The sequence below is a fragment of the Thamnophis sirtalis genome, unplaced genomic scaffold (genome assembly GCF_051295495.1).
Source record: "Thamnophis sirtalis isolate CommonGarterSnake01/CBP01778 unplaced genomic scaffold, rThaSir2_p1.2 scaffold_6, whole genome shotgun sequence".
NCBI lineage: Eukaryota > Metazoa > Chordata > Lepidosauria > Squamata > Natricidae > Thamnophis > Thamnophis sirtalis.
Genome location: NW_028261386.1, coordinates 8,433,465 through 8,716,008, shown reverse-complemented (window position 1 = coordinate 8,716,008; position 282,544 = coordinate 8,433,465). Strand labels below are relative to the sequence as shown.

At 44.3% G+C, this 282,544-nt stretch overlaps 2 protein-coding genes across 3 annotated transcripts; one reads left to right on the top strand and one right to left on the bottom strand.

Annotated features, from left to right (window-relative positions):
• Positions 1-13,532: 13,532 nt before the first annotated feature.
• EXO5 (exonuclease 5) lies at positions 13,533-28,387 on the top strand. The gene is made up of 5 exons (XM_087717189.1): positions 13,533-13,657; positions 17,168-17,436; positions 21,283-21,387; positions 22,005-22,177; positions 25,871-28,387. Exons 1-5 carry the CDS (start codon positions 13,557-13,559, stop codon positions 26,333-26,335), a joined length of 1,113 nt encoding a protein of 370 aa, XP_087573315.1. The 5' UTR covers positions 13,533-13,556; the 3' UTR covers positions 26,336-28,387.
• A 20,981-nt stretch (positions 28,388-49,368) lies between these two features.
• On the bottom strand, positions 49,369-159,545 carry RAP1GAP2 (RAP1 GTPase activating protein 2). Of its 2 annotated transcripts, none has more exons than XM_087717187.1 (23): positions 159,338-159,545; positions 139,268-139,303; positions 135,282-135,320; positions 133,614-133,646; positions 126,004-126,213; positions 121,309-121,412; positions 118,615-118,693; positions 115,832-115,885; positions 113,173-113,256; positions 112,368-112,468; positions 111,022-111,151; positions 100,906-101,061; positions 94,771-94,842; positions 91,995-92,081; positions 87,483-87,617; positions 71,546-71,683; positions 69,303-69,421; positions 62,244-62,357; positions 59,516-59,633; positions 57,785-57,911; positions 54,595-54,674; positions 52,649-52,690; positions 49,369-50,543 (listed from the first exon to the last, which is right to left on the bottom strand). In XM_087717187.1, exons 1-22 carry the CDS (start codon positions 159,476-159,478, stop codon positions 52,682-52,684), a joined length of 2,166 nt encoding a protein of 721 aa, XP_087573313.1. In that variant the 5' UTR covers positions 159,479-159,545; the 3' UTR covers positions 49,369-50,543; positions 52,649-52,681. The 2 variants fall into 2 exon arrangements, with proteins under 2 accessions (XP_087573313.1, XP_087573314.1); XM_087717188.1 differs by having other exon boundaries at positions 54,595-54,671; positions 159,338-159,544.
• Between the last annotated feature and the right edge of the window lie 122,999 nt (positions 159,546-282,544).

The window sequence follows — 282,544 nt, the reverse complement described above, 5'->3', positions numbered from 1 at the left end:
ATTGGTTCCACCACAAATCCGCGAAGCCCTGATCCGCGAAGACATAAGCGCGAAGACTAATTCACGCCGTTCTAAGCGCTAGGGAAAAACACGACCCTACCGCGATGACATAATCGCGGAGGGCAAAATCGCGCATTCCCAAGCACTCAGTACCCTAAACCTAACCCTAAACCTAACCCTAACGCTAACCCTAACCCTAAACCTAAACCTAACCCTAAACCTAACCCTAAACCTAAACCTAAACCTAACCCTAAAACAAACCCCTAAACCTAATCCTAACACTTACCTTAATTGAAGTCGGCTTTCTGCCGCGGCGCCGTTTTAAAGCGCCCTTCTGTTGCCGCGCTGTTGTCGTGGCGGTGATGACGCGCAGTGATGACGTTGCGGCTTTAGCGCCACAATTTTATCGCCATGATTTGGACCAGCACGGTATTGTCGTGCCACGCCACTGATTAATTGTTCTAACCGACAAGAAATTTAGTTCTAGATTGGTTCTCTCCTTGATTAATTTCCATCCGATCTAGGTGAAGGGATAGAACGGGAACTCATCAAGTTTTGCAGATAATACTAAGCTGGTGGGAATAGCCAATAGCCCAGACATTGGGTTCAAGATCCAGATGGATCTCAACAGACTGCTCCCTACCTAGCAAAATGTAATTCAATGGTGAGGAAAAAAGAAGTTATACGCCTAGGAATGAAAACCCAATACACAGGTATAGAATAGGTGGTGCCTGGTTCTATAGCAGTACTTAAGTATGAGCCAGCCGTGTGCAGCAGCTGCCAAAAAAGCCAACACAGTTCTAGGCTGCATAAATAGAGGGATAGAATCAAGATCATATGAAGTGTTAATACCACTTTATAATGCCTTGGTAAGGCCACACTTGGAATACTGCATTCGGTTTTGGTTGCCACGATGTAGAAAAGATGTGGAGACTCTAGAAAGGGGGCAGAGAAGAGCAACAAAGATGATTAGGGGACTGGAGACTAAAACATATGAAGAACAGCTGCAGGAACTGGGTATGTTGAGTTTAATGAAAAGAAGGACTAGGGGAGACATGATAGCAGTGTTCCAATATCTCATTGGAAGATATTCTTCTCTTCAAGCTCTTCTCTTCATCCATTACTTTTTGTCCTGCCCTCAGGTGCTATGGAGAATAGGCTGGGTGCTGGGGAATTCTGGGAGTTGAAGTCCACAAGTCTTGAAGTGGTCAAGGTTGGACACCCTGATCTAGACAGTGGCCCAAACCTATTGACCTTTCAAAAGGTCTTGAAGATATGGCTATCCCTAGGCATGGGGGGGGGGTGTCAGAGGGTCAATTGGAGCCTGTGAAATGTTTGCATTCAAATGGCTGCATTAACCTTTCTTTCTATTTTTGGTTTTTAATCTCAACTTCTGCTTGTCTGTGTCTCTTGTACTTTTGGGTCTTTTTGCTGGTCTTTTGCTAGTCTTTTTTTTGTTTTTTGTTTTGCTGTCAGCTACTCAAGGTCACTCTTGAAGAAAGGCAGCTATATCAATTGAATTAACTAAATAACAGCTAACAACTAACAGCCTAGCATGCCTTTATTGGCAAATGCAAACTGATGCTATATGCTATATTTTTTTTTAAAAAAGACATAGGAAGAATTGCATCCTCAGCCATCCCAAGTTACTTTTTATATCTCATTTCTAGTATTTCAGTGCCATCTGGTGTTCAGTTCATCAAACTCCTGAAAGCTTTGAACAAAGGACAGAACATATTTCAAGTTTAAAGGTCCAAAGCTTTGCAATGCCCTTCAATCTTTGGCAAGGAAATGAGATGTATTTCTAAATCCTACTTGGTTTAGCGCCCACGCAGCTACACCCAGAATCTTATTTTTACACATGATTGCTGCCCAACAAATGCCTACAACTCCTGGCATCTCTATTTGATGTATTTATCAAATATCTATTGGATATATTATATTGGATTGGGAGCGCTTTATCAAACCCGGCATCAGTTAATGGGTGTCCCCCAAGGCAGCGTTTTAGGACCCACACTTTCTGCTTTACATAAATGACCTTTGCGATCGTATTATAAGCAGCTGCGTCCTCTTCGCTGGTGACGTAAAACTATTTAACACCACCGACAATGCTGCTGCCCTGCAAAGCAACCTTGATTGTATGTCAGAATGGCCGCGCAATTGGCAACTCTAAATCTCAACTAACAAATTCTCTGTCTTACACATTGGCAACAAAAAAGCAGAACACCAAATTCAAGCTAGGCGGATATGACCTCGTAGATGACCCTCACTCTGTCAAGGACCTTGGAGTATGCCTCTCAAACGATCTAAGCCACAGAGCTCACTGTAACTGAGCCAAGGTGGCGCAGTGGTTAGAGTGCAGGCCACTTCAGCTGACTGCAGTTCTGCAGTTCGGCTGTTCAAATCTCACCAGCTCAAGGTTGACTCAGCCTTCCATCCTTCCGAGGTAGGTGAAATGAGGACCCAGACTGTGGGGGCGATATGCTGACTCTGTAAACCGCTTAGAGAGGGCTGAAGCGGTATATAAGTCTAACTGCTATTGCTATTGCCCCAAAGGCATTAATTGTTAACCTAATTTTGTGAAGCTTCTTCTCTGGTAACATTGTACTGCAAACTTGGGCATACAAAACCTTTGCCAGACCAATTCTTGAATACAGCTCGTCTGTTTGGAATCCACGCTGTATATTGGACAGTAACACAATTGAGCAGGTCCAGAGGTATTTCACGGGAAGAGTCCTCCACTCCTGTGCTCACAGTAGAATCCCTTACGCAACCAGGCTTGAAATTTTGGGCTTGGACAACCTGGAACTACGCCGCCTACAGTCTGACCTAAACATAGTATATAAAATTGTCTGCTACAATGTCCTACCTGTCAATGACTACTTCAGCATCAACCTCAATAATACACAGGAAAATAATCGATGCAAACTCAAAACTAAATAGCGCCAAACTCAGAAATTGCAGAAAATACGACCTTAGCAACAGAGTGGTCAATGCCTGGAATGCTCTACCTGACTCTGTTGTTGCATCCTCAAACCCCCACAGCTTCAACTTTAAACTGTCTACCATGGACTCCACCCCATTACTAAGAGCTCCGTAAAGGGTGCATGCATAAGCGCACCAGCATGCCTTCCGTCCCTGTCAGTGGTAGGTTTCTAAAATTGTTCGAACTTACTCTGTGGGTGTGGCCTCCTTTGTGGGAGTGGCTTGCCACCCATTTGACCAGATGGGAGTGGCTTGCCGCCCATGTGACCGGTTATGAAGATGCCAACGACACTTGTCAGAACCACCTTAAATTACCTCACACACAGCACTGGCATGCATAAGAATATGATGTAAACTTCTTTTTTAAAAGACATCTTTGGTTTGCGTTAAAACAACTTTTAACACACACAATGTTCTGATTGCACCACAAACGCAGTAGTCATCCTTACCTTTCACAGAGGCACTGAGTTTTATAAATATGAGCATGATAGTGTAGAATAATCATATCCAAGGACCAGTGATGGGTTTCAAAAAATTTTGGAACCTCTTCTGTAGGTGTGGCCTGCTTTCCGGGTCCACTGGTGGAACCTCTTCTAACCGGTTCGGTAGATTTGACGAACCGGTTCTACCAAATAGGTGCGAACTGGTAGGAACTCACCTCTGGTCCCTGTCCTACTGTCCCCATTTATTCGTACTCATTTCCTTTGTTCTTGTCCATGTTTATACTCATACCTGTTATCTTGTACGTTTGACAAACTAAATAATAAAATAAAATAAAATAAAAATATCATGTAATGAAGGGAGAGAGTAAACATGAAAAAAAATGAAAAAAGGGTACAGAAGCATTTTAATAAACTTGCCAGTTGTCTCTTCGGTAAAATCATAGAGCCATAATTAAACAGGGAAATGTGTATGTTTTACAGGGCATATCTGAATAGAATAGAATAGAATAGAATAGAATAGAATAGAATAGAATAGAATAGAATAGAATAGAATAGAATAGAATAGAATAGAATAGAATAGAATAGAATGGGACGGGACGGGAATGGGAATGGGAATGGGAATGGGAATGGAATTTTGAATTTGAAGTAACTCAGTCGGCATTCACAACCTGCAAAGGAAAAGGTGGAACTGCAGGATGGAAAGAGGTGTTGAAAAGAAGTCAAGATGGCGGTTGTTATTGCAGAAGTGAAGTCCCATCCCTTTCCTACATGCATTGCACCGGCAAGAAGAGGCAGGGGGTTCATCACATGATTGCAATGTGCAACTTGGCTTTCTTGGCTCCCATCTGCAGAACATACACACACACACACACACACACACACACACACACACACAGACACACACACAAAACCATGACAAAAAATGTTTTTAGGCTGCAAAATCCAACTTGAGAGAATGGAGAAACTGATTAAAAACGGGAAGTAAAGTACTTTTATTAAGCAGATTTAATTTCAATGAAATGAATATGGGACTTCATTTAAATTTTTCATCTAGCCCTGCTTATTGCTTTTGGCAGCGCAGCCCTTCTCAACTGTAAGCGCAATTTCTTCTCTTCAGAAAAAGTCAGAAATTTACCAGTAGAGAAAGTAATTGGCCCACTGGTAACCCATTTGCTTCATGAGCAAGGAGCAATAGATATTTGAATACGGCGTTATTAGAAAAATCAAGGGAAATTAATATACTTTGAGGTGAGAACATCCAACTATGGAATCGTTTTCTGTTTGTTTTTACACTTTGCTTAGTTTATTGTTACAATCAACATACTAGCCAAGATCGCTCTGGGAGGTGGCAGAGCAGAGCTACCTTGGCTGATCTTGAAAGAAGCTAAAGAAAAAATTCTCACAGAATATAAGGAGCAAAAGCAGAGGTGGCATTCAGCCAGTTCTGACTGGTTCTGGCAAACCGGTAGTGGAAATTTTGAGTAGTTCAGAGAACCAGCAAACAGACTGGCTCTGCCCCCATCTATTTGCTGCCTCCCAAGTCCCTGCTGATCAGCTGGGTCTTCTTCTGTTGCCCTGCACAGGAGAACACAGCTGGAAAGCAGGTTAGTGGGATGGGGGAGGAATAGGGATTTTACAGTATCCTTGCCCTGGAGTGGGGTGGAAATGGGGATTTTATAGTATTCTTGCCCTGGAGTGGGGAAGGAATGGAGATTTTACAGTATCCTCGCCCTGGAGTAGGTTGGAAATGAGATTTTACAGTATCCTTCCCCTGGGGTGGGGAAGGAATGGAGATTTTACAGTATCCTTGCCCTGGAGTGGGGTGGAAATGGAGATTTTATAGTATCCTTCCCCTGAAGTGGGGAAGGAATGGGGATTTTACAGTATCCTTCCCCTGCCACGCCCACCAAGCCACGCCCACAGAACCGATAGTAAAAAATGTTGAATCCCACCATTGATTCAAGGAGCCTTTGAAGTCATCTAGGCCAGGGGTCCCCAACCTCCGGGTCACTACGGGGCTGGGGCCTATTTAGAACCAGGTCACACGAAAGGCAAACCAGTGCGCACATGCGCGTGCTTGCACACGCAGGTCCACTTTTGCAAGCAGTGCTTCTCTTCTCTGTGCACTGGCCCCACACACACCCCTCCCCCTTCGCAGATGCCTAGGGTGACCAGATGTCCCGCATTTGGCGGGGCAGGCACGCCTTTTCATAAATTTTCCCGCGTCCCGCACGGTTCTTAAAAAAACACGCTTTTTTTGGCGCTCGCAGCTCCCTCGCTCCCCCGCCCATCAGCTGCTAGCTCGCTGGGCTGGCTCATCATTCCGGTCTATCCTACAAATTTAAGCCAGCCCAGCCTGCCGCTCACTGATTGGATTGGCCTGGACTCCAGCCAATCAGTGAGCTGGCTGGGATGGAAAATTTTCAGCTCACTGGACCAGCTCACTGATTGGCTGGACTCCGCTTAGCTTAGCACGCCTGCGCGAGTCTCCATTTCATTTCGTCTTTTGTTTTGGTTGCAGCTGCGCTTACTCACTGGTGAGTAATCATGGAATGGATTGGTACCGGGAGGCACTGGGGGGAGGAGACAGCCCTCCTCTCCTCTTTCTCCCTCTTTGCGGAGTTCATTTCACCTCCTCGCGTCACAGCCAGCCCCTGTGCTGCGCCGCCACGGGCGGCAGAAGCTCCAGAACCGAGTGGAAGTTCTCTGCACGAGTGAAACAGCCCCCGCCGCTCGCGCAGAGAACTTCCACTCGGTCACGGACTCATGGAGCTTCTGCCGGTGTGGCGGCGCCTGTGCTGCGCGGTTCCCAGTGACCACGTCGCGAGTCCGCGAGGCGTGGTCGCGTCCCGCTGCCCTCCCCTGCGGCTCTCCTGCGGTGGTGTCCGTTTCAGTCGCTCAGAGAACTTCCACTCGGTTCCGGGGCTTGTGCCGCCTGGCAGAAGCCCCGGGACCGAGTGGAAGTTCTCTGCACAAGGTGAAACGGCCGGCAGCCGCCTCGCTCTCCTACCGCCAGCGTCCGTTTCAGTCGCTTCCCTCGTCCGTCTCGATTGCTGGAAGCAGTAACAAACGGCGCGTCCGCTCCGCCATCAGCGCTCTGACAGCCACCCCAGCCAGTGGTTACCGGGCCTCGCTGGAGTCAATTGCAAAACCGCGTTCAGCGCTTTGAGGACCTGAGGCATCTTGGGAAATGCAGTTCCCTATCGGAAAGAATGGAGTAGCTGCGAATTTGTAACAACAACAGAAGATAATAACTTGGTGCTTCGCAGGTTACGAAAATCTCGTTTGATTTGCACACTGTTTTTTAAAAGTTAGATAAAGAAATTATGCTGTGAAAGCGACTAAAAAGCCCCCCCTCCCCTTCCTGTGTGCGAGAAAGGGAAGGAGAGGAAGGAAGGAGGGACGGGGGGAGGAAAAGAAGAAGGGAGGGGGGGAGAAGATGGAATGCGAAAAGATGGATGGAAGGAGAAAGAATGGAAGGAGAAGGAGGAAGATGGAAGAAGAAAGGAAGAAAAAGAAGAAGGGAGGGAGAAAAGAGGGAAGGAGGTAGGAAGAAAAGGGGAAGAGAGGGAAAGAGCAGAAAGACAACGAGGATGAAGTTGATAGGCAAGAGGAAGGAGGAAGGAAGGAAAAAAGAAAAAGGGAGGGAGAGAGGAAAGAAGAAAAGATGGAACTAGAAAGGAAAGAAGGGAGGAAGGGAGGAAAGGGGAAGACAGGGAAAGAGCAGAAAGACAGAGAAGGTGAAGGTAGATAGGCAGAAAGAAGGAAGAAGGAAGAAATAGAAAAGGAGGGAAGGAGGAAGGAACAGAAGTGAAATGGAAAGAGCAGAAAGACAGAGAAGGTAGTTAGGCAAAAGAAATGAAGCTGAAAGAATGGAAGGAGGAAGGAAGAGAAAAAAGGAGGAAGGGAGTGAGTGAGTGAGGAAAGAAGAGAGGATGGAAGGAGAAAGGAAGGAAGAGAGGGAAAGAGCAGAAGACGGATAAGGTGAAGGTAGATAAGCAAGAGGAATGAAGGAAGAAGTGAAGTGTCTCGAGGAGGGGGAAAACATTTAGTGACCAAAGTTACAATGGCATTGAAAAAAGCGACTGATGACCATTTTTCACACTTAGCGATCGTTGCAACCATTTTTCACACTTAGTGACCGTTGCAGCATCCTCATGGTCACGTGATCAAAATTTTGTTTGGCAACAGATTCGTATTTATGCTGGTTTCAGTGTCCTGGGGTGACCTTTTGACAAAAAATAAAATTTTTAATCAACACCCCCCCACCCCCCCGGGTCAATGGTGTCCCTCTTTACCAATCTGAAAATCTGGTCACCTTACAGATGCCTGCTCGCAATGCTACAAAAGTGAAACATTCTAGTTCAGGCATTTGAAGCCTGAGAATCCACTGAACATTTAACAAATGAAGCGCCAACACGTTGGAGTTCAACCAACTCCAAACCGAACTTGCAAATTCCATGGGAATTCGCTTCCTCAGAATTGAATCCATTCCCTTTAGGCCCTTGTTCAGCCTAAAGACCTGTTGCCATCTGTTTCTTTGACAGTCCCTGTCCTTCTGAAGTTCTTTTAACAGATTAACAGAATTGGAAGAGACCTTGTAGGTCATCTAGTCCAAACCACACTCAGGCAGGGGACCCTACACCATTTCTGACAAATGGCTGTCCAATCTCTTCTTGAAAGTCTCAAGTGATGAAGCCCCCACAACTTCTGAAGGCAAGTTGTCCCATTGGTTGATTGTTCTATCAGAAAATGTCTCCTTATTTCTAGGTTGAATCTCTCCTTGATCAGTTTCCACCCATTGTTCTTTGTCTAGCCTTCAGGTGCTTTGGAAAATAGCTTGACCCCCCTCCTCTCTGGGGCAGCCCTTCAAATATTGGAACACTGCTACCATGTCTCTCTTAGTCCTTCTCTTCACTAGACTAGCCATGCCCAGTTCCTGTAACCATTTATCATATGTTTTAGCTTCTAGTCCCCTAATCATCCTGGTTGCTCTTCTCTGCACTCTTTCTAGAGTCTCAACATCTTTTTTATAGCGGTGACCAGAACTGGATGCATTATTCTAGGTTTGGTCTTACTAAGGTTTATAGAGTGGTATTAGTATCTCCCATAAGAAAGGCTCAGCACCAAAGAATGGAGGCCTTTGAACTCTGGTGCTGGAGAAGACTCTTGCGAATCCCTTGGACTGCAAGGCAATCAAACCGGTCAGTCCTTACAGGAGATCAACCCTGTCTACTCTTTAGAAGGCCAGATCCTGAAGATGAAACTCAAATACTTTGGCCACCTAATGAGAAGAAAGGACTCCCTGGAGAAGAGCTGAATGCTGGAAATGATGGAGGGCAAAAGAAGAAGGGGACGACAGAGAATGAGATGGCTGGATGGAGTCACTGAAGCAGTAGGAGTCAGCACTCCTCCACTGAATAATTAGGAAAGAAAACCACGAGACTCCATTGATAGAAATCAAGTGTACTTTTACTAATTATAAATGATCAGAAGCATAGCAAAGTGAAGACTGATTATTTAGGCGCGAAAGCGAATGATATATAGAATATCCCATTCCCCACCCCTTGGCATCCCCGTTACAGTCCAATCATAATTCTCCTAAGTGTCAGGTGTGAGATAACTTTGAAAGGCATAACCAAGATGGAATGTCGGTGCCGTTAGCCTTGGCGGGAACCTCCTCCGCATGCGTAGTCCGACAGGCAGCAGAACTCCAGAATCTTCCTCCAGCACAATTAGTAACCCCTCCCAAATACCATGCCCCCTCCCTGTTTCAATGGCAGCCAAAGCAGCAGCAAAGCAGAGGCTGACAGTAGGTATGAGCTTAAATGGAATCCAGGGGATGGTAGAGGACAGGAAGGCTTGGAGGAACATTGTCCATAGCGTTGCGATGGGTCAGACACGACTTCCCAACTAACAAATTAGTATCTCCCTTGATCTTGACTATATCCCTCTGTTAATGCAACTTAGAATTGCATTGACTTTTTTAGCTGCCACCGCTCATTATTGGCTCATATTTAGCTGGTAGTCCACTAAGACTCCAAAATCCCTCTCATCAGTTTTCAGAGAAGCGGCTTGCAGGAGTGAAGTTGCCATAGATGACAACTCTTAAGCCTGCAGTTTCTCCCGTGAAGTAGTTTCATAAATAACTGCAGTGACAGGAAGGCCATTTATATTCCTGGGTGAGCTTTTAGAGAGATAAATTGCTAATATTTCTATTATGGGGACAATTACACCCCCTATCTTTGTTTCCCACTGGGAAGATTAATACTCATTCACCCTGGAGGAGGTGGGGGGGGGGGTTTTGACATCCCTGGAAAGATTTGTTTTCATTTAGAGTCTGTTGCTTCAAACATTCTGTGCAGCATTCCGGATAATTGGCTTTGTTCCTAGGCTTTCCCACACGTGCGCAGTCTGGAAAGCCACTCCCAAATAGCAATAGCAATAGCAGTTAGACTTATATACCGCTTCATAGGGCTTTCAGCCCTCTCTAAGCGGTTTACAGAGTCAGCATATTGCCCCCAACAACAATCCGGGTCCTCATTTTACCCACCTCGGAAGGATGGAAGGCTGAGTCAACCCTGAGCCGGTGAGATTTGAACAGTCGAACTGCAGAACTGCAGTCAGCTGAAGTAGCCTGCAGTGCTGCATTTAACCACTGCGCCACCTTGGAAATTAATTCTATCAGAAAACTTTAGATGGAAAGATCCATCATCAAGGTTGACAAAGGAAAGTGAATTCTGGATGCAGAGACAAAACATTGCACAATTCTTACTTTTTAAGCAGTACCGTTGCAGAATTAGATTTTTTTTCCCCATGCACCCTAAAAAAAAAAAAAAACAAATTAAGAGATTGGGGTCTTTTTCAATGATCAACACTGATTTCATGTGAAAACACAACAGTTCTTGCAAAGGCTGTCAGACTGCATCAGTCATTTGCTGGTGTTTTAAGTTTTCAAAGTATTTATTTCCTTAATATTAGAGATTAGATCACCCTCTAGTGCAGCGCTTCCCAAACTTGGCAACTTTAAGACTTGTGGACTTCAATTCCTAGAATTCGCCAGCCAGCTCTGGCCAAACAGGGTTATATACCTTTCTGGACAAGTATTGGAACATCCACAACTTCTGAAAGCAAGTCGGTTCATTGATTTAATTGTTCTCACTGTCAGGAAATTTCTCTTTCATTATAGGTTGCTTCTCTCCTTGGTTAGTTTCCACCCATAGCTTCTTGTTCTACCTTCAGGTGCCTTGGAGAATAGCTTCAGGTGCCGTGGCAGCCCCTGAGATATTGGAAGACTGCTATCATGTCACCCCTAGTCTTTCTTTTCATTAAATTGGACATACCCAATTCCTGCAACCTTTCTTCCTATGTTTTAGCCTCCAGTCCCCTAACTCCACTTACCTGGGAATTACTCAGGCTAAGAAATGCTGCCTTAGCCAATAAGGTTCTACCTAGAGATGTCCTATCTTGGTTAAAAATAAGAACAGCTTAGACCACAAAGAAAAGGCCTTCTTAATTCTGGTTGCTTCTCCCATTGATGAATATGAATGGGAGGAGGGAGGAGGAGGAGGAGGAGGAGGAGGAGGAGGAGGAGGAGGAGGAGGAGGAGGAGGAGGAGGAGGAGGAGGAGGAGGAGGAGGAGAAGTAAGAATAGAAGTGAGGTTCCCAAACTTTGCAACTGGATCCACAGCTGACTTTTGACCATCATTTGTCAGCTGTGACCAGGGGGGCATTTGCCCAGGTTCGCCTGGTACGCCAGTTGCGGCCCTACCTGAATCGGGAGGCCCTCACAACAGTCACTCGAGCCCTTGTGATCTCTAGGCTGGAATACTGCAATGTGCTCTACATGGGGCTGCCCTTGAAGAGCATCCGGCGACTTCAGCTAGTTCAGAATGCGGCCGCGCGAGTGATCGTGGGCGCACCACGGTTCGCCCACATAACACCGATCCTCCGTGAGCTGCACTGGCTACCTGTTGATCTCCGGGTGCGCTTCAAGGTCTTACTCACCATTCATAAAGCTCTCCATGGTAGTGGATCTGACTATTTGAGAGACAGCCTTCTGCCAATTACCTCCCTTCATCCCATCAGATCGCATAGAGTAGGCCTCCTCCGAATTCCATCCGCCAGTCAGTGCCGACTGGCAACTACGCGGAGGAGAGCCTTCTCGGTTGCAGCTCCGATGCTTTGGAATGATCTCCCCGTGGAGATTCGTACCCTCACCACCATCCAGGCCTTCCGCACAGCCCTCAAGATCTGGCTATCCCGTCAGGCCTGGGGATAAGACCTGTACTTTGCCCCACTCGAATGCTGAATGAATGTTGTGTTTTATCAGTTTATTTTTTTATTCACATTTTTTCTTCTTCTTGTGTTTTGTCCTACACTCCCTTCCCATTAATTGTAAGCTGCCCTGAGTCCCCTTAGGGAAAAGGGCGGCCTATAAATTTAAATAAAATGAAATGGAAAAAAAAATGAAAAACTTTAAGACTTGTGGACTTCAACTCCCAGAATTCTCCAGCCAGCAGAGCTTTAAGAGATCTTAAAGTTGCCAAGTTTGGGAACCTCTTAGTCTCTTCTTTAAAATCTCCAGTGATTGAGCGCCCACAATTTCTGGAGGCAGGCTGTTCCACTGGTAAATTGTCCTTAGTGTTAGGAAGTTTCTCCTTAATTCCAGGTTGCTTCTCTCCTTGATTAGTTTCCACCCATTGTTTCTTGTCCTTTCCTCTGGTGCTTTGTAGCATAGGTTGACTGACTGACTCACTTCTTTCTTTCTTTCTTTCTTTCTTTCTTTCTTTCTTTCTTTCTTTCTTTCTTTCTCTCTCTCTCTCTCTCTCTCTCTCTCTCTCTCTCTCTCTCTCTTTCTTTCTTTCTTTCTTTCTTTCTTTCTTTCTTATAACAGAGTTGGAAGGGACCTGGCTTGGAGGTTTTCTAGTCCAATCCCCTGCTGAAGCAGGAAACCCTGTACCATTTCACACAAATGGTAGTCCATCTTCTTAAAAACTTCCAGTGTTTGGGCATTCACAACTTCTGGAGGCAGGTTGTTCCACTGATCAATTGTTCTAAACTGTCAGGAACTTTCTCCTTAGTTCTAGGTTGGTTCTCTCCTTGATTAGTTTCCACCCATTGCTTCTTGTTCTACCCTCAGGTGCCTTGGAGAATAGTTTGACTCCCTCTTCTTTGTGGCAACCCCTGAGATATTGGAAGACTGCTATCATGTCTCCCCTGGTCCTTCTTTTCATTAAACTAGACATACTCCATTCCTGCAACTTTTCTTCCTATGTTTTAGCCTCCAGTCCCCTAACTCCACTTACCTGGGAATTACTCAGGCTAAGAAATGCTGCCTTAGCCAATAAGATTCTACCTAGAGATGTCCTATCTTGGTTAAAAATAAGAACAGTTTAGACCACAAGAAAAGGCCTTCTTAATTCTGGTTGCTTCTCTCATTGATGAATAGGTATTGGAGGAGGAGGAGGAAGAGGAAGAGGAAGAATAGAATAGAATAGAATAGAATAGAATAGAATAGAATAGAATAGAATAGAATAGAATAGAATAGAATAGAATAGAATCTCAGACAAGTGACTGTCTAGTCTCTTCTTAAAAATCTCCAGTGATTGAGCACCCACAACTTCTGGAGGCAAGCTGTTGGACTGGTTAATTGTCCTTAGTGTTAGGAAGTTTCTCCTTAATTCCAGGTTGCTTCACTCCTTGATTAGTTTCCACCCATTGCTTCTGGTTCTACCCTTAGGTGCCTTGCTTGGAGAATAGCTTTGCTCCCTCTTGTTTGTGGCAGCCCCTGAGATATTGGAAGACTGCTATTATGTATCCCCTGGTCCTTCTTGTCATTAAACTAGACATCCCCAGTTCCTGCAACCTTTCAGTCTTGTGCATTAGCCCCCAGACCCTATTCCTCTTGGTCGTCCTTCTCTGCGCTCTTTCTAAGGTCGCAACATCCCCAGTCCCTCGTAGGCGGGGAGGCTTCTCTTATCTTTGGGTGGGTGGGAACCGGAACGAGGACAAAAGGGAGGAGGAAACTCCATTTAAAAGAAATGTAGTTAAGGTACTTAGTTAAAGACTCCTCCTTCAGGCAGCTGACGACGATCCTGCACGAGAGAAGAAAACAAAACGCGGAACATGTCCGGGCGGGACTCTGGATTGCAAGACCCCGAGGCCGCCTCGGGTTTTTCCGACCTGAGCGACTCCGAGTTCTTGCAGATAGAAGAGCCGAAAACCGGGTGAGCGTGTGCGTGTGCGTGTGTGGTGTGTTTCTCTAGGGTTGTGTTCCCGTGACGGGCTGGCCCCGATTCACAAGACCTCGGTTTGAGTCCCTGGTGTGCACGGTTCCCAGAGCCACCCACGATCATAACGGGCTCGGTTGCGCCGGGTTTTTTATGGCTAAGCCGCGTTTGGGGTTCGAACTCGCGTTGCCGCGCAACTCCCCAAACAGCCTCGGATTTGCAACGGGACTAAAGCGAACCCGGGTTTGTGGCTTGCATGTTTTCCCCCTCTGCCTGCATTTGCGTTCCCGTGGGGATTTAACAAGAGTAGGAGGACTAGGGGAGAGATGGCAGTGTTCCAATATCTCAGGGGTTGCCACAAAGAAGAGGGAGTCAAACTATTCCCCAAGGCACCTGAGGGCAGAACAAGAAACAATGGATGGAAACTAATTAAGGAGGGAAGCAACCTAGAACTAAGGAGAAATTCCCGGACAGTTAGAACAATTGATCAGTGGAACAACTCGCCTCCAGAAGTTCTGAATGCTCCAACACTGGATGTGTTTAAGAAGATGTTGGATAATCATTTGTCTGAAGTGGTGTAGAGTTTCCTACCCGAGCAGGGGGTTCGACTAGAAGACCTCCAAGGTCCCTTCCATCTCTGTTATTCTATATTCTAGAGTGGAGGGGGGGAATCCTTGCAAGGCAGGCAGGCGGCATAAAAGTTTACTAAATAAAATAAATAAAAGGAAACAAACTGCTGCCCGGCCAGGATTAAAAGTAGAAAGACAGTTTTTGCAGCGTTACAACCCATTGAAAGTCAAAATAATGTGCTATCCTAAATGCAATCCTAAACAGGCCGGGAGTCAATCAATGACTTAACTGGTCTTTCCCATCTCTCTGATTCCTTGTTATTCTTTCCTGGGATGTGATGATCCCGCTGAGAACCTCTAAATCAGGGGCCTTCAACCTTGCCAACTTTTATGACTTGTGGACTTCAACTTCTAGAATTCCTCAGCCAGCACATGGAAGGGAACACATCTAGGATTAATTTACATTGGTTAAACAAGATTAAAAAATCCAACTCATTCTTCCAAGTGTTGGAAGAATTCACAGCCTGTGGATCTCCGTTATATCTGCTTAACTAACACGTTGCTTGTGTAGAAAGTTAGCAGCCGCCCCTCTTAGGAGAATGGAATGTTTTAGGAAATATTAAAAAGGCAGAATTTTATATTTTTCCCTAAAGGAGACACATGTTTCTAAAGACAGAAAGTTAGATCCTTTGCCCCAAGTAGAAACTTAAGGAGCCAACTTTTAGAAATGCAGATTTGGTAATCCATTCAAGACAGGATTAACACCCCCAGGAAGCCAGCATCTAGGATTAATTTACATTTGTTTAAACAAGATTAAAAAATCCAACTCATTCTTCCAAGTGTTGGAAGAAATGTCCTTCTGGGTTAAGTTCCAAGTGGGACACTGGAAAAATGGAGACTGCTTGGAAAGATGGTTTTAATGGTGGGCAGGACCACATGGCTTGAGCTTCTGAACAGAAAAGGGGGATCACATGCTTCCAGATGTTGGGTGAAGAAGAAAATGAGGCAGAGATGCTGAAAGTCCCTGGTTTTATGCCCTCTCTGGCCTTTGATCTTGATCTTGTATTCTGATTGGTTGTCAGACTCCCATGGGGCCATGCAGGGGCAACTCTCTAGGCTGTGTTTTGAGTCCATGTTTGGTTGAGCATTGCATCTTCCCAGGTGCCCTGTGATGAGATGGGTGAAGGGCTAATACTATCATGCCTTAATCCCATCACCCTGGAGCTGAAAGGGGATCTTTGTTATGTAGAATAGACTGGCTCCGGCCTTTTAATTGACAAAGGTGGGGGCTATTAAGAGTGAGTCTGTTTCCTGCCTAAAAACATTTTTCTCCATTTCTTATCCAGGGGAAAATAATATTCTGCCTTTTCAATATTTCCCAGGATATTTCATTCTTCTAGGATAGGGCTGGGTGCTAACTTCCTACAGGAACATGGAAAGAATGGTTTTCCTCAAGATTGCTGGAGATATAAGGAGCATCAGTCAAAAACTGCTCTTCCTGTCCACTATTCCTGATCAGGATAGCAAATAAAGGAGGACTTTCCTGCATCAGGATTCTCTCTCTCTCTCCCTCCCTCCCTCTCCCTCTCCTCTCTCTCTCTCCTTTCCCTCTCCTCTCTCCTCTCTCTCTCCTCTCTCTCTCTCCTCTCCTCTCCTCTCTCTCTCTTCTCTCTCTCTCTTCTCTCTCTCTCTCCCTTTCCCTCTCCTCTCTCCCTTTCCCTCTCCTCTCTCCTCTCTCCTCTCTCTCTCTCCTCTCTTCTCTCTCTCTCCCTTTCCCTCTCTCTTCTCTCTCTCTCCTCTCTCTCTCTCCCTTTCCCCTCCTCTCTCCTCTCTCTCTCTTCTCTCTCTCTCCTCTCTTCTCTCTTCTCTCTCTCCCTTTCCCTCTCTCCTCTCTCTCTCCCTTTCCCTCTCCTCTCTCTCTCCCTTTCCCTCTCCTCTCTCCTCTCTCTCTCTCCTCTCCTCTCTCCTCTCCCTCTCTTCTCTCTCTCTCCTCTCTTCTCTCTCTCTCCCTTTCCCTCTCTCTCTCCTCTCTCTCTCTTCTCTCTCTCCTCTCTTCTCTCCTCTCTCTCTCTCCCTTTCCCTCTCTCTCTCTCCTCTCTCTCTTCTCTCTCTCTCCTCTCTCTCTCCTCTCTCTCCTCTCCTCTCTCTCTTCTCTCTCTCTCCTCTCTCTCTTCTCTCTCTTTCCCTCTCCTCTCTCCTCTCTCTCCTCTCCTCTCTCTCTCTTCTCTCTCTCTCTCCCTTTCCCTCTCCTCTCTCCCTTTCCCTCTCCTCTCTCCTCTCTCCTCTCTCTCTCTCCTCTCTTCTCTCTCTCTCCCTTTCCCTCTCTCTTCTCTCTCTCTCCTCTCTTCTCTCTCCCTTTCCCTCTCCTCTCTCTCTCTCCTCTCCTCTCTCTCTCTTCTCTCTCTCTCTCCCTTTCCCTCTCCTCTCTCTCTCTCCTCTCCTCTCTCTCTCTTCTCTCTCTCTCTCCCTTTCCCTCTCCTCTCTCTCTCTCCCTCTCCTCTCTCTCTCTTCTCTCTCTCTCCTCTCTCCTCTCTGTGTGTTTGTGTGTTGTGTGTGTGTTTTTTGTAGAGATTCCTAGTCATCCAGGTCATGGTTGTCCCAAAGGAGCTTTTTCAGGAGGCAATTGGGTTTCCTTGTTTTTTCTTTGAAGACATTTCACTTCTCATCCAAGAAGCTTCTTCAGCTCTAACAGGATAGTGGGGAGTGGAAGGATTCATACTCCTTGCAGACAGCTGGTTATCTGCAGTCTTTTAGCCAGTTGTTGAGGCCATCTGGAGGTTTATCTGTGTCCTCAGGGTGCAAATGGGTGCGGAGCCTTCCTGGCACTGTTGAAAGGAAAGCGAAATGTCTTCCAAAGAAAAACCAGAAAGTCCAGTTGCCTCTTGAATAAAGCCCTTTTGGGACATGATAATCTGAACTTCTTGCATGCTCATCGCAGGGAACCCCAACTCCTAAGTGGTGCCAGACCTCAGGGTGTTGATTCTCGGACGGCTGATGTGGAAGGAAGGAAGAAGAGGACAGCAAAGAGAAAGAGACCGAGGACGCCTCTCGAAGCTTTCCACCTGAGCTATCTTTGCGTCACGGACCTCTCTGCTCAAGTCTGGTGTGAGCAGCAGGCAGTTTATCACAAAGAAAAGCCAGGTGTGCAATTGCCAGAGAAGACAACGGTTGTGTTAAATGCAGGGAAGTCCATCCATCTTGCCAGAGGTAACGTCAGTTGGATGTTTGGGTTAAAGTCTAGTCTTTTCTATACTTTCTATAATTGCAAAGGGTGGGAAATAGTATCCTTGAGCTCTTATGAACGTCCATATTTTCTATCTGTGAAACATTGGGTGTTTTCTGCATAATAAAGCTGCTAGTCCTTAAGGTGCCCCGGAGCTACCTTTTTTTTGTTCTGGTGGTAATGTGACTGCCTTTTAGAATGCAACAGAAACAGCATCTAGGCCCGTGATGGCGGAACCTAGGGCACGCATGCCACAGGTGGTACGCAGAGCACTCTCTGCGGGCACGCACGCCGTCGCCCCAGCTGAGCTCCACCACACATGCGCGCACCCCTCCCACTGCCCAGCTGACTTTCTGATCTCTGCCGCACATGCACGGGGGCAGAGCCCATGCGGGAGATTTGCATGCATGCACGGCCTAGACGCTGTTGCTTTCCATTGTTAGTCGCATTCTAAAAGACATTACCACCAGAACAAAACAAAAAAAAAGGTAGCTCCGGGGCACCTTAAGGACTAGCAGCTTTATTATGCAGAAAACATACATGCACAGAGGGGTGGGGGTCACACACGCATGCGCAGTGGCGGGGGGGAGCAATGGGGTGTGGTGCCCACCCCCACAGCCCGTAGTCCCAGGAAGCTGCAGGGAGGCCTACCAGGTATAAAATGGGGTGCGTGGATGTCCCATGCGCATGCGTGCAGGGCACAGAGGGTGGGGGTCGCACACACATTGCATTATGGGTGCAGGAGGGTATGCGTGCTGTCGCACACGTACTTCCATGCTTTCGGCATGCAACAACAAAAAGGTTGGCTATCACTGATCTACGCAGTTGTGGCTGATCTTTAAAAAGATGATCAGGGTCATCTTGGATGGGAGGCCACCCAGAGATGCCAGAGTTACAAATTAGATTTGTAAGCTCAACAAAGGACTGAGAAGTTGGCAGTACCAAACCACTGCAATATTGTTGCTGAAAAAGTTGCCAAAATAAGGATTAACTCAAGAGAAACTTCGATCTTTCAACAGTGGATCATCCTTTCGAATCCTGCCCTTGTCCCAACCTGGTGTGTGATTGCTTAAAATTAAGGCCATGTAGTTTCCTATTATTTTCAAGGGGGAAATGGCATAATCTTTTCAACGAGTGTGTCTCAACCTGGGCAACTTGAAGATGTGTGGACTTCATCTCCCAGAACTCTCTGTCCAGCCAGAATTCTGGAAGCTGAATTCCATCGATCTTCAAATGGGTAAATTATGCTAGATTTATACTTGCTCAATAATGCCGAAATTTTATTTAAAGAGGAAGATATCTTCTTATTTGGATGTCACTTCTGGAATTTGTGTTTGTGGAGAAGAAGAAATAAAACTTTGACCTTGGTGTTGTTGATTAGAAAGATTTGGTGTTATAGGAATGGCTAAGTTATACATTAATGTGTAAAAGTTGAGGTTGGAGTATGTTTATCTTGTCCTGGGCTAAAGAAGAGCAGGAAGTCAATGCCCCCTTTTCTTTCTTTTTCTCTTTCCCCTTGTATCTCATGCATCCTTTTCCCCGCTCCCTTTCCTTCCCTTAATTTTCTGTTTTTTCCTTCTTTGTAATTTATATAATAAAATAATGATAAATGGAAATAAATAATAATGCAGAAGAAAAGTAGAGCCACAGATCTTCCTAAAAACTCAAGAAAGAGACCGTAAAACTCACCCCTTTCAAAAAAAATTAAAGCATAGTGCAAGGGCCATCCCGATGCCTGGGAATTACTCCTCAAAATATACCAGAGTAGTAATGTACTGGCATGTCTGAAAAAGGGCACAGCCCACTTGGCTGGCTGTAATTCTAAACAGAAGCTACTGGTAGTCCTAGACCAGTGTTGGCTAACCTTTTTGCCAAAATGTGCCAAAATGGAAGTGCTCATGTCGGAAACCGGAAGAGTAGCCACCTGGCACATGTGTTCCGGGTTCCAGGCTGCTCTTCCAGGTTCCGGCACTCCCACATGAATGAAGAACAGCTGGCCGGCATGCCGGAACCTGGAAGAGCAACGGGTGACAGATCGCGTGCCCAGAGAAATGGCTCTGTGTGCCACTTCTGGCATGTGTGTCAAAGGTTCGCCATCATGGTCAGAGGTGAAATCCAGCAGGTTCTGACAGGTTCAGGAGAACTGGTAGCAGAAATTTTGAGTAGTTTGGAGAACCAGTAATGGAAATTTTGAGTAGTTTGGAGAACCAGTAATGGAAATTTTGAGTAGTTCGGAGAACCAGTAATGGAAATTTTGAGTAGTTTGGAGAACCAGTAATGGAAATTTTGGGTAGTTCGGAGAATTGGCAAATGCCACCTCTGTCTGGCCCCAGAGTGGGTAGGAATGGAGATTTTGCAGTATCCTTCCCCTGCCACGCCCACCAAGCCACGCCCACAGAACCGGTAGTAAAAAAAAATGAATTTACCACTGATCACGGGCCTAAACTTAACAATTGCAATTGGAACCAGCAAGGCAGTTATTAAGGGAGTCGTGCCCAGTGTTATAACTTTTTTGCCTCTGTTGTTAAGTGAATCACTACAGTTGTTAAGCGAATCGTGTGATTGTTAAAGGAAACTGGCTTTGTCAAACCCAGGAATGCTGCAGCTGTCTTAAACACATGCCAGTTGCTAAGTGCTCAAGTTTTGTTTTCTTAACTGTAAGGATGCCGCAACATTCGTAAGGGCGAGGGCTGGTTGCAATTCACTTTTTTCAGTGGCATTGTAACTTCCAACGGCCATTAAATGAATGGTTCTAAGTCGAGAACTTCCTGAACTGTTTGAGCTGTCATTTGCTCTGTCTTGGAAGCCAGTGAAGGGGAACAAGAAAAGCAATGGGGAGCGGGAGGGGGGCGGGGGAGAGAATTTGCTGTACAGTAAAAAGTAAAGGTTTCCTCTGGCCAGTCGTGTCCAACTCTAGTTGGACACAACTGGACAAGTAGACAGTGGGAAGGGGTTCACCTCCATTTCCTAGCCGAGGGGGCCAGTGTTGTCCAAAGATGCTTCTGTGGTCATGTGTGTCCAACAGGACTATACCCCGTGTCTCCTGGAACACGGTTACGTTCCAACCAAAGTGGTACCTTTTTATCTATTCGCATTTGCATGCTTTCGAACTGCTAGGTTGGCAGCAAGCTGCAGCAAGGAACGGGAGCTCACCCTGTCATGCGGTGCTTGGGTCTTGAACGGACAACTTTCCAGTCGAAAAGCCCAGCATTTTAATTGCAGTCAGGGTTCCAAATAGCATCCAAAAGTAAATCAGAGTCCAAGGCAAAGTATTGCTCAAAGTTCTAATTTATTAAGAGAGCCATGTTGGCACATCTGGGAAAACCCAAATCTGAAAGCTTCCCGAGTTTCCCCACCCAGTTGAAAGTTCAAGATCTTGCCCCCACACCCACAAGTCCATCACATGGTCCAATCTCCCACTGCCATGCTGGCAGTTCCACCCATCCAGTTCTGGTCAGGTGCAGAGGTGCAAAGACAAAGGATGACCTTGGCTTTCTAGAAAGAATGTTGTTATGGCTACATCGCATCTCACTCCATACAATCTCCCCTCCCATTTTCCATAATAGAAAATGCATAGTAGAATAATAGAAAGTGTGGCAGGCCAAAGATCCAAAAGAAAGATGGCTGCAGGCCTGACAGTCATCTTGCCATAGAACAGGGGTGTCAAACTGGCAGCCCATGGGCAGGATGTGTCATGAGCCGGCCATGCCCATCCCAGCTCCACGAAGGGGGGAAAACATACGTCACGTGGCGAGTTTGACACTCGTGCTATAGAGAGTATTTTAAGGGCAGGAAAGCAACGTTCTTTCTCTGTGGCTGCTTCTTTCCAGAACTGCAAGATCATAACCTGGTGCCTGTAAAGACTAACAGCCGAGAAGACAGATGGGCCATCAAGCTGCTTAACATCCTCCTGACCATAACTAATCTACGAAAAGGTGGGTATGCTGGTCGTGGAATGTGCCCTCAGGATGGCAAAGGTGCTTAACAGATTTAACAGATAGATTTAACAGATTAACAGAGTTGGAAGGGACCTGTAGGTCATCTAGTCCAACCCCCCCGCTCAAGCAGGAGACCCTACACCATTTCTGACAAATGACAGTCCAATCTCTTCTTGAAAGACTCAAGTGATGAATTCCCCCACAACGTCCAAAGGCAACTTCTGTTCCATTGATTGATTGTTCTCACTGTCAGAAGGTTCCTCCTTATTTCTAGGTTGAATCTCTCCTTGGTCAATTTCCGTCCATTATTCCTTGTCTGGCCTTCAGGTGCCTTGGAAAATAGGTTGACCCCCTCCTCCTCTCTGTGGCAGCCCCTTAAATACTGGAAGATGCTATCCTGTCACCCCTGGTCCTTCTCTTCACTAGACTAGCCATGCCCAGTTCCTGCAACTGTTCATCGTATGTTTTAGCCTCCAATCCCCTAATCATCCTAATTGCTCTTCTCTGCACTTTTTCCAGAGTCTCAACATCTTTTTTATAGTGTGGTGACCAAAACTGGATGCAGCACTCTAGGTGTGGCCTTACTTGCTTATATGTGGCTTTGTCCCTGGCAGGTCAGCGTGTGCGGGAATGTCCGGTCTTCGGCGTTTTAGAAGGCGTTTTCGTGTTTGGGATTATTGACCAGCTGAATTATACGGCTAAAGGGGAATTGCAACTGAACGAGTTGAAGACACGGGAAAGAGCCTACATGCCTGTACCTGCGCAGAAGAAGAGGGACCATTTCCAGGTGGGTCAGGGTGGAGATTGGAGGCCCTAGGCTGGCTGAAGGGGAGGCTTGCAACCCAGGTATAGGGAGGGCATTGGCTGCATTCACACCATGGATTCCGTTGGGTCAGAAAAAAACCTAAGACCTGCATTCACACTTAAGTTGGGAAAGAACTTGGAAGTCATCTAATCCAGGGGTCTCCAACCTCCAGACCACGGCCCCTTACCAATCCTTGCCTATTTACAACAGGGTCACACAAGTGGCAGGCTGGCATCAGTGGTGGGATTCAAAAAAAAATTACTACTGGTTCTGTGGGCGTGTTTTTGTGGGCATGGCAGGGGACGTGACCCGACAAATGCGCGAACGTCAAAAGTGTGGCGACAAAACCGCGGCGCTAAAACTGCGATGTCAAAAGCGCACCAACAGCGCGCCAACAAAACCGCGCCGACAGAAGCGCAATTTAAGTTAAGGTAAGGGTTAGGGTTAGGGTTACGTTTAGGGTTAGGGTTAAGGTTACATTTAGGGTTAAGTTTAGGGTTAGGTTTAGGGTTAGGGTTAGGGTTTGGTGTAGGGTTAGGGTTACAGCGCGCTTCTGTCGGCGCGCTGTTGTCAGCGCGCTTCAGCGCTCATTCATCGGCATGGTTTTGTCACCGCGGTTTTGTCACCGCGGTTTAGTCAGGCGCGCTTTTGTCGTTTGCGCATTTGTGGTGGAACCGGCAGGGGAAGGTGACTGCAACATCCCCATTCCCTCTCCACCCCACTAACCTGCTTTCCAGCTACGTTCTCCTGTTCAGGGCAACAAAAAAAGATCGGCTGGGAGGCAACACGGGCGGGGCCAGCCTATTTGCTGGTTCTCCAAACTACTCAAAATTCCCTCTACCATTTCTCCAGAACCTGTCAGAACTGCTGAATACCCCCTCTGGCCAGGATACATAACTGTACATACACACACACAGCTCGACTTGCTTGTTGGATCATCACACAAACGCAGCTGAACATGTGCAGGCCCGCCGCTCGCGTAGCTTGGTTCCCCTTCCCCCTCCCCCCACATCCGGGCCACTAAGCCACAAAGTTGGGGTCCGCTGATCTAATCCACCTACCATCTCAGTGCAGGATCCACTAGATCAGTGTTTTTCAAATTCTGGCCACTTTTAAGATAGGTGGACTTCAGCTCCCAGAATCCCCCAGCCAGCTGGCTGGGGGAATCTGGGTATTGAAGTCCACCCTTCTTAAAAATGGCTAAGGTTGAGAAATGCAGCATTAGGATCAAAAGGATCAAAAATTGGCTGGAGGCAATAACGGGTTAAAATAGAATGGAAACCTGATTTTTTTTTTATTAGGAATTATGTCGGTGAAATACAAAAAAGAAATCCAGTATTTAATACTATATATAATTACGGCGGCAAGGATTGCCTTTGCCCAGAAATGGAAAAACAAATTAATCCCAAATGAAGATGAAATAATAAGAAAGATTATGGACTGTGCTGAAATGGATAAACTAACGAAAGAAATACAGGGAAAGGAAGAATCAGAATTCTACCAGATATGGGATAAATGGTATACGTGGATGGAGGAAAGAAACAAAAATCAATGAAAGAATATAACAAAACTCAAAAATAATAGTTATGAGTAAAATAAGAGGGTTAAGAATGGTGAAATCCAAATGAAATACAATAGAAGGGGAAATAATATAAGGTGAGCGGTATCGATTGATAATTGCTATTAGAAAGAACAGGAAGCTCCTGTTCGTACTGTTTTGTATAAATGTGGTGTACGTCTAATTTTTGTGTGTGTGTATTTTACATGTTTGTTAATAGAAATCTTTTAAAAAGAGAGAGAGAGAGAAATGCTGCACTAGAACATACCTGTGAGATGTGGTGTAGCTGTTGCTGAATTTCAGTGAAGGGGAATTGAGCCCTTGACACGAGAGCCCTTTCCATAAGCTTGACAGTTCATACGGTCAGATAATTTCTCCTCCAGTCTGACTTGATCTTCCTTAACCCAATGAGTCCTGTCCTAGCCTCTGAAGCAAAAGAAAGTAAGCCTTTCTCCAAATGACAATCCATCTTGGATTTGAAGGCCACTATTATCTCCAGAACTGGATCCCATACTCCAAATGGAGTCTTCTTGACCAGGGAGAAAATAACATGGAGCCATTGCTTACCATGATCTGAATTCTCTGCTTGTGTCAATTGCCTTCCATCCCTGATAGCATTTGCTTATTTACCCGCTGCATCACATGCAGAGGTGAGATTCAGCAGGTTCTGACCAGTTCTGGAGAACCGGTAGCAGAAATTTTCAGTAGTTCAGAGAACCGGTAAATACCACCTCTGACTGGCCTCGCCCCTATCTATTCTCTGCCTTCTGAGTCCCAGCTGATCGGGAGGATTTTGCAGTATCCTTCCCCTGCCACGCCCACCAAGCCATGAAATGCCCACCAAGCCACACCCACAGAACCGATAGTTAAAAAAATTTGAATCCCACCACTGATCACATGGCTGGCTCAGATTAAACATGGGGTCCGCAGAAGATACCCCAATATTTTTCACAGCTGGTATATTTTAATCATGGTGGCTTAGAACAGAAAGGTACATTTCAGAAATATTACCAGATTTTATTTGAAGTCGACGATAGTGAATGTACCAAAGGATCCTGGGATTTAGACTTAGAGAAACCAATAAACAATCATTTTTGGAAGTCTGGAGGACAACATGAGACATTTCCATGCAGGAAACATGTATTAAACCTTTACAGTGGGCATATCAAACCCCAATAAGCCCTCCTATACATCTAAATACAGATAGTCCTCGACTTACAACCATTCATTTAGTTACCATTCAAAGTTACAATGGCACTGAAAAAAAGAGACTTGCAACCAGTCTTTACACTTACGTGTTAGAAATTCTGTCTATATATAAAACACTACAGAGAAAACACAGAGTACAGTCACCATGTGCTTTACTGCTTAACTAAACTGTCACAGGAAACTCTACTTAGAACAAAAGGGCATAGATTATATATCATAGAGCCAAACTTGTAAACACTGCCATCTAATGGGTGGGTGCTACTGTAGTTGTTGGATAAAAATAAATTGCAACAATGAATTTCAACATTAGACCATCTCAGCTTCCCTACAGTTGTGATAAAAATATGAGCACTTAGCTAAGAGCCAAGGTGGCGCAGTGGTTAAATGCAGCACTGCAGGCTACTGCTAGATCAGCAGGTCAGCGGTTCAAATCTCACCGGCTCAGGGTTGACTCAGCCTTCCATCCTTCCGAGGTGGGTAAAATGAGGACCCAGATTGTTGGGGGCAATATGCTGACTCTCTGTAAACCGCTTAGAGAGGCCTGAAAGGCCTATGAAGCGGTATATAAGTCTACTGCTATTACAGCCATGTATTTACAACAGTTGGAGTGCCTTGAGCTTATGTGATTACCATTTGCCACCTTCCCAGCCAGCTTCTGTTGAGCAAATGGGGAAGCTGGATTTGCTTAACGACTGGGTAATTCGCTTATCAACAGGAGTAATTTCCTTAACAATCAGGGGAGCAAAAAAGATAAAATCGAGGGTGACTGACTTAATACTCATCATGCTTAGTAGTGTAAATATTGATCCCAATTGTGATCGTAACTTGAGGTCTACTTGTACTCAATGAGACACAGGTGAGGCTGAAAATTGGATGCAACTCAAAAAGGTGTGCTTGATTCATTGCAGGTCTCTTTGTATAAACATCTCTTTGATGCCATGGTGCAAGGATGCTTAACCCAAGACATTTTCACACATCACCTTCGTCTGAAGCTCAAACAGTCACTTGGCCAGGAGATCCAAGAACACGCTCAAAAAGCTGGGTTCGTGGTGCAGTGCTTCGAAGACCTCCTGGAGCTGGTGCTCCTCAACTTGACCCACTCAGACATTCCGCCCATCGACCGTCTTCAAATTGAATACATTCATCAACAAACCAACACCTTGCTGGGCACTGAAGTCATCATCTATGACCAAGATGAATTGATGTCCATGTCCCATTATTTCTTAGACTATTGGAAAGGGCAAAGAGATCCCAAGGGAGTGGACATTGAAGACACTTGGAAATGCTCCTATTGCCCCTTTGTCGACATCTGTGATTGGCGCCGGCGGAAAGCGGACAGCCTGATCCAAAAGAGCAGCGAGAAGAAATCCTGAGCAAGAGCCAAGCCAACCCATGCCAACTCCCTGCTCTACCCTTCCGTCATTCTTCCAACAGTATCACCGGGCTTGCTAAAGATGATAGAAGCTGTAGCCCAGTGTTTTCAACAAGACTTCTTTACAGGGGTGAAATGCTACCGGTTCGGACTGGTTTGCCTGAACCAGTAGCAAAAAATGCTACCGGTTCGGGCAGACTGGTATTGCAATGATCCGCTGTGACGTGCCATTTATATTAGCTAGAATTGTCCTACTTCCTGCTTTCTAGATAATCTAAATTGTGTGTGGCAGAGAGGATTCCCACCCCCTCGCTGTTCTACTTACCTTTGCAGGCGCGCTTGGTAGCAGGCTCCGCCCACCCGCCCGGACGTCATCACATCATTTTTGACGCTCTGCGCATGCGCAGAAGATCCTGCGCGTGCGTGGAGGTGGCGCGTGTGAGCGAAGTGAGAGAGAGAGCGCGCGCGCTGACATTTGCAAACCGGTAGCGAAGGTAAGTTGACTTCATCCCTGCTTCCTTAGGTCCGTGGATTTATTGGACCGGCCTAACTCCTCTGGCCCAAGAGCCAAACAACTGTAGCTTCAGTGGTTTTCTCTGTCTTTCTGTCACAAAGCTCAACACTCGGAACGTGAACTGAATGTGAACTTGACACCAAGGTATGGGTGGTGGTGGGTGGGTGTGCATGCAAAGCACAAGTGTGTCCATATTTGAAAATATTCTCAGGTCAAAAATGCTTTATTGTGATAAATTTACATCATATTCTTCTCTTAACTCTGGACGGCCTTAAGCCAGACTATTATATTAATCCAATGCATCTGGACAGGTTCGGCATCCTCTGGTCCTTCTCCAAAGGCAGTTCTAGGGAAGAGTTCCCCAACCTTTCCAGGTGGGCGGCCTGGAGTGGAGAAAGGGAATGGTTTTGTTGGAGGCTGAGGTTGCTCGTGCGAGTGGGGCCACAAGTGGCTGTCACATTCACACGATTGGGGCCAAGAGTGCTCACTCGAGTAGGACTGCGAGCACTCATGCAAGTGGGGCCGTGAGTGCCCTCAATGCTCGCATGAGTGGGAACCTGAGCACCTGTGATGCTTGTGCGAGTGAAGCACTGAGCACCTGCGACATGTGTGAGTGCCCCTCCGACACACAGGCACCAGGCAGCCCCTCGTGGCCCAGTTGCAAGTAGGCTGCGGCCCTGTAGTGGGCTACGGCCCACAGGTTGAGGACCCCTGGTCTAGTGGATGCACTTTCTCCCTCAGACCTGCTATCAAGGTTCCTAAGGATGCTCTAATTAAGTCATGAGCCTCAAGCCAAACTTCAAAAGAAATCCAGTTATTTATTAGGAATAACATGTCGGCACATTCCCAAGTGAAGCCAGCTCTGACCCCACGTAATTTATGGCCCAATTATGACCCTGATTCCCCCCAGGGTGTGTCATAAATCATATTCTCCAATGGAGCAGTTTCGGGGGCTGTAGAAATCACTCCCCCTCTTCGGCTGCTGTGGGTAACCTGGGATACAGCCTTGAGAGAGATAAGTCTGGAATGTCCATCTGTCTTTTGCTGCCATGCTGTTTCATCAGCTTCCCATCCTCCCCTTTTCCTATGGCAACTCGAGAGCAGGCCAGGGATGCTTTGCGAGTTGACACCTGCCCTCTGGAACAGCATCTCCTACCTTCCCTCAAGACCTCAGTGAAATGGATATTTTATTATACTTTAAACTCTTCCTCCCACACAAATTTCCTCTACAGGTATCCCTCAACTTAGGAGCACAACTGAGCCCAAAATTTCTGTTTGTAAGTGAGTTTTATGATCTGTCTTGCCACCGTTACTTAAGTGAATCGTTGCAGTTGTTAAGTGAGCAACATGTTTGTTAAGTGAGTCATTGATTTTGGTTGTCAGAAGGTCGCAAAAGGGGATCGCGTCACCCCGGGACACTGCAACCTTCCTAAATATGAATCAATCGGCAAGCATCTGAATTTTGATCAGGTGACCATGGGGATGCTGCAACAATGGTAAATGTCAAAAATAGTCATAAGTTGCCTTTTTCTTTGCTGTTGTAACCACTGTTCCCTCTAAGGTGCGCGGCTGCGCGGCCGCGCACGTGGAAAGAAACTCCCGCGCAGCAGTTTCTAACTGCCACACAGAGATTTCTACCAAAGCAAACGTGGGGAAGTCCTTTGCAGGCGGCTAGAACTGGCCGCCCGCAAAGGACCTCCCCAGACTTGTTTTGATGAGCCGCCCGTGGCAGTGGTGCCTCTCCCTCCACGCGGAGCACCTGAGCTGACCCCCGCGTTATCCCTCCCCCTTCCTCCTCTGCCGTGCTTTTGAGGCCGCGGGAGCTAGTAGGAAAGCGGCGGAGGTGGAGGCGGTGGCAGGGGTAACCCAGAGCCCAGCTGAGGTGCTCCGAGTGGAGGGGGAGGCACCACCACCGCTGCCATGGGCGGGGGCGGCAGCGGGAGCTTTGCCGGCTTCACCGGCAAAGAAGGAGAAGAAGCAAGAGGACTGGCGGCTTTGCAATGCAACCCCCTGGTCCCGCCAGCCGCGTCTTTGTGTGTGTGTGTGTGTGTGTGTGTGTGTGTGTGTGTGTGTGTAAAAGTATACGAATTGCGAATTGGATCAAAATTGATGGCCAAAGGAGTGGAGGGAGGGAAGGAAGGAAGGAAGGAAGCCCTGCCCCCTGTGAAAAAAACTGAAGATGGACCAGTGAATGAATAAACCATAAAAGCAACAAACTGTTAATGCTTAAGTAAGCTGAGGAGCAAGTTCTCAACTAAGGAAGCAATATAAGAAAGAAATATAAAAAGCTCAATATGCCAAAACACTTATTTTAGTCTTCATTTAATTACTTGTATTGTAGTCTGATGTAACATCTTTTTAAAGTTAACGTTAGTTGGAAAAGATAGGGTACAAAACTTAAATAATACTCATGACTCAGTTGGAAATGATGTGGATGTTGTATCTGACTCTGAGGTATATATATTCTTAAGTAACATAACATATAGCATATTGTCCAAACTTGCTAGACTATTTAATTGATCTTACTATTTTAAAGGGGGAGAGTTTCATGATAAATTATTTTATTATATTTATGTTGCATTTATATATTATATTTATTACATTTATATTCCACATTATATATTTGTATTGTTATTTTAGTGTTTATTGTCAATTTTGATAGATATTTTGATATATCACTACTGATTTTAATCATACTAAATAACAATTACTGCTATTATTTATCAGCATTAAATATTTACAGTTTTTAATATTGAGTTAGTCATATTTTAGAATAATAGGATTATCTTTTAATAGGATAATTGGCAAAATCTAATTCACATGTGATGGGTTGCATTCCAAAGGAATGTGAGAGGACAGGTTGCCTGCAAAATGCCAGGACCCAGGACCCTGTTGGTGCCATGTCTCTCTCTAGCCAGTCTAACAATCTAAAAGCTGAGCAGAGAGCCTTTTTTTTTCAGGGTGAGCTGAAAAGTATAGTGTTTGAATGGCACATTTTCATGCCTGGCATTCATCAGGCTGAAACCTCGCTCGCAATCGGTGCTTGACGCTTGGAATGTTGCGCAAATGTCCAGCAGACGTGACAGCAGTTCAAACTGTTGCTCTCTTAGGTGCTCAGGCATGAAACTGTGCAGCTCAAACACTGTACTTTCCCGCTCACACTGAAAAAAAATTAGAGGGAACATTGATGCTGGGCTGATCTGGAAGTGCCGTGAGCTATTGTAAGTTTTGCAACTGTTAGCAAACTGAATGCCAGACTGATTATATGATACTAGGCTATGTTATTTGGATTATCCCTTAACTGAGAGACGTTGATAACTGACTGACTTATCCGTGTATGACTTGGACTGTTTGATGGACTCTGATACCTCTATTTCCACGAAAATAAAATCCTGTTTAAACTGCAGTGTCTCTGTATGCTGGTTTGTGTGTTCTCCAACACAACTCTCACAACACTTCTCCGAACGTACTCACTCTCCCAACGGGGAGCTTACATAACAGTATCCGAGATGTAGGGAAGGGCATTATTATTTTCACTATCTCACTAAGGATGGTGACCTGTTAAAACACTCAAAAACCTCAAAAAATAATGTCTGAATAAAATAGATAATCGGAGCTGTGGTGGTGCAGTTGTTAGAATAGCAGACTTATATACTGCTTCACAGTGCTTTACAGCCCTCTCTAAGTGGGTTACAGAGTCAGCATATTGCCCCCCCCCCAAAAAAAAAAATCTGGATCCTCATTTTACCCACTTCGGAAGAATGGGAGGCCGCGTCAAGGCTTGGGCCAATGAGAATCGAACTGCCAGCTGTTGGCAGTTGGCAGTCAGCAGAATTAGCCTGCAGTACTACACTCTAAAAAGAGCTCAGTGGCTAAGATACTGAGCTTGTCAATCAGAAAGGTCAGCCGTTCGGAGGTTCGAATCCCTAGCACCACATAATGCAGTGAGCTCTCGTTACTTAGTCCCAGCTTCTGCCAACCTAGCAGTTCGAAAGCAGGTAAAAATGCAAGTAGAAAAATAGCAACCCCCCTTGGTAGGAAGGTAACGCCATTCTGTGTGCCTTTGGCGTTTAGTCATGCCGGCCACATGACCACGGAGACGTCTTCGGACAGCTCTTCGGCTTTGAAACAGAGATGAGCACCGCCCCCTAGAGCTGGGAATGAGTGGAAATACGTGCGAGGGAAACCTTTACCTTTACTACATTCTAACCATTGTGCCACCACAGAATGCAGTACTGCAGGCTAACTCTGGGGATGGAGAAAGAGAGGAGAGGAGAGAGGCTTCCAACTGGGTATAGTCCATTGTGGCTCAGCAGTCTTGCTAGACACTCAAACTGCCAAAAATGGATGAACTTCTCCTACAAAAGGAGACACGAAGTAAACTAATCCTACTTTCCCGTCTCTAATCATTCTGAGTCTCTTGAAAGAGGCTTGCAAACAGAAATAGAAAAGCAGCAATTATCGGAGCGTTCTGTTTCTCTTGGAAAAGGTTGGAAAGGCTGTTCTGATTTTACGCCAGCCCTCCCTTTCCATTCTTCAGCCTGTTCTGCTAGCTCCAGATTCTTCTAAAGAAAATAGGAAGACAATCGTACAGAGTAAGGAGTGGGAGGAACTGTTTTCACGGGACAACTCAATTGAATTTACCGGAAAACAATGTTTGCTCTTAGCTAAACTATTAGTGTTCAGTGTTCATTGAATCAGCCTCCATTGAAATTAACTTGGAGAGGTTAGTGCCTTGAGTGTGTAGGAGTGAGACAGTTTTATCAAATATTACCTTCCACGTTACTTCCTGGGGAGTAACACAGCTGAGGTGCAGCAATCCTCTCTGCTGTGCTAATCAGGTGAGAAGAAATAGGTAAGTAAAGTGCAATGGCATGCGGGCAGGCCCAGCTGATCGTCGGAGCAAACCAGTTTGCTCTAAGCTGATCATCGGAGCAAACCGGTTCGCTCTAAGCTGATCATCGGAGCAAACTGGTTCGCTCTAAGCTGATCATCGGAGCAAACCGGTTCACTCTAAGCTGATCAGTTCACTCTAAGCTGATCATTGGAGCAAACCGGTTCGCTCTAAGCTGATCGTCGGAGCAAACCGGTTCGCTCTAAGCTGATCGTCGGAGCAAACCGGTTCGCTCTAAGCTGATCATCGGAGCTACCGGTTCACTCTAAGCTGATCGTCGGAGCAAACCGGTTCGCTCTAAGCTGATCATCGGAGCTACCGGTTCGCTCTAAGCTGATCGTCGGAGCAAACCGGTTCGCTCTAAGCTGATCGTCGGAGCAAACCGGTTCGCTCTAAGCTGATCATCGGAGCAAACCGGTTCGCTCTAAGCTGATCGTCGGAGCAAACCGGTTCACTCTAAGCTGATCATCAGAGCTACCGGTTCGCCTGAACTGTCCCAAACCAACTGAATCCCACCCTTGTCTTTCCCACAAAGAGGGATAAGGTAAAGGTATAATCCAGCTACCACACTGTTTAATCCGTACATCAATAATTCAGGCTCTCTCATCGTCTAGCCGTCGCTGCTCAATTTTAGGCAGCAATCCCAGCCTTGCTGTATATGCAGACAATGTGGTGATTTTGCTTATTTCTCCAGTGGGAATGAGAAGGACATTGCAAGCATTATCCTTGGTTCCCTTTTGCCTAAAAGAACAACTTGTAAATAAGCTATTGAAAAAACAAACGACCTAAAGGACTAGTGTTTGCAAAACAAGCCAGTAGGTTACATAAATTGCAGATTAAACAGACCCCAAAAGAGCAAGTAGCTACTTATAAATACCTTGAAGTGAGTTCCAGGTTTTCTTATCTTAAAAGTGCACATTTTTCTTATCGGGCAAGTTGGTCCCACAGCTGTCTTTAAGAATTTGTTCTAATCAAAGGAGGCCCATTTTCTTCCTGCAGCTTGCAAAGTTTTGCTCGCTAAACTTCATCTCTCACCTTCTTTATGATGTTCCAATTTGCATGTTTACAAAGTTTAATATCTCGGTGGCTTTCCAGTCCGGGTTTATAAGAGCAATACTCGCAGTTCCAAGATGTGTCAAGAATGCTGTTTTACATTGTTAGAAGAAATGACCATCTGGGTTCAGTTCCAATTGGGGAGAAAGACACTGGAAACAATGGTGGCTGTTTGGAGAGATGGTTTTAATGGTGGACAGGATTACATGGTTTGAAGTCCTGGGCAAAAATGGGAAGAGATGCTGAGAGTGCCTGGGTTTTGTGCCCTCTCTGGACTTTTGAATTTGAGCTTGTATTCTGATTGGTTGTTAGACTCCCATGGGGTTATGCAGGGGTAACTTTGTAAGTTGCCTGTGTCCCAGGCTTGGTTGAGCCTTGCTGGGTGATGATGTAATGAAGGGGCTTTGGGCAATTGCTCCTATGGCTCTACCTGAAGGAGGCAGATCTGTCAGCACCTCTTCATTGAGTAATTAGGAAAGAAGACCACGAGACTCCATAGGTAGAAATCAAGTGTACTTTTACTAATTATAAATGATTAGAAGTGTAGCAAAGCGAAGACTGATTATTTAGGCGCGAAAGTGATTGATATATAAAATAACCCATTCCCCACCCCTTGGCATCCCAGTTACAGTCCAATCATAATTTTCCTAAGTGTCAGGTGTGAGATAACTTCGAAAGGCATCACCAAGATGGAATGTCGGTGCTGTTAGCCTTGGCGGGAACCTCCTCCGCATGCATAGTCCGACAGGCAGCAGAACTCCAGAATCTTCCTCCAGCACAATTAGTAACCCCTCCCAAATACCATGCCCTCCCTCCCCGTTTCATGGCAGCCGAAGCAGCAGCAAAGCAGAGGCTGACAAGATCTTTGTTATGTAGAATAGACTGGCTCAGGCCTTAATGGCCCATTGACAAAGGTGGGGCCCTGAGTCTCTGCCTCCCTTTTAGGGGAAATATTCTGCTCTTTTAATATTTCCTAAAATATTCCATTTTTCTAGGAAAACGGTGGGTGCTAACTTCCTATACCATATGCCCCTTTGTTGCTGCCTCTATAAGAAATGAAGGAGGCTGTATATTTATCCCGTTTTTTAAAAAACACACAACTTTCCTAGTAGAGGGTGCAATATTGTGTCAGGCCTGTAGTTATGTTCCAGTTATGTTTAGTTGTCCAAAATGGTTCATCTGCTTGTCACTGTTTTTATCTGCCCAAGACCCCGAAATATCTTTTCACGTTGCCTGATTTTTTTTTAATGAGAATTTTGAAAAACAAACTTTACAAATATTTACTTCCCTACCCCCACCCTCCCCCCCCACCCTCCCACCTTCCCCCCCCCCCGGACTTCCCAGAACCAATACATAAATCTTTAACAAAAACAATCTAAAATACACTTAGGAAAAAAAAGATAGTTAAGAACATCTTTCAATTGAGCTTTAGCTCCTCCTTGCTAGACTAGCTCTAGACAATTTATATCATTCCTGGTCTCTAATCATAAGCTACCTGGAATTTCTTAGTCCCATATTTATTTTGAGTGTAGTCAATCCATCTTTTCCACTCCAGTTTATATCTCTCATTTGAATGGTCCTTAAGATATGCAGATATTTTGGGCATCTCGGCTAGGTTTGTTACTTTCAATGTCCATTCTTGAATAGTAGGCAAATCTTCCTTCTTCCAGTATTGCACCACCAACAATCTAGCTGCAGTTATTAAGTGCAAAATCAAGTTAGTCTCTATAACTGCACAATCAGTAATTATACCTAACAAAAATAACTGAGGGTAAACTTTATCCTTTTTTTAAGAACGTTTTGCATAATCCACCATATTTTTATCCAAAATGCTATAACTTTTTTGCAAGTCCACCATATGTGAAAAAAATGTAGCGTCCACACAATCACATCTCCAGCGTTGCCTGATTTTTATGGGGCCATTTGTTGTACCTCTCTTCCTTGTGACTTGAAGTTGCCACTGCTATTTGTGTTACAGTTACTCCAATAATGTATTTTACCTCCAGTATTTTAGATACAGATTAACAGAGTTGGAAGGAACCTTGTAGGTCATCTGATCCAACCCCCCCCCCCCACCCAAGCAGACCCTACACCATTTCTGACAGATGGTAGTCCAGTCTCTTCTTGAAAGCTTCCAGTGATGACGCTCCCCACAACTTCTGAAGGCAATTTCTGTCCCATTGGTTCAAGTCCCCTAATCATCCTGGTTGTTCTTCTCCGCACTTTTTCCAGAGCGTCAACATCTTTTTTATAGTGTGGTGACCAAAACTGGATGCAGTACTCTAGGTGTGCTCTTTCTAAGGCTTTATAGAGGGTTATTAGTCACTCACTTGATCTTGATTGAATCCCTCTGTTAATTTGAGAGGCTGCCACAAAGAAGAGGGGGTCAACTTATTTTTCCAAAGCACCAGGAGGCAGGACAAGAAACAGCAGATGGAAACTAATCAAGAGAGAAGCAATAGCAATAGCAATAGCAGTTAGACTTATATACCGCTTCATAGGGCTTTCAGCCCTCTCTAAGCGGTTTACAGAGTCAGCATATTGCCCCCAACAACAATCCAGGTCCTCATTTCACCCACCTCGGAAGGATGGAAGGCTGAGTCAACCCTGAGCCAGTGAGATTTGAACCGCCGAACTTCAGATAACAGTCAGCTGAAGTGGCCTGCAGTGCTGCATTTAACCACTGCGCCACCTCGGCTCTTGGAGCCGAGCAACCTGGAATTAAGGAAAAACTCTCTAACAGTGAGAACAATTAACCAGTGGGTGCTTCATCACTGGAAGTTTTTAAGAAGAGACTGGACAGCCACTTGTCTGAAATGGTATAGGGTCTCCTGCTTAAGCAGGGGGTTGAACTAGAAGACCTCCAAGGTGCCTTCCAACTGTGTTATTCTAATCTATTCTTCTTGGTCCTACTAGGCAAAACCTCCTTAAGAGAGAGGACCTAAAACAGGCCTTGCCTGCTTTGTCAGTCCCCTCCCCCCCCCTTGCCTATGGCAACTCAAGAGCAGGCCAGGGATGCTTTGCGAGTTGACACCAAGTCCACGAGGAAGCCAGATTCGCTTAACAACCTTGTGACTAACTTAACAACTGCAGAGATTCACTCTGGCAAGAAAGATCATAAAATGGGGCCAAACTCAGTTGATGCTGTCTTGCTTAGCAGCATGAATTTTGGGTTCAGTTGTGGTCATAAGTCAGGGACTACCGTATTTTTTTGGAGTATAAGACGCTTCGAAGTATAAGCCGCGCCTAGCTTTTGGGGAGGAAAACAAAGGAAAAATATCTGCCTCTCAGCCATTTGCCTCCTTGCAACAAACAGGACAGACAATATCGACAGTTTGTAGTGTTATATTTCAGACTATACCTGTACAGATGCTGTTAAAATTGATGTGCTTTCTGGAAGTATAGTTATTTTATGCTATTTAAAACAATAGCACTTTTTAAAAGAATAGCATGGGGCCTCTTCAGATCAAGCATTTATTTATTCCCACTCTGGTGGGTCAGGTAGATGTGACTGGGAAAAGATGGTCCTACAAATAAATAACCTGATCCCGAGCCATGTAGTGCTGTAAAGGTGACAACCAGCACCTTGAATTGGACCCATTGATTCGGAGATCAGATAGCGGAGGGAGGTTTAAAAAAAATGAAAGAAGGTGGTTTACCATAACAGATTAACAGCGTTAGAAGGGACCTTACAGGTCATCTAGTCCAACCCCCTGCTCAAGCAGGAGACCCTACACCATTTCTGACAGATGGCAGTCCAATCTCTTCTTGAAAGACTCAAGTGATGAAGCCCCCGCAACATCCAAAGCCAAAGGGGGGGTGGACTAGAAGACCTCCAAGATCCCTTCCAGCTCTATCATGATTGAAGGTTTTGCAATCTTATTGCAACTATCTTTTAGAGCCGAGGTGGCGCAGTGGTTAAATGCAGCACTGCAGGCTACTTCAGCTGACTGCAGTTCTGCAGTTCGGCGGTTCTAATCTCACTGGCTCAGGGTTGACTCAGCCTTCCATCCTTCCGAGGTGGGTAAAATGAGGACCTGGATTGTTGGGGGCAATATGCTGACTCTGTAAACCGCTTAGAGAGGGATGAAACCCCTATGAAGCGGTATATAAGTCTAACTGCTATTGCTATTGCTATTATGCATTTTATGTCATTTTTACCTGCAATTTTATTCCCGCCCAGAGTCACCTTGCATAGCAAGATGGGTGACATATAAATTTAATAAATAAGTAAATTTAAAAAAAAAACATTGCTAATTATTTTCTGCCCCATGGCCTATATTAATAAAGGATTTGATTTGGATCATAAAAGCTTTTGGCAATCATGTGAGCAACACCAGAGGGCAGTCTTACTATAACAATTGGCATTGTCGGCTGTTCTCTAAAGCTTGCATAAAGCTTAGCTGTGCAGATGGTACCAAATTGGCTGTCAAAAATGCATCATTTTGCAAAACCTCAGCTCTCTGGAGAAGACCCTGATTCTGAGAAAGGTGGAAAGTAAAAGAAGAAGAGGACCAGCAGCAAAATGGGTGGACTGAATTACAGGGAGCCGTTGACTTGCAATCAATAGCAATAGCAGTTAGACATATACCGCTTCATAGGGCTTTCAGCCCTCTCTAAGTGGTTTACAGAGTCAGTATATTGCCCCCACAGTCTGGGTCCTCATTTCACCCACCTCGGAAGGATGGAAGGCTGAGTCAACCTTGAGCCAGTGAGATTAGAACCGCTGAACTGCAGATAACAGTCAGCTGAAGTGGCCTGCAGTACTTGCACCCTAACCACTGCACCACCTCGGCTTATTTGTTTAATGGCATTTAAAGTTGCAATGCACTGAAAAAGTGAGTTACGATACGATCATTTTTCCCACACTTACGACCATTGCAGCATCCTCATGGTCACCAAAATCTGGCTGCTTAGCAACTGGGTCATATCTATGATGGCTGCAACATCCCTGAGTCACCTTTTGCAACCTGACAAACCCAGATGTCAGGGTTCCGACGAATGCCCTAATTAAATCATGAGCCTCAAGCTTAGTGAAGCCAGCTCTGACCCCATGTAATTTACAGCCCAATTATGACCCTGTTCCACCCACTCTCCTAGGGTGTGTCATAAATCACATTTTCCAACAGAGCACTTTTGTGGGCTGTACAGATCATGCCCCTCAGGCTGTTGCAGGTAACCCAGGATACAGCTTTGTGGAATGTGCTTTTGGTTGTGGCTGCCATGCTGCTCTGTCAGTTTTCCCCCCCTATGGCAACTCAAGAGCAGGCCAGGGATGCTTTGCGAGTTGACACCAAGTCCACGAGGAAGCCAGATTTGCTTAACAACCCTGTGACTAACTTAACAACTGCAGAGATTCACTCTGGCGAGAAAGATCATAAAATGGGGCCAAACTCAGTTGATACTGTCTTGCTTAAGCAGCATGAATTTTGGGTTCAGTTGTGGACATAAGTCAGGGACTACTGTATTTTTTGGAGTATAAGACGCTCCGAAGTATAAGCTGCACCTAGCTTTTGGGGAGGAAAACAAGGAAAAAATATCTGCCTCGCAGCAATTTGCCTCCTTGCAACAAACAGGACAGACAATATACACTGTTTGTAGTGTTATATTTCAGACTATACCTGTACAGATGCTGTTAAAATTGATGTGCTTCCTGGAAGTATAGTTATTCTCTGCTATTTAAAAGAATAGCACTTTTTAAAAGAATAGCATGGGGCCTCTTCAGATCAAGCATTTATTTTAAAGAGCTTCTTCCTTTTGTTAAGTTGTCTAGAATAATAATAAAGCAGCCTTTAAAAAATAAGTCTAATAATTTGAACATTCTATAGGCATTTATAGTTGTTGACTCCTTGCAGCAAACAGCCTGATTAGCACAAGAAAAAACATATCTGCCTCCCAGCAATTTGCCACCTGGAGCTAACAGCAACTTTCACTTTCAATTCCTCCCGATCATCAGCTGTTACAGGCTGCAGGGATTGCTATAGCTTATTGAAGCCTCCTTGCAAGCCCCATTTGCTGCAAAGAGGTAAATTGCTGGGAAGCAGAGGCCAAAGGGTTGGGGTAGGTGGGTGGGGCTACATTCAGTGTATAAGACGCACCCAAATTGTCACGCTCTTGGGGAGGGGTGCGTCTTATAGTCTGAAAAATATGGTACTTGTATTGTCCTGAGCTGTTTCTTTAGGATGTGGAATTGGATGCTGCTAGAAATCTTTTTGCTGCTGTTATCTTTTTGGGGAGTTCCAACCTGTAAAAAGATCGTGAATGAATTCTGCTGTGAGTTGTCCAAAGTACTTAGATGAGATGGACGTCTGATGCAGATGGAAAAATAAGGTGACCAACTAACTTCCAAGGTACAATAGTTTTTAGAGTATGTTCCTGTTGTGGCCCGCCAGCGGCTCTGACGGTAGACTCAGAGAGTGAGGAGGTTGGGGAGGAACATGGGCCAGTCCTGGAGACTGGGGAAAGTTCTGATGATTGCTCTGCGTCAGAGGCAGAGAGGGAGCCTAGGCCGTCCGACAGTTATCAGCTGCCTTCGGAGTCGATCATGTACATAAACTAATCTTTACACACCATTCAAATGAGAAGATAAAAAGGCTAAGAAGGAAACAAATAGGGTTTGTTTTAATAGACACATGTAAATAAACCACATTTACATACCATTCAGAAGAGACAATAAACAAAGCTAAGAAGGAAACAAAAAACACATCCTCTCTAGCTATGAACATCCAGATAAGCAGGGATTAACACCAGGCAAACAGTGAAGCAGAAAACAATACCCTAATCAAGGAACTACCAGGGGTGGGGAGAAACCCACCATCACCATCATTTGCAGAGTAAGCTACTGTGTGTAAATAGAGAGCAAACCCCATATTCATTTGCACTGATGATGTTACCTAATTGAGTAATCAAACATCTGCAAGCAAACATCCCAGCTCCGAGGACATCAAGGACTCTCTAGAGCAGTGGTCACCAACCAGTGGTCTGTGGACCACCGGTGGTCCACAAGAAAATGTTGGCAGTCCGCAGGAACTGGCTGACCATCTCAGCCCATTGAGCCTCCAGGCACCAGTACCTGGCCTTGCACTCCCGCGGGTCTTCCCTCTGCTTGGAAAGCCTATGCTCGTAGTCCTCAGTGGGGTGCTTCTGCTGAGCCTCCTTCTCAGTCAGATCCAATTTGAACTGAGCCAGATGTTTTGCCAACTCTTTCCAAACGAATGAATAGCAGGTCTAATCAGCCGTCAGTCCTGGCTGAGGTCGAATGGCTTCACTCTCACATAAGTAGATTTGATGTCTCAAGTACAGCTAGTCTTTGACTTATGACTGGTTACTTGGCGAACATTCAAAGTTATTACAGACCTTCCCCACCGGGGCTACTTATGACCCAGATTCAAAGTTCTGACCGCTGTCCCCTCCCCCCCGCCCCGGCTGAGGAATTCTGAGAGTTCAGTCTCCAAGTCTTAAATTTGCCAAGTCTTCCCTGTTCTAAGGGAAGACTAGTATTTCACCCTTCACATGTTTCCTGATCAATGCTTGCTTTAGCTTAACCTGCATAAACATAGGAAGGAAGGAAGGAAGGAAGGAAGGAAGGAAGGAAGGAAGGAAGGAAGGAAGGAAGGAAGGAAGGAAGGAAGGAAAGAAAGAAGAGAGAGAGAGAGAGAAAGGAAGGAAGGAGAGAGAAAGAGAAAGAAAGGAAGGAGAGAGAGAAAGAGAAAGGAAGGAAGGAAGGAGAGAGTGAAAGAAAGAAGAGAGAGAGAAAGAGAGGAAGAAAGCCAGCTCATAGTTAGAGCTTTGCCTGCCTGCAAGTGAAAAGGGGGCAGCCCAGGTAAAAATTTGAACACAACTTTGCAAGACATTTCGCAAATATGCTGACCACACGCTCTCAAAATAGCAAAGGAGCCATTAATTCGACGCACAATGTTTTGAAATGCCCTTTCCCAAGAACAGCTCTGCCAACTGTCGCCCCTACTTGGCGGTTTTTTAATACGCCGTCCTCCCTAATGCACACAGGTCGTAAAGAACATCCCACTGCGGAAAGAAAAAACTAGGAAGGCAAATTGAGTCCCACCTCGGTGTCAGCCACTCGCTGGTGAATTACTGATTGTCATTTCTCCCCTGCAGTGAAAAATGGCAAGAGCTGTGCAACACGTTTCCGATTTGAAATGTCCCAATTTGAGTGATGAGGAGCCCCTTGTGGTAGAGGAAAAGGCTACCGGAAGCAGTTGAGAAGGATTTCAGACTTCCAAAATAATCAAGACGCTCTGTTTTGGACTCAAATTGAGGCTGATTAGCTGCAAGGGTTTGTATTCAAAACACTCCTTAAATGTGGCATAGCATATTCTAGCGCAGGGGTCACCAGCCTTTCAAACCTCAGGGTCCACTAAAGGCATAATTTTAAATCGCATGGACCACTAATATGATCTGCTTAATGACACACTGGGTGGGCGTGGGCGGGTGGTCATGTGGCTGGGTGGGCATGGCCAACTTGATGTCACTCACAATGAGCGGTGCCTTGCCAACCTCTACTCGCCCCTCCCCTCCCAGCCCCTCCTCGCATGCCCGCCCGGGCTCCTTAGGGTCCCAACAGGAAGCAGTTGCTGGAGCTAAGCAGCCACCATTGTCTACAATGGGTGTGTGTAGGGGGTTGGGCTGGAAACTGTTAATAAATGACAGTTTCCACTTATTATTATTCCATTTATGTTGTAAATTGCAGTAGTATCACCACGGGACTTTACATTTATAGCCATTAGTGTCAGGAGCCGAGGTGGCGCAGTGGTTAAATGCAGCACTGCAGGCTACTTCAGCTGACTGCAGTTCTGCAGTTCGGCTGTTCAAATCTCAGCGGCTCAGGGTTGACTCAGCCTTCTATCCTTCCGAGGTGGGTAAAATGAGGACCCGGATTGTTGTTGGGGGCAATATGCTGACTGTAAACCGCTTAGAGAGGGCTGAAAGCCCTATGAAGCGGTATAAGTCTAACTGCTATTGCTATTGCTATTGCTAACTCTGTAGGCTGTCCTGAGTCCCAAGCTTGGTTGGCTCTTGCTGGGTGATGATGTAATGAAAGGGCTTTGAGCAATTCCTACTATGGCTCTGCCTAAAGGAGGTAGATCTTTGTTATGTAGAATAGACTGGCCCAGGCCTTAATGGCCCATTGAAAAAGTGTGTGTGTGTGTTTCTTCCTCCCTTTTAGGGGAAATATTCTGCTCTTTTAATATTTAATATATAAGTCTAACTGCTATTGCTATAGTTACCAAGCACCCAAAAATGGCTATTAAATTATATAGGCCAAATTGAGCAGGGGGTGGACTAGAAGATCTCCGAGAATCCCTTCCAGCCCTATGATTCTATGTCTTCTACCACCACCTTACAAAATGAAGGCAGAAGTGCTAAAGTTCGCATATAAAGGTCTTCCTTTTGTGTCTTCAAGATAAGACAGAGATATTATATTTTCGTTCAGTTCAGTGATGGTATTCTGTCAGTTGTTACCGGTTCAGGCGAACTGGTAGCGGTGGTGGCTGCTGGACGCTCCACCCACACGCCCTGGCGTAATGCATGGTTTTCTGTGTATGTGAGCGCACTCACATTTGCAAACCGGTAGCGAAAGTAAGTGAATCCCACCACTGGTTACGTTGGAACCCTGAAACTATTTTTTTTAAACTAATCCTGGCTCAGTGGCCTGCGGAACTTCATGCTACAGTAAAGAAAGGAATTGTCCATCAAACAAATCTCCGGGGGTGAGGGCAAAACAAGCCAAGAGACAGCTTTGACACAAAATATTTTTTTTTAATTATGAATTTTGCAAAGACACGTTTAAGCAACAAAATATACATTTTTACCCTTCTGTAGAATTTTTTTTTTATACAAGGACAAATACAAGAGGCTACCATAGCAATAAATTAAATATACATTATGTACAGCATACATCATCAGCAACCTGCTACGAAGCATTGCTTCTCGACACAAAGAAAAATACTTCATTTCATCGGAGTCCTAAGGTTGTTTTTTTACAAAATCCTAGCCTTGTCACATCTCATTGAACTTTAGCAACACAATAATGGGAATCTTTTCTCCCCCTGCTTTGTCAAAATGGAGGAGTAAGATATATTCTAGTACTCTCCCCCCCCAAATTAGTATTTTTCTTAATTTGTTGCAGTACCATGCTACCAAGCCAAAGAAAATTTTAATAAAAGGTATCGATGCATGCTTTATGTTTTTCTTTCGATTCAGCAAATATAACCCTCTGTGATGGTCTGAGAATTGTTAAGGAGCCTGTTATGAAGAGTGCAATGGCTGTGGTCCTTGCCTTTTTGTAAAACAGTTTGCCCTTTGGACGCTAAACAAGATCATCCCTTAAAACCAATCAATGCAAAATTCTCTATATGTCCCTAAAGTGGTGGACATTATATATAAATGTGTGTGTGTGTGTGTGTGTGTGTGTGTGTGTGGTATGTATGTATGGTATGTATGGTATGTATGTATGTATGTATGTATGTATGTATGTATGTATGTATGTATGTAATGTAATGCATCACATATCCCAGCGTTTCGGCCTTGGCAATTTAAAATGTATGGATTTCAATGTATGGAATTCTGGGAATTGACGTTCACCCTGTTTAAAGCTGCCAGTGTTAAAATACACTGTAGTAAAGCCTCCAGATTCAAAAATAGTGTTGTTGTTTTTTAAAGAACCAGTTGCTGGAGAGAATTAATTGTGTAAAGGTGTGGGTGGGTATATGTAATCTCCACCATCCCACCGCACTAAACATTTCTTTAGGAGATTCTGGTGCTTGATTAGGAGCGAAGCCATTTTCTGGGAAAACCCATCCCTTTAAAAATTAGGTTGGAGCGGATACCTCAAATGGCCGGAATCACTCCCTTGGGGGGAAAAGCTAGCGAAAGCTCAAATATGACCCTCTCAGAATTTTTATTTTATTTTAGTAATACAGAAGGCTGCACAACTCTACAACACTAAATGCAATATGTCATCATGTTCGTTCATTCAATCATTTATACCCTGTCGTCAACATCATCATCATCATTATTTCCTCCTCCTATTTTCTCCACAACCATCTTGTGTGGTGAGTCGGGCTGAGAGAGAGAATGAGGGGCTCAAGGCTTCCATGGCTAAAGCAGGACTTAAATTTGAAGTTTCTAGTCTAGTGCCCTCATTTTTGTTCATTTTTTCCCCTCTCCTCCCCTCCCCCCTTTGGGGGCTGTGGGTGCTCCAGCACTGGAGGTTTTTGAGGAAAGATTGGACAGCCCTTTGTCTGAAAGGGTGTGGGGTCTCCTGCTTGAACAGGGGGTTGGACTGGAGGACCTCCAAGGTCCCTTCCGGCTCTGTTGTTCTGTTATTCTCTTCCACGCCAAACTCAGGTAGGGGTAGGGAGAGACTGTGATATTTGTCAGCATCCTGAATCCTGTTTAATGTGGGCTTCAGAAGTCACACTGTCACACTGGCTAACTACCCTCATCTCGGTGAAACCCAGTTCATCCACAAGGGAGTGGGTGGGCCAGTGGTGGATTCCAGATCCTGTTGCAACAGGGCCCGGCGTCCACCACATGAACATGTGCAGCACATGCACAGCATGTGCATACATCCTTACCTCCTGCCACACTCAGCTGCTCAGTGAAGCATCGCGCAGGCGCCGTACACTCTATGAGCAGAAGCCCCAAAGAGCGCAAATACAGATAAGAAGGGCGGGCCCTTCGGAGAATCATACCGCAACAGTACCCAATGCTCCCGGCAGGCACCGGTATGCCCGTACTGGGGTGTACCTCCGGCAACCCACCACTGGGGTGGGCCTTGTAGCCAGCCGGTCATCGGACACAACCTCAGGAATTCTTTAAAAATTGTAGAAAATGTTAAGTTTTTTAAAATGTAAATCCATATAGGAAGTCCTCAACTTACAACCACAATTGAGTCCAACATTTCTGTTGCTAAGCAAGACAGTTGTTAAGTGAATTGTGCCCCATTTTACGCCCTTTCTTGTCACTGTTTATAAGTGAATCACTGCACTTAGCTACACGGTTGTTAAGTGAATCTGGCTTCCCCACTGACTTTACTTATCAGAAGGTTGCAAAGGGGGAAATCACATCATCCCCGGGACACTACAACTGTCATAAACATGAGTCAGTTGCCAAGCATCAGAATTTAGATCCCACGACCATGAGGATGCGGCAAGGGTCATTAAGTGTGACCCTTTTTTCAGTGCCGTCGTAACTTCGGTCACTAAATGAACTGTTGTTTGAGTACTATCTATACATATGGTGGCTGTCAAGTGCCTGAATTTCATCATGTGACAACAGGAAGGCTGTGACGGTCATAAATGTGAGACTTTTGTTTTTAATTTTGCGTTTTTTTAAAAAAAATTAACTAAGTAAAAATGGTTACTCTCAATTTCCCGGGGGGGTTAGAGCCCTTTTTATGTCAAGCCCCTCTTTTTAAAAAAACCCATCCCAAAATTTCACCAAAATGGAGATGAAAATTTCAGACCCGTTCCTAGGGCAGCCCAGAGGATTATTAAGTGCTGGAACAAGACTAATATGGGCCCCCTCAGCTACACATGGACGCATCAATCAATGATGTCACAATTGTCCAGCCGGGAGGCCTACTAGGAGCACGGGAAGGGGGAGTAGCCGCCCATAAAGGTTATGTCAAACAAGGCTGCAAGGCGGTTTTGCTATACGCATAAAATATAGAGTATGGACTATATATCCAGTATTGTTTCTCTCTCTAAAAATTTGGTTTTGCAGAAAAAAAAATTAAATTTTCCCCTTTATGGGTCCTCTTTGAGCTCCGTGGGCCCCGGAACAATGTACCGGCTGCATCCCTCTCTCCTCAGGCCTGTCCGTTCCCTTCTTTTTGGGTGGCAGCCGAAGAGACATTTTAAAAAAAGGATGTTTTCAAAGAAAAGGAAAGAAAATCCGCAGTTCTTGCCTGCAAAAAGTTTTACTTGACTCACTTTCACTGACAAATCTGAAGCTGAGCAGCATTGTCTATTGATTAATGATCTGGCTTTGTACTTTATAGTGGCCAGACTTTCAATAAATACAAATTATTTATTATGGCTGGTCACACAAGAGAGCCAGATGTTGAGACAGGATTTGGCATTTTTGTCCATCTCTCCAGGCTTTCCCAAGGATCTGGGATACGCAGATGTTGCTGTTGAATAATATGAAAGCTATTCCAGCAAGTGGCATCTCCCTCTTCTTGAATGAAAAACACGGCCATCTGTTTGAGAGATTGAAGGTCTGTTTGTCCTGATAGTTTTTATTAGCTGTGTTCTCTTGAAGAAGAGCAAGCACTTCAGTTTTTTCCCCTTTTTAAAAAAAATGTGATTCTGTTGATTAAATCCAACTAAGAAAGTGCCGTTTTGAAGTAAAGGATGAGAAAGGAATTAATGATAAATCAATAAAGGCATGGACCAGTGGTGGGATTTAAATATTTTTACTACTGGTTCTGTGGGCATGGCTTGATGGGCATGGCATGGCTTGGTGGGCGTGGCTTGGTGGGCATGGCAGGGGAAGGAGACTGTAAAATCCCCATTCCCTCCCGATCAGCTGGGACTCAGGAGGCAGAGAATAGATGAGGGTGCTGCCAGTCAGAGGTGGTATTTATCGGTTCTCCGAACTACTAAAAATGTCTGCTATCGGTTCCCCAGAACTGGTTAGAACCTGCTAAATACCACCTCTGGCATGGACTCAGAAGGTAACCTATAAAGCTGATTTTTGCAATTTGTTAATATGGTTGATGACACAATCAACTGGACTGGCGTTCTTGTCAAATTATCAAGCCCTTCCAAGGACCTGGGAAAGGCTGTCATTGTGGTTTTGATGATATTAAAGATATCCTTGCAAGGATGTAAGCTGTTCCAAGTAAAGCTGCCTTTTGCAATTGACTGATGGAGATGTGTGTCAATTATTATGATATACACAACAGTTCTTTACTTGATGTTGGTCTTTATACGCGTCAAGCTCTTCCCAAGAATCTAGGATGTCATCATATATTGGTGTAGGATATGCGTCCATCAAAACAGTGTGGCCTTTTGTAATTGACAGATGGAAATTTGGCAATACACAGATTTTCTAAGTGCTGTCCAAGATTTTTGGGGATGGCACCTGGTGTGCCAATAATTACTCAGACTACCACAACCGGTTTATGCCATAATCTTTCAACTTGGAATTTTTTAGATCATGCTATTTTGCTATCTTCTCCCATTGTTTTGTCTTCTACTATCCCATTAATTGCCACATCAATTAGCCACGCTTTCTTTTTTTTTTACCACAATTAAATCTGGTGTGTTGTGGGTCAAGAATGTCTATGGAGATCCAGGTCATGGTTGTCCCAAAGGTGCTTTTTCAAGAGGCAATTGGACTTTCTGGTTTTCTTTGAAGATATTTCACTTCTTATCCAAGAAGTTTAGCTTCTGGGTCAAGAGTTCATCAGAATAGATTCAGAAATCCCACAATGTGACTTATCACACTGTCAGCCGGATGTTTAGATTGGATTTGGCATTTTTATCCATCTATTGGGTCCTTCTCAAGGACAGAGGAGCAGATGTTGTTAAAGATATCACCACAGGAAGTAAGCTATGCCAAGTAAAGGTACCTCTTGCAATTGACCAATGGTGATTTTGTCAATGCCGATGATGTTCAAGTGGTCCTCCAGTTATTATTACTATGGTTTGCTGCACAGTCAGTCAGATGTTCAGACTGGAGTTGGGATTTTTAATCCACTTATCGAGTCCTTCCCAAAGAGCTGGGTTAGCTAGATATGGATGCTTGATTGTATTAAAGGAATTGTTGTAGGATGTAAGCCGTTTGAAATATGTTTGAATATTACTAGCTCGGGCTGGTAGTTAGGCTGTTGGTTTGCGCTCCAAGTTTGGCAATTTGGTTGGAAATGTTTCGTCACCATTCAAGAAGACATTGTCTATACGTTTTGAATTGTGCTCATCTGTCAGAACACAGGTCTTTTAAATACCTTTTTATGAGATGCAAATTAGCCTGAATGTTATTTCTGAGTCATGGTCTGATTTTGGACTGTTTGATTATCTGGCTGTTGTTACTGGGCTGTAGTTAAGTACCTTCCGTGTGATGCAGATTAGGATTAGATGTAAACTGTTACATTGGGATGCAAGCTGTTCCCAGGAAAGCTGCCCTTTGCAATTGACTAATGGTGATTTTGTCAGGGCTGAAGTTGTTCAAGTGGTGCTCCAATTGCTGTTATTATTGGTTTGGCCTTCAGATTTGGAGGCTGAAGTGCTGAGACACAAGACCTCTGAATGGATGCCAAGCCAAATCAAGCTGTTTTTTCCAAATTGTCCAAGCGGGGCCTGACCTGAATCTAATGGACAATGTGCAATATAAAATGACCAAAACAGAACAAAACAAAAACCCTCTTAAGAACAACTGCGCCAGCAAGCTTCCAGTGGTGAAGGCACATTTTGATTCACGACCGCAAGGAGGACAAATTTCTGCAGGTTCATCTTATAAAGCGGCACGGATGGTCTCCGAAGTAAGGAGCCAACAAGAAAAAATTTCTAGCAGTGGGACCATCAGGAAGGAGGAAGAAGCAAGCAGAGAATTGCTGGCAGCATGAAAGCCCTATTATAAGTGTGTCGTGACGTTGCACAGATGTGCCAGAGGGGCTCAGAGTATTTATCCATCTGTAAGGATAGCATCAGAAGTTTTTGCAGTCCAAATCACAGCAGCAGAGGCCCCGAATTCCTGTTCCTCCTCCGTATCCACAACTAATTGGCCATTGGGCAGAAGAAAGTATTAATCCCAGTGATGCTGACCTGCATTCTTTCTTTATGTCTAGATTTCCCCCCCCCCCCAACTTTCCTCTAACACAGTGTGTTTCCAAACTGTTTATTTCCTTGCCCCAAAATACCTAGCACAAACTAGGAGGGAGTAGGGTTTGCTATTACATTAATGTAGTAAAGGCTTGCCCTGATCCTACACTGACAGAGCAGGATGTAGCCAGGGGTGGGCTACTGGGGGTTCGAAGGGGTTCGGGAGAACCTCTAGCTAAGATTCTGTGCAGTTCTGAAAACCCCCAAATCAACTCCTGGCTGGTCCAGCCCATCCCGCCCCTTCGCTCCCAGGAATCCCCACACGGCCCATTTTGGATGCAGGTAAGTGCAGGGTGCGCACGGAAGCTCCGGGAGGGAAAGAAAACGGGCCTACTGGAAATTTGGGATGGCCGGAAACGAGCCTGTTTCCAGCCTCCAGAGTGTCTCTGGAGCCTGGGGGAGGCCATTTTCGCCCTCCCGGAGGCTTGAGGAAAGCCTCCAGAGTCTGGGGAGGGCAAAAATCTCTCCCGCCATGGTGCGGGAGGCCGACCAGGCCATGCCCACAATGGCCCACCCAGAAACCGGGCAGAGAACCTCTTGCTGAAAATTTTGAAGCCAACCCCTGGATGCAGCTATAGAAAAATAAGACCACTCTCTCCTAGCCTTGATGTTACCTAGCTGGGTAATGAAACATCTGCAAGAAAACCACCAAGCTCAGAAATCTCTTCCCTCCCTCCCTCCCTCCCTCCCTCCCTCTCTCTCTCCCTCCCCCCCCCCTCTCTCTGGATTTAACTAGCTTTCAGGGAGACTGAAAACCAGTGGAAACTATATAAACAAAGACCAAATGTTCACATGCACTGTTATGGCTATCTGTTAAGTAAGATATGGGCACGTCCCTTCCGCTCCACCCTTCTGATATCCATTGACACTTTCTTTAAAAGCAAAAAAACCCACCCCCAAATGTCATTTCTTTTCCATCACATGGAAGCAGAATGCTCAAAAGGCAGAAGAGCATTCTTGGCTCAGCACCAACTCCGTGTGGGAAATCTTACATCAATAACAGCATAAGAAAAAAAGAAAAGGCCACTTAAATCCAGGGGACGGGGGTCTTAATTAGGTAAGAAATTAGTTCACAAAACAGCAAAGTATTGTGATGATCAGAGGTGTCAAACTCAAGGGCCGTGATGTAGTCAGATCCGGCCCACGGAGCTGTCCTAGTCTACCCAATGCAAAGAGGAAAGATCAGGGCAGCCTGGCTTCGACCCGGATTACCCAATGCGAAAAGGAAACATGCCAGCAGTTTGGGGAGTGGTGTCAAACTAGCCACGCCCACCCAGTTGGCCACACCCACCCAGTCAGCCATGCTCCCCCCCCCTCCGAGGTCAACCACAGCCCTGATGCAGCCCTCAATGAAATTGAGTTTGACACCTCTGGTGGTGATGATTATTACGACAAGGGGGTATCCACGGTGGGGTTGTTATTATGGTATGTTGCACATCAGCCAGATGTTCAGACTGGATTTGGCATTTTCATCCCCCTATCGAGTCCTTCCCAGGGACCTGAGATGGGCCGTTGTTGATATTATTATTTCTGACATCTAAAGATTTACTCCAAAAGCAGCACTGAGGATCTCAAGCTCAACAGCTACGCACAACGTTACCAATCCGTGGATTCGACCGAGTGAAAACAGACAGAAGCCTATTCAGGTCTACAGTATGTGGTGCACAATTTGGGTCCTCCGTGGGAAATCCTTCCAGTCCAGAGGGAAAAAGCATGGATGATGGTCACGGAAGAGATCGCTTCTTTGCTGGTTTTTTGGAATGATCTGCTCGGATGAAGGGCAATCCATAGGTGGCTACGGAGCTTGGTGTGGTGGAGGGGTGGTCTCATTTGAAACAAACAGTCCTCCCTCCCACCCTGCTTAAAATGAGACAAACACAACAAAAAAAATGTCCTGCAAAAGATGGGAGAAGAAAAAAGGAAATTAGGCTTGAAGGTCATTCAAACTTACATCAAGAATAGCCTTCTTTAATTCTTTAAAAACACATTTAGAGATCCATTAGCTAATATGGCTTTTCAAATAGGCTCCATTAATGGAACTCACTGCTACAACATATTTGGAGGACTTTTATATTGGAGGGCTTTGAAACCCTGGTTAGTTAAAAACAGATTTTCAGGAGGCAACTGGACTTTCGTGTTTTTTCTTTGAGGATGCTTCTCTTCTCATCCAAGAAGCTGCTTCAGCTCTGACTGGATGGTGGGGGATGGAAGGATTTATATTCCTTGCAGACAGCTGGTCTTTTGCATCCTTTTAGAGGGTCATTGAAGCACTTGGAGGTTTATCTGTGTCCTCCTCAAAGAAAAAAAAAACAAGAAAGTCCAGTTGCCTCCTGCAAAAAAGCACTTTTGGGGCAACCATGATTATATGACTGAGAATCTTTGCAGACTTTAAATACAAATAGTCCTTAGTGATGATTTGAAGTTATGATGGACACTCTCCCAGTGGTAGGATTCAGCCAGTTCGAACCTATTCGGGAGAACAGATCGTTAACTTTCTAAAAAGTTCTGAGAACCGGTTGTTGGAATAAATCTTTTGGTTTTTTCCACTTTACAGGGCTAATCCTGTAAGGAAGGCAGGAAGGAAACATTCTAGTGTTGTTTCTAGCCTAATCTTGATTGCCCTGCTTATAGAATCTGCCTCTCCGGTTAACCCTTATTACATTGCAACAGCTAAGGCGAAACGCCCATCAACCTGAGTGATGTTGAGTTGGCCACGGCCACATGGTCACATGACCACCAAGCCCCACCTACCCAGCTGGTCATTAGGGCACAGAACCAGATGTTAAATTATTTGAATCCCACCATTTCCCCACCCCACCCCTTACGACATAGGTTTGAAGTTCCAATGACTGGGTGTGCACCCCCACCCCCGGTTGGACCTGTAGCCCCAATGACCACCACCTGCTGAAATTCTTGGCAGCAAAATAGCAACTTAGCAATAGCAATAGCAGTTAGACTTATATACCGTTTCATAGGGCTTTCAGCCCTCTCTAAGCGGTTTACAGAGTCAGCATATTGCCCCTAACAACAATCCGGGTCCTCATTTTACCCACCTCGGAAGGATGGAAGGCTGAGTCAACCCTGAGCCGGTGAGATTTGAACAGCCGAACTGCAGAACTGCAGTCAGCTGAAGTAGCCTGCAGTGCTGCATTTAACCACTGCGCCACCTCGGCTCTCTTAAAAAAAATGAAATTGTTACGACATTGACATTTGCCAGTTTGCTTCAAACTATGAAACAGCTGGGCAAGACCAGCATTTAATGTACTTGGTGTTGTTTGAAAAAAAGATAAATCAACTCAGTTGTTGCGGGGAAAAAATGAGTCAAGTATTCAAATCCTTCCGTGAGATCACCACAAAATTGGGCTCATAGAAAGGTGACCAAAAAAGGGCAGTCAATACTTCTTCTTTTTTTTTCATAGTAGACACTTGTGTTTTGTTTTGTTTTCCTGATTGTCGTTTTTGTCTTTTTTTGTATTATTTACTATCTTTTATTTTAATTTTAATTTTCTATTTGTCCTTTTTTCTTTTTTCTTTCTTTTTGATTTTTATTCAAGATTATTACTCCTACCAATATTTCTAAATAATAATCACAGTTAAATGAAAATGGATATATAATAATGCTTGAGTTAATATGAGTTATGTTGGTTGACTGTGGAGGAGATGTACCAAAACTTATCTGTATTTGATTGATATATTAAGAAAGATGCTGTACCAGTTTTAAACTAAAATTAAAAAACATTTAATTTTAAAAAAAAGGGCAGTCACAATTTTCTGATTAAAGCCCTTCTCTCCTTGTCTGGGTGAGCTTTCCTCGCAGTCAAAAAACACTGCCTTTTTTTTTATTGCAAGTGATCATTGTACCATTTTCAACTCTCAAAGGCCCATAATAATCATAATAGAAAAATTTGTACCCACTGAACAAAATATCCTGCCTATCGTTCTTGTCGTCAATACTTGACATTAAAAATTATTATAAACCCTGGGCTAAATATAAGTTACCTTTTACAGGTCCTTAGGGGGTTCATTCTTCAGCTAATGTGTCTGTGAACAAAGGAAACGTGTTCTGTCAAATATATAAGCATGTTTACAATCTCCTCTCTACATCAGCCAGACTCCAACTCCTCTAATCCCCTGCCTTTTCTGACATACATCCAGGCACAACAATAACTACGAATCCTTTATTTGCAGCCTCGTTTCTTTGTAAGTCCTTTTCTAAGGTTCCTTTCAATCAGTGGTAGAATAGAACAAATGGCTAATAGCTCTTGCATTATAAATACCGTATTTTTCGGAGTATAAGACGCACCTTTTTGCCTCAAAAAAAAAAAAGAGGCGGAAAATCTGGGTGCATCTTATACACTGAATACAGCATATTTGGCCTCCTGAACCATTGCCCCTTTGCAAAAATGGCCGTGCATAGCCTTTAGGAGGCTTCCAGAGTGCTCCTGGGGGCTCGGGAGGGCAACAATGAGCGAAAAACAGACCGTTTTTTGTTCTGTCCCCCCACAACTCCCAGGAGCACTCTATAAGCTTCCTAAAGGCTATGCATGCTCGTTTTTTGACAAAAACGGGCCCGGTTTTGAGAAAAACTGACCGTTTTAGGGAGGTCTGCAGAGTGCAAAAACATTTTTTTTAAAAATTTGCCTTTTCAAAATCTTGGTGCGTCTTATACTCCGAAAAATAAGGTACTTCAAAACCTGCCAGAATTTTTCCCCCCATTATTCTGCTTCTTTCCATGAATTTCTTATTTTTCCCTGGGCTTAAAAAAACAACAAACAAACAGGACTTCGGCGACAATCTATTTTACTATATCATTTGAGATCGTTCATAAGATGGTGTGGTGGCCCAAAGGTGGAGCTGTCACCTCACAATCAGGAGGCTATGAGTTTGATCCTAGGTAGAAGCAGATATTTCTCTCTCTGGGCACACTGAGAATATAGCTGCTGAACAAAACTTGGCACTGGCGACAGGAAGGGCATCTGTCCATTAAAACACTCTGCGTGCTCCATTCAGTTGCCCAGACTCCACCCTGCAAGGGATTATGCGGTCGTTAAATGAAGATGATGATTTGAGATAGTTGATGAGATCCAAAGTGGAAAAGATGCTTTGGAGGGGAACAGGTGAGTCCCTGACTCCATTTTTTTCAGGTCTCTTTAAAGAAGCAATGCCTTTTTCTGGGTTTGGATAGGAGCCACGTAGTCCCCAAAGAAACATCTCCGAGTTAAGGAAATATTCTATCAGCACCTCCTTAACTTACCATATTTTTCGGACTATAAGACACACCGGTGTATAAGAAGCACCAAGATTTCGAAGAGGTAAGTAAGAAAAAAAAAGCTTTTGTCCTCCTCGGTCCCCAAGGGCACTCTGCAGGTTTCAGCAGGGCTGAGGGAAGGCAGAGATGCCCCTATTTTTTGTCCAATTTCCACCAAAACGGGGCCATTTCCCCCTTCCCCTAGCCCTGCTGAAGCCTGCAGAGTGCTTCTGGGGAGTGGAGGAAGGCAAAAATGCCCCCGTTTTTGTGAAAAATGGCCCATTGTTTGCCCATTTTCACAAAAATGGGGTGCGGGGGCAGAGCTTTGGGAGGCCAAAAATGGCTGTATTCGGTGTATAAGATGCACCAACATTTCCATGCTCTTTTAGGGGGGGGGGGGAAGGTACATCTTATACTCCGAAAAATAAGGTAAGTGCATATTTTCCAGGCATTAGGCATCTACCATGTCAATCTTGGAAAATGTCCTTAACCAAAGAAGAATTGTATCTCACTAAATGCAACCATGAGTCACCAATACTCATTGGAGTCAGAAGTTAAGCATTCAAAAGTCAAGGTATCAGAAAGGTCAGAAAATAGGAAGCTTCTGCTAGTTGGGGGCCACCACTCCAAAGGCCGTGCTGATCTATCTCCTTCTTTGCTTGCAAATGTAAGAAAACAACTCCCTGTCCTTACTTACCGGTCCAGAGCTTGAATGGCTAAGTTTATCAAAGCGAAATTTTAGATTTGATCTGGGAGAATTTCTGCTTTTTATATCTGCTGGAACAAAACAAAAGAACTCAAAATCAGTTTCTTTCTAATTATCTTATTTGGAGGATTCAGAAATGCTATCAATTAAAATAAAACAATGAAAGTCCCAGCAAAGATTACGAATGTTCATGGCAATATCATTACATACACATAGGCAGGGATGGGATTCAAAATTTTTAGCAACCGGTTCTCTGCCTGGTTGCTGGGGAGCGTGGCCATGGTGGATGTGGCCTACTTGGCCTCCTGAACCATGATGGTGGTGGTGGTGGTGGTGGTGTTTCACTCTCCCCAGGCTCCAGAGGCTTTCCTTGAGTCTCTGGGCTCAGGTGGCCCTTCGGAGGCCAGAACCAGGCCTGTTTCCAAGAGTTCCAGAACTTCCAGGAAGCCTGTTTTTTGCCCTCCCCAGGCTCTGGTGCTTTTCTTTGAGCCTCCAGGAGGGTGAAAGCGGACTCCTCTGGACTTCAGGGAGGCCCATTTATCACTCTCCCAGAGCCTCCATGTGGGCCCTGCACTTACCTGGCATCCAAAACGAGCCACATAAAGACTCCTAGGAGGGGAGGAGTGGGCGAGGCCAGCCAGTTCTTGCAACTACTGGTTCAACGAACCAGATGTAAAATTAGCATCCGGTTTGCCCGAACCAGTCTGACCCAGCTGAATCCCATCCTTGCACATATGTAATGTCATGTATCCTCTTCAGATTTGCTCTCTGTCTGTCTGTCTGTCTGTCTCTCTCTGTGTGTCTCTCTCTGTCTCTTTCTCTCTCTCTCTCTGTCTCTCTGTCTCTCTGTGTGTCTCTGTCTCTCTCTCTTTCTCTGTCTGTCTGTCTGTGTGTGTGTGTGTGTCTGTCTCTCTCACTGTCTCTCTTTCTCTTTCTCTGTCTCTCTATCTCAGTTTCAGTTTTGGTTTATTTGTATGCCGCCCTTCTCCAGGAGGGACTCAGGGCGGCGAACAACTCAAAGGGGAAAGGGAACATAAACAACAGTACACATAATTAAAATACACGAAAATCACACAGCCATACCAGTCGAGAGGGGAGGGGAACTCATCAACCCCAGGCCTGCCGGCACAGCCAGGTTTGACGGCTTTCCGGAAGGCCTGGGGAGAGGTGAGGGTCCAGATCTCCACGGGGAGTTCATTCCAAAGGGCCGGAGCTGCTACAGAGAAGGCCCTCCCCTGAGTAGTAGCCAGATGGCATTGGCTGGCAGACAGAACCCGGAGGAGGCCGACCCTGTGAGATCTGATGGGTCTTTGGGAGGTCTGTCTCTCTGTCTCTCTCTTTCTCTGTCTCTCTCTGTGTCTGTCTCTGTCTCTGTCTCTCTCTCTCTCACACACACACACACATACACACACACCTCAGGTGTCACCAAAGAAAAGAGGTAAGTAGTGATGGCAAATTGGTTGGCTGCTTGCTTGATTAATATACTCAATATAACTCAGGAGACTACAATGGCAAGAAAGAAAATTTAAGGGAAAAGGTAAGAAAATTCTAGAAGTTTAGAGCAATTTCTGAGCTCCCCTGCTTTTTTTAAACTCTCGTTTACCGAATAAAGGGGAAGGGGGAGAAATCTTCAGGTACCTGCAAAGCTTTCCTTATTGTGAAAATCTCAAAAGTTTTGTGCCCAAGATCAAGTCTTGAAGAATCCTGACCCTAACAAGACGATGAGGTCATGGTGCCTGTTTTGATTTAAAAAACCTTGAGGTTGTTGTTTGTGTGAACCTAGTATTGGATATTGTGAGATTGGATGCTAATCGGTGTATCTGTGCTGTTGGTATTCAGATGCTCCTGACAGCTTGTAAGTAATTTGGACATGATCTTGCTTGATATGTATGCTTTTTTTATGTTATGTGTTTAAATCAGTGGTGGGTTGCCAATATTTTTACTACCAGTTCGGGCGCGCTTGCACATGCGCATGATGCTTCTGTGCATGTGCAGAAGCATCCGGGAGGGTGGGCGGAGCCTCTTGCTGCTGCTACTACCGGTTCACCCAATCCAGGCCAAAAGGGAGCAACCCACCTCTGGTTTAAATCTATTTGACTAATAATAACGCCTAAAATCCCTTTTATTTACTGGTGTGCCTGTCTGGGCTTCAAAAGAATACATTGGCTGGGCACTTGATCACCACTCTAGCACTTGGCAAAACAGAGACTGTACATAACCTGAGGAATATTAACAATGTTTGCTAGTCTGTCTATCTGTAATGTAGGGAGTCTGGTCTTTTGTTAATCTGTGAATAAGATGATGTATGGGTGGGGCAAGCACAAAGGCTGCAGAAGGCATTTGGATGGCCCTATTGTAGGAAGTTAGCACCCACCCCTCTCCTAGAAAAATGGAATATTCTAGGAAATATTAAAAAGGCAGAATATTATATTTCCCTGGGTGAGAAATGTTTTTTAGGCAGATTCACTCTTAATAGCCCCCACCCTCCTCAAAAGCCCACAGCAGATGTCCGCCTTTATGAGATAAAGAGATAGCTAGGTCCATTCATAAGCAAATGTCCTCAACCAAGATCCCACAAAGATGGGATTAGCACACAACCCATCGCACAACATGGCACCTGGGAAGATTACATCACCCAGCAAAGCTCAACCAAGCCTGGGACTCAGGACAGCCTACAGAATTGCCCCTGCATGGCCTCATGGGAGTCTGACAACCAATCAGAATAGAAGCTCAATTTCAAAAGCTCAGAGAGGGCATAAAACCAGGGCAATCTCAGCATCTCTTCCCTTTTTCTTCTTCTTCACCCAACATCTTCAAGGCATGTAATCCTGTCCACCATTAAAACCACCTTTCCAAACAGCCGCCATGTTTCCAGGGTCTTTCTCCTCACTTGGAACTGAATCCAGAAGGACATTTCTTCCGACACTATATTCTGATGTGAAGAGCAATACACACATCAGGCTCTGCTTGTATTTGAAGCATAACTATCTCCATTTTGAAAGCTAAGCAGGCATGGGCTCGGTTAAAATTTAGATGGGTGACCACCAGGGAAATCTCAGTGCAATTGGCTAGACTACAAAGTCCTTATTCCAAAAGACAAGGCTAAGTCACCCTACTTGAGAATCATCTTCACCAGCAACACCATACAATGCCCATCCAGACAGGGCTTAATCAAACTCACCAGTGGGGCTCCGGCTCATGATAACGGGGGTTGAGGCCGATGCTAAATTTGGATTCTCGATGCTTTGGGAAGGACTGTAAACAAATACGTCTTGCTTATAGGGTGATGCAGTTGAGGACTGGCTGCCCTGCGAATTAAAGAAAGTGTTGGTGTTATTTAGTTTTGTACACCACCCTTTCTCCCAAGGAACCCAGAATACGTTTTGTGCAGAATACATTTTTCAAAAAATAAAATAAAAATAAAACAAAACCAGTAAAAATAATATTTGTCTCTAAAGTGACCCTTGATGACAGTGGTGAAATTCAGAATTTTTTTAGCTACCTGTTCTTTGGGCGTGGCAGGGGAAAGATACTGCAAAATCCCCATTCCCTCCCCACTCCAGGGAAAGAATACTGCAAAATCTCCATTCCCTTCCCACTCCAGGGAAAGAATACTGCAAAATCTCCATTCCCTTCCCACTCCAGGGGAAGGATACTGCAAAATCTCCATTCCCTTCCCACTCCAGGGGAAGGATACTGCAAAATCTCCATTCCCTCCCCACTCCAGGGGAAGGATACTGCAAAATCTCCATTCCCTTCCCACTCCAGGGGAAGGATACTGCAAAATCTCCATTCCCTTCCCACTCCAGGGGAAGGATACTGCAAAATCTCCATTCCCTCCCCAGTCTTGGGCCAGCCAGAGGTGGTATTTGTCAGTTCTCCGAACTACTCAGAATTTCTGCTACCAGTTCTCCAGAACCTGCTGAATTTCACCTCTGTGTTAAAACCAATCTTGACATAACAGGGAGGGAGGGAGGAAGGAAGGAAATGTTAAAGTTGCCATTTCTTAGCTCACTGCATTGCAAATTGCTGTGACCTTTTAAGATTCAGGGGTAAGCATAGTAAAATGAAAGAATGGTCCTTTTAATAAAGTAAATATAATAGCGTCATTAAGGTGAGAACACTGTACTGTAATTTAAACCAAAGTAACATATTCTGGTACCTGTTTGAATAAAATTGCTATTGTTTAGAAAGACCTCTGAGTAAATAAATGGCCTTGGGGAAGACAGGCTAGATCCGTTATAAAAGCTATGAGAAGAAAAACATGACTTTAGTCTAAAACAATCAAGAAAGGATGTGTAAGCTATGGACTTCAACTTCCAGAATTTTGCTGAGGGATTCTAGGTGATGAAGTCCACAAGTCTTAAAGATGCCAAGTTTGGAGCCACCTGTCCTAATCAGTTCACCCTGGTGGGGTTGACAACAGTGGTGAGATTCTAAATCTTTTCCTACAGGTTCTATGATAGCGTCCTTTGCGCAGGCGCACAGCTAGCCCGCATTTCGCACGCATGTGCAGCCGTCAAAGACTGCCTTCGGTCAGCGCTGGTGAGTTGAGCTGTTTTTTAGCTCAGCTGTGGGGCGGCCATCCACTTTACCATGTGAATCAGCTGAGCTAAAAAACAAGGAAATATAGGACAGGGAATGACGGGGGCGGCGGGGCGGGGCCAACCACAGATGGTATTTGCCGGTTCTCTGAACAACTCAAAATTTCCGCTACGGGTTCGCCCAAACTGGTCCGAACCAGCTGAATACCACCTCTGGCTGAAAAATATAAACGGAAGCAGAAGGAGTTATTAAGCTGTGCTGAGGAGAAAGATGCTATGTTTTAAATACATAATATGCTAAAATATTTTTGTTTGCTTCAGGAGTCTCGCCGCCTCAGATTAATCGAGAGCAGAGAGCAGGCTCTTACCAGGCTTTCGTATTCTTCCATATTTTCACTCTCTCCTGCAGTGCTGCTGAAACTGCTGGTGCTTGAGGACGAACGGGAAATATTTGCCTTTCCATTCTCTTTGAGTTTAATGAAAGGCCTGGCAGAAAGTGAGAGAGAGAAAGGGAAATTTAACCATCAGGTGACATAGGGAGCGGTCCGTCACTGCCGTTCTCCAATTTTGCGATTCAAAACGCCTAGTCTTTAAAGCATATAATTAGTCCTCGCTTAGTGACCACAAACGAAACAGTCATTCGGTCGTTAAACAAAGAGGTTAGGAAGTGACCCCCCCCCCCCGTGCTTACAATCTGACTTCCATATTTCTGTGCTTTGTTTTGCAAAGATGGCCCATATGAGGATTAGTCATAGTTCCAATTATGGCTGTAATTGTGAGTGGTCACTAAGTAAGGCAGTCCCTAAATGAGGATTACCTGTATACCACTTCATCAGCAATATGCTATCCATCCATTGTATGTGTTTGTGCTGACAACATTTGTATATTTTTTGTTCTTAGCCGTGATCCCATATATAGTGCACATAAAATAGATGGCATAAACAGAGGGATAGAATCAAGATCACGTGAAGTGTTAATACCACTTTATAATGCCTTGGTAAGGCCACACTTGGAATACTGCATTCAGTTTTGGTCACCACAATATAAAAAGGATGCTGAGACTCTAGAAAGAGTGCAGAGAAGAGCAACAGGCGATTAGGGGACTGGAGGCTAAAACATATGAAGAATGCTTGCAGGAACTGGGTATGTCTAGTTTAATGAAAAGAAGGACTAGGGGAGTCTTCCAATATCTCAGGGGTTGCCACAAAGAAGAGGGAGTCAAACTATTTTCCAAAGCACCTGAGGGCAGAATAAGAAGCAATGGGTGGAAACTAATCAAGGAGAGAAGCAACCTAGAATCAAGGAGAAATTTCCTGACAGTTAGAACAATTAATCAGTGGAACAGCTTGCCTCCAGAAGTTGTGAATGCCTCAACACGGGGCATTTTAATGAAGATGTTGGATAGCCATTTGTCTGAATTGGTGTAGAGTTTCCTGCCTAGGCAGGGGGTTGGACTAGAAGACCTCCAAGGTCCCTTCCAACTCCGTTATTCTATTCTATTTTAAAATTGATCATGATGCATCTAAGGAGCCCTAATGGGAATGGGATTTTTTCTCCAGATTACTTTTTTTCTTTTCGATCTCGATATACATGAACTCCTGGGAAAGGGAATGCAGTGGTTCATCAGGTTAGAAAGCTGGACTGACAATCGACAGGCTCATGTTCGAGAGCTGGTTGCTGCCGCGTATGGAGTGGGCTCCCGTCAAATGCTCCAGCATCTCCTGACCCAACAATTTGAAAGCAGATGATCATAAGCAGATAAATGGGTACCACATTACTGGGCAATTTAAGAGGGACGTGAAAGAACCAGAGCATCAGTGATGTCACTATTCAATCCTTTCAACCTGGAAACACTTCAGTGCTTCCAACACAGCTGTAGTAATAGTAACTGCTGGGAAAACAATGGCCACCACTTAATTACATCTTTTCAAGCAGAGCCCAACAGTGCTGCTCTAATTTGAGTTCCTAAAAAGAAGGGTGGAGTTGTGCAGCCATTGCTTCAATCTTCAAATCTTGCAAAATTTATTAAATTTCTTCCATAATGTGGTTTGGAAGAGATGTCCTTCTGGGTTCAGTTCCAAGTGAGAAGAAAGACACTGGAAACATGGAGACTGCTTGGAAGGATGGTTTTAATGGTGGACAGGATCACATGGGGTTTTTTTTGGTCCTGGGCAAAGAAAAAGCACATAGGTGGGAGAGAGAGAGAGATTTAAACCCTCTCTTGTGACTATAAGAGACTCTGCGAAGTGTTGCCTTGCCCTGCATTTGGAAACTAGTTATCTGGCAGCTCTCCAAGCGAGATAAGGTTCGTGTTGATAAATATTCCTCTGAAAGACTGTTTGCCAAGCTTTGCTGACTGTGAATGAAAGGAATTCACACTTGTGTAAATAAAAGAGGTTTTGCTGGGACCAAGAGTCTGCTTCTTACTTTTTCAGGAAGCTTAGGTCAGTGGTGGGTTGCAGGCGGTACGCCCCGCTACAGGCATACCGGTGCCTGCCGGGAGCACCGGATACCGTTCCAGTATGGTGCTCTGGAGGGCCCGCCTGCCCTCCTTATCTGTATTTGAGCTCTTTGGAGCTTCCGCACACGGAGAGTACGGTGCCTGCGCGACACTCCGCCAAGCAGCTGGAGCGTCGTGGAAGCATCATGGAGGTAAGGATGCATGTGTGTGTGTATGCGTGCATGCATGTGGGGGACGCCGGGCCCCATTGCACCATACCAGTTGCACCGGGATGCGTAACCCACCACTGGTCAGAACACTGGCAAAGAAAGGAGAATTTGCAGAAAGGACATTGTTCATATAATTCGTCCCTTTGTTCCTCCAAACCTGAAGCCAATAGATGACTCCAAACAAGCCAATGATGAATCCTGAGAATCAGAAAAGTCTCTGCCGCTCTATCAAATGGCCTCTACCATTGGCTTGCATCCTTTTTGAGTTCCATTAATTCCAGAAAACTTTTAAGTGGTGGATCATCCTACATGTGAAATGCTGAGCCCGTAGCTTTTAGTGGAGGTCACTAACCTGAATCCCAGAAAACCGTGACTCCATTTGAATGCCATCAACCAACAAGTTTAAAATTGCACCTTGCTTTTTACCTCTCTTTGTTGGGGCAGATTTCTGGAGAGCTTGGGTTCGAGGAAGCTTCTGACTTCATATCAAGGGAGCTATGCCCTCCATCAGGGGTCTTGGGTGTTCCTGAGCCACTGTCGCTGTGGAGAAAGGGACCAACAGATGAGAATAAGAGCAGCTCCAGCATGAACTTACACATCATCCGAAAGAGACAATTAAAAAATCAAGAAGGAAACAAGACTACAGCACGCCCTCTCCAGCAAGCAACATCCAAATAAACAGGGATTAACACCAGACAAGCAATCAAGCAGAAAACTATAGCCTAATGAAGGAACTACCAAGGAGGAAACCACATCCCCACCAAAACTGGCAGGGCAAGCTAATAAACCCCCTACTCACTAGCACTGGTGATGTTACCTAGTTGGGTCATAAAACTTCTGCAAGCAAGCAGCTAAGCTCAGAGAGACTACAGAATAAAGGGAATTAGTGTAGCTACCATTATCACAATTATCAGGTTTCATATAAGACAACCCAGGGAAACAGATAAACTGTAAGAGTCACTAACTGCAGGCCACCTACTAAACTCAGGGGTGGGATTCAGCCGGATCAGACTGATTCGGGCAAACTGGATGCTAATTTTACATCTGGTTTGCTGAACCAGTAGTTGCAAGGACTGGCTGGCCACCCCCACCCTGCTCCGCCCCTCGCAGGAGTCTTCACACGGCCCGTTTTAGATGCCAGGTGAGTGCAGGGCCTGTGCAGAGGCTCTGGGAGGGAGAAAAACAGGCCTCCTGGAAGTTCCGGGAGTCCAGAAATGGGCCCGTTTCCAGCCTCCGGAGAGCCTCCGGAGCCTGGAGGAGGCCATTCTCATCCTCCCGGAGGCTCAAGGACAGCCGTGGTGCAGGAGGCTGAGTAGGCCACGCCACCATGGCCGCAGCCACCCTGCAACCGGGCAGAGAACCAGTTGCTAAAATTTTTCAATCCCACCCCTGACTAAACTCCTATGGATATTCTGGTGGGAGAGAAAGAGAAGTTCCCTGATGATGGGCTCCAGCGCCCGTTTGAAACGTGAAAGAATAAACCTTCTCCTGGGACACAAAGAGTTATCTTCATTCCTACGGATATGTTTAGACGTGAATCTCGGTCCCCTGGTTCCTGTCCATTGCCACAGCCGCGATTCTGCCTTGGTTATCTATTTCTAGCCTCAGATTCAAGACACTGATATCCTGTTGTCCCAGTTTTCAAACTGTGATATAGGAAGAGGGCAGTTTAGAAGCTCCTCAAAGGGAAACGTTATAGGAGCATCTTTCTTTTCCACATTGCAAATTGATACAACAAATCTAGGACAATCCAGAGGATGGGTCTCTGGGCGCCAGCCAAAGCTAGGGAACCAAAGAGACTACAAAATCCAGAGGCTGAATATATGAAAAGGAAGAGAGGCACACTTTTTCTTCTGTGTTTTTTCTTTGTCTTTCAGCTAGCAGAAGACAAAGAAATAGGATATTTCTGAAGGAGGTGAAGATTTTTTTTTCTTTTAAAAACCTTGGATTGGGGAGAAGAAATTTAAAGTAAAATACAGAGATATTCTGGGACCAAACGGCTGTTGGCCACAATTGAATTGCTCGAAGCAAAACCTTGGCTATGAACACATATAGTGGTTAGCTCAGGCTGCTATAGGTTCACCCAGGTTCGGGAGAATCAGTAGCTAACATTATGGCTGGTTCAGAGAACCTCCAAATCCCACCCCTGGCTGGCCCCTCCCACTCCTCCCCTCACCCCACCCCTCCCAGGAGTCTCCACGCAACCCGTTTTGGATGCCAGGTAAGTGCAGGGCCCACACGGCGGCTCGGGGAGGGGGAAAAACGGGCCTCCTGGAAGTTCCAGAAGGCCAGAAAGGGACCCATTTCCAGCCACCACAGGACCTCCGGTGCCTGGGGAGGCCATTTTCACCCTTCTGGAGCCTCGAGGAAAGCCTCCGGAGCCTAGGGAAGGCAAAAAACCGTCCCGGGTATGGTGCAGGAAGTTAACTAGGCCACACCCACCATGGCCACGCCCACTCAGCAACCAGGCAGAGAACCCATTGCTGAATTTTTCGAACCCAACCCCTGAGTTAGCTAACTAGTTGTGAATTATAAATAAAAGAAGAACTGAGCCAGGTTAGACTAAAACCTGTTTTATTAATTCACTAGATTTCTATTTTACTTTCTGTGGAGTCCTTGGTGTTTTTAGGACTTGGCTTCCTTCCTTTCCTTACCTGTCTAGGTAACACCATTTCTAGAAGAACTAGAGAAGCATTGCTTCACACAGGAGAAAATCGTATTAATTTTAAGATTTGACAAACAACCGAAAAACACATTTTTACAATTTTATACTGTTTTTATGGTGGGTGAGGCTGTCACATGTGATTGATCACTAAACACAATCTATGTGCAACTACAACTCTCATTTTTTTGTCTGAATATAATCTTTAACTCAGCAAAACGATGGATCATAGAGCAACAATTTTTGCACTATGCTGATTTATAGGATACATTCAAAATCTGGAACCCATCACTCTCATGGACTTGAAATTTTATAACTATAGATTTTATGACACAGAAGTATAAAAAGAAGTACTAGATTACTAAAACTATTAAGTGTGATATATACTGAAAACTAATTCAGAAATTACCCATAATGAATACACTGCATTTATTATCATAAATGCACTGTATTAATAAATGCACTGAATTAATAATTGCACCATATTAATAAATGCACAGTATTAATAATTGCACTGTATTAATAATTGCACGGTATTAATAAATGCACTGTATTAATAATGCATTAAATTAATAAAATATCAAAAAATTAAACTACTGAATTATTAAACAAAACAGTGAATATATATGTATGTATGTATGTATGTATGTATGTATGTATGTATGTATGTATGTATGTATGTATGTATGTATTGTGTCACAACCCCTGGTATGCCCAAATATAGGAGGGAGCATACTGCTTCCCTTTTCTGTCTATCGGCTCACTCTGGGAGCCATCCAGGCAGAAAGCCATTTTTTTTTATGTTGCCTTGTTACATTTGCATTGCAATTGCAATATATAAGGCAGGCATACAGGTGTAGAGCAGCAGGCAGGCAGCTGCTCTTCCAGTTTCTAGGGCTCCTGCCAGTAGTGGGTTATGACCAATACGCCCCGGTACGGGCATACCGGTGCATGCCAGGAGCACTGGGTACCGTTCCGGTACGGTGCTCCGGAGGGCCCATCCGCCCGCCTGAGCTCCTTACTGATATTTGAGCTCTTCAGCACTTCCTCACATGCGCATGGAGCGTACGGAGCCTGCGCGATGCTCCACCGAGCAGCTGGAGCGTCGCACAGGCATCACGGAGCATCACAGGAGGTAAGGATGCATGCACGGCTGCGTGCATGTGCACACGTCCTGCGCATGTTCATGTGATGGACGCTGGGCCCCGTTGCACCATACTGGTTGCACCGGTTTCGATTTGGATTTTAATAGATTTGTATGCCGCCCAATCCCGAAGGACTTCGGGCGGCTTACATAAAAACAGTTAAAAATATTTAAAAAGATTAAAATACAAGACAGAAACAAATTAAAAGCAAAACAAAACATGCACTTGGTTTTTAATGGGGCTGAAGCTCAGTCAAGATCAACAGCCCCAGGCCTGCCGGAACAGCCAGGTCTTAACAGACTTGCGGAAGGCCAAGAGAGTGGGGAGGGTCCGGATCTCAGGGGGTAGATTGTTCCATAGGGCCGGGGCAGCTACAGAGAAGGCCTTCCCCCGAGGAGCCGCCAGACGACACTGTGTAGTCGATGGTACTCGGAGAAGGCCCGCCCTGTGTGATCTTATTGGGCGCTGGGAGGTATGTTGCAGGAGGCGGTCACGGAGATATCCAGGTCCTAGGCCATGTAGGGCTTTAAAGGTAATAACCAGCACCTTGAAGCGTGTCCGGAGACCAATGGGAAGCCAGTGCAGCTCACGGAAGATAGGTGTAAAATGGGTGTACCTAGGTACACCCAGTATCACTCGCGCGGCTGCATTCTGGACCAATTGTAGTCTCCAAACACTCTTCAGGGGCAACCTCATGTTCCAGATTCCCGGGATCTGGAACCCACCACTGTCTCCCGTGCATGTGAAGACCATAGGTTCATGCCATAGGTTCACCATCATAGTGCTATACAATTCAGCACAGGCTCTTCTAAGACAGTTACAGCTCTAAATTTCTCTCTGTATTTTTAAGAACTTTTCCAGCGAAGGCAGCATGTTACAAACCGTTGTTGAAGGCATGGAGGAATCTGGTAAGGGAATATCACTGATACGAAGACCCAAGAGGTCACAGGTTATTATCTAGTGAAGTTATATAATAATGTGTCTGTGCACATGCCTACGAGACTACACCTGTATGTCTGTGTTAATATATATGATCACTGGGTTGTTTAATAACTCAGTAGCTTAATATTTTGACATTTTATTCACTAATAATAAGTTCAGTGTATCCATTATAGCAATTTTCTGAATTAGTTTTCAGTAGATAATACTTAATAATTTCAGTAATCAAGTACTTCTTTTTACAATGCATTGTAATTTGATCCATTTTATTTCCATCAATTATCTAGAAAACGTTAATGCATCTTAACCGGAGCTCTGTAACCCTTTTATAAAACTGCAAATGTGGGCAGTGAGTGTAGTCAAGGCAACGAATGCGTTATCTCTTAAGAGTTTTTGGAATATCAAACCACAGTTCTCTCCAGCAAAAGGTCGCACAGCCAAACAGAATCTGGCTTAGCAATACCTGCTGCCACGAAGAACCTAAGAAATATAGGTAGTCCTCGACTTACAACGATTCGTTTACTGCCATCTGACGTTACAGTAGCACTGAAAAAAATGCAACTCATAGCAATAGCAATAGCAATAGCAGTTAGACTTATATACCGCTTCATAGGGCTTTCAGCCCTCTCTAAGCGGTTTACAGAGTCAGCATATTGCCCCCAACAACAATCCGGGTCCTCATTTTACCCACCTCGGAAGGATGGAAGGCTGAGTCAACCCTGAGCCGGTGAGATTTGAACAGCCGAACTGCAGAACTGCAGTCAGGTGAAGTAGCCTGCAGTGCTGCATTTAACCACTGCGCCACCTTGGCTCATGATGACTATTTGTCACACTTACAACCAAAGAAGCAGACCAGTGGTGGGATTCAATTTTTTTTACTACCGGTTCCATGGGCGTGGCTTGGCGGGCATGGCATGACTTCGTGGGCGTGGCTTGGTGGGTGTGACAGGGAAAAATACTATAAAATCTCCGTTCCCTTCCCACTCCAGAGGAAGGATACTGCAAAATCCCCATTTCCTCCTGATCAGCTGGGATTTGGGAGCAGAGAATAGATGGGGGCGAGGCCAGCCAGAGGTGGTATTTACCGGTTCTCCAAGCTACTCAAAATTTCCACTAACGGTTCTCCAGAACTGGTCACAACCTGCTGAATACCACCTCTGTAGCATGCTCAGGTGATCAAATGCTTTGGAAAAAGTTCAGAGAAGAGCAACTAAGATGATCAGGGGCCTGGAGACTAAAACATATGAAGAACAGCTGCAGGATTTAGGTTTGGCTAGTCTAAAGAAAAGAAGGACTAGGGGTACATGATAGCAGTATTTCAGTATTTAAGGGGCTGCCACAAAGAAGAAGGGGACAAATTATGGGGTGGCTGAGGTGGCGCAGTGGTTAGGGTGCAGTACTGCAGGCCACTTCAGCTGACTGTTATCTGCAGTTCAGCAGTTCAAATCTCACCGGCTCAAGGTTGACTCAGCCTTCCATCCTTCCGAGGTGGGTGAAATAAGGACCCAGACTTTGGGGGCAATATGCTGACTCTGTAAACTGCTTAGAGAGGGCTGAAAGCCCTATGAAGCGGTATATAAGTCTAACTGCTATTGCTATTGCTATTATTCTCCAAAGTCCCAGAAGGCAAGATAAGAAAAAATGGATGGAAACTAACCAAAGAGAGAAGCAACCTGGAATTAAGGAGAAACTTCCTGACAGCGAGGACAATAAACCAATGGAGAAACTTGCCTTCAGAAAGCATGGGTGCTCCATCACTGGATGTTTTTAAGAAGAGACTGAACAGCCACTTGTCTGAAATGGTTCTCCTGCTTGAGCAGAGGGCTGGACTAGAAGACCTCCAAGGTTCCTTCCAGCTCTATTCTATTCTAATTCTAAATTTAGATGACTAGCAACAGATTCATATTTAAGAGAGTTGCAGTATCCCATGATTGGGTGGTTGCTTTTTGCGACCTTCTAACAAGCAAAGTCCATGGGGAAGCTAGATTCCCTGAACAACCACGTTTACTAATTTAACAACTGCTGTGATTCATTTAGCAATTATGGCAAGAAAGGTCGTAAAATGGGGCAAAGCCCACTTAACGACTATCTTCTTAACACCGGAAATTTGGGGCTAAATTGTGATCGTAAATTGTGATCATTGGTGACAGGAAGGGCATCCAACTCTGCTGTGCCAGACCCATTCAGTTGCCCAGACTCCGCCCCACAAGGGATTATGGCCGTGATGGCACATGGGCCAGAGGTGGCATGCAGAGCCCTCTCTGTGGGCACACACAGCTGCTCTTCTGGTTTCTGTTGCGGTCAGCTGGTCTTCGCGGGCACCAAAGCGCCAGAAAACAGCCTGAAAACAGCTAAAAACCAGGCTGTTTTCCAGGCCGTTTCCGGGACATTTTCCAGGGAGTTTTTTGGGGCGTTTTCAGGTCATTTTTGGCCTGAAAATGGTCCAAAGAATACCCCAAAAGCAGGCATGCACACGCTGGCCAGCTGGTCTTCGCGTTTCTAGTGCTCTGGCACGCGCATGTGCAAGCACTTGCACGTGCATTATGGTTTGGGCTCTCGGAGCTGAAAAGATTCGCCATCACTGGATTATGGGGTCGTTAAATGTTGTTGTTGATGATGCATGATTCTTTACAACACAATCATGTTTCTCCCCCGAAGCTGCGATTTCTCTAGCCAAAGACTTCCAAAAGTCCCAATACAAGGCACCACATGTAAAAAACACACATTTATGGAATTTACCATCGGCTCCGAGGTTCTGCTTGGCTTTCGGATCCGGTGTGCAGACGGGGGAATAAGCCCGATCGTCTCTTTATAGGACTCCTCGATTGATTCTTGGCTGTTGCTGCTGCTAACGGAGGCTGAAGAGAGAAACAGTGGATCCCAATGGATCTTTGCAAAACAGGCTTAGCAAATCATTTACGTACCACGTTTTCTTGCCTGGAAGAAATCTCGGTTCATTCTATTCTGCAGCACAAGATGCAGAATCCTTGTGAGGAAAACTGAGCTCTGAGAGAATCCAAAGCTGCCATAATTAAATGACAGCTTGAACCTAGATAACTCATCCACATTCAACACCTCAACTGCAACTCTACAAGTAGTCCTTGACTTTCAACCTTCCGTCTAGTGACTGTTCTAGGTTATGAAGGCACTGAAAAAAGTGGCATGGCTGTTTTTCACAGTTTTTCCAGCATCCCCATAGTCAAATGTTGAACACCAGGCAACTGGCTCATATTTATGACGGTTGCAGTGTCCCAGGGTCATGTGAATCCCCTTTTGCAACCTTCTGACAAGCAGTCAGTGGTGGGTTCCTACCAGTTTGGAACAGTTCGGCTGAACCGGTCGTGGTTTGGCAGTCTGGTTCGCCACAACCAGCAGGCCTGCCCCCCCCCCCCAAACTGGTTCTCCTGGTAGCGCTGTAGGCACCGCCATCTTGTTTTTTGCTTCTGCGCATGCACAGAGCAATTTTTATTGCAAAATTCACTTAACAGCCACTTAGCAACAGAAATGTTGGGCTTCACTGTGGTTGTAAGTCAAGGACTATCTTGTACACTGTATTTTCTTAAATTCTATTCGTATACATTCTTCCATTTAATTTGGTCTCTTTCTCCCTATAATTAAATGTCACCTTTCAGTCTGTAAGGACCTTGAGACAGAGATCATACTGTGTTTATCTGTACAGAAAGGGAAAGGCATGTGGAGAATTCATGGAGTTGAGCAATCAAGATATTTGCTTTTGAAAAGGAATCAAGATTTAAAACAAAGAAAGAAGTAGTGTTTGAAATGTCACAGGCCAAAGCCAATCAATGCTAAGCACAGCCTTTTTTTTTCTTTTTGGCCTAAATTCACAAAATTCACCTTCCCCCTTCTTCAATCTCCGGGAAGGCTAATGAAGATGGGATGCTTTTCAGGTAGAGGTTTCCTCTATCCAGTTGAGTCTGACTCAAGGGGGATGGTGCTCATCTCCGTTTCCTGCCCAAGGGAGCCAGCATTGTCCAAATGACACTTCTGTGGTCATATGGCGAGCATTACCAGGAGTGGGATTCAGCCGGTTCGGACCGGTTCAAGTGAAACAGATGCTAATTTCTGGTTCACTGAACCAGTAGTTGGTAGGCCTGGCTGGCCCTGATCACCCCACCCCTCCCAGGAGTATCCACGTGGCCCATTCATCATGCTAGGTAAATGCAGGTCCTGCACAGAGGCTCTGAGAGGGTACAAACGGGCCTCCCAGAAGTTCCAGCCTGTTTCCAGCCTTCAGAGGGGCTCCAGAGCCCGGGGAAGGCTGTTTTCACCCTCCCTGAGGCTTGAGGAAAGGCCTCCCGGAAGTTCCGGAAGTCCAGAAATGGGCCTGTTTCCAGCCTCCTGAGGGCCTCCGGAGCCTGGGGGAGGCCATTTTCATCATCCCAGAGGCTCAAGGAAAAGCTCTGGAGCCTGGGGAGGGCAAAAAGGCCCCCCCTCCCCGCCATGGTGCAGGAGACCAAATAGGCCACACACCCATGGCCACACCCACCCAAAAACTGGGTAGTGAACCGGTTGCTAAATTTTTTCATTCTCACCCCTGAGCATGACTATATCCCAAGGTGCATGAAATAGTATTAACCTTCCCACTGAAGTGGTACCTATTTATCTACTCGCATTTGGATGCTTTTAAGCAGGAGCAGGAGCAAGGACAGTAGCTCACCTCATCAAGCAGCGCTGGGATCTCAAACTGCCAACCTCCCGGTCAACAAGCCCAGCATCTTAACAGCTAAATTATGGAGAGAGGTACTAAAGTGGTACCTATTTATCTACTTGCGTTTGCATGTTTTCAAACTTCTAAGTTGGCAAGAGGTGAGACAAGTAACAAGAGCTCACCCCACCACGCAGCGCTCGGGTCAGGCTGTCAGCTTCAGCTGACAAGCTCAGCGACTTTAACCACTGAGCCATCAAGTCCCCTTCCCTTCTTTTGAACTGAGCTAAATTGTTCTAAATTGCATGGCACTTACAGAGAAGGTGGTCTTGGTTATTTCAACACTGTTGTGCACAATCCCGCCGCTCAAGCTCCCAGGGATTCCTCCAGGCTGGTGCTTCTTTTGGCTTCCAACCATGGTCTCCATGGAGTGGCTGCGGACACGGATTGCTCTCTATTGGATGAAATAAGAGGAAGGTCAAGATCAGGATTGGGAAAGTTTGGACATTATTGTGTTATTTATACCCAAGCACAGCTGGAGCAAAGCACAGTTGTCTCTGAATAAGATCCTAAATAAAAGGCACCATTCATATAGAAGAAGGCAGGATTAGGAAAACGTTTTTCGGTCTGAAGGAGGCTATGGTTGGATGTTTAGCGATAGCACTTACTTAAATACTGCTTTACAGTGCTTCACAGCCCTCTCTAAGCGGTTTACACAGTCAGCATCTTGCCCCCAACAATCTGGGTCCTCATTTTACCCACCACGGAAGGATGGAAGCCTGAGTCAACCTTGAGCCTGGTGGGATTCGATCTGCCAAACTTCTGGCAGCTGGTGATCAGCAGAAATGACCTGCAGTACTGGACTCTAACCACTGCGCCACTGCGGCTCTTGGTTTTGCATCCTAAAATAAGACCTCTCACACTGTGGGAAAGGAAGGTTTGATATTAGACCTTTCCTCCCTGAAACAGATTCTAAGCTGGAATGTTTCTTTACTCTCACTGGCAGGGGTCCCTCCCCTTCAGTCACCGGCTCCACAACAGTCACCAAAATACAGGCTGCATCTACACAATGGTCTTGACCTGGTTATTGAATTAATCCATTCTAGAGACCTGCATGATATCTTGCACTATAAAGTCCCATATACAGTACTAGCTGGATTCCCATGCTTCGCTACGAAACTGTAAGGAGCCCCAGGCCGCTCCTGAGTGAAGGTAATGGAATGTGAGGCAACTGGTAGTTGGAACAGGGTTCTTTTCAGGTGGGGAGGGGGAGTAGAATGTCTAAACTCCCAGCTTGCAGGCTGGATGAGTCACGTACTGGCCATGCCCACACCCAGTTTAGCGAAGGGGGTAGCATCAGAGCGTGTTACTATAAGGAAGCTGGCAGATAAGAAATACTGATGATGTGATGGTCATTTCAAAAAATCCTTTCTTAGTGAGCACCTAGAAGCCAAGAAGAACTTGAGAGACCGCCTCCTGCCGATTACCTCCCTCAGACCAATTAGATCGCACAGATTGGGCCTCCTCCGAATTCCATCCGCCAGTCAATGCCGACTGGCGACTACGCGGAGGAGAGCCTTTTCTGTAGCAGCTCCGACCCTGTGGAACGACCTCCCCGTCGAGATTCGCACCCTCACCACCGTACAGACCTTCCGCACAGCCCTCAAGATCTGGCTATCCCGTCAGGCCTGGGGATAAGTTCCTAATTCGCCCCACCCAAGTGTTGAATGTTGAATGCAAGTTGTGTTTTTATTGTCTTATTTTATTCACCTACTGTTTTTGTTTTTGTATTTGCACCCCCCCCCCTTTCTGATTGTTAGCCGCCCTGAGTCCCCTCAGGGAAAAGGGCGGCCTATAAATTCCAATAAAATACTAAAAAAAAAAATACTAAATACTAAGAACATACATGCCGAATTTCAGGTTTGCAGGCTTTGCAGGTCTGGAGATTTCATGATGAGTGAGTGATATTTGGATTTTTTATATCTAGATTAAGCAAGGTACATCTTTCATTCCTCTTGGACAGCAATGCCTTGAATGGAGCCAGGGGTACAATGCCAAAGTTTTCCAGTGATTTCCAACTTGCGGTGTTTTTAGTTAATGTCTCCCTCCTGTCAATCTCAGTCACTGGTTACAACAGCCATGTGGGATTATTTGGCACAATGCAGAAACTTTGCTATTGTTTTCTTTCCAGTTCAGCTACAACCTTCGTGGCCTCCCAGTGAAGGACTAACCAAATTCTGCTCAGTGCTGGAACCTGTTTGTAGACCAGTTAACTTGAAAGCCTCACGATGCACTTCTGTGATCGACTTCGATTGGCTGCAACGATGCCACATTAAACTGCTCACTGGACAGCATATGGAAAACTGTCCCTGTGCGTTTCAATGCAGTTAAGCCTAAAGCTGAAAGTGAGAGTGCTGCCAATTACCTCCACTAGACCAATTAGATCCCACAGACTAGGCCTCCTCCGAATTCCATCTGCCGGCCAGTGTTGACTGGCGACTACCCGGAGGAGAGCCTTCTCTGTGGCTGCTCCGACCCTCTGGAACGAACTCCCCGTGGAGATTCGAACCCTCACCACCCTCCAGGCCTTCCGCAAAGCCCTTAAAACCTGGCTGTTCCGACAGGCCTGGGGCTAAAGAGCGGTTGCCCCCGTCTCGAATTGGTATGACTGCTATGTGTTTTTAATTATGCATTGTTTTGTGTTGTTTTTAATTTTTTGTTTGTATCCCCCTTCCCTGGTTGAGTTGTGAGCCGCCCTGAGTCCCCTTCGGGGGAAAAGGGCGGCATATAAATAAAATCAACATTCAACATTCAAAGCTAAATGCAACAGGGAGAGCAAAGCAAAAAGTGTTTGACATAGATCTGTTGGAACAAAACTTTCTCAAGGTCCCGTTTAAAAAGAGAAAGCAGATCAAGTAGAAAAAAGAGTTCCATGAATAAAGACCTATTAGAGAAAAAGCATAAAGAAGGGCCTTCTTTTATTATTGTTTGTTTGTTGTTTGTTTATTGGATTTATATGCCGCCCTTCTCCCAAAGGACTCAGGGCGGCGTACAACGTTAAAAAAAACACATATTACAAAAGTTTTTAAAAAATAGATACAATATCCAAAAAAACAAACCCAATTAAGATTAACAATAACATTTTAAAAATTCGATTAAAATTAACGATGATCAATAATTTATTTTGTTTTGTTCAGGCCAGGCTGGCTTGCTGGAAAAGCCAACTTTTTAGGGCGCGTCGGAAGGACCGGAGGTCGGGGATTATGCGAAGCTCCGGGGGCAGCTCATTCCAGAGGGAAGGGGCTCCCACAGAGAAGGCTCTCCCCCTGGGGGTCGCTAGCCGACACTGTCTGGCCGACGGCACCCTGAGGAGGCCAACTCTGTGGGATCGCACTGGGCGATGAGAGGCTACCGGGGGCAGTAGGTGGTCTCGCAGGTATCCTGAGCCTAAGCCATGGAGCACTTTAAAGGTCATAATTAGTACCTTGAATCGCATCCGGAAGACAACCAGCAACCAGTGCAGGCCGCCTAAAAGGGGCGCAACATGGGAGCACCTAGGTACCCCCAGGATAACCCGCGCAGCCGCATTCTGGACCAGTTGAAGCCTCTTATGTAAGAATGCCTAAACAACCTTGACGGGTACAATGAACTAGAAGCAAGGGTCGAGTTCAAAAACATGGCAAATTTATTCCATGCAACCTATACAATACAAGAATCTGACCTACTAACAGTCAATGTGAATTGGTATCACATTATCTAAGAGTCAATAGACTTCAAGGGGGGGCTGGACTTAGATTTCTCTTGGAGGCCTAGGTGCTGATGATGCCTTTGGATTCAGCCTGGTCATTTCCTATAAATCTCTTAAGTTTCCAGATTTGCTCAGCGATTCATATTGCCTACTCTGACAATTTGTTGTATTTTTCCCAAACTTGCAGTTCCAAAGGTGCTCTTTCAAGAGGCAACTGGACTTTCTGGTTTTTCGCTTCTCACCAAAAGAAGCTTCTTCATCTCATTCCAGTTGCCTCTTGAAAAAGCACCTTTGGGACAACCATGACCTGGATGACGGAGAATCTCCATAGACACCAACCTTGCAGTCCTTTACATTTTTGTCAGGCCCAAACCCAAAGACGACCCAGCAAAATCCAATCAAGTCCAATCCTTTATTTTGCTTACAGCCAATGGACAGAATCTTGCCAGACTAAAGCTATAACCTTCTAACCTACTAGATACAGCATATCCTGAGCGATTCTAGGGTGTGGCTACCTTGAACGTCTTCCCTCCTCCTCCATTCAGCTTGGGGCAGCCCCAGTCTCTTAATCAGGGCCTCTCTCTGGGAAAAACCTGGTTGCCAAAACTCCCCCACTGCTCCCTCAGGAGCATATTCCATCAGTCTCTCTCACACTCTGCTTTTGCTAGCTTACGTGCTTCTTTGTCTCTTTGATCTATTATGTGGCTTTCTATATAGTAAGGAGGCTTGTATCTTAAGCCAAAAAAAAAAAACTTATTAAGTGAATCATGTGAATGGTTAAAAAGGTGCTTCAAAAGACAGTCCTTCCAAGCCCACCAGAGTGGGACTCAAATCCAGTTTCCAAGGACACCTATTTCATAGTTTGAACAAGACACGAATGAATGTGGTGCTGTCTGGTAATCTTCATACTATAAAAAGATTTTTGAGAAGGTAAGCACCTTCAGAAGAACTTCTCTGGCAGATCCAATGGTTCACAATGATAGATGTAGTCCTTCTCATTGATTTAGTTTTTTTTTCTTTTTTAATTTTATTATTATTATCTTCCTTCTACAACACCTTACAGTTTTTATATCAACATTATTATGTCATCATACCTGTACATGTAAATATTATTTCGCTTCTATGTTTATAAACCTTTATACACAGTTCTATCTATCTATCTATCTATCTATCTATCTATCTATCTATCTATCTATCATCTATCTATCAATCATCTATCTATCATATATATATAGTGATACAGTGATATAGTGTCACAACCCCTGGTATGCCCCAATTATGGGAGGAAGCTAACTGCTTCCATTATCTGTCTATCGGCTCGTCACAAGAGACAGAAACCCAATATTTTTACTGTTGCCTTTGTTACATTTGTGTTGTATTTGTGCTGATAAATAAATAAAGGGAGGCTAGTATAGATCTATTTCAAGCTATTTAGCTCTCATCGAATTCCAGTAAGGGTATGGCTAGCTGATGAGAGCTAAATAGCTTGAAATAGATCTATACTAGTCTCCCTTTATTTATTTATCAGCACAAATACAACATATATATATATATAATTTTATTCTTGTTTTGCAGCCATTTGTACCAATTGTTTCAAATTTCATAATATTCCGACTCTTCTTTGTCTTTTAATTTTAGTGTTAATTTGTTCATCTCTACAATCCAAAAAATTTTGTATCACTAATTCGTCCGAGGGAATATTATTTTGTTTCCAGCATTGGGCAAACGCTATTCTAGCTGTGGCCAGCAGATGTGTTAATATGTACTTAATTTTCTTTGTATATTTAGTTTTTTTTCAATTATGCATTGTCTGATACACTAGATGCTAAAGACATCCTGAGCCAGTCTTAACTCAACCTTAGCAACGTTGACATGTATAGATGTCATCTTCCAAAATTAATCAGCTAGCATGCTTTAAGATATGTGAACTTCAACTTCTACCTGGCTGGGAAATTCTGGGAGTTGACTTTTCCACTTCTTAAAGTTCCTGAGGTTGAAGAAGAAGAAAAAACGTCCCCATAGGTCCTGAGAACTTAGAACCGTGATGGCAAACCTATGGCACGCGTGCACAAAGTGGCACACGAAGCCATGTCGTCTGGCACATGCAGCCTTGCCTGTTTGTTTTCCGGGTTTCTCGCACGCATGCGCGTGTGACGATCAGCTGTTCTTCGCGTGCATAGCAGTGCCAAAAACCAGTGTGCACACGTGCGCCAGCTAACTGATTGTCAGGTGCGCATGAGCAACAGAACCCAGACGTTTGGCTTTTCTGGAGCATGATACCTTCGCGCGCATGGCAGTTTGCGCTGGCCTGCTGATTGTTGGGCACAGAAGCATGCTAGAACCCAGAAGTTCGGCTTTTACGGAGCATGGTGTCATTCTGCCCAACCTTTTCAGCACTGATCTAGAAGGTTAATATTCCAAGCTCCCACATTTTCACCAGACACCGACTCTGATAATTATTATAATAGAAGGGAATATTTATAGTTCTGGTTTGAATTGTGGAATTGATGCTGTGTGAGCATGGTTGTTTGCTTGCAGGCACTACATAGTCCAACTAGGTAACATATCAGTGTGTGGAGTGTGTTCCCTGTTTATACTGTGTTTTCCCAAAAATAAGACCAGGTCTTATATCAATGTTTGCCCCCAAAGATGCACTAGGGGCTTATTTTCAGGGAAATATGGCACTCAGTGCATCTGTCTAGCTAACAATCTCATCTGGGGCTTATTTTGGAGGTTAGGGCTTATATTAAGAACATCCTGAAAATCATGCTAGGGCTTATTTCCCAGTTGGGTCTTGTTTTGGGGGAAACACGGCATATAGCAGCTTGCCCTGCCAGTGTTGGTGGGAGTGTCATTTTCTCCTTGATAGTTCCTTGATTGTTTTCTGCTTGATTGTTTGTCTGGTTGCGTATCTGGATGTTATTGGAAATGAAGTATTGGTAGTCCTGGACTTACGACCAAAATACAGTCCAAAATTTCTATTGCTAACCAAGGCAGTTAAGTGAGTTTTGTCCCATTTTATCACCAGTTTTGCCACAGTTGTTAAGTCCCTCATGCAAATCTGGCTTCCCGCATTACTTTGCTTGTGGGAAGCTGGTTGGGATGGTTGCAGATGGTGATCACATGGCCCCAGGAGGGTGCAACTCTCATGAATACCTGCTGGTTGCCAAGTACCGAAACGAATGTGAATTCCTCTCATTCACATTCAGCAAAGGCCTGGCAGACAGTCTTTCAAAGGAATATTTATGACTACAGACCTTATCTATCTTGGAAAGCTGCCATGTAAATATTTTCCAAATGAGGTGCTGTGCAAGGAAAGACTGGGCACAGAGTCTCTGAGATTCACGGACAGATCTTTACACTCCTGAAATAAATCTAACGACCGAACCAACGAATTGTTTCCTGCAAAAGTCCCCTCCCCTTTCGCTCCTCTTTTATTTCCTATGGAAGGGGCCAATCACTTCCACTTGTGACTTTACTCCCAAGTCTACCCTGATATCTGAGTTCTTTTCTTCTGGCAGCTCTGCGCATGCGCACACTGGGAATCGGCTCCAACTGTTCCTCTGCCTTACTTCTGTCTAGCTCCAAAGGGACCTGATCACTGCCAGACAGCCTTGACCCCGTCTCTGCCTCTGATGAAGAGCCCTCGTCCGAGCCTTCCTCAGCCCTCAGGATTGGCCAATGCTCCCCCCCAACCTCCTCACTGTCTGACTCTGCTGCCAGCTCCACTGGCCACTGGTGGGCCACAACACTAGCAAACCTATGGCTATAAGTCAAGAACTACCATTTTCCGGTATTTCCATTTCCTTCTTAACTTTTTGTTTTGAATGGTTTATAAACATGGTTTACTGCCACATGTCTATTGATGTCTGATTTGTCTGAATGCCAAGCTTCCAGGAATTCCCTAGAACTTTGGATTTGGCTTCGACTAGAATGCTCAGAGTTTCCCAGTTGAATTTATAGTTGAATCAGTCCACGTGTTATGAGATGAAGACGTATTCATCGTGTGTTCTGATTGCAGAAGGGCAATCAGAGGGCATCCATGAACTGCAGAGCACATCCATGAACCCCAAATGGCGGCCAGAAGACATCATGAAAACTTCTTAAATACACAATACATGGACAGACTCCATTATGGCTGGTGAGATGGAATTGTTGAATGTATCTATCTAAGCATGTTACCAAACTTGGGCCAACAGGTTGCAAGTACAGAAGAGTTCCATACTTGTCCACTGGGTCTTTCTGAATGTGGGACTACTGTTCTTCTCAAATAGCACTTCATAAATCACCAGGGAAATAGGTGTGGGGGAGGTGTTGCAATAATTATGGAGCTACTATTTCCTGCTTCATCCATATGTCTTCTCTAGAGCCGAGGTGGCGCAGTGGTTAAATGTAGCACTGCAGGCTACTTCAGCTGACTGCAGTTCTGCAGTTCAGCTGTTCAAATCTTACCGGCTCAAGGTTGACTCAGCCTTCCATCCTTCCGAGGTGGCTAAAATGAGGACCCAGACTGTGGGGGCAATATGCTGACTCTGTAAACCGCTTAGAGAGGGCTGAAAGCCCTATGAAGTGGTATATAAGTCTAACTGCTATTGCTAACTGCTATTCTCTATGCTTATGACCTGTCATTGAGCTAAAGCATATGTAGAAAACGTAAGCGGAAGGCAGTGATTTATATGGAGTAAGCTCCATAGTCCACTGGAGCTTCATGAAACAACAATGCAGGCAAAGAGCAACTACACCTAGGTAGGTTGTAGTAGGTTCTGTATTAAGTAGGTTCTGTATTAAGCCCAATGACACCGTATCTCACCACAAATTTAAAAAAAAGTGATCTCATTAGCTCAACAAGACTCCTGAGTGTTCAATAGCCTCACCTTCCAAATTTGAGTCACTTCTTGTGCAGATCAAGGTTTGGGATTACATGACATCTAGGTTTTTTAAAATAATCTTTTTATTAAAAGTTTTAGTTACAACAGTAAAAGATAAGACAAGTTTAAGAAAAAAAGAGTGCAAAAAAGGGAGTCCCCCTCCCCCCAAAAAGCAACTTCCCACCCTCATTGCAACTAGAATAAACAATTCCATACTTTGTTCACTTCCTCTGAACCTAACAAATTTAAAACTCATCCCATGATAACTGATCTCTTTTAACTGTAGGCAAAAACGAACAGGTAACATCTTCTCCAATCCACTTGCTATCAAATCTAACATAATAAACATGATCATCATCATTTTAAAATCAATTCATCATCATCATTGCCTCCAGAAGTTGTGAATGTTCCAACACCGGAAATTTTGAGGAAGAGATTGGATAACCATTTGACTGACGTGGTGTAGGGTTTCCTGCCTAAGCAGGAGGTTGGACTAGAAGACTTCCAAGCTCTCTTCCAACTCCGTTATTCTATTCTAAAATTTAGCCATTGTCTATCCACTGCAGGATGAAGGCCTCTTCCATTTGTTTCCAACCAATACAGTCCTGAGCTTTCTTTTGCCAATTGGGCCCACAATACTTGCTGATGTAGTCTTCCCACCTTGTTTTAGGTCTCTTCCGTGGACACCTCTTATCAAGTGGGATACATTTTATGACTCCCTTGGTCCACTTGCCATTAGTTCTTCTTGCTATGTGAACAGCCCATTTCCATTTCAATTATTTTACTCTCTTCATATTACTCTTTTCTTTTCAATGATATCATTCATAATATCATTCATACTCTCATTTGTTCTCTAATGCATGTGCACATGCAATAGAAAATTAATTAATATACAGTATATATAAAGCAGATCTCAACTCATAGGTGTAAGCAAAACTCTATTTAACAGGCATAAAGTGGAGCCAGTATCCCAGTATAAACAAAAGATAAAATTTTATATCACAAAGAAGAACCAATTCTCCTTTTTAAAAAACCACACAGATATCCCTTACTTCTAGAGTAACTGTAGGGAAAGAGCTTATAGACCATGTTAATTATAAACAAATCCAGTTTTAGCAATTATAAAGCAATCCTAATATCCTAATATAATGCAAAAAATCTAAAATTTAAAATAACAAAGAGGGATAATTTTGCCTTTAAAAAGAACAAGTTTACAAAACTTCCTTATACAAAGCCAGTTTAAAAAGAGTGCAGAGAAGAGCAAGAAAGATGATTAGGGGACTGAAGGCTAAAACATATGAAGAACGGTTGCAGGAACCGAGTATGCCTACTTTAATGAAAAGAAAGACTAGGGGAGACATGATAGCAGTGTTCCAATATCTCAGGGGCTGCCACAAAGAGGAGGGAGTCAAACTATTCCCCAAAGCACCTGAGGGTAGAACAAGAAGCAATGGGTGAAAACTAATCAAGGAGAGAAGCAATTTAGAACTGAGGAGAAATTTCCTGACAGTTATATCAATCAGTGGAACAACTTGCCTCCAGAAGTTGTGAATGCTCCAACACTGGAAGTTTTAAGAAGATGTTGGCTAACCATTTGTCTGAAATGCTGAAATGGTGTAGGCTTTCCTGCCTAGGCAGAGGGTTGGACTAGAAGACCTTGAAGGTCCCTTCCAACTCTGTTATTCTCTTCTATTCTAAAGTTGTAGAGGAAAAAGCTAAAACACCATATTCAGTGAATCAATTTAACAACATTTTTCCACTCCAGGTACCAGCAAATCCAGAAAGAACCACTGCAAATTGGCAACATTTTAACCTCGATCAAATATACCAACTTTGTATTCTTTATTCAAGGTTAAAAAAATCTTTCTTTTTGGTCTATTCAGATGGTTGTTGATCCTTGACACATTTTTTCAATGCTTTAAACAGCCTCTTTTGTTCGTCCAGTAAAAAGAAACTGTTCCAGTTGCTCTCTGATCTTATTTTATGTCCTCCTTCATTTTTAAAGCCCGCATCCCATTTTTTATTTATATCGGATGACATATTCTCATTCAAATGTTCGTGTTTTCTCGGGTAGATTTTGTTGCATATCTTTTTCTGTACATCTTTTGGGAACAGACTGTTTCCAAGAAGATGCAACATGATTGATATAATTGGTTCAAAGCCCTGGCACAATTCCCAATGCAGTTCATCAAAGATATCTTTGATAGCCATAAGAAGTTACTTGTCTTGTTATGTCTCCAATATAAGACATGGTTTTTCTTCCACGGAAGCATGAATGTGTTCTTTTAAGAATTTCAATGTCTTAATATTCAAAATCCAAAATCTGACATTTTTTAAACCACTAATCCGTTTAAAACTTTGTGTAGCCAAAGCCTTTTGTTTTTTGCTGTAATTATTAAGAATGATAAAAGATACATCCTTTTCTTATATGAAGGATCAAAGGCACTCATCCAATGTTTGCAAACTTGTCACTTTGTAGGTGGTAACTTCTTTGTGTAGCCAAAGCCTTGCCTTGTTTTTTGTTATAATTATTAAAAATGATAAAAGATACATCCTTTTCTTATATTAAGGATCAAAGGCACCCATCCAAAGTTTGCAATCTTGCCACTTTGTAGGTGTTTTAACTTCTTTGAAACAGTTCATAGTCAATTTCCGAAAGAGAGGAACAAAATTAGTATCCTTTAAAAAGGCTCTGTTTGCGGTTGGAGCGATTGTGGTGAATTCCCTCATCTTCCAATTTTCCCTCCCTCTGGAGTCTTCTTACGAGAAGCTAACTGAAGATATCAGCTTGGTTGATCTCACATGCTCTCTTTGTCCACAGAGAGTTGAAGAAGCTGATCTGCTCATCAGCTCTCTGTTTGTGGCTGGAAATATCGTCTCCACTTTTCATGGAGCTGTCTTCCTTCTGCCATCTTCTCCAGAAATCTCCCTGGCATCGAGCTGTTAAGAGTGGTTATGCCCACTGTGTTCTGCTTGAAGACTGTGTGAGCATTGGGTATTCTTTGGCAGGAATTAGGGACAAGAAGATGGAACTGGGGGGGGTGAGAGATATCAAAGATCCCAACTGAACAGACTGAGCAGAGTGACCCATAAGTAGTCCATGAAATACAACAAGGTCAGTTAACATATTTTTAAGCCCACAAAGTAATGGCTTGCTACCCTTTCAGTGAATGGAATAAGCAGAGTGTTAGGCCTCCAGCGATATTTTCTTTTGGATCTTTGGCCTGTTACCTAGCTGAGGGATCCAGCATTCTCCAAAGATGCCTCTGTGGTCATGTGGCCAGCATGACTATATGCCAAGGAGCACAGAAACCTTCCCACCGAAGTGGTATTCAAGTGGCACCTATTTATCTACTCACATTTGCATGCTTTCGAACTGCTTCCAGTCAACAAGCTCAGCATCTTAACTGCTAAGATACCGCTTCCCTTCTGTTACCACCATACAAATTTCTTTCCATATTCTTTGGGCCAGCAGGCCCTTGACTGGATTCTTGTCTGCTGAGTCCACATTGGACCAATCCTAATAAATCCAAGATCGTGCTGTTTCCCACCATTCTGCTCCCACTAACAACGGCGGTGGGGAAAAGGGAGGAATGAAAATCCTAACTCAGTAAACACTAACAAATTATATGTTGCTTTTTCTCATATACCTGGGTAAAGTGCTGCAACGTTTTCTGCTTTTGTTGCTGTTGAGTTACTAAGTTGTGTCCCCATGGACCAAAGCAAGCCATGCTCCTCTGTCCCCCAATGCCCAAACTCATGTGGATTGCGTGACTATCTAACCATCCCGTCCTCTGCCATCCCCTTCTCCTTTTACCTTCCATCTTTCCCAACATCAGGGTCTTTTCCAATCAGTCGTCTCTTCTCATTAGGTGGCCAAAGTATTTGAGCTTCAGCTTCAGGATCTGGCCTTCCAAAGAACATCCAGGGTTGATTTCCTTTAGGATGGACTAGTGTGATCTCCTTGCAGTCCAAGAGTTTTCGACACCACCAGAATTCAAGGATGCACATTCCCTTTGCTTACTTCTCTTAATTAGCTAGTGGGCAACCCAGGGTTTCCAGGCCACAAGCACACTCATCTATCTCCATTTCTGTCACACTGGGAGTCCTTTCCCATCCCTTCCCCAGAATTTGGTAGCAGTATTAGCCAACCTGCAGCACTCTTGAGCCAAACTAAGAATAATAGAATAATAACGGAGTTGGAAGCAACCTTGGAGGTCTTCTAGTCCAACCCCCTGCTCAGGCAGGAAACCCTACACCACTACAGACAAATGGTTGTCCAACGTCTTCTTAAAAACTTCCAGAGTTGGAGCATTCACAACTTCTGGAGGCAAGTTGTTCCACTGATTAATTGTTCTAACTGTCAGGAAATTACTCCTGAGTTCTAAGTTGCTTCTCTCTTTGATTAGTTTCTACCCATTGCTTCTCGTCCTGCCCTCAGGTGCTTTGGAGAATAGCTTGATCCCAGGGATGAGATTCAAAAATGTTAGCAACCAGTTCTCTGCCCGATTTCTGGGTGGGCGTGGCCTACTCGGCTTCCTGCACCATGGGGGGGGGGGCGGGTGCATTTTGGCCCTCCCCAGGCTCTGGAGGTTTTCCTTGAGCCTCTCGGAGGGGAAAAACTGCCTCCCCCAGGTACCAGGGGTCCATTTCCAGACTTCCAGAACTTCCAGGAGCCTCATTTTTCATCCTACCAGAGCCTCCAACTGACCCTGCACTTACCTGGTATCCAAAACAGGACGCCTAGAGACTCCAGGGAGTGGAGGGGTGGGTGGGGCCAGCCAGTGCTTGCAACTACCGGTTCAGCAAGCCAGATGTAAAATTAGCATCCGGTTTCCCCGAACCAGCCCGAACTAGCTCAATCCCTTGGTTGACCCCCTCTTCTTTGTGGCAACCCCTGAGTTATTGGAACACTGCTATCATGTCTGCTATCATGTCAAGAGCCAAGGTGGCGCAGTGGTTAAATGCAGCACTGCAGGCTACTGCTAGATCAGCAGGTCAGCGGTTCAAATCTCACCGGCTCAGGGTTGACTCAGCCTTCCATCCTTCCGAGGTGGGTAAAATGAGGACCCAGATTGTTGGGGGCAATATGCTGACTCTTTGTAAACCGCTTAGAGAGGCCTGAAAGGCCTATGAAGCGGTATATAAGTCTACTGCTATTGCTATTGCTATGTCTCCCTAGTCCTTCTTTTCATTAAACTAGACATCCCCAGTTCCTGCAACCGTTCTTCATATGTTTTAGCCTCCAGTCCCTAATCATATTTGTTGCTCTTCTCTGCACTCTTTCCAGAGTCTCCACATCTTTTCCTCATTTTGGCGATGTAAGGATCAAAATAGTTCAAATGCTTCTAAGCAAAAGGCACCCCCGGCCATCTTCTTGGAAACCAAATCCATTTTAAAAAATGACAAACCAAACCCTCTGAAAAAAATCTAATGGGAAAAAAAAGGCTACCCTCCCGTTTGATCAAATGGAAAAGGATTTTGATCTTTTTTTTTAAATCCCCCCGACTGTGACAGTGTTAAGAAAGCAAAAAAGAACATCTGTGATTTCTTGTTGCATTTTGGAGGCAGCAACTCCAATCTCTTTTCCTTTTTTTCCTCCCCATTTCCTTTCTCCACTTACTCAGGCAACACACTGAGAAGTAAATAAGCTATTAAGCAGACCAACAAGGCTGTCCAAAGGTACAAGGGCAGCTGCACCATTTTTCTGGCTGTTGTTTTCCGCATCAGCCCTGGGATCTCCTGCAATGCCAGAAGAGTGAAAAAAGAAGAAGTCCAATTCCATTTAACATCAGAAGCAAGGCGGAAAAAAATACTAAGCCTTTGGACCTTAGCTTATGCTTCTGACAAGCAGCAGAGGTGGGCTACTGCCAGTACGGCCATACCGGTAGTGGCCAGGAGCAGCTGAGAGCATATCAGTACCAGAGGTGGGTTCCTACCAGTTCGCACCTATTCGGTAGAACCGGTTCATCAAATCTACCGAACCGGTTAGAAGAGGTTCCACCAGTGGACCCGGAAAGCAGGCCACACCTACAGAAGAGATTCCAAAATGTTTTGAAACCCACCACTGGTCCTTGGATATGATTATTCTACACTATCATGCTCATATTTATAAAACTCAGTGCCTCTGTGAAAGGTAAGGATGACGACTGTGTTTGTGGTGCAATCAGAACATTGCATGTGTTGAAGTTGTTTTAACGCAAACCAAAGATGCCTTTTAAAAAACAAGTTTGCATCATATTCTTATGCATGCCAGTGCTGTGTGTGAGGTAATTTAAGGTGGTTCTGACAAGTGTCGTCGGCAGCTTTATATCCGGTCACATGGGCAGCAAGCCACTCCCATCCGGTCACATGGGTGGCAAGCCACTCCCACAAAGGAGGCCACACCCACAGAGTAGGTTCGAACAATTTTTGAAACCCACCACTGATCAGTACGGTGGCTCATTTGGTCCACCCACCCGCCCGCGCTCTATAGCTGCCTTTACGGCAAATGGCAAAGTGCGCATGCGCGCACAAGCGTGCGGTGCCTGTGTGAGCCGCAATAAGCATCTGATTGTCGCAGGGGTGCTGGATTGCGCATGTGAGCACAGCGCACATCAGGTGCATGCTCAGCGCATGTCCGGCACGTGCACGAACAGACCGCGATCAGCATACCAGTAGCGACGGTAAGAGCAACCCACCACTGACAAGCAGCATTGGGTGATGGGCAATGACTGGTGGAAGGATGCAATGTATTGAAAGAGGCTATCCCAAAGGAGCCCTTTCAAGAGGCAACTGGGCTTTCTTTGTTCTTCCTTGAGCAGGTTTTGCTTCTCATCCAAGAAGCTTCTCCAGTTCTGATTAGGTGGGGGGAATGGAAGGATTTATACCCCTTGCAGACACCTGGTCATTTGCATTCTTTTAGGGAGTCACCAAGGCCACTTGTCAGTTTTTCTGTGTCACCTGAGCAGTGCAAATGGGTGCAGAGCCTTCTAGGAACTGCTGAAAGGGTGTTGTAGGTTGCTGATGTTGTATCTCTCCCCCTCTGTTGAGAGAGGGGAAGGGATATGATACTACCTATCTCCGGTTTGCAACACAGTCCTCTCAGCAATTCCAAGAAGGCTCCACACCCATTTGCACTAGTCAGCTGACCCTGAGGACAGAGATAAACCTCCAAGTGCTTCAGTGACCCTCTAAAACAGTGTTTCTCAACCTTGGCAACTTGAAGATGTCCAGACTTCAACTCCCAGAATTCCCCAGCCAGCGAATGCATTCGCTGGCTGGGGAATTCTGGGAGTTGAAGTCCGGACATCTTCAAGTTGCTAAGGTTGAGAAACACTGCTCTAAAAGGATGCAAATGATCAACTGTCTGCAAGGAATATAAATCCTTCCCTTCCCCACCATCCAGTCAGAGCTGAAGAAGCTTCTTGGATGAGAAGCGAGGCATCTTCAAAGAAAAGCCAGAAAGTCCAGTTGAGTCTTGAAAAAAGCACTTTCAGGACAACCATGACCTGGATGACTGAGACATTGAAAGAAGCTAGCAGTCAAAATGTCACTGGTAATTTAATTGGGGGCATTTTGCAGTCAAAACTATGCCTCCACTTCTCTACATTACAAAAAGTCAAGAGCTTTTCTTTTTCCTTTGTTTTTTCTATTACCTTAAACGATTCCAAGAATCCGCCATGCCCACCATTCTCCAGCTTGTCTTCCTCGGATCCTAGGCCCAGCATCAGCTGCGTGTGGATGTGGAGTTCATCGTGTAAGTTGTCCAACAAGGCAGCCCGTGTCCGGTCCTAGGAACAACATTTATGGGGTATGAAAATGGCCTTGCAGCTCTGATGTAGGCTAAAAAGGGGCTGGGTCACTTTTTTTCTCAGCCTTGGTAACTTGAAGGTGTGTGGACTTCAACTTCCAGAATTCCCGTGCTGGCTGGGGAATTCTGGGAGTTGAAGTCCACACACCTTCCAGTTAACGAGGTTGAGGAACACTAATCTGTGGAATCACTATTTATGGTGTTTTATGATGTTTTGCCCAAATCCAGCATTTACTTCCACTTTTCGGCACAAACTGCCCCAAAGCGAACAATTGGTTCACTTAACGACCACAGTGTTTCATTAATGATTTTTAAAATGTCATAAAATCGGGTCACTTATATAGGTGACCCATTTTTCAACCGTCATGACATACAACCATAATGGGCAGGGCTCCATTATGGTCATAAGTCGAGGACTAACCTGTAGTGATGGGTTGGGTGCCTGGCTTTCCTTATTTTTATTTCATTTTGTTCTTTTTCCCCTTATTGATTTTATTGTTTGCCTTTTTCACACCAACATCCCCCACCCAGAGTTGTGTGTGCTACTATGGGTGGCTTTATACATCTTTTAAATAAATAAAAATAGTATGTGTACGATGTTGCAACACATGTCCCAAAGGTGCAAAGGGAAGGGAGGGAGGGAGGGATGAGTTCAGGGAAGGAGGGGTGAAGGAAGGAAGGGAGAGAGGGAAGGAGGGAGGAGAGAGCAGAAGAAAGGGAAAAAGGGAGGAAGGAAGGAAGGAAGGAAGGAGGTGGAAGGAGAGAAGGAGGAGCAAGAGAGGAATCGTTTGACCCCTTCAAATTCTTAATAACTTCCTTCTCTCATCCAAACAAAACTTCAGGAGACCCTATACCCGTGATGGCGAACCTATGGCATGCGTGCCACAGGTGGCACGCGGAGGCATTTATTAGGGCATGCGAGGCGTTGCCCTGTCAGCCAGCTGATTTTGGCCTTCTTTTAAGGCTGTTTTTTGCCCTCCGGAGGCTTCCTTGAAAACCGGAAGTCACCGTTCCTGAACTTCCGGGTTGCCTGTAGGGCCATGTTTTGCCCTCCGGTGGATTCAGGGAAGCTCCTAAAGCCTCTGGAGAGCCTCGGGGGGGGGGGCGAGGGAGGGTGTTTTCGCCCTCCCCAGGCTCCTAGAAAGCCTCTGGAGCTTGGGGAGGGTGAAAGAAGTGAGCCAAAAGCAGGGGGAAGCGCTGGTCGCGCGCGCATGCACACTGGTGTCACACATATAGCATTTTGGGTGCGGGCATGCCCACCCACGACCCCACCTTGCGCTCCCCCCACTTTTGGCACGCAATCCAAAAAAAGGTAGCTATCCCTTCCCTATACCATTCCAGACAAATGATTGTCTCCTCTTGAAAACTTCCAATGATGGAACATCCACAACTTCCAGAGATAAGCCGTTCCACTGATTAATTGGATCATCATATGTCTGAAATGAAGTGCCTGAGCAGGGGGTTGGACTAGAAGACCTCCAAGGTCCCTTCCAACTCTGTTATTCTATTCTATTCCTGACCAGTTTCCTACATAGAACAAAGAATAATAGGGTGGGAAGGGACCTTGGAGGTCTTCTATTCCAACCCTTTGCTCAGGTGCGAAGCTTATACTATAAGGATGCAATATGCTTTTTGTCCTCTGCCTCCTTTTGACTCCCTTTGTAATGAAGCTGCTCTTTCTTTCCTTTTCTTTCAGTTTTTGACGTGGTCACAGCTTCTGTCGGATGTCTGGTTCACCTGGGAGATTTGAGCGGTAATAGAGATCAGCTCTCGCAAATTAAAAAAAATTTTTAAAAAAGGAAGCGCATGCATGCCCGAGGAAGCTGAATATTCGCAAATGCGGCTCCGCTTTAATTGGCTTTAAGATAAATTTCCCTTCAAGTTGAGCTCAACCCCAGATGACTTCATAGAGATGGCCATATTGTTTTCTCAGCAGGAAGCCTGTAATTAATAGAGCTGTGAGCTCTGATCTATTGATTAAACAAGATTTAATCCGCCCAAAGACTTCTGCGTGAGTCAGCAGGAGATGCTTTTGATCACAGAAAGCCATTTCAACGGGGGGGGAGCTGGGAAGGCAATCCCTCCTGTTGTGCTACAGCAGGGGAAGGGGCTACAGTTGCCCACCCTTGCGTTGTAGTGTTCGTTTCACAGCGGTGTGCCTCAGATTGCCAGAATTCCTGGATCAAACAATTCCAATGACATGCGGCAAACTTCGCACAAACAACTTTTCAGGGGTTGAAGGCGTTTCTTATTACAAACAATTGCATGGTATAACAGTACAGTCTAGGCCGGTGACGGCAAACCTGTTCGGCACTGAATGGTCACACGGAAACGTCACGCACGCATGCACGCACACGCTCATGGAGGGGGGGGCTGCACTCCGAAAAAGCCAAACCTCTGGGTTCGGGCGTGTATGCACCCTCCTGACAATCAACTGGCCGGTGTGCATGTGCACACCGGTTTTCGACACTGCTGCGCGCACAAAGAATAGCTGATTGTCGTCCACACATGCGGGCCAGAAACCTGGAAGACAAACTGGCAAGGTCACGCGTGCTGGGTGACATTGCTTCACATGACTCTTTGGGCAACTGTGCCATAAGTTCGCCATCACGGGTCTAGTTGTTGGGTAGCACTGTGGAGCCCCCAGGGTGGGTCCATGCTCAGCCATGGAAATTCTCTGATCTTGGGCTAGTCACGATCTCTTAGCCCAACATACATTAGGATGGGGGACAGGAGAAGGGACTAATAGATACACTGAAATGAGTTGCTGGAGGAAAAACAGATCTAAATCTAAGAAACAAATTGAAGTTTTGTTTGAGTGAGAGAGGGAAGTTATTGAGAATATGAAGTAGTCAAATGATTACTGGGACATAGCTTTAATGTAAAAAGTTTTAAAAGTCTGTTTGGAATCTCTACAAACATTTCATTCTAGAGATGCTCCAATGTCGTCAAACATAGACAATAAGATGACTGCCTCATACGCCTTGAGATAATTCTGAACTCTGAATTAAATCTTCTTACTACAATGAGAAACTCTTTTGTTGATAATAGATTGCTGTTCACTTCACTCTCCTTCCACCCTCATTCCTTTCTTTCCCCCTCTTTCCTTTTCTTCCTCCCTCTCTTCCCTTTCTTTCTTTCTTTCTTTCTTTCCTTCCTTCCTTCCTTCCTTCCTTCCTTCTTCCTTCCTTCCTTCCTTCCTTCCTTCCTTCCTTCCTTCCTTCCTTCCTTCCCTGCCTGCCTGCCTGCATTTTTTCTTTGCAGGAATGACTGCCCTCAGCAGCCCTTCCTGAAAGAACTTGAGACCACAAGAAGTTGCACAAATGCATGGGCATCCCACAAACTGACACTCTCTCGTGCCAAGGCTACACAACAGAGGCTTTTGGCTATTCTAAGCCAGGGGTCTCCTAAAATGCCTTTCCATAAAGATTAACGGAGCAATCTGTTTCTGGGTCATTCAGCGTTGTACGGTTCAGTCTAAGATTATTTCATCAGACATCTAATATATACATACGGTGTTTCCCCGAAAATAATAATAGTCTTATTTTAGCGCTTGGCCTTATTTCGGGGATCAAAAGATAATAAGACCAGAGAGGTCTTATTATTTTTGAGGTGCAAGAAGCGACGAGCGTGGTCATGGCTGCTGCTGTGTTGCACGTCGCTAGGCCTGCCTCTCTTCGTGTGGTGGCCATTAGCGTGACCGAAGGGGCGCGGTGGCTAGGGTTGTGGGAGCAGCCATTGGATAAGAGTGTGTGGGGTTCATGGGGCATGTTCCCCCTCCCTTTCTTCCCCTCCGGCCTGACCTCCTTACCTCGTTTTGTTTGTGTGGCAAGCAACCAAAGGAAATGGCAGGTATCGGCTGCGGCTGCGTTTAAATATTTTTGGGGAGGGCTTATTTAGTGCATGCGCTCAAAAGCCCAATTGGGCTTATTATCCGGGGAGGTCTTATTTTCAGGGGAACAGGGTACATATTCACAAACACCTTTTAATCTATTTTTCAATACATGTTTTAAAGGTATTGGAAATACATCTCTACACTTCTTTTGTCCAAATTCCATACGTATATACACTTGCATTTTTTTCCTAACCTGGAACTCTGTTGCAAAATACAGAGAGATGCAAAAATTGAAGCACAAGATTTTTCATCAATACCATGATGCAGGAATTGTGAAATTACTTCACGAAGCTGCAGAATTCATAATAAGGCAATGTTACAAGCCTCTCTTGTCCTGGTATTTGGCTTCAAAGGGTCCCTTTAAAACGTGACTGCTAGTCTCCGATATCCCAAAGCAAAATGGATTTGGGCTGAGCAGGTTGTCCTATTTACCTGCTCAGGGGAAACCTCATTTTTCCTTACCTCGAGCTTGGCAAACTTGTCTGATTTGCAGCAGGCATTTTCTGCGTTGATCAGCTTTGTGAGAAGAAACTCCCGGAATTCTGCATTCTAAAATATGAAAAAAGCAGGTTAGCTCTCTAATGACCCAGTTCATTGGTTGCGACGTCAGGGAATCATCAACACATCTTCCAAAACTCCAAGATGATTGTCCAATGAACTTGAGCCATAAATGTATTCCAAAGCATCTCCCCTACATCAAGTAGATGTAAAAAAAAAAAGATGTGGAGACTCTAGAAAGAGTGCAGAGAAGAGCAACCAGGATGATTTGGGGACTGGATGCTAAAACAGCTGCCAAAAAAGCCAACACAGTTCTAGGCTGCATAAACAGAGGGATAGAATCAAGATCACGTGAAGTGAACCACTTTATAAGGCCTTGGTAAGGCCACACTTGGAATACTGCATTCAGTTTTGGTCACCACGATGTAGAAAAGATGTGGAGACTCTAGAAAGAGTGCAGAGAAGAGCAACAAAGATGATGAGGGGACTGGAGGCTAAAACATATGAAGAACGGTTGCAGGAACTGGGGATGTCTAGTTTAATGAAAAGAAGGACCAGGGGAGACATGATAGCAGTCTTCTAAATGTCTCAGGGGCTGCCACCACAAAGAGGAGGGAGTCAAACTATTCTCCAAAGCACCTGAGGGTAGAACAAGAAGCAATGGGTGGAAACTAATCAAGGAGAGAAGCAACCTAGAACTAAGGAAGAATCCTGACAGTTAGAACAATTAATCAGTGGAAGAACTTGCTTCCAGAAGTTGTGAATGCTCCAACACTGGAAGTTTTTAAGAAGAGATTGGACAACCATTTGTCTAGAATGGTATGGGGTCTCCTGCCCAAGCAAGGGGGCTGGATTAGAAGACCTCCAAGGTCCCTTCTAACTGTTTTAATCTATTATATTCTATCACTGACCATTTCCTACATAGAACATAGAATAATACAGTTGGAAGGGACCCTGGAGGTCTTCTAATCCAGCTCCCTTGCTCAGGCAGGAGAACTCATACTATTCTAGACAAATGGATGTCCAATCTCCTCTTGAAAACTTCCAGTGTTGGAGCAGCCACAACTTCCAGTGGTAAGCTGTTCCACTGATTAATTTTTCTGACAGGAGATTTCTCCTTAGTTCTAGCTTAGATCTCTCTTTAATTATCTTTCCACTTGTGACTTCTTTTCATATCCTCAGGTACTTCGGAGAATAGGTTGGCCCCCTCTTCCCTGTGGCAGTCCTTCAAATACTGAAAGATTGCTTTCATGTTACCTGTGGTTCTTCTCTTCGTTAGATGTACTTTTGATGAGATATACCTAGTTCCCTCAGTCGTTCTTCGTATGGTTTAGCTTCCAAATCCCTTATCAACTTTGTTACTCTTCTCAGCACCCTTTCTATGTTCTTAATTATCTTTTTTGTGCTATGATGACCAGAATCAGATGCAGTAGGCCAAGTATTTCCTCACTCGTGCAGCATAGAGCAGAACTATCACCTCACGTGATCTTGAAACTATCCCTCTGTTGATGCAACAGGAATATTGAGTCTCTGGCTGACAGAGTATTTGGTTTTTGTTTTTTGTTTTTTATTTTTTAAACCAACAAAATTTTAAAATAAAAGGCACCAACACTTCAGACCTGCCTACTCTGGTGACATCATTGCCTAACCAGTCACATGTCATGCCTGCAAGCTATATTTTCTTTTGGACTTCAGGCCTGCCACACTTTCTACTGTCTATTTTCTATTGTGGGAAATTGGGAAGGGGGGAATTATACAGAGTTGGGTGAGATGTAGCCGTAATAATATTCTTCTTCGAAAGACAAGGTCATCTTTGTCTCTGCACCTGGCTGGGCTTAGATGTGTGGAAGCTGCCAGCATGGCTGTGGAAGATTGGATCATGTGGTGGACTTGTGGCTGTGGGGACAAGATCCTGAACTTTCAACTGGGTGGGGAAAACCTGGAAGCTTTCAGATTTGGGTTTGTCCAGATGTGCCAACATGGCTTTCTTAATAAATTGGAACTTTGAGGAATCATTTGCCTCGAACTCTGATTTAATTTTGGATGCTATATGGAACCCTGACATCACACTTCATGTAATCTTAGGAACTTAATAATAATGCAAAGTAATGGACAATGATGATGATGATATCCCCTGAAAATAAAAGACTAATAAAATAGTGGTTTGTAATCCACAACAATGGAGTCCTATGACAAGCTAAAACAAAAATCAATGCTCTCAGTTTGATTTAGTGCAATACAGAAATCCAGTCTACGTCATGAAATTGGTGTCATTTTAGGCCCCTTTTTTGGAGGTGTGGAGAGAGATGGTTCTCTACAGACTGATATGGTGGCAAAGCCTTAGTAATTAATTGAAAAGTAGAAATGCTGTTATATTGGCAAAACTTCCAAAAATAGCAATAGCAATGACACTTAGACTTAAATACCGCTTCACAGTGCTTTACAGCCCTCTCTAAGCAGTTTACAGAATCAGCACATTGCTCTCAACAATTTGGGTCTTCATTTTACCAACCTTGGAAGGATAGAAGGCTGAGTCAACCTTGATCCTGGTGAGACCTGAATTGCCAAATTGCCAGCAGCCAGTGATGAGCAGAAGTAGCCTCAGTACTGCATTCTAAACACCACTGTGGCTCTTAGATTTAAATCAATCTATTAAATTCAATCCCCTCCCCCAGATCTCCCAAATTATTTCCCCTAAGAACCAAACAAACCTTGTTTTAAGGTTAGGGTTGGGTCTTACTTTTTGAAATACAGGTGGGCTTGGCAGTGAAGGACCAAAAGACGGGACATCTTCTCGTGCTGTGACAGCTACCTATCCAAAACAAGGAAACAGAAAAAGCATTTGAGTGTATGAGATAGGCACAAAGGCTACTTGTAAAAGAACCCAATGTAAATAGAGTAATTGTACAAAGGTCTCTCTGATTAAATTTCTGTTTTTCTCACTCTTGGCCAGCCATATAATTCTTAGAAGTCCTGAGGGTCTTTTCTAGCTGCTTTGAAGAAGATAAGATTATCTATGAATATGGAGATCCTGCCCTAATGAGGACATCCAAGATCTAAGAAAACCTTTCTCAAGTCTTCAAACTACAAATGTGAAATAGAAATATAGCTATGAACCCTAGAATTTCTCAATGCTGATGTTCCTCCAGGCCGATAACTAATGAAAGTGTTACAGATTGTAGGTATCAGGTTGGAGAAAAACCATAAGAGTCTTCACCTTTTAAGGCTAACAAATGTTATTATGAGGCATAAGTTTTGTGAACTGTAGCTCACAGGGTGGGGTGGGGTGGGGGTTGTTATTTATTTTTAAAACTTACAAAGCTGTCTATCACACAAACTAATCAACTCTTGTTAAGGTTAAGCAGATAAAGGTTCAAGGTGGACAGATTGCAAGTCCTTCGTCCATTAACAACTGATATGTTTGTTCAGGCCTTCTGAAATAGCCTAGGACATATTGATGTATATTCAGCTGTCTCACGCTCAACTGTGCTGGCATACTCCTTTTGACACAGAATTATGACTTGTGATCTGTGAGTGTCCTGGGAGGTTAAATGCTCTCCAATTACTTTCTGATATCAAACCGGACCATTAATTATTTTGCACAAAGCCTGGCTTGTTTACAGAATCCAGAGAGCCATTGCTATCACATTAGAAGAAAGGTATGTGAAGGTGACTCTAAATTTGTGTGTGAAATTGTTGGGGCCTGTGATGGTGCTGTTGGTGTAAATGTGGCAGTAAAACAGAGATCTGGGGTCCTTACTATCAGTTTGTTGCAGAAAAATCAAATCCAGAAAGCACACACACCACAGGTGAGTTCCTACTGGTTTGGACTGGTTCGGCCAAATAGGTAGCAACTCGGCTGGCCACGCCCTCAAACCAGTTCTATCGGTGGCGCCATAGGCACCACCATCTTGTTTTTTTGCTTCTACGCATGCGCAGAAGCATTTTTTTACTACTGCACATGCGCGCTTAGCGCCCATCAAGCACGCACACATGTAGCACGTCCCTGAATGAACAGGCAGTTACAGAAGCCGGAACCCACCCCTGACACACACATAACTGATTCAGCTGGATTCATTAACTTCTTTACACACATAATAACAGATGAATAAATGTTACAATACCAATAGTAGATTATTTCAACGTGGTAGAAGTTACAAGCAGAACACAAGCAGAAAACAACAGTTTCATATCAGAGTTCAGAGCAGACAGAGAGCTTACGTTTCTGTTTCAATTCTCTGCACATACACAAAAGGTTGCAGGCTAAACCACGCCCTGGCCCCTAGTTGTTTCACCTCCCATTGGCTGACTTAGTTGCTATGCTATTCATTGGCTGACCTTGTTATCATGTCTCTCCCACTCATGAATATTCTAACACATTAAATGTCCTAGTCGCCATGTTAATATCATTGTTCTGTTGTTTCTTGGCTTGTGGGAATCTGTTTCCCTTGGGTGGTTGTCTGGTTGCAACTTTAGGTCTACTATCAAAGGCCTCCCTGAGTTGTGTGCTGATTGTGGAAATTTTAGCCTCTCAAACTCCAGTCTAGCCAAATGGATGTCATCCACTCAACACACTAAAACACACACACACACCATCAAGCTTAATATTAACCAAGCTGTTGTGTGAATGCTTCAGCCAGAGGTTTTCCTAACCCAGAGTTTCCTAATCTTGGCAAATTTAGGATAGGTGGACAGCAAGGCTGGCTGAAGAACTCTGGGAATTGAAATCCACCCATCTTAAATTTGCCAAAGCTGAGAAATAGCACCATAACCCATTGAGTTAACATAGTATTTTGTGTGAAAGGAAGCTATTGACTATAATATTGCAGCAAAGAAAATTTGGGACTACCCTGTCTTCCATTATAGTATCAAAGGCCAAAACAACCCCAGAACCAAGCAATCAAATCCGTCAAGGTAGTAAGGAAAAAATTGGAAGCAGGTGGATAGTAGAAAAGATGATTCTAAATGAAATGAAATTCAATTAACTGCATTTTGGAAAGGGCTGCCTTGGCAAGCAGCAGAATCTAGCCAGCCTTAACTGATTTAAACAAAATAGGCAGATCAAACCTGATTACCACTTGGATAGGAGACTACTACAAACTCTCCAGAAGTTATGGGTTAGACTGAGAAATTGGAAATTATTCCAGAATGGGGCAACAAGGGCTAATCACTGCCATAATCATTGCCAACAATGTAACCCAGATGTAAGTCACTAGGATTCTGGAGACACTGATCCAGCTTAACTGATGTTGAATTCCTTCCAAGGAGAACCTCTGGTTGGTGAAGTCATTGAACACCAGTGAGTTCTGCACTTCTGGGCAGATGGCAAGATTTCTGGCAAGATGTCTGGATCCATATGGCGGGCATTACCCTCAACATCCCCTCCCTGCCTCCCTCCCAAAGGCAAAGAACATATAATGGTTTGAGGAGTAATACAAAAAACTAATATGAATAATAACATAATAAAGGTAAAGGTTCCGCTCACACATATGTACTAGTCATTCCTGACTCTAGGGGGCAGTACTCATCTCTGTTTCAAAGCCGAAGAGCTAGCACTGCCCGAAAGACGTCTCCGTGGTCATGTGGCTAGCATGACTAAATGCCGAAGGTGCAGGGAACACTGTTACCTTCCCACCAAAGGGCATTCCTATTTTTCTACTTGCATTTTTAATGTGCTTTCAAACTGCTAGGTTGGCAGAAGCTGGGACAAGTAATGGGTGCTAGGGATTCGAATTGCTAACCTTTCTGATTGACAAGCTCAGCATCTTAGTCACTGAGTCACCGCGTTCCCACTAATAATATAATAGTAATGCTAAAAGAATAATAGGAAGGAAGGACTCACTGGAGAAGAGCCTAATGCTGGGAAAGATGGAGGGCAAAAGAAGAAGGGGACGACAGAGAATGAGGTGGCTGGATGGAGTCATCGAAGCAGAAGGCCTGAGCTTAAATGGATTCCAGAGGATGGTAGAGGACTGAAAGGCCTGGAGGAACGTTGTCCATGGGGTCGTGATGGGTCGGACATGACTTCACAACTAACAACAACAGTAATAGGCACCTTGGATGCCTACCACTGGATCAACACCATTGACACTGACAAAATCACCATCGGTCAATTGCAAAAGGCAGCTCTAATAGGAACAGTTTCCATCCTACAATGATACCTTTAACACATCCACATGGGCCTATCCGAGGTTCATGGGAAGTCCTCAAGAGGTAGACAAAAATGCCAAATCCAATCAGAACACCTGGCTGATTGAGCAACAAACCACAATACTCTATTTTAAATGAATTAAAATAAAAGGCACAGAAGTCCAAAACGGCTCACAATTTCCGTATTTCATAAGCCAACAAAACCGTTGCTATTAACATAATGATTATAATCTGTCCAAAATGGAGAAAATGTAATTCTTGCCTCTGAATATTCATTATTCTACTTTAACCATATTGTTTTCCAAACCGAGCAATTGAAACATGTCTTTCAATCCCCAAACTGATTGTTAATTTTACATCTTTTATTTATGAACTGAACTGTGCAAGCCACTTTACAATGCAGATACAAATGGATTTAACAAATTAACAGAGTTGGACAGGACCTTGGAGGTCATCTAGTCCAACACCCCACCCAAGCAGGAGACCCTGCACCATTTCTGACAGATGCCAATCCAGTCTCTTCTTGAAAGCTTCCAGTGATGAAGCTGTCATAACTTCTGAAGGCAAACTGTTTCATTGGTTGATTGCTCTCACTGTCAGAAAATTCCTCCTTGTTTCCAAGTTGAATCTCTCCTTGGTCAGTTTCCATCCATTGTTCCTAGTAATTCTTACTAGTGTAATATTCTAGATCATGAAGTATTGGTCCTTTTGACCAAGTTCCAGTCTTTCTGACTACCACTAGGACTAGGTCCATTGTGAGGGAGGGAGATCCAAGGACTGACATAGAAAGAATACCCTGTAGCATAATTTAGCTGCTTGCATAGATACATTTATTTCCTTTACCATGAAAAGCCAAATACGAATCTCAACCCATCTGCACACCAAGAATGGCCTGAAGATTCTAGCTCTGTAATATCTATAAAAGAGCAAGTTTGGTATAGTGATGAAGACAGAAAAATGCCCAAAGAGAGACAAGCTATTTTCCAAGGCTTCTGAAGGCCAGACAAGGAATAATGGATGGAAACTGAACAAGGAGAGATTCAATGTGGAAATAAGGAGGAATTTTCTTACAGTGAGAACAATCAACCCATGGAACAGAAGTTGCCTTCTGAAGTGGTGGGAGTTTCATTAAAAAGAGATCGGACTGCCATTTGTCAGAAATAGGTCTCCTGCTTGGGCGGGGGATTGGACTAGATGACCTATGAGGTCCCTCCCAACTCTGTTATTCAGTTTCTCAGTCAATTTCACAGGACTGTTGTGGGGAAAAATTGGAGAAGGGATTTCTACGCAAGCTGCCATGAAAACCTGCATCTTGCATGGTTTTCTGCAAGCTTAGATTCATGCATGTGACTCCAATGTCACCTGTCTTGTAAGAGCTGAATTGGTTGCCCGTTTGTTGGTGACTGGAAGATAAAACATATGATGAATGCTTGAATGAATTGGGCATGGCTAGTCCAGTGAAGAGAAGGACCAGGGGAGACATGATAGCAGTGTTCTAATATCTGAGGAGCTGCCACGGTGTGGAAGGGGTCAAGCTATTTTCCAAAGCACCCTAAGACCAGACAAGGAATAATGGTTGGAAACTGAACAAGGAGAGATTCAACCTGGAAATAAGGAGAATTTTTCTGACAGTGAGAGCAATCAACCCATGGAACAGAAGTTGCCTTCAGAGGTTGTGGGAGCTTCATCACTGGAGGCTTTCAAGAAGAGATTGAACTCCGGGTGCGCTTCAGGGTAGTGATGACCACCTTTAAAGCACTCCATGGTAGTGGATCTGGGTACTTGAGAGACCGCCTTCTGCCGATTACCTCCCTCCGACCGATTAGATCGCACAGACTGGGCCTCCTCCGAATCCCATCCGCCAGTCAATGTCGACTGGCGACTACACGGAGGAGAGCCTTTTCTGTTGCAGCTCCGACCCTGTGGAACGACCTCCCCGTCGAGATCCGTACCCTCACCACCATCCAGACCTTCCGCGCAGCCCTCAAGATCTGGCTCTCCCATCAGGCCTGGGGATAGGTTCCCAATTTACCCGCCCGAGTGTTGACTGTTGAATGAAAGTTGTGTTTTATTATTTTCTTCTGTTCGCACATTGTTTGTCTTTTGATATTGCACCCCCTTCCCTGTGATTGTAAGCCGCCCTGAGTCCCCTCAGGGAAAAGGGCGGCCTATAAATCTTAATAAAATGTCTAAATGTCTAAATGTCTAAGAGATTGGACTGCCATTTGTCAGAAATGGTGTAAGGCCTCTGCTTGGGCAGGGGGTTGGACTAGATGACCTCTGTTAAAATAACTCCGGTACACTTTCTTCCGATATGGGACAACAGGGTGGCAAAGCAACTGACTCACAATAATCTGCAAATTATCCCAGAATGGGCATAATGCCCATTAAAGCCTGCTGGCCACCTGCTCTGCAACCTTCAGTCAAGCTTGATTTTGCTAAGGCTTCAAGGACAGATGTATGCTACGCGCCTCTGGGCATTAAATGACATTTCCTGCCAATGTGCAGATAGGCTAGACAACAGTGCCGAGGGCACCAGCTGCTTCTCCCAGAATAAATAACGATTTTCACAAAAGCTTAGCAGGAACTCTTTATCTCTGGTCAAACAGGTACATTTCTCAAAGCCACCAAAGTGCTTATTTGTTAAGATGGAAAACAGATGTGGGCACACGCACACAGAAACCAGGGGACACACACACACATTTTACTTTTCTCACCCACTTACTTTATAGGACGTATTATCCGTTTCTGGATTGTCTGCCTGAACGACAATATAGGCGTGCAGAAAATTCGAAGCAATCATATCCGGAACAAAGGGAGTGTTTTCTTCTTGGAATATAATAGCCACGATGTCGTTGCCAATGTGTCTTTTCCGCTGAAGCTAGGAAGGTTAAAAGAAAAGAGACAAAAACATCTCCAGGTGATAGTTCTTAAGTGGAAACAACATCCCTATTTTTACTCATCACAGCAGACTTTTTCTAAGTCTAATAACAGGAAGGTGAAGCACGCCTGGCCTAAAAACAGCAATAGCACTTAGACTTACCATATTTTTCAGAGTATAAGATGCACCTTTTTCCCTCAGAAAAGAGGCTGAAAATCTGGGTGCGTCTTATACACTGAATACAGCATTTTTGGCCTCCCGAAACCCCACCCCGTTCACCAAAATGGCTGTGCAGGACCTGTAGGAGGCTTTCAGAGAGCTCCTGAGGGCTGGAGAGGGTAGAAATGAGCAAAAAGGGGCCGTTTTTTGCTCAATTTCCCCCCCCCAGCCCCCAGGAACACTCTATAAGCCTCCTAAAGGCTATCCATGCCTTTTTTTTTGCTCATTTTTGCCCTACCCCCATCCCCACCGGAGCACTATACAAGCCTCCTAAAGGCCATTCATGCCCTTTTTGGGGGGGAAAACGGGCCATTTTTGCAAAAAACCGGACCATTTTTGGAAGGTTTGCAGGCTGCAAAAACTTTTTTTTTAATTTGCCTCTTCAAAACCTTGGTGCATCTTATACTCCAGTGTGTCTTATACTCCAAAAAATACGATATATGCCGCTTCATAGTGCTTTACAGCCCGCTCTAAGCGGTTTACAGAACCAGCCTATTGCCCCCCAACAATCTGGGTCCTCTTTTTACCCACCTCGGATGGATGGAAGGCTGAGTCAACCTTGAGCCTGCTGGGATTCGAACTGCCAAATTGCAGGCAGCCGGCAGTCAGCAGAAGTAGCTTGCAGTACTGCACTCTAACCACTGCCCTGCCATGGCTAGCAGTTTGAAAGCATGCAAATGTGAGTAGATTAATAGGTAACATTTTGATGGAAGGTAACAGCATTCCCTGCACCTTTGGCATACAGTCATGCTGGCTATATGACCAGGGAAAATGGCTTTGGATAATGCTGGTCCCCTCGGTCAAGAAACGGAGATGAGCACCCTGCCCTATAGTCGGACATGATTGGACAGGAAAGCTCCATTAAATTCGGGCTCCTGGAGGAACTGTATGTTCACAAGAATAAACGTACCTACACACTCACACATACACACATACCTCAAGTATCACCCTAGAATCAACACCTAGACACTTCATCCTGCACCAGCTCCCCCTATAGAAATCTGCTGCTATACCCTATTTCTCTGCAGCTTGCCTCTAAAGGCAAACTCAGGGGTGAAATGCTTTGAGGTCTGCTGCTGGTACACTTCATGTGTACAAGTCTTTTCTGATACTGCAAAGGTAAGTAGAACAGTGAGGAGGGGGGAACAGCTGTGCCACATGATTTAGATTCACTAGAAAGCAGGATTTCCTGCTATATAATATAATATAAAGCGTGGCGCAGCTGATTGTCGCACAGCTGATCATCGGAACCTTTTTAAAACTTTTTTAAAGCAGTTTTTAATATCTATTTGCTCAAATCGGTAGTTTAAAAATGCTAACAAAAAATTGAAAAAAAGGTTCCGATGATCAGCGGTAAAAATCAGCTGTGTCACGCAATCATCGGAACTTTTTTTTTAAAAAAAAATAAAGCATTTTTTACTACCGGTTCGGGCAAACTGGCCCGAACCGGTAGCATTTCAACCCTGGGCAAACTGTTTTGCTTTTAGGAATAAATATTTCTTCTTTCCTCACTGATGTCATTTTTATTTATTTTTCTGTAGCCCAGATATCCTTATATATAGGTCTATGGTTATAAATATCTATCTAGATTAATTGCAGTAATTACACTAAGGATACAATAAAATAATTGCATTCTTAAGATATAGCACTGTTGGTATAAATGAGTACTGAATACTGAGGCTTCTCTCTCTCTGTTTGCTTTTTCCTTCCTATTATTACCGGTTGTTATTGAATAATGTATATATATACAGAGAGAGAGATTATTTAAGTTGCTTATACTGCTTTAGGACTACTTTTTCTGGATTATTATAGATAGAACAAGCTAAGTTAAGGAATTATTTTTAAAAAACTTAACAGCAAAGCATATATATTATATTATCAGTAATATCTAATGTAACAGTATATAGCCTATTAGTAGCAAATTTAGGATTGTGATTAAAAGAGGAGGGAAAGAATATTGATAGGAAATTTTTTTTAATTTTTTTTAAAAAGAGATGGCGAGTATCACAACATCACTGAAAGCCGGGAAAAAGACAACTGTTTTCCTCAATCGGCCATAAGAGGGAGCCAGAATGACTGTTAGCTCTCTGTTCATTAGATGCTGGGCTGATCTGATCTGAGTGTTTTGGAAGCTGGCTGTTAGAAAGTGCCTTGAGCTATTGTAAGTTTTGCAACTGTTAGCAAACTTTGTGTACCGAACTGATTATATGATACTGGACTATGTTATTTGGATTATCCCTTAACTGAAAGACATTGACGCCTGGCTGAATTATCCGTGTATGACTTGGACTGTTTGATGGACACTGATACCTCTATTTCCACGAAAGTAAAAGCCTATTCAAACTGCAGTGTCTCTGTATGCTGGTTTGTGTGTTCTCCAACACAACTCTCACAAGACTTCCCTGAACGTACTCACTCTCCCAACGGGGAGCTTACCTAACACTACATACAGAAATTAGATGATAAAATGGGAATAATACAACAAACACTGGAAAAAAATGAACAGTCAATAAAAGCGGTAGAAAAAAGAACAGAACAAACAGAGAAGAAACTAGACTTAGTTGAACAGCAGATGAAAACACCAAGCAAAAACTTAGAAGACTCCCTCATCCACCTGGAAATGGATCGTGCAGCATTTTATCTCCGATTCCAGAATGTAAAAGAGACAAAAGAGGAAGATTTACAAATGATAATGTCGGAATTAATAGCAGAGATGTTACAAAGAGACAGGCATGAGATCCTAAATGAATTGGACGATATATACAGGGTAAGCACTAATTATGCCAGAAGACACCGATTGCCTAGAGAAGTACACATTAGATTCGTGAGGAAAAAAGTGAGAGATATAATTTATAGATTAACAAGAGACGAGCCGATGGTGTACAAAGGGAAAGAGATATAAACCCTGAAACAAATCCCGCGAAGAGTGAGGGAGCAACAGAGAGACTATCGATTTCTGGTGACAAAACTGATTAAACAAGATATACTATTTAGGTGGTTGGTACCCGAAGGGATGCTGGTAACTTGGCAGGAGAAAAGGATTAAAGTTGACAATCTGGAGAAGGCACAAGATTGATATAAGCAACTAGTAGGCCCGGAAGAGGAGCAGAGCAGTAAGGAGGAGTTGGAATATAGAAGCCAGGAAGAACAACAACAGAGAACAACGGAAGGAGAACAAGGAGAAAGAACAACAGAGAGAGGAGGAAGTGAGACCAAAAACAAGGAGGCGAAAAAGAAACTAGAGTTAATAAAAAATAAAGACAGGCAGAGAATTAGGAGGATGGAAGAAGAAATTCAATTATCGTCAGTAAATATTAACGGTTTAAATTCTCCAACAAAAAGAAAGCGTATCTGGGCAAAATTAACAAAACAAAAGGCAGATATAATATGATTACAGGAAACACACATTAAAAACAAGATATAAAATACCTGGAATGTCCTAAATTAGGAAAATTATATGCAGCATCAGCAGAAGAAAAGAGAAAAGGGATAGCGATATATGTTAAAGATGGGATAAAGACAAATGTAATTTATGCAGACCCAAAGGGAAGAATATTAATGTTAGAGATAGGGATAAACCAAAAATCACTACTACAGGTAGCAATATATGCCCAAAATGAAAATCAGAAGGACTTTTATAAAAAACCATGTGAAAAAAATTAGAGAAATTGGATTGAGGAATATTTGTATAATAGGAGATTATAACGCCATAGTGGACAGTAAAGAAGATTACGTGACAAAAAAACTAAAAATAAAAAAAAGTATTACCAACAACTTGCTTTGAGATGATGGAGGAGCTAAATTTAATAGATATTTGGAGAAAAATGGAACCAGAAAAAAACAATTTACCTTTTACTCCAATCCACATCAATCTTAGTCACAGATTGATATGGCATGGATGAACGGGGAAATTGGGGCAGAAATACATACAATTGAAATATTACCAAATACGTGGGTGGATCACAACCCATTAAAATAATCTGGGAAGGAAAAAAACCTAGATGAAGATGGATGTTAAATTTGCAAATATTAAAAGAAAAAGAATTTATTCAAAAATGTAGAAACGAATTGGAGTTATTCCTTAAGGAAAACACAAAAGAACAAACATCTATACAAAATCTATGGGACTCCATGAAAGCTTATTCCCGCGGAATTATTATAGCGTATTCAGCAAAAAGAAACAAAGAGAAATGGGCACAACAGAAGATATTAGAGGAGGAAATTAAAAACTTAGAAATAGAATTACAAAATAAGCCACAGAATGACAGAATTAGAAAGGTTTGGGTGTTAGCAAAACATAAATTAAATATATCAGACCAGGAAGAAATGGTAAAGGGGCTAAAACTAACAAAACAAAACTTCTTTGAGCAAGCAAATAAACCAGGGAGGTGGTTGTCATACAGATTGAGAAAAGAGAGAGAAAAAAGATTAATGCATCAACTTCAAGAGGAAACTGGTGAATTACAACATACAATGGAAGGGAAGAAAAAGATTGCATGCAAGTACTTTGAGAATCTGTATAAAGGGGAACAAGCAGATGAAAAACAAATAAAAGAATATCTGAATGGAGAAGAAACACTGTCAATAACAGAAGACATGAAAGAAATGTTGTCAAAAAAAATAATGAAGCTAGAATTGGAACAGGCGATCCAAAAACAGAAAAATAATAAAACGCCAGGCCCAGATGGATTTCCAGCAGAATGGTATAAAATAATAGATGAATTGAACGAATTGATAGAACCCTTGATGTTGGAGATGTATAATGAGGCACTGATGGAAGCAAAAAAAACGGATTCATGGAGGGAAGCACATATTACATGAATATTTAAAGAAGGTGCAGATAAAAAACAGATTCAAAACTATAGGCCAATCTCATTGTTAAATGCCGACTATAAAATATTCACAATAATAATAGCGGAGAGAATGAAAAAACTATTAAATGACTATATACATCCAGACCAAAATGGATTTCTCTCAACAAGACAAATTAGGAATAATACCAGAATAGTAGCAAATATCTTAGAGTACTATGAGGCGCATCCAGAGAAACAAGTGGCACTTGTTTTTCTGGATGCACAGAAGGCATTTCACAATTTAAATTGGGAATTCATGATGCAACAAATTAAGAATATGAAATTAGGGGACCAATTTGAAAGTTTAATAGAAACGATATTCTCTACCCAAAGGGAAAATATATTATTAAATGGGGAAAGTACAGAGACCTTTAAAATAATGAAAGGAGTAAGGCAGGGTTGCCCACTATCACCTCTGCTATTTATCCTGACGCTTGAAAGTCTGCTAATAAGAATTAGACAAATTCGGAGATAAGAGGAACTAAAATTAAAAGAGAGGGGTATAAAATTCAGGGCTTTGTAGATGATTTGGTATAGAAGATCTGCTAGAAACAGGAAATAGTTTAATGTGAGAATTAGAAAAATATGGAGATGTAGCAGGGTTAAAGATTAACAGAGAAAAGACTAAAATGATAACTAAAAATTTGAGGGAAGAACAAAATAAAGAATTAGAAAGAATAATAGGACTGCAAGTGACAAAGAAAGTTAAATATCTTGGAATATGGCTAACTGCAAAGTGCTCAACTATAAAAGAAAATAATTATACAAAATTAGTGCAACAAGTAAAAAAAAGATCTAGAATTATGGGGGAAACTACAACTATCATTATTAGGGAAAATAGCAGCGATAAAAATGAATGTATTACCGAGACTATTATACTTATTTCAAACAATCCCATAAAATTTAAAAAAATTTTTTTGTTGAATTGAACAAGATTATATTAAAATTTATATGGCAAAGGAAGAAAGCCAAGATAAAGTTAAAAGCTCTACAGGATGACAGAAGCAGAGGTGGTATGGGACTCCCTGACTGGGAGCTTTATACAAAGCAGCAGCATTAACATGGATTAGGGATTGGATCAATTTAAAAAAATAAAAGAATACTAACATTAGAGGGCCATGATTTGCAAACGGGATGGCACTTTTTCCTATGGGAAGAGGGTAAAAAGAAACAAAAATACTTCCATAGAACTGTATTAGAGATGCGCTGATACAGGTCTGGAATAAAATTAGAGAAAAATACTACATGAAAATACCGACATGGCTTTCCACTATGGAAGCCATAACACATCCCAATACACTAGATCTATTGAAAATGATTAGATATAGTAAAATTTTAGACATCTAAGGAAATTTGAAAACAAATCAGGAGTTAAAGGTTGCATGCAGGGACCTGCAGTCAGGTGAGGCAGGGGAGGCAGAGCCTCACCACTGTCATCATGAAAAGAAAAAATATATAAAAGGAAAAAGGCAAGAGCTGAGGTCAGACTGAGCTAGTTGCTGCCTCACTGTGGATGATTCTGCTTAACTGTTTAAAAAAGCCTCTAAAAAAGCGCCCTCTACTATGAGGCAGAAAAACTGCATGGCTTATCTAGTCTGACCTTTTAGGCATTTTATGATCGCTGGAGCAGAGAGTCAAGCAAGGGTTAAAAGCCTTAAAAGTCCAGATGTAGGTGAGGCATGCAGTTCTCCTGCCTCATAATAGAGGGCGCTCTTTTGGGCGGGGCTTCTTCAGAGGACACGAGGCAAGAGCACAGTTGGAAGTCCTCTCTGAAGCAGCTGGAAAAGGTACGTGTGGGTCGGAGGAAGGGGGAGGAATTCAAACTTCATTCTCCTGATGCTGTGCGGAGCTTTGGGCAAAGGCTGAAGGGAAGGATCTTGGCTCGCTTGTGCTCTCCCTCCCCAAGTGTAGTTTGATTGCAGGCAGAGCCACGTTGCCTTTTCAAACCTGTAATCAGTGAAGCTGGGCTGGATCCTTCCGGGGCTGGGGGAAAGTGTGTGTGGTCCAGCATGGCTCTTTGCTTGGCTTCCTGCCTCCTCCTGTGGTCTCCTTGCTGGTGCTCTCCCTCTCCAAGTGTAGTGACTTCCTCCTCAGGCCCCATCCATTCCCCCCCCACACACACACAGACACACACAGCTGGATAAAACTATATAAGCCCAGCTTCACTGATTACAAGTTTGAAAATACACACACACAAACACACACACACACACACACACGCATATATATATATATATAAAGTCACAACCCCTGGTATGCCCAAATATGGGAGGAAGGTCACACTTCCATTCTCTATCCTTCGGCTCGTCACAAGAGACCATCCAGACAGAAACCCAATATTTTTTACTGTTGCCTTTTTTGTTACATTTGTTATATTTGTGCTGATAATTTTATTTATTTATTTATCAGCACAAATATAACAACATATATAGATTAGATGATATAGATATAGATATAGATATAGATATAGATATAGATATAGATATAGATAGAGATAGAGATAGAGATAGAGATAGAGAGAGAGAGAGAGAGAGATAGAGATAGAGATAGAGATAGATATAGATATAGATATAGATATAGATATAGATATAGATATAGATATAGATATAGATATAGATATAGATATAGATATAGATAGATATAGAGATAGATATAGATGATATAGATATAGATATAGATATATATAGATATAGATATAGATATAGATATAGATATAGATATAGATATAGATATAGATATAGATAGATAGAGATAGAGATAGAGATAGAGATAGAGATAGAGATAGAGATAGAGATAGAGATAGAGATAGAGATAGAGATAGAGATAGAGATAGATAGAGATAGAGATAGAGATAGAGATAGAGATAGAGATAGAGATAGAGATAGAGATAGAGATAGATAGATAGAGATAGAGATAGAGATAGAGATAGAGATAGAGATAGAGATAGAGATAGAGATAGAGATAGAGATAGAGATAGAGATAGAGATAGAGATAGAGATAGAGATAGATATAGATATAGATATAGATATAGATATAGATATAGATAGATAGAGATAGAGATAGAGATAGAGATAGAGATAGAGATAGAGATAGAGATAGAGATAGAGATAGATAGATAGATAGATAGATAGATAGATAGATAGATAGATAGAGATAGAGATAGAGATAGATATAGAGATAGATATAGATATAGATATAGATATAGATATAGATATAGATATAGATATAGATATAGATATAGATATAGATATAGATATAGATAGATATAGAGATAGATATAGATGATATAGATATAGATATAGATATATATAGATATAGATATAGATATAGATATAGATATAGATATAGATATAGATATAGATATAGATAGATAGAGATAGAGATAGAGATAGAGATAGAGATAGAGATAGAGATAGAGATAGAGATAGAGATAGAGATAGAGATAGAGATAGAGATAGATAGAGATAGAGATAGAGATAGAGATAGAGATAGAGATAGAGATAGAGATAGAGATAGAGATAGATAGATAGAGATAGAGATAGAGATAGAGATAGAGATAGAGATAGAGATAGAGATAGAGATAGAGATAGAGATAGAGATAGAGATAGAGATAGAGATAGAGATAGAGATAGATATAGATATAGATATAGATATAGATATAGATATAGATAGATAGAGATAGAGATAGAGATAGAGATAGAGATAGAGATAGAGATAGAGATAGAGATAGAGATAGATAGATAGATAGATAGATAGATAGATAGATAGATAGAGATAGAGATAGAGATAGAGATAGATATAGATATAGATATAGATATAGATATAGATATAGATATAGATATAGATATAGATATAGATATAGATATAGATATAGATATAGATATAGATATAGATATAGATATAGATATAGATATAGATATATATATATATATATATAGAGAGAGAGAGAGAGAACTGTGTATAAAGGTTTATAAACACAGAAGCAAAATAATATTTACATGTACAGGTATGATGACATAATAATGTTGATTTAATGACTGTAAGGTGTTATAGGAAAAAAATAATTAAAAAATTATATATATTTTTTTCCTAGAAAGCCTCTGGAGCCTGGGGAGGGCGAAAAATGGGTCCACTGTGCCATTGCGCGCCAAAAGCTGGGGTGGAGGGCAAGGATGTTGCCCGTGCATGCGTGGGGTGGTGGTGGTCATGTGCATGCACGACTTCCCTGCCCTCCCCCTGTGCTTCCCCCACTTTTGGCATGTGATGGCAAAAAGGTTAGCCATTACTGAGCTAGTTTGTTTTTAAAAAAAAGCCTTTATGCAAAATCATGGGAATTTCCATACACAATTCCTTTTGATAATGGCACTTTTTAAACAACACATTTCCAGACAGAATAGCAATAGCAATAGCAGTAGACTTATATACCGCTTCATAGGCCTTTCAGGCCTCTCTAAGCGGTTTACAGAGAGTCAGCATATTGCCCCCAACAATCTGGGTCCTCATTTTACCCACCTCGGAAGGATGGAAGGCTGAGTCAACCCTGAGCCGGTGAGATTTGAACCGCTGATTATAAACACAAATATTTATACGCACACATAGACATGGGCCTATTTTTCTGCAGTTAACGTGGGTTGCTGAGGGCTGTTGTTGCTTTTAAATTGCTGGCCAGATCTGCCCTCCCCAAAATTTGTCTTAAAAAAAAAGCAAAAACTAACATCCATCTGTCTGTGCAACTTCCCTGGGGAGGTTATTCAATCACAAGACATGGGCACTCCGGCCAAAAGCAATTCACACCTTTCCTTCCACGGCCAGTTACACAATGTTCACTTGACCGCTTCATCCCTTGTGCCGCCCTGATATCATATCTCGAAAGAGAAAGCTCGCTTACCTGCTGGGTGTCGCCCTCCGTGAAGGGAAGCTTGGTGGAAACGTGGAACATAATCTCTCTGTCCCTGAACACGGTGTATACAGATTCTGTGCCTGTCTGGGCATGAGTCACATCCAGGCCACCTCGAAAGCTGAAAAGAAACCAAAACCAGATAGGAGGTATACCTTTGGTATTAGGAAAGAGGAAAGGAGGGAGGGAGGGAGGAAGGAAGGAAGGAAGGAGGGAGGGAGAGATGGAGGGAGAAAGAGGGAGAGAGAAAGAGGGAGGTATGAAGGGAGAAAGCAAGAAAGGAAGGAGGGAGGGAGAGATGGAAAGAGAAAGAGGGAGAGAGAAAGAGGGAGGTATGAAGGGAGAAAGCAAGAAAGGAAGGAGAGAGGGAGAGATGGAGGGAGGGAGAGAGGGAGGGATGAAGGGAGAAAGCAAGAAAGGAAGGAAGGGGGGAGGGAGAGAGGGAGGGAGGAAGAAAAAGAGGGATGAAGGGAGAAAGCAAGAAAGGAAGGAGGGAGGGAGAAAGGGAGAGGGAAAGAAAGGGAGAGAGAAAGAGGGAGGTATGAAGGGAGAAAGCAAGAAAGGAAGGAGGGAGGGAGAGATGGAGGGAGGGAGAAAGAGGGAGAGAGAAAGAGGGAGGTATGAAGGGAGAAAGCAAGAAAGGAAGGAGAGAGGGAGAGATGGAGGGAGGGAGAGAGGGAGGGATGAAGGGAGAAAGCAAGAAAGGAAGGAAGGGGGAGGGAGAGAGGGAGGGAGGAAGAAAAAGAGGGATGAAGGGAGAAAGCAAGAAAGGAAGGAGGGAGGGAGAAAGGGAGGGAGAAAGAGAGGGAGAGAAAAAGAGGGAGGTATGAAGGGAGAAAGCAAGAAAGGAAGGAGGGAGGGAGAGATGTCGGAGGGAGAAAGAGAGGGAGGGATGAAGGGAGAAAGCAAGAAAGGAAGGAGGGAGGGAGAGAGGGAGGGAGGGAAGAAGAAAAAGAGGGATGAAGGGAGAAAGCAAGAAAGGAAGGAGGGAGGGAGAAAGGGAGAGGGAAAGAAAGGGAGAGAGAAAGAGGGAGGTATGAAGGGAGAAAGCAAGAAAGGAAGGAGGGAGGGAGAGAGGGAGGGAGAAAGAGAGGGAGGGATGAAGGGGGAAAGTAAGAAAGCAAGAAGGGAGGGGGAAACGAAGGAAGGAGGGGGAGGGAGAAAGAGAGAAGGAGGAAGAGAAAAAGCAAGGAGGGAGAGAGAAAGCAAGAAAGCAAGAAGGGAGGGAGGGGGAACGAAGGAAGGAGGGGGAGGGAGAAAGAGAGAGAGAGAGAAAGAGAGGGAGGGAAAAAGTGAGAAAGCAAGAAGGGAGGGAGGGAGGGAGGAGCTTAATTTACCCTTTGAAATCCTGTAGTGTAATGGTTTCTCCCAACAAGTTCAAGAAGTTTTTGAAGGCAGGGCTTTCTTCATTGTTCCCAAACAATTCTTCTTCCTGTGTCTGGAAAGATGAAGCAATTCCAAACAAAAATCATAGAATTTTTGAAACCACCAGTAGCAAAACTACATTTTGGAAAAGATTATTCCTATTATGGTGAGAGGTAATCAACTTGCTCTCTAAATAACTATTGTCACTAACTGTTTACAAGAGAGAGAGGGGGAGAGGAAAGGAGGGAGGGAGGGAGGGAGGGAGGGAGAGAGAGAGAGAGAGAGAGAGAGAGAGAGAGATGTTCAAAAGGGTGATTACATATTTTTTTTTCTTTTTTGCAACAGCATAGGTGGAGCTGGATCAATAAATTCTCCAAGCTCTTTTTTATTGGCTCGTTTGTTGTTTTATTGCTTTTTAAAATAATGACAAAAAACCCACAAAGTTAGAAGTGTACACATTGTCAAACAAATATAAGGCACATAAAAAGTCTTTTAAAAAGGTAAAAAAAAAAAAAGGGAAAAAAGTGTATCATTTTAGCAGTATAGTTACAATTCTATATAGTTATCTAATGCAATTATTCACACTCACACCCACACACATGTGCGCGTATGTGTGTGTGTGTGAACATTAATAGTATATAATAATCATTTTAACAAAAAAAATTGTTGAACTCCACACGTTTAAAAGTTGCTATGATTGAGAAAAACTTCTCTTAAACTGTCAAATCACCAACAGAACCCCGGAAATATTATTGTTCCAATAAAATAGTCACTCACTTGTTTAAACTTCTGGTAAATCACCCCAAACTTGAATGTGTTGTTAAGTTCATGTTCATCGTAGGATACAATCAGTTGTGATGCCTGAAATAGGAGTAAGTCAGTGGTGGGTTTCAAAACTTTTTAGAACTACTTCTGTACGTGTGGCCTGCTTTGTGGAAGCCCTTTGGAGGCAGGAAATAGGCCCATTTCCGGACTTCCGGAACTTCCAGGAGACCCATGTTTCGCTCTCCCAGAACCTGCACTTACCTGGCATCCAAAACGGGCTGCGTGGAGACTCCTGGGAGGGGCGGAGTGGGAGGGGCAGGGCCAGCCATGCCTTGGAACTACCGGTTTGGCAAACCAGATGTAAAATTAACATCCAGTTCGCCTAAACCGGTCCGAACTGGCTGAATCCCACTCTGGGATTCAAGCCAATATTCGAATGCCTTTCCCTGTATTCTGAAGCTTCTGCTTCATTTCTCACTTCCTTACCTAAAATGTTGAAGAATATTTTCAGAGCCCTATTTCTATAGTACAGCCTGAGGAATGTCAGTGAACTATATTTCCCAAAGCTCTTTGTGCCGGGTGTAGAAAAGAGACCCAACAAAGACAACAAAACCAGGAATACATTTTCTGGTTTTGACAAGACTCCCCTGTTTGGAATGAGGCTTTTCAGACATACTCAGGGGTGAGCTACTACGGGTTCGGATGGGTTGGGGAGAACCCGTAGCTAATGTTATGGCTGGTTCGGAGAACCTCCAAATCTCACCGTGGCTGGCCCCGCCCCACCCAACCTGCCCCTCCCAGGAGTCTCCACATGGCCAGTTTTGGATGTGAAGTAAGTGCAGGGCCCTCATAGAAAATTGAGCCTCTGGAACACAGGGAGGCAATTTTCACCCTCCCAGAGGCTCGAGGAAAGCCTCCGGAGCCTGGGGAAGGCGAAAATGTCCCCCTCCCCCTGCCATGGTGCAGGAGGCTGACTAGGCCACACCCACCATGGCCACGCCCACCCAGCAACTGGGCAGAGAACCCGTTGCTGAAATTTTTGAAGTCCACTGCTTTACACACTCCAAACCAAGTAAGGTTTTATTAGAAGAGAATACTTGTAGCTCAAAGTTGAACTCGGGCCCTTGGTGCTTTCTGAAGTCGGTGACTTTCTTGCAGACATTTCATTAGTGTACTGATGATGTTACCTAGTTTGGTAATGAAATGTCTGGAAGAAAACCACCGAGTTCAGAAAGCACCAAGGATCTCACAAAGAAAGTTTTTTTTTTTCCTCAAGCTGCTCCCTTCTCAACTCTGTCTTTCTATCCATCATCATACCATCCTTCTCTGTAGCTATTCAAACCTCCTCCTTTTGCAACATCTGGTGTGGAAACTTCTGATCAAATTCCATCAGCAGAACCGAGAAGTCAAAAATGACTTTGCTTGACATCTTTAGATGTCTGATCTCCCCAAAAGCTAGCATCAATTCAAATTTTTATGTCAATACCTAAGTTTCTGCCACATATCTTAAAAAGTAGAACAATGTTCTGACCTAGGCTTCCCAAGAGCATGAAGCAAACTCCTGGTTCCGACAAAAAAACCTTGTATTAATTTACTGTGAATTCTGCTCATTCATATCCAGTAAAGTCTTTCAAGGGAGGATTCCCAAGAGCATGAAGCAAACTCCTGGTTCTGACAAAAAACCCTTGTATTAATTTACTGTGAATTCTGCTCATTCATATCCAGTAAAGTCTTTCAAGGGAGGATTCACAGTCACAGACCTTATCTGGCTTGGAGAGCTGCCAGGCCAATATCTAAACTTGGCAAGGAGTCTCAAAGAGTCACAAGCCAATAAGTGAATTAATTTTCTCCTGCAAACTCCACTTTCCTTTGCTCCTCTTTTATTTCCTCTGGGAGGGGCCATTCACCGTCCACCTGTGGCCTTACTCCCAAGTCGACCCCTGTTCTTTAGCTGTTCCCTTCATCTGGCAACTCTGCACATGTGCACACTGGGAACAGGCTCCAGCTGTTCATCTGCCTCACTGATGTCTAACTCTGAAGGCAGCTGATAACTGGCATACAGTCCTGGTGCCCTCTCTGCGTCCAACACAGATCCCTCCCCAGACTCCAGGACTGGCCCATGTTCCTCCCTCCCAACCTTCTCACTGTCCGAGTATGCTGCCAGCTATGCTGGCCGCTGGAGGGCCACAACAAACAAGGCCATCCATATTTTCACTAACTCCCCTCATCATATTTTTTAGCCTGCTTTTATGATAACCATCCTCTTCCCATAGAGCTCTTTTAGGTTCCGATTCATATATTTTCTTTGTTGAGTTGGGCTCAAGAAGAAGTCTAACAAAGCAGGTAAACTAATCGAACCCTGATCTAATTGCATTCTCTTTTCACGTGCCCTGGGGAATGTATCATTAATCCCAGGTGACAATTCCGAGGCATATATGGTGCAAAATTGATGAAAATCTCTCTCCTGGCCATTCTCGTGCCTCGCCGCGATATTTAGAATTGGGGCAGCCTTCCCAGACTGGTGTATTTCAGTTCTGCAGAGATAAACCTGTGTGCGTGCAGCTCATAGAATCAGAGGGCTGGAAAGGGCCTTGGAGGTCTTCTAGCATAGTTTAATTCTGCACATCAATTTCCTTCCAGAATTAGGTTTTTGCATCACTGCTTAGCTCACCTTGGGATAGAGCACAGGTTGAAACTTTAATCCCGTGGCGTCATCGCAGAAGGCCTGTTTGGAAATGCAGCAAATGGTGAGTGAGAAACTAGGCGCTCAAAGACATTGCAGTTTACAAACAGGGGGGAAGTCAAAGATGATACAAAATGAGCAAAATCACTTTCTTTGTTGTACCACAAATGCGGAATACATCATGACATTGATTTAAGCCAATGAAGGAATAGGTGAGGCTCTGGGAGACAGCAAAACCCTTCTAAATTTTCCCCTACCTAAATATTTTTTGATGATAATAATTTGCCTTGTTGTTGTTGTTGTTGTTGTTGTTGTTATACAATTGTATCACAGCGGCCAGTTGTTTCGCCGGATTTGGCATTGGTTACTAGTCGGGCCCCACCCAGGGGCCTAGGACGTCGTAACGTATTTTCGTAATATGCGTGCAGATCCAAGCAGTGCAGCTTTTTTTGCATTTGACTGGTGGTGATTTTGTCAATTTTTAACTGTTTTAAATGTAATTCCAGTGCTTTTGGAATAGCACCCAGTGTGCCAATTACCACTGGAATTACCACTGCTGGTTTATTATTATTATTATTAGCGTAAGGCATTGCCACATTTGCCAGGAGGCCACAATGCAATTGCAAAACAGTAGTTTAGCTGCCAAGGTACCAACTTTGTTGTAGGAAACGCTCACGCACGTCCCATGATGCACCACAAGGGGGCGATCTGGCTTCGCACCACAAAGATGGACAAGCCGCTCTTCCTGCAGTGTCATCCAAGCTCCCTCCCTCCCCGGAGCCACCTCGCCAATGGGCATTGCAACCGGGAAGGTTCAGAGGGCAGGAATCTGACTGTCTGTACCAAGGACCAGCTCGTTTCCCCACTACTGAAGTGGAACCTGCTTTATCTACTCACATAGAACATGTTTTTGAACGGCTAGGTGGATAGAAGCTGAGGTAAGTGATAGGAGCTCAACCCCGACAGGCAATGCTAGGACTTGAACCACTGGAGCAGAAATCATCTCCAGTGCCATTAAGTCACTGAGCCACTTATAACTTGCCTCAATAAATATGAACAATAAATATGAAATATAATTATTCTTGATCTAATTTCTAGTTGCACATTTTTACCACACCACTATCCTCAATTCATCACCCTCTTTTAATGACCCCATAATCCCTTCCGGGGTAGAGTCTGAGCAACTGAACGGAGCTGAGTGCTTACTGGCCAGATGCCCTTCCTGTCACCAATGCAGAGAGTTTTTTTTAAACCAGAAGATATATTCTCAGTGTGCCCAAAGAGAGAAATATCTGCCTCTACCTAGGATCAAACTCACAGCCTCCTGATGGTGAGGCGAGAGCTCTACCTCTAGGCCATCGCACCACTCACTATCCTCTTCAACTGTCCGCCCCCAAAGACACCTTTGGAGTCAAAGCACTCCAGATTATATGTTTTTGTCTATGTTTAGTTCTTGCTTCCATCATGATCTTTTTTTTCCTTGCAATCATTGATGTTTTGGTGACGTACCTTCTGTAACAGTAAAGCCCACCCTCAAAAATCTCAATCTACTGTGTTTCCCTGAAATTAAGACAGGTCTTATTTTCGGGGAAAACATGGTAGACTGAGATTTTAGAGGCTGGGCTTTACCCAGCAATGGGATTCAGCCAGTTCGCACCTAGTCGGGAGAACCGGTTGGTAACTTTCTAAACATTTCGGAGAACTGATTGTTGGAAGAAATCTCCTTTTGTTTTTTCCCACTTTACAGGGCTAATCCTGTAAGGAAGGCCGGAAGGAAACATTCTGGTGTTGTTTCTAGCTTAATCTTTATTGCCCTGCTGACAGAAACTGCCTCTCCGGTTAACCCTTATGACATTGTAACAGCTAAGGCGAAGCGCCCATCAACGTGAATTATGTTGAGCTGGCCATGCCCACCCAGTCACATGACCACCGAGCCACGCCTACCCAGTTGGTCATTAGGGCAGAGAATCGGTTGTTAAATTATTTGAATCCCACCACTGGCTTTACCATTACGGAAGATACGCCACCAAAACTCAATGAGACAGGGTCTTATAAAGCCCTTCATGGTATTGGACCTGGGTACTTGAGAGTACCGCCTGCTGCCAATTACCTCCACTAGACCGATTAGATCCCACAGATTAGGCCTCCTCCGAATTCCATCCGCCAGCCAGTGTCGACTGGCAACTACCCGGAGGAGAGCCTTCTCGGTGGCTGCTCCGACCCTCTGGAACGAACTCCCCGTGGAGATTCGAACCCTCACCACCCTCCAGGCCTTCCGCAAAGCCCTCAAAACCTGGCTGTTCCGACAGGCCTGGGGCTAAAGAGCTGTTGCCCCCGTCTCGAATGGTATGACTGTTGTGAGTTTTAAATTATATATTGTTATGTTTGTTTTTTAAATTTTTTGTCTGTATTCCCCTTCCCCGGTTCGAGTTGTGAGCCGCCCTGAGTCCCCCTTCGGGGGAAAAGGATGGCATACAAATACAATAAACTGAAACTGAAACTGAACTGACTTATTTTCTTTTGACCCCTGAAATAAGTGTTTGGCCTTATTTTGGGGGAGGTCTTATTATTTTCGAGGTGCAGGAGGCAGCGAGTGTGGTCACCTCGTGGCTGTTGCTGTGCTGCAATATTTTGGAGGGAGGGCTTATTTTAGTGCATGAGCTCAAAAGCCTGATTGGGCTCATTATCCGGGGAGGTCTTATTTTCAGGGGAAATAGGGTACTAATGATCACTTCCATCATCTTTTATGGGTATCACTCCAAGCAACCTACCTTTGCAATCTGTGGGATGTTCGGCAGCTTGCTGAGCCCAGCCAAAGGGATTCTTTCATGTAACGTTTTTGCTTTGGACCTAAGGAAGACCAAAATAGAAACAGAGAGAATCAGGCATAAGCAGTGATAATGCAGCAATATCTTTAGGTTTCATTAAAAGGAAGGCTCCGTTGATTGTTTTTGAACCTTTCCGAGAGGGTTCGTTTGGACATGGTTGTTACGGTTACCATCTCCAGTTTCCCGTTTCCTTTGAAACATCAGTAATTTGTTGGGGGAATAAGAGGATAAGACATGACGGAGAGAAGAAACAGTGTTATATATAATTGATATTTTCCAATATCTTTTCAAGGGATTGTTTTCTTACTGGTTTCCTTGGGCTTTGCTGAAGGTCAAGCAAACAATGTTCATTGCCAAACTCATTACCGAAGAGCAGACTTAAAGCGCTGAAAAATAATTTTTCTTAAAACCCCAAGAAACTCAGATCCATCATTAAACGGCTACAGAACATCGTGCTACCATCACTTTGTCTCTCTCTTATGTAGCAAGACGTCTGGACTCCATAGAAACCTCAGCACACCAAAAGGGTCCATCAGGATGCCCTGTCGTCTTTGAATATGCCGTATTTCCACAATATCATCTCGTGGTCAATCCAAATCAACACAGTTGTTAAGCGAATCTTGGCTTCCCCATTGGTTTTGCTTCTAAGAAGATTGCAAAAGGTGATCACATGGCCCCAGGACACTGCAACCGTCATAAATATGAGCCAGTTGCTAAGCGTCTGAATTTTGATCAGGTGACCGGGGGGGGGGGATGCTACAACAGTTGTAAGTGTGAAAAATGGTCATAAGTCACTTTTTTTCAGTACTGTTGGAACTTCGAACAGTCACTAAATGAACTGTTGGACGTCAAGGATTACCTGTAAGTCAGGGGTGACCTCTTTTTGACCCAGTCAAAAAGAAATCATTCATATATACCCCTAACACAATTGCCTAATATGTAATACAGCATGGGTTCAAATCCCAGTAAGGGTATGGCTAGCTGATGAGAGCTAAATAGCTTGAAATAGATCTATACTAGTCTCCCTTTATTTATTTATCAGTACAAATGCAACACAAATGTAACAAAGGCAACAGTAAAAATAATGGCTTTCTGTCTGGATGGTCTCTTGTGATGAGCCGATAGACAGAGAAAGGAAGCAGTATGCTTCCTCCCATATTTTGGGCATACCAGGGGTTGTGACACAAAATACATACCTATTTCCCTGGCTCAGCTGATAAAGGAGGAGAACCTGTGGCTTAATGGCTAACACAACTGCCTAATATGTAATACAGCACAGGTTCAAATCCCAGTAAGGGTATGGCTAGCTGGTGAGAGCTAAATAGCTTGAAATAGATCTATACTAGTCTCCCTTTATTTATTTATCAGCACAATTGCAACACAAATGTAACAAAGGCAACAGTACAAATATATATATATATATATAATTTGTTTTCTGAGATTTTCGCGGGTGTTTGTATGTTAACCAAAGACATATATATATATATGTGTGTGTGTGTGTGTGTGTGTGTGTGTGTGTGTGTGTGTCTGTCTGTCAGCATAACTCTGGAACACCTTGAGCGTACTCTCTGGAAAAAACTACTGTGGGGGTAAGACACCCCTAATACCCCTCAGAGTGTGAGTTCTGTTAAGATACAGCCTGTTGTGCCATAAAATGGCTTCTAATGTACAGCACAGTGGAGTTGCCATGGTAACGGCTTCACAGAACTCCACAAGGAGGCTCCCTCTGGTAAAGGGGGAAACCCAACATTAGAAATTATGTTTGATCTGGACATTTCCTCCTATAAATAAATACCTGGGCAATGCCTTATTAGGTTATCAACTAGTAAGTAATATTATAGGTCAGTTCAGTGTAAGAATCTAATGCCAGTGAAAATATGTCCTCTAGATTGATAGGTCAAAATAGCTGATCTTGGCTGGGGATTATGTAGCTGTAGTACGCAAACCTTAAAAATTAAAGGTAAAGGTTTCCTGTCCAATCGTGTCCAACTGTAGGTGCTCATCTCCGTTTCTTGACCGAGGGGACCAGGATTATCCAAAGCCATTTTCCCTGGTCATGTAGCCAGCATGACTATATGCCAAAGGTGCAGGGAATGCTGTTACCTTCCATCAAAATGTTACCTATTAATCTACTCACATTTGCGTGCTTTCAAACTGCTAGCCATGGTGGCGCAGTGATTAGAGTGCAGTACTGCAGGCTACTTCTACAGACTGCTGGCTGCCTGCAATTTGGCAGTTCGAATCTTACCAGGCTCAAGGTTGACTCAGCCTTCCATCCTTCCAAGGTGGGTAAAATTGAGGACCCAGATTGTTGGGGGGCAATAGGCTGACTCTGTAAACCACTTAGGGAGGGCTCTAAAGTTATAAGTCTAAGTGCTGTTGCTATGGCTTGGTGGGCAGGAGTTGAGATAAGGAACGGGAGCTCATCCCATTGCACGGAGCTTGGGTTTCGAACCCAGGCTGCCAGCTATCCAGCTGACAAGCTCAGCGTCTTTAACCCCCCAAGCCATCATCCCCCTTCTTTAAAAGATACTGATGTAAAAATGCTGCCATAGAAATTAATGAACAGGATTTTCACAAAGATCAATGCATTTTTTGTTTTCTGTATATGCTGTTTCCTTTACCCCTTTTCTTTACCTGAGAATAATCCGTAGATATTCATTTCCATCTGCCTCTTCACATTTAATGGAAAGGATCAGATTTCCCAGGCTGCTGGCCGTGCAGTAAAAATTTAAATGATCCTAAAGATAGAAAGAATGTGTTAAGGGTAATCAGGGAGGGAAAAACCCACCAAAGGCTCTAAACTTAATTGATTTAACCCGCCCTTCACATCTTCCATGGTTTCATTGTTGATCTTCGGCTCATTTTTAACACCCAAAAGTAATCACAAGTGACTCATCCATAGTTTATGATCGCCTTGCAAATCCTTTGGGGATACAAGAAACATTTAGAAGATAGAATAACAGAGTTGGAAGGGACCTCGGAGCTCTTCCAGTCCAACCCCCTGCTTAGGCAGGAAACCCTGCACCACTTCAGACAAATGGTTATTCAACATCTTCTTAAAAACTTCCAGTGTTGGAGCATCCACAACTTCTGGAGCCAAGTTGCCTCACTGATCAGGCAGGAAAGCCTCTAATCTTCGCTCCTGGTTTGGAACTCCAAGATCCCTCTCAGAGTTACCTCCAGGCAGTTGCCTTGCACACCTCGACACCTGTCTTGGTGGCCCATTTCTTCTGCAGCTGGCAAGGCCAAGCCTTTCCTCCGGAGCTCTGTTATCGGCTACAGAGGCCTTCAGGAAATCTTTGCTGGCTTTACCAGCCACAGAAGAAGTTCCTGAATGCCTCTGACAGAGAAAAGGAGACTGGGGGTGATGCACACAAGTGAGGTGAGTCAGTGGACATCATCCCCCCTGAAAACACTGTATTTTTCAGAGTATAAGACGCACCTTTTTCCCTCAAAAAAGAGGCTGAAAATATGGGTGCATCTTATACATTGAATACAGCATCTTTTTGCCTCCTGAAACCCTGCCCCCTTCACCAAAATGGCCATGCATAGCCTTTAGGAGGCTTTCAGAGTACTAGGGAGCGCAGAAATGAGCAAAAAATGGGCCGTTTTTTTGCTCAATTTTGCCCCCACGAGCACTCTATAAGCTTCCTAATATCCTTTTTTGACAAAACCACGCCCATTTTTGCAAAAAATGTGCTGTTTTTTGCTTGTTTTTGCCCCACCCAACCCTTCAAGGAACCCTCCTAATAGGTATTCATGCTCTTTTTAGGGGGAAAATGGGCCCATTTTTGCAAAAAAAAATGTGCTGTTTTTGGAAGGTTTCCAGACTGCAAAAAAAAAAAATTCTTTTTAATTTGCCTCTTCACAACCTTGGTGCATCTTATACTCCAGTCCATCTTATAGTCTGAAATATACGGTAAGACCTGGTGCCTTTTTTGGTGGCAAATAAATAAATAAATAAATAAATAAGGCAAGGTCTTATTTTTGGGGAAACACGCATATAACAGACATGCTGCCTCTGAGACTGAAACCATCTTCTCTAAACTGGTAGCTCCTCGTGGACAGTTCTTTTTTAAAACCAGATAGATTGGTGGCCATCGCCACATTTGGTGGCCACGAATGCCATCGTTTAACAAAAGGGATGGGCAATTAATTTTTCCCAAGGGGTCAAATCGGAAACTGGGACTGTTGTGGAGGGCCCAACCATAGAGCTGTGAAGATGTAGAGGCATGCATGCCTGCACACATGTAAAATGGGGAAAAAATAGCAGCCTCCTTCAAAATAAAAGCAATTCATTTGGGCTGGAAAGTAACAGCATCAAAGGCCCAGCTCTGGTTTAAATTTTATTTACAGATTTAACAGAGTTGGAAGGGAGCTTGTAGGTCATCTAGTCCAACCCCTGCCCAAGCAGAAGATCCTACACCATTTCTGACAGATGGCAGTCCAGTCTCTTCTTGAAAGCTTCCAGTGATGAAGCTCCCACAACTTCTGAAGGCAACTTCTGTTCCATTGGTTGATTGTTCTCACTGTCAGAAAGTTCCTCCTTATTTCTAGGTTGAATCTCTCCTTGGTCAGTTTCCATCCATTATTCCTTCTCTGGCCTTCAGGTGCTTTGGAAAACAGCTTGACCCCCTCCTCTCTGTGGCAGCCCCTCAAATATTGGAAGACTGCTATCATGTCTTCCCTGGTCCTTCTCTTCACTAGACTAGCCATGCCCAGTTTCCTCCTCCCACAAGTTTCTCTCCTCCCAAATTTCCTTTTATTAATGCTCTTTCTATTTCTCCCCTCCTTCTAGTTATGCACTTTGAATAACAATGCATTGAATATGTTTCCTAGCTGGGAAACGAAATGTTTCCAAGAAAAGAACTCAACTCAGAGAGCATGGGGCTCCATGGTTCAACCCTGAACTATCTCTCTATTTTCTTCTCTAGGTGTGTAGTAAGGCAAATCTTCCCACACTGATGCTGAATGGGTGACCCTCAATCATTTTTAATGGATGGTCCTTAATTTTGATTCTATGAGAGTGAGTGGGTGGAAAACTCTCTATAGCAGCTACAGTTTCCAGACTGGGCAAAGTTTTACATAATTCTTTCAGATCTTGCCCTAAACTGAAAAATCCCAGATGCCACAAGTCTTTCCTTGTAGATAAGGAGTCCCTGCGGATTTTACTCCACCAACTCTTCTGAGCTAGGCTTCCCCCAAACCACGAAGCAGACTCCTTGTCCTGACAAATACCCCTTTTTATTAATTCCCTGTGACTTCTTCTCATTCACATCCAGCAAAGTCTTTCAAGGGAGGATTTACAGTCACAGACCTTATCTGGCTTGGAGAGCTGCCAGGCCGATATCTGCAGAACTTGGCAAGGAGTCTCGGAGGGTCACAGGCCAATTAAGTGAACTAATTGGCCCTTGAAAACTCCCCTCCCCTTTCGCTCCTCTTTTATTTCCTCTGGGAGGGACCATTCACCGTCCACCTGTGGCTTTACTCCTGGGGTGGGTTCCAGCCGCCATTACTACCAGTTTGGTGGAAAAACAATTTGCATGCATGTGCGCATTTTCATTTAAAATGATCTGCGCATGCGCGCACTTTAACAAACGAATAAAAATTACATTTTTTAAAATGATGATTGTTCTGCGCATGTGCAGAACAGAAAATCAAGATGGCGCCGCTGATCATAGAACCGGTACAGTCACGTGTCCACTGGAGAGACTACCTATTCGGCTTAACCGGACCGAATAGGTAGGAACCCACCTCTCCTTTACTCCCAAGTCAACCCTTGTTTCTTAGCTATTCTATCCGCGGGTCAGGCACTGGACCCTATGTTCCTCCTCTTCCTCATCAGCCAGCTCCACACTTGGGGGCTGTGAACTCTCCATTCCAGCCCACCCGCTCTCTCCCTCTCCCTCTCTCCCTCCCTCCCCCCTAACCCTCCCTCTCTCTCTCCCTTTCCCTCCCCTCCTTCTCCCTCTCCCTCCTTCCCTCTCTCTCCCTCTCTCCCTCCCTCCCCCTACCCTTTTCTCTCCCTCCCCCTCCTTCCCCTCCCTCTCTCCCTCGCTCTCCCTCTCCCCCTCCCTCCCCTCTCTCTTTCTCTCTCCTTCTCTCTCTCCCTCCCTCTCCCCCTCCTCTCTCCCCTCCCCTCCCCTTCCTTCTCCCCCTCCCTCTCTCTCCCTCTCTCCCTCTCTCCCCCCTACCCTTCTCTCTCCCTCCCTCTCCTTCCCCTCCCTCCCTCTCCCCCTCGCTCTCCCTCTCCCCTCCCTCCCCTCTCTTTCCCTCTCCCTCTCCTTTTCTCTCTCCCTCTCCCTCCCCCTCCCTCTCTCCCCCCTCCCCTCCCCTTCCTTCTCCCCCTCCCTCTCTCTCTCCCTCTCCCTCCTTGCCCCCCTCTCTCTCTGACAGCTCCATTCTCTCTTCCCTCTCGGAGCACTCAGGTTTCCTTGATGCTGGCCCTGACTCCCACGCTGCCTCCTCATCTGATTTGGCTGCTGGAGGAGCCGACAGCTCACAACACCCAACTGTGTGTTGTTTGGATGTGTGTGTGTGTGTGTAGTACTGTTTGCTGATTGGTTGATCCGACTTCCTGTTTTGTGCTTTGCTGTTTGAGTGCCCCCCCCCCCCAATCTAGAATGTTTCATTTGCAGAAATATAAATGCAACTCCTTTGCAACCATCCTATTGTGGCCTGCCAGCAGAACTGGCAGCAGATTCGGACAAAGAGGGGATTGGGGAAGGCTCTGATGAGGGCTCTGTGTCGGAGGCAGAGAGGAGGCCAGAGCCGTATGCCAGTTATCAGCTGCCTTCAGAGTCAGACATCAGTGAGGCAGACGAACGGCTGGAGCCTGTTCCCAGTGTGCGCATGCGCAGAGTTGCCAGACGAAGGGAACAGCTAAAGAACAGGGGTCGACTTGGGAGTAAGGCCAAAAGTGGATGGTGAATGGCCCCTCCCAGAGGAAATAAAAGAGGAGCGAAAGGGGAGGGGAGTTTGCAGGAGACAATTAGTTCGCTTAAATGGTTCCTGACTCTCTGAGACTCCTTGCCAAGCTTTGCAGATATCGGCCTGTCAGCTCTCCAAGCTAGAGAAGGTCTGTGACCGTAAATCCTCCCTTGAAAGACTTTGCTGGATGTGAATGAGCAGAATTCACAGTAAATCAATAAAAGGGTTGTTTTTTTTGTCGGGACAAGGAGTTTTGCTTCCTGCCCTCAGTCAGAACACATCCCCAAATGATAGATGCAAACATTCCCTCACATGCAAATGCCAGAGACTTTACTTCGACCCCTTTAAGTTCTGTGTAACCGTGTGTGTAATGGAGCACACGCCTCCTTTCCCACTAACCTTTCCTAAGAAATGTTTCCGATATGCCTTGGCTTCACCTTTGCACTCCAATTTGTAGCCATAAGTGCTGGGGCTAAGCGGTTCCTCCTCTTCGTCGCAGATGCTGCTTTCGGATGAAGTGGGGGTGCTGAGGTTCTCGGGGTCTTCGATCCAGTAGCCCCCAAACTGAGGCAAGATGATTAAAGGGTAGGGACTCTCTTTTTCTAAAATCTGTTTGGAGGTGGGGAAAGGAATGGTTATCAGGTGCCACTTTGGGAGAATGTCTTAGCTTCTTGTCATGGCTACCCTGGGCCTGAAGCATAAGGCCACCGAACGAGATGTAAATGTTGAGTCCGTAGATCAGTATTTCTCAACCTTGGCAACTTTCAGCTGTGTGGATCGCAACTCCCAGAGTTCTGGGAGTTGACGTCCACCTATCTGAAAACTGCCAAGGTTACATGTTTTGACAGCAGCAAGAATTGCCTTGGCGCAACACTGGAAAAACCCACTGAAGACTTACCGTATTTTTCAGAGTATAAGACGCACCCTTTTCCCTCAAAAAAGAGGGTGAAAATCTGGGTGCGTGTTATGCACTGAATTCAGCATTTTTGGCCTCCCGAAAGCCAGCCCCCTTCGCAAAAATGGACCCGCAGAGGGTTTGGGAGGCCTGCAAAGTGCTCCTGGGGGCTGGGGAGGGCAAAAACAAGCATGAAATGGCTTTTTTTGCTCATTTTTGCCCCCCCCCTCCAGCCCCCAGAAACACTCTACAAGCCTCCTAAAGGCTATGCATGCTCTTTTGGCGGGCAAAAAATGGGCCCGTTTTTGCGAAAAATGGGCCATTTTTGCTTCTTTTTGCCTCCCCTCTAAGCTCCCAGGAGCACTTTGCAGGCCTCTCAAACTCTCTGCATGCCCTGTTTTTCACCCAAAAAAAATGAAGCGTGGAAAGGGTTTGGGAGGTCTGCAGGCTGCAAAAACTTTTTTTTTTTAATTTACCTCTTCAAAATCTTGGTGCGTCTTATACTCTGAAAGATACGGTAATTTAAAAACATATTAGACTATGCAGAAATGGATAGACTAACACTGAAAAGAAAAAGAAGACTATTTTCGAACTTAGGACTTGTTTTATCAACGGTTGGCTAATAGAGGTGGAAACTAGGAGTTTAATATTGTTATATAGATGAATTGACTCTGACAGTATGCTATTCACTGAGCACTTATTGTATATCACAAGAAAATATATAAATGAAAATTGCCAAGGTTGAGAAACACTCCCATAAATATTTAAGGGCAGATTCAATTCTCAGGCCTGTGTGGAAATACGGACCCAGAAGAAAAGGTTCAACTCTATTTCCAGACCTTGTGGTGCAGATTGTTGTGGTCTGATGGCGGCCTGCGGAGCTGGCAGCAGAGTCGGACAGTGAGAAGGTTGGGGAGGAACATGGGTAAATCCTGGAGTCTGCGGAAGGCTCCAACGAGGACTCTGCGTCACAGGCAGAGAAAGGGCCAGGGCCATCTGGGAGTTATCTGCTGCCTCTGGAGCTTGCAGAGTCAGACATCGGCGAGGCAGAGGAACAAGGGGAGCCTGTTCCCAGTGCGCGCATGCACAGAGTTGCCAGAAGGCAAGAACAGTTAAGACAAAAGGGGCAACTCGGGAGTAAGGCTTGGAGGTGATTGGCCCCTCCCATAGGACATAAAGGAGGAGCAAAGGCATGTGAGCCTTTGCAGGAAGCAACTTTGTTCGTTCTGTTCTGTTTAAACTCTGAAGCTCCGTTTGGACTCTTTGCCCCATGTGGCCTTGCAAAGCTAATTGCCAATTAGGTCTGCGGCAGCATTTCAAGGGAGATAAAGGTGGGTGCTTATCAGCCTTATCCTGAAAGACTGTGGCAGACTTCTGCCGGACTATTTACAAACTCTTTGTGACTCATTAAGGGCGGTGAATGAACATAATTTACAGCAGTGGAAATAAAAAAGGGTTTTGGGGACTAAGCATGTGATTTTTACTGACTCAGGAAGCCTAAGTCAGAATACAGATGTTCAATTACAACCCACTCGAAAGGAAGTCACATTAAAATGCTACCTGACACTCCCAGCCCCACCTGGTAAAACAAAAAAAACGATCACTGAAATCATCACCCAACTCGATGTTGCAATCACATTCTCAAAATGTGAATCAAAGGATTCAAAGAATCAAAGGATTTCACAAAAGATTTCCGAGTATGAAGTTAAGCACGGAGAAAAGGTAGGGCTAGATATAAATCTCCAGCGTTCATCAGTTTCCAGTCTCTGAATCAATGAATTAAAACTGTTTATGTAGGTGCAGACTGCAAAGGCATTTATTCTGGATAGGCTCAATCTGGTGCCAACCACATATTTTTTGCTTGTACCTCTCCGATTATTGGAAGTCACAGTCAGAATACACTGAAACCAGGGGTGGGGTTCAACCGGTTCGCGGCGGTCCCTGCGAACCGGTTGGTCGGCGAACCTGGAAGTAAGTAATTTCCGGGAACGGCGAAGGGCGCACCCGCCCGCCTGCGCTCCTTACCCGGTTTTGACGAGTTCTGCGCTTCCACGCATGCGCAGGACACATACAGCACCTGTGCGATCCTCCAGGAGCAGCTGGAGCATCGCACAGACGCTAGTACGCATGCGTGCGCTGCACGCGTGCACGAGGACGCCGCTGGCCCCGTTCCAACCAAACCGGTTGGAACGGAGCGACAAACCCACCCCTGACTGAAACATATTTAAGGGAGTGTGGTGTTGAAGAATAGTTGTCTTAGAATCCAATCAGAGTCTTTCACTGGGAACAAAGGTTTATTCTTTCAATCTGTTGGACTTGTGCTGGAGCCCATCATCAGGGAACCTCTCTCTCTCCAGAATGTGTATACTGGGCTGTGGCTGTTCTACTGGTTGTATTTTAACAGATTAACAGAGTTGGAAGGGATCTGGTAGGTCATCTAGTCCAACCTCCACCCAACTTCCACCCGTCTGGTGCACCAATTGCGGCCCTATTTGGATCGGGAGGCACTTCAAACGGTCACTCACGCCCTTGTCACTCGAGACTGGATTATTGCAACACGCTCTACATGGGGCTACCCTTGAAAAGCGTTCGGAGACTGCAGTTAGTTCAGAATGCGGCCGCGCGAGCGATATTGGGTGTGCCGAGGTACACCCACGTTACACCTGTCCTCCGTGAGCTGCACTGGCTACCAATTGGTCTCCGGACTCAATTCAAGGTGTTGGTTATCACCTTTAAATCCCTACATGGCTTAGGGCCAGCGTACCTTCGAGACCACCTGCTGCCACATACCTCCCAGCAGCCAGTAAGATCCCACAGATTGGGCCTCCTTCAGACGCCATCAGCCAGACAGTGTCGGCTGGCGGGCCCTCGGAGGAGAGCCTTCTCTGTGGCTGCTCCGACTCTCTGGAACCAGCTACCCCCGGAGATCCGGACCATACCCACTCTCATGGCCTTCAGGAAAGCTGTAAAAACTTGGCTGTTCTGGCAGGCCTGGGGCTGTTGACCTCACTGTTGAGGTCCAGCCCCGATTAGAATGAATGTATGAGGTGTTGCTGTTTTTAAACTGTTTTTTTCATTATGTGTTTCATTATGTGTTTTTTCTCTTTATTTTTGTAAGCCGCCCGGAGTCCTTCGGGATTGGGCGGCATATAAATGTGTCTAATAAATAAATAAATAATAAATAAATAAAGCAGGAGACCCTACACCATTTCTGATAAATGGCAGTCCAGTCCAATCTCTTCTTGAAAGCCTCCAGTAATGAAGCTCCCACAACTTCAGAAGGCAACTTCTGTTCCACGGGTTGATTGTTGTCACTGTCAGAAAGTTCCTCCTTATTTCTAGGCTGAATCTCTCCTTGATCAGTTTTCATCCATTATTCCTCGTCTGGCCTTCAGGTGCTTTGGAAAATAGTTTGATCCCATCCTCTCTGTGGCAGCCCCTCAAATATTGGAAGACTGCTATCATGTCTCTCCTGGTCCAGTGGTGGGATTCAGCCAGTTCGCACCTATTCGGGAGAACCGGTTGGTAACATTCTAAGCAGTTCGGAGAACCGGTTGTTGGAAGAAATCTCCTTTTGCTTTTTTCCACTTTACAAGGCTAATCCTGTAAAGAAGGCCGGAAGGAAACATTCTAGTGTTGTTTCTAGCCTAATCCTATTGACCTGCTTACAGAAACTGCCTCTCCGGTTAACCCTTATTACATTGTAACAGCTAAGGCGAAGTGCCCATCGACCTGAGTGACGGTGAGTTGGCCAAGCCCACTCAGTCACATGACCACCAAGCCCCACCTACCCAGTCATTAGGGCAGAGAACCGGTCGTTAAATTATTTGCATCCCACTACTGTCCTGGTCCTTCTCTTCACTAGACTATCCATGCCTAGTTCCTGTAACCTTTCATCATATGTTTTATCCACATCCCCTAATCATCTTGGTTGCTCTTCTCTGCACTCTTTCTAGAGTCTCAACATCTTGCTTATAGTATGTGGTGACCAAAACTGAATGCAGGATTCTAGGTGTGGTCTTACTAGGGCTTTACAGAGTAGTATTAGTACCGCACTTGATCTTGATTGTATCCCTCTGTTAATGCAATTTAGGATTGCATTGGCTTTTTGGCAGCTGCTGCACACTCATATTTAACTGGTTATCCACCTCCAAGATCCCTTTCACGGTTGCTATTAAGCCTGGTTTCACCCAGTCTATATTTTCTTGCCTAATAATATTTATATGGTTCCTGTTGTATGTAGCTTTTAGTTGTTAATTAGGGTGTAGATGGATGGCTATTAAGTCATCAATTGTTGTTTCCTTAATTGTTGTTTCCTTATGCTGTCACATCCCTCAGTTCCTAAGTACCTGTTTACCTGGCTATCAGATACTTAGGAACTGCAGAGGTGGGTTGCTACCAGTTCGCACCTATTCGGTAGAACCGGTTCGTCAAATCTACCGAACCAGTTAGAAGAGGTTCCACCAGTGGACCTGGAAAGCAGGCCAAACCTACAGAAGAGGTTCTAAAAAAATTTGAAACCCACCACTGAACTGATGGTGCAGCAGCACAAGGAAACAATAATTAATGACTCAATAGCCAGCCAATAACTCCCTAATTAACAACTAAAAGCTACACACAACCAGGAACCATGTACCTACAATGCATATAACACATCCTGGAGAGAGAGAAATTCCTGATGATGGTCTTGTAGAAAGTTAGCATCCACCTCTCTTAGAAGAGTGAAATATTTTAGGAAATATTTTTTTAAAGGCAGAATATTATATTTCTTTGGATAATAAAAGGAGAAACATGTTTTAAAGACTCCCTGCTCCCAGCAGGTATTTTGTGCCCATTAAAAAAGAGCGGGCCAGCCTATCTGTAAAGCAGAAGACCTTCAGCTCCAGGACGATGGGATTATCCTTCAGGGCAAAGCCATTCAGCCACCATAGGAATTACCCAACGAGCCCCTTCATTGCATCAGCTCAAGCTTCAACCAAGCTTGACTCAGACAACCGACAAAATTATCAATATAATGCACAGGGATAGGAAGTTCAAGTGCAAAGCCCAAGGGATGGTATAAATGCCCCTCCCTCTCTCTCTCAAGCCATGTGGTCCTGTCCACCATTAAAACCATCTTTCCAATCAGCCTCCATGTTTCCAGTGTCTTTCTACCCGCTTGGAACTGAACCCAGATGGATATTTCTTCCAACACCCTCCAGCACAAGCCTGAAAGAATAAACCTTTGGTCCAAGGAACCCACACAGATTGGATTCTAAGGCAACTATTCTTCATCATTACAGCTTCTGAATATGTTTCAATGTGTTCTCATTGTGAGTCCCATTAATCAGAGAGGTGCAAGCAAAAAAAAAATGTGGTTGGCAACAGGTTGGCAAGATCCAGAATAAATGTCTTTGTAGTCTGCACCTTTGGTCCCAGATTGGCTCCTGCAACGTTATCCTGGGCCGCCTATATTTTACCTTTGTAGGAAGGTAGCCCCCACCCCTCTCCAATGAAATATTTTAGAAAATATTAAAAGAGCAGAATATTTCCCCTAAAAGGGAAGAAGAAAGACACACACACACTTTTTCAATGGGCCATTAAGGCCTGGGCCAGTCTATTCTACATAACAAAGATCTACCTCCTTTAGGCAGAGCCATAGTAGGAATTGCTCAAAGCCCTTTCATTACATCATCACCCAGCAAGAGTCAACCAAGCTTGGGACTCAGGACAGCCTACAGAGTTAGCAATAGCAATAGCAATAGCAGTTAGACTTATATACCGCTTCATGGGGCTTTTAGTCCTCTCTATGCGGTTTACAGAGTCAGCATATCACCCCCACAGTCTGGGTCCTCATTTTACCCACCTCGGAAGGATGGAAGGCTGAGTCAACCTTGAGCCGGTGAGATTTGAACAGCCGAACTGCAGATAACAGTCAGCTGAAGTGGCTGCAGTATAGCACTCTAACCACTGCATGGCCCCATGGGAGTCTGACAACCAATCAGAATACAAGCTCTAATTCAAATCCCAACAGAGGGTATAAATCTCTCTCTACTCCATGTGCTTTTTTTTGCCCAGGACCTCAAACCACCATTAAACCATCTTTCCAAGCAACCTCCATGAACCCAGTGTCTTTCTCCCCACTTGGAACTGAACCCAGAAAGATATTTTCTTCCAACACCTTCGTTTGCAATAGCTGCCTTGATTTATTAAAGCATTCTTAACATTCTTTTAACATTTATTCTTAGAATTATTTAATGCTGTAGCTTTTTCAGTTGAAGGTATTGTGGGAAGTCCCTTCCCCCCACCCTTCCTAGAAAAATGAAATATTCTGGGAAACATTAAAAAGGCAGAATATTATATTTCCCCTAAAGGAGAAATGGAGAAACATGCTCTTAAAGAAACAAAGCATCCCCAAAGTCTTTCTTAATTAGCCCACAGCAGTTGCCAGCACTTAGGAGATAAAGGAGATACTGAAAGAAGAGGAGTATCTAGATAGCTCTATTCATAGGTAAAGCAAATGCTGCAGGCACAAATCCATTCCAGACAGGATGTTTCAAAACTCCTTGGCAAGATGGTAGGATTAGAAAGAAGTCTCTCACCCAAGATCCAATGCAGGATGAAAGCCATTAGCCACAATAAGGTTAAAAACCCACCAACTCCCAACTCCGTTTTGTTCAGCTGACTTAGAACTGTCTTTATGGCTTTGTTGCATCTTTCCAATCAGCCTCCATGTTTCCAGAGTCTTTCTCCCAGCTTGGAACTGAACCAGATGGATTTTCCCTCCAACAGTGCCTTCCAATTGATTCAAAACCAAATGATACATATCCTGGCAGAGTATTAGAAGCATCATGAGCTTCTGGTCGGGTGGGATTCAAAAAAGGCAAGAGCCGCTCCAGATGTGTGGCTGGAGCCCCTCCTTTCTGTCGCATTAAAAAAAAAGCAGCACGCACAGAAAAGGCGCGGCATTTCAATGGCAAGGTTGTTATCTTGAGATTTTGGATCCCCATTTAAAGGTGACTTCAGCGTGAAAAATAGCTGGCCAGGTCAGACTTTTTAAACTTTTCAGTGACTTTCTTGTAGTAATCTTCCTAATGGCTTCTCCCCCCACTCCCCCCGCCCCTTGAGTACATACCTCATCAATGCTGGGATAGGGGATATAGTCCTCCTGGAAGGTAATGGGGAAAAACAGTCACACAAGAAAATGTCACCCTCGGTTGTATTTCAAACACATTTAAGGTAATGAAAGCAGTTTGTTTCTTTTGGAAATATAACTGATATTGTTTTTGAAAGATTCAATTTCTTTAAAAATGAAATTAGAATATGCTTGATTAGCTTCCTTCCTTCCTTCCACTTTGTCTTTTCGCTTGATCGTCTCTCTCTCTCTCTCTCTCTCTCTCCCTCCCTCCCTCCCTCCCTCCCTCCCTCCGTTTCTCCCACACATCCTCCCTCCCTTCTCTCTCTCTCCCTGTCCCTCTCTCTTTCTCTCATTCTCTCTCTCTCTCTCTTTCTCTCTCTCTCCGTTTCTCCCACACACCCTCCCTCCCTTCTCTCTCTCTCCTCCCTGTCCCTCTCTCTTTCTCTCTCTTTCTCTCTCTCTCCCTGTTTCTCCCACACACCCTCCCTCCCTTCTCTCTCTCTCTTCCTCTCTCTCCCTCCCTCCCTCCCCCTCCTCCTTCTCTCTCTCTCTCTCTCTCTCTCTCTCTCTCTCTCTCTATCCCTCTCTCTCTCTCTCTCTCCCTCTCTTCATTCTCTCTGGATTTTCCACATCCTATTCATTCTTTAATTTTCCTGTCTTCCCAAACTTCTTAGCAGTTTGAACTCAAGAAAAGAGTTATCCACCAGTGTTAGGTCTCCTACATGCATGACCGAGAGCCAACCCAATATATAAAGAAAATAAAGCATTAACAAAGGAGGGAAATATATAGGATCATGGCACAAAGTTGGATTAGAGGCATGGCTTAGTTCTTTAATTTATCACTGGTATTTCAGTCAATGCCCTAGTTTCAATATAAATAGTATAGAATAGAATAACAGAGTTGGAAGGGACCTTGAAGGTCTTCTGTCCAACTCCCAGCTTAGGCAGGAAACCCTACATCACTACAGACAAATGGTTATCCAACATCTCCTTAAAAACTTCCAGTGTTGGAGCATTCACAATTCTGGAGCATTCTGGAGGCAATCCACACATGTTGTTCTAACTGTCAGGAAATTTCTCCTTAGTTCTCAGTTGCTTCTCTCCTTGATTAGTTTCCACCCATTGCTTCTTGTCCTGCCTTCACGTGCTTTGGAGAATAGCTTCTCTCCTTCTTGTTTGTGGCAACACCTGAGCTATTGGAAGACTGCTATCATGTCTCCCCTGGTCCTTCTTTTCATCAAACTTGACATACCCAATTCCAGCAACTGCTCTTTATATATTTTAGCCTCTGGTCAAATCTTTGTGGTTTATATTTTGCTGTTATATTTATATCTAATACAATACAGCATCACAGGTGGTGATGGAATTGCTACATCTCCCAATGTAATCCAGGGAATGCCAACATTTGTTATACTGAAAGCTTATAAGATGATAAAAATGTCAAAAGAGCTTGGTGTTCTCACCTAAAATCCCCCAAGATATGACAATCTTCGGACAAGTTAGCAAAAAGAAAATTCCCTCTGACTAAAGAATGAATCATAAGGTCGGGAATAATACTGATTTACTCATAGAAAATAGGGGGGGGGGGGGGAAATTGGAATCCTAGGATCGGGACTGCCAGAAAGATTGTGAGTTAGTTTAAAAGATCCTTGAATTGACTCTGACCTTGTGGCCTCCACTCTTCTGTTCTTCTGATTTTGGACCCTGTTTGAATGAAGAAAAAGTAGTTAAAGACCTCAGTTAAAAGTCAAAAAAACTCAGAATACCTGCAAAGCATTTGTAGAATTTCTGTAGAATTTCTCACTGAATAGGTCTATTTCTCACTCTTTCTAGGGTATGCAAAGAGGAAGCTGCCGAAAAATTATTTTATTTACTTCTTTATGACGTTTTTATGCTAAAGTTCCATAAATGGTTATTCCTGTTGTTCGTCGGAAAGGATCTAATGCAGTGTTTTCACAACCTTTTCCATTGGAAGATGTGTGGACTTCAATTCCCAGAATTCCCCCAGCCAGCCATTTCCCCCCATGCTGGCGGAAGAATTCTGGGAGTTGAAGTCCACGCCTCTTCCAGTAGACAAGGATGAGGAAAACGCTGGTTTAATGCGAAAGGTTTATTTCCTTGTCTATTGAACAGCATTTCGACTTGTAAGTATTGAGTATGAGTATGGCATTACAATTGTCATTAATGTGTTCAGAAAATAATTCCAGAATCTTTTTAAATCCATTTAAAACCAGTCCTGTTGATACAAACCAAAGCGAATACTTAACAATATGGAGCAAAGTTGGGGGGGGGGGGGGGGGTTAAAAACCACTGGGTTTCAAATGTTTTGAAGCTTTAGTCAGTGACAGCAATCACCTTTCTTATTTTATTTACTGCCAAGAATATCCTTAAGGAATGGAAACAGCCATCTTTTCATTTTGTGTCACAAATGACACACAATAGAACATATCAGATTAACAGAGTTGGAAGGGACCTTGTAGGTCATCTAGTCCAACCCCCTGCCCAAGCAGAGACCCTACACCATTTCTGACAGAGGACAGTCCAGTCTCTTCTTGAAAGCTTCCAGTGATGAAGCTCCCACAACTTCTGAAGGCAACTTCTGTTCCATTGGGGTTGCTTCAGAAATTCCTTTGAAGAGGTGGCAGAGGGCAGTGGTGGGTTCAGGCCAGTACAGCATGGTACAGTCATACCATTAGTAGCCGAGAGCAGCTGACAGCATACTGGTACGGTGGCCAGTTTGGCCCACCTGCCCGTCTGCCTTCTATGCCTGTTTTTAAAGCAACCAGCCAATTGCGCATGTGCACACATCATGCGGCATCACCTCCGACCTCCGTGTTGGAGTGTGCATGCGTGCACGAACAGGACGCCCGGCCCCATAAGCAGCGTACCAGTAGCGACGGAGAGAGGAACCCATCACTGGAGGGAAAGGGCAGAAGGGGCTTAAGAAGCTGAAAAATTATCTCATTTATTTATTGAGAAAGTTTATATGGCTGCCCAAGTCACTCATGGGGATTACAGGCAATTTACAGAAATAAAACCAAATAAATCTGTCCCCTCATAGTGACAACAATCAAATCAACCACTTGATAGCCCCTGTATCCCTCCTGGGGTGCCCAAGCCCATTGGCAAAACCATATCTTCAGAACTTTTCCACAAGGTGTAAAGATAGGGGGCTAATCTTATTTCAGGAAGCATGATGTTTCGCAGAGTTGGAGCCACTACAGATTAGGCCCTTCTTCTTGGTCGCACTAGATGGAATTAAGAGCGGGGAACCCATAATGTACCTGTGGTGCAGTGGTGGGATTCAAATAATTTAACAACCGGATCTTTGTCCTAATGATCAGGTGGGTAGGCGGGGCTTAGTGGTCATGTGAGCACGTGGGCGTGGCCAACTCAACGTTACTCAGGTTGATGGGCACTTTGCCTTAGCTGTTACAATGTAATGAGGGTTAACCGGAGAGGCAGTTTCTGTAAGCAGGTCAATAAAGATCAGGCTAGAAACAACACCAGAATGTTTCCTTCCTGCCTTCCTTACAGGATTAGCCCTGTAAACTGGAAAAAAACCCAAAAAAGATTTCTTCCAACAACCGGTTCTCTGAACCTCTTAGAAAATTAAGAACCGGTTCTCCCGGATAGGTGCGAACTGGCTGAAACCCACCACTGCTGTGGTGGTATTCCGGCAGTTCTTACAGTTCGGGTGAACAGGTAGCTGCAGCTGTTGGAGGCTCTGCCCAGGGGTGGGTTCCGGCCAGCTTTACTGCCGGTTTACTTGTGCGAACCGGTAGGAACCCATCTCTGGCTCTGCCCACCCACCCCAGCATAATGCACGACGTTCTGCACATGTGTTGCACATGCGCAAAAGGTGGTGTGGGTGAGTGTAGCAAGCATGTGCGCAAGCATGCTCACATTTGTGAACTGATAGCGAAGGTAAATGAATCCCATCCCTAGGGGCACCCATTTGGGGGCATCTTTCATGCCCCCAGCAGGAGCCTAGAGCAAATGAAGGGAGCTCAACCCTGCCCCCACGCCAGCACACAGGTCTCGAATGTGGGCTTGCTAACCACCTACCCAGCGTTCCTAACCACGCGAGCCACCGTGCTCCTGGTCAGGTAAGTGAAACTGGGAAAAGGCTGTCCTTCAAGCAACCGGACCCCTTGCCATCTTAAATCTTGCAGAAGCACAAGAAATGATGAAAGCAAAACTCCAAACAACACTTATTTGCTATTTTCTTCAGGTGACAAAGCTTAACACATTTGACATGCCTGGAGGCGATCACGGCACGACCATGGCACGGTGTTGGAATGGGAGGGTGGAGGGAGAGAGAAATAGGACATACCCCTGAGACAGTGAAGACAGTGAATATTTAAGGCATGCTGTTTTTTAGGCTCTCAAGAACAGCATATGTTGATCGCCTCAATTCTCCAAAACATCTAATTCCCCTTCTCAGGGAAAGTGTAAGAATCTAGTTAGAACAGGGGTCCCCAACCCCCAGATCATGGCCCACTATTGGCCTGCCACCTGTTCGAAGCCAGGCTGTGGGCAGAGGTGGGATTCAGCCGGTTCGGACCGTTTCAGGCAAACCAGTAGCTCCGACAATCAGCTGGTTAGCGAACCGGTTCGTTCCGACAATCAGCTGGATAGCGAACCGGTTCGCTCCGACAATCAGTTGGGCCGGCCCATCCACCCTTGTGCTTTACTTATCTATATCCTCTCAGCTGATTTGTGCAGCAGAGCAAATTGCTATGCTTCAGCTGTGTTACTCCCCAGAAGTAACGTGGAAGGTAAGTTTTGTTAAAACCGCGGACACGCGCGGAGCATGCAATCACCGACCCAGTTGTTAAACCGACAGGATCCCATGGGAGAGATGGGCAAGCACACGTGCACGAAGCTCCACTTGCCCGAGTGGTGGGCAAACATGCACGCACGTATGCGAAGCTCCATTCATGCGAAGCGTGCTTGCACTGGCGTGCAAAGATCCATTCATGCAAAAGTGGAGTTTCACGCATGAGCATAAGCACCCTTTGCTCAAGTGCCCTCTTGCTTGCACATGTGCAGCTTCGCACACAAGCACGAGAACTCCCCGCTCGCGCACCAAGCTCCGTTCATGCGAGGGGAGGGCGTGCATGCCCTCTGCTCCCACAAATGCAGCTGTGCTCGCGTGGGTGTGTGCCTGCCACTCACACCCACGCACCCGCACCAAGCTAGAAAGATTGAAGACCACTTGAGAGACCGCCTGCTGCCAATTATCTCCCAAAGACCCGTTAGATCACACAGGGTCGGCCTCCTCCGGGTTCCGTCCACCAGCCAATGCCACCTGGCTACCACCCGGGGGAGGGCCTTCTCTGGGGCAGCTCCGGCCCTTTGGAACGAACTCCTCGTGGAGATTCGGACCCTCACCTCTCTCCAGGCCTTCTGGAAAGCCGTCAAAACCTGGCTGTGCCGGCAAGCCTGGGGTTGATGAGTTCCCCTCCCCTCTCGACTGGTATGGCTGTCTGATTCTTGTTTATTTTAATCATGTGTATTGTGTTCTATGTTCCCTCTCCCCTTGTGAGTTGTTCGCCGCCCTGAGTCCCTCCCGGAGAAGGGCGGCATACAAATAAACTAAATCTAATCTAATCACTGAGTTAGAAGACAAATGCTGTTTCACTTACCTGCATTTTTTCAAGCATTTCAAAGAATTCTGCAGACTGGGGAGTGGGGAAGAGAGAGAGAAAAGAGAGAGAAACGCAAGAAATGAATGTCCACTCCAAACTTATCTGATATAAAGTTTTACATTCCCCCCCCCCCTCAAAATTCTAATCAGTGGATGTGGAAATCATTGATATGAAGACCCTGGAACCTATTCACGATCTGGAAAATGTTGATAGCTCTCTGGACAGGCAAGTAGAGGTAGTCCTCAACTTACCACCATTCCCTTAGTGACCATTTGTAGACCATCACTGCAGTTAATAAGTCATTAGCCCAGCTGTTAAGTGAACCATCAAAGTCCTCATTGACTTTGCTTATCAAAAGATGACCACATGATCTTGGGACACAGCAGCGGTCGTAAGTATGAGACAGTTGCCAAGTGTCTGAATTTGGATCACATGATCATGGGGGAGGCTATAAAGGTTGTAACTCTGAAAAAATGGTCACAAGTCACTTTTTTCAGTGGCTTTGTGACCTTGGCCACTAAACAAACTCTTGTACTACCTGTCTAACCCTGGTATTTTCCAGGTAGTTTCCCATCTGAATTCTAGCCAGACCTGACCCGGCTGAGCTTCCAACCCCAGACAAGGTAAGCCAGCTTGTAAAAACAGTGCTGTGCATCCCTCCCAAGAAAAACACGGTTACATAAGGGAAATGGCAGCAAGAAAAGCCAGCCATAAATCAGTTCTAAAGCAATTACAACATAAACATTACAAAATGCAATAAAAGGGAACAGAAGACAATGTAACTAGAAGGATTATATGTAATTACAGAAGGCAGCAATTTTTTAAAGGAGGAATTTCAGCCTTGAGTGCCAAAGGCTTTTTCTAAACAGAAAGATTAAACTGAGAAGGGAAGGCCATTGGCTATTAATCTGTTATTATTATTATTATTTAAAGCGCTGGACAGGGGTGAAATCAAGCAGGTTCTGGCAGGTTCTGGAGAACCGGTGGTGGAAATTTTGAGTAGTTCGGAGAACCGGCAAATGCCACCTTTGGCTGGCTCCAGAGTAGGGTGGGAATGGAGATTTTGCAGTATCCTTCCCCTGCCACGCCCACCAAACCACACTCACCAAGCCACACCATGCCACACCCACAGAACCGGTAGTAAAAAAAAATTGAATTTCACCACTGGTGCTGGAGAAGATTCCTGCGAGTCCCTTGGACTGCAAGGCTATCCAACCAGCCAGTCCTAGAGGAGATCAACTCTGACTGCTCTTTGGAAGGCCAGATCCTGAAGGTGAAACTCAAATACTTTGGCCACCTAATGAGAAGGAAGGACTCCCTGGAGAAGAGCCTAATGCTGGGAAAGATTGAGGGCAAAAGAAGAAGGGGACGGCAGAGAAGGAGGTGGCTGGATGGAGTTACCGAAGCAGCTGGTGTGAGCTTAAATGGACTCCAGAGGATGGTAGCGGACAGGAAGGCCTGGAGGAACATTGTCCATGGGGTCGCGATGAGTCTGACACGACTTCGCAACTAACAACAACAACATTATTTAATGAATATCCCATGTTTCTACATATAAAGATAGTCCTCAACTTATAACTGCAATTGAGCCCAAAATTCTGTTGCTAAGTGAGAGTTCTTAAGTGAGTTTTGCCCCAATTTATGACCTTTCTTGCCACAGGTGAACCACTGCAGTTGTTAAGTTTGTAACATGGTTGTTAAGTGAATCTGACTTTCCCATTGACTTTATTTTGTTGGGAAGTCACAAAAGAGGATCAGATGATCCCAAGACTCTGCAGCCGTCATGAATATGAACCAGTTGCTAAGCGTCCAAATTTTGACCACGGGAATGCTTCAACAGTCGTAAGTGTGAAAAATGGTCGTAAGCCGTTTTTTTCAGTGCCATTGTAACTTTGAATGGTCACTAAACAAGTGGCTGTAAGTTGCGGATTACTGTACTATCCTTCAAGCAGTATTACAATGGTAGAATTAAATGCAAAATCTAAAATACAGCAACAAAATCAGGGTAATCAAAACCTGGTGGATTTTGCCCTGTTTCTTAAATATGAGTGTGAAGAAGACATGCAAAAAAAAACCCTGCCACAACAATGGCATGGCATTCATTGCATTACGTAAAATATATAAAAAAGTAATAAAGAAATAAAAGAAGACAAAACCCAAAGAAATCCAAAGGGCAGCACTGTGCCTTTTTCTGCTGTCGTGTTTTTTCTATGTGCCTTTTGATCCTTTGTGCTTTTTGATGAATAATAGTTCTGTGTGCATTTTGTGACCCTTTGCAAGCTGTATGTATGTAACAAAATTTCATTTTTAATGTATGCTGATTAGTGTACATTCAAAGTGACAGTAAAGTTATTCTGTTCTATTCTATTTTATATTCCATTCCATATATTCTATTCTATTCTATATTCCGTTCCATTCCATATTTTCTATTCTATTCTATTTGATTTGATTTGATTCTATATTCCATTCCATATTTTATATTCGATTCTATATTCCATTCCATATTTTCTATTCTACTCTATGTTCCATTCCATTCCATATTTTCTATTCTATATTCCATTCCATATTTTCTACTCTATTTTATATTCCATTCCATTCCATATTTTCTATTCTATTCTATTTGATTTGATTTGATTCTATATTCCATTCCATTCCATATTTTCTATTCGATTCTATATTCCATGCCATATTTTCTATTTGATTCTATATTCCATGCCATATTTTCTATTCTATTCTGATTTGATTCGATTCTATATTCCATTCCATATTTTCTATTCTGTTCTATATTCCATTCCATATTTTCTATTTTTTTCTATTTGATTTCATTCGATTCTATATTCCATTCCATTCCATTCCATATTTTCTATTCTATTCTATATTCCATAACATATTTTCTATTCTATTCTATATTCCATAACATATTTTCTATTCTATATTCCATTCCATTATATATTTTCTATTCTATTTGATTTGATTCGATTTTATATTCTATTCCATATTTTCTATTCTATTCTATATTCCATTCCATTCCATACTTTCTATTCTATATTCCATTCCATATTTTCTATTCTATTCTATATTCCATTCCATTCCATATTTTCTATCGTATTCTATTCTTGAAATAGCAACTTCATTATCCTTCAGAGTTGAAATCTATGATCAAAATAGAAAAAGCAGAGACAGTTTGTCTCATCAACTGGATTCTTACCAAAATCTTCCCCCCACGCCCCAGTCCAGTTATAATGCTCTCATATTTGCATTTTATTTATTTGTACCCTGCCTTTACTACAACTCAAGGCAGCACACATGTCCAACGCCTTCCTCCTTCTAATTTCCCTATAACAACAATCCTGTGTGGTGGGTTGGGCTGAATGTGGGCCAAAATCCCCCAATTGGCTTTCATATCTAAGGCAGGACTTGAACTCATGATCTCCCACTTTCTAGCCTGATGCTTTAACCACTAGGCCAAACTGGCTCTCACATCTTGCTTAAGGAAATAATTCTTTTGGCGTTCTGAAGCCAAATTGGAACTAGGTTTTTAAATGCATCATACAATGCAGAAGGCCAGATATATGCTACTGTGCTATTCATAGAAGAGCATTGGGGGCAAGTTGGAAATTTGCTAAGGTCTGTGGATTTCCAGACTTAATTCTGCCTTTTGACATATAAGACTCACTGGTCCATAAAAGCTCTTTTTACTGTTGTTAATATATCATTTGTTGCCATACTCCAAATTTCATTATACCACTCATTTCTTTCAATATCCCAATTTCATTCCCAATATTTAGCCATCACTAATCTAACTGCCATTATCAAATTTACAATCAATTCCTTTTTTGTTTCATTTATATCCCGTTTTTCCACCAGCAACAGTAATGCAATTCTCGGTGACATGTCTAAATTTACATTCAAAGGTGCTCTAATTTCTCTAAACACCATGTCCCACCTGTTTTTGTGCACTGTCACAAGCCCACCATACATGTTTATATGTTCCAACTTCTTTCTTACACCTCCAACAAATATTTGTATATTTACCATCTATTTGAATTTAATTTACATGGTATTAAGTACCACCTCCATATTACTTTATATCCATTTTCCTTAACTCTGACATATTCTTATACAGGGATGATCAAAGCAAATAATGTTAATGAAATATGGGGGGATTTTATAAAATCAGTGTTGGTGGAAGGCAAAGGGAATAAACCAGTGGTGGGTTCCGGATCCGGTACAGTTGCAACGGGGCCCGACATCCTCCACATGAACGCATGCACAGCACGCATGCATCTTACCGTCCAGTGACGCCTCTGTGAGCTTCTGCGACGCTCCAGCTGCTTGGCGGAGCGTTGCACAGGCGCTGTATGCGCCGTGGCCGGAAGCACCAAAGAGTTTAAAGACAGGTAAGAAGCGCAGGTGGGCGGGTAGGCCCCCTGGAGCACAGTACTAGAACGGTACCCGGTGCTCCGGGCAGGCTCTGGTACACCCATACCGGGGCGTACCGCAGCAACCCACCACTGGAATAAACCTGTTTTGGAGGGGATAAGGGCACAATTGGAATATATTGTATATATTTTAGTTGTTATAGAAGAAGAAATATAAAAGAGGGGGAAGTCTTTGGGGCGGTGGGGGTCTACTGTAATTTTTTTTTCCTTTTCCTTTTTTCTTTCTTTTTTTTGTATTTACTATGTTTGTATTATTAGTATTTTTAAAAAAATTTAAAAATGTAAAAAAAAAAAGAAGCTCTCATTACAGCTAGCATAATACTACCCAGAAAACACCGAATCCCTCCGTTTCACAATCTCCCCCATTTTTTTTTTAAACAAACAAAAGTTCAAACTCCTTCTGCCTCGTTTAAAATGGACTTTGTGCATTTTTTAAAAAGTTCAGAGAAGGGCAACTAAGATGATCAAAGGCCTGGAGACTAAAACCTATGAGGAACGGCTGCAGGATTTGGGTTTGGGAAGAGAAAAGAAGAATTAGGGGTGGCATGATAGCAGTATTCCAGTATATGAGGGGCTGCCAAAAAAAAAAAACAAGGGGGTCAAATTATTCTATAAAGCACCAGACGCAGTGGTGGGTTCCAGATCCCGTGGAAGCTGGTACCCTGCGACGGCGCCGGGCGTCCATTACCTGCACATGCATTGCACATGCTTGCACACCACCACCCTGCGACGCTCCAGCTGCTTGGTGGAGCATCACGGAGGCGCTGTATGCCGCGTGTGCATGCACAAATGGCCTGGTTGGGTCAAATACAGGCAAGGAATGCGGGTGGGAAGGTTGGCCCTCCGAAGCACCATACCAGCAGACACCCGTACATCCGTACCGAGGGCGTGCCGGCTGTAACCCACTACTGATCAGAAGGCAGGAGAAGAAACAATGGAAGGAAACTAATCAAGGGGAGAAGCAACCTGGAATTATGGAGAAACTTTCTAACAGTGAAAACAATTAACCAGTGGAACAGCTTGTCTCCAGAAGTGGTGGGTGCTTCATTGCTGGAGGTTTTTAAGAAGAGACTAGACAGTCGCTTATCTGAAATAGTATTAGGTTTTCCTGCTTGAGCAGGGGGCTGGACTAGAAGACCTCCAAGGTTCCTTCCAGTTCTATTCTATTCTATTCTATTCTATTCATTTAACCTCAAATAAATTGAGCAACTTCTTTTTCTTTCTTTAATAATATCTTCTCAAGAAGACCTAACGATGAGACTCATCTTCTCCCTCACCTACAAAAGAATGGTTTATCGAACCAAAAAGTCTAAGGATTTTCTCTGGCCTCATACTTTATTTTTAGGTCCGCAGCTCGTGTGCTTGAAATTCAGAGCAAAGTTGTGCACTCCTGGGATACACTAAAATTAGGAAAAGACACAAGGAGGTGAGATAAAGCAAAGTGTAAAGCAAGATGCGTTAATGGGTGAAGTAGTCTTGAAAACGGCTATGTGTGTAAGGTGAAAGTGTTGGATTAAGAACAAGAAGCCCATGATTCTGGTGTTATCCTCAGCCACAAGAATTCCCTGGAAGACTAAGGACTTAGTCCCTTAGACCAGTGTGATATGTAGGTCAGTGGTGGGATTCAATTTTTTTTTACTGTGGGCGTGGCATGGTGGGTATGGTGTGGCTTGGTGGGTGTGGCAAGGGAAGGATACTGCAAAATCCCCATTCCCTCCCCACTCCTGGGGGAAGGATAGTGCAAAATCTCCACTTCCATCCCACTTCTGGGAGAAGGATACTGCGAAATCCCCATTCCATCCTCACTCCTGGGGAAAGGATACTACAAAATCCCCATTCCCTCCTCACTTCTGGGCGAAGGATACTACAAATCCCCATTCCATCCTCACTCCTGGGGGAAGGATACTACAAAATCCCCATTCCCTCCTCACTTTTGGGGGAAAGATACTGCAAAATCTCCATTCCCTCCCTACTCCAGGGGAAGAATACTGCAAAATCTCCATTCCCATCCCAATCCTGGGGGGAGGATACTGCAAAATCTCCATTCCCACCTCACTCCCGTGGGAAAGATACTGCAAAATCCCCATTCCCTCCCCACCCCACTAACCTGCTTTCCAGATCCATTCTCCTGTGCAGGGCAACAAAAGAAGACCCAGACAATCAGCTTGGACTCGGAGGCATCAAATATATGGGGCGGGGCCAGCCAGAGGTGGTATTTTCCGGTTCTCTGAACTACTCAAAATTTCTGCTACCGGTTCACAAGAACCGGTCAGAACCAGCAGAATATCACCTTCATGGGCAGCCCCTGAAGAACATTCGGAGACTTCAGCTTGTCCAGAATGCAGCCGCGCGAGTGATTGTGGGTGCACCACGGTAAACCCACGTTACACCTATCCTCCGCGAGGTGCACTGGCTGCCCATTGGTCTCTGGATACGCTTCAAGGTGCTAGTCGTCACTTATAAAGCCCTTCATGGTATTGGACCTGGGTACTTGAGAGACCGCCTGCTGCCAATTACCTCCACCAGACCTATTAGATCCCACAGAGTAGGCCTCCTCGGAATTCCATCTACCGGCCAATGCCGATTGGCCACCACCCGGTGGAGGGCCTTCTCTGTGGCTGCTCCGGCCCTCTGGAACGAGCTCCCCGTGGAGATTCGGACCCTCACCACCCTTCAGGCCTTCCACAAAGCCCTTAAAACCTGGCTGTTCCGACAGGCCTGGGGTTGACGAGTTCCCGTCCCTGCTCGAACTGTGTGGTTGTTGATTGTTTTTAAATTCTTTTGTAGTTGCTTGTTTGTTGTTTCCCCTTGTCTGTATTCCCTCCCTTGATTTGTGAGCCGCCCTGAGTCCCTCCGGGAATAGGGCGGCATGTAAATGCAATAAATCCAATCCAATCCACCTGTGATGTATGTTTTCTTTGATTTATAACCACAATTGATACCAACAAAGGAGAATATTTGTAGCTCAAGATTGAAATGCGGGGTCCTTGATGCTCCCAGAGCTGGGTTACTTTGATTATTTGATAATTACCAAAATTATTTGGTAATCTTGGTTACTCTGGGATTAACATTAGATGAACAATCAAGAAGCAAACAGTACCTCCAATCAAGGAACTGCTATATTGGCTAAGAGTAACTAGCCCAACCAAAGAATTTCCAAGACCACCCCCACAAACACTGACAGTGCCCACCACTAGAATATAAACTGAGAGCAAACCCCACTTCATACTAGCACTGATGATATTACCTAGTTTTGATAATGAAACATCTGCAAGAAAACAACCCAAGTTCAGACAGCACCAAGGATCACAACTGAGCCCAATTTCCATTGTCAAGCAAGACAGTTGTTAAGTGAGTTTTGTCCCCATGTTACGACCTTTCTGGTTAAGCGAATCTGGCTTTCCCCATTGACTTTTCTTCTCACAGGGTTGCAAAAAGTGATCACATGATTCCCCCGCCCTCCAGGACACTGCAACTATCTTAAATATGAGCCAGTTGCCAAGCGTCCGAATTTGGATCGTGTGACCATGCAACTTTCCTAAGTGTGAAAACTGGAAAAAGACACTTTTTTCAATGCCGTTGTAACTTTGAATGATCAGTAAACAAATGGTTGTAAATCAAGGAGTACCCATTATAGAGAAGGAGCTGGAGCAGAGTTCAAGTCCCCCTCAACCAAACAAAGCTCATTAGGTGTCGGGTGCAAATTGCCAGGAGCATTCATTCGGTTCAAAGCACAGAAGAGTTTACTGTTGTACCCATTCACAAGAATCAAGTCAACTAATGGTCAAAGTTAAATTGGCACTACATAAGGATCAATGAAATTCACAGGTAGCTGGACTTGACTCTCTTGTGGCAACACAATGACTCCAAACTGATGACACATTTAACCCCGCCCTCTGGCTCTGCCTGCTCTTCTACTTTAGCAATAGCAATAGCAGTTAGGCTTATATACCGCTTCATAGGGCTTTCAGCCCTCTCTAAGCGGTTTACAGAGTCAGCATATCGCCCCCACAGTCTGGGTCCTCATTTCACCCACCTCGGAAGGATGGAAGGCTGAGTCAACCTTGAGCCGGTGAGATTTGAACCGCTAACTGCAGATAACAGTCAGCTGAAGTGGCCTGCAGTACTGCACCCTAACCACTGCGCCACCTCGGCTCTAGAGCAGAGTTCCCCCCCACCCCAAACTTTTCTGGGTTGGTGGAAGGGGAGGAAGGGCGGGCGCTTTTACTCGCACATGCACACACATGGGGTCGCAAGCACAGGCATGATGCAAATGGGGCCACACACAATGCTTGCAGTGAGGCTAGCATGAGTGGGAAGGGTGTGCGCACTCACACGCACTGGCCAGCCACTCACATGGCCCAGTGGCCAGCAGGCCACGGCACACAGGTTGGGGACCCCTGCTTTAGAGGACTTTGAGTCAGTCATTCTCCCTCACCTCCAAAACCACTGTGATGTAATGGTTACAATGCTGAACTCAGAAGTGGGGAAGATGGGGACACAGGTTGTAGTCCCCTCTTCAGCCACCGAAACTCGTGAACTCTGACTCTCTTAGCCAACCCACCAGTGGTGGGATTCAAAACTTTTTACTACCAGTTCTGTGGGCATGGCATGGCTTGGTGGGCGGGGCTTGGTGGGCGGGGCATGGCTTAGTGTGTGGGGTGTGGCTTAGTGGGCGGGGCAGTGGAAAGATACTGCAAAATCCCCATTCCCTTCCCACCCAACTAACCTGCTTTCCAGCTCCGTTCTCCTGTTCAGGGCAACAAAAGAAGTTCAGCTGGGAGGCAGGGAGGCAGCGGGGGCGTGGCCAGTCTATTTGCCAGTTCTCTGAACTATTCAAAATTTACACTATTGGTTCTCCAGAACCTGTCAGAACTGGCTGAATACCACCTCTGCAACCCCCCACACCCCAGGTTTGTTGTCATGGCCTGCTCATGAAACAAACAATACTTTCTTAATCTGCTCAGTAAAAATTCTAAGTCTGTGATTATGGAATCACATGGATGAGGGCTGCCTAGCTAATTGACCCCCTCTTCCTTTAAAAAAAAGGGCCCTAAAATGGGCAGGGTAGGCCTTTTAATCCAGTGAAAAGGTAGAGTTGGACTATTAGACTAATTTGTGGCCAGCTTCCAACAGCCAACCCAAGCAAATGAGATTTACTGAACCACATTTTGAATTTTCCAGTCATTTGCAAGGTCATCTCCTGCAGTCTTCTAACAGCAGGCTAATTGGATTGCAATTTTATTTTTTCTCAGGGAGCTGCCTTCCTTGGAAAGAGAGCGCGAGGCAGAGGAAGAGGAAGCTACAAATAAAACACACAAGCTATCTATTTGACGTTTGGGAGACATGTTCAAATACAGGAACGCTCCTAGTAATCAAACATGACTTTCTTTGCGAGAACAAAAATAGAAGCCAGGTAGGAAACACAGCCAACGGGGCCATCTTCTCCACCCACTCGGACATCTGAGGATCACAGCTTTGTGTCAGAGTTCCAAGTAACACCCTTGCCTTGTCAAGAAAACTGCAATTTGACATTTTGTTTGTTCATCAAGATCCCCTCCATCTTCAGTTCCTTTAGTTCCAGCCACAGTCACTACATATATACACACACGGATGCATATCTCTGATTCATTTAATCCAGGGGTGTCCAAACTTGGGAACTTTAAGACTTGTGGACTTCAACTCCCAGAATTCCCCAGCCATGTTGTTGTTTTGAGTAGTTCTTTCTGACTTGCTGACGACTGGGATGAAAAAAATGTGTATTGGATTTAGTTACAGTTAAGACTTGAGATATGGAATGATGAATTTTATACTTGTTACTAATGTTATAATTTTAGGGATCTTTGGAGTTTTGCTCACACCTAGATTGGAAAAGAAACATTGCTTATTGGACTTGCCAAGGTGGTGCAGTGGTTAGGGTGCAGTACTGCAGGCCACTTCAGCTGACTGTTATCTGCAGTTCAGCGGTTCAAATCTCACCGGCTCAAGGTTGACTCAGCCTTCCATCCTTCCGAGGTGGGTGAAATGAGGACCCAGATTGTGGAGGCGATATGCTGACTCTGTAAACCGCTTAGAGAGGGCTGAAAGCCCTATGAAGCGGTATATAAGTCTAACTGCTATTGCTATTGCTATTGCCTATAGATAACAGCTGCATTATGGGATGAAAGGGGGCACAGTGGCTCAGCGGTTAAAGATGCTGAGGTTGTCAGCTGGAAAGCTGATAGCCTGACTTCGAGACCCGAGCATCGCATGACAGAGTAAGCTCCTGTTCGTGCCCCAGCTCCTGTCCACCTAGCTGTTCAAAAGCATGCAAATGCAAGCAGATAAATAGGTACCACTTCAGTGGGAAGGTAACAGCGTTCCACATATTTCGGCATATAGTTATGCTGGCCACTGAAATGACAACGCTGGCTACTTCAGCTAAGAAACGGAGATGAGCACCACCCCTGGAGACTGACACAACTTTGCAGGAGAAACCTTTATCTTTATGTGATGAAGTATTTTATTTCTGTTAATCAAGAGGACCCAAAGAGATAGCGAAACTGTTTGTATTCGTAATGTGGGTGGGAAATTATTTCCCTAGGTTTCTTTTCTATTTATTTCTTTCTCCCTTTTCTTCCTTCTTTTTATTTTCTCTTCTTTCTCTTCTCTCTATTTTTCTATTTGGTTTGTACTGCATTTTTTTTATTGTAGTTAAAACTTTTAATAAAAACATTAATTTAACAAAAGACCATAAAGGAATTTTAGACAGCGGTGGTAGCTTGAGGTTCATCTAATCCAACTATAATTTCCTACGGATTAAGGAGACAATGGAGCTCTGTGTTGTTTTTTTCATTTCATTTTTTTCCAGCATGAGTGGAGACGCCAAACAAAAATGCAATTATAATACCATCATACATCTTAGTTTAAAAAGCTCCAGATTTACCACTACCTGTTTTAGATCTGAAAGAAGGTTTCAAGGACAGATTAACAAGGAACACAAGGGGCTGTTGTGAAAGTCGCTTGGAGAAGAAAGAGTGCAATTTACACTTGATCGTTTGTTCTCAATTTTGCATTTTTAAATGGAAACCTGTCAATCATTCCGAAGTGTCCATAGGATCACAGGATTTTGCCCAAATGAAAAATCAGCAGTTGGGTCATCGTGATGTAATCACTAGCCCTTTTCCTACAAGCGTGTGATCTCACAATGAACAGAGAAGGGAGTGGATAATGGTCATGATGATGCAATGTTGCTTTTTTGTCACATGTGAATATTTTATTTCTATATACCAGAGGTGGGTTTGTTTGTTTGTTTATTTATTTATTTATTTATTTATTTATTTATTTATTAGACTTATATACCACTTCATAGGGCTTTCAGCCCTCTCGAAGCGGTTTACAGAGTCAGCATATTGCCCCCAACAACAATCCGGGTCCTCATTTCACCCACCTCGGAAGGATGGAAGGCTGAGTCGACCTTGAGCCGGTGAGATTTGAACCGCTGAACTGCAGATCACAGTCAGCTAAAGTGGCCTGCAGTACTGCACCCTAACCACTGCACCACCTTGGCTGCACTACCCTAACCACTGCACCTCCTCGGGTTCCTACCGGTTTGGACCGGTTCAGCCAAATAGGTAGTAACCCAGCCTGCCACGCCCCCAAACCAGTTCTGTCGCTGGCGCTGCCATCTTGATTTTTGGTTCTGCGCACAAAAATGTTTGCACGCCAAACCATCACTAATGCCGGCAGCAACCCACCCCTGCTATGTACCCCACCTTTATTGGGTTTATAAACAATTCAAGGTGTTGAACATATTCAACTTCCTTCCTCCTCCTGTTTTCCTCACAACAAGCCTGTGAGGTAAATTGGGATGAGAGAAAGTGACTGGCCAAAGATCATCTAGATGGCATTAATGGGACTAGAACTCACAATCTCCAGCTTTCTAGACTGGTGCTTTAACCACTAGACCAAACCATCTCTTCAGCTAACATCAGAATTCAACTAGTCCTTAACTTACGACCACAACCGAGCCCCAAATTTTTGTTGCTAAGAGAGACATGGGTTAAGCGAGTTTTTGCCCCATTTTACGACCTTTCTTGCCACAGTTGTTAAGTGAATCACTGGATTTGTTAAGTGAGTAACATATATTTATTACGTGAATCTGGCTTCCCCATTGACTTTGCTTGTCAGAAGGTCGCACCAGATGATCACATGATTCCAGGACGCTGCAACCGTCATATATATGAGTCAGTTGCCAAGTGTCTGAATTTTGATCACGTGACCATGGAGTTGCTGTAATGGTCATAAATGCGAAAAACGGCCATAAGTCATTTTTTCCCACAGCCGTTGTAACTTTGAACAATCACTAAATGAATTGAGTTTGAGTTTGAGTTTGAGTTTTATTTCATTTATATGCCGCCCTTTTCCCTAAGGGGACTCAGGGCGGCTCACAACTCAAAAAGGGAAGGGGGGATATAAACAGTTTAACAAGAACACAAAACTATACATAGTTAAAAAGCACAACAATCATACCATTCGAGATAGGGGCAGCGGATCTTTAGCCCCAGGCCTGTCGGAACAGCCAGGTTTTAAGGGCTATGCGGAAGGCCTGGAGGGTGGTGAGGGTACGAATCTCCACGGGGAGTTCGTTCCAGAGGGTCGGAGCAGCCACAGAGAAGGCTCTCCTCCGGGTAGTCGCCAGTCGACACTGGCCGGCGGATGGAATTCGGAGGAGGCCTAGTCTGTGGGATCTAATTGGTCTAGTGGAGGTAATTGGCAGTACGTTGTACATTGAGGACTACCTGTATCTCTTGATGTCAACTGAAATTTGTACTTGTCTGGATCTGAACCTGGAACTTCCTGATCTCAGTCCAACACCTGGAATTCAGCACCGCCCCAAAGTCCATTTCCACAATCAAAAGACCAGCTGCAACAGACTTAAAGGTCAAGCTTGCCTGGAAATCTGCAGCCTGACCTTCTCACAGCGTTTAACTTCTTAAGTTTCAGTGGAAACAAAGGTACAACTATAACTCTTATCGATAGCAGCAGTAGGTGACATTTCCAGGTTTCTGCTGCGAAAGAGAGTTTGCAACTTGCCAAAAACATATGCTGAACCAAAGATGAGTTCTCAGAATCGCCCGACGTCCTTAGAGTCACCTGTAAGGTAAAAAGGGTTTCCTAAACCAGTTTATGTTCCAATAAGGGGGATATGGCCCCTCAGCAATTAAGACGTTGAGCTCGTCGTCTGGAAAGCTGGCCGCCCAGGTTTAAGACCCAACACCATGCAACGGGGTGAGTTCCCGTCCTCGCCTGAGCTCCTGTCAACCTAGCAGTTTGACAGCAGGCAAATGCAAGTAGATAAATAGGTATCGCTTCTGTGGGAAGGTAACGGTGCTCCGTGACATCATGCTGGCCACGTGACCATGGAAATGTCTTCCGTGCAGGCTCAATGGGCTTGAAACAGAGATGAGCACCGCCCCCTACAGTCAGCTAGGGAGTAAAATCCGTAGGAACTCCTTTACCGTTCCTTACGTTTCTCTTCCTTTATTCAACCAGCATTGACGTTAATGCTGACATTAACCAAAAAAAAAAGAGGCATGATTTATGAGATTAAAATGTTGGTTTCCCATACACACACACACACTTCCACACATTTATAACTTCCTGTGCTGTTTACACAGCAACAAAATATTTTCCCATATGTTCTTCAGAAACCATGAAACTATTTTTCACCCACTTGGAAAACAATCCCCACCCTGGTTGCATTTTCAAATTTGTATCAGTTTACAGCAGCCAACATTCATGTTAAGCAAGGGTTTCCTCCTTCATTTTTTTCCTTATCAACTGCTATCAAAAAGCAAAAACAAAACTCCTTCTTGGACTTTCTTTGAAAAAGAGGGTTTTTGGCACGAGTGTAGGAAGTTAGCACCCAGCCCTCTCCTAGAAAAATGAAATATCCTGGGAAATACTTAAAAAGGCAGAATATTATCGTAGGAAATTAAAACCCAGCCTTCTCCTAGGAAAATGAAATAGCAATAGCAATAGCAGTTAGACTTATATACCGCTTCATAGGGCTTTCAGCCCTCTCTAAGCGGTTTACAGAGTCAGCATATTGCCCCCAACAATAATCCGGGTCCTCATTTTACCCACCTCGGAAGGATGGAAGGCTGAGTCAACCTTGAGCCGGTGAGATTTGAACAGCCGAACTGCAGAACTGCAGTCAGCTGAAGTAGCCTGCAGTGCTGCATTTAACCACTGCGCCACCTCGGCTCTTACAATATCCTGAGAAATATTGAAAAGGCAGAATATTATATTTTCCTGGATAAGAAATGGAGAAACACGTTTTTGGGTAGGAAACAGACTCACTCTTAAGAGCCCCCACCTTTATCAATGTGCCATTAAAGGGCCTAAGTCAGTCTATTCTATTTAACAGACCCCCCCCCACCTTCAGCTCCAGGGGGATGGGATTAAGGCATGATAGTATTAGCCCTTCACCCATCTCATTACAGGGCACCTGGGAAGAAGCAATGCTCAACCAAACTTGGACTCAAAACACAGCCTAGAGAGTTGCCCCTGCATGGCTCCATGGGAGTCTGACAACCAATCAGAATGCAAGATCAAGATCAAAGGCCAGAGAGGGCATAAAACCAGGGACTTTTAGCATCTCGCCCCCTTTTTCTTCTTCACCCAACATCTGGAAACATGTGATTCATTTTTCTGTTCAGGAGCTCAAGCCATGGGATCCTGTCCATCTTTCCAAGCAGCCTCCATGTTCCCAGTGTCACTTGGAACTGAACCCAGAAGGACATTTCTTCCAACACAAGTCAATGAATACATTTCAACGACATTCTTGCAAGTGAAATATAGAATCTTTGCACTGATTGATTGATTGACTGATTAATTTTACAAGGTTTTTCCGATCACAACGAACACTGAATAGCCTACACTTCCTCCTCAGTATTTTAGATGGTAATAAAACCAAACCAAATGGCAATCAGCAAATCAAAATAATAACAACACAATAGAAAAACCTGGGGGGGGGGTTGTAGTCCATTCACCTGCCCAATTAAAACTATTAATTTAAGTCAATAAAATTTGAACATTTTCATCAGTAAAGGGAGAAACATCTTCCTCAACCTCACTGGATGTCATACCTTCAAGGTAGATAGGCCAGACTAAGAGTAAGACTAAGAAACCAAGACATGTAAACTAATAGTTCTTTTATTTATAAAGTTACTATAACAGGATTTTTGCAGGTCTAAAAACATCTCCCTTCTCCCTACTTTTATCTTTGTGGGGACTAGGGAAGGTGTTATCTGAAATGCTTACTCATATTACATATCTGCCCTGGACTCAGTTTCCTTTTATCTAGCTAGTGACTTGGTTGAGGCTCTTCCTCCTGTTCCTCAAGGTTACTTCTTTTGTCCATTACATTGCCAAGTTCTTTAATTGCTCTTTCTAGAATGGGTTCCCCAAGCTCCTCCCATCTTTGTCTCTCTTCTCTGCATTATTTATAGCTCCTGGGCATCCTTCTTGTATTGTGGTGACCAGAACTAGACACAGCTTTCCAAGTGCACGCTGGCTAGTGCAACATGCAACACAGCTACTAGTTCCTCTGACAGATCTTCAGAATGATATGTTTGAACTGCCATGATTGCTAGAGGTACTGCTATTGCTATTCTATCTTATGTGTCTCTTCCATTATGTCAGGGGTGTCAAACTCAAGGCCAGGGGCCAGATCTGGCCTGAGGGGTGCTTAGATCTCCACTCCTCTGCTCACAATAGAATTCCCTATGCCACCAGGCTTGAAATTTTGGGCTTGGACCAGAGGTGGGTTCCTACCAGTTCGCACCTATTCGGTAGAACCGGTTCGTCAAATCTACCGAACCGGTTAGAAGAGGTTCCACCAGTGGACCCGGAAAGCAGGCCACACCTACAGAAGAGGTTCCCAAAAATTTTGAAACCCACCACTGGTCCTTGGATATGATTATTCTACACTATCATGCTCATATTTATAAAACTCAGTGCCTCTGTGAAAGGTAAGGATGACTACTGCATTTGTGGTTCAATCAGAACATTGCGTGTGTTGAAGTTGTTTTAACGCAAACCAAAGATGCCTTTAAAAAAAACAAGTGTACATCATATTCTTATGCATACCAGTGCTGTGTGTGAGGTAATTTAAGGTGGTTCTGACAAGTGTCGTCAGCATCTTCATATCCGGTCACATGGGTGGCAAGCCACTCCCACAAAGGAGGCCACACCCACAGAGTAGGTTCGAACAATTTTTGAAACCCACCACGGGCTTGGACAATCTGGAACTGCGCCGCCTGGGGTCCGATCTAAGCATAGTACACAAAGTTCTCTGCTGCAACATATTGCCTGTCAATGACTTCTTCAACTTCAACCACAATAATACATGGGTAAAAAATAGATACAAACTCAAGGTAAACCACTTCAAACTCGATTGCAGAAAATACGACTTCAGCAACAGAGTGGTCAATGTCTGGAATGCTCTACCCGACTCAGTTGTTACATCCTCAAACCCTCACAGCTAAAATCTCAAACTGTCTACCATGGACCTCACCTTAATCTTAAGAGGTCCGTAAAGGGGGCATGCATAAGCGTACCAGCGTGCTTACTGTCCCTGTCTTACTGCCCCCATTTATCCATATTTACTTCCTTTGTTCATGTTTATGTTCATACCTATACTTGTTATCTTGTATACGTTTGGCCAACAAACGAACGAACAAACAAATTAATTAATTAATAGATCTGGCCCACAGGGCTGCCCTGGAAACAGTGAAGGATTGGCCCGCAGTGCCAAGAGCCAAGGTGGCGCAGTGGTTAAATGCAGCACTGCAGGCTACTTCAGCTGACTGCAGTTCAGCAGTTTGGCTGTTCAAATCCCACCAGGCTCAAGGTTGACTCAGCCTTCCATCCTTCCGAGGTGGGTAAAATGAGGACCCGGATTGTTGTTGGAGGCAATATGCTGACTCTGTAAACCGCTTAGAGAGGGCTGAAAGCCCTATGAAGCGGTATATAAGTCTAACTATTGCTATTGCTATTGCTCTGCCAGCCAAAATGGAGCATGGGAGGCCACGTGCAGCCCTCCGGAGCTCCATTTTCGGCTGTGATGGCCTCCTGCAACTCTTTGCCAGCGAAAACGGAGCTGGGGGGCTGCAAACGCTCAGGCTACCATAGGTGCCCCAACATGATGTCGAGCTGGCCATGCCCACCCTGGCCACGCCCACCCAGCCCCCTGAGGTCAAACACAACCCTGATGCGTGCCTCAGTGAAATCGAGTTTGACACCCCTGCATTATGTGAAGACTCACTGGCCAGCTGTCCACTCTCCCTCAACTGAACTTTTAAAAACAAAAGAAGTTTCCCCTTAGTATTTTGATTTGGGAAGTCTAAGAAAATAGGAACCACAAAAAATAGAGAACTGGGCAGTGAAAGGCAAGTTATTTACACACACATCCCTGCACATACACACCCCTTCTTGGCTGCTGCATAATTTCATATGAACAAGAACAATAGGCGTAAGCATTTCATCCAAATTCTCATCTTCTTTGACAGAATTTTCTAAAACCCATTTTCTTTCCTCAGGTTGAATGAGAACTGGATGAAAATGCAGATTTGCTGTAGACCAGGGGTCTCCAAAAATTTGGCAACTTTAAGACTTGTGGACTTCAACTCCCAGAATTCCCCCGCTGGGGGAAGTCCACAAGTCTTGGTTGGCAAGTTTGGAGTCCCCCTGATTTATAGCAAATGTGCTCTGCATTTTCATCCAGTTCTCATATACAGTTATGTACAGCAGAGGTCATACATCAGTTACGTCAGCTGGGGAATTCTAGGAATTGAAGTCCACAAGCCTTAAAGTTGCCACATTTAGAGACCTCTGCAGGGGTGGGCTGCTACAGGTTCGCCCAGGTTTGGGAGAACCCGTAACTAACCTTATGGCCAGTTTGGAGAACCTCCAAATCCCACCACTGGCTGGCCCCTCCCACCCTGCCCCTCCCCTCCCAGGAATCTTCATGTGGCTCAGGGAGGGGGAAAATGGGCCTCCCGGAAGTCCGGAAATGGTCCCATTTCTGGCCTCCAGAGGGCCTCCGGGGCCCGGGGGAGGACGTTTTCGCCCTCCCAGAGGTTTGAGGAAAGACTCCGGAGCCTGGGAGGGCAAAAACGCCCCTCCCTCTGCCGTGGTGCAGGAGACTGACTAGGCCACATCCACCATAGCCATGCCCACCCAGCAAGCGGGCAGAGAACCCGTTGCTGAAATTTTTGAAGCCCACCCCTGGACTTCTGCTGTACATAACTGATGTCACCAGCTCCAACTACAGCCTTTACTAGGCACTATATCTAAATGACAACAAAATATAAATTTGACACAAAGTTTACCAATGGGGGGAAAAATCTCTTTCAGGCATTCCCTAAAAAGGTGCAGGCAGAAGGAATGCCAGATCTTGAGTAAGGGGCATTGCCATGGAATGAAGATGCTACCAAATTGAGAGACAGGAAGAACAAGCTACAGCAGAAGGAGAAAGCATAGCTTGGAACAATGTCACACTGCTCTCCTGAATCACCATTTATTTTTCAAAACAGAATTGCATCAATATCTAAAGTGAAGCATGACTTAGTTATTTTTTTTAAAAAAAGATCCTGGTGGAAAGCAGTCTTCACCCACAACAAAACCTTTATATGATGCGGGTTGGTGGTGTGCTATTATTTTTATTCATGGGAAGATGCAATCTACAGGGGTTGAGGGAAGCTGTGGCCCTTCACATATTGACTCCACATAAATCCTCCAGATCCTGAAGATGAAACTCAAGTACTTTGGCCACCTAATGAGAAGGAAGGACTCACTGGAGAAGAGCCTAATGCTGGGAAAGATGGAGGGCAAAAGAAGAAGAAGGGGACGGCAGAGAAGGAGGTGGCTGGCTGGAGTCACCGAAGCAGTTGGCGTGAGCTTAAATGGACTCCAGAGGATGGTAGAGGACAGGAAGACCTGGAGGAACGTTGTCCATGGGATCATGATGGGTCAGACACGACTTCGCAACTAACAACAAAACAACAAAATCCTGTATTCCCTGATCACCAGCTAAGGCTGATGATAGTTGAAGTCTAGGCATAATTGAAGAGAGATAATGGAGAAGGAATGATCCCTGTCTCAGAAATGACCAGATAAGTAGATCCAATCGATGTGGAGAGACATGCTTAGAAGTTCTACAGAGTCATTCAACACTGGTCTAGTGGTTAAAGCACTAGACTACTGTAGAAACCAGGAGACTGTGAGTTCTAGTCCCCCTCCTCCCCTTATGCATGAAAGTGAGTGGGTGACCTTGGGCCAGTCACTTTCGCTCAGCCAATTCACCTCCCAGGGTTGTTATCGTGAAGGAGCATCAGGTATGTTTGCCACCTTGAGTTGTTTATAAAAATAATTAAAAGGCAGGATATAATTTTTTTAAAAAAAGAATTCATCGGTCATATATCTAGGACAACCTCCAGAATAACGCCTGGCTTAGAAGAGGGCAAATTTTTCATCTGCTTAACAGGGAAATCTTCACTACTTAGCAGAAAACCAACTGGTTTACAGTCGATCTTCAGGGCCAACGTACTGCCTCATATCTCCCTCCTCCCTTACTCACCAGAATGTTACTCAGGAGATCCATCATTCTCTGTATAAGTTGCTCCTTGCAGAAAGCTAAGAAAGAGCTACAGGCATTCAAAACCCCTTGTTGTCTTCTGGAGGGACTTCTCTGAATCCAGAGCTTGTTCTGGTCACCCATATAGTCAATGCTTTCGACTTGTCCTCCAACCAACTTTGGTTAATATTTTCCCTCAGGAACACATTGCAAGCTGACAGTTTTACAGGTGTAATGGGCGTGGCAAATCCAGCAGGGAGGGAACCCAGAACAGGTTGTGCAGGAAATATGGTTTTTAATATTTCAGGCAAAGAAGCAAAGAGTGGTGGTTCCTTTATTTATTTATTTATTTTGGCAGCCCTCCAGAGTTTGGGACGAGATCAAAGGCATCTCATTGTATAAGAGTCATGTTAATGCGGAAAGCAAACATTCTGGAGAAATGTGTGTGTACGTGTGTGTGTGTGTGTTTATGAGTGTGTGTGTCTGTGTCTGCAGGTTCGTGTTCAAGAAAGATGGAGGGAGGGAGCAAAAAGGGGGGAAAAAAGAAAAGAAAAAAAGAGCAATCATAATTTTAATGCAAGTGTCAGAAGCAAGAGGTTATTAATTAGCTGCCTTGTCACCTGTCTCCTATTTCAAGGAGCTGTTCCTGATTTAGAATTAAAATGAAGTGTTTCCCCCCACCCCCCCAAATGAATGAGGAATGCAATTTGTTCCTCTCCCTCACTCCACCCCCCCAACCCTTTTTTTGTAACAGGAAATATGAAGCATTAGTGGAGGGGGAAAGGCAGCTTGAATTTAACATGCCGTGAGTTTAAACGGTTTGAAATTTTATCTTGATTAGTCTCTGGTTTTTACTCTTAATGCCACATTTCAAGTGTGCCGATGTCGGCCCCCAAAATCAGAGGCACAATTAACCATCGTGACAATGGAAGTTGTCGAATTACTTGAGCTATGCCTTTTATCTGAATGCTGTTCTAGAGACAGAAAGGCGGGATATAAAACACGACAGTTAAATACATTTAATGAAGTGCAATATATTCTAATAAAGCACCGTTCCTTGTTCTGCTATTGGCAATGTGTCAGTTGGTTGAAAGCTTACAAGGTGTTCCTTTTACTGGAACAGGTGGTAAACCTATTAAATTAGAATGGGGGGGAACTGAAGGATGGTGTGCAATTTTATGCTTTGGGATGCTCAAGCAAGACTCTCAAAATAAATCTATTGATGAAAATGTGGAAGTAAGTAGGTTTTATTTTATTTATTTTCATTCCGTCGCATTTTCTTTAAGATTAGTTTGTTCATTTCTTTTCCCACTATAGGAGGAGACGGTAATGGGAGTTCCACCACAAAACCGCGGTCGACTAAAGCGCGCTCGACGAAACCGCGTACCTGACGTCATCACAGCGTGACAAAAAAAGCACGCTGTGAGCGGTAAAGCTAAAATTAACGCGTAAACCTAAACCTAACCCCCCCAAACCTAATCCTAAACCTAACCCTAAACTTAACCCTAAACCTAACCCTTAACCTAACCCTAAACCTAACCCTAAACCTAACCCTAAACCTAACCCTAAACCTAACCCTAAACCTAACCCTTAACCTAACGCTAAACCTAACGCTAACCCTTAACCTAACCCTAAACCTAACCCTGCTTAACATAACCCTAAACCTAACCCTAACCCTTAACCTAACCCTAACCCTAACCCTAAACCTAAACCTAACCCTTACCTTTACGTGAATCGGCTTGCTTTAAAAGCGCTTTTTAAAGCGCCCTTTTTTCTCCGCGGTCATTGTTGTCACGCTGCTGATGACGTCAGCGACGCACTTTAATCGGGCGCGCTTTAGTGGACCGCGGTTTTGTCGTGCCATGGGTAATGGGATGTCTGGCTCAGAAGGCCTGTAGACCTCACCTCATTTTAATAGCCAACTTGTGAAATCTTCCAAGGTATTATTATCATTATTGTTATTGTTGTTGTTGTTGACCCAGATGTTCAGGCTGAATTTGGCATTTTTGTCTACCTAACGAGTCCTTACTAAGACTCTGGAATAGGCAAATCTGGATGTTTGACCGTGTTACAGATATCGTCGCAGGATGGAAGCAGTTCCAAGTAAAGCCTCCTTCTGCAATTGACTAATGGCGAATTTGTCAATGCCCATGGTGTTCAAATGGTGCTCCAGTTGTTTTGGGATTGCACCCAAGGCACCTACTACTATTGGCACTACCCTTTGCCACAGTCGTTCTATTTCTATTTGTAGGTCTTTGATTATTGTTGTTGTTGTTATTATTATTATTAATTAAACAAATTTATATTGCTGCCCAGTTCATACGTAGGTGACCTTGGGAAGCTTACAACGTTTTTAATAATCACCCTATAATAGAAATCAAAAAATAAACCCCATGGCAAGCAACAAAACACTCAAATCGGTCACTTGATTGGCTCCCTCTCCAATTGTGGCCCCCAGACCCACTGACACAAAACCACATTTTAAGAACTTTCAGAAATACAACAGGGTGGGAGCCAACTATACCTCGGGGGGAATGAGGAGGAGCCACCACCGAGGAGACCCTTTTTTCATGGTCGCAACAGATGACAATTTCTAATTGATGGGACCTGTAACATGCCCTGCCTTCCAGTGGTGGGTTTCCATTTCTTTTTTTACTACCGTTTTGCTCGTGCATGCACCTGCACGCATGACGCTTCTACACATGCGCAGAAGTATCCAGGCGGGTCGGCAGAGCCTCCCACCGCCTCCACTACTGGTTCGTCCAATCTGGGCCGAGCCAGGAGCAATCCACCTCTGCTGCCTTCCCATTCTAGTGGGCTAGATAGATTTGAACGTCTTGCCTGCCTGCCTGCATGCCTGCCTGCCCGCCTCCCTCCCTTCCTCTCTCTCTCCCTCCTTTCTCTCTTTAATTTCAAAACCTCATGCCAAATCACATAAAGCATTTTATTTATTGAAACTAACTATACAACCGCCCATCTTATAACCAGTTCTGGACAGCTTCCAATCAGAAGTAAAAACAGCATAAAAACCACAATAAGGCTATAAAGCTAAGCCCATTGGAAAAAAAAAGGCACCAAGTCGTATAGTCTCCTATTTCATAGCTTGAGAGAAAGATTTGCAGACAAGACCAGCTGAACTTCAGAGAAGCAGAGTGTCTTGCAGAGCAGGACTCCCACAGAAAAGCCACACCTCCTGGCTCCCATCATATGGCAATATTTAGGGGAAGGGAGTAGCAATAGCAATAGCTTTTAGGCCTATATAACCACCCCGTAGCGCTCCAGTTGATAGCAGGGGTGTCAAACTCAAGGCCTGAGGGGTGGATGCAGCCCGCAAGGTGCTGTGATCTGGTCCACGGGGTTGGCCTGGATTGGCCCACGGTGCCTTTGCCAGTGAAAATGAAGTTCGGGGGGAGGGCATGAACGCCCTCCCCCAGCCTCCGTTTTCGCTGGCAGAGGGCTGTCAAAACAAACTAAAAACAAAAAGAGAAATGTTTCCCCTTTTGCATTTGAGCATGCAAGAAGGGACAGGGAAAGAGAAAGGGAAAGAGGGAAGACAAAGGAACTGAAGGAAAGATGAGAAGAGAGCAAGGAAGGAAAAATAAGGAAAAAGGAAAGAAAGAAGGAGAATGAAGAGGGAAGGGAAAAGATGACAAGGAAGGAGATTATAGTGAGAGCGAGGGAGGGTCTGAGGGAAGTCCTACCTTAGCACGTGGCCACCACAGGTGCCCCCGACACCAGTCTGGTGTCATGGCCTCCCGGCCACGCCCACCCGCCCCCAGCCCTCCAAAGTCAAACACATCCCTGATGCAGGCCCTCAATGCAATTGAGTTTGACAGCTCTGGTTTATAGCATTCTCTGAGCGGTTTACAGAGTCAGCATATTGCCCCCAACTATCTGGGTCCTCATTTTAGTGATCTTAAAAGGATGGGTGGGTTGGGTCAACCGTGGGCCTCATCAGGATTGAACTCCAGGCTGTGGGCAGTCTTTGCCTGCAATACTGCACTTTAACCACTGTGCCACTCAGTCTGACTTGGTAGGACGAGTGGGTGTCTGTAGGGAAAGGCAAACCCATAGATAACCTGGGCTTGTGCCATATACGGCTTTAAAGGTGATGACCAGCGCCTTGAATTGCACCTGGAAAGAAAATGGCAGCCAGTGCCGTTTACGCAACAAATGTGTTCTATGGGCAAACCTAGGTGTACCATTTAACATGGACCCAGCTGCAGTCTGGACCAGCAGAAGTTTCTAGGTGGACTTCAAGCACTCTGAACAGAAACCAATCACCTCTTTGGCTAAGACAAGATGTTTCAAAACCTCTTAAAGGTCAAAGCAATCTTTTCTTGCAACAGAAAACCAGAGCAAGTCCCAAGTTCCAAATTTTGTACATATTGCACATAAGGGACAATCAGAGGATAATGATTTCCAGATTTTGGTATCTTTGCCCAAAAAAATTCTACCCCGCTCCCTAAATGTTTACCTTACATAAATATAACATATTACTAATTGGTCCCATCAATTGAAAACTCACAATTTTTTAAAACCACGTGAGAGGTCTTGTTGATTTCATCTTTAATGTCCTTCTTGGGAAAAGAACACAATGGCTTTTTTTATGGTAAAGGTAAAGGTTCCCCTTGTACATATGTGCTAGTCGTTCCCGGCTCTAGGGGGTGGTGTTCATCCCCATTTCAAAACCGAAAAACCAGGGCTGTCCGAAGACGTCTCTGTGGTCATGTGGCCAGCATGACTACGGTAAATGCCGAAGGCACACAAAACGCTGTTACCTTCCCACCAAAGATCGTTCCTGTTTTTCTATTTGCATTTTTACATGCTTTCGAACTGCTAGGTTGACAGAAGCTGGGACAAGTAGCGGGAGCTCACTCCATTACGTGGCCCTAGGGATTCGAACCGCCGAACTGCCGACCTTTCTGATCGACGAGTCAGTGTCTCAGCCACTGAGCCACCGCGTTCCTTTGGCAGTAAAAAGTATACCTTCCACAACGAATCAAAACTCAATTCCCCATACTGAGATGCATTTAGCAGCCTATTCATCTATTTCCTCTAGAATTTATTTCAATTAGAAGGTTGAAAGCTAGGTGTAAATTGATGCTTTAATATCGATCATTTCTCTCAGTGGATTAAATTGCTTGATCCAAACCAACTGATCTTTTAATTGAAAAGTTCAACACTTGCCCACTAACTTGGGGTGAATAATTGATTATAGGAGGGTAAAAATCTAGGGAACAATGTGTAAATTATGAAAACAACATATGTTTCTCCACCAAAATACTTCATTACAAACAGTATTGTACCAATCAGAATCATTTCCGAGGGAGGGACAATATCGTATTCAGTATTTGTCAATTAAACACGCCTTATAAGTTTGCAGTGGCTCAGTGGCTAAGATCACATGACTGCAAATATCATAAATATGAACCAGTTGCCAAGCATCCAAATTTTGATCACATGTCTATGGGGGTACTGCGACAGTCATAAGTGTGAAAAATGGTCATGTAACTTTTTTCAGTGTCCTTGTAACGTTGAATGGTTACTAAATGAACTGCTGTAAGTCAAGGACTACCTGTAAAGTATAATTTTCTTTCCCAGTATGTTTAAAGCATCTTTTTACCATATTATATTTAAATTAATATAACTTTTCTATAGTCAAGTATTTATTTTATTATTATTTTACATCAGTGATTACATCAGTGATATGTCTACCCTGTTTCCCTGAAAATAAGACCGCTCCGGATAATAAGCCTGATTGGGCTTTTGAGTGCATGCGCTAAAATAAGCCCTCCCCGAAAATATTGCAACACAGCAGCAGCCATGAGTGACCATGCTCACCGTCTCCTGCACTTCAAAAATAATAAGGCCTCCCAAAAAATAAGGCCAAGTGCTTATTTCAGGGGTCAAAAGAAAATAAGACCCTGTATTTTCATACATATATAGTCTTCCTTTATTTATTTATCCACAAATGCAACATGTGTGTGTGTGTGTGTAGCAAGAAGGTTTGAATGGCTGTATTACTTGAGAATAAAAACTATTATTTCATTGAGTGAAATAAATATATATATGTACGTACGTATGTATGTATGTATATATACACACATATGTATGTGTGCGTGTTTTCGTAGATTTTCACGGGTGTAGGTATGTGGGTCTTGTTGTAATCTCAATCTTACACGGGAAATGTGTGTGTGTGTGTGTCTGTGTGTGTGTCTGTGCATATGCACACACATACATATATACTGTATACATACACACATATACATATATACATACATATGCATATACATATACATATATGTTGTGGCTCAGCAGGAGCCATTGGAACTGCAAACAGACTCCGACGGCGATGGGCCTTATGAGTCGGCTCTGGAAGAGGTAGAGGACCCAGGACAGGGTTCCGACTCCAAGCAGGGCGCAGAAAGGCTGGTTGGCCACCAGGAGGCGCCTGAGGCATGGAGCAGCGGTGAGAGCCGAAGGGAGTGTGCTCATGACGTCAGGCCTTGGAGTAGTGACGAGGAGACAAGGGAGATGGTCCTGGATGCCAGGCAACGCCAGGCAGATCGATGGAGAAAACAGCTACGCAGTAATTAGGCTCCTCTCAAGATTGTATTTAAGGAGGGACTTGGGGAGGAGTCTGATTTGCAGGATTCAACTTCATTCATACCGCTGGAGAAGCTGTTATCTGTCTATGTTGAAGTCTGAGTTGCTGCCAAGGCTCTTATCTGTTTGTTTATGCTTGGGCTTTCAGCCACCGAAGTTTATGTTTCCTGTTAAATAAAGTGCTATGAAATTCCAGTTAAGCTTGTCTCAGCATTTGTTACTGGACGGAGAAGGGGGTCAGAACACATATACATATACATATGCATATGCATATGCATATACATATACATATACATATACATATACATATACATATACATATACATATACATATACATATACATATACATATACATATACATATACATGTTGCATTTGTGGCAACATTAAAAATAATGGCTTCCTGTCTGGATGGTCTCTTGGGATGAGCCGATAGACAGAGAAAGGAAGCAGTATGCTTCCTCCCATATTTGGGCACACCAGGGGGTGATATATATAACAGTTCATATCACAGTGAAATTATATATCACTCAATGAAATAACAGTTTTTATTCTCAAGTAATACACCCATTCAAACCCTCTTGCTTGCTGAAGTCCATCAAGGCCACATTACAGAAGAATATGATTGCATCATTACTATAAACAGGAGTGAAGAGAGGGAGGGAGGGAGGGAGGGAGGGAGGGAGGGAGGAAGGAAGGAAGGAAGGAAGGAAGGAAGGAAGGAAGGAAGGAAGGAAGAAAGGAGATTATAATGAGAGTGAGGGAGGACCTGCCTTAGTATTTGGCCACCACAGACGCCTACGACATAAGTGATATCAAGCTGGCCATGCCTACCCTGGCCATGCACATAGCCCTCCCAAGCTCTGTTTTTGCTGACAGAGGAGGCAGTTGCAACCAAAAATGGAGCTCGGGAGCCCATTTTTGCTGGCAGAGCGCTCGGCCCACCCCAGGAGCCCCTGATACGAGTGACGTCGAGCTGGCCATATTCCCCCCCCCATTCACACCCACTTTTTCTAGGGGTAGGTTCCTGTATCGGTGGGTAGTGATTCGCAGTGTGCACGCGCCAGCTGCACGTTGCTCACGCATGCGCAATTGACTATAAATTGTTCTATGCATGTGCAGAAACATGCCTGTAATGGCAGAAGAGACCGGGAACTGGTTCAGGGGCCTGGCCAGCCTGTGTCACTGCCGGTTCTTAAACCCAGGCCAGATTACCAATACCAGTTTGCCCGAACTGGTGCGAACCACTAGAAACCCACCTCTGACCTTGTCCCCCACCCCAGGCTAAACACAACCTTGATGCGGCCCTCAATGAAATCGAGTTTGACACCCCTGATCTATGTGGTCGACATGATGGCACCTAATGAATGGATCCATCAATCAGCCTGCTCAAAACCATATTATTATTTGGGTTTGTCCATCATTGGAAGCCCCAAAGGACCAGGTTGGGGGTTCATCCTGGGGGTAATCTATCTACATAGTCTTGATAGCATATAATCAATAAAATCACTGAGCCATGCAGACAAACATTTGCCTTGATCTTTCAAAACACCACAGGGCGCACATTTAAATAAATATTAATGAAAACCACTTGAGTGGGTAATATTCCTCTGGTGGGCATGGACTGCTCTCAAAATTTATGAGGAGCAATAAAAAGCTAAAATGCAGTTCATTGAGGGGATTTGGCTCTGCCTTTGGAAGATCATTACAGTTTTGGTTTTCTGTCAGAAACCCAATTAAAAGAAAGTACATAAATTTCAGATAGCTGGGATTCTACCTTGGGATTAATTCAGGGAGCTGTTTGTGTTCTGTTTTCAAAGAGATCTCATAATAACATGCAGAGGCACTCATAACCCATTCAGCATCAACACATACAATTAAAATCTCATCAGGGTGTTTCTCAAAAAAAGGGGAGTGAAAAAAAGACTGCAATTAGATTGAAGGAAGAAAAAAAAACCTCTTAGGAACTAAAAAGGAGCATCGTACTTGTGGACAGATAAGCCGCTCTCTGAACCGGTTGTTAAACCGGTAGGATCCCACCCCTGCCTAAGGTGGGACTAGAACTCACAGCCTCCTGATGATTGACCCAAAGTCATCCAGGTGGTTTTCACGCCTGAAGCAGGACTAAAACTCATTTTCTCCTGGTAATTGGCTCAAAGTCACCCAGCTGGCTTTCATGTCTAAAGTGGGACTAGAATTCACAGTCTCCTGATGATTGATTCAAAGTCACCCGGCCAGTTTTCATGCCTGAGGCAGGACTAGAATTCACAGTCGCCTGGTAATTGGCTCAAAGTCACCCAGCCAACTTTCATGCCTAAGATGGGACTAGAATTCACAGTCTGCTGATAATTGATTCAAAGTCACGCGGCCAGTTTTCATGCCTGAGGCAGGACTAGAATTCACAGTCGCCTGGTAATTGGCTCAAAGTCGCCCAGCCAACTTTCATGCCTAAAATGGGACTAGAATTCACAGTCTCCTGATGATTGATTCAAAGTCACCCATCCAGTTTTGATGCCTGAGGCAGGACTAAAATTCACCCTCTCCCAGTTTCTACACTGGTGCCTTAACCACTGACTAGACCAAACTGGCCAAATAAGTATATTCAGGGTCTGTAATATGATAGTGAGAACAAACAACCAATAGAAACAGAAGTTGCCTTCAGCAGTTGTGGGAGCTTCAACACTGGAAGCTTTCAAGAAGAGAATGGACTGCCCTCTGTCAGAAATGGTGTAGGGTCTCCTCCTTGGGTGGAGGGTTGGACTAGATGACCTATAAGGTCCCTTCCAACTCTGTTAATCTATATCCCTGGGAAGACAAGAAAGGGCACCTTTCTTGTGCCTTAAAATGGCTTCCGCTGTACTGCCGTAAAATGGCTTCTACTGTATAGTGCAGTGGATGTTGCCATGGTAACAGCTTCATAGTACTCCACAAGGGGGCTCCCTCTGGTAAGGGGGAAAATCCAACATTAGAAATTACTTTGGTCTAGACATTTCCCACCTATAAATAAATACCCGGGCAACGCCGGGTTATCGGCTAGTATCTATTAAACAAATAATAATGCATTCACCTTTCTTGGTTTTTCCTCGAAGACGTTTCGCTTCTGATCCAAGAAGCTTCTTCACTTTTGCCCTGAAGAAGTTTCTGGGATGAGAAGCAAAACGTCTTCAAGGGGGGAAAAAACCCAAGAAAGTCTAGTTGCCTTTCGGAAAAATCACTTTTGGGGACAACCGGGATAACTGGATGATTGAGAATCTCCATAGACAGAATAAGGAAACTAAGCTAGAAGTTTGCGATGCTGGGAAAGGTGGGAGGAAAAAGAAGTGAACAACCAGCAGCAAGATGGATGAACTATTATAGTGGGTGAAGGATGCAGCCTCGGGAGACGTGAAGGACAGATTGTCATGCAGAAAAATCTATCTTCTCCTTAAGAGGCGACTGTGTCTTGATGGCAGGTAATCAAAAGGATAGAAACCAGGTCGCTGTGAGTGCTTTCTGCCTTAGGCACAAAACCAGAGCGGGGGTGTGTGTGTGTGACCTTGGGCTTGTCCGAGAAGACAAGGGCAAACCACTTCCATTAAAGTTGTCAGCAACTTTAGCAGGGACCACTCCCTGGCATTGTCAGAAGTCATAACTACCTTGAGGGTCAAATAGAAATAAAGGCTTAGCTGGTGCAGATATGACATTGGGAGAGGGGGGGGGTGTTGGGGTGTTGAGATGCTGCCATGACACATTTGGGCCACGGTTACATGTGAGTGCAGGACTCCTGTGCGAAAAGTGTTTTGTTTTTGTTTTTTGCTTGCACTCCTTGACCACAACTCACTGAAATGCACTACTTCCATGGAAGAGATTTGATCTCTGTCGTGACCGCCCTCTGTCAACAGGGCGACAACAGCCAGCGCGGAGAAAGAAGGGCGCTTTAAATAGCGCTTTGGAAGCAAGCCGATTCAAGTTAAGGTAAGGGTTAGGGTTAGGGTTAGGTTTAGGGTTAGGTTTAGGGTTAGGTTAAGGGTTAGGTTTACGGTTAGGTTAAGGGTTAGGTTTAGGGTTAGGTTTAGGGTTAGGTTTAGGATTAGGTATAGGGGGGTTAGGTTTAGGTTTAGGGGTTAATTTTAGGTTTAGGGTTTACAGCGTGCTTCTGTCTCCGCCCTGTTGTCACCCTGTTGATGACGTCAGCGACGCGGTTTAGTCGGGCGCGGTTTTGTCGGTGAACCGATCTCTGTGACAGACAAAGAAAAAGGCAGCAGGAAAACTTCTACCCTCTCTAGGTGGCACCTGGTTTTGTAACCCTCGATTATAATAAGACTTTTTTTGGTTTCTTCCATATGCCGAAAAGATCACAACGCTCCCCGCTTTTTTCCCCCCTGCAAGGCGTTGTTTCCAAACGCTGATCAATTCCCTGTTAAAAGAATTTAGCTTCGATTTTGTCATTGCTTCTAGGGCTGATTTTGAAAACCTGGGGAGGATTTGTAGGGTTTTTTTTATTATTATCTAAGCAAAAGCAGCATCCTCATATATGACCCTGTTCTGACCCCCCCTTTGTCGCTCGTTCACAGACGACAGTCAGACAGACTTAAAAGGAAATAACTTTATCAGTCCTGGCTCACACTGGCTGCGAGCCCAAAAAATAAACATAAATAAAGTCTCTGGCAACAAGGGTTACGCAGCAGAATGCAAAAACAAAGAGCTCTTGCAGCAACACCAGGTTTACAGAAAGAAAGCAAATCAATTCTCCAAGTGTCTCTTTGAATCAGGGTTACAGAAAGCAAATCACTTATCCAAGTGCCTCTCACAAACAAACCACGACCGATGAACGATGAACCACGAATGAACGAGTGAACGTTGACTTCTGCAACCAGGGCGTGGCACCATCAGTCCTTTTATCTTCAGAAGACAACACTAATGAGCCCCAGCTGCATTGTTATTCCTGCATCCCGACTCAACTCACAGCAAACTTCTGCTGAGTCACAACATGACTCTAATAAAGTTTTACGTGCAAAAAAGAAGAAAAAAATGTGAAGGGAGGGGAGGGAAGGAAAGGCACTAATCCTATTTATTTGTTTTCGTTTGTTTGTTTGTTTGTTTGTTTAATTTGTACCCATGTTTCCCCCAAAATAAGACTGGGTCTTATATTAATTTTTGCCCCCAAAGACACATTCGAGCTTATTTTCTGGTTAGATCTTATTTTCAGGAAAATACGGTACTTAAATGCACCCATCTGACTGATCTTAACTGCGGCTTATTTGTGGCATCCTGAAAAATCATGCTAGGGGCGTGTTGGCAAATCTATGGCAAGAGCCCTCTCTGCGGGCACGCGAGCTGTTGCTCCAGATCAGCTCCACCGCATATGTGTGCACACCTCCTGCCAGCCAGCTGATGTTTGGGTGTCTGCCGCACACACATGGGGGGGTGCGTGTGGGAGACATGTGCACATGCTCCTCCTGAGCTCTGTTCTCGCTGGCAGAAGCACCGCGGGGTGGTCCTTCACTGCTTCCAGGGTGGCTCCATGGGCCAGATCTAAGTACCACGCAGACCAGATCAGCCCCCCCCTCCCAGCCTTGAGTTTGACACCCCTGTGCTAAACCATTTCAATCCATAATGCCGTGTGATTGTGAATAAAACACATCCAGAAAAAGAAAAAAGTGTACTACGTGTAGATTAAAGGGAATATTACTATGATTGGTATTGTTGTGCAACTAATTAAGAAATAAAGAAAATATAGTCTATTGTTAATTGTAGAAAAAATTGAAAGAAATGCTCTCTATGTCAAAAGAAAACTAGGTACATATTGTCTACAGCAGTGTTTTTCAACCACTGTGCCGCGGCACACTAGTGTGCTGTGACATAGTGTAAGGTGTGCCGTGGGAAAAACACCCGCCGGGTGTTTTTGCCTCAGGACATCTCTGTGTCCCGAAAGTTGCTTTCGGGACACAGGGATGCCTCTATTAAGTCCCTGCGGCCCCGCATTTACTTTAAAAACACGGGGACCGCCGGGTGGTAGCGCACGCAGGGATGTCACTGACGTCCCATGCGTGCGCCCATAGCAACAATCGCGGAGGACCGGAGCAGTGAGGAGAACGCGCACTGTCAACTTGGTAAAGTGAATTACTTTATATATAGTCAATGTAGGCACAGAGTTAAATTTTTTTAACATTTTCTAATGGTGGTGTGCCTCGTGATTTTTTTCATGAAAAAAGTGTGCCTTTGCACAAAAAAGGTTGAAAAACACTGGTCTACAGTAAAACAGACCAATAGAGAAATATGAAATGACAATTTGGTGCAATTTTTGAAGGGGCAATGGAAGGTATTAAGAAAAAAATGAGTACTAAAAATGGAAAATAACGGAAGAAAGTAATTTGGTTGAAAGTGAAAACCAAGCTAGGAGGGATACAAGATTTAATACAATAGCAGAGTTGGAAGGGACCTTGGAGGTCTTCTAGTCCAACCCCCTGCCTAGGCAGGTAAAATAGATTATGTAAAGGAGAGGATGTAAAAGGGAAGATCCGGTCAACACTTTGTTTCTATAATATGTGTAAAGTTGTATTTTTTTAAAAAATAACCTTTGGCAAAAAAACACGAAAAAAGAAAGAAAAAGCATCAGCAAGAGAACAGAAGGCTGGGGAAAAGGCAGCTAAGAAGACAATGCCATTCTCGCACTACTCTGGCTGTTTATGTTTTAAACACCACTTGTACATTCAAGGTCATAATTTCCTATCCCCACCATCCCCAGAAGCAGCTTGTCTCCCTCTGCTGTGAAGATGGAGGCTTGGTTCCACTCCGCTCTCCAAACAGAGAACAACAGCCTGTCTGTCTGTCTCTCTGTCTGTCTGTCTGTCTGTGCCCCTGAGTGTTTTTGCAATCATCAAATCATTTTTTTTCTTTTTAATAAATAACTAACTAACTAAAAAATAAAAGGTTACGTCTTCCAGACTTTTCGTGACTTGCTGGTGCCCTTTGCTTCCCCCCACCCCCACCCCAGGATCATTTAAAGCTTTGATCCGCGAGAGCTATTTTGGTTAATGAAATGGCCAGGTCAGTGGAGCAGAAAAGTCCTATCAGGCATTAGATGAGCTCTAAGCAGTCTGGCAGCTCTGACACACACACACACACACACACACACACACGGTAAAGGAGTCCCTGCAGATTTTACCCCCGCTATTCGTTGCCAAAGGGGCATTGCTCATCTCCGTTTCTAGGTCACTGGGCCAAATGTCCGAAGACTTTTCCGTGGTCATGGGACCAGCATGACATTATGGAGTGTTGTTATCTTCCCAATGGAGTGGTACCTATTTATCTACTCGCTGTCAGCGTTCCAAGTAATGCACCCATAGAAAGCAGAACTCTGAGACAGGTCGATTCCTCAATGAACAATTTATTGGATACATCACGTTGGCACAACTGGTGAAAAGCCGACTCTGAAAGTTCCTGCGGTTTTCAGCCAGTTGAAAATGAAAGTTCCCCCTTTCGCCCCAGTCATCCGTCACATTGTCCAATAGAAGTGCTGGCTGGTTGTTTGGTTACAATACTCGTCCTCCTTCCAGCCACCTGTTGAAACGTCCTTGGTTCCCCACGGGAAAACTTTCTGTTTCGGCTACAAACTCACAGCTATCTATTTTCCTCCCCGCTCCCATCTAGTGGCAACCCTGAAGCTGTAAAGATGGCCTCAGCCAGGTTCGCTTTAGGGTTGACACTTGCATTTGCTTGCTTTCAAACTGCTAGGTTGGCAGGAGCTGAGGTGAGGACTGGAGCTCGCCCCGTCACGAAGCGCTCAGGTCTCGAACCTGGGCTGCACGTTCACCAGCCTGTAATATTGCAAAAAGAGAAATCTAGGGTCTTTAGAGTGGTAAGATAGGTTTATTGTGAAAATGAAACTCTACCTATCTATCTATCTATCTATCTATCTATCTATCTATCTATCTATCTATCTATCATCTATCTATCCATCTATTATCTATCTATCTATCTATCTATCTATCTATCTATTTTACCATTATTATGCAGCTTGCATGCTTACAAGGTAAAGGTAAAGGTTCCCCTCGCCTATAGGTGCTGGTTGTTCCCGACTCTAGGGGGCAGTGCTCATCTCCATTTCAAAGCAGAAGAGCCAACGCTGACTGAAGACGTCTCCGTGGCCATGGTGAGAGTGGCCTACTCGGCCTCCTACACCATGGCGGGGGGGGGGGGGCAGGGCATTTTTGGCCTCCCCAGGCTCCAAAGGCTTTTCTTGAGCCTCCAGGAGGACGGAAATGGCCTCCCCTGGGCTCCAAAGGCAGGAAACAGGCCCATTTCCAGACTTCCGGAACTTCCGTGCGGCCCCTGCACTTACCTGGCATACAAAATGGGCCATGTGGAGACTCCTGGGAGGGGCAGGGTGGGCGGGGCCAGCCAATCCTTGCAACTAGCGGTTCGGCGAACCAGATGTAAAATTAGCATCTGGTTCGCCCAAACCAGTCCGAACCGGCTGAATCCTACCCCTGTTTACAAGGCAGTGGGTTGCATCATGTCCCTTGATTTCAAAACATCCCCAGTATTCTCATTCTGAATTTCCAAGGTTGCATTCTTGGATAACTGTGGTTTCTCTCCAGAGGGACAGGATATAGAGATATCTGGAAAAAGCCATTATCATCTGGTTAATGTGATTAATTTTGCTATTAAGTTTTCCCACTTAATGACCCACAATCCTCATCTCTGGAGAAACGAAGATGACAGGATGTGATTCAAGCACTGCTGTTCGGCTTGCCAAAAGTCCTTGGCTGGGTTCACACAACAGACGTGTGAAAGATTGCAGAGAGCTTGAGAAAAGAAGGGAAGAGAGCACAAACAAGCGAAAGATGGACATAGGTAAAGGTAAAGGTTCCCCTCTCACATATGTGCTAGTCGTTCCTGACTCTAGGGGGCGGTGCTCATCTCCGTTTCCAAGCTGAAGAGCCAGTGCTGTCCGAAGACGTCTCCGTGGTCATGTGGCCGGCATGATTAAACACCAAAGACGCACAGAACGCTGTTACCTTCCCACCAAAGTGGTTCGTACTTTTCTACTTGCATTTTTCACATGCTCTCGAACTGCTAGGTTGGCAGAAGCTGGGACAAGTAATGGGAGCTCACTCCATTATGCGGTGCTAGGGATTCAAACCGCCAAACTACCGACCTTTCTGACCGATAAGCTCAGCGTCTTAGCCACTGAGCCACCGCCTCCCTTTCATGGACATAAGTGACACCTTAATCTGCTTTAACATAAATCTAGGAAGAAGCACTGCAAATACTGCAGAGACCCCTTCTGAATGAATTCACTGTAAATCAGTGTTTTCCAAAACTTGGCAACTTTAAGGAACTCTGGTGACGCAGTGGCTAGAATGCCGTATTGCAGGTTAACTCTGCCCACAGCCTGGAGTTCAATCCTGACAGGGCTCAAGATTGAATCAGCCTTTCATCCTTCCGAGGTTGGTAAAATGAGGACCCAAATTGTTGGGGACAATATGTTGACGTTGTACATCACTAGAGAGTTCTGTAAAGCATTAGGGGGTGGTATCTAAATTTATTTAAAATGTGTGGACTTTTTTTTGTCTTTTTACAATCCTGTAATCTCTTGCTTTGGGATGGAGCTGAGAATTTACTGGCAGGATGCCCTTCCTGACGATTACAGGGGGTTCGCAGCAGATATTTTCTCTTTGCACACTGATAGAGAAACACCTGTTGCTGCTTAGGAGAATGGTTGCAGGATTTGGGTATGGCTAGTCTAGAGAAAACAAGGAATAGCGTTGACATGATACCAATATTCCATTACTTGAGGGGAAAAGAGGAGGGGGGGGTCAACTTATTTTCCAAAGCACCAGAGGGCAAGGCAAGAAACAATGGATGGAAACTAATCAACCAAGGAAGCAACCTGGAATTAAGGATGAATTTCCTAACAGTGAGAACAATTGGAGCAGTTTGTCTCCAGAAGTTATGGGGGCTTCATCACTGGAGGTTTTAAAAAAGAGATTGGACAGTCACTTGTCTGAAATGGTATAGGGCCTTCTTCTTGAGCAAGGGGGCTGGACTAGAAGACCCCCAAGGTCCCTCCCAGCTCTATTCTATTCTGATTGGAATTGATTGAAATAGGATTGAACCAGAGGTGGGTTCCTACCACTTCGCACCTATTCGGTAGAACCGGTTCGTCAAATCTACCGAACCGGTTAGAAGAGGTTCCACCAGTGGACCCGGAAAGCAGGCCACACCTACAGAAGAGGTTGCAAAAAAAATTTGAAACCCACCACTGCCCCCCCACACACACACAGAGAGACTGAGAGAGAGAGAGAGAGAGAGAGAGAGAGAGAGAGAGAGGGAAGGAGGGAGAGGGAGAGAGGAAGGAAGGAAGGAAGGAAGGAAGGAAGGAAGGAAGGAAGGAAGGAAGGAAGGAAGGAAGAAAGAAAGAAAGAAAGAAAGAAAGAAAGAAAGAAAGAAAGAAAGAAGAAAAAGAGTGAGAGAGAGATAAAAGAAAAAAGAAAAAGGGACAGAGAGACAAAAGGAAGGAAAGAGAGAGAGAGAGAGAGAAAGGAAGGAAGGAAGGAAGGAAGGAAGAAAGAAAGAAAGAAAGAAAGAAAGAAAGAAAGAAAGAAAGAAAGAAAGAAAGAAAAAGAGTGAGAGAGAGATGAAAGAAAAAAAGAAAAAGGGACAGAGAGACAAAAGGAAGGAAAGAGAGAGAGAGAGAGAGAAAGGAAGAAAGAAAGAAAGAAAGAAAGAAAGAAAGAAAGAAAGAAAGAAAGAAAGAAAGAAAGAAAGAAAGAAAGAAAACACATGGCCGGCAAGCCACTCCCACAAAGGAGGCCACACCCACAGAGTAGGTTCCAAAAAAATTTGAAACTCACCACTGGATTGAACTTTCAACCTTCCGAGTGGGAGGCGAGAGTCTTCACCTCTAGGCCACCGTGCCGCTCAGGACTTGCAGAATTCCCCAGCCAGCTTTTCCAGTCCCAAAATGAGAAAAATAGTTTTTTCCCATCTCGTCTTAGTTTCTTCCACCCTTCCAATTTCCCACCCTGTGTTGGTTAGGCTAAGAAATAGCCAGGTAGCTAATCCTAATATTTAAACAGGGATTTGAACGGATATTCTTGGCATCTCACCCGTCCATGCCATCCAAGAGGTGTGACCAACCAATGGAGCCTCTGTAGATATAGATCAGTAACCTTATCTGTGAAATGAGAATATTAGCAAACCGTCCCATCCAATAAACACAGCAAGGTGATAAGCGGGGGGGGGGGGGGGAGGGAATGTTTGAGGATGTTGGCTCTGAGTCCAACTTCACAAGAAAAACAGCTTATTGTTGAAAATCCAGGGCAAAAAGTCACCGGCAGTTGCCCTTTGCGAACGGAAAAATGGGTCAGCCTTGGAGATCTTATAGAAATCCCTCCTGCAAGTAGGAAAAGAGGAGGCCAGATTTATAACCCCTGTTGACCTTGCTCAGAGGCCAGCAAAATCACATTTTCTTCCCTCTGCTGTGGTTCCCTGTCCCTCAAAATATGCGTCACAACCACCAATATGCGACACCTGCCAGCATGCAATTTATTGAGCTTTTCAAACACCCGGTAGATTTTATGGCTCCCGATGTTTTCTTTTCTGTGGGAAATGGATCTGAATGGTTCTTTGAGCGTTTAAGGTTGCTGACCCCTGACTTCGTTGAATGGGTTGGGTTCCCATCCTTGTTTTCTACTGCTGCTGAACGATACGGGTCATACTCGACCTACGACCCGTACAGTGGTAGGTTTCAAAAATTGTTCGAACCTACTCTGTGGGTGTGGCCTCCTTTGTGGGAGTGGCTTGCCACCCATGTGACCGGATGGGAGTGGCTTGCCACCCATGTGACTGGATATGAAATTATGAATTAGTACTTAGGTCAGTCCAAGTAGCTATTCAGAAACTCGGGCATTGAAGCATGCAAGTCTTAAAGCTGTCAAGTTACAAGACCCTTGCACTCCTAACCCTTTAGGGGAAAAAAACTAGGGGTCTTCAAACCTGACAGCTTTAAGACTTGTGGACTTCAACTCCCAGAATTCCTCCTCCAGTCACGTTGGCTCAGGAACTCTGGCATTGAAGTGTGCAAGTCTTAAAACTGCCAAGTTACAAGACCCTTGCACCCCTAACCCTTTAGAAAAAAAAAACCAGGGGTGTTCAAACATAACAGCTTTAAGACTTGTGGACTTCAACTCCCAGAATTCCTCCTCCAGTCACATTGGCTCAGGAACTCTGGCATTGAAGCATGCAAGTCTTAAAGCTGTCAAGTTACAAGACCCTTGCATCCCTAACCCTTTAGAGGAAAAAAACTAGGGGTCTTCAAACCTGACAGCTTTAAGACTTGTGGACTTCAACTCCCAGAATTCCTCCTCCAGTCACGTTGGCTCAGGAACTCTTGGCATTGAACTGTGCAAATCTTAAAACTGCCAAGTTACAAGACCCTTGCACCCCTAACCCTTTAGAAAAAAAAACCCAGGGGTGTTCAAACAATGCAGCTTTAAGACTTGTGGACTTCAACTCCCAGAATTCCTCCTCCAGTCACGTTGGCTCAGGAACTCTGGCATTGAAGCATGCAAGTCTTAAAGCTGTCAAATTACAAGATCCTTGCCCCCCTAACCCTTTAGCAGTGGTGGGTTTCAAAAAAATTTGGAACCTCTTCTGTAGGTGTGGCCTGCTTTCTGGGTCCACTGGTGGAACCTCTTCTAACCGGTTCGGTAGATTTGACGAACCGGTTCTACCGAATAGGTGCGAACTGGTAGGAACCCACCTCTGGACCCGTATCAGGTCCAAAATTTCCGTGGCTAAGCCAGCCAGTTGTTAAAGTGAGGTTTGCCCCATTTTGCAATCTTTCTTGTCACCATTGTCAAGTGAATCGCTGGTGTTGTTAAGTCAATAACGCAGTTGTTAAATGAATCTGGCTTCCCCATTGAGGTTGCTTGTCAGGTCCCAAAAGTTTATTTGCCATAAGTCCAGGGACAATGTAACCGTCATACATATGAGCCAGTTTTCAAGCATTGGGATTTTGGTGCTACCATGGTCATAGGTATGAGAAATGTTCATAAGTCACGTCTATGGAGATTCTCAGTCATGGTTGTCCCAAAGGTGATTTTTTTCCAAGAGGCAACTGGATTTTCTGGCTTTTTTCCTTGAAGACATTTCACTTCCCATCCAAGAAGCTTCCTCGGCTCTTCAGCTTCTTGGATGAGAAGCAGTGGTGGGTTTCAAAAATTGTTCGAATCTATTCTGTGGGTGTGGCCTCCTTTGTGGGAGTGGCTTGCCGCCCATGTGACCGGATGGGAGTGGCTTGCCGCCCATGTGAGCGGATATGAAGATGCCGACGACACTTGTCAGAACCACCTTAAATTACCTCACACACAGCACTGGCATGCATAAGAATATGATGTAAACTTGTTTTTTAAAAGGCATCTTTGGTTTGCGTTAAAACAACTTCAACACACACAATGTTCTGATTGCACCACAAACGCAGTCGTCATCCTTACCTTTCACAGAGGCACTTATGAGTTTTATAAATATGAGCATGATAGTGTAGAATAATCATATCCAAGGACCAGTGGTGGGTTTCAAAAATTTTGAAGCCTCTTCTGTCGGTGTGGCCCGCTTTCCGGGTCCACTGGTGGAACCTCTTCTAACTGGTTCGGTAGATTTGACGAACTGGTTCTACCGAATAGGTGCGAACTGGTAGGAACCCACCTCTGATGAGAAGCAAAACGCCTTCCAAGAAAAACCAGAAAGCCCAGTTGCTTCTCGGAACAGCACTTTTCGTTCATAAGTCACTTTTTTTCAGTGTTGTTGTCACTTTGAACGGTTGCTAAACGAATGGCTGTAAGTCAAGGACTACCTATCGATTGGATGCCTTGAAGCCGAACTTGGTCGTCTATGAACAACTTGCACTCTAGAGCAACGGTTCACCAACTGGTGGCCCGTGATAAAATTTTGGTGGTCTGCAGAAAAATTATTTGCATTTTTTATACTGCACTGGATCAGGGGTCCTCAAACTACGGCCACTGGGTTGGATACGTGCAATGAATGCTTGTGTTGCTGCAGGGAGTCTCCCCCTTCGGAGTCTTTTTGTGCGGGTCGGAGGGGGGAAGAAATTCTGACTTGGGGTCTGCTTCAGCCTCCTGCTGTGGGGGCTTTGGGTAAAGGCTGGAGGGAAGTGCCGCTTGTGGCGAAGAGCCGGAGGGCCTCGTTCCAGTGGGACTGCATCATGGCCTGGAACTGGCTGACCATCTCAGCCCACTGAGCCTCCAGGTGCCGGTACCTGGCCTTGAACTCCCGCAAGGTCTTCCCTCTGCTTGGAAAGCCTATGCTCGTAATCCTCAGTGAGGTGCTTCTGCCGAGCCTCAGGCAGATCCAATTTCAACTGAGCCAGCTGTTTTGCCAACTCTTTCTCCTGGTGGCTGCTTAGCTCCAACAACTGCTTCCTGTTGGGGCCCTAAGGAGCCCAGGCGGGCAGGCGAGGGGGGGGCTGGGAGGGGAAGGGCGAGTAAAGACCGACAAGGCGCCCCTCAACGTGAGTGACATCAAATTGGCCACAACCACCCAGTCACGTGACCACCAAGCCACGCACACCAAGCCAATCATTAGGCAGTTCGTATTAGTGGTCTGCAGGATTTGAAATTATGAATTTAGTGGTTCCCTGAGGTTGGTGACCCCTGCTTTGGAGAATCTACATGAACAGAGATGCCTCCTGGGACACCCGGTTTCCTCTCTGCCCCCTTTTACCCTCTGAGAGTTGGCAGACCTGTTTTCAAAGAAACCACCTCGCCAGGCACGGTGCCCAAAATCGGGATAAAGTGATTAAGGATCCCCAAGAAAACAAGAAATGGTTGACAAAAATGACAGGTTACATCTTGCCGGGATTAATTGATCCTTTTGCGGATTGACAATAGGAACCCAAATATTTATTTTGTGGCACAACAGGAAAAAAAGGCTGGAGGTATATAACCACTACCTGGATTGCAATATAAGCAGGCAAAATGTCACTTTGCAACTGGACTGAGCTTTGCTAACTGTGGCTGTGCTTTCTTTACTTTTCTTTCTTTCATTCTTTCTTTCTTTCTTTCTTTCTTTCTTCTGTCCCTTCCTTCCTTCCTTTCCCTGCTTTTCTCTCTCTCTTTCTCTACTTTTCCTTTGGGGGAAACACGCTTTCTCTAGAATCCCTTGGTCTTGTTAAAGCAGTGTTTCTCAAACTTGGCATGGCTTTAAGACATGTGGACTTCAACTCCCAGAATTCCCCAGTTTGCATGTCTTAAAGTTGCCAAAACTGAGAAATGCTGCGTTAAAGGTTTTTCTTTGCACAACTGCAGGAGGCAAGGCTCTTCCTAAATCAAGGCTCTGGCCTCATTCTACCATGGGCTTGTTATTCTATTCTATTACTTGCTGCTAATGGTTTGTGTTAAAAGAGAATCATTTGCTCTTGTGTACAACGTTTCCTGACACAACTACTGCAGATCTTTCATCTAGCAAACAATTATGGCAAAATTATACCTAAATCTATCCAAACGGTATGTGTAAATCACCAAGAAAGCTTTTTTTTACTTTGAGAAAAAGCACACACACAAACACAGAGAGACAGACAGACAGACAGACAGACAGACAGACAGACAGACAGACAGACAGACAGACAGACAGACAGACATAAACAGACACAGATATAAACTGGGTGAAACTAGTCTTAATAGCAGTGACTGTGAGAGGGATCCTGGAGTCTTAGACAACTAGCTAAATATGAGCCAGCAGTGTGGAGCGGCAGCCAAAAAAGCCAATGCAATCATAAATTGCATTAACAGAGGGATATAATCAAGATCAAGGGAGGTACTAATGCCACTCTATATAGCCCTAGTAAGACCACACCTAGAGTACTGCATCCACTTTTCGTCACCACACTATAAAAAAGATGTGGAGACTCTAGAAAAAGTGCAGAGAAGAGCAACCAGGATGATTAGGGGACTGGAGGCTAAAACATACGAAGAACGGTTACAGGAACTGGGCATGGCTAGTCTAGTGAAGAGAAGGACCATGATAGCAGTCTTCCAATATTTGAATGGAGGCCACATAGAGGAAGAGGTCAAACTATTTTCCAAGGCACCTGAAGGCCAGACAAGGAACAATGGATGGAAGCTGACCAAGGAGAGATTCAACCTAGAAACAAGAAGGAACTTTCTGACAACGAGAACAATCAACCCATGGAACAGAAGTTGCCTTCAGAAGTTATGGGAGCTTCACCACTTGAGACTTTCAAGAAGAGATTGGACTGCCATTTGTCAGAAAAGGTGTAGGGTCCCTTGCTTGAGCTAGTAGGACTAGATGACCTATAACTGTGATGGCAAACCTATGGCACGTGTTCCAGGGGTGGCACACAGAGGCCTCTCTGCTGGCGTGCGTGCCGTCGACCCAGGTCAGATCTCCGTGGCATTTCTTTCGTGAGCTTCTGTTTCCCTACAAATGATGAAACAGAAGCTCATGAAAGAAAGAAAAAATCACCTCTTGCAGCGTTGCCTGCCGGCTGTCCACACATGTTTATGCATGCACACATTTGCACATGCATGCACCTTTCAGTTTGGGCATGCATGTGTGCAGTTTGGGCACTCGGTGTCTAAAAGGTTTGCCATCACTGACCTATAAGGTCCCCTCCAACTCTATTAATTTGTTATCTGTTATCTATATAGACACACACATACACCCATTCTGACAGTTTCTATATGTCCCTTCCTGCAGCCCCATTGACAGACAGCAGCTGAATAGCTCCTCAAGCTAATTCACAGTACAGAGTCCATTAAAATGCAACAATCCATGAGTTCAGTTCCCAAGAGAGGATTTGAACCCTCCATCTCTGGCTAGGTATACAGGTAGTCCTCGAGTTACAACCACAATTCAGCCCAACATTTATGTGGCTAAGTGAAACACCTATTGTGAGTTTTGCCCCGCTTTACGACTTTTCTTGCCACAGTTGTTAAGTGAAAGATTCAGATTCAGATTCAGATTCAGATTTAGTTTATTTGTATGCCGCCCTTCTCCGGGAGGGACTCAGGGCGGCGAACAACTCCGAAGGGGAAAAGGGGACATAGAGACAATACACATAATTAAAATACACAAAAATCATACAGTCATACAAGTCGAGAGGGGAGGGGAACTCATCAACCCCAGGACTGCCGGCACAGCCAGGTTTTGACGGCTTTCCGGAAGGCCTGGAGAGAGGTGAGGGTCCGAATCTCCGCGGGGAGTTCATTCCAAAGGGCCGGAGCTGCTACAGAGAAGGCCCTCCCCCGGGTGGTAGCCAGATGGCATTGGCTGGTAGACGGAACCCGGAGGAGGCCGACCCTGTGCGATCTAACGGGTCTATGGGAGGTAATTGGCAGCAGGCGGTCTCTCAAGTACCCAGGTCCAATACCATGAAGGGCTTTATAAGTTACGACTAGCACTTTGAAGCGTATCCGGAGACCGATCTGTAGCCAGTGCATCTCGCGGAGGATAGGTGTAACATGGGTGTACCGAGGTACATCCACAATCGCTCGCGCGGCTGCATTCTGGACGAATTGAAGTCTCCGAATACTCTTCAAAGGCTGCCCCATGTAGAGCGCATTGCAGTAGAACGGCACTTGCCAAATTAGTAATATGTTTGTTAAGTGAATCTGGATTCCCCCCCACCCCAATTGACTTTGCTGGTCAGAAAGTCACAAAAGAGGATCAAATGACGCTGGACACGGCAACTGTCATAAATAGAAACCAGTTGCCCAGAGTCCCAATTTTGATCACGTGATCTTGGGGATGGCTGCAATGGTCGTAAGGGTGAAAAAATGCTCATAAGTCACTTTTTTTCAGTGCCATTGTAACTTTGAACTGTCACTAAATGAATTGTTGTAAATCAAGGACTACCTGGTATTTGAGGATTCCCAATAAGGATGCAACTGTTCGTGTGCTGCCTCCTGGTGGTCAGTTTAGCCGATTACACTCAAAGGTACAGAAGTATTATAACTAGCAAATTGGATTTTAAATATAGGTAGTCCTCAACTTACAACAGAGGTGGGTTCCTACCGGTTCGCACTGGTTCGATAGAACCGGTTCGTCAAATCTACCGAACCGGTTAGAAGAGGATCCACCAGTGGACCCGGAAAGCAGGCCACACCTACAGAAGAGGTTCCAAATTTTTTTGAAACCCACCACTGACTTACAATCATTAGTTTAGCCTCCATTCAAAGTTGCAATAGACTGGAGAAAGTAAGCTATGACTGATTCTCACACTTAGGACTTTTGCAGCATCTCTATAGTCATGTGATCAGAATTTAAGCATTTGGCAACCAGTTTCCGATTTTAAAAAAGGCCATTGAAATGAATGCATTTAACGGTCATCTTATTTGCTTAACAACCATGTGGTTTGCTTAACGACCACCCAAAAAAAAAGAAGGCTGGAAAATGACTTCTGGTCTCATGGATTCCTTGACTTGCAACCACAATGACTTACAATCATAATTCCGGGTTTAATTATGGTTGTAAGGAGGGTTATCTTAGGGAAATGTTCATAAAGTGATTTGGGGTGCTTTTTTCCCCAAAAAAGGCAACTGGACTTTTTGGTTTTTTTTATTTGAAATTATTTTACTTCTCAACCAAGAACCTCAGTTCTTTACTTCAGCTCCAGCTTCTTCTTGGATGAGAACTGAAATATTTTCATCATTGACTTGGATGAGGGGATAGATGGGGAACTCATCAAATTTGCAGATGACACCAAACTGGCAGAAATAGCCAATACTCCAGAAGATAGGCCAAAGATACAGAAGGATCTTGACAGACTTGAACATTGGGCACTATCTAACAACGTGAAATTCAATGGTGAAAAGAGTAAGGTTCTACATTTAGGCAAGAAAAAACGAAATGCACAGGTACAGTATAGATGGTACCTTCCTCAACAGTAGTAACTGTGAAAGGGATCTTGGAGTCTTAGTGGACAACCATTTAAATATGAGCCAGCTGTGTGCAGCAGCTGCCAAAAAGCCAACACAGTTCTAGGCTACATAAACAGAGGGATAGAATCAAGATCACGTGAAGTGTTAATACCACTTTATAAGGCCTCGGTAAGGCCACACTTGGAATAATGCATTCAGTTTTGGTCACCATGATGTAGAAAAGATGTTGAAACTCTAGAAAGGGTGCAGAGAAGAACAACAAAGATGATGAGGGGACTGGAGGCTAAAACATATGAAGAGCGGTTGCAGGAACTGGGTATGTCTAGTTAATGAAAAGCAGGACTAGAGTAGAGATGATAGCAGTCTTCCAATATCTCAGAGGTTGCCACAAAGAAGAGGGAGTCAAACTATTCTCCAAAGCACCTGAGGGCAGGACAAGAAGCAATGGGTGGAAACTAATCAAGGAAAGAAGCGACTTAGAACTAAGGAGAAATTTCCTGACAGAACAATTAATCAGTGGAACAACTTGCCTCCAGAAGTTGTGAATGTTCCAACAATGGACGTTTTTAAGAAGATGTTGGATAACCATTTGCCTGAAGTGGTGTAGGGTTTCCTGCCTAAGCAGTGGGTTGGACTAGAAGACCTCCAAAGTCCCTTCCAACTCTGTTATTCTATTCTATTCTATATTTTCAAAAAATAAAACCAACAACATCCAGTTGCCTTTTAGAGGGGAAAAAACCTCCTTTGGAACAACCGCAACCTGGATGATTGAGAATCTCCATAGATGTGATTTGGGGGAATCACAAACTCTTAAAATTATTGCTGTTGAGTTAACATTTTGAAAAAGCACGGAACAAAATATACTTCCGGAGGGGAAAAAAAAGAATTATTATTATTGTTGTTGTGACTGTTGTTGTTGTTTACATCTTTCCCATTTGGATGCTAGCACTAATTCCTTTGTACTACAACAGAAAGCATATTAGCAATTCTGCTATCATGTTCCAATATCATCTTCAAGCCCAGGGGATGAAGTCTAGATTGAAAAGAAACCATTAAGCGTAGAAAAAAAAGGGATAAAAGAAAAAAAAATTCTACAGCATCCAGGGTTTCCAGCTGTTACCCCCTTTTCCACCCCGCCCTCCACCCCCCATTACAACATACAAACACATTTCTGAAGGCAGCATACCAGCCTGCTTGGGAAAGTGAGATCACAGCAACAGAAGAAAATGTACCGCTGATCTCCCAATCTGGAGATTTCACTAAAACAAAATTGCATTAATCCATCTTTGTGGGTTTAAATTACCAAAGTTCGGTATGATTCTTAGGGGACAGATAGCGACGGATGCTTCGGTCTTTGCTGTGTTTGCATTTTGTTTTCTTGGCATAAAGGTGTTGGAACAGAGTGAAAAAAGGACTCTGAACAAGGAAGTCAGAGAATAAGGAGACCTTGATTGGTATCTGGTCCATGTCAATTTCTCAAATCATCTTTGATGGAGCTAACCTTAGCTTTCTGAAACCAGGGGGTGTGAGATACCTGCAGCCATGACCCCAGAGTTTCTCTTCCTCCTTGTATCATTAGATTAACATTTAGATAATTTCAATTAAAGAGAAGATTTGTAGCTCAGGATTGAACTCGTTGTAGCCCGCCAACAGCCAGCAGAGCTGGTGGAAGACTCGGACAGTTGGGGAGGAACATGGGGCCAGCCCTGGAGTCTGGGGAAGGCTCTGATGAGGGCTCTGCATTGGAGGCAGAGATGGGGCCAGGGCAGTGGTGGGTTCCGGACAACTGGCGTCGTCCACATGGACACGCGCAGCAAGCGTGCATGCATCTTGCCGTCCAGCGACACCTCCGTGAGCCTCCGTGACGCTCCAGCTACTCAGCGGAGCGTCACGCAGGCGCTGCATGTGCCATGCGCGTGCGCAGAAGCGCAGAAGACTTTAAACACAGGTAAGGAGCACAGGCAGGTGGGTGGGCCCTCCGGAGCACCATACTGGAGCAGTACCCGGTGCTCCGGGCAGGCTCCAGTACCGGGGCGTACTTCCTGCAACCCACCACTGGGGCCAGGGCCCTCCGACAGTTATCAGCAGCCTTCCAAGTCGGAGATCAGTGGAGCAGAAGAACAGGTGGAGCCTGTTCCCAATGTGCGCATGCACAGAGCACCCAGGAGAAGGGAACAGTTAAGGAACACTTGAAAGGAAAGGCACAGGTGGACGGTGAATGGGCCCTCCCATAGGGAATAAGGAGGCGCGAGAGGCAAGGGGAGTTTGCAGGAGACAATTTGTTCGTTTCATTAGCGTGAAGATTTGTTTGTGACTCTCAGAGACTCCTCGCCAAGTATTTTCTTCTACAGCACTGCGTTTGGAAGATATCGGACTGGCAGCTCTCCAAGCCTGATAAGGTCTGTGGTTGTAAATTCACCCTTGAAAAGACTGTTTGCCAGGACTTTGCTGGATGTGAATGAGAGGAATTCACATTAGCTTAATAAAAAGGGGGTTTGTCGGGACAAGGAGTCTGCTTCGGGATTGTGAGAAGCCTTGGTCAGAACAGAACTGTGGGGTCCTTGATGCTCTCTGAGCTTGGTTGTTTTCTTGCCGATGTTTCATGACCTAACTATCTCCAAACAGAAGACTAACAGAGCGCAACCACAAACACCAGCTAGCAGTCAGAAAACACAATGAAAACTCCATTATTTCACCCCCACATGGAGAGACTTAAACATGGTTTCAACTGGGGAACTGGGAGCATCCTAGACCAAGCCAAGTCCAAAAATGCCAGGGAATTCCTATAAGCCTGGCCACTTCAACAAAGCAGCCATCAACAGGTACACACTGACTGGAGAATTCTGGGAGTTGAAGTCCACATATCTCAAAGTTGCCTCGGTTAGGAAGTACTGATGCTGGTAAAGGTGGAAGGAAAAAGAAGAGACCATCCAGAAGGAACCTGATGTTACAGTGACAACGAGTACACGATTGAGAGTCTTGGATCAACAGATCAGCATAAATCTAGGCATTTTAGGGCCTCCGGGCCATATTTGGCCCTTTGGCTGTCCCTGTCCGACCATGTGCGGTTAGCTGAAAATTAGAAATCAATTATAAATAAGTGCACCACAGGAGGTGGGAGAAGAACCAAGTCAGGTCGAACTCTGCACAGTCCCTTTGCGCTCTTTCAGTCGGCTGGCGCCCTCATGTGGCCCCCTTGGGAAAATTAATTACCCACCCTTGGGTTTGGGACATTAATTTTCTTCATTTATCATATGGCACATTCACATCATATTTCAGTAAAAAGAAAGGCAGGGGCAAAATGCAAGACAGAAAGTAAAACACCTGAAATCTTTACAGGAAGGTTAGAAACGTACGTATATCTAAGTGGCCTATATATATGTGTGTGTGTGTGTGTGTGTGTGTGTGTGTGTGTGTGTGTGTGTGTGCGCGTGCGCGCGCATGTATATATATATATATATATATATATATATGTGTGTATGTGTGTGTGTGTGTATGTGTGTGTGTATATATGTATCTGTATGTATGTGTATATATATATATATATATATATATATATATATATATATATATATATATATATATATATATGATATGATGAGATAGAGATAGTGATAGAGATAGAGATAGAGATATTAATTTATCACAGCCAGGAAATCCACGAAATCTCCATTTTAGCCTCTATTTTGGCACTCTGACACCGTATGTTGGATAGTTTCTTTTTCAGCCCCACAGTCACAATTCGGTGATGGTGTTTTGCCCCGTTTATAGAGGTCATCTGTGCATTTACCGTGTTTCCCCGAAAATACAGCCTACTCCGAAAGTAAGTCCTAGCTTGATGTTTACATGTGTGCCTAACATAAGCCCTACTCCAAAAATAAACCCTAATTAAGACCCGGGCCCACTCCAGGGTGCACAGGTAAAAATTAAGCTGTGGAGCGGCCCTAGTACTTGCCTTCAAACAATTGCAGCCAGGCCTCACGCATCCCGACACCTGCCTTGCTGGCCCGTTTTTCTGCAGCCGGCAAGACTTTCCTGAAGGCCTCCGACAGTGAAAAAGAGGCCAGGAGCGACACGCAACTGAGGGGACATCCCCCCCCGCCACTTGAAAATAAAACCTGTGCCTTTTTTAGTGGCAGTGTTCGGTTCAATGTTATCCATATCATATAGTGTTGGCCAAATAGTATTAGAATAGAATAGAATAGAATAGAATAGAATAGAATAGAATAGAATAGAATAGAATAGAATAGAATAGAATAGAATAGAATAGAATAGAATAGAATAGAATAGAATAGAATAGAATAGAATAGAATAGAATAGAAGGGTTGGGACCCCCTGCCTAGGCAGGAAATTCTATACCGTTTCAGACAAAGGGCTATCCAACATCTTCTTAAAGACTTCCAGTGTTGGGGCATTCACAACTTCTGGAGGCAACGTCTGTTCCACTGATTAATTGTTCTCACTGTCAGGGAATTTCTCCTCAGTTCTTAAGTAGCTTCTCTCCTTGGATTAGTTTCCACCCATTGCTTCTTGTTCTTAGGTGCTTTGGAGAATAGCAATAGCACTTAGACTTATATACCGCATCATCGTTCTTTACAGCAGTTTCTAAGCGGTTTACGAAGTCGGCCGGTTGCCCCCCACAACCTGGATCCTCATTTTACCAACCTTGGAAGGAGGGAAGTTTGAGTTAACCTAGAATCAGTCAGGATCGAACTTCTGGCAGTGGGCAGAGTCAGCCTGCAATACTGTATTCAAACCACTGCGCCACCAGGGCTCCATATTCAGGTAGTTTTTCCAAGATGCGTCAGAGACAAGTAGACATGAAGAAAATCTATCTACGGCAGGGGTGGGGAATGATGGCTCTTTTATGACTTGTGGTCTTCAATTCCCAGAATTCCCGAGCCAGTCAATTCCTGGCTTAGGAATTCTGGGAGTTGAAGTCCACTTCATAAAAGAGCCATCCTTCCCCATCATCTACAGGGTCGCTAGGTGTCAATAATAAATTGATGGCACATAATCGGTGGAAGAGAACCGCCATCTAGTCTTCTCCTTCAGCTATCAAAATGTCTTGGTTAGGCCCGAATCTGGTTTTGCTACGTTCTGTTCTTTTGTATGCATTTGGAGGGCATTTTCTGAGCACTGCGAAATCTGCAGGATTGGGCAATTGAAAGGACAACGGTGTTTCACGTACCAAATTAGTTTGCCCATATTTGATTCACTACAGAACAATGAATCAAGGAAATCTTCAAGTACCCCTACCTGAAAGCCAGCCAAGCAGCATTGGGCAAATTAAATTTCCTCCCGCTTTTCATCTTCAGGTTATTGACCTGGAGGTTTTTTTTTCACTGAATATCCTCCAACTGTAAGAAGAACCCACTCAATCTCTATTGAAAACTGACACAACTACATTATTTTGTAAAGTGAAGAGCCAATGTGACCCTCCACCTCTGATTAAGCTACATTTTCCAACGTCTTTCATAATGGCCCATGTGATTTCTTTTTTTTTTCCCCAGTCAAGATCATCCCCCATCAATGTTTGCATATAAGAAAACAATACCCTTGACTCCAAAAATGGGGCAAGGTAGATAAAAAGAAATAATAAACAATATAGGGTTGTTGTTCTGACCCCCTCCTCCGTCCAGTAACGAATGCCGAGACAAGCTTAACTGGAATGTACTTTAATAGCAAGACACTATAACCTCAGTGGTTGAAAGCCAAGCAAAACAAACAGATAACGACCTTGGCAGCAACTCAGACAAACTCAGGCAGCAATAAACACAGATAAGGCTTGGCAGCAATCCAGCCTGCCAAGCTCACAGTACCGTTCTCTGACATTCAATCCTGCGTTGACTTCTGCAAAGAGGGCCATGTACACTAGCTTTTATAGTTTGGAGAGGAGCCTAATGACCATCAGCTGAGTACAATCACCTCTTGTGATTGCGTAATTGTTCCTGACGCCTAGTAGCTCTTCGATGGCGTGCATCCAGGAACAACTTACTACTGGTCTCCGGCTCACTCTCCCTTGTCTCCTCCCCACTGGTCCAAGACTCAAGTGCCTCCTGGTGGCCAACCAGCCTCTCTGCGCCCTGCTCGGAGTCGGAACCCTGTCCAGGGTCCTCCACATCCTCCAGAGCCGACTCAGAGGGCCCTTGCTGTCGGAGTCTGGTGGCAGCTCCAACGGCACCTGCTGGGCCACAACAGGTTGTCATGGCAAACCTATGGCATGGATGCCACAGGTGGCACGCGGGGCCCTCACCCACCTCAGCTGCACTGTGCATGCATGCACGCCTCCCGCCAGCCAGCTGATTTTGTGGGAGACATGTGCGCATGAACAGGAGGCTAGGGGGTTATGCATGCATGCAGGGTGGACAGACTCTCCCCGTGGCCCATTTCTGGTCCCAGGAGACATCAGGGAGACCTTCACAGGGGGGGGTGACGTGCATGTGCTGGGGAAGCATGGGGGTTGTGCGCATTCATGGGGAGGGCGGGGGAAGTCATGCACGCATCCGCTGGGGATGGGGTGCATTGTGTTATGAGTGTGGGTATGCGTGCATGCGCTGCCCCGCGCACATGCACAATTTTGGCATGCAAGGAGAAAAAGGGTATCCATCACCGATATAGGGTATAAATTTATCTAAAAAATAATAAATGGTATGGGATAAAACCAATAATAAATGTTATAGGGTATGCTGCTTGATCAGGGGGTTGGACTAGAAGATCTCCAAGATCTCTTCCATATGGATTCTGAATTAAATAGAACCAATGTATTTTCTATACATCCATTTTTAAAGTACATAAGTGAAAGTTTGCATCCCCCCCCCCCCCGTTTTTCCTTTGCTCCCCTAGCCAAAATTAGTTTCCAAATTTAGCAGCAAACAACCAAATTTAACAAATAATTTTAGTCGTGGTCTCCTTTCAAAAATGAAGGGGGTACAAATTCAGCAATTCCACTTTCTCTTCTAACAATACAGGTCGCCCTCATGGTTCAGCCCAAAATTTCAGTTGCTGAACAAGACGGTTGTTCAGTGAGTTTCTTATGAACTTTCTTGCCACAGTTGTTAAGTGAATCATTGCGGTTGTTAAATTGGCAACACGGTTCTTAATTGAATCCGGCTTCCCCATTGGCTTGGCTTGTCCGAGGGTTGGAGAAGGCTATCATAGTATGATCCTGGACCCTGCCACTGTCATAAATACAACCCAAAGTGGCCAAACCTCTGGATTTTAATCAAATGACCATGCGGGAAAAATGTGAAATTATGGTCGTGTCAATTTTTTCAGTGTTAGCAATAGCAGTAGCAATAGCAGTTAGACTTATATACAGCTTCATAGGGCTTTCAGCCCTCTCTAAGCAGTTTACAGAGTCAGCATATTGCCCCCAACAACAATCCGGGTTCTCATTTTATCCACCTCGGAAGGATGGAAGGCTGAGTCAACCCTGAGCCGGTGAGATTTGAACAGCCGAACTGCAGAACTGCAGTCAGCTGAAGTAGCCTGCAGTGCTGCATTTAACCACTGCGCCACCTCGACTCTTTTTGTTGTTGTAACTTTGAATGGTCACTAATTGAATGAACTGCCTGTACCTCACATTGCATTTTTATTTATTTATTCAATTTATATCACTGCCCATCTCACCTACGTGACTGTGGTGGGTGGCTTACAACAATTAAAAATACAACAAAGGAATCATGAAAATCAATTCAACATTAGTTAAAACAATTCATTTGTGGAAGCATACAATAAATCAATGCAGCCTTAAGGTGTGATCCTTAGTAAGACCACACCTGGAATGCTGCGTGCAGTTTTGGTCACCACATTACAAAAAAGACATTGAGACTTTGACGAAGATGTAAAGAACGGCAACTGAGATGATTAGGGGACTGGAGACAAAAACATATGAAGAATGGTTGCAGGAACTGGGTATGTCTAGTTTAATGAAAAGAAGGACCAGGGGTGACATGATAGCAGTCTTCCAATATCTCAGGGGCTCCCACAAAGAAGAGGGAGTCCAGCTACTCTCCAAAGAAGCAATGGGTGGAAACTAATCAAGGAGAGAAGCAACCTATAACTAAGGAGAAATTTCCTGACAGTCAGAACAATTAATCAGTGGAACAACTTGCCTCCAGAGATTGTGGATGCTCCAACACTGGAAGTTTTTAAGAAGATGTTGGATAACCGTTTGTCTGAAATGGTGTACAGTTTCCTGCCTAGGCAGGGAGTTGGACTAGAAGACCTCCAAGGTCCCTTCCAACTCTGTTATTCTGTTAAGGAGAAACTTCCTAACAGGGAGAACAATTGACCAATGGAACAGCTTGCCTTCAGAGGTTATGGGTGCTTTATCACTGGAGATTTTAAAGAAGAGACTGGACAGCCACTTGTCTGAAATGGTATTAAGACGCCCTGAGTAAGTAAGTAAGTAAGTAAGTAAGTAAGTAAGTAAGTAAGTAAGTAAGTAAATAAATAAACAAACAAACAAACAAACAAACAAACAAATAAATAAATAAATAAAGTAAGTCTCCTGCTTGAGTCGGGGGTTGGACTAGACGATCTCCCAAGATCCCTTCCGGTACTATTCTCAATCAAACTGGGGTAGAGGAAGACTGCAGATAACAGAGAAGGAATCTGACATCATCACCCTCCATTCACAAAAATGACTCTGCAATCCTATTGACCTTCCCCCCCCCCCAAAAAAAAGTCAAATAAAACTGATCTTTCTCTGCAGCAAAGGGAAATAGAAAAAGTTGGAGGAAAAAGAACAAGCAGTATAACAGATACCCAGTTGTCTTCCCAAAGAAGACTGATGATACTCGTGGTTAGTCTTCATTTTTTATTTTTCTTTCCTTGCATATTTGGCTTGGCTCAGAAAAACTCTTGAAATGAAATTTGAAACAAAATACATTTAAGGGACTACAATTTGATCGGCACTGGATATCATTAACCGACAGGGCTGGTTTCTTCTCTGCTTGTTCCGAACGTTGATACGGCCTTTCCGATGAGCTATAATTGAGTTAATGTCATTGCACTGTATTTATGGTTATTGTCTTTCAACTGTCTGGTTGTACAAGGGAGGCTGAGCAGAGTCTCTTCGCTGGAAATGTGTCAAGCCACGGGATTAAGGATTATCTATCTCCCTGGGATGGTTTTCCTTGGATCGGGATGGGAGGAGGGAGCAGAAAAACAGGCCAAGCAAATAAATGCATAAATAAATAAGTGGGAAGCTAGTCTAAACATCTGGGTGCAGACAGTGAGTGCATACATGCAGCTTCAGCTCCCATATGGAGCGGAGGGGGGAAAAAAACAGCCAGATGGTAACCCTATTTTCAATCGGGGCTGGGTGACAGTGTGGGGTATTTCCAGTTGCTAGGGAACAGCAGTCTCTCTTCTTCCCCAGAACCAACATGAAATGTTCTATGTAGTCTTGGGACAGACAAATATCATCTCGTGATTGTTTCTAATGTCTGGGTGGAAGTGGCGGGGGGGGGGGGGAGAGAGAAGCTGCAAATATTTCAGGCCTCATTTAGGTCTACAGTTACCCCCACCCCACCCCCAAATCAGCCTGTGAGTTCTAATGGAATGGAATGGAATGGAATAGAATAGAATAGAGATTGAATGGAATGAAATGGAATAGAATAGAATAGAATAGAATGGAATAGAACAGAAGAGAACAGAACAGAACAGAATAGAATAGAATAGAGATTGAATGGAATAGAATAGAGATTGAATGGAATGGAATGGAATGGAATGGAATGGAATAGAATAGAATAGAATAGAATAGAATAGAATAGAAATAGAAAATAAATGGAATGGAATGGAATAGAAATAGAAATAGAAATAGAAATAGAAATAGAAATAGAAATAGAAATAGAAATAGAAATAGAAATAATAGAAATAAAATATAAAATAAATGGAATGGAATAGAATGGAATAGAATAGAATAGAAATAGAAATAGAAATAGAAATAGAAATAGAAATAGAAATAGAAATAGAAATAGAAATAGAAATAGAAATAGAAATAGAAATAGAAATAGAAATAGAAATAGAAATAGAAATAGAAATAGAAATAGAAATAGAAATAGAAATAGAAGAAATAGAAATAATAGAAATAGAAATAGAAATAGAAATAGAAATAGAAATAATAGAAATAGAAATAGAAATAATAGAAATAATAGAAATAGAAATAGAAGTAGAAGTAGAAGTAGAAGTAGAAGTAGAAGTAGAAATAGAAATAGAAATAGAAATAGAAATAGAAATAATAGAAAATAAATGGAATGGAATGGAATGGAATAACAGATTTGGAAGGGACCTTGGAGGTCTTCTAGTCCAACCCCCTGCCTAGACAGAAAACCCTACACCACTTCAGACAAATGGTTATCCAACATCATCTTAAAAACTTCCAGTGTTGGAGCATTCACAATTTCTGGAGGCAAGTTGTTCCACTGATTAATTGTTCTAACTGTCAGGAAATTTTTCCCTAGCTCTAGGTTGCTTCTCTCCTTGATTAGTTTCCACCCGTTGCTTCCTGTCCTACCCTCAGGTGCTTTGGAGAATAGCTGGACTCCCTCTTCTTTGTGGGAGCCCCTGAGATATTGGAAGACTGCTATCATGTCTCCCCTAATCCTTCTTTCTCTTAAACTAGACATACCCAGTTCCTGCAACCGTTCTTCATATGTTTTTGTCCCCAGGCCTTTAATCATCTCAGTTGCCCTTCTTTACATCTTCTTCAAAGTCTCAAAGTCTTTTTTGTAATGTGGTGACCAAAACTGCATTCAGTATTCCAGGTGTGGTCTTACTAAGGATCACACCTTAAGGCTGCATTATGACTGATTTATTGTATGCTTCCACAAATAAAGCCACGTGGAGACTCCTGGGAGGGGAGGGGTGGGCGGAGCCTACCAGGGGTGGCATTTGGTACTTCACTGAACCAGGCAGAATCCTAGCTAGAGGATTGGCTGAAACTATGCGAACCCCCAGCAGCCCCCCCCCCCTCCCCGTCCTGAATACACTTAATTCAGAGGTGGAGCAGTTCGGCCAAGTAGGTAGTAAATTCAGCCTGCCACGCCCCCGAACAGGTTCTATCATTTCATTTCATTTCATTTGATTTTATTTGTAGGCCGCCCTTTTCCCTGAGGGGACTCAGGGCGGCTCACAGAAAACCAGGGAGGGGGGAATACAACACTAAGACGACAACACATAATAAAATAATAAGCAACATGCATACAACATTCGGGCGGGGTAATGGTCCTTATCCCCAGGCCTGACGGGCGAGCCAGTTCTTCAAGGCTGTGCGGAAGGCCTGGACGGTGGAGAGGGTGCGAATCTCTACGGGGAGCTCGTTCCAAAGGGTCGGGGCCGCTGCTGAGAAGGCCCTCCTCCTTGTGGTTGCCAGCCGACACTGGCTGGCCGATGGAATGCGGAGGAGGCCTAACCTATGGGATCTTATAGGTCGTAGGGAGGTAATTGGCAGAAGGCGGTCTCTCAAGTATCCAGATCCACTGCCATGTAGGGCTTTATGGGTGATCAGTAGCACCTTGAAGCGCATCCGGAGATCGACAGGTAGCCAGCGCAGCTCGCGGAGGATAGGTGTAATGCGGGTGAATCGGGGTGCACCCGCGATCACTCGCGCGGCTGCGTTCTGCACTAGCTGAAGTCGCCGGATGCTCCTCAAGGGCAGCCCCATGTAGAGCACGTTGCAGTATTCCAGCCTAGAAATCACGAGGGCCCGAGTGACTGTTGTGAGGGCCTCCCGGTTCAGGTAGGGTCGCAACTGGCGCACCAGGCGTACCTGGGCGAATGCCCCCCCTGGTCACAGCCGCTATATGATGGTCGAATGACAGCTGTGGATCCAGGAGGACTCCCAAGTTGCGGCGCCATCTTGATTTTCAATTCTGCGCATGCACAGAACAATCTTCATTGCAAAAATTTGATTTTTTTCCCTCTTCTAACGTTGTGCCCATGCACAGATCTTTTAGGTGCAAATGCGCATGTGCGCGGAGCATGCGTTTGGTGTATGCGCGCACACCCACGAACATTTTTTTACACACCAAACCAGCAGTAATGCTGGTAGCAACCCACCAGACTTAACTGTCTCACTTAGCAACAAAAATGTTGGGTTCACTTGTGGTCATAAATTGAGGACTACCTGGTCTACATACTTCTTTTTTTTTCAAAGCCGTCCCACATTAAACAATGTCATCAGCTGTCGTTCAAACAGAATAAAAAGGAAAGGGCTACATCAACATGAGCAGATGAGCCCAGTGGCTTTATGGTCCAATGCTCTCCAAAAGGCAGCCCTGTTGCAAAAGCAATTTTGGCTAAGTCCACTTCTTATTTGAATACGTCCACTCGCACCCAAGATACAAACAACTCAGCTCAAATGATCCTTCTCTGGACAAATGATGAGAAGGCCAAGCTCTCTTGAGAAGTCCACGACCAGGGAAGATGGTCAGCAGTAAAGTGGATGGATTTGATTTAGGGTGACGATGGGTTCACCATTAGAAAGTCTGAAGGACCAGGTTGGAGATGCCCCATTCCGCTGAAGGTCTCTCTATTTAGCTGCTAAGTGTCAACACCGACATGATGGAACATAATACATCATACAAAAGTAAGTTTTCTCTCTCTTTCTCTCTCTCTCTCCCTCCCTCCCCACCCCATCTCTTTGTGTGTTTATGTGTATAAGATCTGAAGGACCAAGTTGGGGACACACTATTCCATTGAAAGTCTGTTTATTTAGTTGCTAAGCGTTGACACCAATATGATGGAAAATAATACCTAATAAAAAAGTAGATTCTCTCTCTCTCTCTCTCTCTCTCTCTCTCTCTCTCTCTCTCTCTCTCTCTCTCTCTCTCTCCTTCCCTCCTTCCCTCCCTCCCTCCCCCCTCTCCCTTCCTCCCTATCTCTCTTACTCTCCCCACTCCCCAGTGTGTTTCTGTGTCTAGTTGCTACTCTAATTCCATACCTGCTGCTTAAAAGAATGGCCTCAACAGCCCAAACCAACTTTGGGATTCTATGATTACTAACATGGTATATGTTAACAGACTCTTTTTTTTTACATTTAATTCCCAATTGCTTTGAAACTCATCGAATTTGATACTCAACGCATTTTGTTGTGAAAAGTTTGTCCCGGTACTCGTCGCTTGTTTGCTACTCAACACACAAGTTAGAATTTGCCGGTGTTGGTTGCCTTGTGACTCACTTCATTATTCCTTAGGGGGGGGGATTGGTTGGTACTCATCATTTATGGCACTTATAGTACCTCCCAGAACCAATTAGTGATGAGAACCAAGATATCATTGTAAATAGCATTTCTTCTATCTAGCTATCTAGCTATCAATCATCTATTATCTATCTGTCTCTATTATTTATCATCTATCTATCTACTGTCTGTCTGTCTATTATCTATTATATCTATCATCTATCTACTATCTATCTATCTCTTATCTACCATCTATTATTTATCATCTTCTATCTATATTTATCAAATCTATGTCTATCTGCTATCTTCTACATCTATCTATGTACCATCTATCTATCTATCATCTATCTATCTATCTATCTATCTATTTTTCTATCTTTCTATCTATCATCTATCTAGATTTCTTATCCAGACCACATGTGTAAAGAATGAAAATTAATAATAACCAGAAGGCACATCAACACTCTTGAACTATATATTTATTCTAGGGCTCTCACTACCACCATTCTCCTTTGAGGTAGAGAAAGAGAAAAGTTTAACTTGAAATTCACTATATAATCTACTTTCCTCCTTTAAATTATTCAAATACCTTGATGATTCCTGGAAATTATCAGGAAGAAAACCAAATAGGAAAAAAAAATTGTTTTCTAAGGCCAGAACTCTATATTACAGACAATAGTAGCACATATTTATATGTTTATAACCAAGTTTATTTTTAAGGTTCAATTTTTAGAAGAGACTCAGTTATTCATTGCCGCAATACACTAGGTTTGCTAACACTGATGGTTTTAAAAAGAGATTAAGATTATTTTCTAGAAACAAGGATGTTTGCTATTATAAAGGGGATGTAGGGAACCTCCATATCTAGAGGGAGTAAATTCTGAACTCCAGATCAAGGAGAACAAAAAAGTAAGAAAGAAAGAAACTTGACTATTTTTACCTTGATTGAAGTAGCAACTTACTCTAAACACCACTGTTAAGAATGGGAAGTAATAGGTTGATTTGTTTATATGGTTAGGTAAAGGTTTCCCTGCACATGCATGCTAGTCGTTCCCAACTCTAGGGGGCGGTGCTCATCTCCATTCGTTCTGGAGCTCAACTCCATTCTCCGAAGAGCCAGCGCTGTCCAAAGATGTCTCCATGGTCATGTGGCATGACTCAACACCGAAGGTGCACTGAACGCTGTTACTTTCCCACCAAAGGTGGTTCCTATTTTTCTACTTGCATTTTTTATGCGCTTTTGAACTGCTAGGTTGGTAGAAGCTGGGACAAGTAACGGGAGCTCACTCCGTTAGGCGGCGCTGGGGATTCAATCCGCTCAATTGCCAACCTTCTGATCGACAAGCTCAGCCTCTTAGCCACTGAGCCACTGTGGTTCATATGGTAAACTTCTGTTAATTCCAAGATGCACAGCTTACAGTGCACCATCTGGGTGTTGTTGGTTTTTTGAGCAGGGTGATTAAACCATAAATTTGGGCTGTTCTGAAGAGATCTGCATGTACTTTCATCCCTGAACTGAGCAGGATGGCCAGTGTTATAGCAATAGCAATAGCAATAGCAATAGCAGTAGACTTATATACCGCTTCATAGGCCTTTCAGGCCTCTCTAAGCGGTTTACAGAGAGTCAGCATATTGCCCCCAACAATCTGGGTCCTCATTTTACCCACCTCGGAAGGATGGAAGGCTGAGTCAACCCTGAGCCGGTGAGATTTGAACCGCTGACCTGCTGATCTAGCAGTAGCCTGCAGTGCTGCATTTAACCACTGCGCCACCTTGGCTCTTATAGTGTTAATGGGAGTTGGAACCACGATGATGTTGGAGAGACATTTCCTGTCCCAGTTATTTTTCAATAATAATAATAATAATAACTATTAAAAAAAGGAGACGGATTATTGCAAAGTTCTTTGTATCAGCCAGTCTGGCCCTACCAGCAGACAGAGCAGGGCAGCTATCCCAGGACGCAAAAGCTAAATGCCGTCAACTCTTCCTCAGCTGCCCCTTATGTTAAAAGCCTAAGTTGGTCTAGATCCAAAGCAAAGCCATCTGCTCCCCTACCAGCGTCTCTGTTCGTTAAAACCCACTGAAAATTCTGCATCAAGGACTCTCTGCTTCCTCGGATGAGAAATAAGGCATGCTCGGCAGAGCATGCTGTTAGGAAACCTGGAATTTGGGTGGGCCCTCCTTTCTAACTTGTGAAGTCATTGAAGGAGGAGTCACGGTTGGCTTTGGTCTCACCAGGAGGCTCCCAAGGTTGCTGTCAGCCTCTGCTTTGCTGTTGCTTCGGCTGCCATGAAATGGGGAGGGAGGGCATGGTATTTGGGAGGGGTTACTAATTGTGCTGGAGGAAGGTTCTGGAGCTCAACTGCCTGTCGGACTACGCATGCGTAGGAGATTCCCGCCAGGACTAACGGCACCGACATATCCATCTTCGTGATGCCTTTTGAAGTTATCTCACACCTGACACTTGGGAGAATTATGATTGGACTGTAACTGTGATGCCAAGGGGAGGGGTATGGGTTATTCTATATATCAATCGCTTTCGCGCCTAAATAATCAGACTTCGCTTTGCTATGCCTTTAATCATTTATAATTAGTAAAAGTACACTTGATTTCTACTCATGGAGTCTCGTGGTCTTCTTTCCTAATTATCTAATGAAGAGGTTCTGACAGTTGCCAATTTTGGAGACCCCTGGGCTAGTGCCCCAGTTGCCCCCTTTTCTGGACCGGGAGGCATTTGCTGACAGTCACTCATGTCTTGCATTATGCAATGAAATCTACAAGGAGCTGTTGCGACCTAGGCTTCCCCAAAAAGCATGAAGCAGATTCTTGGTCCCGACAAAACCCTTTTATTCAAGAATGTGAATCCCTCTCATTCACATTCAGCAAAGGCCTGGCAAACAGTCTTTCAAAGGAGTAATTATGATTACAGACCTTATCTATCTTAGACAACTGCCACGTAAATATTTTCCAAATGAGATGCTGTGCAAGGAAAGACTGGGCACAGAGTCTCTGAGATTCACGGACAGATCTTCACACTCCTGAAACGAATCTAATGAACAAATTGTTTCCCCTTTCGCTCCACTTTTATTTCCTATGGAAGGGGTCATTCACCGTCCACCTGTGGCTTTACTCTCACGTTGACCCTGATTTCTGAGCTGTTCTTTTCCTCTGGCAGTTCTGCCCATGCACACAATGGGAACAGGCTCCAGCTGTTCCTCTGCCTCACTGCTGTCTAGCTTCAAAGGCAGCTGAGAACTGCCAGGGGGCCTTGGCCCCGTCTCTGCCTCTGACGCAGAGCCCTCATCAGAGCCTTCCCCAGATTCCAGGCCACAACAGGAGCTGCCCTTGAAGACTACCTGAAAACTTCAACAGATCCAGAATGCAGCAGCAAGCATTGTAACTGAGCCCGTAGGTTTGCCCCTGTAATATTTATTGAACAATTGGCTTTTCTTATACATCAGCTTTTTCTCGTATTCTCTGCCATCGTCTTCCATGTGAGGTTGGGACTTCTGAGCCATAGGAAGACGTGGCCACAAATAGAAGATGGAATCCTTTCTCCTTCTTTTGGAAATGGCTCCATCAGAAATGCAGCCCCCGCCCCACCTCCATAAGGTGGAAGAGGAAACAGCCAGAAGAAGACATGCCACCGCACCCCATAAGCACACCCCATTCTGTAGATCCTTACCTTCATGCTTGGTGGGGCTGTAAATGGTGGAGATGGAGGTCTCTCTGGAGTCGTCGCATCTGTGCTGTTCAGGGCCTCCTGTTTCCTGTAAAAAAAAAAAAGACATCGATCTTAGTTTAACTTAATTTAGCTTAGATATTTATATACCAGAAGGGAAGGGGAAGGGAAGAGAAGAGGAAGAGAAGAGGAAGAGAAGGGAAGAGGAAGGGAAGAGAAAGAGAAGAGGAAAGAAGAGGAAGAGAAGGAAAGGGAAGAGAAGGGAAGAGAATAGGAAGGAAGAAAAGGGAAGAGAAGAGGAAGAGAAGAGGAAGAGAAGGGAAGAGAATGAGAAGGGAAGAGGAAGAGAAGGAAAGAGAAGAGGAAGGGAAGAGAAAGAGAAGAGGAAAAAAGAGAAGAGGAAGAGAATAGGAAGGAAGAGAAGGGAAGAGAAGAGGAAGAGAAGCACAAACTTTGAAAATGTTACACCGATGAAACTTCTCTACTTTTGGGAAAAAAGCAGGAGTGGGTAGGGCTTTCTAGTTTTTGAGATTTCACAGGAATCGAGGCTCTGCCCCATTAGAAATTACCCATAATAGCAGAGGAGGCCTTTCACCAGAACTTCAATAGAGCCCATCATACCTACTCTGAAGGCTGCAGGTAAACTCCATTTGCAGGTAATTTCTAGACACCAGAGTAGCTGAGAGTGAGCTATATAGAGCTTGGTTTCTATGGTGACAGGATTGCAAAAGAGATCCTTCTCTCCCTCCTGTTCCTCCCCCCCCCCCCCAGCACACACACAGACACACACACAGAGTCATGCACACACACACACGTGTACGCCTTGTTCCCGGTTCCTCCATCTGCTCTTATCTATTGATTCGGCAGTGTTTGCTCATATCTTTCTCTCTCTCCACCTAAAGGACACCATGCATGCTTGAACAGATCTGGTGATGGCTATGCCAGGAATTGCCAAGGAGTTGCACCCAGGTTTCTCGTGGCCTGACAGGCTGAAATCACGAAGGAAAGATAAGAGAAGTTGCAAAACGGGTGTGATGGGGGGGGGGCTATTCTCTCCCATTCAGAGACAAGAACAGAAGGACAGAATAGGACAACAGAATTTATCCCTTCTTCCCGTCCATGTCTTACATGGATACTAACCTCACAATCGATACATAAGCTACGAGTGGCGCAAAGAGCTACAGAAAGATTCATGCTCGGCATCACAAGGCAAGATAGAAAGACCTGCAGGTGGATTAGAGAACAAACGAAAGCATACAATATCATCAAGAGATTGATCTGAAACCTGAAATATTTTTGCTGGGGATTTTACCAGAAACTTAGAGTAAAGAAAATGTGTATTTGATTATCCATGTAATAACAGCAGCCAGGATTGTATTTGCACAACACTGGAAAAGTGAAGAGATTCCTATGGGTGAGAATGTGATTAGGAAAATATTAGAATGTGCAGAAATGAATAGGTCAACACTTGGAATTAAAGAGAAGGAGCAAAACAAATATTATAGCATATAATGATGGTTAGAGAACAAATATGAAACTTAGAAATGAAAGTACACTACTGAAATATAGGAAATATCTTAGTGGATTATTTATGATTAATAGAAGTAATTTAAGAAGAGAATTGTCATAGTATCAGATGTATATCAGTATTAAGTCATGAGCAATAATGAGTATTCTGCATGAATTCCCTTTCAAAGCCAACTCAGTGGTTGAATGGGATTACAAAACACTCAAATGATAAGAATATGAGAAATTTAAGAGTCCTAGTGGAGCAAGCCAATAATCCATTAAGCCTAGCCTTTATTGGTTGCACAGTGGTCAACCATATGCATTCAAGGATCACCCAAAGATGACCAAAAAGATGAGAGCCCTTTTCCGTAATTGTCCACCTAACTATGATTCTACAGAAGGCCAACAGTCGTCAAGATTAGCCATCACTGAGATAGCCTCAGTCTTCTCCTGAGTTTCTCCCATTGTCAAGGTTCCAAATAGCATCCAAAATAAAATCAGAGTCCAAGGCAAAGGATTCCTCAAAGTTCCGATTTATTAAAAGAGCCATGTTGGCACATATGGGAAAACCCGAATCTGAAAGCTTCCAGGTTTTCCCACCCAGTTGAAAGTTTAAGATCCTGCCCCAACACCCACGTTCATCCCATGGTCCAATCTTTCACCTCCACAAAGACAGATTCCACCCAGCCAGTTCCAGCCAGGTGCAGAGACAAAGATGACCTTGACTTTCTAAGAAGAATGAAGAATTACACAAAGGGATAAAACAGTCCAACCTATCAAAAACAGCACCACGAAAATCAGATTAGGAACACAAGTTGAAATAGGGAAGAAAATGGTAAGTGAGCACCTGTCTACCCTAGATGAGTTCAAATCACCAGAACCGGACAGATTCTGAAGAAATTGGCAGACAAGATCTCAGAACCACTGAACTATATCTTTCAGAGATCCTGGAGCACCGTGGAACTGCCAGAGGACTGGAAAAGAGCTGATGTGGTTCCCATCTTCAAAAAAGGAAAACAAATAGATCCAGGAAACTACAGACCTATCAGCCTGACCTCAATACCAGGGAAGATTCTGGAAAAGATAATCAAGCAACGAACTAGTGAACACCTAGAAGTAAACAAAGTAATAGCCAAAAGCCAACATGGGTTTGTCAAAAACAGATCATGCCAGACTAATCTTATTGCATTCTTTAAGAAAGTGACAAAATTAGTGGACCAGAGGAATGTCGTCGATATAGTTCACTTGGACTTCAGTAAGGCATTTGATAAGGTAGACCATAACCTACTACTAGATAAAGGAGAAGAATGGGGGTTGGACAGCATCACCACCAGATGGATTCGTAACTGGCTGACCAACCGCACTCAACGTGTAGTCCTCAATGGAACTGCATCTTCATGGAAGAAAGTATGCAGTGGAGTACCCCAAGGTTCTGTTTTAGGCCCAGTACTCTTCAACATCTTCATCAATGATTTGGATGAGGGAATAAATGGACAACTCATCAAATTTGCAGATGACACCAAGCTGGAAGGAATAGCCAACACTCCACAAGACAGGCTTAAGATACAGAAGGATCTTGACAAACTTGAACATTGGGCACTATCTAATAAAATGAAATTCAGTGGTGAAAAGAGTAAGGTTCTACATTTAGGCAAGAAAAATGAAATGCACAGGTACAGCATAGGTGGTACCTTGCTCAATAGTAGTAATGTGAGAGGAATCTTGGAGTCCTAGTGGACAACCATTTAAATATGAGCCAGCAGTGTGCAGCAGCTGCCAAAAAAGCCAACAGAGTTCTAGGCTACATAAACAGAGGGATAGAATCAAGATCATGTGAAGTGTTAATACCACTTTATGATGCCTTGGTAAGGCCACACTTGGAGTACTGCATCCAGTTTTGGTCGCCACGATGTAGAAAAGATGTGGAGACTCTAGAAAGAGTGCAGCGAAGAGCAACAAAGATTATTAGGGGACTGGAGACTAAAACATATGAAGAACAGTTGCAGGAACTGGGCATGTCTAGTTTAATAGAAAGAAGGACTAGGGGAGACATGAGAGCAGTGTTCTAATATCTCAGGGGTTGCCACAAAGAAGAGGGAGTCAAACTATTCTCCAAGGCACCTGAGGGTAGAACAAAAAGGAATGGAATCAGTGGAAAAGCTTGCCTCCAGAAGTTGTGAATGCCCCAACATTGGAAGTCTTTAAGATGTTGGATAGCCATTTGTCTGGAACGGTATAGGATTTCCTGCCTAGGCAGGGGGTTGGACTAGAAGACCTCCAAGGTCCCTTCCAACTCTGCTATTGTATTGTATTGTATAATGTTATTATGGCTTCACATCACCCAACTCCGTATAATTCCCCCTCCCATTTTCCCACAACAGAAAATAGACAGTAGAAAGTGTGGCAGGCCTGAAATCCAAAAGACAAGATGGCTTGCAGGCATGACATCCATCCTCTTTAAAAAACCAACTCAGTAGATGGTCTTCATTATATTCAATGGCAGTAAATTCAACCGATTAATTCTCCCATTGTGTAAGGAACCATTCCAGTCGATCGGTGTCCCTCCTCTCCAGCATACAGTTTTTATAATGTATAATCACTTATACTTCATTTGCAGCAATGAGTGGTTGATTTGTCGGTATCTGAATGACTTGTTGCCGCTTTATTAAAAGGGCAAAGAAAGATGATTTTCGAGCACGATGGTTCACATGTTTGGACTTATTTGGTATAAAACAACTGCAATGCCCTGCCTCCCTTTTTCCATTTTTTTAATTGCCATGTTTATCTGTTTTCGAAATTGGGTTGATCCTTTTTAATGCTGTTGCCTGGCATCTGCATTTTCTCATATTCAGCATAATTTACCTGAGGATTTTTCTCGTGTTCGGCACAATTTATCTGAGCATTAAAAAAAAAAAACAGTCAAAGAGGGAGAAAGGTTTCATTCCTATTTCAGGTTTGCAAAAGTTTTTTTTTTTTTAAAAAGAGTAAACACTGAAGATGATTAAGATTAGATGAATAATCACCTTCATCATTACTTTTTCAATAAAGGACTATGAATGCTCAGTAGCTGTAGGACTCTGAAGATCAGTTGGGAAAAGAAGGAAATAAACAAAAATAAGCAGTAGGAAAGGATTAAAGTACATTAAAAACATCTGTTAGGTTTCGGTAATTTGGAGAAGGCAAGGAAGCCATGTGTCAAGGTTCCAAATAGCATCCAAAAGTAAACCAGAGTCCAAGGCAAAGTATTGCTCAAAGTTCCAATTTATTAAGAGAGCCATGTGGGCACATCTGGGAAAACCCGAATCTGAAAGCTTCCCGGTTTTCCCCACCCAGCTGAAAGTTCAAGATCTTGCCCCCACACCCACAAGTCCATCACATGGTCCAATCTTCCACTGCCATGCTGGCAGTTCCACCCATCCAGCTCCGGTCAGGTGCAGAGGTGCAGAGACAAAGGATGACCTTGGCTTTGTATAAAGAATTTTGTTATGGCTACATTGCATCTCACTCCATACAATCCCCCCTCCCATTTTCCCACAATAGAAAAAGGCATAGTAGAATAATAGAAAGTGTGGCAGGCCAAAGATCCAAGAGAAATATGACTGCAGGCCTGACACCATGATCAAAATTCAGACACTTGGCCACTGGCTCATATTTATGACGGTTGCAGTGTCCCGGGAACATGTGATCTCTTTTTGTGACCTTCAGACAACCAAAATCAATGGGGAAGACAGATTCACTTAACAATCAGTAACTTAACAACTGCAGTGATTCACTTAACAACTCTGGCAAGAAAGGTCATAAAATGAGGCAAAACTCACTTAATAAATGACTCACTTAGAAATAGAAATATTGGGCTCAATCGTGTTTATAAGTCGAGGATTATCTGTGGCATCTTTATCCTGGAGGACAATTCTTGAAATGCCTCTGCAAGCCTCAAAGACTTTGGCCTCCAAGAGCTGTGTATCCCTTATCTTTTAAAAAATGGTATTTAAAAAAAAAACAAGAGAGAAAGGAAAAAGTGGAGCTATTGAGTAAATATATACTTGTGTTTCCCTGAAAATAAGACCCAGTCTTATATTTTTTGCCACCACAAAAGGCACCAGGTCTTATTTGGGGGGGGATGTCTTCCACTGCGAGACCACCTACTGCCACCAGTAGCCTCCCACCGTCCAGTACGATCCCAAAGAGGTGGCCTCCTCAGGGTGCTGTCGGCCAGACAATGTCGGCTAGCGACCCCCAGGGGGAGAGCCTTCTCTGTGGGAGCGCCTTCCCTCTGGAATGAGCTGTCCCCGGAGCTTCGTATAATCCCCGACCTCCGGTCCTTCCGACGCACCCTAAAAAGCCAGCCTGGCCCGAACAAAACAAAATAAATTATTGATCATTGTTAATTTTAATTCAATTTTTTTTTAAAAAAATGTTATTAATGCTAATTGAGTTTGTTTGGGATATTCTATTTAATTTTTTTTTAACTTTTGTATTATGTGTTTCTTTTAATGTTGAACACCGCCCTGAGTCCTTGGGAGAAGGACGGCATATAAATCTAATAAACCTAAACCTAAACCTCGTGGAGGGGGCGCTGACAGCCCTGCCCAGCAAGAGCCCATGTGGCCACTGCCGGCCCACTTCTGCAGCTGCTTGTTGCCGCTTGCACACAGCATCCCCCACAGCCTACGTTTTGCCATCAAAGGCCCTTTAGGAAAGGCCTCTGCAGCTGATAACAGAGCTCCAGATCAATCTGGGGGTGATGCATGCATCAATCCAGACTTTGTTCTGTGCATGTGCTAAACAGAAAATAAAGATGGCAGCGCCCAGGTTAGAATCGTGTTGTGGCCCAGCAGGAGCCGCTGGAGCTGCCACCAGACTCCAACAGCGAGGGGCCCTATGAGTCGGCTCTGGAGGATGTGGAGGACCCTGGACAGGGTTATGACTCCAAGCAGGGCACAGAGAGGCTGGTTGGCCAGCAGGAGGCGCCTGAGCCTTGGACGAGTGGGGAGGAGACAAGGGAGTTGTTCCTGGATGCCCAGCAATGGAGAGCTAATAGGTGTAAGGAACAGTTATGCAGTTAGAGGAGATAATTGCACTCAGCTGGTGGTAATTAGGCTCCTCTCAAGACTATAAAAGGAATGATTGTGCACACGCCCTTTGCAGGAGAACTCTCGTGGCTAGCTTGGCAGGCTGGATTGCTGCCAAGGTTACTCTGTGCTGGATTGCTGCCAACGTCTAGTCTGTGCTGGATTGCTGCCAAGGCCTAGACTGTGCTGGATTGCTGCCAAGATCCTGTCTGTGTGTTAATAAATCCTTGAAGTATCTTTGTCTCAGTGTGCTTTGGTGTAGGACAAGGGGGGTCAGAACAGAATCGGTACGGTCATGTGTCCAGCCGAGTTACTACCTATTTGGCCAAACCAGTCCGAGCCAGTAAGAACCCACCTCTGCTCTTAACCAGGGCCTATTTTGGTGGGTAGGGCTTATATTTGGTGCCCATGTAAAAATCATGCTAGGCCTTATTTTCGGGATAGGTCTTATTTTCAAGAAAACACAGTAATTCCTAATAATTTAATGCAAATGTGGATGGGTATATCCTCTGCCTCTCTTTCTTTCCATAAATACAGTAACAGAGACACATGTAGCAAAAATGGAAGAACAGTTTACCATTGCTTGCAGGTAGTCCTCGAGTTATGACCATGATTGAGCCCAGAATTACAGGCATTAAGTCGTTAAGCAGGCCACTCGCTAAGCAGGTCTCACGTGATTGACCTGAGTTTATTACTTTTTTCTTTTGGCAGTGTTTGTTAAGTGAAGGACATGCTTGTAATGTGAATGCAGCATTCATTAACCAAACTCCACAGCCGTTAACTCAACCCACTGTTTGCAACTCTAGGAATTTCTGACCATCTCAAATTCAAATGTAATCATATCCTCCAGTATCTTTTCAAGATGAGGCAAGGTTGGTTAGGTTCTGCCTCAATGGGTCTCCAGAGTAGGACCTCCAGCTATACAGACTGGACAAGGGACAAATTTTAGGTTCCCTGCTCAACAAATTGCTTTCTGGCCTATCTTAAACATCTTCCATATTGTTCGCCCTGTTTATAAAAAAATTCACTGCCTTTCCCATGCTCCTCCAGGCTACCCAGACTCCATTAATTCATAGAACTGACTCCTTAACAAATGTACTGCTAATGAGAGGTTCCTGAGTAAAAATGCCAAATAAATTAACCCAGGGAGCTGCAAATAAGAATAATTGGTAGATGACATGAGCACCCACTACCTTGGAAGGCTCCGTTAATTGTGCCAGGAAATAACAACTGTGATGAGAATGCAGATGAGATGGTTTCATCAAAGAACAATTTTAAATCTTTAATAATTTATCTAACCAGTTCCAACTTGTGTTTTCTCATAGTCTTAATTTTTTTTTTTAAATCCGCCCCTCAAGAAGTCTCAAGAATAAATAACAAAATCTGTCAGGGAAGTGCCACCAACCAATTCACAGGTTTTGTTGTCTTAAAATTTGTGCCTGACTTCTTCCAAACAACAAGAACAGTACATTCAAAATATTAGAGAAACCAGACATGCTCAATCTGTAGATTCCCAAATGGGTAATCAGATTGGTTGGTGACCTTCATTGGGATCAACACTTTTATCAAATCCCATAATATAGAATAGAATAACAGAGTTGGAAGGGACCTTGGAGGTCTTCTAGTCCAACCTCCTGCTTAGACAGGAAACCCTACACCACTTCAGACAAACAGTTATCCAGCATCTTCTTAAAAACTTCCAGGGTTGGAACATTCACAATTTCTGGAGGCAAATTGTTCCACTGATTTAATTGTTCAGGAAATTTCTCCTGAAGTTGCTTCTCTCCTTGATTAGTTTCTACCCATTGTTTCTTGTTCTACCCTCAGATGCCTTGGAGAATAGTTTGACTCCCTCTTCTTTGTCGCAACCCCTGAGATATTGGAAGACTGCTATCATGTCTCCCCTAGCCCTTCTTTTCATTAAACTAGACATACCCAGTTCCTGCAACCGTTCTTTATATCTTTTAGCTCCAGTCCCCTCATCATCTTTGTTGCTCTTCTCGGCACTCTTTCTACAATCTCTACATCTTTTTTACACCGTGGCGACCGAAACTGGATGCAATATTCCAAGTGTGGCCTTACCAAGGCATTATAAAGTGGTATTAACACTTTGTGTGATCTTAATTCTATCCCTCTGTTTATGCAGCCTAGAACTGTGTTGGCTTTTTTGGCAGCTGCTGCAAACAGCTGGCTCATATTTAAATGGTTGTCCACTAGGACTCCAAGATTCCTCTCACAGTTACTACTATTGAGCAAGGTACCACATATACTATACCCGAACATCTTCTTTTCCTTTAGAACCTTACATATGTCTAATGTTAAACTGAATGCAGGTTCACCTTCACCCTCAGCCATTAAAAGCTCCATGAATATATTGTGATGCTGTGTTTCAATTTAGAAGCTGACACAAATTTAGGTGATGGTTTAGATCGGGGTGGGAAACAATGGCCCTTTTATGACTTGGATACTTCAAAGATGGCTAGGGCAGGATTAGAACTCACAGTTTCCTCATTTCTAGACCAAAACCTTAATCATGAAACCAAACATGCTTGCTTTTCTTCCTGGATGATCACAGAAAGAAAACTTACGGTAAATATGATCACATGTAGTTAACATTTGGGTAGGAAACTATGAGACATCCCAAGGCTTACCCTTAAATCAGAGAGAACTCGATGGGGTTATGTAAGAAGCTTAAAGGAAAAGGTTCCCCTCACACATATGTGCTAGTCGTTCCCGACTCTAGGGGGCAGTGCTCATCTCCATTTCAAAGCCGAAGAGCCAGTGCTGTCCAAAAACGTCTCTGTGGTCATGTGGCTGGCATGACTAAATATCGAAGGCGCACGGAACGCTGTTACCTTCCCACCAAAGATGGTTCCTATTTTTCTACTTGCATTTTTTACATGCTTTCGAACTGCTAGGTTGGCAGAAGCTGGGACAAGTAACGCGAGCTCACTACGTTACGCGTCACTAGGGATTCGAACCATCCAACTGCGGACCTTTCTGATTGACAAGCTCAGCATCTTAGCCACTGTGTCACTGCGTCCCGTTGTAAGAAGCTTAAAAATATACAAATATCATTAAGCAATAGCAATAGCATTTAGACTTATATACTGCTTCATGGTGCTTTACAGCCCTCTCTAAAGGGGTTTACAGAGTCAGCCTATTGCCCCCAACTATCTAGGTCCTCATTTTACTGACCTCAGTAGGATGGAAGGCTGAGTCAACCTTGAGCCTGGTGAGATTCGAACTGCCAAATTGCAGGCAGCCGGCAGTCAACAGAAGTAGCCTGCAGTACTGCACTCTCACCACTGCGCCACTGTGGCTCTTCTTTCAGACATCTATTTGCATAAATAAATTTCAGCAGACACAGGTTTTGCTTTATTGCTCATTTCCAGTCACAAGAATTATATCTCTTAATTGGGGCATAATTCTGAGGCTCTTTTTTAAAACTAGCAAAGACCATGCCTTGAAAAGATTTAAGAATCTCCTTTCTAAGCCAGGAAGTTCAAAAAATGTATCGCATGAGGTAATGAGGTAAAAAAAACCGCCCATATCATTTCCGATATATTATGTGGAGCAGGGGTGGGTTTCAACCAGTTCGCGGCGGTCCCCGCAAACCGGTTGGTCAGCGAACCCGGAAGTAAGTAACTTCCGGGAACGGCGAAGGGCCCACCCACCCGCCCGCGCTCCTTACCGGTCTTTGAAGGCTTCTGCGCTTCCACGCAGGCGCATGGCACATACAGCGCCTGCGCAATTCTCCGCGAGCAGCTGGATGGCACATACAGTGCCTGCACGAGTCTCCGCGAGCAGCTGGAGCATCACGCAGGCGCTAAGACGCATGCGTGAACTGCGCGCGTGCACGAGTACGCCGCCGGCCCCGTTCCAACCGAACCGGTTGGAACAGGATTAACAACCCACCCCTGATGTGGAGTCACCTATGGGTGTGCTGGGGGTGAGGCATATAAATTTAATAAATAAAGCAAAAATATATCCACCAAGTCAGCAGGAATCACACTCAGGTGTGAAGGAGATTTTCCCCCTCCCGACCTGAATTATTACATATGCCAGGTTTTTTACTTATATAACAAGAAGAAAAATTTGCTGATTTTCAACAACTGCCTTACGAAAACACAGTTCTTCGACCAGAGAGATTCTGAGGCTAAGGAAATTGATGCAGGAATTGCATGTACAGGTAGTCCTCGACTTACAACAGTTCATTTAATGACCGTTCAAAGATACATCATCGCTTTAAAAAGTGACTAATGACCGTTTTTCACACTTGTGACCGTTGCAGCATCCCCATGGTCATGTCGTCAAAATTCAGACACTTGGCAACTGACTCACATTTATGACCATTGCTCTGTCCCAAGGTCATGTGACCCCCTTTTGATACATTCTGATGGGGAAGCCGGATTCACTTAACAACTGTGACAAGAAGGGTCATAAAATGGGACCAAACTCACTTAACAAATGTCTCATTTAGTGACATACATTTTGGGCTCAATTGTGGTCATAAGTTGAGGACTACCTGTATTTAATGGGATGTCCACTTGCAATACTTGGTTAAGCCACCGGGCTATCTCTCCCAAGAAAAATTATATCACTTTTCATAATGATAAAAGAAGATGAAATTGATTTCCTTGGGGAATGGGTAGCAAGGAATCCCCAGGATGAAAAGGGATATTTTCATTTGGATTAAAAGCATCTGGAGAGGTCTTTCATGTCATCAGAAGCCAAGCTGACAGATGAACTGAATAATTGTTCCTCAACTTGCTAGGCTGCATAAACAGAGGGATAGAATCAAGATCACATGAAGTGTTAATACCACTTCATAAGGCCACACTTGGAATACTGCATTCCATTTTGGTCACCACGATGTAAATAAGATGTGGAGACTCTAGAAAGAGTGCAGAGAAGAGCAACAGAGATGATTAGGGGGCTGGAGGCTAAAACATATGAAGAATGGTTGCAGGAACTGGGTATGTCTAGCTTAATGAAAAGAAGGACTAGGGAAGACATGATCGCAGCCTTCCAATATCTCAGGGGTTGCCACAAAGAAGAGGAAGTCAAACTATTTTCCAAGGCACCTGAAGGTAGAACAAGAAGCAATGGGTGGAAACTAATCAAGGAGAGAAGCAACTTAGAACTGAGGAGAAATTTCCTGACAGCTAGAACAATTAATCAATAGAACAACTTGCCTCCAGAAGTTATGAATGCTCCAATACTGGAAGTTTTTAAGAAGTTATTGTCTCAAGTGGTGTAGGGTTTCCTGCTTAAGCAAGGGGTTGGACTAGAAGATCTCCAAGGTCCCTTCCAATTCTTTTATTCTACATTCTATATTCTAACTTTGAAAAATCCTACTAAAGGTGAGCAGGCCATTCCCCCCCCCTTTCACTTTTTATTGTTTTATTTTTATTATCCTTCTATCAGCTACCAAATATATTTTTCTTCCATCATACCAGTGGTACGTAAAATTAGCTTCCTGGCTGGATGCTGTTTCCTAGATTTGTTTTTAATTATGTTTTAATGAAGTTTTAATTGTTGCATGATTATTATTTTTTGCTAAATGAGCATCATTTACGGAAAGAAGAGTAATAAAGAAATAAACAAACCAACAATATTTGATGTCCTTCGTGTCTTTCTTCTTCTGGATCCAACCATTTTATTTTTTTTACAAGACACAAAGAGGTAAATCAGGAAAGGGAAAAAGTAGAGAAGACAGAACTTTTCCTGCTGAGAAAAGATACATGCGCAATACTGGAAGAAGGAAGATTTGCCTACTATTCAAGAATGGACATTAAAAGTAACAAACCTAGCAGAGATGGCTAAAATATCAGCATATCTCAAGGACCACTCAAATGAGAGATATAAGCTAGAGTGGAGAAGATAGATTGACTATACTCAAAATAAATATGGGACTAAGAAATTCCAGATAGTTTATGACTGAAGAAACAAGGAATGATATAATCTGTTTAGACTTAGCCTAGCAAAGAGGAGTTAAAGCTCAAATGAAAGATGAAACTAACCTTTTTTTAAAAAAGTTTATTTTAGAACATCTTTGTTAAAGATTTATACCCTGTATTTGTTCTGGAAAGTCGGGGGGGGGGGTTGAGTGGGGAGGGTAGGTGGGGAGTTAAACATTTGTAAAAGTTTTTTTCCTAAAATTTTCAATAAAAAAATAAGATACATGCAAAGCAGGAATTAAAAAGTTTTGCCTTCTCACCATCCCCCTCTCTGCATCTTACAAGAAAAAGGGGAAGTAGGCTAGAGGGGGATGATGGAGGGAAGATAGAAAGTTGGAGGGGGTGGAAGAAAGAGGTGTATGGAGAGTGGAAGAGGTATATTGGGTTTCTATTTTTTGGGGTATTGCTGACAAGAGGAATTGCTGCGATTATTGTTTAATGTTGTATGGCGTTGGCTATGCACAGTATATATGTGAGTGTATGAAAATGAAAAAATGGAAAATAAAAACATTATCCACAAAAAAAAAGAAAAAGCCAGGTTTTTTTTTTTACTGCTATAGCAGTATAATATAGCCAGGGGTGGATCTGAAAAATGTTAGCAGCCAGTTCTCTGCCGGGTTGCTGGGTGGGCATGGCCATGGTGGGTGTGGCTTACTCAGCCTCCTGCACCGCAGGGAGGGGTGTGTTTTCATCCTCCCCAGGCTCCGGAGACTTTTCTCGAGCCTCCAGGAGGGTGAAAATGGCCTCCCCAAGACTCCAGAGGCTCTATGGAGGCTGGAAATAGGCCCATTTTTCACCTTCTCAGAGCCTCTGCGTGGGCCCTGCACTTATCTGACATGATGTACGGGCTGCATGGAGACTCCTGGGAGGGGAGGGGTGGTGTGGGCGTGGCCAGCCAGTCCTTGCAACTACGGTTTGCCTGAACCAGATGTAAAATTAACAACCGGTTTGTCCGAATCGATCCGAACTGGCTGAATCCCATCCCTGAATATAGCTGCTAAAATGTCAAATGTTCTCTTGAAGCCCATTAACAAGAACAGAAGCACCAGATCACAAGCCCTCCACTAACAACATTCGTTTAATGGCCGTTAAAAGTAACAATGACACTGAAAAAAGTAGCTTCTGAGCGATTTTCCACACCACCATTGCAGCGTCCTCCCCATCGGTCATGTGATCAAAATTCGGGGGCTTGGCAACTGGAATGTATTTATGACCGTTGCACTGGGGTCACATGATCATCTTTTGTGACCTTCCTAGCCAGCTGTTGACAAGCAAAGTCGTTGGGGGAGACCAGATTCGCTCAATCACTGCCTGGTTTGCTTAACAACTGTAATGATTTGCTTAACCATTGAGGCACAAGAAAAAGGTCATAAAACAGGGCGAAACTCACTAAAACAATGGAATTTTGGAACTCAAATTGTGGTCATAAATCAAGGACCACCTTTTCACTGTCTTCTGCCCTGGTTATCTCTCACTTGGAATTCAGTCTCTAATCCTGGGCAATAATATTCCAAAAGAATATTAACCGATAAGCGTGAGATCAGAGGAGGGTTGCCAAGATACTAAATTGAATGTTCAATAGCCTTATTAATACAATTCCAAGATTTATCTTCCTATAACACTAACATGTTCCTTTCTTGCAAAAGAGGCTTCTGCTTTTGTACCTGTCAGCCTTGCCAGGGAGCTCAGACAGGAAACATGAACAGATGAGCTGGTTCTACTTTATTGTAAGGCTTTGTTAACCGAATCTTGCAGCGATGAGAGTACAATTCTCCCTGTCTACGGAGGATCTATTCAGTGGCGGGTTGCACATTTCATTACCATCAGTTCGCCGGGCGCATGCGCACCTTCCACGCATGTGCTTGGGCTTCTGTGCATGCGCTTTCCTCACACCTGCACCATCCGCACACGAGCCTGCCTCAAAAACTTGCCTATATGGGATGGCATGGAGCTGGAACAGGTGGGTTGGGTGTAGTGGTGGGTTGCAGGTGGTACGCCCTGGTACACGCATACCGGTGCCTGCCGGAAGCAGCAGCCACCGTACCAGAACGGCCTCCCTCCCTCATTCCTAACCTGTATTTGAAGGAAACGGGCCCATGTGCGCACACACATGTAGCGTACGGTGCCTGCGCGATGCTCCGCCAAACAACTGGAGCATCACAGGCAGTGGGTGCCCAGGCGTGCGCAGCACACGTGCCCATGGTGCATGCCCGGCTCCTGTTGTAGCGTACTGGTTGCAATGGGAGCCAAAACCCACTACTGGTTGGGTGGGGCTACTCTCAATTTCCAGTACTGGTTCGGGTGAACCGGTCCGAACCGGCTAAATACCACCTCTGGATCTATTCTCAGTCATCCAGGTTGTCCCAAACGTGTTTTTTTTAAAGAGGCAACTGGACTTTCTTTGGTTTTCCTTGGACACATTTCGCTTCTCATCCAAGAAGCTTCTTCAGTTCTGACTGAATCAGGGGTGGGTTCCAGCCAGTTCTCATCTCTTCTATAGAAGAGGTTCCACAAATCTACCATGCCGTTTAGAACCGGTTCCAGCTCCCACCCACCCACCCATCTGCACATCATCAAGATGAAGAGCGAGCGGAGGAATTCTGGGAGTTGAAGTCCACAAGTCTTAAAGCTGTCAAGTTTGAACACCCCTGGGGGTTTTTTCCTAAAGGGTTAGGGGTACAAGGGTCTTGTAACTTGACAGCTTTAAGACTTGTACTCTTCAATGCCAGAGTTCCTGAGCCAACATGACTGGAGAAGGAAATCTGGGAGTTGAAGTCCACAAATCTTAAAGCTGTCAAGTTTGAACACTCCTGGGTTTTTTTTTCCTAAAGGGTTAGGGGTGCAAGGGTCTTGTAACTTGACAACTTTAAGACTTGCGTGATTCAAATGCCAGAGTTTCTGAGTCAACAATTTGGTTGCTAAGCACCAAGCCACTCCCACCTGGTCACATGGCCGGCAAGCCACTCCCACAAAGCAGGCCACACCTACAGAAGAAGTTCTAAAAAAAATTGAAACCCACCACTGGACTGAATGATGGGGAATGGGGGGATTTATATTCCTTGCAGACTGCTGGTCATTCTCATTCTTTTTAGAGAGTCACTTGGAGGTTTGTCTGTGTCTTCAGGGTCACCTGAATAGTGCAAATGGGTGTGGAGCCTTCTTGGAACTGCTGTGTTGTAAACAAAATATAGGTAGTGATGTATCCCTTCCCTCTGTTGAGGGCTGTTATATTGGCTGCTTTGTTTACTATTAAATTGAATATTCGCAGCAGATGGGAACTACAGAAATATTTTTTGGTGTAGTTTTTCAGTTGCCACTTGCCCTGCCTGCCAAGCTATGTGCTGCTGGAAGGATACAGTTCTCCTTCCACATTTTTACAGACTGAGAAACTAGGGAGGGTCTCTTCCAAGCCTCTTGCGCCACCCACTATCCAACCATGTGATATGCTGTCTCTTATCTGACCATTCTCTAGGCAGCATCTCTTCGCTCCGTCTCTCAAGGTCTTTCCCACATGCCACTACATCCCCTCATTCTCAAAGTGTTATAAAAAAAGTAACGTTAATGATGTAGAATTCACTTCACAACTGCCAGAATTTTGCCTTGCATTCTGAAATCTCCTTGACCTTTTCTTCTTTGTCTGGGGGGGGATAACACAAAACGCTTCTTCATATTTAATGAAAATGTGGGGACGCAGGAATGCTACAGACCACTGGAGAAAGGACTAAAGAAAGAAAAGAGGACATCCTCCAAGAGAATTATTTCTCAATTAACTCCCAAAGACAAGGAGCCAATATTCAGATAATAAGAAATTCAGTGAAATGTTCTTCCTTGGAAAAGAAAAATCAAAAGCTATTATATTTGCTGTTAAAGTGGATATTCAGCACGGATGGGAAATACCAAAGTAATTTTTGATGTAGTCTTTCATGAGCCACTTGTCCTGCCAGCGTGCCTATTGGAAGTTGTATGCTGCTGCAAGGATATACAGGTACTCCTTGACCGACAACCACAACTGAGCCCAACAATTCTGTGACTAAGCGAGACGTTTGTTAAGTGAGTGTTGCCCCATTTATGACCTTTCAACTGAATGATTGTTAAGCGAATCACTGCAGTTGTTAAGTTAGTCCCAAGGTTGTTAAGTGAACCTTGCAATGGTTTTTTTTTTTTAAGGAGCCAAGGTGGCGCAGTGGTTAAATGCAGCACTGCAGGCTACTTCAGCTGACTGCAGTTCTGCAGTTCGGCTGTTCAAATCTCACCGGCTCTGGGTTGGCTCAGCCTTCCATCCTTCCGAGGTGGATAAAATGAGGACCCGGATTGTTGTTGGGGGCAATATGCTGACTCTGTAAAACCGCTTAGAGAGGGCTGAAAGCCCTATGAAGCGGTATATAAGTCTAACTGCTATTGCTATTGCTATTGCTATTATCCTCACTATCCATTCAAATCTGTAGCTGTCCTGTTGGATTGCTCTACCAAACCAGACAGTTATTGAAGTGCAAATGGCAGACTCAAAAATTCCTCTATAAAACTGTATCAGCAGCTCCCGGGACAGTCTGAACTTTTTTGTAGTGCCTTTTAAATGATGGTTCTAATGTTGTGTCCATTTCAAGTCCTAGGAGATTATAGAACCCCAAAACTGAAATGAAATGAAATGGGTGTTCTGACCGAGGCTTCCCAAGAGCATGAAGCAAACTCCTTGTCCAGACAAAAACCACTTTTATTAATTGACTGTGAATTCTGCTCATTCACATCCAGCAAAGTCTTTCGAGGGAGGATTTACAGTCACAGACCTTATCGGGCTTGGAATGCTGCCAGGTCGATATCTGCAAAACATGGCAAGGAGTCTCGGAGAGTCACAAACCAATTAAGCGAACTAATGGTCTCCTGCAAACTCCCCTCCTCTTTCGCTCCACTTTTATTTTCTCTGGGAGGGGCCATTCATCGTCCACTTCTGGCCTTACTCCCAAGTCAACTCTTGTTCTTTAGCTGTACCTTTCGTCTGGCAACTCTGCGCATGCGCACACTGGGAACAGGCTCCAGCTGTTTGTCTGCCTCACTGATATCTGGCTCTGAAGGCAGCTGATGACTGGCATACGGCTCTGGCCCCCTCTCTGCCTCCGACACAGAGCCCTCATCAGAGCCTTTCCCAGACTCCAGGACTGGCCCATCTTCCTCCCCAACCTCCTCACTGTCCGAATCTGCTGCCAGCTCCACAATGGGGCTAACCCTGAAGTCTGTCTAACAAATAATAGCTTTGTTCACCTATGATCTGCTCAGCGGGATATCTGAAAGCCCATTTCCTCCTTTCAAGGTTCTTCATTTCAACCACTACTATGGTGCAAATTTCATAGGTGACCTCATTTTGACAGACAGCATTGCCCTGGGAACACCCGGTAAAGATTTCTTTTGTAAGTCCCTGTTGGATTGCAATTCTTGGTTCTGCTCCGTGCTTGATCCTGTTTTATTCCATGTACTGCTTAAGTAATAAACAGCCTGGAAATCATTCAAAATAAAGTAAAAACACGTGCAGACACAAGCCAACGGCTGCCCATGTGGCAGCTCCTAGAATACAGCCAGCAAAAGAGGACTGACTCCATCCCTGCTCAGACTGTTCCATTATCGAGCAGCTTTTCCCATTAGAAGGATTTTGCTAATGTTCAGATGAAATCTGGGATTAAGAGGCAGCTCTCTCTCGTAATGGCTCAGAACTGCCTGGGATTGGACAAGCCCTTATGTAACCACAATCTGAAGCAGAAGTAGGCAGCCTGAGCTCCTCCACTTGTTTTGCACTCTCTCACACTCCAGCCAGCATAGCAAACCTCAAGCAGTTACGCCCATTGTAGTCAAGACCACCTGGAGGGCAGTGGTAAAATTCAATTTTTTTACTACCAGTTCTGTGGGCGTGGCTTGGTGGGCATGGCAGGAGAAGGACACTGCAAAATCTCCATTCCCACCCCACTCTGGGGCCAACCAGAGGTGGTATTTGCCGGTTCTTCGAACTACTCAAAATTTCCGCTACCGGTTCTCCAGAACCTGTCAGAAGCTGTTGAATTTCACCCCTGCTGGAGGGCATCTTGAGTGAGTCCAGTGGTGGCATTCAAATAATTTAACAACCTGGTTCACTCAGGGTCAGTTCGGCTGTCGTGGGAGGCGTGGCCCATCCCCGTCCTCCAGCTCCACCGCATATGCAGGACGAGCCTCCCGCGGTGGCCAACTTGACTCTCAGCAAACCGGTTGTTAAATTACATCCCCCTCCCCTGACCGCCCCACTATCAAAGTGGATCCTGGTTTCTGCACTGTGCTGCAATGGAGAAATGGGCAATGGAGCGGCCGGCGCAAGGGAAGGAGGAGCAGGGAGAAGAAAGAGGGAAAGTGGCCCTCTCCTTCCCTCACACCAGTGGTGGGTTTCAAATTTTTTTAGAACCTCTTCTGTAGATGTGGCCTGCTTTGTAGGAGTGGCTTGCCAGCCATGTGACTGAGTGGGAGTGGCTTGTCAGTCATGTGACTGGGTGGGCATGGCTAACTTGTAAAATGTGGTGAAACTCACTTAACAACGCTCTTGCTTAGCAATCAAAATGTTGGCTCAGAAACTCTGGCATTTGAAGCACGCAAGTCTTAAAGCTGTCAAGTTACAAGACCCTTGCACTCCTAACCCTTTAGGGAAAAAAACCCTAGGGGTGTTCAAACTTGACAGCTTTAAGACTTGTGGACTTCAACTCCCAGAATTCCTCCTCCAGTCATGTTGGCTCAGGAACTCTGGCATTGAAGTGTGCAAATCTTAAAGCTGTCAAGTTACAAGACCCTTGCACCCCTAACCATTTAGAAAAAAAACAGGGGTGTTCAAACTTGACAGCTTTAAGACTTGTGGACTTCAATTCCCAGAATTCCTCCTCTCGCTCTTCATCTTGATGATGTACGGGCGGGCAGGGGGAGGGAGCTGGAACTGGTTCTAAACGGCACTGTAGATTTGTGGAACCTCTTCTATAGAAAAGGTTAGAACTGGCAGGAACCCACCCCTGCCTCACACCAGCCGCTCTATTGCCCATTTCTCCATTGCAGCATAGCACTCAGGATCTACTTTGATAGAGGGGAAGGGATATTAAACAACCGGTTTGCCTGAACCAATATGAACTGGCTGAATCCCACCACTGAGGGAGGCTCAATGTTGCAATGATCCCACCGGTTCAGTCTAGCCTTTTATCCAAAATGCTACTTTGCTAACAGAGCACCCAATAAACACCACTTCCTTTATAAAAAAAAGAAGAGTGAATTTTGGATCCCTTGCCTTTTGTTTCATAATAGTGTATCTGTTCTCGTACTGTATTGTGTTTGGTGAATCTAAGAATAGTGCTACTGAACCAAACCAAGATCCATCTTACTCCAGTGTTAGGTTTCTTGCAGTGTCACCTCTGGGGAAATTTGCAAGCAAGAAAGAGAGATGTATCATTACAGGTAGTCCTCGGCTTATGACCACAACGGAGGTGAAAAAACCTGCTGCTAAGTGAGACTTTGGTTAGGTGAGTTTTGCCCCATTGTATGACCTTTCCTGACATGGTTGTTAAGTGAATCACTGCAATTGTTAAGTTAGTAATATGATTGTTAAATAAATTTAATTTTTCCACTGACTTTACTTGTCAGGTAGTCACAAAAGGGGATCACATGACCTGGGACACTGCAACCATAATAAATGTCAGTTGCTAAGTGTCTGAATTTTGATCATTTTGACTATAGAGATGCTGCAGCAGTTGTTAAGTATGAAAAAGAGTCATACACCACTTTTTGGGGGGACCATTGAAACTCTGAAGTCACTAACCATATTGTTAAATCAAGGACCTGTATTGGCAGGCATGCCACCCCCAATTCAGAAGTAACATTAAGTCTTTAAAGCAGTAGCACTTTACAGACTAAACTTCCATGAATTTATGGGTGTTTTAAAGCCATCTGAATTAGTGGCCAACCAACGCATTCTGGAATAATTCCACAGTTTAATTATTTAGACCCATCTGAATTAGTGGACATCACATTCTGAAGTAATGAATTCAGTTCATTACTCAGTTTCATAAGGCACCGTAAAAGCACTTCCTTCTCTCCATTCCAACCAGTTTCAGAGTCCAACATTAGCAGGTTTCCCAATTCTTCTTGTGAAACTGCTTTTTCTACTGATATCCCCCATTCCTCATCACCATATATGCTTATATAAGAACATTGCACACCAGAACAACTAGACACAAAAGCAGTTTTTCCCTGCGTGCCCTCACTGTGCTAAACAACTAATTACCAACAACACTGTCAAACTATTTACTGTATTACTATTATTCTTCTCATCCTTCCTATTACCTATCTCTTCCTACCTATGACTATAACCAGGGGTGAAATGCTACCTGTTTGGACTGGTTCGCCAGAACTGGCAGTAAAAATGCTTCCAGGAGAACTGATATTTCTGACTATCAGCCGTGAAGCGTGATTTATATTAGCTAATCGAAATCGTGTCGCATAGCGGATTTCCCCCCCACCCTTGCTGTTCTACTTACCTTTGCAGGTGTGCTTGGTAATAGGCTGGACCCGGATTGTTGGGGGCAATATGCTGACTCTCTGTAAACCGCTTAGAGAGGGCTGAAAGCCCTATGAAGCGGTATATAAGTCTACTGCTATTGCTATTGCTAGGCTCCGCCCACCCACCCAGACATCATCAATCCATTTTTGACTCTCTGTGCATGCACGGAAGGTCCTGCGCATGCGCGGAGGTGGGACGTGTGCTCACATTTACTAACCGGTAGCGAAGGTAAGTGTAGTCACCCCTGACTATAACCTTGTTTCTTGTATCTTTACAATTTATATTGTTTTTTGTTTCCTAGTGTGAGTTGATTGCTTATTAGTAACCTATTACTAAATGTTGTATCTTATGATTCTTGATGAATGTATTCTATGTTATTTTTGTTAATGTACACTGAGAGCATATGCACCAAAGAAAAATTCCTTGTGTGTCCAATGACACTTGGCCAATAAAGAGTTCTATTCTATTCTATTCTATTCTATGCTACGCTACGCTACGCTATGCTACTCTACTCTACTCTACTCTATTCTATTCTTAATAGAATAGGTTTGTCCACAACACCGTTTGGTCTTTGTAAGATTTTGATTGCTTATTTAGTATCCTATGACTATCACTAGGTGTTGTAATGATTCTTGATAAATGTATTCTATGTTATTTTTCTTTATGTACACTGAGAGCATATGCACCAAAGACAAATTCCTTGTGTGTCCAAATCACACTTGGCCAATAAAGAATTCTATTCTATTCTATTCTATTCTATTCTATTCTTAATAGAATAGGTTTGTCCACGAGACCGTTTTGTCTTTGTAAGATTTTGATTGCTTATTTAGTATCCTATGACTATCACTAGGTGTTGTAATGATTCTTGATGAATATATCTTTTATGTACACGGAGAGTTTATGCACCGAAGACAAATTCCTTGTGTGTCCAATCACACTTGGCCAATATTGTATTCTATTCCATTTTCTTTCACTGATGTTTTCATCTCTTCCCTTCTCTCCTTTCTCCATGCAACAAACTATTATGGAAGGGATGGTGCTTGCTGTCTGAACTGATCCCTTCTAGGGCCATAGGTTTTCCACCCTTTCTGCAGACATGGTATGACTTTATTTGCTATTTTCACTGCCTGGAAGCATTAGAGCAAAAGTTAATGTTTTGCCTGAGGTGCCTCTGAATGGAAAGCAATAGCCTGGCAGAAAGCTGGACAGTAAGGGAAATGTAAGCTTTGCTGCTTGTTACCAAAAAGCAGCCTTTGGGGAATGACATCGCTGTCACTTCTAGAAAGCTGAACATGACTGGCATTTGGTTGAAGAAAAGATGACAGGTTTTTTTTAAAAAATGAATTATGGAATTTGCATTAGCTGTAGGGGTGGCTACTGGATTGGCTTGGATTTTTAAAAACAACAACAATCCCTTAATTTGTCATTTAATGTCTGCAGAATATTTCTACTGGAGGGAACAGCAAGATAAAGGTTCCCATCACACATATGTGCTAGTTGTTTCTGACTCTAGGGGGCAGTGCTCATCTCCATTTCAAAGCCAAAGAGCCAGCGCTGTCCAAAAACGTCTCCGTGGTCATGTGGCCGGCATGACTAAATGCCGAAGGTGCACGGAACGCTGTTACCTTCCCACCAAAGGTGGTTCCTATTTTTCTCCTTGCATTTTTTTACAGGCTTTCGAACTGCTAGGTTGGCAGAAGCTGGGACAAGTAACAGGAGCTCACTCCATTACGTGGCTTTAGGGATTCAAACCGCCAAACTGCTGACCTTTCTGATCGACTAGCTCAGCATCTTAGTCACTGAGCCACCGCGTTCTATTGACAGCAAGATAGTAGTACAATATTCTCTGCTTTCCATAAGGATCTGGATAACTATCATATGAACCAGGATGTTGGACTCGATGGATTGTATTAAATAGCGAGGATGTAGAAGAGCAGGCAGAATCTGCAGGTGGAATCAAGTGAGTCATCAGCCTAGAGTCATTATGTTCCCACAAATGGTCTAAGCCAGCCCCTCTTGACTTCTGTTAACTCTTATCTAGTGCCAATTTAGTGCTGTTAGAAGACTGGGTACCTGTATACAGGCATGAGCAATAAATTGGCTTAAGTGCAACTTTGTGTGTAGTCCTGATTCTTTGTGAATCTTCTTAAATACTCCCTTGATGCTTTGGAAGTACAATGGCTCTGTTATTTGCAATTCCCTTTGTGGAAACAATGTGGATTATTACAGTCTTCCTGATGCTATTAAGGGCAGAAAGGGGTTTTGGTAGATGGCTGCTCCTTTGGGGAAAGACTGTACCCTTGTTGTTGTGCACAAGGATTGCATACAGAAGACCCCTGGATTTATTCTTGCTATAAGTAGGTATGACTTAATACTCCAATACCTCAAAGAACATACTTCAGAAATTGTCAGCAATATATTGCTTCTGTTAATGCCGGTACAAAGATGAAGACACATGCCATTTTTCCCTTTCAGGAGTAGACTTCAGCATCACCTTCTTTGGTCTGATGAGGTACCATATTGGGTCTATGAACCTTGAAGATGCTGCTTTCAGTCAGCACAAAGAACCAAGGCAACAAGGTATAGAATCTATAACCATCTCAAATGTTATCTAGCTTTTGTCTTGGATCTTCTTTGTTTTCAATTTCAAAGCCTTACAAAAACCAGTACTACAATTCCTGCCCCATTTGCAACATATTTCATTTTCATGTATGTAAAACACAACATTGGAAAAGGAGTCCCAAAGGTGCTTTTTCAAGAAGCAACTGGACTTTCTGGTATATTTCACAATTACCACATAATCCAGTTGCCTCTTTAAAAAGCACCTTCGGAACAACCATGACCGGGATGGCTGAGAATCTCCATAAACATTGGAAAAGGAGGTGGGGTATTTGCTGGAGGTGGGGTATTTGCTTTTCAGGACTGATGGGTCTGTCCTCCAATCCTAGAACAACCTGTTCTGACATGGCCATTTCTGAAACTTGGGTTCCTGAATTAAATCAACAGGTTTTTTTCAACACAGCTATTTGCTGAAGTCCTCATTTGATTCTCTGTTGAAGCAACATTTTTCGCCTTAGCTCAGTTAAGCAGCCAAGTGGTAGCTGTCCATGGTACTGATCACTCTCTCTTCAATCTGTCAAGACTAAGCATTAATTAATTGGACGGGTTTGACTTTTCTTGAGTTACACAGACAGACCTAACAGCCTCATTCATGTAAAGCTCACTTCCTACAGTATTAAAACAGAAACACAACATCTGTGTTAAGGACAGCAAGATTCTTGCAGCCATGCTCTTTTTTTAATGCAAATCATATTAGACAATGGTTTTGTTTTCATTTAGTAATGGTATCTGACACTGGAGATAAAAGAATATCACAGCTTTTGTTCTATTTCTTGTTCTTCACATTGTGTTACCGTGTTTCCCCAAAAATAAGACAGGGTCTTATTTTCTTTTGATTCCCAAAATAACTGCTTGGCCTTATTTTTAGGGAGGTCTTATTATTTTTGAGGTGCAGCAGGCGGCAAGCATGGTCACCTCATGGCTGCTGCTGTGTTGCAATATTTAGGGGGGGGGGTATTTGGGGGGAGGGCTTATTTTAGCAGATACCCTCAAAAGCCCGATTGGGATTATTATCCGGGGAGGTTTTATTTTCAGGGAAACAGGGTAGTCTCCGAGTTTAATAGCCCAAATGTGTTTCTCTTGTAAAAACATTTATTTTTTGTTTCTTGGGCATCCTCTAGAAAAATGGCAAGCTACAAGAATATGTCACTTGTCATAACATTTATGGAGATTCTCAATCATGCAGGTCACCGTTATCCCAAACTGCTTTTCCAAAAGGCAACTGGAATTTATTGGGTTTTTGTGAATTTTTTTTTTTTTTTTGTGGAGGGGAAGGAAACACTTCTCTTTTCATACAAGAAACTTCTTAAGAACTTCTTCACTTCTGAAGAAGCTTCTTAGATGACAAGCAAAATGTTTTCTAAAACGAAACGAAAAGAAAATCCAATTGCTTTTTGGAAAAGCAGTTTTGCGGTAACCATGAGCTGCATGATTGAGAATCTCCATAGACATGATGTCAAGGGACGTATTACTCTTGTCACCACTTTTGGGTCACTTGACATACATGTAACAGTTGACCAATGAGGGATTGAGTGAGAAATCAAGGATGTGATCATTGGAGAGACTCAGACAATTTGCTAACTTCCAGATCATTAATGGAATAGGATAAGGATGTTACTATGGAAAGGGGAGTCTCGGAAATTAAAGAAGTCTAATAAAAAATACAATACAGGTAGTCTTCAACTTTCAATGTGATTGAGCCACAATTTAGATTATAAGTCATGGCAGTCATTAAATGGGTCACTGTGTGACTACACCCATTTTACAATCTTTTTACAATGATTTTTAAGTGATCACCATGGTTATTAAGTGAACCCAATGCTATTAAGCTAACCCAATGCTTCTTATGGGACTTTTTTTTTTTTTGCCAGAAATTGAAAGTAAATGCTAGTTTCCAGCAAGAATAACAGAATGACAGAATAACACAGTTGGAAGGGACCTTGGAGGTCTTCTGGACCAACCCTCTGCTCAAGCAAGAAACCTTATATCATTACAGACAAATGGTTGTTCAATCTCTTCTTAAAATCTGCAATGTTAGAGCATCCACAATGTCTGGAAGCAAGTTGTCCCACTAATTAATTGTAATAAATCTCATTCATGTTGTCAGGGGTTCACGTAACACCCCTAAAGAAAGAAGACTCCAAGGCTTGAAGTTCCTCAAAGTTCCATTATATTAGAGATGTCATATTGGCACATCTGGGAAAACCCGAATCTGAAAGTTTCCAGGTTTTCCCCACCCAAATGAAAGTTCAAGTCCCTGCCCAACACCCACATATCTATCACATGGTCAAATCAGTCATCATCCCAACTGGAGATGCCTCCCAGTCATACCCCTCTAGGAGCAGGGCAAGACATCGTTGACTCCCTGAGAAAGGAATGTTATTTACCGTATTTTTGGAGTATAAGACGCACCAAGGTTTTGAAGAGACAAATTTTTAAAAAAGGTTTTGCATTCTGCAAACCTCCCAAAAATGGCCCCATTTTCATGAAAACGGACCCATTTTTTTAAAAAAAGGGCATAGATAGCCTTATGGAGGATTGTACAGTGCTCCTGGGGGAGGGTGGCCCCCCCAAAATCAAGCAAAAAATGGCCCATTTTTCATTTTAAAAAAGGGTATGGATAGCCCTATCGAAGCTTATAATTGAGCAAAAAACAGCCCATTTTTTGCTCATTTCTGACCCACCCCCAGCCCCCAGGAGCACTCTGAAAGCCTCCATAAGGCCATTGGTGAAGGGGGCAGGGTTTCAGGAGGCAAAAAATGCTGTATTCAGTGTATAAGACGTACCCAGGTTTTCAGCCTCTTTTTTGAGGGAGAAGGGTGCGTCTTATACTCCGAAAAATACAGTAGACCATATATCACCCATAATCCATATAATCCCCCCCTCTCATTTTCCCACAGCAGGAAATGTTGCAGCCCTGAAGGCCCAATGCAAAAGATGGCTTCTAAGTCTGACACATGTGACTGTGGGGTGCTGCAAATGGCTATAAAATGCAGCCAATTGTTGAGCACTCAAAATGCAGTTGCACAATTGGGAGAGGACAACTGATGGAGTTTCGAATCCAGGTGATAAGTCCCCTTTCCATGGTCACCTCAAATGGCCACTAGCAGCCATTCATTAGCTGAGGGCTACCTGAAGACCACCTAGAGGCAACCTTTGTCGCTCAAAATGCTACATGCAGGTACTCCTCGACTTACAACTATTCTTTCAAAGAATAGTTTGAGCATTCAAAGTTACAACATCAATGAAGACAGTGGCTTATAACCACTTCTTGCACTTATGACCATTGCAGCATCCCCCACAGTCACGTGATCAAATTTTGGGTGCTTGATAACCGACGTGTCTTTGCAATGGTTGCAGGGTTCTGGGATTGTCACTGGCAACGTTCCTAGAGAGCTTCTGACAAACAAAGTCAATGGGGCCGTGATGGTGAACCTATGGTCCGCGTGCCACAGGTGGCACACGGAGGCCTCTCTGCTGGCACGCGAGCCCCAGCTGAGCTCCACCAAGCATGCACAGCCGGTCAGCTGATTTTCGAGTCCCTGCAAAACGCTATACAAGCCATCCATATACATCCAACAGGAAGAGGAAGTGCCTCACAGGAGCAAATAGAGGTAAATCCTAGAGAGGCAGGAAATGCATCACTGAACAATAGAGATGAATGCTAGAGAGGAATAAAGCTGCATACAAGACCGATATAACTCCTGTAACAGATGGTTCCACCACAAAACTGTGCTCGACTAAACCACGTCCGACTAAACCGCGTAGCTGACGTCATCAACAGGGCGACAACAGCGCGGAGACAGAAGCACGCTGTAAACCCTAAACCTAAAATTAACCCCTAAACCTAAACCTAACCCCCCTAAACCTAATCCTAAACCTAACCCTTAACCAAACCCTTAACCTAACCCTAAACCTAACCCTTAACCTAACCCTAAACCTAATCCTAACCCTTAACCTAACCCTAACCCTAACCCTAACCCTTAACCTAACCCTAAAGCTAACCCTAAACCTAACCCTAAACCTAACCCTTACCTTAACTTGAATCGGCTTGCTTTCAAAGCGCTATTTAAAGCGCCCTTCTTTCTCCGTGCTGGCTGTTGTCGCCCTGTTGATGACGTCAGCGACGCGGTTTAATCGGGCGCGGCTTAGTCGAGCGCGGTTTTGACGGGTCACGGTAACAGATAGGCATGCATGGGGGGGCATGGGGGGAGGTATTCCCCCACGCCCCTTTTTTTTGGTCCCAGGAGGCTTCAGGTTAGGCTCAAAATGGGGGGCGGGGGGAGGGTCACACGCGCATGTGCAGGGGGTTGCAGGGGGGAGCACGCACATTGTATTATGGATGCGTGAGGACAAAAAGGTTAGCCATCACTGCAACAGGGGAAGCTAGACTTAATGACCAGATGATTCACTTAACAACTGCAGTGATTTGCTTAACAGCCCTGGCCAAAAAGGTGGTAAAAATCATCATGACTCATTCAACAAGTGCCTTGCTTACCAAAGGAAATTTTAGGCTCAATTGTGATCGTACGTCAAGGACTTAGTCTGGAAACTTGCCTATTGGATCACTTAGTGTGTTTATTTATCATTTTGATTTACAGTCCACCTTCCTGCCCATGCAGCCCTTCATTACTATTACTAAAAGAAACAACTCCAATCTTTTTCACTAGAAGTAAAAACGCTTTTCTCTCTGGTTTTAATCAGAGCTCTAACGTAAAAACATGCACGGGTCACCGAAAATGGGGGGTGGGGACACGTTTAAAGTCGGTTGGTGGAACCTGCGTCTCTTCCATCACTGACAAACTGCTATCTGATTTATGTCTGAGGAGCACTGTAACCTAATGGCATCTGAAGGTAGCTTGAATTTGATCGATTCCTGACTCAATGCTAGAATGAAAATCAACCTCGCGCTCTCTCAGGCCTCTGCTTCCCACGTAAAGAGGCTTCTACAGTTCTACCACAGGCTGAGGATGCTTGAGATATTATTCAGGGCTTTCTTAGTGGTGTTTTTTTGAACTTCCACCATTTTGGAAGCTATGAGGGGTGCTTTTTCGTTGTTGCTTTTTACACGCATGTCAGAAGCACCGAGGCGCTTCTGGGTTGAAAGGATATCATTGTTTGTTGTGGCCCGCCAGAGACCAGAGGAGCTGGCAGCAGAGTCGAACAGTGAGGAGGTTGGGGAGGAGCATGGGCCAGTCCTGGAGGCTGGGGAAGGCTTGGATGAGGGCTCTGCGTCGGAGGCAGAGGTGGGGCTGAGGCCTTCTGACAGTGATCAGCTGCCTGTGGAGCTAGACAGCAGTGAGGCAGAGGAACAGCTGGAGCCTGTTCCCAGTGTGCTCATGCGCAGAGCTGCCAGAAGAAAAGAACAGCTAAGAAATCAGGGTCAACTTGGAGTAAAGTCACAGGTGGAAGGAGATTGGCCCCTCCCATAGAAAATAAAAGAGGAGCAAAAGGGGAGTGGGCTTTTGCAGGAAACAATTCATTGGTTCATTCATTAGATTCGTTTCAGGAGTGTGAAGATCTGTCTGTGAATCTCCGAGACTCTGTGCACAGTCTTTCCTTGCACAGCACTGCGTTTGGAAAACATTGACATGGCAGCTTTCCAAGATAGATAAGGTCTGTGCTCATAAATATTCCTTTGAAAGACTGTTTACCAGGCCTTTGCTGAATGTGAATGAGAGGGATTCACATTCGTTGAATAAAAGGGATTTTGTCAGGACCAGGACTCTGCCTTGTGATTTTTGGAGAAACCTAGGTCAGACCACTGGTGCTCTGGGGAACCGAGTTGGAGGCACCTTTCATGTCCCTGGCAGAAGCTACAGCAAAAGACGAGCACTCAAACCTGCCCCCACAGTGGGTCTTGAACATGGGCTTGCTAACCTCCTGCCCAGCATTCCAACCATTTGAGCCCCCATGCTCCTAAAGAGGGGGTGGTGCTCAAATGTTTTTTGTCATGTTCCGTTGGGTATCTTGCTATCACTCTACAAATTTTCCAGGATGAAATGCCCCGCTCCCACCACCAAATGCCATCATGATAACTCTCCAGATTGATGAAGAAATGGTTTTACTCTTGAGAGACCGCCTGCTGCCAATTACCTCCAATAGACCGATCAGATCCCACAGATTAGGCCTCCTCCGAATTCCATCCGCCAGCCAATGCCAACTGGTGACTACCCGGAGGAGGGCCTTCTCTGTGGCTGCTCCGACCCTCTGGAACGAGCTCCCCGTGGAGATTCGTACCCTCACCACCCTCCAGGCCTTCCGCAAAGCCCTTAAAACCTGGCTGTTCCGACAGGCCTGGGGCTAAAGAGCTTTTGCCCCCCCCCCCCTCGAATGGTATGGTTGTTGTGTGCTTTTAAATTGTGTATTGTCCTGTTTGTCTTTTTTATCCCTTATCTGTACCCCCTTCCCTGACTTGGATTGTGAGCCGCCCTGAGTCCCCTTCGGGGAAAAGGGCGGCATATAAATGCAATAAATTCAATTCAATTCAATTCACACATGCTTGCCCACCCGGTAACTTAATAAATGAAGCCATGCTCTGCTCATAAGAAATGCACAATCGTCCTCCTCTTTCAAAAGCAAATCCTTTTTCACTGAATTAAAGAAGAACTGGTAAGAGCAGAATGTAGGAGAAAATTTTAGCAAAATGATTTCCAAGATCTCAAGAAAACAGATACCGTGTTTTCCCCAAAATAAGACAGGGTCTTGTTTTCTTTTGCCCCCCCCAAAAAAATAAGCACTTGGCCTTATTTTTGGGGAGGTCTTATTATTTTTGAGGTGCAGGATACCCCTTAACTTCAGCCTGCGGCCCGTGGATCAGCTGATCCAGAGAGGGCTGAAAGTTCTGTCACTGTTTCTGGCACACACTAGCCAGCCCTAGCATTCCTGGGTCTGTAGCGCTTTTTGAAGCCACCACTAAGAGAAGGGGCACGGTAGTTAGGGTTGGCGGGAACGGCCTCCGTGAGGCCATTCCACGTGGATGGCCGTGGCACGACAAAACTGCGCTCGACTAAACCGCGCGCCCGATTAAACCGCGTCGCTGACGTCATCAACAGGGCGACAACAGCGAGCGCGGAGAAAGAAGGGCGCTTTAAATAGCGCTTTGAAAGCAAGCCGATTCAAGTTAAGGTAAGGGTTAGGGTTAGGGTTAGCTTTAGGGTTAGGTTTAGAGCAGGGGTAGGTTTCTCGCCCCGTTCCAACCGGTTCGGTTGGAACGAGGCCGGCGGCGCGCGCGTGCACGCACGTGCCGTGCGCATGCGTACTAGTGTCTGTGCGATGCTCCAGCTGCTCCTGGAGGATCGTGCAGGCACTGTATGCGTCCTGCGCATGCGTGGAAGTGCAGAATTCGGCAAAACCGGGTAAGGAGCGGGCGCGGGCGCGTGGGCGTGGGGGGGGGCCTTCGCCGTTCCCGGAAGTTACTTACTTCCGGGTTCGGCGACCAACCGGATCGCGGGGACCGCCGCGAACCGGTTGAAACCCACCCCTGGTTTAGGGTTAGGTTAAGGGTTAGGGTTAGGGTTAGGGTTAGGGTTAGGGTTAGGTTAAGGGTTAGGGTTAGGGTTAGGGTTAGGGTTAGGGTTAGGGTTAGGGTTAGGGTTAGGTTAAGGGTTAGGTTTAGGGTTAGGTTTAGGATTAGGTGAAGGGTTAGGGTTAGGGTTAGGTTTAGGATTAGGTTTAGGGGGCTTAGGTTTAGGTTTAGGGGTTAATTTTAGGTTTAGCGTTTACAGCGTGCTTCTGTCTCCGTGCTGTTGTCGCCCTGTGATGACGTCAGCTACGCGGTTTCGTCGAGCGCGCTTTAGTCGAACGCAGTTTTGTGGTGGAACCGTGGATGGCAGGTGCATGCGGGGTGCATGGGACTTCAAGGTGCTAGTCGTCACTTATAAAGCCCTTCATGGTATTGGACCTGGGGGTTCCACCACAAAAGCGCGGTAGACAAAAGCGCGGTCGACGAAAGCGCGTATGTGACGTCATCACAGCACGACGAAAAAGATCGAAAAATGTAAAAATAAAGCGAAAACCTTACCCTAACCCCCCCAAACCTAACCCTAAACCTAACCCTAAACCTAACCCTTAACCTAACCCTAAACCTAACCCTAAACCTAACCCTTAATCTAACGAAAAACCTAATGCTAACCCTTAACCTAACGCTAAGTGTAACGCTAACGCTCTAAACCTAACCCTAACCCTTAACCTAACCCTAACCCTAACCCTAAACCTAACCCTTACCTTTATGTGAATCGGCTTGCTGTAATTTAATTTTTATTTCAATTTTTCGATCTTTTTCGTCGCGCTCTGATGACGTCACATATGCGCTTTCGTCGACCGCGCTTTTGTGGAACGCGGTTTTGACGGGTCACGGGACCTGGGTACTTGAGAGACTGCCTGCTGCCAATTACCTCCCAAAGACCCATTAGATCACACAGAGTAGGCCTCCTCCGGGTTCCGTCTATCAGCCAATGTCATCTGGCCACTACCCGGGGGAGGGCCTTCTCTGTGGCGGCTCCGGCCCTTTGGAATGAACTCCCCACAGAAATTCGAACCCTCTCCTCTCTCCAGGCCTTCCGAAAAGCCGTTAAAACCTGGCTGTGTCGGCAGGCCTGGGGTCGATGAGTTCCCTTCCCCTCTCAAATCGTGTGGCTGTTGGTTGTTTTTAAATGCCCTGTACTTTTGTAGTTTTTGTGTTTTTCCCTTCCCCTCCTTGGGTTTGTGCGCCGTCCTGAGTCTCGCCGGGAATAGGGCGGCATATAAATAAAATGAAACTCGAAACTCGAAACTTGTTCCCTCTCCCAGAAAATGGTGGGAACCAGCTGGAGAGCTTATTTTAGCGCATGCACTCAAAAGCCCAATTGGGCTTATTATCCGAAGAGGTCTTATTTTGGGGGAAACAGGGTAGGTCCCATCTTAACTCTATCTTTTCCAAGAACATAAAGCATTCCTGAACATTATTTTTTTTTTTTTTGCAAATAAGAAAACAACAAGAGTAATTCTAAGCAAAGGAAAAGCAATTATATTTTCCACTGAAAGTTATCACATTCTGATAAGAACATTGTCTCCTTTAATGGTATTATTAATCACTTTCAAAACAGGAATATTATCTACCAGTGTTTTGAAATGTGACAGACCTTATTCCTAATGGTAGTAGTAGGAAGCCTGAATATTTCACAGCATTTGAATAGTGGAGGCTGGAATTACAGGAAGGCAATGTCTGGAGGGGTCTTCCATTGAAACCCATAGTCAAATCAACAGCACAATTGGCTTTCCATAATGCTCTAAAAATCTAGAGTTTTGCCAAGCTTGAGGCCCGGGGTTTGATGTTCAATTAGCCCCTACTGAAGGAATTGGAATTGGAATTGGAATTGGAATGGAATGGAATGGAATGGAATGGAATGGAATGGAATGGAACGGAACGGAATTGGAATTGGAATAGAATAGAAAACGAATAGAAAACGAATAGACTAGACTAGACTGGAATGGAATGGAATAGAAAAGGAATAGACTAGACTAGACTAGACTAGACTAGACTAGACTAGACTAGACTAGACTGGACTGGACTGGACTGGACTGGACTGGACTGGACTGGACTGGAATGGAATGGAATGGAATGGACTAGAATGGAATGGAAAAGGAATAGACTAGACTGGACTGAAATGGACTGGAATGGAATGGAATAGAATAGAATCCGAATAGAATAGAATAAAATGGAATGGAATGGAATAGAAAAGGAATAGACTAGACTAGACTAGACTGGACTGGACTGGAATGGAATGGAATCTGAATAGAATAGAGTAGAATGGAATGGAATGGAATAGAAAAGGAACAGACTAGACTAGACTAGACTAGACTAGACTAGACTAGACTAGACTGGACTGGACTGGAATGGACTGGAATGGAATCCGAATAGAATAGAGTAGAATGGAATGGAATGGAATAGAAAAGGAATAGACTAGACTGGACTAGAATGGACTGGAATGGAATGGAATAGAATAGAATCCGAATAGAATAGAATAAAATGGAATGGAATGGAATAGAAAAGGAATAGACTAGACTAGACTGGAATGGAATGGAATCCGAATAGAATAGAGTAGAATGGAATGGAATAGAAAAGAAAAGGACTAGACTAGACTGGACTGGACTGGACTGGAATGGAATCTGAATAGAATAGAGTAGAATGGAATGGAATGGAATAGAAAAGGAATAGACTAGACTAGACTAGACTAGACTGGACTGGACTGGAATGGACTGGAATGGAATTCGAATAGAATAGAGTAGAATGGAATGGAATAGAAAAGGAATAGACTAGACTGGACTGGAATGGACTGGAATGGAATGGAATAGAATAGAATCCGAATAGAATAGAATAGAATAGAATAGAATAGAATGGAATGGAATAGAAAAGAAATAGACTAGACTAGACTGGAATGGAATGGAATCCGAATAGAATAGAGTAGAATGGAATGGAATAGAAAAGGAATAGACTAGACTAGACTGGACTGGGCTGGACTGGAATGGAATCCGAATAGAATAGAATAGAATGGAATGGGATGGAATAGAAAAGGAATAGACTAGACTAGACTGGAATGGAATGGAATCCGAATAGAATAGAGTAGAATGCAATGGAATGGAATAGAAAAGGAATAAACTAGATTCGACTAGATTCGACTAGATTGGACTGGAATGGAATAGAATCCGAATAGAATAGAATCCGAATAGAATAGAATCCGAATAGAATAGAATAGAATAGAATAGAATTCATTATTGGCCAAGTGTGATTGGACACACAAGAAATTTGTCTTCGATGTATAAACTAAAGATACTAAAATGTATCTTTATCTAAACTGTAATGTAGAGGAACAGCAAATAAAGGTAGTTCTTGAGCTGCAACAGTTTGTTTAGTGACCATTTCACTTAATTTCCCTCCTTTTCCTTAAACTCATCCCCCTTCTTCTAAAAATGTCACAAGGTTACAAACTTCTAGCCCAGAACTGGAGTCTTCCCAACTCTGCCCTCTTTTTGAAAAGATGGAGGAAACGGAGTGTTTTTCTAAACAGCTTCTCCATCATAAGATTCAAATCAAGCTTTTTTTACAGGCTGGCTCAAATTGGTAAAAAGAGAGGTTTTTCTAACTGTTCTGGAAGCTCTGTAGATAAGATGTAAATAAATCAGAAAAAGATTGAACGTTTATCAGACTGCAAAAGAGAAAATAATAAATGAGAGGGGAAGGGAGGCGGAGTCTTCAGGCAAAAGATCTCCTAGAATTTGCTGTAGGAGACAAAAGAAAGAGGAGGCAGACAGAATTGTAAAATGAATTTCCCATCCAGCCAGGCCTTAGTCATTCCTGCTTTTGGGAAACCAACCAACCAACCAACTTGTGAAAGGAGGAAGAGAGGCTCAATCTGTTGTGCTTCTTTGCTTATGGAACAAGATGAAAAAGAGACAAGTGAGACAAAAAATGGAAATAAATGTTTTATCGACTCCGGGGCAAAGTGGGGAGAGCATGTCTAAATGCAGATAATATTCCTCGACTTGCAACAGTTTGTTTAAAAACAATGACCAGCAGTGGGTTTCACATTTTGTTACCACAGGTTCGCCCTCTGCACATGCGCTCCCTTCCACATATGCGCCTGGCCTTCCAACATGCCCTTTGCTCACATATGCGCCTTCCGCGTATACGCCTGGTCTCGAAAAATAGGATAGCATAGAGCCAGGGCGGGTGAGCGATTTCACCCACGATTTCGGCTTACCGGTTCAAGCGAACCGGCCCGAACCGGCTGAATACCATTTCTGCTTATGATCATTTTTCACATGACTGTCGCGACATCTCCATGATCACATGATCAAAATTCGGCCGCTTGGCAACCGACTCATATTTATGACAGTTGGCAATGTACCGGGGTCATGTGATCACCTTTTATGACCTTCTGACAAAGTCCATGGGAAAGCCAGCCGTGGTCTCCGAACACGCTTCAAGGTACTGGTTATCACCTTTAAAGCCCTTAGGACCTGAATATCTCCGTGACCGCCTCCTGCAACATACCTCCCAACGCCCAATAAGATCGCACAGGGTGGGCCTTCTCCGGGTTCCGTCGACTACACAATGTCGTCTGGCGGCTCCTCGGGGGAGAGCCTTCTCTGTAGCTGCCCCGGCCCTATGGAACGATCTACCCCCTGAGATCTGGACCCTCCCCACTCTCTTGGCCTTCGGTAAGTCTGTTAAGACCTGGCTGTTCCGGCAGGCCTGGGGCTGTTGACCTTGATTGAGCTTCAGCCCCATTAAGATCGAGTGTATGTTGTGTCCTTTTTTAATTCGCTCTGTCTTGCATTTTAACTCTTTTAGTATTTGTTTTTTAACAAATGTAAGCCGCCTGGAGTCCTTCGGGATTGGGAGGCATACAAATCTATTAAAATTAAAATTGAAACTTAATGACTGTATTGTTAACGTAACATCTGCAGGGATTCACTTAACAGGTCTGGCAACAACAGCTCCAGAAAAAGGAGATCCACATCTTTATGAGATCAGAGAGCAGAGAAATAGGATAGCACATGACATCTGCAAAAACTGCCCACTTTTGTTCTTTGGAGGACCCCCAAAGCTTGAAATATCTACATGGGCAACCTTATTCCACTGCATAAAAATTCTTCAAATCTGCCTGTCCAGTCCCGTTTCCCACCTCTCTCAAAAAAAAAACCTCAAGGGTTTTACGGTGTGCAAATGTTGGCATATATTGGCCTATGGCGCGGCTCTCAGATGGATGCATCGATGAGAAGGTAATTATTCTCCACATTTCACAGGGCTATCACTGGGGAAGGAAAAGTAATTGGCACTTAAGTCTCGTCTGCCCCAGTTTATAATCATAAAGAACTCTGCTATGGAATGAAACAGGCCTTGATCCTTTTTCCCCATTTTATTGGATATTTAGATACAATTACAGATTAACAGAGTTGGAAGGGGCCTTGTGGGTCATCTAGTCCAACCCCCTGCCCAAGCAGGGGACCCTACACCATTTCTGACAAATAGCAGTCCAGTCTCTTCTTGAAAGCCTCCAGTGATGAAGCCCCCACAACTTATACAAAAATACAATAGCAGAGTTGGAAGGGACCTTGGAGGTCTTCTAGTCCAACCCCCTGCCTAGACAGGAAACCCTATACCATTCCAGACAAATGGCTATCCAACATCTTCTTAAAGACTTCCAATGTTGGGGCATTCACAACTTCTGAAGGCAACTTCTGTTCCATGTGTTGCTTGCTCTCACTGTCAGAAAATGTCTCTTTATTTCTAACATGAATCTCTCCTTGATCAGTTTCCATCCATTATTCCTTGTTTGGCCTTCAGGTGCTTTGGAAGATTTATGGAAAGAGTGCAGAGAAGAGCAACACAGATGATTAAAGGACTGGAGACTAAAACACAGGAAGAATGGTGGCAGAAAGTTATTTTGTCTAGTCTAGAGCAAAGAAGGACATGGAGTGGCATGAGAGCAGTGCTCCAATATCTCAGGGGCTTCCACAAATAAGAGGGGGGGGCTTTCAACCTATTCTCCAAAGCACCTAAAGGCAGGAGAAGAAGCAATGGGTGGAAACTAACTATCTGCAATGGTCAATTTCCTACCTGAGCAGGGGGTTGGACCAGACAGGGACGTGCAGTCAGGGGAGGCAGAGTCTCACCACTGTCATCATGAAAAGAAAAAAAAAATGTAAAAGGAAAAAGGCTGAATTAGTTGCTGCCAGAGTCACAGTGGATGACTCTGCTTAGTGCTTAACTGTTTAAAAAAGCCTCTAAAAAGTGCCCTCTACAGGAGGAGGCGAGAGAACCAGGTGCCTCATTTGGTCTGGTGTTTTATGATCACTGGAGCAGAGTTAAGCAAGGGTTAAAAGCCGAAAAATTCCTGATGTAGATGAGGCACGTCGTTCTCCCGCCTCCTCCTGTAGAGGGCACTTTTTTAGAGGCTTTTTTAAACAGTTAAGCACTAAGCAGAGTCATCTGGCAGCAACTAGCTCAGCCTGACCTCAGCTCTTGCCTTTTTCCTTTTACATTTTTTTTTCTTTTCATGATGGCAGGCAAGAGCAGAGTTGAAATCCTCTCTGAAACAGCTGGAAAAGGTACTTGTGTAGGTCGGAGGGAGGGGGAGGAATTCAAACTTCATTCTCAAGTGTAGATCCCTCCCCAAGTGTAGCTTGATTGCATGCAGAGCTACGTTGCTTTTTCACAAACACACACACACATAGACACACACACAGCTGGATAAAAGTATATAAGCCCAGCTTCACTGATTACAAGTTTGAAAAGGCAACGTGGCTCCACCTGCAATCAAAGGCTCGGATCGGAAGGTAGCAGGGGAATGGGGGGGGGGGTATGGCAGAGGAGCTGCTTTCAAGCCATTGGAAAATATATCCAATCCAACTTCCGTGTTTGTGTTTGTTTGAGAGTGAGTGAGTGAGTGAGAGAGGGATCCAACTTCTCTGTGTGCATGTGTCTGTTTGAGAGAGGGGGGAGGGAGAGAGGGTGGGAGGAAGGAGGGGGAGGGAGGGAGAAGAAAAAGAATGAAGGAAAACTTTTTCGCAAAGGAGAAAAACAAATGCTGTCGTTTTAAATCAGAACGGAGCATGCCTGGCTGTGGAATTCTGGGAGATGAAGTTCACAAGTCTAAAAAAAATTTAAACCCCTGTGTCAGTACCTCACCAGCCATAAACCTCACCGCGCGTCACTGGGACCAGAAGACCTCCACTTGTTTATTGTTCTGTCAGGAAATTTCTCCTTTATTCTAGGTTGCGTCTCTCCTTGATTAGTGTCCTTTCCTCTAGTTATCTTGTTTTGTATTCAGAACATTTCCTTAAAAGTGACCTTTTTTTTAGCAAGCCTTCAAAAAACAGAGGAATGACCCAAGGAGGATGCTGCTAGATATTCTTATTGTGTTGAGCTAATAGTCACTATAGTTCTGATATAATGATTTATCCGTCAATATTATCATGCTGAGGTTTCTCTGCTGCCTGAATTTTAAATTTTTACCACGGTTTTTATTCTATTTGAATTCTATTTGCCACCCGGAGTCGGTCATTGACATGGGCAGCACTGTAAATTGGATGGATGGATAGAGTAATTTTCTTGTTCATCAGCCACTTAGAGCTAAACTCTTGATGACTGAAGCGGCAGGGATGTATCTGTAATTACTACATCAATTCACAAGTAAATAAAGGGTTAGAAGAGACTTAAGAATGATGAGAATTCAGCTGGCAGGCTAGAAAGGGGCAGAGGTCTTCATCTCTAGCCTGTCAATCAAACTGCTGGGGGTTTGGGAACACAAAAGCAATTTAGCAGCACATTGGCCAACACAGAAGTCCTTCTCACTGTTCAACTACATATGCCTGTGCTTTGTCGTTAGAACAGTATAACAGAGTTCAAAGGGACCTTAGAGGTCTTCTAGTCCAACCCCCTGCTCAGGCTGGAAACCCTATACCATTTCAGGCAAATGGTTGTCCAATCTCTTCTTAAAAATCCCCAGTGGTGGAGCACCCACAACTTATGAAGGCAAGCTATTCCAGTGGTGAATTGTTCTGTTAGGAAATTTCTCCTTAGTTCTAGGTTTCTTCTCTCCTTGATCAGTTTCCATCCATTGCTTCTTGTCCTGACTTCTGGTGCTTCGGAGAATAGCTTGGCTCCCTCTTCTTTGTCGCAGCCCCTCAAATATTGTTAGTCCTTCTTTTCACTAGCAATAGAGATAGCACTTAGACTTATATACCACTTCACAGTGCTTTACAGCCCTCTCTGAGCAATTTACAGAGTCAACCTATGGCCCCAACAATTTGGGCCCTCATTTTACCCACCTCAGAAGGACGGAAGGCCTGGTGAGATTTGAACTGCCAAATTGCAGGCAGCCGGCAGGTAGCAGAAGTAACCTGCAGTACTGCACTCTAACCACTGCACCACCGTGGCTCTAGACTAGAGAAACTCAACTCCTGCAACCGTTCTTCATATGTTTTAGCCTCCAGGTCCCTAAATCATCTCTTCTCTGCACTCTTTCCAGAGTCTCTACAACTTTATATGATCTGGTGACCAAAACTGGATGCACCATTCCAGGTGTGGCCCTATTAAGGCTTTATAAAGTGGTACTAAAACTTCACCTGATCTTGATTCTCTTAATGCAACCGAGAATTACATTGGCTTCTTTTGGTTGCTGCTGCACACTCCTGGCTCATGTTTAAGAGATTGTCCCCTAGGACTCCAAGATCCCTCTCACAGTTACTCTGGTTGAGCGAGGTTTCACACAATCTCTACCTCTGCATTTGATTTTTCTTGCCAAAGTGTAAAACCTTACTTTGCTCCACACTGAATTTCATTTTCTTAAATAGCACCCAGTGTTCAAGGGTTCAATTCAGTGCAATTCAAGTGTTCAAGCGTCAAGTCCATGTAAAATGTGGGAAATAAGAACTACATAGATTGTAGCCCTCGAGTTACAAGCACCCGTTTAACACACTTTTGAAGTTATCATGGCTGCTGGAAAAAAGTGACTTATGACCAGTCCTCACACTTACGACCTCTGTAGTGCTCCTGCAGGCACATGGTCACAATTTGGGCCCTTGGAAACTAACCAATGAGAGAAAGAGATAGTTGCAGCCTTCCGGGTTCACATAATTGCCATTTGTAACCTTCCCAGGGGACTTCCAACAATTAAAGTCAATGGAGAAAGCCCAAATGTGCTTTGTGTGAGTTGCTTAATTATCATGGTGAATCGCTTAACGGCCATGGGAAAAAAAATAGGCATAAAATTGAGAGTGATTTACTCCTGGTTTTAACCCCCTGTGTTATTCTCATTACAGGACACGATCTTCTGATGAGGGGGAGCGGCCTGTCAGGCCCAGAAGCCATCTTTTGCATTGGACCTTCAGGCCTGCCACTTTTAATGCTGTGGGAAATTAGGAAGGAGGATTATATGGAGTGGGAGAGATATAGTCAAAATGACATTCCTTTCTCAGAGAGTCAAGGACATCTTGCCCTGCACCTGGAGTGGTGTGACTGGGAGGCATCTCCAGTTGGGGCGGTGCTTGATTGGGCCATGGGATGGACATGTGGGTGCTGGGCAGGGGTTTGGATTTTCATTTGGGTGGGAACACTGGAAACTTTCTACCAAACTGATAGTGAAGAAAATAGGATTATTGCTCTCTCTCTCTCTCTCGCTCGCTCTCTCTCTCTCTCTCTCTCTCTCTCTCTCTCTCTCTCTCGCTCTCTCTCCCTCCCTCCCTCCCTCCCTCTGTGTGTGTGTGTGAATGTGTGTGTGCTTTAATTTGAGAGAACAGTTGCAGGAATTGGGTGTGTCTAGTTTAATGAAAAGAAGAACTGGGGTGACATGATAGCAGTGTTCCAGTAGCTAAGGCAGGGATGTCAAACTCAAGGCATGGGGGCTGGATCCAGACCACAGGGTGCTTAGATCTGGGCCACAGGGCTGTCCTGGAAACAGCAAAGAACCGGTCCACAGTGCAAGTGAAAATGGAGCTCATCCCCCCACAGGCGCCCTTGGCACGAGTGATGTTGAGCTGGCCACACACACCCTGGCAATGCCCACTCCAGGCCCCTCCCTCCCACATCCGGAAGGTCAAACACAACCCTGATGTCACCATCAATGAAATTGAGTTTGACACCCCTGATCTCAGGGGCTGCGACAAAGAAGAGGGAATCGAGCTATTCTCCAAAGCACCTGAGGGCAGGACAAGAAGCAATGGGTGGAAACTAATCAAGGAGAGAAGCAACTTAGAACTAAGGAGAAATTTCCTGATAGTGAGAACAATTGATCAGTCGAACGGCTTGCCTCCAGAAGTTGTAAATGCTCCAAAACCTGAATTTTTTAAGAACGGTCGACTTCAAACGGTCACTAAGAGAACTGTTGTAAGTCAAGGACTACCTGTATTCAGATTGCCAGCTCTCGAAACAACTCTAGCTGAAGCCATATTTTTCTTGCTTCATTTCTCAGTTGCCATAAGGTGGAGGGGGACTTATGGAATGTAGGATGTTTTCCTCTAATGTGCCAGACATAACAACGATAAGACTCTTGAGAACCAAGGTCATCATACTTGTGTGGGAAGTTAGCACCCATCTGTCTCCTAGGAAAATAATATATTTTCGGAAATATTAAAATGGCACAATATTTCCCCTAAAAGGGAGGCAGAAACTCAGCCCCCAACCCCACCTTTGTCAATGGGCCATTAAGGCCTGGGCCAGTCTATTCTACATAACAAAGATCTACCTCCTTCAGGCAGAGCCATAATAGGAATTGCCCAAAGTTATTACATCATCACCCAGCAAGTGTCAACCAAGCCTGGGACTCAGGACAGCCTACAGAGTTGCCCCTGCATGGCCCCATGGTAGTCTGACAACCAATCAGAACACAAGCTCAAATTCAAAAGCCCAGAGAGGGCATAAAATCCAGGGCACTCTCAGCATCTCTTCCGGTTTTTTTGCCCAGGACCTCAATCCATGTGGTCCTATCCACTATTAAAAACCATCTTTCCAAGCAATCTCTGTTAGGGATGTAATCTTAATCTTGGGTTGGCAATATGATTGAAATAATGTATCTGTCACTTTAAACGCTCAAGTGAGATGTGATTGGATGCTGTTGCTTTAACCAGCCATAAGAGGGAGTAGGAACTACTACTGGTTTGTTCCTGGTTGTTCCTGTATGTTCTCCGTGCTTGTTATTGGAGTTGGTCCAGAACGCAGCCGCGTGAACGATACCGGGTGTACCTAGATACACCCATATTACACCTATCCTCCGCGAGCTGCACTGGCTTCCGATCGGTCTCCGCACACGCTTCAAGGTGCTGGTCATCACCTTTAAAGCCCTACATGGCCTAGGACCTGGATATCTGAGAGACCGCCTCCTGCCACATACCTCCCAACGGCCGATAAGAACTCACAGGCTGGGCCTTCTCCGGGTACCGTCGACCGGACAATGCCGGCTGGCAGCTCCTCGGAGGAGGGCCTTCTCTGTAGCTGCTCCGACCCTGTGGAACGACCTTCCCGTAGAGATCCGGACCCTTCCCACTCTCTTGGCCTTCCGAAAAGCCACTAAAATCTGGCTATTCCGCAGGCGGGGCTGTTGACTTCATGAATGAGGTCCGGCCCCACGCAGATTGAGTGTATGGTGTGTTGTTTTTAAACTGTTTCTTTTTAAATTGTTTCTTTATTTTTAATCTCCTTATTTTAACTTGTCTCTGTAAGCTGCCCGGAGTCCTACGGGATTGGGCGGCATATAAATTTATTAAAAGTTAAAGTTAAAGTTGAATGCTGTATATTGGATAGTGGCTCCTCTGTATGTTAGTTACCTGTCTACACGGTGAATCGTGAGTTGAGCATCTGTAAACCAACACGTTGTATCATAGACTGTGCATATAATTCAAGACTACTTATCGCTTGTTTTGGAGAATGTTTATCCTACTTTATTTTTGTTAAAGCAAGTAAATTTATCCTTCTTTTAACTTCAGCGGCTGTGATTGATAGTGTGACTATTCAGCGGCACATTCCTTGCTACCTTCTGCTACTCAACTCTAGTCTCCAAAAGGAGATATACTTAACCGTCTCCCTGTTTCCAGTGTCTTTTCCCCCACTTGGAACTGAACCCAGATGGACATTTCTTCCAACACTTGGTTGGTTAACGTGACCTGTGACAGAAAAGGGGGTGGACAGTATCTATTCTTCAGTTATACCAAAACCGCAGGATGTATTCAGTTTTGACCGTGCTGATATGATGTACCCTAAAAAAAAGTGTTCGGAGACTACAATTGGTCCAGAATGCAGCCGCGCGAGCGATACTGGGTGTGCCTAGATACACCCATGTTACACCTATCCTCCGTGAGCTGCACTGGCTCCCTATTGGTCTCCGAACGCGCTTCAAGGTGCTGGTTATCACCTTTAAAGCCCTACATGGCCTAGGATCTCCGTGACCGCCTCCTGCCACATACCTCCCGGCGCCCAATAAGATCTCACAGGATGGGCCTTCTCCGAGTGCCGTCGACTACACAAAGTCGTCTGGCGGCTCCTCGGGGGAGAGCCTTCTCTGTAGCTGCCCCGGCCCTATGGAACGATCTACCCTCTGAGATCCGGACCCCCCCCCCCCCACTCTCTCAGCCTTCCGTAAGTCTATTAAGACCTGGCTGTTCCGGCAGGCCTGGGGCTGCTGATCTTTGATTGAACTTCAGCCCCACTAAGATTGAGTGCATGTTGTGTTCTTTTAATTCGCTTTGTTTTGTATTTTCAATTCTTTTAATATTTTTAAATTGTTTTTATGTAAGCCGCCCGGAGTCCTTCGGGATTGGGCGGCATACAAATCCATTAAACCTTAACCTTAAACCTATAAACAGGATTTTTGAGGAAGCCAAGGCCTCAAGAGTCTTGAATTGGTTGGGAGCATTACTTGGAAGCATATGAAGGATTAATCTACGGGCTTCACTTTGACCCTCTGGTTTGCCCCCAAAGAAACTGAGTGGATTGGAAACTAATTGGACATAGCAGCCTGCTGATTTAACATAAAACCCCAGAGATTAAATTGGAAATGCATCCAGGCTGGCAGCTAACCTCAAGCCCCTTGGAAGGTCTACCAAGGAGAGTGCTATGAAGTTGATTAATGCAAATGGCAGATCTACCTTCAGCCAAGGATAATAATATTTTTTTTTAAAAAAATGCCCATCCCAGCTGCAAGGAAGGTGATTTCACTTCCCTCCTGACGTCAGCAGTTGCAGCCTAGGAACTGTCCAGTTGAAGAGTTTTTAGGCCATTAACAAAATGATTCATCATCCATTTCTCTGGCCGTTTATCAGCCGAAGGTGCCTACGTCGCACAAATGGATTAAACAATTCTTTCGGAGAAACCTTGCTGCGGCTCAGGCAGTTAAAAGAGGAGTTCTTACTCTATTTATATACAACAATGCATTCGTTTAAGGGCGTCCTTCGATAACATTCCTGAAGGTAGAGCCGAATTCATTGGATGCAGAGGTGGGGAATCATGGCTGCTTTATGACTTGTGGACTTCAACTCCCAGAATTCCTGAGCCAGCACGGCTGTGCTGGCTCAGGAATTCTGGGAGTTGAAGTCCACAAGTCATAAAAAGGTCCATCGTTCCCCATCCCTGATGTAATGGCCTTCATTTTCAACAGGCAGAGATTGGACTGCAATGCCCTACTAGGGGGCGGTCTTGGCTGAAATCAGGAGCAGATAAATAAGGTCAGACCTGATCAGCACTGGGATGGGAAACCACGAGGAAATTCTGTGGTGGTACACTAGACTTGGAAAGTGAAAACAAATATTCAAAAGTGTAGGAAGTTAGCACCCACCCCTCTCCTAGGAATATGAGATATTTCAGAAAATATTAAAAGGCCCCTCCCACCTTTGTCAATGAGCCGTTAAGGTCTGAGCCAGTCTATTCTACATAACAAAGATCTACCTCCATCAGGCAAAGCCATAGTACGAATTGCCCATCTCACCACATGGCACCTGGGAAGATTACATCATCCAGCAAGACTGAACCAAGCCAGGGGCTCAGGACAGCCTACAGCAGTGATGGCTAACCTTTTCTGGACTGAAGCATGCGCATGTGTGCGTGCCCCCAAATCCCCAAAATGCAATGCGTGTGTGGCCCCGTGCATGTGCCCCACCTCCCACGCATGTGTGCATGTCCTCCCCGCATGCACCCCACTTCCATGCATGTGCGACAGAGAGCTGAAAATCAGCTGGCCAGTGGGAGGTGCACGAACATATGCAGCAGAGCTGAATTGGGGCGAAGGCTCGTGTGCCCACAGGGAGGATGCTACATGCCATAGATTTGCCATCACAGGCCTAGAGAGTTGCCCCTGCATGTCCCCATGGGAGTCTGACAACCAATCAGAACACAAGCTCAAATTCAAAAGCCCAGAGAGGGCATAAAACCAGGGCACTCTTAGCATCTCTTCCCTTTTCCCCCCAGGATCTCAAACCACATGGTCCTCTCCATCATCAATAAACCTTCTTTCCAAGCAACTTCCATGAATCCAGTGTCTTTTCCCCCACTTGGAACTGAACCCAGAAGGACATTTCTTCCAACATGCAGAGCCCTCTCTGTGGGCACACGGGCTGTCGCCAGCTGCTCTTTTGGTTTCCAGCCCCCTGGAAAACGGCCTGAAAATGCGGTGTTACATCATTTCTGCATTACTGCATTTAGAGCTGAGGTGGCGCAGTGGTTAAATGCAGCACTGCAGGCTACTTCAGCTGACTGCAGTTCTGCAGTTTGGCTGTTCAAATCTCACCGGCTCAGGGTTGACTCAGCCTTCCATCCTTCCGAGGTGGGTAAAATGAGGACCCGGATTGTTGTTGGGGGCGATATGCTGACTCTGTAAACCGCTTAGAGAGGGCTGAAAGCCCTATGAAGCGGTATATAAGTCTAACTGCTAATTGCTACTGCTATTACAGACAAGTCTGTACAAGTAGCCTCGATCTGCAACCAGTGACCATTCGAAGTTACAGGTGACTGAAAAAAGTGACTTATGACCGTGAGTTTTCACACTTATGACCATTGCAGCATTCCCCCATAGTCACGTGGTAAAAATTCGGATGCTTGCCAACTATTGCACTGCGGCCCTGGGGTCATGTGATTACCATTTGCAATCTTCCCAGTCCGCTTCCAGAAAAACATTGTCAATGGAGGAAGCCAGATTCGCTTAATGACCACATGATTCACTTACCAACTGCATGTAAAGTTTCCCAACAATGCCGTAACGAACACATAATAAGAGCCAATGCCTCTTATGCAGAAACTAGTGATTTATTAACAGCTTCATTAGGCAATTCTTATTCGCAGAGGTTTCTTTTGCTTTGTCTATCCGCTTCTGAACTAACCCTCTTCCTTTCCTCCCCTCACTCTGTATCATAAATCACGTTTCCCAGTAAATGCACACATCTCAAACCAGCTACAGTAATCTGAGATCCAGCTCCGCCCGACAGTATGCGTGGAATGTCAACACGGAAGTTGACGCTGCAGTGATTCGCTTAACAACTATGGCAAAACAAGTTGGGGCACAACTTGCTTAACAATTGCCTTGATTAGCAGTGGAAATTTTGGATTCAATTGTGGTCATAAGCCGAGGACAGAAATATGGGACATGGTCGGTAATGGTTTTCTCCTATCTTGGCTATCGATTCAGAACAGGGAGCTTACATGGACTCACATGCGCTTCGCTCACGCATGGGGCTTCTGCGCATGCACAGAACCTTCTGTGCATGCATAGAACCTTCTGCACATGTGCAGATCATCCATGATGACGTCTAGGCGAGTGGGTGGGTGGGTGGAGCCTTCTGCCACTACTGGTTTGCCCAAACCGGGGCGAACCAGCATAACACCGCTTCTGGATATGGTGTTTAGAGAAATTAGAGCACTTTTGAACGTCAATTTAGATATGTCGCCGAGGATTGCATTATCGTTGTTGGTGGAAAAATTTAATTTAATTTAATTTATTAGATTTATAGGCCGTCCAATCCCGGAGGACTCTGGGCGGCTTACACAGAACAAGAAAAGAAAAACAAACAAAATAAATAAAAATAAAGATTAAAATTCTCCAACACGCATACATTCAAATTGGAGCTGGACCCTACATAATAAGGTCAACAGCCCCAGGCCTGCCGGAACAGCCAGGTTTTAACAGCTTTTCTGAAGGCCAGGAGGCTGGGGGAGGTCTGGACCTCTGGGGATAGCTGATTCCACAGGGTCGGAGCGGCCACAGAGAAGGCCCTCCTCCGAGGCTCCGCCAGATGACACTGTCCGGCTGACGGCGTCCTAAGGAGGCCCACCCTGTGGGATCTTATTGGCCGTTGGGAGGTATGCGGCAGTAGGCGGTCTTGCAAATACGCTGGTCCTGAGCCATGTAGGGTTTTAAAGGTAATGACCAACACCTTGAATTGCGTCTGGAGACCAATTGGCAGCCAGTGCAGCTCATGGAGGATAGGTGTAATATGGGTGTATCTCGGTACACCCAATATCGCTCGCGCGGCTGCATTCTGGACTAGCTGTAGTCTCCGAACGCTTTTCAGGGGTAGCCCCATGTAGAGCGCATTGCAATAATCCAGGATATAAGTGAAACAAAAAAGGAATTGTTTGTAAATTTGATAATGGCAGCTAGATTAGTGATGGCTAAATATTGGGGATGAAATTGGGACATTCAAAGAAATGAGTGGTATAATGAAATTTGGAGATTGGGCAACAAATGATAAATTAATACCAGAAATTAAATTTTAAAAAGGGTTAAAGCAAACAATTATAATGAAATATGGGAGGATTTTATAAAATCAGTGTTGGTGGAAGGCAAAAGGAATAAACCTACTCAAGAATATATATTGTTTTGGAGGGGATAAGGGCACAATTGGAATATATTGTATATCTTTTAGTTGTTGTAGAAGAAGAAATATGAGAAAAAAATGGTCTCGGACTATGTGTGCACTGTAATATTTGTATTTTTTCCCTTTTCTTTGTATTTAGATGTATATGTACTAAGTTAGTATTATTTGTCTTTAAAATTATATATATATAGCAGCATAAATATAACAAATAAATATATATGTGTGTGTGTGTGTGTGTGTGTGTGTGTGTGTTGTATTTGTGCTGATAAATAAATAAAGGGAGACTAGTATAGATCTATTTCAAGCTATTTAGCTCTCATCAGCTAGCCATACCCTTACTGGGATTCAAACCTGTGCTCTATTGCCTCTTAGGCAGATGTGTTAACCATTGAGCTACAGAGCTCGACTCCTTATATATATTGGGTTTCTGTCTGGATGGTCTCTTGTGACGAGCCGAAGGACAGAGAATGGAAGTGCGCTCTTCCTCCCATATTTGGGCGTACCAGGGGTTGTGACTTTAAATATATATATATATATATATATATATATATATATATATATATATATATATATATATATATATATATATATATATATATATATATATATATATATATATATATATATATATATATATATATATATATATATATATATATATATATATTTATATATATTTATATTTATATTTATATTTATATTTATATTTATATTTATATTTATATTTATATTATTTATTATTTATTTATCAGCACAAATTAAAAAACACAAATATAACAAAGGCAACAGTAAAAATATTGGGTTTCTGTCGTGATGGACTCTTGTGACGAGCCGATTGACAGATGATGGAAGCAGTTAGGTTCCTCCCATAATTGGGGCTTACCAGGGGTTGTAAAAAATCTAATATACATATATACATATATACATATATACATATATACATATATACATATATACATATATACATATATACATATATACATATATACATATATACATATATACATATATACATATATACATATATACATATATACATATATACATATATACATATATACATATATACATACATACATACATACATACATACATACATACATACATACATACATACATACATACATATATATATATATATATATATATATATATATATATATATATATATATATATAAGGACTACCTAAATAGGCTCCAGGAATCAAGCTTGACTCTACAAATACTTTCATCTTTTTAGCCAGTCTTCATGCTTCCATTTGAATTACACTGTAAACATGTAAGTGAGCAACACAATGGCATTTAAAACACACACAATCCACACAAGCACAGAAGAATCAGCATATTAAATCCATCCTTAAAAAAAACACACTTCAATAAAGCAGAAGATTACAGTCCTTGTTTTGGGACCACAATTGGGACCAACAACTTAGCCATTGCTAAGTGAAACCATGATTGCGTTTATGATCTTACATGAGCTTTCCTCCGCTTTACCAATCCACCAAGGTCACGAATGCGAGGACTGGTTGCAAAGTTACTTTTTCTTCCCTGTGAACACTTGCTAAATGAACAGACACTGAATGAGGAATACAAATGAGGAATACCTGTAGAATACAAACAATTGATTGTAAAGAAGCTGTTACATTGGATATCCTGCTTGCTGCTTTTGTTAATTCCAATCTAGGGAAATTTACTTGGCTCTGTTCTGTTCCCCATAATTACCTACGATTGTAAAAGGTGAACCTTAAAAAGGCAAGAGAGAGAAAAACCTTGACTCATTTGAGCTGTAGTGTCCTGCATATTCGTTGGACAGCAAAGGCGAACAGATCAGAATAACAGAGTTGGAAGGGACCTTGGAGGTCTTCTAGTCCAACCCCCTGCTCAGGCAGGAAACCTTACACCAGAGGTGTCAAACTCATTGAGGGCCACATCAGGGCTGTGGTTGACCTTTGGGGGGAAAGGGTGAATGATTGAGTGGGTGTGGCCAACTGGGTGGGTGTGGCCAGCTTGACGCCACTCACTGGATGTGGCTGACTGGGTGGGCATGACTAGCTTGATGCCACTCCCCAAACTGCTGGCATGTTTCCTCTTCACATGTTCTGACCTAGGCTTCCCCAAAAAGCACAAGGCAGAGTCCTGGTCCCGACAAAACCCATTTTATTAAACAAATGTGAATTCCTCTCATTCACATTCAGCAAAGGCCTAGCAAACAGTCTTTCAAAGGAATATTTATGACTACAGACCTTATCTATCTTGGGAAGCTGCCCTGTAAATATTTTCCAAATGAGGTGCTGTGCAAGGAAAACCTGGCCACAGAGTCTCTGAGATTCACGGACAGATCTTCACACTCCTGAAACGAATCTAAAGACCAAACGTACCAATTGTTTCCTGCAAAAGCCCCCTTCCCTTACACTCCTCTTTTATGTCCTATGGGAGGGGCCATTCACCATCCACCTGTGGCTTTACTCCCAAGTTGACCCTGATTTCTGACTTGTTCTTTTCTTCTGGCATGGTATGCGCACACAGGGAACAGGCTCCAGCTCCCGCATCTGATCACTGCCAGACGGCCTCAGCCCCACCTCTGCCTCTGACGCGGAGCCCTCATCCGAGCCTTCCCCAGCCTCCAGGACTGGCCCATGCTCCTCCCCAACCTCCTCACTGTCCGACTCTGCTGCCACCTCCGCTGGCGGGCCACAACATTGCACTGGGCAGTCCGAGCCAAAGCCACACTGCCCCAATGTTTCCTCTTTGCCCTGGGTAGAAGGGGCCGAAGCTACATTGGGTAGACCAGACTGAAGCAATGCAGGCTGGCCCCTAAACACTTTCTAGGATGGCCCCACGGGCCAGATCCAACCACATCGCGGGCCAGACGCATGTGACACCCCTGCTGTTGTAATATAGTTCCTTGTGTAGGTGTGTGTCCTCCATGGCCCAGTTCATACTAGGGCTTGCAGAGTCACGCTGAATCACACAGGGGAAAACAAACTCCTAGAACGCCATAACATCTTGATAGTGCATAACATAACATTCTGATATGTGCCCTACCATTGACGTCCAGGATTTAACCATATATAGACTGAGCAGTAGATTAGAAATTGTACTTTTACAGGCTGTTTTTACTCACATGCTATTGCTCCTCCTGTCTTTGTCCTATCTCAATAAAAGGGACTCTCAGACCCCCAATCTGGGTCGCTCCATCCCGAGAAAGGTTGTCTCCTGTCTTTTCTCACCATTGGCCTCATGGGCGAACCACGGGAACTTTACATTTGGTGACCCCGACGTGATGTGATTTCCTGTGTCGCCAGCCTTTCACTCACCCCCGACTGGGCAAAGTCTCGCAACCAGGGCTGGCCGTCAGCGAACGGAGAACCCTCCCTGCACCATTTCAGACAAATGGTTGTCCAATCCCTTCTTTAAAACTTCCAGTGATGGAGCAGTCACAGCTTCGAAGGCATGAAACCATTCCACTGACTAATTGTTCTCGCTGTCAGGAAATTACTCCTTAATTCTAGGTTTCATCTTTCTTTGATAAACGTCTGTTTGTTAGTTCTTCTTCTGCCTTCAAGGGCTTTGAAGAATAGGTTGATCCTCCTTCATCTCTGTGACAGCCTCTCAAATATTGGAAGACGGCTATCGTGTCACCCCCTCGTCCACTCAGCATTGATCCTTAGCTTGGTCCAGTCTTAACTTGGAGGCAAGTCATTCCACTGATTAATTGTTCTACCTGTCAGGAAATCTGAGTAACCAGCAAATACTCAGCGCCTAATACCAGACATGTCATCGGAAGGAAAAATCGCAAAACTGTGTCTCATTTATTTTGGCGATGTCGTGCAAGGGAATTCACTGGAGAAAGCTATTATGTTTGGAAGAGGTTGGGGACCGCTGCTTACACGCACCCACACACACACACAAACACAAAAATGCACACTTCCAGAATCATAAATCATGATTGCAATATGCCATATGTTCTTCTGTATCTATGGGTCCATATAAACCCATTCCATTTGTTTTTAAGCTAGTAAGAAAATAAGTTTAGTTGTTTGATCCATTTGACACTCGTAACTTTTTATACTGCAGAATTTTAATGGTATTGGTATTGGTATTTTATTATTTGTATGCCGCCCTTCTCTGGGAGGACTCAGGGCGGCGAACAATTCAAAGGGGAAAAAAGGGGGAACATAAAAGACAAAATACAAATAATAAAAGTAGGCAACAGTCGCACAACCATACATGTCGAGAGGGGAGGGAACTCATCACCCCCAGGCCTGCCGACAAAGCCAGGTTTTGACGGCTTTTCAGAAGGCCTGGAGAGAGGTGAGGGTCCGAATCCCTGTTCATTCCAGAGGGCCGGAGCTGCCACAAAGAAGGCCCTCCCCCGGGTAATAGCACCTGGAGTCACTACGTACATTATGTAAGGCAGCTATAAAAAAAGAGGTTTAATTGATAAATTAAAGAAACTTTCATCAACAGACAGAGCAGCTGACATGCAACTTCTCCAGGATATACATTTAAATGCACATCTGTTGTGGGGCGCCAGTGGCCAGTGGAGCTGGCAGCAGATTCGGACAGTGAGGAGTTGGGGGAGGAAGATGGGCCAGTCCTGGAGTCTGGGGAAGGCTCTGATGAGGGCTCTGTGTTGGAGGCAGAGAGGGGGCCAGGGGCATATGCCAGATATCAGCTGCCTTCAGAGCCAGACATCAGTGAGGCAGACGAACAGCTGGAGCCTGTTCCCAGTGTGCGCATGCACAGAGTTGCCAGACGAAGGGAACAGCTAAAGAACAGGGGTCGATTTGGGAGTAACGCCAAAGGTGAACGATGAATGGCCCCTCCCAGAGGAAATGGAAGAGGAGCAAAAGGGGAGTGGAGTTTGCAGGAAACAATTAGTTCACTTAATTGGCTCGTGACTCTCCATGGTTTGAATTTATCGTTAAAAATATCACCACCCATTTTGACATAAGTAAGTGCACCCGTTCCACAAAACCGGGATCCCATCCCCTCTAAGCTTTTGAAACCTATGGCTTAACTTCTACTTCAACAGGATGAAATCCTTTTCTCTCTTTTTTTTCCTACGAAGTATTTCTCTGCATGAAAAGAGCCATTGCTTGGCTGATCATTCAAATTAAGAAGCTGGCGTGTGATTGATTGTTCCAGGAAAGAGCTCTCTGCAGGGGGGAGCTTTGTCTTTTAACTTGGAGGAACAGGAAAAGTAACAGCAATCCATTTGCAACTTTAGATTTTGTTGGGTTGCTAGTAAGTACCATATTTTTCAGAGTATAAGACGCTCTGGAGTATAAGATGCACCTTAGTTTTTGGGGAGGAAATCCGCCTCTGCCTACCAGGCATTTATCTGGCTACAGTCTTTCTTTAGCCCAGTCAGCTTCAGCACATTAGTTCGCTGGTTGTGAGCATGGATGTTGGGGCTGATAAGCAGCTTCAGAAGCACAGCTGATCATTGCAGGAAGCTCCAGTGAGTAAAGCAGGCAAAGCGCAGAAGAGGTAAGACAAGGCAGCAGCTGTTCCAGGTTGCCATTTTGGGCAACAGCTCAGGTTTTCAGCTTCCAAACGCTCCGTTTAAGAGCCGTTCAAGGCTAAGGAGATCACCAAAGCACATTGCCACCGATCGCCACCCGAAAACGCAACATGCAGAGGCCAAAATTGGGGCATGCGGAGGGGTAAAAAGCAATGCACGGAGGTGCAAAGCCCAAAAACACAAGCCATTGTCTGTGGCAATCTCTGCAGCCAGGAAGAGGATGCGCAGAGGGCGAAGAATGGGGGGCGGCAGGTGGGCGGAGCTACATTCAGAGTATAAGACGCACCCAAATTTTCAGCCTCTTTTAGGAGGGGGAAGCGTGTCTTATACTCTGAAAAATACGGTAGTCCAGCTGACCTTCCTGTTTGCCCGGCTCCAGCTGCAGGCTTTTATTTTGCTCACTGTGGTGATAGGATGTTCAGATGGAGAAGAGAACCTCTTGAAAACAAAGAGGAAGAGACATCTTGATTAAACAACAAAGCACTACTCCTCGGCGTAGGGTGGGGGGGGAATTCAATGGATATTGATAGTTGGGGTGGAAGTAGTGCGAATGCCCTAAAAAGAAAATTGCATATTTCCTACCTGAATGTCAAAGTGCTTGCAAGAAAGAAGTGAGAAGAGAAGGTGCTGTTTCTACCAAGCCCATCAGGTGAAGAAAGGAACAGGGTTTAAAACGGCAAAATTTAACAGGCTATATTCTGCTCGACTATAGATGAATCTTCCCCTCTTGATGGGGGAGAGATTTTATAAGATGTGCAGGAGACATCTGAATATTCAAGACAACTAGTCCTTGAGTTACGACCACAATGGAGTCCAAACTTTCCATCGCATTGGTTTGTCCTCCCCTCCCCCTGAACTGTGAGCCGCCCTGAGTCCCCCCAGGGAAAAGGGTGGCATACAAATAAAGTATCTTATCTTATCTTATCGCTAAGCAAGACGGCTGATAAGTGATTTTTATCCCAGTTTATGACCTTGCTTGTCCCGGTTGTTAAGTGAGTCCCTGCAGTTTTAAAGTTAGTAACTGTGATGACCCAGGGCGTGGCATGAAAACAACACAATCAGAGAACAGGTCTAACTCCCCTTGATCGCTCCAACTGTGCCCCCAAACATTCCCACAACATTCACTACAAGTCAGGGGTGGGTTCCTGCCAGTTCTAACCTCTTCTATAGAAGAGGTTCCACAAATCTATAGTGCTGTTAGAACCAGTTCCAGCTTCCTCCCCCCCACCCGTCCGCACATCATCAAGATGAAGAGCGAGAGGAAGAATTCTGGGAGTTGAAGTCCACCAGTCTTAAAGCTGTCACATTTGAACACCCCTGGAGTTTTTTTTCCCTAAAGGGTCAGGGCTGCGAGGGTCTTGTAATTTGACAGCTTTAAGACTTGCCTGCTTCAAATGCCAGAGTTTTTGAGCCAACATTTTGGTTACTAAGCAAGAGCGTTGTTAAGTGAGTTTCACCACATTTAACAAGTTGGCCACGCCCACCCAGTCACATGGCCGGCAAGCCACTCCCATCCAGTCACATGGCCAGCAAGCCACTCCCACAAAGCAGGCCACACCTACAGAAGAGGTTCTAAAAAAATTTGATACCCACCACTGCTACAAGTCCTGGAGCAAAGCTCTCACACGTACCTGCAGAAGCCTCTGGCTGCAAGTAGTCCAGTAAGCCAGGTTAACCAAACAGCAACCAGGGCTAGCAGTCCAATAAGCCAGGTTAATCAAGCTGATGGCCAAATATAGCTTTTTCAGGTTTGTGCCTCGGGGTGCATATTTTCCAATGAGACAAACCGAGACAGGAAGATCATTTTATTGCAATTTATCAGAATATCCAGGCAAAAGGGATTCCTCATTCAAAGGGGCAACCCCGATCTTTAGCTTGCATCTCCTTTTATAGATAATAGATAATAGCATACATGTTTATTAAAATGATGTCTGAAGGGGAAAAATTGTAAGGAGAAAGATTGCTTAGGGTTCACAAGAGATCAGCCAGACCCCAATTCGTACTAACAAACTTTTCTTATCAGGAACTTAGTCTCCAGCTTGTTTATCAGTTTAGGAATGTTAAAAGCTAATAAATCTTGAACATCACTTTAAAAGGAAAAATATAAATACAAACTAACTATGTTAGTTAACAAATAACAAAACCCATGTTATTTGCCCCTCAAACAGCAACCAGCAGTCCAATAAGCCAGGTTAGCTAAATGTTCTGTCCCCTCTTCTCCGCTCGTTAAACAGACGACAGGCAAACAACTTGAAAGGAACTCTCTTTATCAGTTCTCGGCTCAGACTGGCTGTGAGCCCAAAAATAACATAATTACAGTCTTGGCCTGAAGATAACGGAATGAAAAACAAATCTTTCTTACGGCAACACAAGTTGAACAAAACGAAAGCAAAGCACTTCTTCCAAAGTCTCTACGAATCAGGGTTACAGAAAAACAAAGCACTTATCCAAGTGTATCTTACATAAACCACGACCGATGATCAAACCATGTTGAACGAACCAAGGAACGTTGACTCCTGCAACCAGGGCATGGCACCATCGTCCTTTTATCCCCAGAACACACCACTCACGAACCCCAGCTGCAGTGTTAATCTTGCGTCCTGAAAAGACTCACAGAAGACATCTGCTGAGTCACAACAGCTAAATAGTAACCAGAGCAAGAAGTTCAGTAAAGCAGCCAAACTGGCAAGGCCCCACAAGCACAAGCCTCCCCAGATTCAACGCTTGTTCCCAACAAAGGCACTTCCTTACAGTTACGCAGTTGTTAAGTGAATCTGGCTTCCCCATTGACACTGCTTGTCAGAAGGTCACCAAAGGCGGTGAAATGACCCGCGGAGACACTGCAACAGTCATTAACACATGCCAGTTGCCAAGTGTCCGAATTTTGATGGCATGACCATAGGGATGCTGCAACAGTCGTACGTCGCTGTAACTTTGAATAGTCGCCCCTTGAACAGTTGTAAGTCGAGAACTGTAAACTATAGACGTACTGTAGTTTGAAAGGCAAAAAAGTTGCCATCATGTAGGACATGTTTCTCAGGGACTGTGAGTCCAGAAAATCCCTCTGAGTTTTCCCGGATGCAGCGTGAAAAAGGAAGAGAGTCTGGATATAGAAAAAAAGAGTAGAAAACTCATCATCGCAGACACTCAGAAGTCCTAAGGCAGGGCTAGAACTCACAGTCTCCTGTGGATTGGCCCAAAGTGACCCAGTTGGCTTTCATGCCTAAGGCAGGACTAGAACTCACAGTCTCCTAGAGATTGGCCCAAAGTGACCCAGTTGGCTGTTGTGGCCCAGCAGGATCCGGTTGAGCTGCTGATGGACTCAGATAGCGAGGAACCATATGAGTCTGCCCTGGATGATGTGGAGGACCCTGGGCAGGGTTCAGATTCAGAGCAGGGACCAGAGAGGCTGGTTGGACACCAGGAGGCGCCTGAGGCATGGAACAATGGGGAGGATCAAAGGCAGTTTGTCCCTGATGCTAGATTGAGAAGGGCTGAGAAACGGAAGCAGCAACTCCGTAGGCAGACTCACAGAAGATGATTAAACACAGGTGGTTGTTGATTGGCCCCTCCCAAGAGAGATTATAGGTGAGTGTTGGGAGGGGACATTTGCAGGAAACAACCGTTCGAATTAGTAGTTAAGAAAATCTATCTGTGTATTCTAGCCGTGTCTGTTTGTTTGGACTATCTGTGTTGCTTCGTTTGAACTATCTGGGTTGCTGCAGAGCTACTCCTTTGAACGTGAGTTGCCTGGGCCCTCAGCCAAAGGATTCATTATCTCAGTAATTGAACAGTGGCAAACAGCCAAGCCTGTGTTCTGGTTTATTCACAGGCCAAGGGGTCAGAACAGTTGGCTATTATGCCTAAGGCAGAGCTAGAACTCACAGTCTCCTAGAGATTGGCCCAAAGTGACCCAGCTGGCTATCATGTCTAAGGCAAGACTAGAACTCACAGTCTCCTGTTACCCGGGCTGAGTAAGCCTAGTTACCCAGGCATTTTCATGCTTAAGGTGGAACTAGAACTCACCATCTCTTGGTTTCTAGCCTTGGCCAAATTTATTCTTATTTATTTACTTACTAGCTGATAACCCAGTGTTGCTTGGGTATTTATTTATAGGGGGGAAATGTCCAGACCAAACATAATTTCTCAATGTTGGATTTTCCTCCTTACCAAAGGGAGCCCCCTTGTGGAGTACTATGAAGTCGCTATCATGGCAACTCCACTGTGCTGTACAGTAGAGGCCATTTTAAGGCACAACAGGCTGTATCTTAACAGAACATACACCCCGAAGGGTGTTAAGGGTGTCTTACCACCACAGTGTTTTTTTCCAGAGAGTAAGTCATCTGTGTACCAAGTTTGTTTGAAATTGCTCGAAACGTTCCAGAGTTATGCTGTAACACACAGACACAAACACACACACACACACACACACACACACACACACACACACACACACAGAGCCATTTATATATACATACATACATACATACATACGTACGTATATATAAACTACATTTATGTTGTACATAATAATAATAAGATATATGAAATCCGATCCGGTCTAATTTTATGCCCTGATCCAGTGAGCCAAGTGTATGAAAGGTCCTGTCTCTTGTCTATACTAGCAACTCCATGGTGGCAACTTCCTCGGCTGGCATGCATTTTAATTTTTGCATTTATGGCTGAAATTGTTTTTATTTTGACCTAACTTTGTTTGTTGCCAGGAATCACTTGGAAAGATGGGCAATCGCACAAATTGATTAAATGAATAAATAATATGTGACTCATTAATACACTGTTAATGCAATTTCTATAGCTTACCTCGATTCACATTGCAATCTTCATGTACTAATGAGAAATTTCAAGTACAAAAACAGTGCAGAGCATCTGTTTTAAGGTAATTCACAACTGTTGTTGTAGTCCAGGTAACAACAGATAAAATATGTGATTTTTTTTTCTCCCTCAGAGGAGAATGAAGTGAAAGGGTTACTGGTGATTGAAAAACAACACTAATTTTCCTTTTTCTTTAGTTTTATCCTACCTCTATTATTCTTTAAATAACCCAAGGTTATTTATAAAAGGCAGAATAATATATAATACTCCTTCCTCTTCCTATTTTCCACACCACAAAAACCCCTGTGAGGTGGGTTGGGCTGAGACAAGAGTAAATGACTCAAGCATTTTTTAAATTTATTTTACTTACAGAGGTAGTCCTCGACTTACGACCACAATTGAGCTCAAAATTTCTATTGCTAAGTGAGACATTTATAGGGTTTCATTCAATTTTATGACTTTTCTGGCCACCCTTAAGTGAATCACCATCGTTATTAAGTTAATGACATGGTTGTTAAATGAATTTTGCTTCCCCATTGACTTTGCATGTCAGAAGGTCACAAAAGGGGATCCCATGAGCCCAGGACACTGCAACCGTCATAAATATGAGTCAGTTGCCAAGCATCTGAATTTGGATCACGGCACCACCGGGATGTTGAAATGGTTGTGTGAAAAATGGTCAGACGTCACTTATTTTCAGTGCTGTTGTAACTTGGAACGGTCACTAAATGAACTGTGGTAAGTCAAGGACTACCTGTACTTATTATTTTTATTAATTCTATTGCTTTTTTATTTAAAAAAATGAGCCGATAACCCGGCATTGTCCGAGTATTTATTTATAGGGGGAAAATGTCCAGACCAAACGTAATTTCTAATTTTGGATTTTCCCCCTTACCAGAGGGAGCCCCCTTGTGGAGTACTGTGAAGCCATTACCATGGCAACTCCACAGCCCTGTACAGTAGAAGCCATTTTAAGGCACAACATGCTGTATCTTAACAGAACACACACCCTGATGGGTGTTAGGGGTGTCTTACCCCCACAGTATTTTTCTCCAGAGAGTAAGTCATCTGTGTACCAAGTTTGGTTGAAATTGGTCAAGGCGTTCAAGAGTTATGCTGGAAGATACACACACACACACACACACACACACACACACACCCATTTATATATATATATAGATAACTAACATAGAGAATGATAGGAAGACAGTATATCCAGAGATATAAATGAATGAGGCCATGTGAAACTGGTACAGATGAGAATTCTACCCCTTGCAATATAGAGATTGCCGTGGCTCACAAAACGGTAGCAGATACTATGAATCACCCCGACGGGCACTAACACATCTAAACAAATGGAATTAAGAGGCGCTCAAGGAAATCAATCTTTCTTGCTCACCCTCACTCGCAGCTGCTGTTCTTTTTCTTCAAAATAAAGGAGAATGGAAGGGCCTTTTGCTCTATAAACCAACCAAGGCAATTCATTCCTTTAACTGAGGTGTTCCTGACCCATTTCTCAAAACAGCGGCTCTGCTAAAAAAAGGATTTTTCAGGAAATAGAAACAATGAGGTGTTTGGTGCCTTTCTCTGAACTTGGTGGTTTACTTGCAGACGTTTCATTACCCAACTAGGTAACATCATCAGTGCTAGGTAATGAAACGTCTGCAAGAAAACCACCAAGCTCAGAGGGCCATCAAGGACCAAAGTGTCTTTGGACTCCGACTGGGACAACTTGCCACAGCCAACTCACTGCGACCAACTCATTATGGTCAATTGCCACTGGACAACTCACCACAACCAATTCATGATGGCCAACTCACCACTGGACAATTCACCATGACCAACTCGCCGTAAGACAACTCCCTGTGGGACAAGAGCTACACCAGGGGCATCAAACTCATTGAGGGCTGCACCAGGGTTGTGTTTGATCTTGGGGAGTCGGGGGGCGTGGCCAGGGGGCATGGCCAGCTCAAAGTCACTCGTGTCAGGGGCGCCTGTGGTGTCCTGGGCGTTCTGTCAGCGAAAACGGGCTCCCGAGCTCCGTTTCAGTTATGACGTCCTCCTGCAATCCTGTGCCAGTGAAAACGGGCTCCCGAGCTCCGTTTCAGTTATGACGTCCTCCTGCAATCCTGTGCCAGTGAAAACGGGCTCCCGAGCTCCGTTTCAGTTATGATGTCCTCCTGCAATCCTGTGCCAGTGAAAACGGGCTCCCGAGCTCCGTTTCAGTTCTGACGTCCTCCTGCAATCCTGTGCCAGTGAAAACGGGCTCCTGAGCTCCGTTTTGGCTGCGACGGCCTCCTGCAACCCTCTGCCAGTGAAAATAGAGCTTGAGAGGGCCGTAGGCAGCACTAACAAGCTCCGTTTTTGCTGGCAGAGGTGCCGCAGGCCAGTCCTTCACTGTTTCCAGGGTGGCCCCACGGGCCAGATCTAAGTATCCCGCGAGCCATATCCAGCCCCCAGGCCTTGAGTTTGAGACCTCTGAGTTACACTAATATCAAAGAATTGGTGGAATCGAATCATTAAAGAAAGGGTGCAAAAGGAGGGACAGAATGTGAATGACAAAACCTCAAATATTTCCCCATGGTCATGCAAATACATGGGCAATGTATTGATGATCGTTGCACTCTCCCGGGGGTGGTTAAATGATCTCCATTTGTAATCCAACTTCTGACAGATTCACTTAGCAACCACAAGATTCACTTAACAATGGCAGTGATTTGCTTGTGACAAAAAAAATTGTAAAAAGGGGAGATGATTCACTTAACAACTGTCTTGCTTAGCAGCAAAGACTTGGACTTCCATTGGGTTCATAAATTGAGGACTATTTGTAATGGGTCTGTTCCTAAATTTAGGGCTCTTGTGATTATGATGATTTATATCAGTGGTGGGATTCAAATAATTTAACAACCGGTTCTCTGCCCTAATGACCAGCTGGGTAGGTGGGGCTCAGTGGTCATATGACCGGGTGGGCGTGGCCAACTCAAGGTCACTCAGGTCGATGGGCACTTCGCCTTAGCTGTTACAATGTAATAAGGGTTAACCGGAGAGGCAGTTTCTGTAAACAGGGCAATAAAGATTAGGCTAGAAACAACACCAGAGTGTTTCCTTCTGCATTCCTTACAGGATTAGCCCTGTAAAGTGGAAAAAAACAAAAGGAAATTTCTTCCAACAACCGGTTCTCTGAACTACTTAGAAAGTTACCAACCGGTTCTCCCGAATAAGTGCGAACTGGCTGAATCCCACCACTGATTTATATGCTTTTAATAACTATAGGGACATGGTGGCTCAGTGGCTAAGACACTGAGCTTTTCAATCAGAAAGTTCGGCCGTTCGAATCCCTAGTGCCGTGTAACGGAGTGAGCTCCTGTTACTTGTCCCAGCTTCTGCCAACCTAGCAGTTCGAAAGCATGTAAAAAATGCAAGTAGAAAAATAGGAACCACCTTTGGTGGGAAGGTAACAGTGTACCATGCGCCTTCGGTGTTTAGTCATGCCGGCCACATGACCACAGAGATGTCTTCAGACAGTGCTGGCTCTTCAGCTTTGAAATGGAGATGAGCACTGCCCCCTAGAGTCGGGAACGACTAGCACAATGTGCGAGGGGAACCTTTACCTTTACCTTAATATGCGGCCTAGGCTAACTTTGCCCACAGCCTGGAGTTTGATCCTGATGGGGCTCCAGTCCTCCATCCTTCCGAGGTAGGTAAAATGAGGACCCAGCTTGCTGTGGGCAATAGGCTGACTCTATAAAACACTTGGAGAGGGCTGTAAAGCACTGTGAAGCAGCATATAAATCTAAATGCCAAGTGCTATTATGTTTTTACTTATTATGATGCATTGGCCTGGATATTGTTGTAAACCAGTCAAGCTTTTTGAGTAGGGCAACGTATGCACATTTGTATATAAATGCATAGAATTTTTTTTTCTCTCCTGAGAAATCAAGATTGCAGAAATGATTCCCCCCTCCTGCCTCCCCCATTTCAATTCTTCCGGGAAAATGGGTTTACACTGCAGTGTAAAGTGACATTACATATTTAAACTCTGCAAATTGGCAATGCAATTTATCACTCAAAGAATGCATACAAAAAGGCATAATGGGAAAAATTGGGCACCAAAATAAAATCCACAGGGAAACAAGCGCACACTAAAATAGCCTTGAATTATGGAAAACGGATTCTCTACCTCCAGCCCCCCCCCCAAAAAAAAAACTCTCTACAAAATAACGGAATTAAAGAACATCTATACAAAAATGCACATATTAGGAGGAATGGCCTCAAAACGCCTCCTTCTTTACATACAGATAGTCCTTGATCTATGATCAATTGAATCCAAACCTTCCATTGCTAAGCAAGACAGTTAAGTGAGTCTCATCCCATTTTATCACTTTTCTTGTTATGTCCTCGGAGATACGACCGGCGGCTGCTGAAGGATCAGGAAGAAGCCGATTGGTTCTGGCGCGTCTGCCAGCCGGCGGGGAAATCACAACTTTCCCATTGGTTCCCCGCCTGACAACTACAAGCATAAATAGCTGTCAGGCAGTTACTGTTCTGTTCTGTTCTGTTCTGTTCTGTTCTGTTGAGCTACTACTGTTGTTCTGATTTAATAAAGTGTTAGTTGAATCAATGTCCCTCAGTCATTCGCTCGATACGAACTTAAAACGTCTTGTTGCCATACTAATAGCACTTAGACGTATATACCACTTCACAGTGCTTTTACAGCCCTCTCTAAGCGGTTTACAGAGTCAGCCTCTTGCCCCCCAACAATTTAGGTCCTCATTTTACCCACCTCGGAAGGATGGAAGGCTGAGTCCACCTTGAGCCCGGCGAGACTCGAACTGTTGACAGTTGGCAGTCAGCAGAATTAGCCTGCAATACTGCATTCTAACCACTGCGCCACTGTGGCTTATATGGCCTTAGTTGCCATACAGAATCCACTTGATAATAACCAAACCTTTCGCCCTGGTAAAAAGGAGCAAACACTTTCTTAGCAGCTCTTCTCCATGGGACCTCAAGTGAACTTCCATTGTCAGAAGCAGTCCCTCAGAAAATGCACGGAGGTGGAGGGAAACAATCAGACTGCCCTTCTACTTTGCATCTGAGCTTCCAGAAAGTACCAAGGCGGCCACTGAAGAAATCACCCAGGGGTCCCCCAACCACCCGGCTGTTTCAAACTGGACGGTGGGAGAAATGGGCAAGCACGTGCTCGCGTGAAGTTCACCTGAAGTGCTTGGCTCTTGAGCGGAGGGCGCTTGTGCTCAGAGGCAAAGCGCCATTTGTGCGAGGGGAGCTTTGCACACGAGCGGCTGTTTCAAACTGGACGGTGGGAGAAATGGGCAAGCACGTGCTCGCGTGAAGTTCACCTGAAGTGCTTGGCTCTTGAGCGGAGGGCGCTTGTGCTCAGAGGCAAAGCGCCATTTGTGCGAGGGGAGCTTTGCACACGAGCGCCAGCGCCTGCTGCTCGCGCGACTAGAACTTCACACGCGAGCACAAGAGCCCTCCGCTCGGGTGAGTGGAACTTCGTGTGAGTGCAATTGTCTGCCACTCACGCAAGTGGAGCTTTGCGCACAGGTGCAAGCACCCTCGGCTTGCACGCGGAACTCCATTGGTGTGAGTGGAGGGTGCACGCTTGCACAAATGGAGGTGTGTGTGCGCTTGTGCTCCTGTCACTCACGCACATTCTCACCCCGGGCTGGACCACCAAGCTGTAAAGGTTGGGGGACCGCTGGAATAAGGTACTAAACCAGAGGTGGTATGGTATTCAACCAGTTCTGACCAGTTCTGGAGAATCCCTAGCGGAAATTTTGAGTAGTTCAGAGAACTGGCAAATACCACCTCTGGCTGGCCACGCCCCCATCTATTCTGCCTCCTGAGTCCCAGCTGATTGTCTGGGTCTTCTTTTGTTGCCCTGCACAGGAGAACAGAACTGGAAAGCAGTTTTCAGTGGGATGGGATGGAAATTAAGATTTTACAGTATCCTTCCCCTGCCTCGCCCACCAAGCCACGCTCACAGACCCGTTAGTAAAAAATGTTGAATCCCACCACTGCACTAAACTCAGCTGAGAGAAATAATACCATGTTACTGCTAAATGTTAACATACAGGTAGTCCTCCACTTACGACCGCAATTGAGACCAGAATTTCCATTGCTGAACAAGCAAAAAAAAAGGCAAGCATTTGTTAAGTGAGTCTAGATTTTATGATGTTTATTACCATGGTTGTTCAGCAAAACAGGGCAGTTGTTAAATCATACTGTTGTTAAGCAAATCTGTCTTCCCCCACTGCTTGTTGGAAGCCACCTGGGAAGGTTGCAAGTGGCAATCATATCTGACCCTGGGACAGTGCAATCTTGGTAAATACACTTTATGCCGGTTGCCAAGCACCCAAATATTGATTATGTGACCATGGAAATGGTGCCACAGTCCTAAGTGCAATAACCAATTGTAAGTCACTTTATTCAGAGCCGTTGGAACTTCGAACAGTCACTAAACAAATGTTGAAGACTACTGTATTTTTCTGAGTATAAGATGCACCTTTTCCTCCTAAAAGAGCATGGAAATGTTGGTGAGTCTTATACACCAAATACAGCCATTTTTGGCCTCCCGAAGCCCCACCCCGAATCTCATTTTTGCAAAAATGGGCTGTTTTTCATAAAAACAGAGGCTATTTTTTAATTTCCCTCAGCTCCCAGCAGCCCTCTGCAGGCTTCAGCAGGACTGAGGCAAATCAAAAATGTCCCAATTTTTGCAAAAAATGGGTGAAAACAGGCCGTTTTTCACAAAAACGGGGGCTTTTTGCCTTCCCTCGGCCCCCAGCAGCATGCCCCAGCCCTGCTGAAGCCTGTAGAGGGCTGCTGGTGGCCGAGGGAAGGCAAAAACTTTTTTTTCTTATTTACCTCTTCAAAATCTTGGTGCGTCTTATACACTGGTGCATCTTATAGTCCGAAAAATACAGTACTTGTACGATTAATATTTTGCAACCAGAACAATTTCCAATGTGAATTTCAGTTTTTCAGAATTCTAAGCAAAGGCATATCGGCTAAGGCATTCTGGGAGTTGGAGTTCATATATCTGAAAAGTGCCAATGTTAAGAAACATTGTTCCAGGAATTACAGGTAGTCCTTGATGTGCGACAATCAAGCCCCAAATTGCTAAGCAAGTCACTAGTTAAGGGAATGTTGCCCCATTTCATGATCTTTCTTGCCACATTTGTTAAGTGAATCACTGCAGCTGTTATATTACTAGCCCAGTTGTTAAGTGAATCTGGCCTCCCCATTGACTTTGCTTGTCAGAAAGTTGCAAAGGTAAATCACATGACACACACACACCCGAGACACTGCAACTGTCATAAATAAGATTCAGTTCCCTTGATCATGTAACTACGGGGGTGCTTCAACAGTGCCGCTGCTATTTGGAACGGTCTCTAAGTGAACCATTGTGAGTGGTGCAGGGCCCTAGAGGTTGGGCTCTCACCTCACAAACAGGAGGCTGTAAGTTCGATCCTAAGTAGCGGCAGATATTTCTCTCTCTGGGCACAATCAGCAGCGAACTCTGCACGGGCAACAGGAAAGGCATCTGGCCAGTAAACACTCAGCTGCACTTAGTTGCCCTGACTCCACCCCGAAGCAAGGGATTATGGGGTCATTAAAAGACTAAGTGAACCCTTGTAAGTCGAGGACTACCTGTATATGCCTTACGCCTGGTAGCTGTTCAGATTGGGAATTGAATGTGGGTGAGAAAAAGAGGAAGCGTCTGTTGAGTCATTGTCATTCCTGTCTAAAGGAGGGGGGAAACACAATCACCTCTTTTGAGATTATTTACAATGAAGTCACCTGTAGTGAGTGATGACATCAATATTCTTGGAAATGATGTCATTCCAAAAATCACAGCTCTTTCTGAAGCCTTCAGGGAGAGTCCGAGTGGAAGGGAGTCTTGCCCATTGCAGTAGGCAATTCATTTTTCCTTTGCAACAATAAATACACTCAAAAGCAATTCTAAACCACTCCTGACAAATAGGAGCCTAACTTTTGTAGGAGGAAACAATTGCTTTTGCCAGTGAAAGATTTGGATTTGGCCAAAAATAGTTGGCCAGACGTTCCCAACCTATCTCAGTCTAGAGGGGGGGGAATCAGTCACCTTCCCCCCTCTGCATCTGAGGAGAGCAAAGCAGACCACCATCCAGCTTCAAAATATTATGTGAAGGTAAAGGTTCTCCTTGTACATATGTGCTAGTTGTTCCCGACTCTAGGGGGCGGTGCTCATCTCCGTTTCAAAGCCGAAGAGCCAGCGACATCTCCATGGTCATGTGGCCGGCATGACTCAACACCGAAGGCGCATGGAACGCCTTTGCACACCTTCCCACCAAAGATGGTTCCTATTTTTTCTACTTGCATTTTTACATGTTTTCGAACTGCTAGGCTGGCAGAAGCTGGGACAAGTAACGGGAGCTCACTCCGCTATGCGACCCTAGGGATTCGAACCACCAAACTGCTGACCTTTCTGATCGACAAGCTCAGCGTCTTAGCCACTGAGCCACCGTGTCCCTTTTCAAAATGTTATACTCATCCGGAAATAAACTGTTTTGTACAAGCTACTGCTTAGTGAACAGCTAGAAATGCTATATACTGTACTTGGAAAGACAAATAGCTGGAAGGGCTTAATGAAACATAGATGGCCGTGATTGCCGGTGGCTACCAGCTGTTTACACACATCTTTATTGGGGATGATTGTGTTATCTGACTTGGTATAGTGTGAGGTTTTTTTTCTACCACCCACCACCATCCCAGGATTTTTAAGAAGGATTTCCACCAAAGTCACTTATTTTACACTTCACGGATTCGACTTTTAAAACTCTCTGACCTAAGTAAAGCTGTTATTTTTAATCATGCTTATCATACACACAAATATAAAAGCACTTTTTAAAAACTTTGCGACAAGGCCATTGAGATACAACAAGGTTTCCTGAATTGGGAAAATACAGTATTTATTTACTGCCTTTTTATATCTCCAAAGCAAGCTGAGATAATCGCCATGATTCATCTTTTAACCCTTGCAATGCCGCCGAGAAACCTAGCCCCAAATCTATGAATATCCAGTGGCTTTCATGACTGGATGGAGATTTGAACCCAAGTCCTCCTCCTTCTCTTGATCCAAAACAGAAAACTTTAAGGCAGAGAGGAACACTACCATTCATAGAATATGCACACTAATTCATTTGAAGACCTCATACATTCTGCAACCACAGAACACACTAAGCTTTTAAAAATCTTATCTTATTCATATATCCACTTTTTTAAAAAATCATTTAAAAAGAGCCTAACCTGTTTGATTAGTTTATCGGTTCAACACACAGGGCAAACCCAATGAACAGGTTAATTCAGGACCCAGTGCAGTGTCCTTGTATGATGTGAGCAGAGCCAGTGACAAATATCAAGCGTTTTCTTACATTCGGAAAACAAACTACAATTGATTAACCAGTCTGTGATTAACCACTTGTGTATGTGTTACTATTCTCAGAACCTGAGGACAATTTACAAAGAGGAAAAAGGGTGAGGTGGGATACATTAATACAAGGAGGAAAATAAGAAAGATAATAAGCCACACAAATCAGCTGGAAAATCCTTAGGATTACAGCCACATTTTTTTTTAAAAAAGTTTCATTAACACTTCTTGTTACAAGTGTGCCTGATAACAAGCACAAAGAAGCTCAGTTTTGTAGCAGACCCTAAAGTTGCACTACTAGTTTACCTGAATTGTGTTACTTTCAAGAACTAGTCTTAGACCATAGTCCTTGTCCGTTTCTGTTGTCAAGCCAAAGTACATATTAGCTGAAATAATTTGTCTGACCCTCACCAGAATGTTTTGAGTGAATCTCCTTGAAGCAATCACCTATCCAGTTTCCCAAAGTAGCATGCACTAAATAAACAAAGCATGTGCACACTAGTGTGTCAAACACACCCCTTTCCTACTGAACAGTTCTTAGTTTGGCAAGGATTCGTTTCAGACAACTTCAAAATAACAAGAGTTCTGACGTTTCCCAAAACTTGGTGGCTACCAGAAACAACCGCCATCGTTATAATCGTAATGACAACAACAAAATAACTTTCTGAACATTATTATTTTCTCTCAGGGCCCCCACAATCATTTCAGAATTGTGCCTGGTGTTTTTACTTTGAATCGCTTGTGGTCTAGTTGGAAAGGGAAAAAAAAGAATTAGCCAGGAAAGAAAATCCAAAGGCCTCATATTGTATCTTTTAAGTCCTACAGAGAGGGGAGGAGGGTAAAATTCAAGTAAATTACACCTGCCATCGTATAGAAAAGCAAATAACTACGTTCTGAATTATTACCAGAGGCTCAAAAGGGAAAGCAGAGCGTTTTTTTCCGGTTTTGAAGAGAACACGCTGCCAATTGTTCACTGAATAAAACGTTCCAAATTAGGCTCTTGCCCTCCCACCTCAAACTTTTCTCGGTGTCCATCCGTCCGTCCCCCGCAGCAAAATGTTCTGAAACTTAAGTTTTGCCCGAGCAGCTTATCCAAACTGTGATTTATAAATGAGCAAAAGACCCCCCCAATAGTATGGCTCTTCTGCATTTCAATTTTGAATGCCGTCTAGCCGAGTGCCAGTGGAACTCGGTGCCACTTTGAGAAGCCAAGAGGGTGAAATCTGGCTTTGGATCCCTTTGCAAGATTGGGATTCTGCTTTTGGTCACTCCCACACCTCTGAGAATGATAAAGGGACATCGGAGGAACTCAAGACCACCACAGCAAAGGTGCCCAATGCTCTTTTAGCATCTCGACTCACCCACCCACCCCAATTCCCCCAAAAACGTTGTCAATCCCACCCTTCCTTCCACCCACCCCACCTCCCTGCCCCAAATTCCAGGGAGGGGGGGGAAGAAATGATCCACCAAAGAGTGCAGCCCAGAATACATCACTCCCCCCCCCCAAAAAAAGCAGGTGCATATTACCTTTTCTCTTTATTTTGCTTTCTGGACCTGTGCAACAACCCTATGAGCACCACAGCCGCTCGGATCCCCGCCCTGTTGGACCGCATCCTGTGGGAAGTTTGTGACATGGCCAAGGAAGAGGGGAGGGTTTCTTCCCAGCGCCCCCAAAAAGGCCGGCGGTGGGCAGGAGAGCTCTTAAGGCGGCAAGGCAAGGCAGCCCTGCCTCTCTCCGGCGCTTCTTCCCTTCCCCGCTCCTCTTCTTCTCCTGCTTCGCTAATCCGGGAGAAGAAGGTCGCTCAGTAGACAGGTGCGCCTTGGGGACTCCGGTGACCTTCGGGTCCCACCTGGCCAAGCCGTCCTTCGGCCGCGCCAGCTTTGGAGGCTGCCGGATGGATGGATAGCCAGCCCGGAGCGGGGGATCGGGGCGGGGGTTCCTTTCCGAGTCAAGGGAAGGGCTCTCCGCCCCGCCAACTGATCGCCCAGGTTGGGTGGCTTGCGCTGCCTTTGGCGCCCCGACGCGCCTGCCGGGCAGTTGTGGCGCTCGGCCGCGGCTGGACTTTTCCCTTCTTGCCTTCGCCTTCTTCCCCCCGGTGCAGATGGCGCTCCGCGGAGGCAGCGGCGCTCCTGGAAAGGCCGGCGAGAGATCCGGCAAGCTCCGAATGACGAGACCGTTTGGCACTGGAAGACCCAGAGCGGCTCCTGCCCGCCTTCCCTCCGCCTGCCCCCCCCCCCCAAACCACCACCCCAACCCGGAGGTGGCTTCTGTACCGATTGGGAGGAGGAGATCCCTAAATTCACCCGGGGTTCTTTTGGGGTTTTCCGTTTGCAAAAGAAGACGCTGGGGGAAGCCGCTGCAACTTGACAGGCTGGGAGAAACAAAGGTGGGTATAATTAAAGAGTTGGTCGTTTTCCTTCCTTCATTCATTCCTTCCTTCTTCCCTCCTCCTTTTCCAATCTTTCTCCTTCCTTCCTTCTCCTTCCGTCCTCCCTTTCCTCCCTTACTCCTTCCTTCTTTCCTTCCTTCTCCTTCCCTCCTCCCTTTCTCCTTCCTTCTCCTTCCGTCCTCCCTTTCCTCCCTTTCTTCTTCCTTCCTTCCCTCCTCCCTTTCCCACCTTTCTCCTTCCTTCCTTTTCTTGCTTTATTTCTCTTTCCTTCCTTTCCTCTCACTCACCTTCTAATCCTTCCCTGTCTTTTTCTTCTTTTTCTCCTTTCTTCCTCCCTATCTTTATTTCCATTGCTTTCCTTCTTTCTTTTCTCTCCTACACTCATTTCTTCCTTCCCTATCTTATTTTTTTCTTTCTTTCTTTGTTTCGCCTTCCTTCCCTTCACTCCTCCCTTTCTCACCTTTCTCCTTCCTTCCTTTTGCTTTCCTTCTCTTTCCTTCCTTTTCTCTCACCTTTTCTTCCTTCCCTATCTTCTTTCTTTCTTTTTCTTTCTTTCTTTATCTCCTTCCTTCTCCTTTTCTCCTCCCTTTCCCACCTTTCTCCTTCCTTCCTTCCTCTTGCTATCTTTCTTTCCTTCCTTTTCTCTCACTCGCTTTTTCTTCCTTCCCTGTCCTTTTTCTCTTTCTTTCATTTTTCTCTCTCTTCTTTCCTCCCTATCTTTATTTCAATTTCTTTCCTTCTTTCTCTTTTCCTTTTTTTCGCATTCACTTCTTTGTTCCTTCCCTAACTTACTTCTTTTTTCTTTATCTCTCCTTCCTTCCTTCCTTTTCTCTCATTTTTTTCATTCCCTGACTTTCTTTTTTTCTCTTTCTCCCTCCTTCTCCACCATCATCACTATTTTTACAAGATCTTCTCTTCATTGATTGCATGCAAAATGGGTAACGCATTATCATCAAGCTAACCACAGCAGCTGCAATTAATGTTTTGCATAAAATAAACATGTTCCCTGCTCTCCCCCCACCAAATATCTTAGCAAATGATATTTATTGATTGTCTTCAGAGATTAGAAGCATTTAAGAGTATCATACGGAAAGAAGGGCCTGGCAGTTGTATAGCACAAATTAATCTACTTGTGCATGGTGGAAAGTGGTAGCTGATTCTTACACCATCTGGAGGCTGAGTTGAAATGGGCAAAGCATTTTTCAAAAAACTTTTAAGCCACCGCTTACAGTACTCCAGAAAAGTTGTGCCAAACCAAGCAGAGATTTTAACCCATTAAATATACACCAATTACCTTATAATGAATCAGACAACAGCTCATTTTAAATTGGCTGCAAGTATCTATAAGGGGTTTCATTCATTGCCAGCTGCAAATGCCAGAATCCTGGATCTAAACTAGAGCCAATGCAACTCAAATCTAGGATGCATTGTCCCACCGTCCAATTAGGCTTTGTGACATCATAATACAAATAATCTGATTGGCCCCACATAGCCATATATCACCAGAGATGAACAATTTTCCGAAAGGGCATGAGTTTCATTTTATCATGGCTCCACAATCTAAACAGTATTTTTTTAACCTTAGCAACTTTAAGACATGTGGACTTCAACTCCCAGAATTCCCCATCTGGGCATTTTTGCTGATATGTATGAATTTAGTTTTAAATAACATTTTAGAAGCAAACTGGGGGTAAAAGGCTACAACTCTCATATTATTTGAAGCTACTCTTAAAGTCACCCAAGTTATTCAGTTAAATGTTTTAGGTCAGCTTTTTTTAAAACTATAGGGGGAGGATGGAAAGTTTTACATACATACATACATACATACATACATACATACATACATACATACATACCAGTGGTGGGTTTCAAAAATTGTTCGAACCTACTCTGTGGGTGTGGCCTCCTTTGTGGGAGTGGCTTGCCGCCCGTGTGACCGGGTGGGAGTGGCTTGCCGCCCATGTGACCGGATATGAAGATGCCGACGACACTTGTCAGAACCACCTTAAATTACCTCACACACAGCACTGGCCTGCATAAGAATATGATGTAAACTTGTTTTTTAAAAGGCATCTTTGGTTTGCGTTAAAACAACTTCAACACACGCAATGTTCTGATTGCACCACAAATGCAGTAGTCATCCTTACCTTTCACAGAGGCACTGAGTTTTATAAATATGAGCATGACAGTGTAGAATAATCATATCCAAGGACCAGTGGTGGGTTTCAAAACATTTTGGAGCCTCTTCTGTAGGTGTGGCCTGCTTTCCGGGTCCACTGGTGGAACCTCTTCTAACCGGTTCGGTAGATTTGACGAACCGGTTCTACCGAATAGGTGCAAACTGGTAGGAACCCACCTCTGATACGTGCATACATACATACATACATACATACATACATACATACATACATTGCAGTATTTGGACAGTTTTGTCCAATATATAATATATATATATATATATAACATAAATGCAGTCCAAATCCTGCAGTTTAGGATTATGCAATTATACACTGCTTGTTCCAAGATAGGGAGATAGGGAGGCATATTCTGCAAACAAAAAATCAACTCATAGAGGATAAATAGCTTTCTAAAGCTGAAACTTTTTTGTGATACAGAAGCAGGAAATATCCATTTTCAATGTTATTTTCTGAGTTTCCAGATTATTTGGTATGTTTCAAAAGAACACACATATCTAGAAAAACCAATGAGTATAATTTGAAGTATTTTGAGTACTGTATCTGTAACCATTAGCTGAACCTTTCAATTTTTTCTCCAATGATTCCCAGATGTCTAATACATCAAAGCTAATCATTTGATAGGGGGGGGGATTAATCTTAATTTTAAATCCAAATGAAACTCATTTTTCATGTAGAAGCCAAAAACGTCTTCCACTGTGGATTATGTCTGGACCTCCATAAACTATTTTAATATATTCTAACAACTCTTTACAATATAAATAATAATTACAAGCTGACTATTTGTCCTGTCTCCCATTACCTGGGGCGGGAGGGTAAGTGGTGTAGATAGATAGAATTAGATAGGAGAGGGAGAAAAGATGGATGGATGGATGGATGGATGGAGATGATAGATAGATAGATGATAGATAGATAGATAGATAGATAGATAGATAGATAGATAGATAGATAGATAGATATAGAGAGATAGAGAGATAGAGAGATAGAGATATAGATCGATACATTGATAGAGAGATAGAGAGATTGATAGAAAAAAATAGAGAGAGAGATAGAGAGATTGATAGAAAAAATATGTATATATATATATATATATATATAGAGAGAGAGAGAGAGAGAGAGAGAGATAGATAGATAGATAGATAGATAGATAGATAGATAGATAGATAGATAGATAGATAGATAGATAGATAGATAGATAGATAGATAGATAGATAGATAGATAGATAGATAGATGTAGATAGGTCGATAGATATAGAGATAGGTAGTAGGTAGATGGGTGGGTGGGTGGGTGGATAGATAGATGATAGATGGACAGACGGACAGACAGACATTACTGGTTGGAAGTGATGAAGTCCCTTTTGTATTATTCAAAGTCAATTAGATATAAGAAGGTGCTTTTTCTGTTGTTCTACAGGGATAGGGAATGCATGGCCCATGGGATCAATTTTTTTTTATAGATTCATTACACACATACATATTTATACCATCCATATATCAGAACTCAAGACATTTAAAAACATTAAAATGACCGTAAAAGCATAAGCCGACTAAACATAATCCACATTACAAACATAAACCATTTCCATCTAACTCAATGAAAATATAATATAAAATCAATGGAACAAAATACAGAAGCCAGCCAGTATTGTTCAATTGTAATGATCCATTGGAACAAAAGTGTTGTTATTGCATTCTGAAATGACAACAAAGTAGGAGCTGCTCACAGCTCTGGGGTAGGATGTTGTATCATGTTTGTGCAGCTATAGAAAAATTCTGTTTTCAGGCCTTAATTTGTGTAATATTTGAGGGGAGGGTGAATGCACACTACAGCAGTGTTTTGGTGGGAAGACAGTCTTCCAAAGCAAAGGGAGCTGACCTATGAGATATTATAATTTACAGGTAGTCCTTGACTTATGACAATTGGGACCAGGATTTCCAGCGGTTGTTAAGTGAGTCACATCTGGTTTTATGACCTTTTTTGCATGGTTGTTAAGCAAATCACTGTACTTGTTAAGTGAATCCAGCTCCCTCCATTGGCTTTTGCTCATTAGAGGCTGGCTAGGAAGGTAGCAAATAGCAAAAGCACTTAGACTTGTATACCGCTTCACAATGCTTTACGATACTCTTTGAGCAGTTTACAAACGTCATCATATTGCCCCCAACAATCTGAGTCATCACTTTACTGACCTTGGGAGGGCTGAAGGCTGAGTCAATCTTTAGTCAGGATCGAACTTCTGGCTGTAGGCAGAGTTAGCCTGCAATAACTGCATTTAACCACTGTGCCACCACATCTCCTGGAGAGCAAATGGAAATCACATGCCCTCCCAGGACACTGTAATTGTCATAAATGCAAATATCAAACACCCAAATTTTGATCATCTGACCATGGGGATGCTGCAACCAGTCATAAATGCAAGGACTGCTCAAAAGTCACTTTTTTACAGTGCCGTTGTGACTTGATTGGTTGCTAAATAAATCGTAAGTTGAGGACTATCTTAAGAGCAGCAATTCTCTTTGAACTGAACTCAGACCCTATCAGCAACCAGCCCAGGTACATGTTGCAGTGATGAGATGGCTCCCAGTTTCCAGTAACTGGACTAACTAAAGCATCCAAGTTAATTTTAAAAGCATCCCCAAGTAGAGAACTGGATAGAATACAGTGATGAGGACACTGTTATGGTGACATCCTGATACAAAAAGGGCCCAACAGGTGCTGTGATATCTTCCTTGGAAGACTCCTCAGATTCTTCCTTGGAGGTTGGGTTCAAGGGAGGATGAGCTCATTCCTGGCACGTCAGAAAGTGGGTTAATTAATGACTCTGAACAGCTGCCTGAAAGAGATTTACAGGGAACAACTTGCAGGAGCAAACGATTAGTGGAGGAGGAGGAAGAAGAACTGCCTTCCATGGTGGATCCGAGAGCACGCAGGGCAGAGAAAAGACGAGAGCAATGGAGATCTGCCAGATTGCTCAGGAGGAGGCCCTGCCTTTCTTGATGGGCTGAACCAGAAAGCTATGTATCACGACAGGCAGAAGCAGGCATTTCTGAGGCATTGTGTTTCGTTTATGGCTGTATATGTTTGTTTCTTGTGCTTCATGCTTGACTTTGCGCCTCGGAGACTCTGAACTTCTTTTGCCAAGTGAGCTCTTGTGGGTGTATTTTAGTTTGGCCTGGTGGATTTAAGTTTGTTTGTTGGACTTATTTGTTGGAGCAACTTTCCATTGTTTTATGGATTATTGGCCATTGCCTTATGGACTAACCTTGGCCTGCTTGTGGCTGGATTTCTTTGGGACAGTTCTGAGGATGGGTGAAGGGAATTGCTGGGGAACATCAATAAACTCTCTAAACTAAATTTATGTGTGCGTTTGAGCAGGAGTGGGTTGCTGCCAAAGTTGCTTTGCTGCGTACGTGTTGTGCAGTTGACTGTAAATTGTTCTGCCCATGCGCAGAACATGAAAAAAATAAGTAAAAAACATGCTAGCAAAGGCAGTGGCAACTGGGGAACCGGTTCGGGGGCGTGGCCAGCCTGGGTCGCCAAAATATCACTACCGGTTCGCCCGAAGCAGTGCGAACCGGTAGCAACCCACCTCTGCATGTGAGTGAGTAGGACAGCAGAGGTGCATTAACTGAAGCTGGACAAAGGTTTTTCTCTTATTCAAGCAAGAGCCTTAAGTCCAACCGAAGTCCCCGTTGTTTAAATCAGTGAAACCTTGCTCGTCTTCGGCAGGTTCACACGAAGCCTCACAAGATTTTCTACAAGCTCAAATGATCTGTAAAGAGAGGGTGTTGAAATCTTCAGAGAAATTGATTTTAGAACTTGGTCTATCTGTCTATGTCAAACCTACCTAGGTAGACAAGACAGGAAACAAGCAGATGCTCTAATTCAGGGGTGTCAAACTAGTGGCCTGTGGGCCGGATGTGTCATGCACTGGCCACACCCACCACAGCTCCACGAAGGCAAAAAATGTCACGATACGTCATGTGACATCAATGTGACACTGAGTTTGACACCGGTGCGCTCTAATTCAGCTGCATGAACAGAATCTTGTAGGTCTGAAAGTATAAATCTCCCACTATTTGCTTTACAGCCTGAGATCCTATGGGTGTGGCTTCCCTTTTGAGTTTCTTTTTCCACCCATTATGCAGCTGTGGGCTATGGCATCTTTTATCTGACTATTCCCTAGGCAGCATCTCTCTCTATATATATATATCTATATATAGGTAGTCTTTGTTCTGACCTAGGCTTCCCAAGATCATGAAGCAGACTCCGCGTCCCAATAAAACCTCTTTTATTTAGGTTAAAGGGAATTCCTCTCCAGCAAAGTCCCGGAAAATGGTCTTTCATGAGATTTTACAACTACAGGCCTGTATCAGGTTTGGAGAGTTGTCAGGCCGATATCTTCCAAATGCCATGCTGTAGCAGCAATTACTTGGCAAGAAGTCAGGGATAGAACTTCACTCTAATGAATTTAATTAATGGTCTCCTGCAAACTCCCCTCCCCTTTCACTCCTCTCTATTCCCTATGGGAGGGGCCATTCACCATCCACCTGTGCCTTTACTCCCAAGTCAGTCCTTGTTCCTTAGCTGTTCCCTTCTCTTGGCAACTCTGTGCATGCACACATCAGGAACAGGCTCCAGCTGTTTTTCTGCCCCACTGCTCTCCGACTCCGAAGGCAGCTGATGACTGTCGAACAGCCCTGGCCCCATCTCTGCCTCCAACACAGAGCCCTCATCAGAGCCTTCCCCAGACTCCAGGACTAGCACATGTTAATCCCCAAACTCCTCACTGTCCATGTCTGCTACCAGCTCTGCTGGCCACTAGCAGGCCACAATAGTCTTCGACTTACGACCACAATTGAGACCAAACTTTCTGTTGCTAAGTGAGACAGTTATTAAGTGAGTTTTGCCCCATTGTACAACATTTCTTGCCAGAGTAGTTAAGTGGATCGCTGCAGTTGTTAAGTTGGCAACGTGGCTGCTAAGTGCATCTGGCTTCTCCATTTATTTTGTTAGGTGGTCACAAAAGGTGTTTGCATGACCCCAGGACATTGCAACAGTCATAAATATGAGTCAGTTGACAAGCGTCTGAATTTTAATCGTGTGACCATAGGGATGCTGCAACGGTTGGAACAGAGGTGGTATTCAGCAGGTTCTGACCAGTTCTGGAGAACCGGTAGCGGAAATTTTGAGTAGTTCGGAGAACAGGTAAATACCACCTCTGGCTGGCCCCGCCCCATCTATTCTCTGCCTCCGGAGTCCCAGCTGATCGGGAGGGAATGGGGATTTTGCAGTAACCTTCCCCTGGAGTGAGCAGGGAATGTAGATTTATCCTTCCCCTGCCACACCCACAAAGCCACACCCACCAAGCCACGCCCACAGAACCAGTAATAAAAATTTTTGAATCCCACCACTGGGTCGGAAGTGTGATAAATAGTCATACATCACTTCTTTTCAGGGCCATTGTAACTTTGAATGGTCAATGAATTGCCATAAGTAAAGGACTACCTGTAGTTGATAACGCAGAATCATCATGTCAATTCACGTGGGAAGCTACCAAGTTCTGTAATGTCCATCTGGGTTCAGCTCCTCATTTGTCAAAATCTGATGCAAAGGCAAAGCTAACTTTCACAATATCAGTGCGTTTTTGAATCCTGGATTTCTCCACTGATTTGTCTGGATTTAGTTTTATATTTAATTTTAGAAGCAAACTGGGTGGGGTGGGGGGGGCGGGGAGAAAAGGAGGTTACAACTCTCACCTCATTTGAAGCTATTCTTAAAATCACACGAGTTATGTGATGACATTAAATGTTTTTAGGTCAGCTTTTTTTAAACCACAGGAGGAAAATGGGAAATTAAATGCACACGAACGAATGCAGTCCAAATCCTGTAGCTAGGATTGCAATTATACACTGCTTGTGAGAAAGAGAGGCATATTTTTCAAACAAAACAAAACAACTAATAGAAGGTAAGCATCCTTCCAAAACTTTTTTTTTTGCTGACACAAAAAGCTCTACATGGGGCTGCCCTTGAAGAGCATTCGGCGACTTCAGCTAGTTCAGAACGCGGCCGCGCGAGTGATCGTGGGCGCACCACGGTTCGCCCATATAACACCAATCCTCCGTGAGCTGCGCTGGCTACCTGTTGATCGTCGGGTGCACTTCAAGGTCTTACTTACCACCTATAAAGCGCTCCATGGTAGTGGATCTGACTATTTGAGAGACCGCCTTCTGCCAATTACGTCCCTGCGTCCCATCAGATCGCACAGAGTAGGCCTCCTCCGTATTCCATCCGCCAGTCAGTGCCGACTGGCGACTACGCGGAGGAGAGCCTTCTCAGTTGCAGCTCCGACATTATGGAACAACCTCCCCGTGGAGATCCGTACCCTCGCCACAGTCCAGGCCTTCCGCACAGCCCTCAAGATCTGGCTATCCCGTCAGGCCTGGGGATAGGATTACTCTCACCCCGCCCGAATGTTGAGTGAATGTTGTGTTTTATGGATAATTTTCTTTTATTCACGATTTTTTTTTCTTTTTAAGTCTTGTCTTGCACTCCCTTCCCCTGATTGTTGTGAGCCGCCCTGAGTCCCCTCAGGGAAAAGGGCGGCATACAAATACTCAATAAATACAAAAAAAAAAAAAAAATACAAAAGCAGGCAATATCCATTTTCAATATTTTTTTCTTAGTTTCCAGATCGCTGACATGTAACTCAAAATAACACAAATATCTAGGGAAACCAATGGATATAACTTGAACATGCCTTGTATTTTGAGTATGACACCATGAATCCCTCAACTTCTTCTCCAACGATTCCCAGATTTGCAAGAGATAGAATCTAATCAGAATGACAGAATAACAGAATTGGAAGGGACCTTGGAGGTCTTCTAGTCCAACCCCCTGCTCAAGCAGGAGAACCTATATACCAGTGATGGCTAACCTTTTCTGGACAAATGGCCCAAGGGGTGCGCCCAAACCCCCCAAATGCTATGTTTGCGTCCCCTGGATGTGCCCTGTCCCCCTGCATGCATATGCGCCCCCCCGCGTGTGCCCCATCCCCGCACATGCACATGTGTGTCCCCTGCACACGCCCCCTTGTGCATGTGCATGCATCCTGCATGCACCCTGCCACCCGCATTTGCACAGCATACCCGAAGACCAGCTGGCTGGCAGGAGGCACACACGCATGCACACCGGAGCTGAACTGGGGTGACAGTTCATGTGCCATCAGAGAGGGCTGTGCATGCCACCAATATACCATTCCAAAGTGGCTACCCAGTCTCTTCTTAACAGTGATAAACAATTGATTATCATTTGATAGAGGGGGTTAATCTTAATTTTAAATCTAAATGAACCTTGTTTTTCATATAGAAACCAAAACTGTCTTCCATTGTTGTTTTATGACTGGAAAACCTTAAACCCCTTATTCCATACCTCCATAAACCAGGGCTGTATTAACACGTGGACTCGATGGGCAATGAGCGTGGGCCCCAGGAGCATAGCGGCTCCATGCCAACTCCGATTTTGTTGGAAGTGCCAATAAAATAAATACATGATTAATCTTATTGACCATTTTACAATTGTATTCCTGTGAGTAGTTGTCATAGGGGACCCAGTATGCTGCTTTGCCCATAACAGTCCATAATGCTGTTAAGACAACCCTGATATAAACTGAATATTTAATTTAATATATTCTACCCACTCTTTATAAATAATAAGTACGGGCTTTCTATTTTGCAGAACCAGTGAAATCCTGTAACAGGAGAACAATTGGGTTGGGACTTTAAAAAGAATCCGTAGCATTTGTTGTATCGGGCTCGCTTATCCGTTTCCCACCAAGATTGTAGCTACCAAGATTGTAGCTACAATCTTGGCCAAACTGATGTTAATTATTAACAGGGAAGAACGAGGTGGCCAGCAAAGTCCACAGAAAACATATTTGCAGAGAAACCCCTCCCTCGAAAAAATAGGATCACCCAGACACACATAAACACACACCAAAGGATAACTGTAGATCTCTGCCCTATTCTGAGCAACTCTTCAAGGACAGGTCATTCTCTGTCCAAAGGTGACTCTCTCAATCGGTGGAGCTGAAATGGATTTGCAGGAGGGGGGGGCACCACAAAAAGCGGCATTTCACTGGCCTATTATTTTTTTTAAAAAAGATGCTTAGACAGAGCAAAGGAGAATTTGCAAGGCTATTTGGTTTGTCTGTCTGTTTATTAAAATGTCCATAGCCACCCATCTCACAATAAGTGATTCTGGGCAGAGAACAAATAGGTAATTAATAAGTACTAAAAACAATCAATGTTGTGCTTATCATTTCAAAAAGCATTTAAAAACTAAACAAGAAAGAATATTAGGTGAAGATATCTTAGCTCTCACTTGTGAGT

What these genes read in the sequence shown, in the direction of transcription:
- EXO5 (XM_087717189.1), top strand. Translation starts at nt 13,557, where the DNA reads ATGTCCGGGCGGGACTCTGGATTGCAAGACCCCGAGGCCGCCTCGGGT. An exon ending in ATAGAAGAGCCGAAAACCGG is followed by an intron (nt 13,658 to 17,167) that starts GTGAGCGTGTGC and finishes TGCTCATCGCAG; the next exon opens with GGAACCCCAACTCCTAAGTG. An exon ending in CATAACTAATCTACGAAAAG is followed by an intron (nt 21,388 to 22,004) that starts GTGGGTATGCTG and finishes TGTCCCTGGCAG; the next exon opens with GTCAGCGTGTGCGGGAATGT.
- RAP1GAP2 (XM_087717187.1), bottom strand. Translation starts at nt 159,478, where the DNA reads ATGGGTGACCAGAACAAGCTCTGGATTCAGAGAAGTCCCTCCAGAAGA. An exon ending in TATCTACGGATTATTCTCAG is followed by an intron (nt 118,694 to 121,308) that starts GTAAAGAAAAGG and finishes GGTCTTCCTTAG; the next exon opens with GTCCAAAGCAAAAACGTTAC. An exon ending in AACCTGTGCTCTATCCCAAG is followed by an intron (nt 113,257 to 115,831) that starts GTGAGCTAAGCA and finishes CTCCTATTTCAG; the next exon opens with GCATCACAACTGATTGTATC.